The 253,263-nt window shown below is 46.5% G+C and overlaps 1 protein-coding gene across 3 annotated transcripts; it reads left to right on the plus strand.

Moving 5' to 3' along the window:
* Positions 1–267: 267 nt before the first annotated feature.
* Positions 268–181,118, plus strand: zcchc14 (zinc finger, CCHC domain containing 14). Of its 3 annotated transcripts, XR_005461792.1 has the most exons (14): positions 269–1,289; positions 46,559–46,670; positions 63,053–63,126; positions 64,535–64,606; positions 84,518–84,630; positions 87,863–87,957; positions 100,612–100,672; positions 117,260–117,488; positions 129,221–129,312; positions 152,047–152,174; positions 155,080–155,223; positions 168,986–170,440; positions 173,590–173,703; positions 174,019–181,118. XR_005461792.1 is itself a non-coding variant. In XM_038806530.1 (13 exons), exons 1-13 carry the CDS (start codon positions 714–716, stop codon positions 173,643–173,645), a joined length of 3,207 nt encoding a protein of 1,068 aa, XP_038662458.1. In that variant the 5' UTR covers positions 269–713; the 3' UTR covers positions 173,646–181,118. The 3 variants fall into 3 exon arrangements, 2 of the variants coding, with proteins under 2 accessions (XP_038662459.1, XP_038662458.1); XM_038806530.1 differs by having other exon boundaries at positions 173,590–181,118; XM_038806531.1 differs by lacking the exon at positions 155,080–155,223 and having other exon boundaries at positions 268–1,289; positions 173,590–181,118.
* Positions 181,119–253,263: the final 72,145 nt, after the last annotated feature.

A 253,263-nucleotide genomic window follows, 5' to 3' on the forward strand; every position in this document is an offset into this window, starting at 1 on the left:
TTGTTTTTGAGAAGGGGGCAATGAATCGGCGTCATAGTCTTGAGGATTGACAGTCAAACCATCCAATCCTGGCCCTTCGAGGGAGGGGCGGGCTATTTGGCTCGCGTGAGCGACGCGGCGAGGGTGCGCGAGACCGTGCGTTTGAAGGAAACGGACAGCCCAGTGAAGAGGCAGCGCGCGCCCGCCCGCCCGCGTGTGCGAGGGGCCGGCGCGCGAACAGCCAGCGCGCGCCCACGCGGTAGTAGCGGTCCGCATGTGCGAGGGGCCGGCGCGCGAACAGCCAGCGCGCGCGGCCGCCAAGGAGTCAAACACAAGAGACAACAAATCGCTGTCAGAAACGGTGCGCATCACATTCGAGGCCGCCAGCGATTCATTTAAGCGAACAGAGCTGGGAGAGAAGGAAGAAAAGGGAGGGAAAGGGGAAAAGCAATGGACTGAGAAGGAAAAAGCCGACAGCGGTCCCGCACGGCGCTAACCCAGCCGTTAAAACAGCTGTTTGTCTCCAACCACCCCGCCCCCAACCGAGGGAAAAGTACATTTTTTCCCCCACTCTCTCCCCTTCAGCAAAATCAAAATGGAAATTCTTCCTTGACAAGCGGGAGAACGCCTAAGAAACCACAATGCGGCGAAGCTGAAAGTTGTGCTGGTATTTTAATCTGATATATTGTTGAGGGGGTTGTCGGCCAGCCCCGGCCAGGATTGTGTGGGTGAGGATGATGCAGAAGCAGCTGCAGAGGGATGAGGTTTACCGTTGGTTCGGTGAGTTGAATTCCTCTCAGAGAGTGGATTTCATCTGCGGGCTGCTCGATCTCTGTATCCCCCTGGAACTTCGCTTCTTGGGCTCCTGCCTGGAGGACTTGGCCAAGAAAGACTACCATTCTCTCAGGGACTCGGAGATCAAAGCGAACAACGTGGCTGACCTGGCCAGCTTGACGAACATGACGGACGAAGTGGTCCGTAGCAAACTCATCGTCTCCTTGGCCTTGCTGTGCTCCGACAACAGGGAGGCGTCTGGGGTCCTGTACCGCACCCTTACCCACATCGATTCCATCATCAATAACTATGGCCTTCAGCTTCACGACAGGACTGGCGACGAATTCCTGCTCTTGTTCACCATGGCTTCCAACCACCCTTCCTTTACCTTCCACCAAAAACAGGTTCTGAGGCAAGAGTTGCTGGAGATCCAGAGGATTATCGATAGTACTTCCAACACGAACACGGTTCCCGTCACGACCCCAACATCAGTTACGACTGCAGCCGACTGGGATACTAGCTCGACTGTATGCAAGGTGGGATGTATACAAATAGATATATAGGTATAGAGAGAGAATGCCATCTGGCTGATAGGTAATCAGAGCACAATTTCATCGCAAGCCGAAAAGTTCAACTGCACTGTAAATGTCCTTGAGCTTTAACGACTAGGGATCAATCCATAATTAATTTCTTCATGGAGTATCCATAGAAATTGCTCCTCAGTTGCTTGCATGGTGACCGATGTCTAAGATTAATTTCTCGGATTCTGATTTTCAGTAATTGATTTCTGATTTTCATTGATTTTTTTTCCTCTAGGGTAAAGGAAATTTTTGTACAATGATTCTATATTTGATAATTTGAAAACAAAATATTTTTCTTTCTCAAGAATAAAATTTGCAACTTCTGTTATCCCCTTAAAATTCTATATAATTTAAAATATGACTACTTTTAAAAACTTTTTGTCATTAATATTTCACATTCAAATGGTGCACCATTACTACTGGACTTCTGGGATTTATCATGGTCTTTACGTATTTTACATCTACGTTCTTCTCGGTGACTTCATCCAAAGATGGAACATGAACAACAACTTGTATTAATGTAATAAAATGCCCCTCGGTACCCCACAGGAGTGTTATGAAACAACATTTGGCACTGAACCACATAGGTGGATATTAGGGCATATAACCTAAACCTTGGTCAAAGAGATAGGTTTCAAGGAGAAACGTGATAAAGAATTTATGGGAGGGAATGCCAGAGCTTTGGGCCTTGGCAGCTGAAGGCATATACATCGATGGTGGAACGATCAATATTGGTGGTGCCTATGAGGCCTTTAGTAGATAGCACAGATATTTTGGAAGGTTATGCAGCTGATGGAGATTGCAGAGATAGGGAGGGCTGTGGCCATGGAGCGATTTAAAAACCAGGATGAGAATTTTACAGTCGAAGCTTTGCTTCATTGGATGTCAGCACTTGGGTAGTGGGTGAATTTTGTATGAAAAGAAAGAAAGACAATTATATACTGCCTTTCATGACCATTGGATGTCCCAGAGTGCTTTGCAGACAATTATATACTTTTGAAGTGTATTTACTGTTGTAATCATTAAATCATAGAAACTTAGCAGCACAGAAGGAGATCATTCAGCTCATTGTGTCCGAGCTGGTCAACACAGCTACCCATTCTAATCCCACTTTAGAACATAGAACAGTACAGCACAGAATGCACCAAGTTTGTAGCCCTGCAGGTGATAGCTCTTCCAGTAGACATCCAAGTACTTTTTAAATGTGATGATAGATTCTGCCTCTATCACCCTTGCACCCTCTGTGTGAAAACAATTTCCTCATCTTCTGGCTAATCCCTCTTGCAGTTACTTTAAAGTCATGCTCACTGTTTTTTGACTCTTCTGCTAAGGCAAATAAATTGTTCCAATTTATCTAACCCATTATAATTTTATACACCTCAATTAAGTGACCCCTCCACTTCCCCTGTTTCAAAGAAAACAAACGCTGCAAATCCAATCTTTCCTTGTAGCTAAATTTTCCAAGGCTTGGCAACATCCTCATAAATTTCCTCTTCACCCTCTTCAGTGCATTCACATCTTTCCTCTGATGTGGTGCTGATCAGGAGCTGGTTTAGCACAGTGGGCTAAATAGTTGGATGTAAAGCAGACTAAGGCCAGCAGCGCGGGTTCAATTCCAGTACCAGCTTCCCCGAACAGGCACTGGGGCTTTTCACAGTAACTTCATTTGAAGCCTACCTGTGACAATAAGCGACTTTCATTTAATCAGGACTGTGTACGGTGCTTAAGCTGTGGTCTAAATAGTATTCAATACTGTTCCAAACATAACCTCATTGCTGTTGTATTTTATGCCTCGGCTAATAAAGGAAAGTATACCATATGCCGCCTTAAGCACCAAGTTGACCTGTTCTACTTTTAAAGATCTGTGGCCATAGACTCTTAAGGTTTCTCTGTTCCTCCACACTACTCAGTATCCTCCCATTTATTGTGTATTCCTTTGCATTGATGTACCTTCAATGCTTACCAGATTGAATTCCATTTCCACTTTTCTGCCCAATTAACTAGACCAACTATATCTTCCTGCAGTTTCAAGCTTTCCTCCTCACGGTCAACTACATGTCCAATTTTGTATCATCTGCAAATGTCTTTCTCCTACTCCCTAACTGTAATGTAGGAAATGCAACAGCTAGTTTGCTTGTAGCAATATCCCAAAAAACAGCAATGTGACAACGATCAGATAATCTGTTTTTGTGATGTTGATTGAGGAATAAATATTGGCCAGTGCACTGGGGATAACTTCCATGCTCTAGGTGCGAGTGAGGACATGGCAGTAGAGTTTTGGATGATAAATTTACAGGGGTAGAACATGGGAGCTGGCCAAGAGTGCTTTGAAATGAAAATCGCTTATTGTCACGAGTAGGCTTCAATGAAGTTACTGTGAAAAGCCCCTAGTCGCCACATTCCGGCGCCTGTCCGGGGAGGCTGGCACGGGAATCGAACCGTGCTGCTGGCCTGCTTGGTCTGCTTTAAAAGCCAGCGATTTAGCCTTGTGAGCTAAACCAGCCCCTAGTCAAGTCTAGAGCTAACATGTGGATGATAGCTCCAGCAGCAAATGATCTGAGGCGGGGGAGATTCAGGTACTGTTACAGAAATGGAAATAGTCTTGGTGACAGTGTGGATATATGGTTGGACAAGGTTTCAAGCAGTCTGGTTCAGCCTCAGACAGTTACTAGGGTCAGTGGTTTTGGACAATAATTTGTGACAAGGACTGAAAACTACCTTTGGTCCTTTTACTTGGTTGGAGGAATTGTCTGCTTATCCAGTGCTGGATGTTGGACAAGCAATCAGACAACTTGGAGACAGTGACAGGTGAAGAGAAGTAGTGGTTAGGTAATGATGAATTTTGTCAGCACACAGGTAGAAACTGATGTTGTATGTTTCAATGATTTAATTGAGGGGCAGCATGTAGATGAGAAATAGGAGGATGCAAAGGTAAATCCTTGGGGAACACCAAAGATAATGGTGCTGAAGTGGGAAACCATTCCAGGTGATTATCTGGATACAACTGAATAGGTAAAAATGGAACCAGGCAATTGTACTCTCACCCAATTATAGAACATAGAACATAGAACAGTACAGCACAGAACAGGCCCTTGATGTTGTGCCGAGCAATGATCACCCCACTTAAACCCACATACCCCTAACCCAACAATCCCCCCATTAACCTTTACACTACGGGCAATTTAGCATGGCCAATCCACCTAACCCGCACATCTTTGGACTGTGGGAGGAAACCGGAGCACCCGGAGGAAACCCACGCACACACGGGGAGGACGTGCAGACTCCACACAGACAGTGACCCAGCCGGGAATCGAACCTGGGACCCTGGAGCTGTGAAGCATTGATGCTAACCACCATGCTACCGTGAGGCCCGATTGGATGACAGTGGAGAGACATTGGAGGAGGCAGGTATTGTCAACCATGTCAAATGCTGCAGCAGGTCAAGCAGGATGAGGCGAGTTGATTTACCTTTGTCACAGTTATGTAGGATGTCCCTTGTGACTGAGATCATTTTGGTACTGTGTCATGGTGCAAACCTGATTGAAGGATTCAAAAATGGAGTTCCGGGAAAAGTGGAAATTTATTTAAGAGGAGACAGCACGTTCATGGACTTTAATGAGTTTGGCGATGGGGCAATAGTTTGGAAAAAAGAGGGTTCAAGGCCTTTTTTTGGGGGGAGGAGCATGTTGATGATTGCAGATTTGAATGAGCCGGAAATAGCACCTGAAGAGAGAGAACTGAACCCTTCCTGGCTCCCATTTTGGCTTAAGTGGTTATCAGTTTAATAGGATCCAGGAAGGTTGAAGTATGTCTTGTGAATAGTATGAACTTGGAGAGAGCAGGAGGGGAGATTGGAGAGAAATTAGGAAAAGATAAGTTTGAGGGCAAGATCATTGGAGAACCTTAAAGAAAGTTTGGCCAGTGGGCTAGGGAAAAGCAGGCATATGGTAAAGGCAGCTGTTCAACGGTTTCAATCTTGGTGAAAAAAGAAATACATGAAGCTCTTGGGCTTGTTCAGGTTCCATATGTAACACCGACTTCTCTCAACTTCTCCACTGTTTCTTGCTTAACTGCTTTCCTGAAATTTCACCCAATTAATCACTGAAAAGGCAAAGCCATTCTCTTTGGCTTTACAATCACAAACTTTGTTCCTTAGCATTAAATTCAATTTCCTACCATGGACACCACCTCAGACTGTTCACAACCCTATTCGACCATCAACTGAGCTTCTGACCCCATATTCCAACTATCACAAAGATTATCTTCTACTACTTCCATAATATCACTCACTTCCACTTTTACCTCAAGCTATTTGCTGCTGAAATGTTCATTTATACCGTTGTTCCCTCTGGGTTCAATTATTTCAATACTTTCCTGCCAACCATCCATCTTCCATCCCTCCATAACTTTGAACTCATCCAAAATGCTGCTGCCTTCAATCTTACTCTAACCAAGTCATGTTCATCTATTATCCCTATGATTTCATATTTAAATTGGTTTTCATCCACCAACGCCTAATTTTTTTAATTCTCATGCGTCCGTGGCATTTTATCTTATCTTTGACCATCAACCCGCCAACTTCCAAGACATCTACCTACCTTCTGGCTCTGGTCTATTGTCCAGCCCTGCTTTCTCCTTCCACTCTTGGCAGCCTCATGCTTTCACTCATCTAAGACCAATACCTTGGGCTCCCCTCTCAAAACATCTCCACTTTTCTCTGCTTTCCCGTTTTGAAGCATTCATTAAAATCAAACTCTTTAACTAATCTTTTTGTTAACTGCCTTTTATCTCCATTTCTACTCGATACAATTTTTTATCTGATAACAACAATCCTTTGAAGTGCTTTGGCCATTTTACTCTATTAAAGGCACTATATAAATGCAAATTGTTATTGCCTTTTAGTATTTAAGTGTTTTTGCATTTGCTGAGAACGCCTTTTGTCATCAGGAATGTGCAATGGAATTTTGATTTTTAAGTTCTGCATGGTGCAAAATAGAAGACTCTTTAAAAATGTCTGTCACATGTTGTAACCCTGAGATGATGCTGAAGATTTTAAACATGTTATTGTTTAAAATTAAATCATCTATAAATAAATTTAAATCCAGAAAATAGTTAACTTGTTAAAATAAATGCTTTTAGTGTTATAGCCAATCTTCTGTTGTAATTTTAAAAAAAAAACATTTTCTTAAGGGCATTCCAGGAAATCCTGATTGCAAGTCTCTGTTTTATCAGTACTAAATCAAGCAAAATTGCGACACTACTAGAGTTTCGGTGGTTCATTTAACTTAATATGACCAAATAGTTAAATAATTTGAGTTTTTAAAGTATAGAGAATAAATGTTCTTTGAAGGTGAAGTATCTTAGGATTTGATCCAGTTTTATTTAATTTACGGTTGCCGGTTGTTGGTGAGACATTGCTGAAACTCAGTAGAAATTCAAGTTAAAAACTTGTCAGGTGCAAATAAGAATTGTTTTATTGAAGTTCATTGGTTACAACTTGAAAATGATTTAAAAGGTAGTTTGTAGACAATTTGATTTTCTTCAAAGAATCACAGGAATTATCTTCTGAGACAATAGCCTGAACACAACTTTAAAAGTCAGAGGCTGAAGTCAAAGTATGAAAATGAAATAGGAATACAGAACTCTTTTCTAATTCTCTCTCTCTCTCTCTCTCTTTCTGTCTTGTTCTCTTTGTCTCTCTGACTTGTCTGTCTTCTTGCCTTTCTGACTTGTCTGTCTTCTTGCCTCTAGTCTTCTGTCTCTAGTCTTAAAATGGTGGCCAAATTATCCATGGATATACTATTTGATATCTGTCTTAAGCGATCTGATCACACCTCACTATAATCCTCATTGGTTCAAACTATATTCAAAACACATTTGATTTGATAACAAGCCGTCCATCATGACAATGTAACGCCACTTCTAATTGTTGCTTATTGGTATGTTTCTCATGGGATATTGTGCTTTATCAAAACCAGCAAAAACTGGTCTAATGCTGACCTACCTATTGCCACCATGGAGACCTCATGTTATCTCATCATGCTAGGCTAGGCATAATTCAGAACATACAACTCAAACTGTCTTTTATAAGATTGTTTCACTGAGAATGTTGGAATCAAATATATACATATATATTATATTTGAGTCGATGTTTTAACTGTCCATTTATTAAAAACAAGGCAATATAGTTCAAGATATTTTTTTTTAGCTTGTATAATTTATGGGATATGATTCAACCTAATCTCGAGCGGCGTGAGAACCGTACAATCCTTCATCCTTATCCCTCGTTGCTATGGATTCCGCCCTTGCCCTTGGAAAAATGTGATGTTTTTATCAGTGGTTCTGTTTTTCCCAAACACATGTCTGAGTTTGGAAGTTGTATATTTCTTTCATTTTAAAACTGGGATTTAATATTTCTGTCTTAAACAGTCTTCTTACCTATATTAAGTGTATTTAAAATACCTGACTTCTACAGAAGGTCCTTAGAGAATCTTTTTGAATTGGTTAAGTTTGTAACTGAATAAACCCAATTGTCATATAAATCTATTTTCCATTCGTTTGAACTTGGTTTTGGAACTGGAGTGCTGGTAGTGGGGTGCGGGGATGGGGGTGGGGGTGGAGGGTGGTGGCAAGTGGTGGAATGATTACCATAATCTGTATGGTATGAAAATGATTCTTTGTGAAATACCACCCACTAGACAAGGTCAGTTAAAATTAAACTTTAGTTTCATGCTAAAAGATTTTGGAGAGTAAAGAAGAGATGAAGATTCAGTACACCTGCGCTGAATGAACTGTTGTATCTTTTAACTTACTCGTGTGTGTGTGCGTGTGTGCGCGTGCGTGCGTGCGTGTACATAATGTGTTTAAAAATCCCGAACCAGCTATTGGTCTTGTGTTTCCACTAGATTGCCTCTTTTTTTTATCCCAATTTGTCCAAAATCAGCTAAACAGTGGAAAAGATCCAAGCGCAAATTGCATCCAATGCCCTCAAAATTGGTTACATCCCAAATCAAATAAATCACCATGGCAGGTAACCTATTTGTATCCATTTGTGGGCCTTCAAGGAGATTCTTTAATTCTTAAAATTAGGCTGGATTTCTGGGCATAAGAACACTAAAAGATGACTTCTGGCGGCGGCCATGGAGTGAGCGGTTGCACATTTGGTGGCTTCCGCTCAAGGCTGTATTTTTCGCTCGTATCCCTGCCCAAAAGGCAAAGTTTTTGATGGCAAGAGATGCAGGAATGCCTGTAGTAGGTGTTACTCCTCTGTGGTTGGTGGATGGATCCACGAACTAGGAGTAGGGCAAGAACAAAAGGGTTGCTGGAGCAGGAGAGTCTTTGCGGTGTGCCACAGAGTAAGATGGCAGAGGTCAAGGGGGTTCTGCCCACCCAGTGGTCAACCGAACAGCTAGTGGAATTTCTGAATGCAAAGTTCAGCCAGCAGAGCAAGGGGCCCTTGAAGACCTGGAAACAATTAAATTGGGGATCAAGAGAGTGGAACAGAGGCTATGGTCCTAGGGCCGGGCGATCCAGAAAGTGGAGGAGGCGGTGGGGCAGCAGGAGGAGCAGCTGGCCTCGTTGGTGGCCGAGGTGGGGGTGATGCGGGAGACTCAAAAGAGGCTGAAGGAGAAGGTGGAGGATCTGTAGAATCGTTCCAGAAGACAAAACTTGAAGATTTTAGGAATGCCTGAAGGCATAGCAGGTGCCGAGGCCGGCACGTACGTGGCCAAAATATTGGAGACGCTGATGGGGGGGGGGGGTCTTTGACTGGCCCCTGGATGTCGACCGAGCGCACAGGGTGTTGATGAGGAGGAAGCAAGCGGGCGAGCCACCAGGGACGATGGTGGTACAGATGCACCGCTTTCTGGTTAAGGAGAAGATCCTCCGATTGGCGAGACAGATGAGGAAGTGCACCTGGGAGGGGAATGAGTTGCAAGTGTACCAGGTCTTGGGAGCAGAGCTGGCGAAGAGGATGATCAGGTTTAACCGGGTCAGGACTGCCGTCTTTAAGAAGGGTATGAAGTTTGGGGTGCTGTACCCGGTCCACCTCTGGCTGACCTTCCAGAAGTGCTATTTTGACATGCCAGAAGAGGCGACGGAGTTCTTGAGGGACAATGGACTGGGAGGAGCGCGAGAACACTGAACTTTGGAGGAGTTTGTGCGTGTTTGTTTGTTTTCTGAAAAATGTTTCCCTTTTGAAGTGTATCCTTTGTTTTGATGGCAGGTTAGGGTTGATTGGATGATGCAGACTTTGAGACGGGCTCTGGGGAGGATTTCTGACTTGGACTCGCACCGATTGGTCGTGGGGGTGGATTTTAATACGGTTATTTCATACTTCTCCCTCATGCACCATGTGCACTCCTTGGAGGGCAGGCTGGGGGAACATCGAGGCTAAGTGCACCTTTTGCTGCTCTTTGGGGGGGATTTGTGGGGGTAGGGAGGTTGGAGACCTTGGCAGGGGCTCCAATGCTAGCTAGGTGGGCAACTTAATGGGAGTGCAGTGGGGGATTCTCAGGAGGTAAGCATCGGGGGCAATGGGGCTGATGTTTTGTTTAAGAGTGGGGGGGGGGAGGGTTGCTGACAAGGGTGTGGTTGACGTGACATGGCTGGTCACATGGAACGTGAGGGGGCTGAATGGGCCGGTCAAAAGGTCATGTGTGCTTTGCGCATCTGAGGAGCCTGAAGGTGGACGTGGCCTCTTTCCAGGAGATACTCTTAAAGTTGGGGGACCAGGCAAGGTTGAGGAAAGGATGGGTGGGGCAGGTGTTAGATTCGGGACTGGATATGAAGATGGAGGGGGGGTGACTGTGATCATAGAATCTTAGAATTTACAGTGCAGATGTTGAATAAGTGGGTGGGATTCGAGTTGGGGAATATTTTAGCTGACTCTGGGGGAAGGGGTGGTTCGTGATGGTGAGTGGGAAGCTGGAGGGGAAGCAGGTGGTCCTGGTAAATATTTATGCCCCAAATTGGGATGATGCAGACTTTGAGACGGGCTCTGGGGAGGATTTCTGACTTGGACTCGCACCGATTGGTCGTGGGGGTGGATTTTAATACGGTTATTTCATACTTCTCCCTCATGCACCATGTGCACTCCTGGATTGAGTTTTTTGTGCTGGATGAGGTGTTGCTCGCGGGGGTGGTGGACGTGGAGCATTTGGCGATCGTGGTCTCTGACCACGCGCCGCACTGGGTGGATTTGCCAGTGGACCGAGGGAGGGGCCCATTGTCTGCAGTGGAAGTGGGATGTGGGGCTGTTGCCAGATGAGGAAGTGTGCGAGCGGGTGAGGACTGCCATCCGGGGGTACGTGGAGCTAAATTAAACAAGGGAGGTCATGGCCGATGTGGGAGGCGCTCAAGGCGGTGGTTAAGGGAGAGTTAATCTCAATTCGGGCACATAGGAAGAAGGCAGAGATGGCAAGGCTGGTAGATGAGATCCTGAGGGTGGACAGAAGATATTCGGAGACCCGGGAGGCAGGGCTGTTGAAGGAGAGGCAGAGGCTCCAGATGGAGTTCAGATTAGTGTCCACTGGGAAGGCGGTGGGGACGCTTCAGAGGGCCAGAGGGGCACCAAATGAATATGAGATTAAGTAGATGCAGTCCCACCAGTTGAAGCCAGAGATGGCTCGGCAGAGTAAAAGACGAGATGGATAGGGTGGTGTTGAACCCGGAGGGGGTGAATGGCGTGTTTGAGGCGTTTTACAGGAGATTATATGAGTCGGTGCCCCCGGCCGGGGCGAGGTGGTGGGGATGATATGGAAATGTGGCAGTTCCTGGGTGGGCTGGAGTTTTCCAGGGTAGAGGGGGAATTGGTCCAGGGATAGGGGGCCCCAATTGGGTTGAGGGAGGTAATGGAGAGCATGGGGGCGAAGCAGACAGGGAAGGCCCCGGGTCCGGACGGGTTTCCAGTGGAGTTTTATAAAAAGATTGGGGGGACCTGGGGCCACTAGTGAGTTGGGGACCAAGGGCAATGTGTCCAAGTTTGCAGATGACACTAAGATAAGTGGTCAAGCGAAAAGTGCAGAGGATACTGGAAGTCTGCGGAGGGATTTGGATAGGTTAAGTGAATGGGCTAGGCTCTGGCAGATGGAATACAATGTTGACAAATGTGACGTTATCCATTTTAGTAGGAATAACAATAAACGGGATTATTATTTAAATGATAAAATATTAAAACATGTTGCTGTGCAGAGAGACCTGGGTGTGCTAGTGCATGAGTCGCAACAAGTTGGTTTACAGGTGCAACAGGTGATTAAGAAGGCAAATGGAATTTTGTCCTTCATTGCTCGAAGGATGGAGTTTAAGACTAGGGAGGTTATGCTGCAATTGTACAAGGTGTTAGTGAGGCCACACCTGGAGTATTGTGTTCAGTTTTGGTCTCCTTACTTGAAAAAGGACGTACTGGCACTGGGGGGTGTGCAGAGGAGATTCACTAGGTTAATCCCAGAGCTGAAAGGGTTGGATTATGAGGAGAGGTTGAGTAGACTGGGACAGTACTCGTTGGAATTTAGACGGATGAGGGGTGATCTTATAGAAACATATAACATTATGAAGGGAATAGATAGGATCGATGCGGGCAGGTTGTTTCCACTGGCGGGTGAAAGCAGAACTAGGAGGCTTAGCCTCAAAATAAGGGGAAGTAGATTTAGGACTGAGTTTAGGAGGAACTTCTTCACCCAAAGGGTTGTGAATCTATGGAATTCCTTGCCCAGTGAAGCAGTAGAGGCTCCTTCATTAAATGCTTTTAAGATAAAGATAGATAGTTTTTTGAAGAATAAAGGGATTGAGGGTTATGGTGTGCAGGCCGGAAAGTGGAGCTGAGTCTATAAAAGATCAGCCATGATCTCATTGAATGGCGAAGCAGGCTCGAGGGGCCAGATGGCCTACTCCTGCTCCTAGTTCTTATGTGTATAATGAGGCTAGGGAGAGGGGGGAACTCCCCCCTACAGTGTCACAAGCTTCCATCTCCCTGATATTGAAAAAGGACAAGGATCCGTAGCAGTGTGATTTGTACTGTCCGATATCAGTATTGAACGTAGACGGCAAGTTATTGGCGAAGGTGTTGGCTTTGCAAATCGAGAACTGCATCCTGGGGGTGATAGGCGGGGATCAAACGGGTTTTGTGAAAGGGAGGCAGTTGCTGGCGAATGTGAGGAGGTTACTCAATGTAATTATGAAGCCTTTGAAGGAGCATGAGGTGGTGATGGCGATGGACGCAGTGAAGGCGTTTGACTGGGTAGAGTGGGCATATCTGTGGGAGATGCTAGGGCGGTTTGGGTTCGGGCAGGGGTTTGTGGATTGAGTCCGGTTGCTATACAAGGCACCGGTTGCAAGTGTGCGGATGAATATTTTGGGTTGTTTCGGGGGACCGGGCAGGGGTGCCTGCTCTCCCTGTTGATCTTTGCTTTGGCAATTATACTTATGGCATTGGGGGATTGGAGTTGAATTGTGCCGGGGTGGGTACCGAGCATTGGGTCTCGCTGTACGTTGACGACCTGCTGTTATACAATTTGGACCCATTGGGCAGTATTGGGGATATTATGGGGATTTTGGAGGAATATGGGATAGAATGATGTGTTCCCGATTGAGACTAGAGAGCAAGAGAGGAGATTAGGGGAGCTGCCGTTCAAGGTAGTGGGGGGAGGGTTTTATATAGGCATCTAGGTGATGCGGGGCTGGGCCCAGCTGCACAAGTTGAACCTGACTCGTTTGGTGGAGAGATGATAGGGGACTTTAAGAGGTGGGATGTGCTGCCATTGTCGCTGGCCGGACGGGTGCAGACCGTAAAATTTTCGGTGCTGCCAAGGTTTCTGTTTGTGTTTCAGAACCTCCCAATCTTCTTCCCGAAGGCATTCTTTAAAAAGGCCAATGTGCTGATCTCTATGTTTGTGCGAGTGGGGAAAACCCCGTGGGTCAGGAGGGCTTTATGGTCAGTAGGAAGCTGGGGGGATGCTGGTGGTACTAGTGAATATTAATGCACCAAACTGGGACGACACGGAGTTTATGAGGCGGGTGTTGGGGAGGATTCCGGACCTGGACTCGCATAGGTTGATCATGGGGCAGGGAGGGTACCAGCGGCGAAGGAAGCAAAAGGGTTAATGGAGCACATGGGAGGTCTAGATCCGTGGAGGTTCGCATGGTCAAGAGCGAAGGTGTTTTCTTTTTACTCCCATGTTCACAAAGTGTACGTCCGGATTGCTTTTCTTTCATTTTGAACAGTGTGTGTGTGCGTGTGTGTGCGCGCGTGCGTGCGTGCGTGCCGCGTGCTGTGCTGGACCATGCCCCACACACGTTGGACGTACGGGTGCGCAGGAAGGGAGGTCAGCGCTAGTACTGCAGATTGGATGTAGGACCGTTAGTGGCTGAGGGGGTGTGCGGGCCTGTGATGGAGGCCATCCAGACTTATCTGGAGATAAATGACACGGGAGTGGTTTTGCCAGCAGTGTAGGAGACGCTGGAGGCAGTGGTTGGGGATGGGGAGCTAATTTCGATACGGGCTCATAGGGAGAAGGAGGCGCTGGAGGCAGTGGTGGTGGGGGGGGGGGGAAGCTCATTTCCATACGGGCTCATAGGGAGAAGGTGGAGCGGGCAGAGATGGATAGGCTGGTTAGGGAGATACTCCAGGTGGACAGAAGGTCTTCTGAAGCCCCGGAAGCAGGGTTGTTGAAAGAGCGGCAAAAGCTGCAGATGGAATTTGGTCTGATATCCACAGGGAAGGTGGTGGGGCAGTTGAGGAGGCGAGATGGGCGGTATATGGATATGGCGAGAAGGCCAGTAGGATGCTAGCACACCAGCTCAGGAAAAGGGAGGTGGCCAGGGAGACGGGAAGAGTGAAGGACAAAGGGGGGGAACATGGGTTTGGACCAAGCGGGAGTGAACGGTGTGTTCAAGGAGTTTTACAGTCAGCTGTATGAGTCGGAGCCCCCAGCTGGGTGGAGGGGATGAGGGCGTTTTGGAAAGGTTGACATTTCTGAAGGTGGGGAGGAAAGGTTGGTGGAGTGGCTGGGAGCCCCGATCGGGATTGTAGGTCATGCAGTTGGGTAAGGCCTCGAGACCGACGTCTTCCCAGTGGAATTTCACAAGATGTTTTCTGGGATGTTGGGCCCGCTGCTGGTGAGGGCATTTAATGAGGCAAGGGAGCGGTGTGTTCTTCCCCCAACAATGTCATAGACTTCACTCTAATTGATCCTGAAGTGAGTGAAGGACCCAGAGCAATGTGGGTCATACAGACCAATCTTCCATGCCAAATTGCTGGCCAAAATTCTGGCCTCGAGGATAGAGGATTGTGTTCCAGGGGTGATAAGGGAAGACCAGACAGGGTTTGACAAAGGCAGGCAGCTAATGGTCAATGTTAGAAGGCTCTTGAATGTAATCATGATGCCCACCGGGGGAAGAAGGCGGAGGTGGTGGTCGCTATGGTTGAGGAGAAGACCTTTGATCGGGTGGAATGGAATTATCTGTGGGAGGTCGTGGGACGGTCTGGGTTGGCGACATGGCTGGGTTTCTCAGGCTTGACACAATTAAGTTCACCCTGAGAGGATCAATGTTAGGGTTCATTCGGAGGTGGCAGCCGTTTATCGACTTCTTTGGGGAAAACTAAACTGTTAGCAGATTCAATAAAGGGGCGGGAGGTTAGGGAGTAAGGGGGAGCAGGGGGAGTTAGGTTATTTTTGTCTAGCTTAGGCGGGAACAGTGGAAGGTGAAGGGGTGTGTTTCGCACTGAATTATGTTTACATTTGTATTTGTATCTTTTGTTGTTATAAATGCCTTAATGAAATGTTTGTTTAAAAAAAAAATCTGAAGATTGAAGTTCAAATTTTCTCTGGAGTGAAATATGAAACGTCCTTGAGGTGATTGTTTGCCATTGCCTGGAATGTAACACATGCGTGTTACATTTTGACAAGTGCCCAGGACCTCCTGGCTACTAATTATATCTGTCTGTAGTTCATTTAAATATTCTGGAAGATGCATCGAAACGTTGAATTCTTTATTACTGAAAAGAAGCTTTGTTCATGTGTGTAACCAAAGCTCTCCCATGGGTAGAATAAAGAATGTTAGTGAAGTAGTGTTACCTTGATATTGCCTGGCTGGAACCCATACTGCTGCTACCAATCGTGTCACCTCGGGGCATGATTTCTTTAACATCCTTAATCTCCTTGATTTTAATTATTCAAAACAAGATTCTTTAGACTTGTTGATTCTTAATTGAAGGTGATTAGTTGAAGGTGATTGACTATTTTGAATCTAGAACTCCAGTCATACTGACAGAGTATCTCCCTGCTCTGATAACCTTGCTTCCAACAGCAAATGTCAAGAACTCGTGGATTTATGTGTCTTCAATATTAAAACCATTTGTGCAGTTTGCTTATATCACCAAAGCCTGCTGTCCAAACCCAGTCTTCCACTTTTCTTTCCATCTCATAGACACTGCAATTTCTATTGTCGTTCCCTGTCAAACATAATCTCTTCTTTGAGTTCAGTCTTCCCTTAATTTCCAGCTCCAGCCAGACCCTGATCACTCAATTAACCTTTCTGTCCCCATACTTACTGGCATTGTATTTTGGATTCATTTTCTCAGGCTACCATATCTTTAAATTACTATCGTTGATACCACCAAGAAATTAATCTGTTCTCCATTTGCCTCACTATCTCTAATTTTATTTCTCATCTAAGATCCATGAATGTCTTGTCAATGTTCAGCACTCCATAAACACTCTCAATTCATTAGATATACCTTGCAGCACCAATCACATTCAGTAACGTCACCAATAAAATCCTCTGTGGCTGCGAACATCGTTTCTCCTTGTCCTTTTTGAATTCTCCATGCTGTTTCAAACTGTTGATCATATTATCCTTGTTTTCCGCCTCTCTGTTACACTGCTCCAGTCAATTGCTCATGGATGGAGTTCCATTCTAAACTTTCCAAGGTAAAGAATTACATAATTTGAAGTTTGCTTTGGATTTCCACAGTGATCTGTTGTTGGCTCCCTCTTCTTCTTTGGTTACATGGTGAAGCTCAATGACATCATTCACAGAGACATGAGTCAGTTTCATACATATCATGATGATATTCAACCCTAACAATCCATATTTTCACAGACCCCACAGACTGCTTGTCTGACAAGTTGTGAATATTTGAAATGTTGATGAGTCAAAATATTCTCCAACTGTATATCGGGAAAACTCTGAATGACTCCACCTCACTTCTTGGCCACCTGTTGAGGCTGAATCAGTATGTGCAAAGTCTAGATGATGTGTTCACACCCAGAACTCCAAACCTTCTCTCTGCTGAAAATGTTTTTGCCCCTCCTTTACCCTGCCACAAATTAAGCCTTTCTCTAGGTTCGTGTCACCTCAAGATCTCATTTCTTTAATATTCTTGCTAGCCTTCCATTCTCCTTCGACTCCAACAAGTCTAAACTTAGTTGATCAACTCCTAGCCTGTATTATGGGCTGTGTACTGGCCTCTCTGTTTACATTATGTTGAATTTGAAGTTTGCATTCTCACCTTCATGCCTTTGTCCCACCCGACCACTGAAAACATAAATCAGCCTTGGATCTTCTGGTTTTCTGTATGTTGCCCCTTCCTACTATTTTATCCCATTGTTTGTAAAGAGGCTTGCAGCTACTTTGACTATCTTTGTGGAGCATTTCTCTGAACCCCTGAACCACCCCCCACTTCTACTAATTTCCTGCCAATCTGCTAAACTTCTTCTTCAAACCCATCTTTTTAGCTTAGTTTTATGATATCTCTCTTCAATCTTCATATAACTCAGCATCACGCTGCCTCAGAAAGACAGCCAGCATAATTAAGGAACCCACGCACCCCGGGCATACTCTCTTCCACCTTCTTCCGTCAGGAAAAAGATACCAAAGTTTGAGGTCACGTACCAACCGACTCAAGAACAGCTTCTTCCCTACTGCCATCAGGCTTTTGAATGGACCTACCTCGTATTAAGTTGATCTTTTCTCTGCACCTCGCTATAACTTTGACGTTATATTCTGCAGTCTCTCCTTCCTTCCCTATGTACGGAATGCATTGTTTGTACAGCATGCAAGAAACAATACTTTTCACTGTATAGTAATGCATGTGACAATAATAAATCAAATCAAAATCATTTGTAGTTGATTGCATCACATTTCTGTAATCTTTGGTGTATTAAAGATAATTGTTATTGCTATAGCTATCTGTTTACTGAATTATTATGTATTTTGTATCTATGGTCTGAATACTATTGTTTTACAATTACAGGACATTCTTAAGTTCTGCAAATCTCTTTGAAATAGAATGCTGATGAGAATGAAACCTCAATGCATAGAATAGCAAATGTTATTGCTGAATTAGTGCAACTGAGTAAGCTGTCATCAGGTTTCTTAATTTATAACTGTTATGGACAGGGGGGGAGTTTAATTTTTAAACACCCCTTATTTCTCCTCTCACTGCCAGTCCATAAACAGAAAGGTTTTTTGATTTTGATTTTCCCCTTTGTAAGTGGTGAAATATTTCCCAACTCCTCAGTTTGGTGTGACCCAATTTCTATTAATAGCCCAGCAGCAAACTAGAGATAGGGTTGATGTGTTGGGTACTCTGGATCTGTGGATACTGCGTTTACCTTAGCAGTAACATAGGCTACCAACACTTGTAGAAGTACAACTCTATTTTATTTAACTAAGAGCTGTTAAACATACTTGCACTGTGGGTCGACACTATGTTAGATTGACTGAAGACCTATGCCTAACCTGACCAGCCTATACTGCTAGCACATGGTAGATGTTTGTGCTACTGACTGCGGGCTCTGTCTGTCTCAGAGGCTGCATCCCGAATGAGCGGGAAAACTAGTGCCCTCTCGCTTTATAGTGACCGTGCCCTAACTGGTGATTGGCTGCTGTGTTGTGTGTGTTGATTGGTCTTCCAGTGTGTCAGTCAGTGTGTGTCTCTGCACCATCATATACTTACGTGTATATTATGACAAGGGTAAACTCAGGGGTCAGTATAATTGCATGCACTCAAAACAGGGCCATTTTGGGAACTTGACTGGTTCATATTTAAATTTGCCATAAAGCTGTGAACTAGACCCATCATAGGCCTCCTTGCTTGGGTTCGTAGCTTTAGAGGCTGTGCTCTCCAAACATGTTCCATGTCCCTGAGAACACTTGTACCCTCAAGTGGATGTCCAGCTACATGCTTTTGTGTTTTTTTTTTAAATTTAGATTATCCAATTATTTTTTTCCCATTAAGGGGCAATTTAGCATGGCCAATCCACCTACTCTGCACATTTTTGGGTTGTGGGGGCGACACCCACGCAGACACGGGGAGAATGTGCAAACTCCACACGGACAGTGACCCAGAGCCGGGATCGAACCTGGGACCTCAGCGCCGTGAGGCGGTTGTGCTAACCACTAGGCCACCGTGCTGCCCTCTTTTGTGTTTTTTTGACTGGATGTTACATCTCACTCGGATGCTTGTCGATTTGGGAACTTCACTTGCCTCAATCTAATGTTGAACAGAAGGGTTCAGCTAACATACTTCAGGCAAGTCCTTAACCTTTTCCTTTCTGTGTGTAACCTATCTTCCTTCAGGCTTTCCAATGATGTGGGGTATCTCCCTCACCACCTCTTTCCCTGCTTTTGGACTTGCCTGGTCCCTATTTAATTCTGGAATACTCTGTGAATCTATTTTAGTTTGGCCTATTTTGGCATTTACTGAACTTTTTCTAACTTTAGTCACCTGGCTCTGACCCTCAAGCATGTCAATGTTTATGGTGCTATTTCACCTTCTTGTGCCTCTTTTCTTTCACTGGTTTACATCTTGCTGCGTCAAATTGTTCCCAAGGAGGAAATCAAATTCTGCTTCTATTGGTTCAGGGACAACTCCTACTGAAACAAGGTCATGTTTTAGGTGGACCTTATGGAGGCGTGTAAACACAGGACCGTCTCCCACTCCACTGATCGGTGCTTTGGCTTTCAGGGAGGACTTGGAGGTGTGGGGATTATCCTGGAGCGGTACAACGGACTTGCTCACATTTTGGACGGGTCGGGAGAAATAGTTCCTGAGGATAAAACTTTGAAAGTGCTCTGGGAGTTTGTCTAGCTCAGACACACATAGTGGCATGCCCTCCAAAATGAGATTTTCTGTTGCGACAGACTCTGCCTGTTCTGCTGCTCTACCCATTGGGACTTTCTTTGGGGGACTACTGCGATGGAGCCCTATTAGACCAACAGGTCTCCTGTGCAATCTCCAGCACTTGGGTTTGAAATGGCCTATTTTATTACAATGAGGATACACCAGTGTCTGGTGGTTCTCCTTTGGACTTTCTTTTTCCCTTGGGGAACATTGCCTATAGCGATTGCCCTGCTTATTTTTGTAATGCTCAAGGGAATGGTTTACAAAGGATCTACCTGAGTTTCCAGGGTTAGATCATAGCTTTTGCTGTGTCTGCTGCATCCCTGGCTTTGAGAATTCTCTTCTCCAGGTGTATTCACAGGTTGGAGGGTAGAACATTTTTGAATACCTGCAACAGTACCAACTCTTCATAGGTGTGTGGGATTCTCAGGGATCTTATCCATTTGTCGAACATGATTTGTTTCAGCCATTCAAACTCAGTTTAGGTTAAAAACAAATTATTGTGGACGCTGGAATCTGAAACAACAATAGAAAATGCTGGAAAATCTCAGGTCTAACAGCACCTGTGGAGAGAGAACAGTGCTAATATTGAGTCTGGATGATGCTTTGTCAGAATGATTTAGGTTTGAGTTGGCTTCTTACAAGCGTTCCAGAATTGGGGCAAAGTGTCTCCGGGACTAACTCATAAGCACATAGAATGGCAGCCTTGATCTATTCATAATTGAGGGTCACATCAAGAGATGGCAGGGAGCACTCTTGGGTTCTCCCTGAAACTGCCTAGATATCTGATGCCCATTTTAGCTGTCCTGCTATTTTCTCAAAAGTGGCAACAACAAAAAATGATTCCAGATCACACTCTTCAAATTTGGGAATGAATCTAGCATTTTCGAGGGGCTCAGAATGGTTTGGGGTTAGGAAGATAGGGTGGAGATAGATTTTCCCGCTGCCATCAGTGGTCTGGTCTGTCTATCTCTTTGAGCGGTTAGCTCCATTCCAATTTTCGGAGGTGGAATTCTCCTCTTGTTCCCTCTCCTCAGCCTATTTCCCTTTCTTCCACTCTTAAACTCGAGCTGTATTCTGAGCTTTTCCAGTTCAAATTGGGTGAGGGGAGGGGATTTGGAGTCATGGTTGAACTGTACATCTAACTGCTTTACTGGTAATGTCAGATTCAAACTGTTCCACCAACAACTGGATAAATTCACTTCACATTACTGGTCATTTTTTAACTGTACAACTACAACCCTTGGTTGTTCTGGGCTGTTGGTGTTTTACCATTCAAATTCCCCTGCTGAACAAACATCTGGGCATCAAATGTTGCCATTTTCTTCGTATTACGGAAAATAAATGTACTGTGGTAAGTTAGTGTTTAAAATTTAATCCAACCACCGAATTTTCCTCTTTTGGCTTCCAATTGACTCTTTGATATCAGATTTGATTCGTCTCTTAGCTTGGACTCTGGTCAGATTCAAATGAGTGTTCGCAGACTTGAAATCCCAATTTCTGTTATGTACAGGAAGGGGTTTAAATTTTCTGCCCTCATCACCTATCCGTAAACAGAAAGGTGTTTTGATTTTCCTCTTTAAAAACAGTAGCATATTTCCCAACCCCTCAGTTTGGTGTGATCCAATTTCTGTAAATAACCCTACAGCAAACTAGAGTTAGGGCAAACTCAGGGTTAGTTTATTCGCACACATTCAAAAAAACACGGGGGCGGGGGATGGGGGGTGCCGGGATGTAGCCCGGATACATTCATACAATACAATGGGGATAGAGAAAGGAAAATTCACTGGGCAAAGACCAAAGAATTATTGTTTCACAAGTTTAGAATCCAGCATCAAAGTCCAATGGTGTATTCTTTCACAGAGGGCAGCAGGTTGAAGACTGATGCTGGATAATTCACTTTTCTAGTAGCGATAATTCCCATGATGGAATTGGCACATAGAGATGAACTAGTCTTGTAGATGCTGGCACAGATGTTCCAGTAGGAATACTACAGATTGGGAGCCAGTTTTTAAACCTGGACGGAGCTCTTTTGTGGGCCAATGCTTGTTAGATGGAATATAGCATTCTTGATAGTACTGCAAGACAGAATAATTAGCCTTCCAGCTTGGGGATTATGTGACATGATTTCCACCTGTTCACTTTGGCTTTGACAAAAGATGTATGTTCGTTCATCTGAATTTTTGAGTGTCCATGTTCAACAAACAAGATTTGAAAGAAAAGTTTCAGAGTCCTTCGTCCTAGTAGACGAGTAGTCTTTGCTGGCCAGGCTTGGCTTAGGAATAGTCGATAGCCTTTAGATAATTTTTTTTGCAGTTGGTTTCTGCAGCACCCAGTTTCGTTAATGTATCTTCAAAGATAACGAGGCTCAAATGTCTTCGTTCAACTGGTTTCTGTTCAGGGTTTCAGGCAGACGTAGCTTCAACCTTTTTAAAGCCTTTGTCCAGATTTTAAAATTTTTGGAAATAGCCATGTTGATGTATACATTTGATAAAAATATATTAGCTTTGTTACAATAAACTAAATAACATAAGTTTTTTGTTTTTCTCCTTGTTACAAATAATGTTCTAATTTTAATGTGGTCTGTGACAGATAGAGTGCAGCCTTCAGATAGAAACTGAGGTTTGCAAAACCAGAAAGTGAACAAAAATCTACACATTTACTTTTATCTTGGTTCACCTGTTTCTATCTTTGTTCACCCGTTTCATAATCTGCAGTGTTGGCAAGGCCATAATTAATAACGAGTTTCTGCTGCCAGCAATCTGCCAAACAAATATGCATATTTCAAAATACTTTCTTCTGCCAGGGTTAAGTCCTAAGCTTCTATACTCTCACTCAGCTGCAGTTGAATACCATTTCTTGGGCCGGGATTAGACGTAGTAGCTTTGAAGCTTGTTTTGTACTTAACAAAAGATATTATAATAATTAATAATCTTTATTGTCACAGTAGGCTTACATTAAGACTGCAATGAAGTGACTGTGAAAATCTCCTAGTCGCCACATTCCGGTGCCCGTTTGGGTACACGGAGAATTCAAAATGTCCAATTCACCTAACAGCATGTCTTTCTGGACTTGTGGGAGAAAACCGGTGAACCCAGAGGAAACCCACGCAGACACGGGAAGAACGTGACAATGACCCAAGCCGGGAACGAATCTGGGACCCTGGAGCTGTGAAGCAACAGTGCTAACCAATGTGCTTGCATGCCGCCCTATACTGGTGACATGGAGGATTTGTTAAAAGAGGAAAAAAGTACTGAAACAAAAACAGAGAAAATACTGGGCAATCTCAGCAGTTCTGACCGCATCTGTGGAGAGAGAAAGGGAGCTAACGTTTCGAGTTTGGTGACTCTTTGTCAAAAAAAATACAGAGTTGGAATTCCAGTGGTGGTCTTGGAGTGAGTGGTCGCACATTTAGTGGCTCCTGCTCAAAGTGGTTTTTTTTTTGGTCCTTTGTGGTGATATGCATATCTGTATATAACTGTATATAATTTCACCAATGTATATAACTGTATATAAAACTACCAATGTGTGAAGTTGATCATCAATACACGTAGTGAAAGTTATGACCTCCTGCCAGTAGGTGGAACCAGACACACATGGGGCCAGAAATATATCATGTGACTGACGAAACGCAGGCAGTTCAAAGCAGGACCGACAACACGACAGCCTCCTCTCACCATAGCTCTACAGTAACATAGACATAATTGTCTGTACATAGGTTTGTTGGTTACCTGTCCACATGTTTAATAATAAATACTTGTTATAACTAAACACACATGTTCTATGCGTGTCTTCATGATCAGGGGAGCTGTAGAACACAACAATTCCCCACCCAATTAGTGTGGTGTTTGATGGTGAAGAGTGCATGAGTGCCCAGGGAATGTAATACTCCTCCCGTGGGACTGTTGTATGGTTCAACGGAGGGGGAGTGCTTACGAGGAAGAGACAGCAACTCGAGCAAGAAAGTTTCTGTGGTTTGACACAGGAGAAGGTGGCAGAGATCAAGGGGACAGCGCTGCTCGCCCAGTGGTCTATGGAACAGCTGGTGGAATTCCTCAATGGCAAAGTTCAGCAGCAGAGGAAGGAGGCCTCAGAGGATTCCACGGTGGTGGAGCCGCTTAGGACGGCGATCGAGCTGGTATAGCAGAGGCTGAAGGACTGGCAATCCAAAAGGTGGAGGAGTCGGTGGGGGAGCATGAGGATCGGTTGACTTTGCTGCAGGTGAAGATGGGGATGCTGTTGAGCAGCCAGAAAAGGTTGAGGGAGAATCTGGAGAACCTTGAGAATCACTCTAGGAGGCAAAACTTGCGGACTGTGGGGATGCTCGAAGGAATCGACGGTGCGGAGCCCACCGAGTATATGGTGAGCATGTTGGAAGAGCTGATGGGGAGGGGACCTTCAGCTGGGTCCTACAGGTGGATCGAGCGCACCGGGCGCTGAGAACGAGGCCACATGTGGGGCAGCCGCCGAGGGTGATGGTGGTGAGGCTGCATCGGTTCTTGGACAAGTAGAAGATCCTGAGGTGGTGAGACAGACTGTGAAGTGTACCTGGGGGCAGAGTTGGCATAACTGGATTAAGGCTGCACTCTAGAAGGGGTGAAGTTTGGGGTTTTGTACCCTGCCTGCTTGTGAGTGATGCACCAAAACCAAGAGGTTAATTTGATTCGCCAGAGGAGGCGATGGGCTTTATGAGGGGCCATGGATTTGGAGGAGTGTGAGGACATTAAACTTTGGAGTGGAGTTCTGCGTAAATTGTGGGGCACATTGGGTGGGGGGATTGGGGCAAGTTACGACGGGGGAGTGGTGATGATCAGTGTGCCTTTTGTTTACCTTTGTTTGCTGGTGGTTTGGAGGGATGGAGGGAGAGGTGAATTGGGGAGATGAGGGGCAGTTAGAGGCCTCGGGCGAGGACCAACATGCTAGCTGGGTGGGCTAGTTAACGAGAGTGAAGTGGATGGATTGTCAGGAGGAACATACGGGGGAAATGGGCTGGTTTTTGGGTGTGGGGGAACGGGAGGGCTGCTGAAATGGGTATGGTTGGTGTGGCGCAATTGGGAAGGAGAGGGCAGTGGACATCTTGGGCCTGGAAGAGTGCATGACAAGGATCTGGGGAGCTAGCTAAAGAAGGGTTATGGCTGATTGGGTGGGGAGCCCCCTGCGACAGGCTGGTTACTTGGGACATGCTAGGGTTGAATGGGCCGGTTAAGCAGTTGCGTGTTTTCATGGACGAGGCGTTTTAAGGTGGATGTTATGTTTTTGCAGGGTACTCATCTAAAGTTAGGGGATTAGATGAGGCAGAGGAAGAGAAGGGTGGGGCAGGTGTTCCAATCTGGGTTGGACATGAAGACGAGGGGGATGGCAGTGCCCATCAATAAGAAAGTGGCTTTTGAGGTGGGTAACATTGTAGCTGACCCAGGGGGTAGATATATGATGGTCAGTGGGAAGCTGGAGGAGATACCGGTTGTCCTGGTGCATAGTTATGACCCAAATTGGGATGACGTGGATTTGAGTTGGGTGTTAGGGTAGATCCCGGATCTGGACACGCACCGGCTGATAATGGGGGGCAATTTTAACAATATTCAGGAACTGAGGGTGGACCCGTCGTGTCCCAGATCGTTGAAGGTGTTGGCGGTGGCGAGGTAGCTGAGGGGGTTCATGGATGATGTCTTTTTTTAAATTTTCACAAGTAGGCTTACATTAACACTGCAATGAAGTTACTGTGAAAAGCCCCTAGTCGCCACATTCCGCCACCTGTTCGGGTACATGGAGGTAGAATTCAGAATTCTCAGCTGTTACAGGAATTGAACCCATGCTGCAGGCCTTGTTCTGTATCACAAAGCAGTTGTCTAGCCCACTGAGCTAAACCAGCTAAACCCCCCCCCCCCCCCCCCCCTATGGGGAGGACAGGGGATGGGAGGAAGGGAGGGGGACGAACCCGTGGAGGTTTGGGAGGCCGAGGGCAAAGGAGTTCTCCTACTTCTCACATGTGCACTGGGTGTACCCCTGGATCAATTTCTTTGTGGACGGCACGGTGGCACAGTGGTTAGCACTGCTGCCGATGGCACTGAGGACTCGGGTTTAATACCAGCCCTGGGTCACTGTCTGTGTGGAGTTTACACATTCTCCCCGTGTCTGCGTGGGTTTCACCACCACACCCCAAAGATGTACATGTTAGGTGGATTGGCCACACTAAATTGCCCCTTTTAAAAAAAAAACATTCTTTGTGATGGACAAGGCGCTGCTGGCAGGGTGGTCGACCCGGAGTATTCATCTTCTAACCATGCGCTGCATTGGGTGGATTCGCATGTGGCACAGGGGGAGGCCCAACGGCCGCAGTGGAGGTCGGATGCGAGGTTGTTGGTGGTTGAGGGGGTGTGCGAAAGGGTATGCCATTCGAGGGTATGTGGAGTAGAATGACGTGGGGGAGGTCTTCGCCTCCACGCTGTGAGAGCCACTTAAGGCGGTAGTTATTTATTTTGATCTGGACACAAAGGGAAAGGGTGGAACAGGAGGAGATTTTGAGGGTGGAGCGAACGTACTGGGTTGCACCAGAGGAGGGGTCGTTAAAGGAGAGGCAGAGGCTCCAGATGAGGTTTGGGTTGGTGTTTACGACCAGCGGTAGGGCAATTGCGGAGGGCCAGAGGTGCAGTGTACAAGTATGGGGAAAAGGGTCTGTAGGATGCTGGCCCACCAGTTGAGAAGGCAGTCAGCGGCGAGGGAGATTGGTAGGGTGAAGGCTGAGAGGGGCAAGATGGTGTTGGACCTAAAGAGGGTAAATGGGGTATTTAAGATCTTCTGCAGAAGGCTGTATGAGTCGGAGCCTCCGCCGGGGGAGGAGGGTATGAGGCGGTTCCTGGACGGGTTGGAGTTCCCTCGGGTGGAGGGTTTGGAGGGTGCAGAGATTGGGGCCCCGATGGGGCTGAGAGAGGTGATGGGTTGGTTTGATCCAGGCAGGATAGACCCCGGATTCCCAGTGGAGTTTTACAGGAGGTCTGGTAGGGAGGTGGGACCCCTGTAAGTGAGGATGTAGAATGAAGTGAGGGGGAGGGGGTAGCTCCCCCACACATTGTCGCAAGTGTCCATTTCGCTGATTTCCAAGAAAGATAAGGACCTGGAGCAGTGTGGGTTATATCGCCCGATATCGTTTGCATAATATGGATGCAAAATTGTTGAAGAAGGTGATATCACCACAGATAGAGGATTGTATGCCAGGCGTGATAGGGGAGGACCAGACTGGATTCGTGAAGGGGAGGCAGTTGTCTGTGAATGTGCTTAGTCATCTTAATGTAATTATGATGCCTCGGAGGGTCAGGAGGTAGAATTAGTAGTGGCAATGATGAAGAGAAGATTTTAGATCGGGTGCAGTGGGCTTTTCCATTGGAGGTGCTGGGTCGGTTTGGCCAGGGTTCCATGGAGTGGGTTCGGCTGCTGTACAGGGTGCCGATGGCTGGTTCCCCAACAAACAGGATGAGCTTGGGGTATTTTGGGCTGTATCGGGGGACGAGGCAGGGGTGCCCGCTCTCCCTGTTGCTCTTCTCTTTGGTGATAGAGCCTCTGGCAGTAGCACTTAGGACGTTGAGGGGTTAGTAAGGGATTGAGAAGTGGGGGAGCTGAACATAAGAGTCTCGCTGTATGCAGGCAATCTTTTGTTATATATTTCGGCGTGGTGGGCAACTTCGAAAGGATCATAGAGATCTTGGGGGATTTGGCCGGTTTTTGGCGAATAAATTGAACATTGGGAAGAACGAGGTGTTCCCGATTAATGCTATGAGGGCAGGAGAGGAGGCTAGGCGAGTTGCTGTTCCGGATGGTAGAGGCGAGTTTCCAGTATTTAGGAAACCAGGTGGTGCGGAGTTGGGCGCAGCTATATAAATTGAACTTGGCTCGACTGATGAAGGCGGATTTCAAGAGGTGGGATGTGTTGTCACTGGCTGGGTGGGTGCAGATGGATAAAATGACGTTGCTGCCCAGGTTCTTGTTCGTGTCCTGAACCTCCCCATTTTTATCCCTTTTTTAAGAAGGTTAACGGGATAATCTCGGTTTGTTTTTAAGGAGATGATCTCTCGCGGGTGAGGAGGGCATTTATGGGGAGGGGGCAGTGGACTGGCGTTGCTGAGTTTGATAAATTATTATTGGGTGGCAAACATTGCAATGGTGAAAAAATGGGCAGTGGAGGAGGGATCGATGTGGGGGCGGATGGATGCAGCATCGTGTAGGGGGAAGAGTTGAGGGCACTGTTATTGGCACCACTTCTGTTCTCGACGGTCCAGTATTCTGTGAGCCCAGTGGTGGTTTCCACTTTGCGGGTGTGGAGCCAGTGCAGGCAACATTTCGGGTTGGAGGGCATGTCATTGTGGGCGCTGTTATCTGACAATCACAGGTTTGCGCTGGAGGGGCTGGATGCAAGGTTGCAGGGGTGGTGGCAAGTGGGTACTTCAGGAACTTGCATATAGGGGGCATGTTTGCAGGTCTGGAGGCATATAGGGGGCAAGTTTGCAGGTCTGGAGGCATTGGAGGAAATGTATGAGATGCCCAGAGAGAATGGTTTCAGATATCTGCAGGTGAGAGATATGTGGGGAGAGAGGTGCCGTCCAGTGTTGCAAGAGAAGCTGTTGTCAGAGGATGATATTAGGGATGGAAGTGTTGGACATCTCCAGAGAGTTAATGGAGAGGGAGAGCGCTCCGGTGGATGGGATCAAGCGAAAATTGGGGGTGGGGGGAGGGGAGGAGACGACGATGTGGAAAGAGGCCCTGCGGAGGGTGAACGCATCCTCGTTGTGTGCGAGGTTAATCCTCATCTAATTTAAGGTGGTGCATAAGGCCCACTTGATGGTGGTGATCATGAGTCAGTTCCATGCAGGGATGGAGGATAGGTGTGAGCAGGGGGCCCGCGAATCATGTTCACATGTTCTGGGCGTGTCCAAGGTTTAGGGGGTTCTGATGGCATCTCGGGTGTGATGTCCGAGATTCTGGGTGTGGGGTGGCCCCGAGTCCAGAGGTGGCGATATTCAGCATGTCGGAAGATCCAGGAGTCCAGGTGGGGAGAGAGGCCGATGTTTTGGCCTTTGAACATAGAACATAGAACAGTACAGCACAGAACAGGCCCTTCGGCCCTCGATGTTGTGCCGAGCAATTATCACCCTACTCAAACCCACGTATCCACCCTATACCCGTAACCCAACAACCCCCCCCCCACCTTAACCTTACTTTTTAGGACACTACGGGAAATTTAGTATGGCCAATCCACCTAACCCGCACATCTTTGGACTGTGGGAGGAAACCGGAGCACCCGGAGGAAACCCACGCACACACGTTGCCTCCCTGATAGCCCAGAGACGGAACTTGTTGGGCTGGCAGGACACTGAGCCGCCAAAGATGGGTGTATGGTTGAGTGACCTGACAGAATTCCTCCATTTGAAGAAGGTCAGATTCATCGGAGGTGGAAACCGTTCATTGTTTTCTTCGAGGTGAACTGAGGTGTCAGCAGGGGTGATGGAAATTTGGAAGTTGGAGTGTGGGTATCGGGGAAGATTGGGGGCCTGTGTTTCTGTTCCTGCTGATGTTTGGTCTTCTGAGACTTATGTGAAATGCCTTTAATAAAAATATTTTTTTAAAATCGAGTTTATTTTAAAAAGATAGTTACTTAGTTCCTTGACAGTATTGCAATATATATTGATTGTATTTCATGAACAATTTTGTGATTTTGATTTAGGCTGAAAAGCTTGGTTTAATAAATGGAACCATGAAATTTGATAGCTGTTAAAATACAGGTTCAGCTACAAAATAGGAGAGAGGTTATAGTAGTAATGAACAAGTGCAAAATCAGTTTGTTATCTCAAAATCCATTGTTTTCCTAATTTGTAAAATTGATAAATATTATATGTGAAGAATGAGGGGAGAAAGAAAGGTGATTTTTAATATTGGCTTTCTTCTACTGATAAATATATGTCAATTTTATTTCTGAATGAACTCCCTGAGAGCAAATCATTTAGTTACAGTTCAGCATTTGATCTAATGTCTTCTGTGTGTTTAGTGTGTATGGTAGTCGAGGAGGAGTCTGGAAAGGAGAGTCCAAAAAAGGTTTATTTCCAACCCTTGGTTTAGGAAAAGCATATACAAGCAACAGTCCCAAGTCTCAGCTGGGACTATTCTGGAACTCCGGTTCCTACCTGGGCATATTTTATCCTGTGGAATTAAAAAGCCTGCTGATGGGCCTCTGCCCCTCAGCGGGGAAGTTCGTCCTCTACGACGCTCATAGGGAAACTAATCGTCCCCGTGGGTTTCGTGGGGGTTATAACAGTGAGCGAATGCCATAATTTCACATCCTTCCAAGTGTTTGAATTCCAAGCTTTTGCAGGTCAAATAAATTCACAGCTGAAATATTTGCAGTAGTTCTGAATACTGGAAAAGTTGGTTGTTTAGGAAGAGCGTTTTTAAAAACTTGTTCCTGAGGCATGGTTGACATGGACAAGGCTGCGTTTGTGGCCCATTCCTAGTTTCTGTGAAAAGGTGGTAATAGCTTTGTATCGCTGCTGTCCTTGTGATGATGATGCTCCCATATTGGGATTGGTAGAGAATTCAGGATTTTGACCCACAACCAACAAAGGAATGGTAATGGTATGTCCAGATGAGGAATTAGGTGACTTGAAAGAAAAATTGGAAAGCATGATATTCCCATAACATTGTTGCTTAGGTTAGTCCTAATTATAGAGTTCACAGAGCTGCAAGGTGCTGTCGAATTAGGCTTGGTAAAAGTTGACCCATGGGCTATTACAGTGCCCATTGAGTCTGCACTGACACATGAAAACACCTGACCCCCCCCCCCCCCCCCTAACTAATCACATTTGCCAGCACTTGGCCCATAGACTTGAATGTTATGACATGCCAGGTGATCATCCAAGTACTTTTTGAAGAATGTGAGCAACCCGCCTCTACCACCCTCCCAGGCAGTGCTTTCCAGACTGTCACCACCCTCTGGATCAAAAAGGGTTTCCTCACAACCCCCTAAACCTCCTGCCGTCACCTTAAACTTGTGTCCCCTTGTGGCTGACCCTTCAATTAAGGGGAACAACTGCTCCCTATCCACCCTGTCCATGCCCCTCATAATTTTCTACACCTCGATCAGGCTGTCCCTCAGTCTTCTCTGCTTTAACAAAAACAGCCCAAGCCTATCCAACCTCTCTTCATAACTTAAATGTTTCATCCCAGACAACAACCTGAGGAATATCCTCTGTATCCCCTCCAGTGTAATCACATCCTTCCTATAATGTGGCGACCAGAATTGCACACAATAGTCCAGGTGTGGCCTCCAATTTTCCAAAAAGGTTAGGTGGGGTTACTGGGTTACGGGGGACGTGTGGGCTTAAGGACCGGTGCAGATTCGATGGGCCAGATGGCCTCCTGCACTACAGATTCTATGAAGTGTCCTGTAAGCCTTTTCCACCACCCTATTAACCTTCCACCTTCAGAGATATATGGACAAACTTGCCACGGTCCCTTTTTCCTCAGAACTTCCCAATGTCATGCCATTCATTGAATATCTCCTTGTCAAATTACTCCTTCCAAAGTGTATCACCTCACACTTTCCATCTGCCACATTCCTGCCCATCCCACCTATATCTTTCTGTAACCCAAGACATTCAACCACACTGTTAACCACCTGGCCTATCTTTGTGTCATCTGCAAACTTACTGATCCTACCCCCTACATAGTCATCTATGTTGTTTATATAAATGAGGAATAATAGGGGACCCACCATAGATCCGTGTGGTGTGCCACTGGACACTGGCTTCTAGTCACAAAAGCAACCTTCTGACATCACTCTTTGTCTCCTACAACTAAGCCAATTTTGAATCCACCTTATAAAATTGCCCTGTATCACATGTGCATTTGCCTTCTTTATGAGTCTCCAATGTGGGACCTTGTCAAAGGCTTTGCTGAATCCATATAAACTACATCAACTGCACTACCCTCATCTACACACCTGGTCACCTTCTCAAAAAATGAAATCACATTTGTTATGCATGACGTTCCTCTGACAAAGCCATGCTGACCATCCATGATCTTGCCTCTCCAAGTGGAGATAGATTACCTCCTTCAGAATTTTTTCCAATAGTTTCCCTACCACTGACGTGAAATGCCCGAGGTCCGACCCCTCACGCCTCTCTCCCCTCCCCCACCGCAGCCCGAGGTCCGACCCCTTCCTCCCTCTCCTCCCACGTATCCCCCTCCCTCCGATACCCACCTCTTCTGACCACCCCCCCATATCCCCCGAGGTCAGACAGAACCCTCCCATCACCCCCAGGTGTGACCCAGATCTCCACCACCCTCTCGACCTCCCAACCTCCCACCTTTATGGCAGATAGTCCCTTATAAAGGGGCATGCGTCCTCCTTCAATTCAACAGAGCTGGGTCTCGGAGGCGAGTTACCTGGATCTCACCCGGCCTGAGTCGTTGATTGCTACTCCAATGAAGTTACAATTTTTTGACAGTGACTAAATGGTGAAAACAACTTCTCACTCTTTAGGGGATAGATTTGCAGCGTAGTTTGTATTGTTGCTCGTTCTGGGTGAGTGTGCTTAACACTCAATTTGGCTCTGTTTCGTTCCTTAGCTCTAGAGTCGCCAGGTATCGTTAAGATACCACCACAAGTTTCAAGTTCAAGTTCAAAGCAATAAATCCATACACCAGTTAGTAAGTTCAAACAAGACACGTTTATTATAACACAGTTATCTACTAATCATGCATATAAAACTATAAGACTAGGCTAATCCTACCACTAATAGGCCAAATACGTATCTGGTTAAGGGGACTGCCGGATCAGGGAACAACGACCTCAAGCTTTGTCCTGGGTCCGCAGGCTTCCAGTAGTTATGGACTAAATGGGGCCAGGAGTGTCTACTCTCGTAGCGTGTGTTGTATGACACTTGCGTGATGGCTGCTGCTGTCCAGGCCTCTCCTTCTCAAGGTTCTTCTGCTGCAGTGGTGTTCTGCTGGGAGGGTTGGCTGGTCAAGGAGAGGCTGGCAGAGAGAGAGAGCTGGGGTCGGGGTCTCTGTCTTATACCTCTCTCAGGGTCTCGCGCCCACCTGGGCGGACCCCCTATACACTTGCAATCGATTGGGTCTCTTCGCAATCGATTGATTTGAATTCCCCAATAACGGGGCAATCCCTCGATCACTGGGCAGTTCTTGGGTCTTATTGTTTTGGACTTCCCTTGGCGCCGAGAAGTCTAGCCTTCCATTCAATGTATCGATCTGCGTTAACTTGTTTCCATTGTACCTGGGAATCACCCGGTATCGCCTCATTAGTATGCTAACTTGTTTCTTTCACAGTGCTGTCTAGTTTCTGCAGCAGTCAGAACTGGTTTCTGCAGCAGTCAGAATACACAAGCGCTTTTGCAAGTTGCTTGTTTTTGCAACATGTCCGTTTTCCCTGCATTCCTTGTAATCTTCCATTTTGTGTTGGACAGTGGCCACCCCAGGTGGCTACACTCCCTCCTTGTGATCCTCATGAGAAATCATGAAGGATCACCCAAGTTCGATGTCTTTGTGTTCCCTGATCTCAGCGAGTCCCATGGCCTCTACACTTTCCTCAATTATGGCACAAAATTTTTATCTAACAGTCTCTGGTTGGCGCTATGTCAAAGGGGACATGCATTACTAGGGAACCTCTAACTATCCTTTGTAAACTATACTTCCTTACACATTTAAACATTCTAACTTCCTATCCTTAAAACATTATCATTACATTCCATTTCTGGCTCGGCAGTCGAGCTCAGAATATTACAATACATCAGAAAAGGTCTTTATTTACAACAGCAACTCGAAATTAAATCATCCATTACACATCAAGGGGTTGGGGAGACTGGTGGAAGCCGAAAATAGGGGATTGTACTCTGTATATGGTCTAGGCGCAAGAGCGGGAGGCTCTCCTTCTCCATTTCCTTAACCTAAGTGTCTGTACTACGATGCAGAGAACTGCTATCGCCAAAAGTGATTCAATAACATATGATAGGGAGTACTAATTCATAAATTTTGTGCACCAGGTCTGGTCATCGCTGTTCAGTACTGGGCTTTGAGTAGTTGGTGTTTGGGAAACATTAACGGCGGGGGTCATAGGGGAAAAAGGGTTTGCGTCTGCGCGCAAAAATACAAAAACAATAACTAAAAACATATAGTTCTTCATCGCGGTCTTCTTTCTTCTCTTCCTTTTGTATTGCTGATCTTGCTCTGATCCCTCCTTCGAACGTCCGAAAGCTATGGGATCAAGCATAGTATCTGTCAGTGATTCGTTTAATACCTTTAATGTTAGTGTATCTGTCCTCTTATTCCAATTGTCCCTTAAATGAATGGCCAAGTCACACCCTGTGACTCCCCTCTTTTTTTTTCAAAAGCGAATTTAGGACCAGACATACACTTAACCACTGTGCTAGTGTGAGCCATCTCGCAGGTTTTGCGATTTACTACCCAATGTTCCTGGATGTAAATAGCATAAGGAATGGCAGCCGAAGGGCTACCTCAAACAAAACAAATGAAACCAAACTTTAGAAATAAGATATCCGAATGAGTTGCGTATGGGCCGCGACGGGTAAGATTTGGATGGAATCCCCGGGTAGGGCGTGCTGTGCTGTACCCGAGCTTAGCTGACCAGAGGGGGGGTCCTCAGACAGGGCAGGTCCTCAATGCCGTTTCTCCGCTGCCTGAGCGACCTGGAATGAACGGGCATGAATGTGTTTATCGTGGATTTGCAGCCTCTATTCCCAGAATAGAGGGGTACCTAAAAAGGGGGAGGCGAGATGCTCCTAGTGGAGTAAGGGTGAAGCTGTAAGTTGGGCTCCAGACATTGCAGCTGAGACAAGTTCTCAGAGATATCTGCGGACAAACTTAACGTGCATGTGAAGTGGTCACAAGCTTTTCAGCTGAAACCGAGTGGCCAATCTCCAAAAACAAACGTTTAACAAACATACAAACAAACATCACCAACATTCATGCAGGTTCCATCAGTGGTGGCGTGGGCTGTGAAAAGCTGTTTAAATTTAAACACTGAACATTTAAAAAAACACATACAAACAAACGTGCAACGAATATCATACAGGTTCCATCAGAAAGAAGGATACCGTAAATTACATTTGGCTTGGGGTGTAACTAGCATATGGAGTCAGTGCAGTGTGACCGAAGAAGAGAGGAAGGAGAGAAACAAAAATGAATTGGCATTGCTGAGGTATCCCTGCCATGAGGAGTGGTGGGTAAGCGTTCATAGTTTGCATGGGGCAGCTGGGACCTTGTAGCTGCTGTGGGTGGTGTTCTCTTTCATATCTGGGGGCGGGTCTAGCTGGTGGTGGGGGTCTCTTGCAATCTCGGGCGAAGTGTCCTGGCTGCCTACAGTTGTAACATGACCCCTGAGGCACATAAGGCGGAGCAGGCACTCTGGTGCATTGTTCCCTTGGGTATTGTTCCCTGAGTGGGGGGTCGGGGCTGTTCGTTTCGTTGCTGCTACGGCGGGCATTGGTGGGCTCATTCTGTTGCTGTTTCGGGGGGGGCTTGACATTCTCGAGCGTAATGTCCTAACTGTCCGCAGTTAAAACATTCCTGTGACTTGGTCTGCTGTGGGCTGTTCCTTCCCTTATTTACACATGCGGGGTTTTGATGTGTTTTAACTGGATGCATGTCTGCATCTGCCTGTCCTTCCTCAGGTTTTATAAATTCGGTTTTGCCTTGTACTGATTGCTCCCAAGCGCGGGACAATCTTTTCAAAACCAATTTCTCATTATGAGTTTCCTCTGATGGGTCGTAGTTAGCACAGGCGCTCTGTCCTGCCTCTGTGGCATGGGAGATGATAGTGCAGGTCCATTTAACCATTATCCTGGGTCAAATATGCGCGGTCTAATTCACCGAAAACTGCAGTGAAGTGAATCCACAGCCTTCCTGCGAATGCTGTGGGGTGCTCGGTCCTTTTCTGCCTACACTTGTTTAGGCCTTCGACTGGGTCTCCTCTGTTGTACCCTATCGCGTCTAAAATAGCTGTATGCATCTCTTCGAGGGTGCCTCCTCCAACGTGCTGTGGGGCGGGGAGGGCTGCTACAACTGATGAGTCTAAATTCAAAACTGTGAGCTTAACCTGCTCTCGCTTATCCAGACAGTACGTGGTCGCATGCTGCTTCACTCTTGCAAAGAATTGGTGGGGGTCTGCAGTGGGGAGGAACGGGGTGATTTTCTCACACGCGTCCCTTAGTTGTGTCACGGTTAAGGGGGTGGTGTACGTGATCTCAGGTGCGCCTTCTGCGGTTGCTTTTCGTTGGGTGGTGACTGGGTTCATTGGTGCAGGTGCTATCTGATATGTGGGGGGTTGGGGCACTTTCCTTTTCTGCTGCGCTGCTAGCGTACATGTTCCCTGAACATATCGCTGCGCTGTCTCACTCAACTCCTGCCAATCTGGGGCATTCTCTTCTAATTGTGTTCCAAAGGTTTCTTGGAAGCCATTCTGCACAGAAAGCAGAGATTGCAGCTCCGCAATCTGCTTCCTACACTTTGCATGATCCACTGTGCTTTGCCGTTGCTCAGTGGTGGCAGCATAGAGTACCCTTAAAGCTGCCTTTAGGTGGCTACACTGCTTTTTCAGTGTCTCTACCTGTTTTTCTAATTCTTCTCTCATCAAGACTGCACGCTGCACATCTTGATAGGCTTTTTCGTACTGAATTTGAGAGCTGCTCAGATGGGCTAGACAAGACTGATGTGCCCTCTTGGCATCATCCACCTCTCTATCCTTATCTGCCAGTCGTTGTCTTAATCCTAAATTCTCCTTTTCGATGTCCCTGACATCCACTTTGCTCATTCTGTTTTTCTCCTCTAACTCTGCTCTGAGCGTCCTGATGACCTCCTCTGTGCCTCGCAATTGTGCCAAGCAGGACACAATTGCCATTGGCTTACGTGCTTTACTCAAACTTTTCTTGTGAATTTCAGACAGGTTCTCCCACCAAGTATGTCCTATACTCCTGGGACCTGTCTCCTCATTCACACAAAACTCACTCCAAAGGGGCCATCCTTTCCCTTTGAGGTACTTCCTGAGTTCCAGCTCTCAAACGGGACACTGACCTACTCTGCTGCTGTTGGTCGCTGCGACCACGAACTGCTCTGGGTTCATGAGGCGTTCCATTGCCTGCATGGCCATTTCTTTTTCTCCTATGCTCTCTTAAATTTGGAACGAGGGATAATAAGGCAATGCTATAAAACACGGGTACGGCTTGCGCTATGTTCCGAATTATAAACTCCCGACAGTTTGTCTCAACAAAAATCTCTTGGTTTTACCTTACAACCCTGTTAGTTACGCATGCAAAAACACACTTCCGAATTATGAGGATTGGTTTGAACTACTTGAAAATTTGTGGTTTTTCCTTTTCCCTATTGGATTTCAGATTCAAATTTCTGGGTTCTCTCGGAGTGGGGGGCCACTTCTAATCGAGTCCCGTCGGATGTCGCCACTAAATGTTTCTCGTTCTGGGTGAGTGTGCTTAACACTCAATTTGGCTCTGTTTCGTTCCTTAGCTCTAGAGTCGCCAGGTATCGTTAAAATACCACCACAAGTTTCAAATTCAAGTTCAAAGCAATAAATCCATACACGAGTTAGTAAGTTCAAACAAGACACGTTTATTATAACACAGTTATCTACTAATCATGCATATAAAACTATAAGACTAGGCTAATGCTACCACTAATAGGCCAAATGCGTATCTGGTTAAGGGGACTGCCAGATCAGGGAACAACGACCTCTAGCTTTGTCCTGGGTCCGCAGGCTTCCAGTAGTTACGGACTAAAGGGGGCCAGGAGTGTCTACTCTCGTAGCGTGCGTCGTATGACACTTGCATGATGGCTGCTGCTGTCCAGGCCTCTCCTTCTCAAGGTTCTTCTGCTGCAACGGTGTTCTGCTGGGAGGGCTGGCTGGTCAAGGAGAGGCTGGCAGAGAGAGAGAGCTGGGGTCGGGGTCTCTGTCTTATACCTCTCTCAGGGTCTCGTGCCCACCTGGGCGGACCCTCTATACATTCGCAATCGATTGGGTCTCTTCGCAATCGATTGATTTGAATTCCCCAATAACGGGGCAATCCCTCGATCACTGGGCGGTTCTTGGGACTTATTGTTTTGGACTTCCCTTGGCGCCGAGAAGTCTGGCCTTCCATTCAATGTATTGATCTGCGTTAACTTGTTTCCATTGTACCCGGGAATCACCCGGTATCGCCTCATTAGTATGCTAACTTGTTTCTTTCACAGTGCTGTTTAGTTTCTGCAGCAGTCAGAACTGGTTTCTGGGGCAGCACGGTGGCCTAGTGGTTAGCACAACCGCCTCACGGCGCTGAGGTCCCAGGTTCGATCCCGGCTCTGGGTCACTGTCCGTGTGGAGTTTGCACATTCTCCCCGTGTCTGCGTGGGTTTCGCCCCCACAACCCAAAAATGTGCAGAGTAGGTGAATTGGCCACGCTAAATTGCCCCTTAATTGGAAAAAATAATTGGGTAATCTAAATTTATAAAAAAAAAAGAAAAAAAAAAAAAAAAAGAACTGGTTTCTGCAGCAGTCAGAATACACCAGCGCTTTTGCAAGCTGCTTGCTTTTTCAACATGTCCATTTTCCCTGCATTCCTTGTAATCTTCCATTTTGTGTTGGGCAGTGGCCACCCCAGGTGGCTACAGTATCATGGCAAACAGGGAGTCACTTAGCTGAGTTGGCTGGATGGCTGGTTAATGATGTGGAATGATGCCAACAGCAAGTGTTCAGTTCCTCTACCAGCTGAGGTAATTCATGAGCCTTCTCAAAGCCTTCTCAGCCTTTGCCTCGCTTGAGGTGTGGTGACCTTGTGGTTTAATCACCATGAGTCTGCCTATGGACTGTGGCAACATTACATTTACATATCATGGCAAAGGAGCTCATCCATTGTTTTCAATGAGCTGAAAATCAGGCAGGTTCTATTACAGACAAGTGATTTCCTCCATCAGAATTTTGTCCAGGGTATGAAGTCAGACATTTACTTCCACTGTGTTGAAAAGCTCTTTGAGCTCTGTGTGGAAAAAGGTGGTGGTCAAGAGGGAGATTGTAAGAGCAGTCAATTTACAATGGAGAGAGGAGAAAGCTTTATGGAATCTTAGGAAAGCAGGAGAGTTATTCTGTCTAAGTTAAGTAAGGAAGTGTAGCATTTAATTATTTTAACAAGCAGAGGCAAGTTGTATTGGTTTGAAGTTGGTGAATTCAGTAATAATGGTTGTTCGTGTGCTCACCTACAGTAAAATAAAACAACTGTTCGCAGTAAGCCCATCTCACCAAGTTAATCTTCAAGTGATTTGAGAAATATATGTATCTCAAATATAAATATTTGAGAAAGACTGTCTATCTGGTCAAAGGGCACTATTTTTACATTTTGGATTACTATTGTACAAGTAGGTTATAGATCATTGCGAATCAATCCTAATTAAAGTAAGATACTCTGACAGCTAATGATAGTGACTCCGGTCAGTAAATCCAAAAACGTACCTATGACTGACCTTAATTTGAAATGATTTGATTGAAGTTTAGTGTACTTATGCACCTATGCATCCTATGTATCCAGGAGCCAATTGGTGAAAAACTATCCATTTTCAACATTCTCTGGACACACTTTGAATAAGAAAAATCTCAGAAGGGTATTTTTAAAGGAATTGTATAAACATTAATGGGGTGATTTTTTTGAACTAGTTCATGTAATATAGCTGGTATGCTGAGTAAAGATGGACACTAATCACTTGCACCCTACTCTGTTTCAGATTAGCACGGTAGCTGAATTTCTTGTGTGGCTTTTCGTATGGTTGCTTCTCCAGGATAAGCTGAGCATCCGTTGCTCAAGTGGGAAGGCCTGTGGTTCTGGGCAGCAGCTGGAGAGGAAAGGAGAGCCTGAGAGAAAGGGAAGGGAAGATAATGATGGAAGGACCATCATCACCATTGGGGATGGAGTGGAGAAGATTGTGGAGGATCTATGAAATATATCATAGTGGGTTGAGGCAGTTGTGGATTGTGAATCATGGAGAACCTAGCAAGGGCATCGGGTCACACTGAAGGTGATTGTGGGGTGGGAAGTCTCAGTTGCTGGGGAGGATAAACTGGTTTGTTTATTGTTTTTACCTCCTGGATGATCTGTCCTTAATGGAGGAAAGGTCAGTTTGCCTTTCAGTGGGTTGGATATGGTAAAATCTGCTTTGTCTTTAGTGGAGAAGATTGTGGAGAATCCATGAAAGATATCGTAGTGGGTTGAGGCAGTTGTGGATTGTGAATCATGGTGAGGGGCCACGTTTTCCCTCACAGTATTGAGGATGGGAATATGGCACTCCTTCTGTCCTCAGAATGGGAAGATAAAGCACAGTTCACCTTCAATGGGAGTGGTGATTTTGTTGTGTTTCCGATCAGTTAAAGAGGAGTTATCCTGATCTATGCTGGGTGGAGTGGAGGGAGATTGAGGGGTCTTGGTGATGCTGGTGATCTTTGTTTGGTCGGAGAAGGAACAATCACTGTTTCATAGTGTCATAGGGTTCTGCAGCTCAGAAACGTGCCTTTGGCTCATTGTGTCTGCACTGGTTTTGTAGGGGGATTGTGGTTGCTCAGACTATATCTCAATGATTGCATGACACCACTTCTGATCACTGCAGAAGGGGAACAATGTCTAGGGGCTATTTAAGGTGATTGGTGTTGTAGAAAATGCCCATCCATTATTGGTTTGGGTTTGTAACCAATATCTGCTTTGTAGAAGGGAAGTAAGGCATAGGTTTTACTTGCCAATGGTCAGTAGTTTCCATATTATTTGATTGTTTTCAGCATCAATCACTGGATGCAACGTGGGATGTATTTCTCTTCATTCTTGTCTCTATTGCTTAACTACAATTTTTCAACACGTTTTTTAAAAAAAAATTGAAAGACAATTACAACAAGATTAATGGTGAAATAAACAGCAGATACAGTTGGTTATACATTAATAAGTATCTAACCCCTACTGTATCCCCCCCCCTCCACCCTTTATACACAAACACACACAAGACAGACAAACACAAAGGGGGTAACATTATGAAAAAATGTAAACAAAAGGGAAAAGAGTCTTTCCTTCAAATGATAGGTCCTTGCAGGCTTTCCCCGCAGTAAGCGTGGGAAATCACAGTCCTTGGTTTGCAGCCTGTACTCTCAGTTTTCCTGGCGAGACAATGTTTCATTAGGTAGTTTATGACCTACCTTTGGGCCCTGTTTTCAGGAATCCAACACCTACAGGCTTATTGGAGAGAGACAGGTTAGCTGGATCCTTTTTTAAAGAGGCTTAGCAGCAGTTTTCTCGAGAGTATTTAGATGGATCTTTCACCTCCGCTGCCAAAACCAAAAGTGAAACTAAAATGGAACCTCATGGCTCTGAAACACTTTTTGTTTATGGATCTTCGTTTTGTGCTTCCCAGCATCTTTGAACATTGCATTTTGATAGTTTATGTGCAAGTTTGATCTGTTTACTGCTTTCGTAGCACTGTTGTATCTTTAATGAGCAGTTAGTTCTTGGAGCCATGGCTTCCTTTTTAGAGACTAAAGTTCAACAGCATTAACAACTTGTACAGTGTTTGTATACACCTATAACATCATAAAACATCCCAAGACATTTGAAGACTGTCACTAAATAACATTTGATATCAAGCTACTTAAGGTAGATGGCCAAAGAGGTAAGTTTTAATAAGTATATTAAAGGAGAAGGAAGAGGAAGAGAAATGAAGGGGTTTAAGGGAGGGACGTCCGGAGCTCAGAGCCTTGATAGCTGGAAGCATGGTCACCAATGGTGGAGGGATTAAAGTCTGGGATAATCAGGCGGACATAATTGGAGGATTACAGATATCTAGGAGGGTTGTAGGGCTGGAGAGATTACCAAGGTAGGAAGGGAAAAAGTCATTTAGGGATTTTAAAGCAAGGATGAAAATTTTAAAATCGAAGCACTTCATAATTGGGAGGCAATGTAGGAACATAGGGGTGATGAACGAATGGAACTTGGTACAAGTTAGGACACAGGCTTGGATGATGCCAAGTTTATGGAGGGTAGAAGGTGGCAGGCTGGCCAGGAGTGCATTGGGATAGTCAAATTTAAAAGTAATAAAGACATGGATGAGGCTTTCTGCGGCAGATGCATTAAGACCGGGCCAGAGTTGAGAGATGCTACAGAGGTGAAAATAGGTGGTTTTGGTGCAGACATGTGGTCAGAAATCCTTGTCTGAGTTAAATATGGGACCAGGATTGTGATTCATTTGAAAGCAGTAAAAAAGACTTGCAATTTCAATTTATATTGGTGCCTTTTCTTTAACAGGACTTCCAATTTTATGATTGACTAATTGAAGTTAGCATTGTTTGGATGATTTCACTTTCCATATTTTGCACAGGCTGATATTTTCACATTACTTTTATACATGACAGTTATGATCTACTCAATTGTGACTGGGTATGTAAATTTTATTTTCCTTCAGAAAATACCTTGCAGTTTCTGAGAGTTATATGAGAGACTGTCACATGATGTTAGGTGCTGCCCCATTGTAATCAATTAATACCGAGCTGGATTTTGTGTGCCTAAACAACAGTGACACTAATAGCTTTGTTCTTCCAACTGGTATTCATATAAATGCAGAAATCCAAATGTTGCTGTCGTAGATACTCTGATCCTCCATGCAGTGCATTATTACAGTCCTCACCCATAACCCTGGTTCTGAAATGAATTCAGTGATATGATTGCGAGGTACTTAGCCATTAGTTTCCCACTAAAGACAGCAGAAAAAGTTAGGCCTGGTATATTCTGGAATAAGTGAATTTTCAACAGAGTGATAATTATTATCAAAAAACCCATCTGGCCCTGAAAATTTAATTTTACAACGTGGAGTCTCATTCCCTCACCAAACAATTAATGTTAAAGATTTGGAAAAAATCTGAAAATTATTTATTTTGGTCTCTTTTATCTGTCTCCTTTATCTCATCTGTCTTCCCCAATTTTATTTTGCTTGTGTATGTGATTCAAGGTTCATTTGTGCTTCATGATTTGGACTCTACGTCTCAGTGCAGAGCCAAACTGTTTTTGCCCTGCCCACAGATTCCCGATAGAGCTACTGCCCTAGATCAGATGCCAGCTTAGAGTATATTTCCACTCTTAAAAATTCACGGGTAGTGATCACTCAATGAACAGGGATAGGCATTCCTTCATCACTGACTACAAAATCCAGACCATACATAGTGTGCTACATTCGCAATGCATTCAACAGGTGCAGTGCCTATGGAATTTTGATGCCACAAATTGTTGTTAACAAATAATAGATTATGGGAAGATTGTGTCAATTTATTTAACCAAAAAAGCTAAATGCAGTGGTTGATAAAACATTGCCAACAACTCTATAATAAGAGATGGTTGGAAAGGCTGAAAGTAGATCCCTGGAAAAGAATTGTAAGTGGTGTTCCATGTTAAATTCCATAAAGGATTACAGTTCATGATGTCATAGCAATAAAGATAACTCAATAACTAAATAATGTATTTCATTCATTTTTGTTTGAGTCTGATTTGATTAGGGAAGAAATGCCACCTGGGTAGAGTGATATTTCATGTAGGTTCTTAAATTCTAAAGTCATGATGATAAGCTTAATGTTGAGGTATATATTGTGAGAACCAGAAGATGTGATTGGAAACTACAGAAACCAGAAATTAAACTTAAATTTTTTTTTAAAATTCCAAACTTGTACAAAAGGATACACAATATAAACAATTCGGGGAGCAAGCTCCCCAACACACAACCTTTTTCCTTTTCACCCAGGCCCCCCCCCCCCCCCCCCCCCCCCCCCCCCCGCGACGAACAGCTCCTCAAACACTGCCCAAACAATCCCCACCTTACCTTGAAGCCCTCCGCTAAAACTCTTAATTCATACTTGACCTTATCCAGCTGAATAAAGTCATATAAGTACCCCAACCAGGCCGCCACCCCCGGCGGAGTAGCTGGCCGCCACTCCAACAAGCTTTGGCCCAAACCTGAACCTTCCCAGGACCTCAAACAGGTAACTGCCACCCAGTCAAATACCTTTTCAGCGTCCAGCAACACCACCACCTCCGGTACCTGAGCTCTCGAAAGGATCATGACCACATTTAACAGCCATGATGTGGAGATGCCGGCGTTGGATTGGGGTGAGCACAGTAAGATTATGCCAGGTAACCATTGGGCCCCGGGGCCTTCCCTGACTTCATACTCTTTATACTGTCCAATACCTCTCTCAGCCCCAAGGGCTCCTCCAGCGCCCGTCTCTTGTCTTCCTCCAACTGTGGAAACTCCAGTTCATCTAAAAACCGTACCATATCCCCGTGTACTCTGCCCCCTCAACCCAACCAAAACCTCCTGGCTTCCACAAAAAAGTCAATTCTTGAATACACCCTATAAACATGTGAGAAAAAGGAGAACTCCCTTTCCCCTGGGTCCATGAAGCGCCACGGGTCTACCATACCCATCTTTTCTATAAACCCGCCCAGCTCCTTTGCCATTCGTATCCTACCCATTGATCTGGTGGTCGATCTATCTACCCTCGGCACTAACACACAATTAAAATCTCCTCCCATAATCGACTGGTACTTGGCCAAGTCAAGGATCGCTGCCAGCAACCCCCTTATAAAACCTACATTGTCCCAATTTGGTGCATATACATCCACCGGTGCCTCTCTACTACCCCACTCACCATCACATAGCTCCCACCTGGATCCCTCACTTCCTTCATGCTCACAAACCCCATTTTCGTGCTCATCAAAATGGCCACCTCCTGTGACTTTGAATCAAACCCCGAATGGAAAACTTGACCCACCCATCCCTTTCTTAGCCTAACCTGGTCCTTCACGCGGAGGTAAGTCTCCTGCAGAAAGACCACCTCCGCTTTTAAATTCCTGAGGTGCGCTAAGACCTGAGATCTTTTTATCGGTCCAGTGAACCCTCGTAAATTCCATCCTATCAGTCGTACCGGGGGCTTATGCCTCCATTCCCCTCTACCATTCTCCCCATTTAGTTCTACCCCTGTTAATTTCACCCTGCACCTGGCCCATCCAAGATGGCCCCTTTCTCCGCCCCTGCCCATGCTTCTTCTCCAGCCTCGCTGTGTCGCATCTCTCTTTCCCCAACAAAACATGGTCACCTCTCTCGGCCTTGTCTCCCACCTCACTTCCGTTCACCTGCCAGCGTGGTAAATCCTGCCCAAAGGCTCCTGCTATTGACCCCCACTCTCACCACTTTGTTCTGTGAAGAAGGCTCCCCGCTGACCTTCCTCACCCCCACCCAAACAAAGACTCCTCTCAAACCACTTCCCCAAAAGAAAAAAACACAGGCAGCCAGTTTTGGGGGGGGGGGGGGGGGGGGGGGCAGTTGTACCCTTACAAACAAACTTTTCCAGAAATTAAACTGAATTACTTGCTCACTTAACATTTGAATTGCAGAATGAATTACCACTTTTTGCAGGAGGTACAGAAAAGGAAGCTTTCCAAGGTGAGCGAGATTAGACTAATATCAGAATGTAAACAAGGATATAGCTCACTGCTTCAAAAAGATGAAGAATATTGTTATGATCACTGGACATTGTAGGATGGTTTTAAACTGTCTCTTTTAATTCAAGGTAAAAATCGAGCATTTAACCTCCTGCTAGTTCTTTTTGGTGATAAGTCAATGTCATCTGATTTTCATGGGACTGGGGACCAAGTTCAAATCCCATTGAAACCCAAGTGCCTACTTTCACACTGGGGCACAATGACAGGAACAACTGGCTTTGCTATGGGTCGACTTACAGACTCTCCAATTTACAAACTCAAAGACCCTGGACATCTTTTATGGGTGTGTGTGCGCATGTCAGTGTGTCAGTGTCACATTGCTGGAGTAGGGCCTTGCTGCTGGACATAATGCAAGGATTCCTGGAAGGCTTGAGGAAACTGACGTTCAACATATACTGAACATTAGGACTGGGCGAAGTGAGACTGTTGGAAGCTCAGTGTACCTTTGGATTGTGTCCTGGAAAGATTGCAATATGCAATTAGGATCAGGGTGAAGAAGGGGTGGCACAGTGGTTAGCACTGCTACCCCACGACGCTGAGGACCCAGGTTCGATCCCGGCTCCGGGTCACTGTCCGTGTGGAGTTTGCACATTCTCCCTGTATCTACGTGGGTCTTATCTCCACAACCCAAAATGTGCAGGGTAGGTGAACTGGCCATGCTAAATTACCACTTGATTGGGTACTCTAAATTTATTTTATTAAAAAAGGATCAGGGTGCAGAGCAAAGAGTTGAAAGACCGTTCCTTCTCGTTATATTCTTGAGTTGTTTACCTGCCAAGGACTGGAATATCTTTCTATTGTATTAATTATCCTGATGTCAGAAAGCAATAATGTAATTTTGTTGAGAATATGTGAAATCAAATTAAATTAAGTGCAGCATCATCTCCCCTCCTTAACACAGTGATAGCTCTTGCTGGAGTACATCTGAGATTATTGTGATGATTCTTTCTGATTATTGACAGTAAGCGTTGGTATATATTTGACCATGAAGGGCAGCAAGCCTAGCTAAGCCATATTCTCAGCCAATGTTTACGCACAGTGGATAACAATTCGGAAAGAGAACTTTGACTTCAGTTTTTACCCAAGCAAGGGGTGCTGAATGGAGGGAAAGAGGGAACAGGTTGCTGAGTTGAATGATCAGCCATGATCATAATTAATGCGGAGCAGGCTCGAAGGTCTGAATGCTCCTATTTTCTATGTTTCTATGAATCAATAAATTCAGCACACATCTGTGAATTGAACCTCTAAAAATCACATCTGTATAGTTTATAATTAAATTTGACATTGATTTTTCTGCAATATACTCTTGATGGAAGTCCTAATTCCTCAAGTCTTGATGCAATGGATATGTCTGAGAATTTTTTTTATCACCACTTGATAATCTTGTGCCAAAGGCTTAAGAAAACTTGAAATTAGAGTGAGTTTGGGTAATTCATATTTATCAAAGCCTTGTGCAATTAGTTGGGAGATTCTAAAATATTTTTTCAACCTTTAAGGAAACAATGTTTTCTTTATTTTTAAAGGTAACGCACAAAGCTGAAAGTGGTGTACACTGTTTGGAGAATGCATTACAGACATCAGCACATTCCTGTGATGAATCCTCCCAAAAACGGCCTTCAGGCAAGCATTCAAGAAGTAAGTTGTAACATGCTAAAATCTTACCTGGTATATGGACCTGTCACTTACAGTACTGAGGTTTTATAATGACTGTAGTTTACAAATTATTGGGTGCAGAACAAAAGTTTATTATATTTACACAACAATACTTATGAATGTTGTTTCCAATTCCCAGTTTTTAAAACAATTTAGAGAACACAATTCATTTTTTACAATTAAGGGACAATTTAGCGTGGCCAATCCACCTAGCCTGCACATATTTGGGTTATGGGGTGAAACCCATGTAAACACAGGGCGGATGTGCAAACTCCACATTTACAGTGACCCAGAGCTGGGATCGACCCTAGGACCTCGGTGCCATTAGGCTGCAGTGCTAACCACTGCACCACCATGCTCCCCTTAATTCCCAGTTTAATTGATAAATTTTATTTAAATATGTTGAGATTGCACATGTTAAATATCTCAAAACAAATAACAGAATTCAGGAATAAAAAGTTCAGTCTTAAAATATATTGTTAATGTAATAAATAGAATTTTGGGCATGAGCTTTATTTAAAATCCATAAGAATAAAGGGAATAGATAGGATAGATGCGGGCAGGTTGTTTCCACTGGCGGGTGAAAGCAGAACTAGGGGACATAGTCCTAAATCTACTTCCCCTTATTTTGAGGCTGAGTTTAGGAGGAACTTCTTCACCCAAAGGGTTGTGAATCTATGGAATTCCTTGCCCAGTGAAGCAGTTGAGGCTCCTTCATTATATGTTTTTAAGGTAAAGATAGATAGTTTTTTGAAGAATAAAGGGATGAAGGGTTATGGTGTTCAGGCCGGAAAGTGGAGCTGAGTCCACAAAAGATCAGCCATGATCTCACTGAATGGCGGAGCAGGCTCGAGGGGCCAGATGGCCTACTCCTGCTCCTAGTTCTTATGTTCCTATTATGTTCTAAAGAGGAATTCTTTGTCATTCATTCATCGTCCACGTGCAAAGAAAAGGCTGTCATCCATGCTACTGGGAAATAGCATCTGAGGAAATGGAAGCATCGGTCCCTTAAGTAGTTTGATATCATAAAAGATATGATGACAGTCTTCTTACTCCTTTGTATACAAACCCCATTCTTGGAGCATATTTCAGTTCTTTTTGTCCTGTCAATGTCAGCAGCTTCACTGTTAAGGTATTCCTATGGTGCAGAAGAAGGCCATTTGGCCCATCGAGTCTAAACCAGCGCTCTGAAAGTGCACCCTACCCAGGTCCCCACCCTATCCCCTGCAACCCCACCTAACCTGCACATCTTTGGACTATCACTACTGTGATGCAGTAGTGCTTCTGGCCTTGGATTATTGTCTGTGTGGAGTTTGCAGGTTCTCCTCGTGTCTGTGTGGGTTTCCTCCCATAGTCCAAAGATGTGCAGGTTAGGTGGGGTTGCAGGGGATAGGGTGGGGGCCTGGGTAGGGTGCACTTTCAGAGCGCTGGTTTAGACTCGATGGGCCAAATGGCCTTCTTCTGCACAATAGGAATTCTATGGAATTCTAAGCCACATACCGAGTTTGGACCAATAAACCATGGACAAAACTATTCATTATAAGATGCATGGGGCTGGTTTAGCACAGGGCTAAAGAGCTGGCTTTTAAAGCAGACCAAGGCAGGCCAGCAGCACGGTTCGATTCCCGTACCAGCCTCCCCGAACAGACGCCGGAATGTGGGGCTTTTCACAGTAACTTCATTTGAAGCCTACTTGTGACAATAAGCCATTTCTTTTCAAGGCAAGCTGACGTGGAGGTGAGGGTGAGTCAGATAATGACAGCAAATAAATTAATTGTAGCAGGGGAGATAGGTTTTAATTGCTGAGGATAATGGGTTTTCAACCAGAGAAATTTATGAAAGATAATATAAATGTGCATGAACTGTGTAAACATGTCATTTAAAATTTTCCTGGTATGCTGTCAACAGTTTCCACCGTGCTTAGAAATGCTTAGGTTAGAAACACTTTCAAGTCAAACGTTGAAATGACTTGTGTAACTTTATGCTGTAAGTTTGACTTTCAATTCTAAAGTTGTGTGCAAGATACTTGAATAAAATGAGTTGGGCAGAACTTCACACCATGAGTATAACAATCATGTAATTCTGAGAAAAACTGTAACTGATAGGGATCAGACAGCTACTCCCTTCCAAACCACATTGATCTTTTGTTTACTTGAGAAAGTGCTACAAAGGTAGCCATTCAGGGAAACTTGGGTTGACTCTTATTTTCTTTTTTTTCTGTTTCATTAATTAGTTCATAGCTGCTGCAGTGCTGGAATCGACCCGCTTGCTGCTGCTGTTTGCCGCTTTACTTGACCTTGTTTATATAAAGCTCTTTAATTAATTTAACCTGCCATGTGTGTGTTTAGAATGACTGATATTAATTGTCTTTTGAAGTGGACTGGGCTGCATACTGTAGACCTTACTTGTAAAGTTGGAGGCATCAAGCAGATTCATTTAAAGACCGATTGCTTTGCATATGATCTCTCGCAGCTGTTCATTAAGATACGGCTCACCTGTTGGAACTTGCTTTTGTGTTGAATATGAGAAGAGGTATCTGGATAAACCAGAATCAGATCAGAGGCCATATCTCAATCCCACGTCACAACTTGCTTTCCAAGCTCTTTTTCGCTGACATACTGATCATATAATTTATTTTATCTCCTATTTATTCACCTGTTGTGCTTAACATTGCTACTATCATCTCCACCGCACTGGTACAAGTCACTTCCGTTGTGCCATTTCTATGCAGGCTGTAAGCTTGAGTGCATGTGGCAAACAACTAGCCTGGCTATTGATCAACAATAATGGCTCAACCAATGTAAACTCAACCATTTGCACCTTTTCCATGATAGCGTTTCTTCACTATTAAGTTTGATTGTTTCCCACTGCACATTCTAACCTCAGCTTTGAGAGAACATCGGTTTCTTCAAATCATAAATTGAAGACATCTACTCTACTAACCCCATTAGACCTCACTCCTCCACCCCCACAGCTTTTCCTACATTTCTTTCTGTCAGCTTACCATAACTTACCATAACATATCTTACCATAAATAGGAGGTTTTAATTTTTCATAGACCGGGAGAAGCAGAGCCGCTTAAATTGTAAAGACAGTCAATTTCCTGAATGTATTCTTTTTCTTGGTATGTGTGAAGCTTTTGATAGAATTGTCCATGTGATCCACCTCTAGCAACACTCCTCTATTGTCCAGCTGGTTGGGATTTCCCTCGCCTGGCTTAATTCCTATTTGATCCAGTCAGAGTGAGAGGATCACCTGCAAAGGCTTAACTTCTCTTTTTCATGTGATTACTCCTGAAGTTTCCCAAGGCCCTGACCTTGATCCCCTTTTTTCTATCATCAGCATGCTGCCTCTGTTTTTGGATGATCCCTTGCATAATAAGATAAAGTTCCACATGTGCATTGATGACATACAGCTCTGCCTCATCAAACTTCTTTCAATCCGTCCACATCACCTTATTTGTCGTGCTGCTTGTCTGACGTTCAGTATTGGAAGACCTGAAATATCATTACCTTAAATGTTAGGAAGATTAGAGATACTGGCCCAAACCATTCTGGTATTGGGTTGTGCTTTGCTGCTCCTGTCTCACCCACCCTGAGTGAGGAAGGTTGAGCGAGAGAGGGGCTTTGGCCCCGTGCACATCCATGATTTTGATCACCCCGCCATTGGTAATCATTATCAATTGGCTTTAGTTGTCTAAAGCCTAAGCTCTACAATTTCCTGTCTAAACTTCTCTATCTCTCTACTCTTTCTCTTCTTTTAAGATTTTCACCTACCTTTTTGATAATGCTCTTAGTCACAAGAAATAGGATCAGGAGTAGACTGTGAGACATTTCTACCCTGCTCCACAATAAGTCATGGCTTATCTTCTGCCACACTTCCACTTTCTAGCCCGGGTATTCCTTGATTCTCAGAGATCAAAAATCAAGCTATCCCAGCTTCAATATACTGAACGATGGAATGTTCATAGCCCTCTGGTGTAAAAAATTCAAAAGATTCACAACCCTCTAAATGTGTTGCAAAAGAGAGTTGTAACAGGAAATGTGCATCAATTAAGAAAGGATTATGGTAATACCATCATGGGAAGTAAGAAAAAGGAAAACTTGTTAAATGAGTACTTTGTATATTTTACAGTTGAGGGAGAGGACAAAAGTCTAGTGATAATAATAATGATCTTTATTGGTACAAGTAGGCTTACATTACCACTGCAGAAAATAAGGGAAGGAACTTGGTGGATTTGATACAAGTTTATAAAAATTGGACATATTGGAGAAATTGAGAATTAAGGTAGATGGATCTCCATACCTGATGGTTTTCATCCCAAGATATTGAAATTAATGAAAAAATTGCAGTTGAATTATACATAATTTTCCACCAATTTCTAAATTTAGGAATTGTGACCTTGAAATCTGAAAAATGCAAATGTCACTCCATTCATGCCCAGCTTGTAGCCAGGCCTCAACAATAGCTTTTATGTTATACTGAGATTCTTCAGTGGTTTTGGGACACATACAAGAATAGAAAAATGTACATACAAGAGTTGGACCTAAATGAGGTCTAATGGTCAAATCTGAAACATAGTTGACAAGTTTTGCCTTCATAGCAGTGAATGTAGCTAAGATGTTCAGTAGAACTGGGTTGTCTGTTATTAATGTTGATGGTTAGATGTGAAGCTAATTTGCCAGATCATTTTCTCTGGGCATGACAGACAAATTTTAATCTGTTGTGCCATCCTATCTGGTCACTAGTGATGCCCTCTTCCCAGGAAATTCCTAAAAGATATCATTTTTTTCCCTTGTCAATATCTTCCCTGGCTATAATAAACTAGCTGTTATCCTGAGAGGTGAAGAGATGGAAGGTCTGTTGGGTGTATTTTAAAATAGACAGGAATAGATTGTTAAATTCTTAAACCACAATGAAGGATTTTTCCCTTCAGTCCTTTCCCAGACAATCATTTCTTGAAAGGTTTCCATGTACTGTGGCCCATATCTGTTAAACACTTTGTGATACTAGCTCAAGTATGATCAGTAAATCATAATGTAATTTGTAAATCCACCAGAGGCCTTCTCAAAATTGAGATTTGAATCGGACTGCAGGGGACAAGTATCTCCTGAACTGTGCTATGATGGCATCTACTAATATGAATTCTTGTTAACTTGCTTTATAAAAAAAAACAATCTTTTTATTCGCCGCATTTTCATCATACAAACAACGAAAGAAAAAGAAACAACAGCAAAAGCGATCCCATCAATATACAGCCTGAAACCTTGACTCGCAAGTACCAAAAATAAGTTTTAAAAAAAACAGACCAGACCCCTCCCCAATATTGTTCAATGGCAATATGTTCCAAAAAAGTGCATGATAAACAACCCCTTTGAATTGTAGAACCCCCTCCTTCGCTTCACCCCCCTCCCCCAAGCTCAAATTTAACCTTCTCCAGGGTCAAGAATTCCAGCAGGTCTCCCGCTACACTGAGGCACAGGGCAGAGACCTCCACCCCAGCAGGACCAACATATGAGAAATCAGCGAGGCGAAAGATAAAACATCTGCTCCCGCACCCGCCTGAAGCACGGGCTGGCCCGATACCTCTAAAATGGGGAACTGCTCCAAGTCCACATGTAACACCCCTGAGATGATGTTGTAAACCTCCCTCCAATACCTTTCCAGCTTCGGGCAGGAACAAAATATGAACATGATTTGCGCGGGGGCCCTCCCACAACGCTCACAGATATCCCCCATCCTCTCAAAGAGCCAGCTCATCCTTGCTTTTATGAGGCGTGCCCTATATCGACCTTCAATTGTACCAGGCCCAACCTCGCAGCACCTCATGTCACAAACCTTCTTCAATTACCTCCCCCAACTCATTTTCCCATTTGGCCTTTATCCCCTCTATGAACAATCTATCCTCCTCCAAAATCTTGCCTTAAATCGCCGAAACCACCCCCTTCACAAACTCCCCTGCCGACAGTACCTCCTCCAACAACGAGGGGTTCGGCACTATCGGGAAGCTCGAGAACCCCTTCCTCGCAAAGTCTCAGACTTGCAGGTACCTAAACACTTCCTCTTGTGCCAATCTATACTTCTCCCCCAGCTCCTCGTGCCTCGCAAAAACGTAGCCCCCCAGGAACAAATCTTTCAATACCTTAATCCCCCTCTCCTCCCATCTCCGAAACCTCCCTGGCTCAAACTTATGATTCCCCGGCATCCCCCCTGACCCAGCCCCAGCTTAAAGTGCTGTCTCAGCTTCCTCCAGATCTTCAATGTTGCCATCACCACCACCGGACTCCCCGAATACTTGCTCAGGGCCATTGGGAGCGGTGCTGTTGCCAGCACCCTCAACCCCGACCCCCTGCACGAGCCTTCCTCCCTCTTGGTCCACTGGGACTCTCTGTCTCTCCCCCCTCACCCCAAACGTCCCAACCCCGCACCTTCTCCACGTTCACTGCCCAGTATTTATATAATAAAACAGCCCCTGCCTGTTGCTCTCTTCCTAAAGACCACCTTCCTAACCCTGGCTACCTCCCCCCACCTTCCCAAACTAAACAAGGAGACCACCTCGTCCACATCCTTAAGAAAAGATGGGTAGAAAGACCAGCAGACACTGAAACAAAAACAAAAATCCCAGCAGCTCATTCATTTTAACTGCCTGTACCCGGCCCACCAATGACAGAAGGAGGTTGTCCCACCTTGCCAAGTTGGTCTTCATCCTCTTCACCAAACTAGAAAAATTATATCTACAGAGCCCCCCCGACCCGTCACGCAGCACCTGCACTCCCAAATACTTGAAGTGGGTTGCTGCCCTACAAAATTGCAGCCCCTCCCCACTCCTGCCTCCACTCCTTGCTGGGATACCATAAAATACTCACTCTTCTCTAAGTTTAGTTTATACCCCGAGAAGGACCCGAATCTTCGGAGCAGCCCCATTATATTCCCCACCGACATACTCTGCTCTGAAATATACAGCAGTAAATCATCCACGTACAAGGATACCCTATGTTCCATCCCCCCTCTCGCTATCCTGTTCCGTAACCCCAAACTCCTTAAAGAGATTGCCAATGGCTCTATCGCTAATGCAAATAGCAAGGGGGACATAGGACACCTCTGCCTAGTACCCCGGTGCAGAGCAAATTACCCCGAACACATGTTGTTCGTGCGGACACTTGTCATCTGTTCCCTATAGAACAGCCGTACCCACTCCTTAAAACTCGGCCCAATCCCAAATCTCTCGAGGATCGCCATCAGATACCCCTACTCTACCCGGCCGAACGCCTTCTCTGCATCTATTGCCACCGTCACCCCCATCCCCATGTCCTTTCCCTCAGTCGTGTCGTGATCACATTTAGCCGCCTTCTAACATTCAAGATCAGCTGCCTTCCCTTCACAAACCCTGTCTGATTTTCTCATATCACCTTCAGGAGCACCCCTCCAACCTTGCCGCCAGCATCTCCGCCAATATCTTGGCATTCAATAAGGATATGGGCCTATACGACCCACACTCCATCGGGTCCTTGTTTTTTTTAACAGCAGGGAAATCGAAGCCTGTCCCAGTGTTTGTGATAATACCCCCCTACCTATCACCTCATCAAACACCCCCACCATCAGTGGCACCAACTTATCTTTAAACTTTTTGTAGTACTCCACTGGGAACCCATCCGGCCCTACTGCCTTCCCCGATTGCATCCTCCTGATTGCCTCCTTTTCCTCCTCCCCCACCGGCCCCTCCAGCCCAGCCCTATCATCCTCCCCCAACCTTGGATACTCCAACCCATCCAGAAACTCCCTTGTCTCTCACTCCTCTCCTGGTGGCTCTGACCTGTACAACTTCTCATAGAACTCCTCAAAGACTTTATAAATCTGCTCCGGAGTCACCACCAATTTCCCCGTCCTATCCTGCACCTGAACTATCTCCTTTGCTGCCACCCCCCTCTGGAGCTGGCCAGCCATATTCTCCCCATATTCAAAAACTGCTCCCCTCGCCCGCCTCAGTTGGCGCACCGCCTTCCCCATAGACAATCAGTCAAACTTTGCATTAAACTCCTTCTTGTCCAGAAGGATCAGATCTACATCTCCCTTGTACCTCCTGTCCACCTCCAACATCTCCTCTATCATCTCTACCAGGTGATGATGATGCCTTTTTAAGCACAAGAGATTTTTCCTATCTCATAATTATCCCTTGGCATGCAAAACATGGGCAAAATTCCTTTCCCAGATGATATGGAGTTTATTACATCGAGAATTGTGAAAATATGGAAAACACTATTGGAGGTGGAGATTGAGTAGATGCCATGTCAACATTTAATAAATGATGGTTGAAGGAGCGTGGAAAAAATGGTTGTGGGAATAAGATGGGGTTATGGGAGTAAACACTAAAATGCAATAAGCAGTAGCATTACCATAGAACCATAGAATTCCGAAAATGAAGGAACCATTCAGCCCATCGAGTCTGCACCAAATCGCCAAAAGAACACCTACCCAGGCTCACTCCCCCGCAACCACACCTAACCTGCACATCTTTGGGCACTAGGGACAATTTAGCATGGTCAATCCGCCTAACCTGCACGTCTTTGGACACCAAGGGGTAATTTAGCATGGTCAATCCGCCTAGCCTGCACGACTGTGGGAGGAAACCGAAGCACCTGGAGGAAACCCATGCAGACTCTGGAAGAAAGTACAAACTCCACACAGTCGCCAAAGGCCGGAATTGAACCCGTGTCCCTGGCGCCGTGAAGCAGCAATGTGCCACCCCTAACCACTATACAAGTGTGCTGCCCTATTGTCTGGTAGGGGTGGACAACTTGTTTCCAACTTTTTCCTACATGCTGACATCTAATTCTCTCAGGTACATGGGGCACATAACAGGATCAGCTCTTTTGTAGGGGGAAGCACAGCTTCTAGGTGTAGTAGGGGTGGAGTACTCCACAATCGTAATCTCTGACCATGCCCCACACTACATGGATGTGAGGCTGGAGACCGGCCGGGCACAATGCCCCCCACACCACCACCACTACCATGGAGGCTGGACACTGATTCTGCGAACGATTCACAGGCCACAGACGGGTACGTTACCAACAATCAGAATGCGGAGGTCTCTCGCTCCATGTTCTGGGAGGCACTGAAGGCAGTGATGAGGGAGGAAGTTACTGCGTACAAGGCACGTAAAGATAGGAAGGAGAGGGAAGCCAGTCAGCAGCTGGTCAACATCATATTAGAGGCGGGTTGGTGGTATACTCTTCGACCCCGACCATGGAACTAATGTCTTAGAGAAAAAAGCTACAGATGGACTTTGACCTGATCTCCACTGGGAAAGCAGTGCAACAGCTCCGCCAGACACGGGGGACCTTTTATGAACATGGAGACAAAGCCAGCCGCCTGCTGGCTCACAAGCTGTGAAAGCAGGCAGCCACGTGGGAAATAGCTCAGGTTAAGGGGAGAAGCAGAAGGCTAGTCACTACGCCAGAAAGGATCAACAGAGCCTTCGCAACCCAGAGGGGGACTCCAAGATGAAGCAGTCCCTTGATGGATATGTTGGTGGTAGGGGAAGACAAGAAGTGGGTCCTGGAAGCATGATTAAAATTGGGGGAAATTATGGAGAGTATCAACTCCATGCAGGCAAAGAAGGCAAGGGGCCAGATGGATTTTTGGTGGACTTCTACAAAACGTTCGCTCCAGCATTGGCCGCGCTGCCGAGGGAGATGTTTGTAGACTCACTAGTGAGGGGCACCCTGCCATCAACACTGGCACAACTCAATATTGCTGATACTCAAAAAGGACAAATACCCGACTGAGTGCAGGTCCTACAGGCTGATCTCGCTACTCAACGTAGACACAAAGATCCTGGCGAAGGCCCTGGTGAGGCAGCTGGAGAGTTGTTTGCTAAGGGTAGTCGCAAAGAACCAGACGTTCTTTGTCAAGTGAGGCAGCTAACATCACACACCAAGCGCCTGCAAAACATGATGATTGACCACATCCAGGGGTAGAGAACACCAGAAATCATCTGAAATCAAAAGAGAAATTGCTGGAAAATCTCAGCAGGTCTGATAGCATCTGTAGGGAGAGAAAAGAGTTAATGTTTCGAGTCAAAGCTGGGTCAAGATGGAGGAGAGTTCCTCCTAAGGTCAGCCTTCTGATCCTAGTCACAGCCGCTGTCCCATCCATCCCAGCCAAATACTCTAGGAGCCCAGTGTAGTAGCCACGCTCCAGACGTGGTACCAAATGAGACAACACTTCAGCCTCACGGAAATGGCCCTCATCTGCAACAACCACAGGTTCACTCTCGCAATAATGGACACCATCTTCAAATGGTGGAGACAGGACAAGGGGACTCTGACGGATAGGGGCCCTCACGCAGATAAAAGTGGTGCAATGAATGGGTTCTTTCCGGAGGTGGAGGACAAATGTGAACGGTGTCAGGGAGGCCCAGCCAACCACATCCACAAGGGGGGTGTGCGGGATTCACAAACTAGCCAGGGGACAAAGAGGGAAAGGGAATTGGGGGGGGGGGGGGGGGGGGGGGGGGGGAGTGAAGGCACATTAAAGAGAATGAGAAGGACAAGGGACAAAGTGCAGGTGACAGGTCCAAGGGCAAGCTGAAGCCCAAACCAAACTGTAAACAGACACTTGTAAATACATGCTCTGGTCATATTGGGGACAGTGACATATGCACACAGACGAAAGGGGTGTTAGGGCCACAATGGGAGGGAAGACAATTGCCAGTAAATATGTGTGTTGATTTCTGTTTTTCTTTTTCGTTTTTTGGTAATGTGTAACTTATGAATTGTTAAATACAAGATGTGAAGATCCAATAAAAACATTTTTTTAAACTAAAGAGTATTAACAATTCAATTTTTTTTAAAAATTCATTTTACGGGATGTGGGCATCACTAGCTAGGCTAGTATTTATTGCCCATACTTAGTTGCCTTTGAGAAAGTGGTGGTGAGCTGTCTTCTGCTTCAATCCTTGAAGTGTAGGTACACTCATAGGGCTATTAGGGAGGGAATTGCAAGATATTGACCCAATATAAAAAGTATTTCCTAATTAAATATACATGATGTTCATTTTCACTCTTTTCCTCCTTTATCTCTCTGTCCTTTTTTATCTCTTCACTCCATCCCTCCCGGTGCAATATCCATTTTCTACTACCCAGGGGTAGCTATAATAAACTGTAAAATGTACAATCATTAATCATGTTAAGCAATGCAGAAGATCATATAGTTTTGAATACTGCTCTAAACTAAAATGTACAGAGATATCTTACATGGAGGTGGTTTTGTTCTTCAGTTGAATGTTAGGGTATGTCTTTCCCCACTGAACCAGATTGGCTGAGACTATTCCAAAAAGTGACTGGAACCAGGCAAAATTAAATCATTGTTTTTAAACTCCAAAGGAGCAAGCAACCAAATATAGATTTAACCAAACTCATACGCTTGACTCCTTTCTCAGACACCAGGTTAAGACAAGTTTCGGATTGCAACTATTAAATGGAAAAAAGTAATTGTTTTCTTTGGAATGAATGAAGCTGGTTATTAACCTTTTATGGACTTGACAGAATTAAAGAAACCAGCACTATCATATTTCAATATGTGAAGCAGGAAAGAGAATTATGCAGGAAGGGGTTTACGCAAAATTGTGCCTAGCCAAGGAAGTACCCTGCAACTCAATGCAGAATAGCTGCCTATTTGAACTCCTGCACCTTATGGAGAAAAAAATGCTGTTGCAGGCCATTTCAGAGGACAATATTTAAGTGTGTCTCCACTATCTGGAGGTAGAAGGCTGTTAGTTGGGTGAAACCACACACTACCAACAAATTATACTTACCAAAGGTGATCCTCAGGATCCAGGAAAAGATTCTGTACTTCTCCTTAGCCAAAAAGAAATCCAACACCTGGCAATGAAAATGGGAAGGGGAAAAATGCTTGTCATAGCCTGACAAATGTTATTCGTTCATTAACCAGCAATTTTCTCTTAATGAAGGGGGCGCGTAATAACACTATCGATGAATAGAACATAGAACAGTACAGCACAGAACAGGCCCTTCGGCCCTCGATGTTGTGCCAAGCCATGATCACCCTACTCAAACCCACGTATCCACCCTATACCCGTAACCCAACAACCCCCCCCCCCCCCCAACCTTACTTTTTAGAACACTACGGGCAATTTAGCATGGCCAATCCACCTAACCCGCACATCTTTGGACTGTGGGAGGGAACCGGAGCACCCGGAGGAAACCCACGCACACACGGGGAGGACGTACAGACTCCGCACAGACAGTGACCCAGCCTGGAATCGAACCTGGGACCCTGGAGCTGTGAAGCATTTATGCTAACCACCATGCTACCGTGCTGCCCTTGCAGAATTGCCTTGCAGAAATGAACTTGCAGAGCTGTCAATCTTGGGATGATCTAGAAGTGATCAGAAAGTCAGAGGGAGCCTTTTCTCTAGCTCAAAGATGAACTCAATCTTTTGGATGGTGAAAACTCAGGTTTTGACCTGCCTAAACTTGGTTAGGAAATGGAAAATTAGCCAAGATCATTACACTTGCTGTAAAATGGATCTGATTGTAAAGCAACATTAAAAAGTCCAGGCTTTTGTGAGAGATTAAGCCTTAAAAGAAAGTCTGTAATTAAGTTATTTTTTAAAAAGACAATTAAATAAGTAAATTTAAGCATTTTATTGTAAAATGTGTAATGTTTTAAACTTTATACATTTAGCATTAGGGATTTCAGTTACTGGTACAATAACAATGTCTTTTCGAAAAGCAGTTTGAGTAACCTGATTGGTTTCAACTAACTGATGATGTAAGTTGACACATGAAAATTAAATGGAAAATGTGGACATAGTAATTTATATAGACATAGAACAGCACAGTACAGTACAGGCCCTTCGGCCCACAATGTTGTGCCGACCACTTATCCTAATCTAAGATCAACCTATCCTATACTCCTTCAATTTACTGCTGTCTATGTGCCTGTCCAAGAGTCGCTTAAATGTCTCTAATGACTCTGACTCCATCACCTCCCCTGGCAGTGCATTCCACCATTCTCTGTGTAAAGAACCAACCTCTGACAGCTCCCCTATACCTTCCTCCAAGCACCTTAAAATTATGTCCCCTTGTGACAGCCATTTCTGCCCTGGGGTAAAATCTCGGGATATCCACTTTATCCATGCCTCTCATCACCTTGTACACCTCTATCAAGTCACCTCTTCCTTCTTTGCTCCAGTGAGAAAAGCCCTAGCTCCCTCAACCTTTCTTCATAAGATATGCCCTCCAGTCCAGGCAGCATCCTGGTAAATCTCCTCTGCACCCTCTCCAAAGCATCCACATCCTTCCTATAATGAGGCGACTAGATCTGGACACAATATTCCAAGTGTGGTCTAACCAGGGTTTTATAAAGCTGCAGCAAAACCTCTTGGCTCTTAAACTCAATCCCCCTGTTAATGAAAGCCTACACCATACGCTTCCTTAACAACCCAATCACTCTGGGGGAAATGCTGGCTAACATTGCAACAAAGTGACAACGGGCAGTTTTACCTAAGAAGATGACCTTGGCAGATATAATCTGACTTTTATCAGATAGAAATTCCACAGCACAACTGATATTGATATTATATTCAACTGTCATGATTATTTATAGCAGTTGGTGGTCTTCCAACTCTTTCTAACAAATGATTGAATTGGCCATCTCTTACTGTAAATCCAAACCACCTACTTAAAGAACTCTATATACCCAAAGAATTCTATATACCCAAATCTGTTAGTTAGTGCCAGAACTACTGAACGCTGAAATATTCCGCTGTTCTATATGTTTAGTATATTTGATATTAAATTTTTTTGAAGATTGTAAAAAGCTTAATGTGACATCACAGAAAATTATGCTTGCTATTACTTAAGTTAACATGGAATTGCGGGAATGGTGACCATGAATTTAGTGGGAGTGATAACATATTCAAGGACCTCGAGAAGAAAAGAAGTATCCTGGGAATTGCAAACTGAATTACACACACCTCTGTTAATTTGAAGTTGTTTACATTAAATTTCTGGATAAGTTGAAAATATTTAAGCAGTTGAGTTTTCTACCCATGTTATTTTGGTTGCTTAATTTGAATTTATCGTTGTGCAAAACAACTTTGAATTAACTAAAGTAGACAGTAGTTGATAATTCTGTGTTAGCTAAAGGGAGTTATAGCTCTGAGAAAAAATTACGATTGCAAATTTGCAAACAACAAATCAGAGTAAAGGTGTAAAATTTGTCCATGTAATTACAGTCTTTATAACACCAAAAAAATACAACATTTAGAAAGCCGTGCAATTACATTGCATATACAGCAGAGTGAATCAGCCTAACTAGTCTGTGCTTGTTGTTGAGAATCTAGCTGGAACTAAATGTGTGAATAAAATGTTGTCCCTGTAGATTCATGGGGATTATTCTTTACTTCTGGGAAAATCTAGGCAATCCGGGAGAATTGACAAGTCTTTATGATGAGCTAGTAAACTAAATGAGTCCAATTTGGTTGGCTTTAGTTGGGCCAGGCTTTAATTAATCCAGTGCAATTTTGTCTGGTTAGATACATAGTCCCGGGTCTTTTGAGGAGTGGCAATCACAGTTAAATTGCTGCTCTGCTCCTATCGTTCAGCAACACAACAGAGCTTTGCATTTCTGGCTAGCTCTTCCAATTGTGGCTTCTTTAGAAATATGGAGTGATCTCCCATTGAACTGCTTCCTCATAGGATTGGATTATCAGGTGGAGCTTCTGGGGATTGTTCTCTGTGGGTGTGGGGGAGCCACACTCCCATTTTACAGCACTGGCTGCCAAATTCTGGTAAATTCAGTAATGCACAGAATAGCTATGGGACATTTAAATAGCTTTTCAGTGTGTTAGTAAATGAGTACACAGTGGATGGGTGGGAAAATCTGTTGATGTGCAAGTGGGTAGGATGGGTGAGGTAAGTAAGTAGAGTGGCAGGTGGTTTGGGACTTAGAGTTAGCAGACGTTGTCAGTTTGGATAGAAGGGTTGTGGGGGTTATCAGGCCGGGTAGGGGGAGCTAAGGGGAGTGGCATCAGGTGATGGGGTCTAATTGGGTCTGTGGGAGAGTCAGGTGGGGAGGGCTGGCCAAATTGGGGAGATTTGGAGTCAGGGTGCCAATTATATAGTTACACAGGAGTTAGACTAGGATTTTTCTGGCCAACATTTCCAAGTAAGTTGGAACTGTCGAAAGTTGAGCAGAAGTCTTTTAATAGGGTCCCGAGGAGAAGGCAAATTGATTGCCTATTTGCAGTTCAGACTTCGTAGGCAATTTCAACAGTCATTGGGTTGGGACTTGGGTCGCAAAGCGTATCGTGTGGGGTACGTTCATTCTCTGATGATTGGAAAAAGGGCAGCACGGTGTCACAGTGGTTAATACTGCTGCCTCACAGCTCCTGGGACCCGGGTTCAATTCCTGCCTTGGGACTGTCTGTATGGAGTTTGCACTTCCTTCTCGTGTCTGTGAGGGTTTTCTCCTGGTGCTCCAGTTTCTTCCCACAGTCCAAAGATGTGCAGGTTAGGTGGATTGGCCATGCTAAATTGCCTTAAAGGTTTGGTGTAAAAGGTTTGGTAGGGTTGCGGGGATAGGGTGGAGGTGTGGGCTTAAGCAGGGTGCACTTTCCAAGGGCCAGTGCAGTGCAGACTCGATGGGCCAAATGCACTTCTGCATTGTACGGATTCTATGATTGGCTCATTATTTCAAACAGCAATTTTCCAGGAACGTTGTGTTCACTCCAGCTAGAGAATGCAGTAAACCCCCGTTGCATGTGCATTCTGACCAGTAAAACCATGGAATGGATTTCAAATGCACAATTATTGTAGCCCCATATTGACCAATTGCTACGAGCATCCGTGTACAGTATAAGGTGAACGAATGCAACTTGATCTCGGTGCTCCTCCAAATCTGGCCATTTGTGCCCAATTTTCTTTATTCCCTCATTGCTCTTGCCTTCGGCTGCCTAGTCCCTGAACTTTGGAATTTCCCCTCTAACCTCTGGCCCTCTCTCCTTTTAAGATTCTTTATAAAACTTACATAAGTGGCACAAAGTTTGGTCATCAATCTTGTGGGGCACCTTTGAATGGCTTGATACACAAAAAGTACTTATCACTATGCAACCCAATTTCTAGGCCACAATACCCTATTGAATAAATGGAAACATAGTATATATATATCCAGCTTAAAAAGTGATTTTAACTATAATACTACTTTTCATTTGTGGCATGCAATGACGTTACTTGGGCAATTCTCCAGTAACATGTACAAGCTGTTCAATACTTTTTAAACCTTTTAAAAGTTTCATTAACATAATAGTGATATCTCAATTTTGTTTATCTTTGCAGTAAATATCGAGAAGATAGATGTAAGAGGGTTACAGCACAAGAAGAATGAAAAAACTGTTGAATATTCCTTTGAGGTAGAGATTTCCGTGATTTAGATTTGTAACGTACAAAGCATAAAACCTTTTTTGTTCACATTATGCATCATATATATTTATAATTCATTGTCATAATATAGCAATAACATAACATAATATAACCTAGTGGATAATAGGAATTGCTTTCCTACTTTCCAAATACCCACCTCTGTAATCCCTGTCAACAAGATTGGATGACACTACAACAGCTTCTACTTTACTGCCAACTCATGTCTCCCTCCATAGCTGCCCGTATGTCTAGCCTTAGTCTTGTGTCATGAGATCTGACAAAACCAACCAAATCCACAACCACGAGGCTAAACATTGCACTGCAACTCAACCGTTACCCAATACCATTTTTCTGAGTCAGATGTAAATTCCCATGCAAAGTGGGATCCCCACCATTAAGGGGGAGCTCACTCCTGCGAGCAGGGAATTTGGCTGTTGCTGCAGCACCAAAATAGGCAACAAGGCAATTTGAAGGACTAAAATAACCCTGAAAGTACAGAAACTTAGTTAAGTGTATGGAGGCCCGTTTGGAGGGAGAGAATAGATTTTTTAAAAGGATTGCAAGTGATGGACACAGCAAGGGCTAGGAGATGGAAATAAAGCTCAGGCAGTAAGCATTCCTGTCTGACATTTGCCCTGTTTTGTCACAGATCTGAACAGAATTAATGAAGAAGATCTATCCCTCAGTCTTTTGAGCCTTATAACTCTTCACCTGGCTCTGATTTGTGTTTTCGGATTTTGATCAGTTGATATCTATTAACTTACATACTGTTGATAATGCCAAGGCTGCCAGGGTAGCTAGAAATTACATTTTACTGCATAACGCTCTACAAAAGCTGCTAAAATCTGAGCATCTTCATAACCGAGAGATGCTCTTTCACAACTGAAATGTTATATATAGTAAAACAAATTATTGTGCACTACTCCTGATGTGGCTTAACTATTGTTCATCTTCACTGGTTATTGCACCAGGTTGTTCGGGTGAACCTATAGATTTGTATTCCATGTTGCATGATACTTAAAAGATTCCATGTTGAGCTTCAGTTTGATCTTCCGGTCAAAAGTATTAGATCTTGAAAATGTTTATGATCTGAAGTTTATACCAGGGTTGTTCTCCTGTCAGACTACAAGCTTTTGGTAGTCGCCTTATTTTGATAATAGAAGGGAAAATGTTGAAGATTAATGCTGGCAAAATTTAAGTCTGAGTATTTGCTTTGCTTTCTGTGATATTAATGTGCTCGAATAGGATAATTACGAATATTTTAGACACTACAATTTAGAGTTCCCTTTCACTCCTCTTAACTATGGTTTCAGCATTCTCTTGCACAGATCCATTCGATGCCTTAAAGTTTCAGTATTTTTTGTATTCAAAATGTACATTTTTTACTTTGATACTCAGGTCCTGTGGTCAGATTCTTCAAAGACTTTCATAACCAAGTCTTATCGTGAACTGAGAGAATTTTTGGCAAAGGTAAATGTGAAGAGAGATTACAGTGCAGAACACACAATCTTTTGATGGTTCCAAAGTAGAAACTTATGTGCTTTATTTTTGTTCTAAATTGTTACTGCTAATTGTTGTTGTCAACATTAATATTTTTTGACCTGTTAACCAAGCTAATAATTCCCACATAATGGAGGGTGGAAAGGGAGGAGAAAAAGGTGCAGTCTGAGACAACTTCACATGGATAAGGTAAAACTAGTCAAGTTTTGATTAGACACAAATGTTTCGGGACAAAGTGCACCTTAATTATTTCATGAGATTACTTTGCAGCAAATACCTTCTGTGAGGGAGAGAAAACCATTTATGTTTCAGCATGCTATAGATTTAAGACCACTGCCCTTTTGCAACCAGAAAATTAAAATATAATACCTTTCCATGGTTTGCCTTCCTAAATGAATCAAGTTTTAAAGTATTTTTAAAAATAAATTTAGAGTACCCAATTCTTTTTTTTCCCAATTAAGGGGCAATTTAGTGCGGCCAATTCACCTGCCCTGCACATCTTTTTGGATTGTGGGGGAGACCCACGCAGACACTGGGAGAATGTGCAAACTCCACACGGACTGTGAACCGGGCCAAGATCGAACCCGGGTCCTTGGCGCGTGAAGCAGCAGTGTTAACCACTGCGCCACCGTGCTGCCCTTCCAGTTTTTAAGTAATGCGATATTTTAATTTAACATTCTGACTATACATATTGAGTACTTCATCTTGAGATTTCAAGATATTCAACATCAAAACCAAGCATATTGTATGACGGATATATAGTGTACAAAAAGCTATCATAATGGGCCATGGCCTCAATTCACAAATTTTACATCGAGAAATCAGTTAAAAAAACGTTATTTTTTGGTGGGATAGGTTTTGTGAATATACATAAGTAAATTTAGATAGTCTCTATCTGGAATACCAATTTCAGTCTTTTATTGAAAATATAAATAACTCCTCTTCTTGGTTTAAATTATACAAAGAGTTTCATCTTCTGGACTGCTTTAGCCAGTGTACTTTATTTTGCAACATACTATCAACACATATTCAGCTGAAGCATAGAAATTAAAATTGGATTTGGTTCCCTGGAAAGCTGACGGTTTTGTCAGAAGATATGAAATAAAATTCTAGAGTTTCACATTGAGATGGCGCTATTGGTTATGGAATCATGCTTTCACCTCTGTATTTTGGTTTGAATCTCATTTGGCTTGGTTGGGTGAAAAATGATTAAGGGCAGTTTCTGACCAGCCCAGGGTAGCTTTAAGTCCATACTGTCGTGATTAGAGTGAAGAGTTCTACTTGAGGAAAAAAATTAAGTCATAATTTGCAATGTAAGACACTCTTGAGGTGGGGTAAAGCTATGAGGGGGTGGGAGGCAGGGGGAGATTTTCTTTGCACTAGGTGAAATAAAATTGTAGATCTATTCTTTCTAAATCATTTTATGATCTTATTAAACACAATATATATTGAAATCTTACCCTACTGTTAAGACTTGCCCAGCACCTATATTGTTGTACATGTTGCAAAAATAGAAATTTTGGAATGCACAGCAATTTAGTCAGAATTTATAAATGGATGAGACAAGTTAATATTTCAGGGGTGACCTTTCATCAGAAAAATATTAGTATGTTTCTGACTGGTTTTCAGAACATAGAAGTGAAACAATAACTTATTTCATCAGGCTGAATATACCAGAATCCAAAAATATTACTGCAATTCTAACTGGTGTTTAACCATCTTTAGTTTAGAACATTGTTGAAGACTAGTTAAAGGGGATAGTTCACTTAGGTTTACACTGCATTCAGTTCTCATGTTGCTAAACAGAAGCGTTGAATTGAGAAGAATGGATGGATAAAGCTATCCTATTGTGTGAATTTTGGCTCCCTCTGGAGGCTTGGCCAAACATAGTCTAAATTAAATCTTATGCTCCAATGACTTCAGTGTTTTCAGTTGCCATTTTCTTTATTCATTCAGCTCAAAATATGCAACTAAAAATAACATGGATAACATATGCAAATTATATTTCTTAAATCACTGTACCATCACTGATGTTAGAATATCTGACTTCCTACTCTGACGGAGTGCACAAATCAAAATATAATTTTGGGTGCAGAGCAATAGGGGATGCTAAAGCTGCTGAGGGCAAATTGTTTTGTGTGAAAGTGATGTAGGACCACAAGTGGAATAAAGCATACAAACCTTATCGGGTGAAAACAGCACATTTCATTTTTTAAGTGAAAAACAACTTGAATTTATATCAATAATTTCTGAAGTATTCTCTTCAAACTAAAAAATATTTTTAAAATGGACATTGAGTCAGGAAAGGTAGGCTGAAAATGTGGATTTTTGAAGATGGAGAAAAAGGTAGACGAGTTCCAGAGAAAATAGCTAATGCAAATAAAGACTCCCCAATCAGTGCGAGGACACAGAGTGACGAGCTACAAAGGGGTCTCCTCCTTGACATGGTGGAAAGGTTTGTGTGCTTTGATGATTCCTTGAGCGATGCTGTTGGAACCTCCTTGCTCCAGGTAGGGCTACCTGTGGCAGCAAGGTCTAGCGAAAGTGCAAGACAAAATGTAGCCCAAAATCCCTCCATGGCAGAACAGGCAAAAAAATGCTGTGAAGGTGAAAGAGGTTTCAGTGACAAGTTGGTTCTGCTCATCATGGTTTGACACGTCATCAATATCTACCACCGTCCCATCAAGATCACATTGATAATGATAGTGTCCCAAGGGTCCCCACATTAAACAAAATCACATGCAACCTCCTGCCAGTGTCCATTTGCCAAGCCCTGTAGCAATGGAGATTATGCACACGTGCAACAGTTGCAAGAAGGTCAGGCACCTGTATTGGAAGAGTTGTCTTTCGGCAGCAGCATTTGTGACTAAGCAAATAATATCCCTTCAGGATATTCTGTAATCACCATAAATGGGGAGGAGCTAGAAAAGGAGCCATTAAAATAGGTTGTCCCCATTCCTTCTGGCTGGGGAATGCACATTGTGGGATGACGATGTCTGCGGTAAAAGAAAAAAAAAACGTTGCAGAGCAGTTGTCACCACATCCTTGTACTACAATGAAATCTAGAATGTGTATCACTGATGCAATAGTGTGCTAGAGAAATTCCATCAGCAGTGCCTCGACTGCAACCTCCGGATTCAATGGGAGGACTGTGGAACAAATACTAGTATCTTTGAAGGCAGCTCCACAAATATTCCGGTAGAAGCCCCTCAAAAATGAACTTCAATGGTTTGGGCATCTCCCCCCTCCAGGTCTTGCTTTTTTCCCACTAGTTTGTGCGACATCCTGCCCCATGTGCACAAAGTTCTAAGATTCAACAATTGTTGTTCAGTCACATGATGATCCATAAGTAGACGTCATCCTCATTGAGGGACAGCTGATGACCAAGGGTAAGGAAAGCCCAAAAGGCAAGAGTTGAAGGACTGAAGAGTTTTGGAGGAGGGCTAATCTTGGAGGCAATTGCAAAGTCATTGTATGCATGATTGAGGGGTAACCTGATTCGGGTACTAATGGTCATAGGATATGATTAGATAGATACAGAGAGACCTTTGTGTGTACATATGCGTGTGTGTATCAACTGGATGATAATATTTCGGCCTGAGTGAGTGGCTGGAAAGGAATGTTCCAATGGTCCAGAGCCCACTTTCCCCAGTTATGGTGCCATTGTCCCATGATCAGAACCCACTTGGATTGGATTTGTTTATGTCACGTATACCAAGGTACAGTGAAAAGTATTTTTCTGCGAGCAGCTCAACAGATCATTATGAAAATAAAATAAAATAAAATACAAAATAAGGCAACACAAGGTACACCGTGTAACTACATAGGCACCGGCATCGGGTGAAGCATACAGGGGTGTAGTGTTAATCAGGTCAGTCCATAAGAGGGTCATTTAGGAGTCTGGTAACCGTGGGGAAGAAGCTGTTTTTGAGTCTGTTCGTACGTGTTCTCAGACTGTTGTATCTTCTGCTCGATGGAAGAAGTTGGAAGAGTGAGTAAGCCGGGTTGGAGGGGTCTTTGATTATGCTGCCCACTTTCCCCAGGCAGCGGGAGGTGTAGATGGAGTCAATGGATAGGAGGCAGGTTCGTGTGATGGACTGGGCGGTGTTCACGACTCTCTGAAGTTTCTTGCGGTCCTAGGCCGAGCAGTTGCCATACCAGGCTGTGATGCAGCCAGATAGGATGCTTTCTATGGTGCATCTGTAAAAGTTGGTAAGAGTTAATGTTGGCATGCCGAATTTCCTTAGTTTCCTGAGGAAGTATAGGCGGTGTTTTCTTGGTGGTAGCGTCAACGTGGGTGGACCAGGACAGATATTTGGAGATATGTACCCCTAGGAATTTGAAACTGCTAACCATCTCCACCTGGGCCCCGTTGATGCTGACAGTGTACAGTACTTTGCTTCCTGAAGTCAATGACCAGCTCTTTAGTTTTGCTGGCATTGAGGGATAGATTGTTGTCGCTGCACCACTCCACTAGGTTCTCTATCTCCCTCCTGTAGTCTGACTTGTCGTTATTCGAGATCCGACCCACTATGGCCATATCGTCAGTAAACTTGTTGGTGGAGTTGGAACCAAATTTTGTAAAGCAGTCGTGTATGTACAAGGAATATAGTAGGGGGCTAAGAATGCAGCCTTGTGGGGCCCCGGTATTGAGGACTATTGTGGAGGAGATGTTGTTTATTCTTACTGATTGTGGTCTGTGGGTCAGAAAGTTGAGAATACAGTTGCAGAGTGAGGAGCCAAATCCTAGGTTTTGGAGCTTTGATATGAGCTTGGCTGGGATTATGGGACTACAGCGGAGCTGTAGTCAATAAATAGGAGTCTGATGTAGGAGTCCTTGTTGTCGGGGTGCTCGAGGGATGAGTGTCGGGCCAGGGAGATGGCGTCTGCTGTGGATCGGTTGCGAATTGCAATGGTTCAAGGCGTTCTCAGAGTATGGAGATGATGCGCTTCATGACCAACCTCTCGAAGCTCTTCATTACGACTGATGTCAGGGCCTTACGCCTGATGTCAGGGCCACCAGATGGTAATCATTGAGGCACGTTGCTTGGTTCTTCTTGAAGCAGTAAAGCAGGTGGGGACCTCAGAGCGGAGTAGGGACAGGTTAAAGATGTCTGCGAACACATCTGCCAGCTGGTCCACGCAGGTTCTGAGTGCACGACCAGGGATCCTGTCCGGATCCGTTGCCTTCCAAGGGTTCACTTTCAGGAAGGCCGATCTGACTTTGGAAGCTGTGATGGCGGGTATGGGCTGCTGGAGTACTCAACAGCAGATCGTTGGTTTCCTGCTCAAACTGAGCATAGAATGGATTGAGTTCATCGGGACAGGGTGCGCTGCTGCTGGAGATACTGCTCGGCTTCATTTTGTAGCCCGTTATGTTGTTTAGGCCTTCCCACAGCTGCCGAGAGTCTGTAACGCTCGTCTTTGACTCTAGCTTGGTCTGATATTCTCCCTTGGCATCTCAAATGACTTTCTGGAGGTTGTACCTGAATTTCTTGTATAGGTCAGGATCGCCTGACTTGAACGCCTCAGACCTGCCTTCAGTAGGGAGTCAATCTCGTGATTGAGCCATTCTTTCCGGTTGGGGAAACATACGTACTGCTTTCTTTGGCACGCAGTCGTCCACACATTTGCTGATGAAGTCAGTGATGGTAGTGGCATACTCATTTAAATTGGTCGCTAAGTTCTTAAATATGGACCAGTCCACCGTCCCTAAGCAGTCACGTAGCTCTTCTTTTTCCTCGGTCCAGCACTGCACGACTTTTTCCCACACCAGTCTTTGAGCCATGCATTCATGCCTCTAATCTGATTTGTCCTGTTCGAATTTGCACATGACTCAGATAATAATCCAGAGATTATGACCTTTGAGGTTCTGTTTCTTAATTTGGTGCCTAGTTGCTCATATTGACTGTGCAGATTCGCCATCTTTGTCCTGCCTATGTATTAGGACCATGACAACAGGTTCCTCCCCTCCCAATTCAAGTTTCCCTCCAGCCCAAGCAGATATCCCAAACCCTGGCAACACAGCCATCTGGAGTGATGCAGAGAATGGTGTCAATCCCTCTGACCATACTATCCCCATCTACCATGACATTCCTTTTTTCTCCTCCCACTTGAATGCTGGATTCTGAAACAAAAACAAAAAATGTTGGACAATCTCAGCAGTTCTGACATGTGTGGAGAGAGAATGGAGCTCATATTTTGAGTCTGGATGACTCTGTCAAAGCTAGAGAGAACTGGAAATAGGATAAGAATTATATTGAGTGGGGCTGATGGCAAGGAGCAGTGGGGCTGGATAGAGGTCCAACGATAGGTGGAGATTGACTAAGAAGTTGTGGACAAAAAGACAAAGGGAATGTAAATCATGATAATGACTAAGAAGGGTGCTGACAATGGCACATTAAGAGATCAGAATGTATTAAATGCAGAACAGGGTTAAGCAGCGTGTGAAAAGATAACTTGGAACAGGGACAAATGGTCCTAGTGGGGTGGGGGGAGGGGAGACGAGGTAAGGGACAAATCAATGGCAGAAATGAAAATTAATTGATAGAAATAAAAATGGGGTGAAGGTGGAGGAGAGAGTTCACAGACTGAAATTGTTGAACTCGATGTTAAGTCTGAAAGGCTGTAACGTGCTTAATTGGAAGATGAGGTGCTGTTCCTCCAATTTGCGCTGAGCTTCACTGGAACATTGCAGCAAGCCAAGGATGGACATGTGGACATGACAGCAGGATGGCGAGTTGAAATGGCAAGCTTCAGAAATATCTGGGTCCTGCTTGCAGAAGGACCAAAGGTGTTTTGCAAAGCAGTCACCCAGCCAGCGTTTAGTCTCTTCGATGTAGAGTAATTGCGTTGGGGGCAGCAAATGCAATAGACCAGATTGAAGGAGGTGCATGTGAAGCGCTGCCTCGCTTGAAAAGGGTGTTTAAGCCCCTGGATGTTGAGCAGGGAGGAGATAAAGGGGCAGGTGTTGCACCTTCTGCGATTGCACAACTCATCGGTACATCGACGACTGTTTTGGATGCTGCTTTTGGTTCTCGTCTGGACCTGGACAAATTGATCAATTTTGTTTCCAATTTCTACTCCTCTATCACCTTCACCTGGTCCATCTCTGACACCCCCCCTTCCCTTCCTTGACCTTTCTATCGCCATTTCTGGGGATCGACTGTCCACTAGTATCCATTACAAGCTCACCAACTCCCACAGCTACCTCGACTACAGCTCTTCACACCCCACAGCCTGTAAGGACTCCATCCTCTCCTCCATCACATCTGTTCTGATGATGCCACTTTCCAAAACTGCTTGACATGTCTTCTTGCTTTCTTTTTTTAATAAACATTTTTTAAAATTTATCAAATATAAACAGTAATATATTTATGACAAAAATATACATACAATATAAATTTAATAAACAATAAAATAAAAAAGAAACAACCAAATCAAAAGTAGAAAGGCAGGTAATGAGTGCAATGGAACAAGGAACCACGATTACGGAACTACCCCCTCACTAACCTATTGCCCCCCAACCCTCTTACGTGTCCAGATCTTTAAAGAAAGAAATGAATGGCCGCCATCTCTGGTAGAACCTCCCCACTGACCCTCTTACCTATTTGACCTTTTCCAGATGCAAGACCGATATATCTTCCACCCATGCGGATGAAAATCTCCAGTTGGGTAATATTCCCCTCCTGGCTATTAAGGAAGCGAAGGCAAGAACATCCACGCTGTAGAAAGGCAGGGAGTCAGAAACCCCAAATATTACAACCAGCAGACAAGGTTGTAGGGTTTTCTGCAAAATCTTGGATATTATGTTGAAAAACGAGGCCCAATATCTAGCAAGCTTAGGACAACAAGACCAAAATGCAAGCATGTGGTTAGCCGGTGTAAGTGACCAGCGGTCATACTTGTTCTCCATGTCTTGAAAGAATCCACATTGCCTTTGTCCAATGCATTCTACATAGCACTTGGAACTGAACCAAACTCAGTCTGGCACAGGATGAAGTGGAGTTCACCCTGTAGAGGGCTTCTCTCCAAACTTCCTCAGTGAGCACAGAACCTAGTTCCTCCACCCATTTCTCTTATACTCTATCCAAAGGGGAAGGATGCGAAGATAGAATTAGGTTGTACAGATTAGAAATTGACCCTTTCCCTTCCTGTGCCAAGGGAAAAAGGAGGGGCTAGGGGAAGGAGGAAAAGAACTTGCATAAGAAATCCAGAATTTGAAAACAACAAAAAAGGTTGGGACCAGTCAGATTGTATCTGGCTGTGCATTTTCAAGGCTGGCAAAGCCTCCACCTAGAAATAAAGCCCCAAAGTGTACCAGACCGCCCATCCTCCAGGGCCTAAACAATGCTCAAAGGCACGACGAGGTGGTTGTCACATATCGGGGCAAGTGAGGACAATGAGAGAAGATTGAACTGCTGCCGAAACTGCTTCCAAATCCCGAGGTAGGAAATCACTGCAGGGTTCGAGGAAAGATCTACCGGGAAAAAGGGCAGCGGTGTGCTGCGGTAGAGAGGAGGCGCCTCACACGAATTGGCAAATTAGGTTAAGGAATAGGTCATTAAAGATGCAGCGGCAAAGTTTAAGCTGATACTTCAGAACACATCGAATAGATGCAGCCCAATGTGTATCAAAACGTCCAAGGGACAAATTTGGCTTCAATGGTTGACCAAGAAAGGTTAAAGATAGTGGAGTGGATTCTCCATTGTCTGCCACCAGTAGCAGGCTTCCAGATCCAGCAGAGAATGGAACATCGGCTGAAAAATTGGATAGGCACCAGGCACTAATCCTGTTCCTATGCTCCAGTCCACCGCCGGTGGCGACAACAAACTATAAGCCCTACGCCGGTGGCACCATGCAAAATAGATCGTTTGCATCCAATCACCCCGCACCAGACCCCTCCACTTCCCTGACTCCCTCAACGCCATGGCCAGCGGTTCAATCGCCAGTGCAAAGAGCAGGGGGGACAGGGGACACCCCTGCCTGGTCCCACGATAAAGCCTAAAATACTCCGATCTCCTTCCATTTGTGACTACCCTTCACTAACATTTGCTTTCTCAGACAAAAGTGTTTAATGCAGCAGCTGTTGGAAGTATCAGAGGCTTCCTCCAAACTCAAGGACACTTCAAAGAACTGCAAATCCCTTTTGACAGCCGTTGAAATGCAAATCGTCCCTGCAATTTCACAAAGTAATACATTGCATTAGCCAGTGATTGACAGTTTTAATACTCCCAAGACAGCTGCTTGGTGGATTGTTGACCTACCTACCTTTCTCTTCCCGCTTGAAGGCATCTTTGCTAACCACAAAGCTTATAAATATTCTTGCTATGATAGTTCCTCACCATATCAAAAACAGCTAAGGGCTTAGAAAAAGAAAAGGGGTGTTTGATTGGGGGGTGCTGTTGGGGGGGGGGTCTGATGGGGCAGGCTGGGGATCATGGAGGGTCAGGTCATCTTTATGTGTGTGTGCTGTGCCCGTTATTCCCTTGACGGGAGGTAGGAAGAATGCCCTACTTGTCAGTGGAGCGTGAGCAGGATTTGTATTGTGATGGGGAGGGGTGGCCCGTTGTCGGACCTTGGTATCAGGCCGCATGCTCAAAATGGCGGCCCGATACCGATGGAATCCCGTGAATTCTCCTCCATGCATAAATTTGCATGGAAAATGAGAGTGATCACACCTGGGCCCTGCTCCCAGCGCTAGCGGAGGCCAATCGCAATTCTCCACTGGCGGGAGCACTTAGTCTCCAGAAGAGACAATCAACCCAGTATCAAACTTAAAGAAAAAGCATATAATTATGCAAAGACAAGTGGCAGGTCAGTAGATTGACAAAACATGGGGAACAGCCAAGGGTGACTAAAAGATTAATAATTTAAGAATATGAGAGAAAGCTAGCCAGAAATATAAAAACAGATAGTACGAGTTTTAGTAAATATTTAAAAAAGAAGAGTTAACAAAAGGCCACATTGGTCCAATAGTGAGTGCGTCTGGAGAATTGATAATGGAAAACAAGGAGATGACATAAGTTAAACACCTATTTTGCATCAGTCTTCACTACAAAGGATAAAAGTAGCATCCTAGAAGCAACTAAAAACCAGGAAATAGAAGCGAAACTCAGGAAAATTACAGTAGCTTAGAAGTGGTGCTGAGTAAATTGTTGGAACTGCGGCTGACAAGAGCCTGGGTACTGATGGACCTCACCCTAGGGTCGTAAAAGAAGTGTCTATGGGATACATTGGTTTTAATTGTCCAAGACTTTCCAGATTCGAGGATGGTCCCATTGGATTGGAAGATAGAAAATGTAACTTCCAGGCTGTTAGCGCAGCAACTCAGGAGGAGGGAGGCGGCCAGGGAAATAGGTAGAGTGAGGGACGAGGGGGGGCGCAAAGTGGAGGATCCGGCAGAATTGAATAGGGTATTCCGGGACTTCTATCGTAAGCTGTATACTTCGGAGCCGCCGGAAGAACCGGAGGGGATGAAAAGGTTTCTGGACGGGTTAACATTCCCAACAGTTGGGGGGGGGCAAGTGGAAGAGCTGGGCGCCCCGATTAGAGTAGAGGAGGTATTGGGGGGCCTAAAGGCCATGCAATCGGGGAAGTCCCCGGGGCCGGATGGATACCCAGTAGAGTTTTATAGGAAGTTCTCTGAGCTGGTGGGCCCGGTCTTGGCGAGGGTTTTCAATGAGGCAAGGGACAGAGGGACCCTGCCGCCGACAATGTCACAAGCCACCATATCTCTGATATTGAAGCGGGGTAAAGACCCGGAGGTGTGCGGGTCCTACAGGCCAATCTCCCTGATTAATGTAGACGCCAAGCTCCTGGCAAAGGTACTGGCGGGGAGAATGGAGGACTGTGTACCGGAGGTGATTGGGGAGGATCAAACTGGGTTCGTTAAAGGTCGGCAGCTGGCGGCCAATCTGAGGAGATTGCTCAACGTGATAATGATGCCCCCGGCGGGTAGAGATGTGGAGGTAGTGGTGGCAATGGACGCCGAGAAGGCCTTTGACCGGGTAGAGTGGGACTATCTATGGGAGGTGCTCGGACGGTTTGGGTTCGGGGAGGGATTGGTGGATTGGATCAAATTATTATATCAGGCCCCGAGGGCCAGCGTCAGGACTAACAGAGAAGTGTCGGAGTACTTTAGGTTGTACCGAGGGACCAGGCAGGGCTGCCCGCTCTCCCCGCTGCTGTTTGCGCTGGCCATAGAGCCGCTGGCGATGGCGCTGAGAGCCGCAGAGGGTTGGAAGGGGATGGTGAGGGGCGGGGTTGAACACAGGGTTTCTCTTTATGCAGACGACCTGCTCCTGTACGTGTCGGACCCAGTGGCCGGGATGGGAACTATACTGGGAATGCTGAGGGAGTTCGGCCAGTTCTCAGGTTACAAATTAAATACGGTCAAGAGTGAAATGTTTGTGGTCCAGGCAAGGGGCCAGGAGAATAGATTGAGAGGGCTACCGTTTAGGCTGGTTGAGGAAAATTTCCGGTATTTGGGAATCCAGGTGGCACGAGACTGGGGCAGGCTGCATAAGTTAAATTTGGCCAGGGTGGTGGAGCAAATGAAGGGAGAGTTTCGGAGATGGGATGCACTCCCGCTGTCGCTGGCAGGGAGGGTGCAGACTGTAAAGATGACAATCCTCCCTCGATTTTTGTTTATTTTTCAGTGCCTCCCGATCTTTATCCCACAGTCCTTCTTCAAAAGAGTTAACGGGCTGATCATGAGCTTTGTCTGGGCGGGAAAGTCTCCGCGGGTAAAGAAGGCGATGTTGGAGAGGAACCGCAGCGAGGGAGGGCTGGCTTTGCCGAGTCTGGTCAATTATTACTGGGCGGCCAACATCGCTATGATAAGGAAGTGGATGGTGGGTACGGGGTCTATTTGGGAGCGGGTGGAGGCGGCTTCGTGCAGGGGCTCCAGTTTGGAAGCCCTGGTCACGGCTCCTCTACCGCTGCCGCCGGCCAAGTACACCACCAGCCCGGTAGTGGTGGCGACCCTGCGGATATGGGGCCAGTGGAGGAGGCATGTGGGGGAGATGGGGGCGTCTGTCTGGGCGCCAATCTGCGACAACCATCGGTTTGCCCCCGGCAGTATGGATGGGGGGTTCCGAGTATGGCGGCGAGCAGGGGCGGGAAGGGTGGGTGATATGTTCCTGGAAGGGAGCTTCGCGAGTTTGAGGAGCTTGGAGGAGAAATTTGGGGTGGTAAGGGGAAATGATTTTAGATACCTACAGTTGCGGGACTTTGTTCGTAGACAGGTCCCATCTTTCCCGCGCCTCCCGCCAATGGGGATCCTAGACAGAATAGTCTCTGGGAGGGATGAAGGGGAGGGTAGAGTCTCGGGTATTTATAAGGTGCTCATGAGGGAGGAAGGGTCCCAGACAGAGGAACTGAAACTTAAATGGGAGGAGGAGCTAGGCGGGGAAATGGAGGATGGGCTGTGGGCAGAGGCCCTGAGTAGGGTAAACTCGACCGCGACATGTGCTAGGCTCGGGCTGATCCAATTTAAGGTCGTTCACCGGGCCCATATGACGGTGGCTCGGATGAGCAAATTTTTCGGGATAGAGGACAAATGCGCTAGGTGTGCGGGAGGACCAGCGAACCATGTTCACATGTTTTGGGCATGCCCTGAGCTGAGGGGGTACTGGGAGGGATTTGCGGGGGTCATGTCCCAGGTGCTAAAAACAAGGGTGGTGATGAGCCCAGGGGTGGCAATTTTTGGGGTTTCGGAAGACCCGGGCGTCCAGGGGGAGAAAGAGGCCGATGTGCTGGCCTTTGCTTCCCTGATAGCCCGGCGACGAATACTATTGGCGTGGAGGGACTCAAAGCCCCCGAAGACGGAGTGGTGGCTAGCGGACATGTCGAGTTTCCTGGGGATGGAAAAAATCAAGTTCGCCTTGAGGGGTTCTGTGCAGGGGTTCACCCGGAGGTGGCAACTATTTATTGACTTCTTTGCGGGAGAGTGAGCGTCAGCAGGGGGGGGGTTAGAGTAGAGTAGGAGGGAAAATATGGCGGGTAGTACCGATGGGAGGGGAGCGGGCTTGTGCAATATGTTACGGTGGAAGTATTGAAAGAACGTGGATGTTTGCACATTTTTGCCTTTTTTGCTTCCTTTCTGATGATGTCTGTAACTGTTTATAAAGCCAAAAACTACCTCAATAAAATTGTTTATTAAAAAAAAAAAGAAAATGTAACTTCATTATTCCAAAAGGCAGGAATCTACAGGCCAGATGGCTTAACAGATGTCATAGGACAAATACTAGACAAATACTAGAAGTAATTATTAAGAATGTTAGAGAGGGCATTTGGATACTGTTATGTGCGTGTCCCTTTAAGGAAGGTTTTTGTCTCATCACATGGCTTCAGAGATGTCATTGTGTGGGTGGAGCTGGGCTGTGGCACTGGGACTTTTTTTGGTTTTGCTTTCACATTTGGCTGCTGTGGACTCAGACAGAGAACAGATGTTTTTTTGGGCTGCCTCTCTATCTTCATTTTAAACGCTGTTTCCAGACTGCTTAGTAACTTAAAAGAGATAATTGCTTTCTGGAAGGAATTCAAACCTGCTGTTTGAAAAGGGGAACAGAGTATCAATAACAAGTCTTAAAGACAAGGAGAATGCAGTGTGCTGGGCCACGTCTTTGAAAAGGGGTTTCCGGCTTTACTTGGATTTTGTTATTGAATTTGAACAGTTAAGGGGGATTTCATTAAGGGTTATACATAGATTACTGTAGCTGTGTGGGGTCTTTGTGTTTATGGTTGAAAAAAAATTCTTGCTGTTTGTGTATATACAAATGTTAACTAAATTCGTAGAATAAAGCTTGTTCTTGTTTATTAAAAGCGCCTAAGAAATCCGTTGAATAACACCTGAAAAGCAGGCTCTTGTGCTCATCCCTGAGAAATTCAATAAACCGTTATAGGTCACGTGAACTCCATAATATACTTTGGAGTTTTTTAAACCCCTGGCCCGTAACAGTACGTTCAATGTAAACAGGGATTGTCAACATGATTTTGTGAAAGGGGAATCATGTTTAACCAACTTTTTGGAGTTATTTGAGGAAATAACGTGCTATGAATGAAGGTAGATGTATTGTACTTCAATTTCCAGAAGCCGTTTGATAAAGTGCCACGTCAAATGTTATTGCCAGGTTGCAGAAGAACAGGCTTTGTGAATGGCAGGCTGCTTGCGAGTAATACAAGATGGCTGTGATGATGAATCCGTTGGGGCTCTAGTACCGGAGGTGGTGATGTCCATGGACGCGGAGAAGGCATTTGATCGGTTGGAGTGGCAGGACCTGTTCGAGGTTTTGGGAAGCTTGGGTTTGGGCCTGGATTTGTGGCTTGGGTGTGATTGCTGTATGTGCGCCAAGAGCGAGGGTGAGGACAAATCATATGAGCTCACAAAGCTTTGACTTACACTGGGGTATGAGGCTATTTGCACTGGCCATAGAACCGTTGGCTATGGCTCTCAGTGTGTCGGCGGAGTGGTGGGTGTTTATGAGGCACAGGGGGAGCATCGGATGTCGCTCTATGCCAAGGGCTTGTTGCTGTATGTTTTGGCTCCATTGGAGAGTATGGGAAGGATTATGGGCATGCTGGGAAGGTTTGAAGGGTTCTTGGAGTACAAACCGAATGTAGGGAAAAGCAAGGTCTTCCCGGTGAATGAGCTGAGATAGCGGGCTAATTTAGGGGGGGGGGGGGGTGCCATTTACGGTAGCGAGGGATAGGTTTAGGTATTTGGGGATTCAGGTAGCGAGGGAATGGATGGTGCTCTAAGTGGAACTTAATGAAGCTGGTGGATGAGGCCAGGGAGGATCTTAAGAGGTGGGATAAACTGTAATTGACGTTGGTGGGGAGGGTCCAAGTGGTGGAAATGAATATTCTGCCGAGGTTCTTGTTTATCTTTCCGGTGCTCCCGATCTTTACACCAAAGGCCTTTTTTCGGAAAGTGGATACTATAATTTTGGACTTTGTGTGAGCGGGGAAGGTGCCGAGGGTGGGGAGGACCCTGCTCCAGAAGCAGCAGGAGGGATTGTTGGGGGGGGGGGGGGGGGGGGGGGGGGGGGAATTGGCGTTGCCGAACTGGCTTCATTAATATCGGGCAAGGTGCGGTGGTGGTGGGACAGAGAAGGGGTAGGTTTAACATATTGGCACGGATAGAGGATTAGCTGGCTAACAGGAAGCAGAGTAGGCATAAATGGGTCTTTTTCAGGTTGGCAAAATGTGACAAGTAGTTTGCGACAGGGATCAATGCTAGGACCTCCAATGTTTACAGTTTCTATAATGACTTGTATGAAGGGATGATTGCCAAATTTGCTGATGGCTCAGATATTACACATGTAGGAAAGGAAGTTGTGAAGATGACATAAGAAGCCTACTAAAAGATATAGAGAGGTTAGGTGAGTGGTGCAAGGGCCCTTCCTGTTGATTCCCTTATTTTCCTTTATTTTTGCTGTTATCATTTTGATCCATTAATGCTTTAATGGACATGTATCTTTAAGTCGTGCAGGGGAACTGAGGAATTCCGAAGTTACAAAAGAGAATACTCTGCTTGCTTTTGGCAACAGAACACGGGCCTTTTGCACCTGAAAGGTCGGTGGGACTTAGTTCAATTGGTTGGCTGGTGATCAATGAATTGGCCAAAAGGCTGTATTCTCCCTGGTAACAGGCTGTTATTGGGTCCTTTGAGTGGAATGATTTTCAGAGAGCTGGGGAAAAGAGAGTTGGATTCCTGGATGCCCAGAAGAAAGAGGCTGCTCTCTCCCTCCCTTATCTTTTCTCCAGAAAAGTTGTATGGCTGCACAGAGAATCTGGATGATTCTACAGTGAGAACCTCGAATTGAGAGCCTATATTGAAGGAAGGTTTGCTATAGCCACCCATCTGAAACAAAGACTTTGATCCCTTTTGCTTATTATTTCCCCTCCCTCTGTGGTTGTCTGTCTTGTGTGTGTGTGTGTGTTTGTGTATATAGAAGTGGGACAAGTTTTAGGGGAGGGGTTAGGAATTGGATTATACTTAACCTGTTGTATTTGCTGCATATTTAATTATATTTATTGTTATTAATAAACTTAATTGTGTTTAAATTTACAAACCTAGTGACTGTAGTTATTGGGCAGCTAAGGGCCAAAGAATTTGGGTGTTTTACTAAGAAATATTTATTAATTTTAATTGTGTTGCAGCTCCGGGTCAAGTGGGGCTGGAATTGAGCGCAAACTAGCCCAGGGTGTCGTAACAGTGGGCAAAAATCTGGCAATTGGAGTGTAATGTGAGAAAATGTGAAATTGTCCATTTTGGCGGAAAGAAAATGGAAGAGGAATATTATCTAAATCTTAGCTCTGAGGTATAGAGGAATCTGGGTGTGTGTGTGCATGAATCTCAAAAGACTAGTATGCAGGTACAGCAAATAATTAGGAAAGCTAATAGAATGTTAGCATTCATTGTGAAGTAAATTGAATATAAAGGTAGTTTATGCTTGTTGTACAGGTGCATTGGTAAATATCACAAATCTACAGTGCTCAGTAAGGACGATTAAAGAAAAATCTTTTGCACACTTGTGCATTGAGGAAACTTTTTTTTTTAGGGTGAACAAGTTAGCCTACTTGTACCTTGTGCCAATACTGCAAATATAGGCAGAAGCTAAGAAAACATAATCTGATTGGTCAGAATAAGACATTTGAAAAGTGAAGAGCAAATAAAGTCCATTGTAACTTAAGCAAGTGGTAGGTAAATAGCATTACAGGTCTACCCTAGGCATGTGTTCTCATTAATAAGGCATGTAATATTTTAAACTGCGTCAATTGTAATATATTATTTCAGTAAATTTGCTGTATTATAAAGATGGATGAACACTGTTATTCTTAGGCAGAAGCAGACATGCAATAAGCATCACAAACTGCACTCCAGCTCCTGATTATGAACAATAGAATGCAATATTAGTTGCATTCTAAAATGTGCAGTGTATATCAATACCAGGCAGAAAAATCGGAAAACCAATTCAAGATCTTTACGCAATTAAAATTTAGTGCTTTCATTTGTAGAAAAATGGCTAAAAATGCTCTCTAATTTTTGCAATAAATTAAGTAGATTCATAGACTTTACAGTGCAGAAGGAGGCCACCCGGCCCATCGAGTCTGCCCGGCCCTTGGAAACAGCACCCCATCCAAGCCCACACCTCCACCCCATCCTCGCAACCCCACCCAACCTTTTGGACACTAAGGGGCAATTTGTTTTAGCATGACCAATCCATCTAACCTGCGCATCTTTGGTCTGTGGGAGGAAACCGGACCACCCGGAGGAAACCCACACAGACATGGGGAGAATGTACAAACTCCACACAGACATCCGTGGGAATTAAATCCGGGGCCCTGGAGCTGTGAAGCAGCAGTGCTAACCACTGTGCCACCGTGTCCCCAGATTGGAATCAACAAAACAAATCAACATTCCTGGGTTATCCACCCAGCTTCTGAACAAGCAAAATACACCTAAAGTATATAAAACCAAAGAGAAAATGCTGGAAAATCTCAGCCGATCTGGCAGCATCTATAGGGAGAGAAAAGACCTAACGTTTTGAGTCCAGATGACCCTTTATCAATGCTAAAAGACAGAGAAAGTAAGAAATATTTATACTGTGGAGTGAGAATGAAAGATGAGTCATAGGCGCAGAAACCCATGGAAATGGGGTGCTATTAGCCACAGAAACCAAGGGGAAAAGAGTGTTAATGGCAGTCCCCAGAGAGAACAAAAGGTGTGAAAGGCCAAACGGTAGGAAAACTAACAAAAGGCCAAACAGCAGAAAAACTAACATCAGATGGTAAACTGTGACAGATTAAGATGTGGGGGGAGGGGAAGGGGAAAGCAAAGGGGAGATGGGGTAAGGCAAGGTGGATAAGATGAGGGGGGGGGGGGTAAATATATATAAAGAAAGACATAAATTGTAAAAGACAGTTAAAATGAAATGAGATGAAAACAAATGGGTCGAGGTGGGCTGGAGCTAATCAGCTGAAGTTGTTGAATTCGATGTTGAGTCCGGAAGGCTGCAGCATGTCTAACTGGAAGATTAGATGTTGTTCCTCCAGTTGAGCTTCACTGGAACATTGCAGCAGGCCAAGGACAGACATGAAATGAAATGAAAATCGCTTATTGTCACGAGTAGGCTTCAATGAAGTTACTGTGAAAAGCCCCTAGTCACCACATTCCGGCGCCTGTTCGGGGAGGCTGTTACGGGAATCGAACCGTGCTGCTGGCTTGGCCTGGTCTGCTTTCAAAGCCAGCGATTTAGCCCAGTGTGCTAAACAGCCCCTTGTGGACATGTGGGCATGGGAGCAGGGTCTTGTGTTAAAATGGCAAGCAGCGGGAATGTCAGGGTCCCCTGAATGCGCACAGACCGAAGGTGCTCAGCAAAGCGATCACCCAGTCTGCGTTTGGTCTCTCCGATACAAAGGAGACCACATTGGGAGCAGCAAATGCAATAGACCAGATTGAAAGTTTTGCAAGTGAATCGCTGCTTAACCTGGAATACGCGTTTTGGGCCTGGGATATTAAATATGGAAGAGGTAAAGGGACAAGTGTTACACCTTCTGCAGTTGCATGGGAAGGTGCCGTGGGTGATGGGAGAGGTGTTGGGTATGGTGAAGGAGTGAACTAGATTATCTCAGAGGGAATGGTCTCTGTGGAATGCTGACAGAGGGAACGAAGTGTAGATGTGTTTGGTGGTGGCATCATGCTGGAGGCTTATGCTTTGCATATTTGCTTTTATCCTGAAGTAATATGCATCTGTCCTGGGCGGTACGGTGGCACAGTGGTTACCACTACTGCCTATGGCGCTGAGGACCCGGGTTCGATCCCAGCCCCGGGTCACTGTCTGTGTGGAGTGTTATGGGCCAGGGTTTAGAGAACCCAAAAGTGTATCATGGAGTTCATCTGACCCACAACTTTTAATAGATTGTGGTATGGGGAGCACACGGCCCACTCTACAGGTGTGGTACAGCAGAAATGGAAAAGTAATTTTTAAAGCAAAACAATGTTTATTCTATGAACTCAAGTTAACCTTTTTAAAACATACAGTGGACATCTTAGTGACCATCAATTCAAATCCAACCTCCCAAAGACTACAACACTAAATAATCCTTTAAGCTTTCCTTTTAACATCCATACGACTTAAAACACCCTTTACCAGAAGCACATCAGGTTAAAGTCACTATTGTTATTAGTTTTAAATTACCAGGATTGATTTACAGTCTTTAGATTACAGAGAGAGATTCATACACCTTCTGGCTGTGACTGCAGCTATCCAGCTCTGAAAACAAAACTAAAGCACACCGTGCAGCAAACAGCCTAAAACAAAAGTAAAAAGCTGACAGACAGCCCAGCTCTACCCACACTGATATCACTGATAAACACCCATTTCGTAAAGGTACTCTCACATGACAGGGGTTTGCACATTCTCCCCGTGTACCGTGGATTTCACCCCCACAACCCAAAGATGTGCAGGTTAGGTGGATTGGTTATGCTAAAAATTGCCCCTTAGTTGAAGAAAAAAATTGAGTACTCTAATTTATTTTTAAAAATATGCATCTGTCTGTCAAGTGATGAGACATAGATGAATCTGGTTACACCCTGACTGGTGAAGCTTACAGAATAACTCGGGTGTGTGGGAACCTCACCCATTTCATTTATATGGAAATGCTGTTTGTGCCTTTTGCACCTTTGGGAATCTCTGAAATCATGTAGCTATGTAAAGAAAGTGGACGCTCAGCATCATGCATCTGTACCCCTATTTCCTGTCACTATTGTCCAAGGATTAGTATTTTCCTGGTTACTAAATACAAGATAATCAGCCCCTTTCTCTTTGGATGCTCCAGTTTATTAAATTTAAAATTATCTCAATTTTACAGCTTCCTCAAATGTTCCCAGATGAGAATTTGGAAAATTCCATTCCAGAAACCACCAACCATGACTGTTGTTACACAGAGGAACGAAAACATGCAGATCTGGAACCATATCTCAGGTGAAAGTCTTAATTATGCGATCAGTTCAGTATTTAGATCAATGAAAAAGGCACTATAGTATTGAAAATATAAAGTAGTCACGCAGAATCAATGTGGAATATTAACCCAATTTTCAGCAGTTTAAAATTAAATGTTTAGAAGGTAGACAAAGGTTTACTGCAGCAAGCTAGTGTTAACTTTAGTGATGCGGGGAGGGTTTAAATTTCTCTGGGGCAACCATATCAGCCAAGGATGGGTTCAATGAGATTATGATTTGCCTTCACGTTTCTGGCATTCCAAACTGGTATCTGCAATAACTCATGTTGTGGACTTGATCAAAATATTATGTAGTCGAATCCCACAGTGTCTGACTATAGCTTTTCCGGCCTTCTCCATCTTAAAACTATACAGAAATGTCTGACATGAAAATAATGCTATCCAAACTGAAATAGCATTAAGGACACAATCAAAACATAAGTTGGGTATGTACGAAATGCTGTGAATCAAATATAATCGTCAAAGCCTGTAATTCTGTCCAAGTTTGTACACTTAATTTAAGCTATGAATTTTATGCCTCTGCCAAAAGTAGGCTGTGTTGGCAGACCGTGGGGTGCATAAAATTTGGGCATTTTGCCTGTCACCTACCCATCTCCACTGGAATTTTGCTAGTGGTGGGGAATGTGAAATGTGGCCCACCTGCCCTTTGCTTTTGGGCTAATCAAGGCCCCTAAATGGGGGCCCGCGGCGGCCTCTATCTGTTGCATGCTCCTGCCGCAAGCTCTCTCGCTAGTGTGGTGACCCTCCTCCCGGGAATTACTGTCCTGCTGTCCTCCCACCCACTCTCTATGGTTTCTGTCTGTGCTTTCCCCATCTTGCCCTACACTTGTTCCTCTGCCTTCCCTCTACTGTTGCCCTCGTCTGCGCGTATAGGACCACCCTTTTCCGCCTGTGGCGATCACTCGGGTGGCGGCTCATAGTTCGCCAGTCGTGTTGTGTTGGGGGGAGGTGGAGGAAGGGTGAGGTTCTTGTCTCTCTCTCTCTCTCTCTCTCTCTCTCTCTCCCCCCCCCCCCTTTACTGGTTTGCTACCATGCTGCAGTTTGTTGCCTGGGTCCTTTCCTGCCTCTCGTGTTGTCGCTGCCTCAGCCCTCACTCCGTGACAAACTGCTTCAGCTGGGGCCGTAAAAAAATGTTCTTTGCCCTGGTATGTGACCCAGAGCTTGGCTGGGTCCAACATTCTGAAGTGTACGCTGCTTTTGTACAGCTCTGCTTTCGCCCTGTTAAATTCAGCCCTGCGCTTGGCCAGGTCAGCCCCAATATACTGATAAATTTGGAGTTTGTGTCCTTCCCAAATGCAGTTCCTGGACTGCCTGGCCCAGTGCAGGATTATTTCCCGGTCCTGGTATTGGTGTACTTTGGCTATGATGGCCCTTGGTTGTTCCCTGGCCTTGGGTTATGGTCGCAGCGACCGGTGAGCCCTGTCTATTTCTGTGGGTTAGGGAAGGTCACCCTTACCACCAGGCAGCACGGTAGCATGGTGGTTAGCATAAATGCTTCACAGCTCCAGGATCCCAGGTTGGATCACTGTCTGTGTGGAGTCTGCATATCCTCCCCGTGTGTGCGTGGGTTTCCTCCGGGTGCTCCGGTTTCCTCCCACAGTCCACAGATGTGCGGGTTAGGTGGATTGGCCATGCTAAATTGCCCGTAGTGTCCTAAAAAGTAAGGTTAAGGAGTGGGGGGTTGTTGGGTTACGGGTATAGGCTGGATACGTGGGTTTGAGTAGGGTGATCATGGCTCGGCACAACATAGAGGGCCGAAGGGCCTGTTCTGTCCTGTACTGTTCTATGTTCTATGTAGGTTAGCATTTGGGTCACCAAGTTTGTGGGGTCTCTGCCTTCGGTTCTTACTGGTAGGCCCACCATCCGCAGGTTCTGCCTCCTTGATCGATTTTCCTGGTTCTTGACCTTCCCACTCAGGTTTACCCTGCGTTATGACCTGTCTCTCCACCTCCTTTTCCAGTGCCACCATCCGGTCACTTTGGTCGGTTGCGGCTCTTTAAGGGTCTTTGATGGTGGCTTCCTGGGCCTCCAATTTTTTTTCCACTCTGCTCAGAGCAAATCTGTATTTGTACCAGAGTTTCAACAAACACATCTTTCATTGCGGCGTGTATGTCCGTTTTGATTTCTTGACTTCTTGACGGTGCTCTTTCATTGCCTCTTGAGTGGGATGCTGCCATTCAGTTCCTCCCGGTGAGGGAGGGTTTGTACTTGGATGTTCTGCCCTTTTCGCTCCGGGCAAGACTTGTGTTTTATTGCGGTATGTTGGTCCACTCATCCGATTGCCTCCGCACCAGACTTATTTCACTTCTGGTCCCCGTGTGGCTTCTGGCCTGGCCTTTCCACATCATTTTATTTCTCCTTCTTTCGTCTCCCATATTCTTCACGTTCGGGGAACAGATTGATGGGAATTTTGGCGAGTTTTTAAAAGAAAAAGAAATGGGTGATCGTTTCACGGAGGAGAGCGAGAGAAAAACGGAAAAAAAGAGCCCCCTCCCGAAACAAAATCGAAAAGAGAACCGAGAAAATAAAATCCCCCCCTGGGATTTAAAAAAGATTTTAAAAAACCCCGCGAGGAGAACCCAAACCGGAGTTCCGCTTCTCCGATCAGGCTGGTAAGCCCCAAGTGCCGGCACCTGCTTGGGAGGCCACCCACAATGCGGTCAGCAATCCCCCAGCCCTGGAGAGGAAGGCGAAAAAACGGAGACAGAGACCCACCAGGCAAACAGAGACAGAGGAAAAAAAGGGACCAATTGGAGAGCGACCCCAGGAGAGGGAAATAAAGACCCACAGGAGGAGATGAGAGGCGGGAGAAAAACACCTCCAAAAAGAGATGGTTTTCCTTTGATCAGCCTGAACTGCCGGCATCAGTACGGGGACCACTCACGATGCTGGTACTGTGTCTTTTACAATTCTTTAGTCACTCACCCAATAGTCCTTTTTTCTTCTTCCCCAGTGCTCTGGTAAGTGCCTTCTTATGCCATGTTCTGAATTTTTCAAAATATTTCAATTGTTGCACTTAAAGTTATTTTTGATTGTAGTAGAGAGCCTCCACGTGCAAGCTATCCCCCTCTGAGCTCAGGCCCCGCCCCAGACGTCTTGGGGTCGTATTTTGCATTTAATACTTCAAATTGAAATTTTTGTAGTAGTCACTTAAAAATGTATCATATTATTGAAGTTAGTTTTTATTTTTCACAGATACCTGCTATCTTTGCCATCTCATATGTTAAAAAATGATCACATACAGAAATTCTTCTGTACTGCCACAACCAATAATCCTACTCAACGCCTGAGTAAGTAAATTGACTTGATGCTTGACCATTTGGGTTGGACTTATTTTGAGAATGTGCACCCTCTTGTGAAGATACTCGGCAGATAAGCTACTGAGGGCTGGTCTTGGGCAGGTGTGCAAAGCAACAGCTACAGATGTCCTTTTTTCCCTCATCTCTGCACAACATAGGTAACATCTGTAACACAATGATGTGGGTTCAATTTCCTGTTGTCTGAAATGAATTCAACTATCTTGAGCATAATTTGGAATCGAGGACCTTTAGTCAGTCTTGATTGCAACAGGTTGATTGTTTATGTTGAAGTTGGGCATTTCTTCTAGTGTTGCATGTCAGAACTACACCGATGCATTTACTTTGTGTATTGTAAAATCGAGCTGCTGTTAGAATTTCCAAACTAGTCACTGAAATGACGCTAACTTTGGAGGATAAAGCATAAGAGAAACCAATTCAACAATTGATATAGAATAATTCGGTTTGCTTAAAATACATGAACTTAGTTGAGAGACGTAGCATTTGTTGCCCCAGAAAACTGATGTCCACATGCTGTTGTCTGGGGTTTACGGTGGTCATTTGCCATAGATTTATCATAGAATTTACAGTGCAGAAGGAGGCCATTCGGCCCATCGAGTCTGTACCGGCTCTTGGAAAGAGCACCCCATCCAAGGTCCACACCTCCACCCTATGCCCATAACCCAGTAACCCCACCGAACACTAAGGGCAATTTTGAACACTAAGGGCAATTTATCATGGCCAATCCACCTAACCTGCACATCTTTGGACTGTGGGAGGAAACCGGAGCACCCGGAGGAAACCCACGCACACACGGGGAGGATGTGCAGACTCCGCACAGTGACCCAAGCCGGAATCGAACCTGGGACCCTGGAGCTGTGAAGCAATTGTGCTATCCACAATGCTACCATGCTGCCCTAATCTAGAACTGAAATATCAAGCTAACTGGACCACCTTCCTTGAGGCCAGTACAAGTCCACTTTTGAACTCTATAGTGCACTTTTGTAGAGTAAAGGATCAGCTAATTTTAATAAAAGAGACTGATTCTGAACTACTAGAAAAGTTACCTAATCCAAAAACAAGCTTGGAGAAAGGCAGATGGGTCATTTTTTACCTTTATGGCCCGTTCCCTTTTTCCATAGTTGTTTTTGTGTTGTACCTACTTGAGTTCATCTTGGAATGATAATACGCCTTATTACTACATAAATATACACAACCACACCACCTATAGCATCCTGTAAGTGCTTTTTACAAATCAGTGCTGTGCTTAATAAACCCATGTCTAGGGCGGCACGGTGGTGCAGTGGTTAGCACTGCTGCCTCATGCTGCCGAGGACCCGCGATTGATCCTGCCCCAGGTCACTGTCCATGTGGAGTTTGTACATTATCCCTGGGACTGTGTAAGCCTCACCCCCACAACCCAAAAAGATGTGCAGAGTAGGTGGATTGACCATGCAGAATTGCTCCTTAATTGGGAAAAAAACTAATTGGGCACTTTAAATTTTTAAAAAACTAACCCATGTCTGCCTTGATAGTAATTTTATCAAGTATTTTGCCATTTAGAAGTTTGTAGATCAATGTTAGGCTAATTGGTTTATAATTGCTTGGTTTATCTTTTTAATAACTTCTGGAGTGGTGCTGCTACATTTGACAATCCTCCAGACCTTTAGATAACTTCCATATCTATGGATATTAGGAAGATTGCCTTTAGAGCTTCTGCTACTTCATTTCTGCCACCCTTCCGCATGCCAACAAATCTTTACCACTTGTGTTCCATTAACTTTTCATCTCCTGACTTCCAGTGGCGGCCATGAGCTGTGCCATCACATGGAAAGGTGGCTCTCTTGGGAACTTCTTACCAGGCCATTTTAACTCGTCAAACGGACAAAAATACAGCAAAATTCCCAGCCTCACCCCCCAATTAATACCCAAATGACCAAAATGTCATTGAACCAGCTGTAGATCCGCAAAAACAGCGAGAGTCGGGAAAGGGAAACCCCAACCTCAGAACAAGGGGACACATGGGGCGAAACAGATCATTGTTTGGCAGACCCAGCAGGGTCACCAACACAAACGTTGGCCCACTCGTTGATGGAAACTGATGGAGCTTCTCTCGATAGAGCTTCAGAAACGGAGACTCAATAAAAGAGTACCTCGTGCCGGCCATGAGGTTGGCAATGGAAGCCACACTGGACCCCATAAAGCAGTGTTTGTTAAACTTTTTTTTCCCGGGACCCACTTTTGTCAACTGCTGATCTTCGGGACCCACTTGATGCCAGCACAGACCTGATGTGTTCTGTGTTGTAAAATTAATTCCCTGCTCTTATTCAATGTAGTACCATGGGATATTTTACATCCGCATGAGAGGCAGAGCCTCCATGTGACATGGTAACAGGAAAATGGCATTTCTTGCAGACAGCATCCCTGCAGTACTACATTTAGCCTTGATGTGAACTCACAACTGCCTGATGTAGAGACAAGAGACCCACTGAGTCACGACTAACACAGGAAAGACTGCCGAAATTTAAGTTTAATAGCCCTTAATCTTAAAGATAATCTTGCAGGAGAAGAGACGGTATGCTAATACATGGTTGGGGAAGTTGAATCCAGAACTTTGCTGGAAATTAAACTGAGAGTAAGGTAAGGTTTAAACTTGGAAAAGCTGCATTTTGGATTGATATCAATATTTTTTTCATTTACGATGCATGATGATTTTTTTTTTTTGAAGGGTGCAGACAAAGGCAGTGAGTTCCATAAAATTCTGAGGATTTTCCTTCGTAGCAGTTGAATCCGAGTGTGATTGTGACAGGTTTAATCTGGTCCCTATTGTACAGTTTAAATCTTTCAATACATAATTAACATTTCAGTGAGTTTTGCTGCGGGTGAGGATCGACACCCAGACCCAGAAACAAAGAGGAGTTTTCTCCAAACCCTATTGTCCCTCACACATTTTGAATGGATGCCTAAAGCCTGGTGTTTGGCTTCCCAAAAGCTCCTTCCAACGAAAGGACCGAGAGAGTGTGTAAGCAGAAGGTTTGCAGGGTGGGAGTCTGTGCCAGCTTCTTTTGGTGGGTGAACCTGAAAAGCTATTCAATTTAAGTTCAGTTGATTGAAAGATTTCAGTTCAGTGAAGAGTCGGATTGATTGGTGACAACCTGATGGCCCGTTATTCGGTCTTGTTCGTGTCTGGCTTGCTGTTGGGAAGTCTGTCAGCCGGGCAGTCCACTCTGCATCTTACTCCTGAGTCATGCATTCTCCCGTATCTCCCCTCACAGAATCCATTCTCGTGAAATGTTTTCTGTTTGCCATCCTGATCTTACCCTGGGATACCTTTGTTAATTTCAGGGTATGCCGCAACCCTTTTTACACCTGCCCATGACCCACATTTTGAAAAAGCCAGCCACAAAGGAAGCAATAGACATAGCAGATTTGAGACCCAGGAAGCGACGCTGCGGGACCTGGAGAAATCGGCAACCGACCAGGATGAGCTGATCACCTTCCTCAAAGCTGAGGAAGCAAGGTTTTTAAAATAAATTTAGAGCACCCAATTATTTTTTTCCCAATTAAGGCGTGACATACAGCAACCGCATCCATTCTCCAAACCTTCCCAAAACCTCGAACAAGTACCGCCACTCCACCCGATCAAATGCCTTCTCCGCGTCCATAGACACCACCACCTCCGGTACCAGAACCGCTGACGGATTCATCACTACATTCAACAGCCATCTTATATTACTTGTGAGCTGCCTGCCCTTTATGAAGCCTGTTTAACCTTCTGCAACCACCCCCGAGGCACAATCCTCCATCCAATCCGCCAACAACCTAGCCAATACTTTTACATCTGTGTTCAATAGTGATCTGGGCCCATACAATCCACATTCCACCAGGTCCTTCCCCTTTTTCTGATTAGTGTGATTACTGCCTGCGTCATCGACTCCTTAGCTCCCCCTTCTCTAGATCAGTCACAAATTCCTTATAAAAGGCCCTGGGACTTCATACCCCTGATACTATCCAGCACCTCCCTCAGACCCAACACCAGATCCCCAGTCCGTATCTGCAATATTTCCCTGGAAGTAGCTTGCCTCCGCAGCTGGCGTGCCAGCATGGAGCTCGCCTTCTCCCCATACTCGTATTGTACCCCTCTTGCCCAATGCAGTTACCCTACCCCTCTCCTAGTTGTCAACCTGTCAAACTGCCCCAGCAACTTTTTCCTCCTCTCCAATTCCTCCATGGTGGACACCCTCGAATACTCTCTGTCCACCTCCGCCATCTCACACTAGACGGTCATGTTCCTCCTCCTTTCCCTGTCCACATAAGCCTTAAACAAAATAATTTCCCCCTGGTCCACTCCCTTCAGTGCTTCCCAAAAAATTGCGGCCGACACCTCACCATTCTGATTCAACTCCACATACTACTTAATCGCTGCCCGCACCTTATCACAAAAGCCTCCATCCGTCAACCACCCCAAATTAAATCTCCAACCTGGCCTCTGCTCTCATTCTGATATAACCGAATCTCCAGCCAGTGGGGCGCATGGTCCGAGATAACTATCCCCGTATACTGTGCCCCTCCACCCCAACCAAAATCCCCTGACTCACTACACAGTAATCAATCCTCAAATACATCTTATTGACCTGTGGGGGAAAAAAAGGAATAGGCCCTTCCCCCTGGGTTCTGAAAATCCCATGGATCCAGCATACCCATTCTCTCCATAAACACCCCCCCCCCCCCCCGAGTTCCTTTGCCATTTGTACCCTACCCTCGACCTGGGGCTCAACCTAGCCACCCTTGGCTCTAGGCACAATTAAAATCTCCTCCCATGATAAACTGGTTTAGCTCAGTGAGCCATACAGCTGGTTTGTGATGCAGAACAAAGCCAGCATCACGGGTTCAATTCCTGTACCAGCTTACCCGAACAGGTGCCGGAATGTGGCGACTAGGGGCTTTTCACAGTAACTTCATACTTGTGACGATAAAAGGTTATTATTATTATTGCTGGTGCCTGACCAAATCCAGGGTCACTGCCAGCAATCCCCTATAAAACCCGCATCATCCCAATTTGGGGCATACACATTTACCAACACCACTGACTCTCCTTCCAATACCCCACTCACAATCACACATCTCCCACCCGGATCCCTCACCTCCTTAACACTCTCAAATTCCATTGTTTTGCTCATTAATATTGCATCTCTCCATGATTTTGAATCAAACCCTGAGTGGAAAAATCTGCCCGACCCACCCTTTCCTTAATCTAATGTGGTCCTTCAAATGGAGGTGCGTCTTCTGCAGAACGACCACCCGCGTTTTCAAGCTCCTGAGGTGCACGAATGCCTGCAAACTTTTAACCTGCCCATTCAGCCCCTGGACGTTCCACGTTACCAGCCTTACCAGAGGCTTACGCCCCTCTACCATCTGTCATCTTCCTCACTTAACTCCCACACCCTTAATTCCACCCTCTACCTAGCCCATGATGTGGAGATGCCGGCGTTGGACTGGGGTGAGCACAGTAAGAAGTCTTACAACACCAGGTTAAAGTCCAACAGGTTTGTTTCAAACATGAGCTTTCGGAGCGCAGCTCCTTCCTCAGGTGAATGGAGAGGTATGATCCAGAAACATTTATATAGAAAAAGTCAGAGATGCCGGACAATGCTTGGAATGCGAGCTTTTGCAGGTAATCAAATCATTACAGATCCAGAGAGAGGGATAATCACAGGTTAAAGAGGGGTGAATTGTCTCAAGCCAGAACAGTTGGTGGAATTTTGCAAGTCCAGGCCAGATGGTGGGGGGTGGATGTAATGCGACATGAATCCAAGATCCCGGTTGAGGCTGCACTCATGCGTGCGGAACTTAGCTATAAGTTTTTGCTCGGCAATTCTGCGTTGTCGCGTGTCCTGAAGGCTGCCTTGAAGAACGCCTACCCGGAGATCAGAGGCTGAATGCCCTTGACTGCTGAAGTGTTCCCCGACTGGAAGGGGTCCTTTTATGAGCACGGAAACAAGGCCAGCCGCCAACTGTCACACCAGCTGAGAAAGCAGGCTGCCACGGGGGAAATAGCGCAGGTGAGAGAGTTCCCTTCCAGCAGTTGGGGGGGGGGGGGGGGACAAAGGGGACAGAAAGAACCCCTAGGACTGCGGCAGGTCATGGAGAGCAACACCATCCAGTCGGGGAAGGCACCAAGTCTGGACGGATTTACAGTGGACTTCTATACGAGGTTCGCAGCAGCACTGGCCCCGCACCTGCTTAGCATGATTATGACCCCCACCCGGGAGAAGACACTAGAAGTGATCATCTCCCTGGACACAGAAAAGGCCTTTGAGAAGAGTTGAATGGAGGTGTTGGAAGGTTTGCGTTTGGGCCAAGGTTAATCTAATTGGTGAAACTACTGTACAGTGCTCCCATGGCGAGTGTACGGACAAATACCACCAGCTCTGAATACTTCTGGCCGCGCAGAGGCACGAAGCAGGGATGCCCATTGTCCCCGCTGCTATTTCCCTGGCAATCGAGCTGCTGGCTGTCGCCTTCAGCTCGATGAAGGGGCGGAAAGGCATCCAAAGGGGAACTAGAGAACACAAAGTCTCACTCTGTGTGGATGACCTGCTCCTATATGTCTCAAACCCCGTAGCCAGCATGGGAGGAATAATGTAACTTCAAAGGGAGATCAGAGCCTTCTTAGGTTATAAACTTAGCCTGAGCCAGAGCAAAATCTTCCTCGTGAATCCCGAGGAGGGAGAAGCAGAGCTGGGACGTTGCTATTGAAACTGGCCCAAACCAAGTTCTGGTAGCTGGGAATCCAGATAGCCCCACGACTATACGCTGATCCATAAGTGGAACCTGTGGAAGAGGTAAAGAGAGACCTGTAGAGGTGGGACTTGCTCCCTCTCCCCCTGGTGGGAAGAGTGCACACAATAAAAATGAACATGCAGCCAAGATTCCTCTTCCTATTCAAATCCCTCCCGATCTTCATCCCCAAGCCCTTCTTCACCAGGGTAGATAAATTAATTATGTGTGGGCTGAGAAAAAAAACAGAAACCATAAAAGCGTTATACAATGAAGGAGGAATATAGAGGGGGCTTGGCGCTGCTGAACCTCCTGTTCTCCACTGGGCAGCAAACTCTGAAAGGGTACAAGGGTGGGTGAGAGATCCAGAGGCGGAATGGGTGCAAATAGAGGAGACTTCCTGTTTGGGGACATCCCTCCGAGCACTGACCACGACCTCACTTCCATTTCCCCCAGCCAAATACTCAAGAAACCCGGTGGTGCTTGCCACGCTAAGGACCTGGAACCAGCTCGGGCACCATTTCAAACTTGGTGGCATCTGCTGTGGTCCTCATCTATAAAAAACATAAATTTATCCTGGCAAAAGTAGACATCTCCTTTAAAACGTTGAGACAGGACAAAGGAGTACTGACAGGAGGAGATCTGTACTTAGACGGCAGATGACCATGGGGATATTAATAGCGAAGCTCTAACTCCTGAAAGGGAACTAGCTCTGATACCTACAACTGAGGGACTTTCTTCGCAAAGAGACCGCAATGTTCCACCAGCTACCTGGACACAACCTACTGGACAGAATGCTGGCAGTGACAAATTAGGGGACGGGAGCTGCACCGACATGTACGGACGGATGTTAGAGAAGGTACGAGCCCCGCTGGACGAGAGATGGGGAAAACGGGAGGAGGAGCTGAACATATTATGGGGAGGAGTCTGGATCAATGCTCTGCATAGGGCGAACTCCACCTCCTCAAGCGCAGGGCCGAACTTAACGCAGCTAAAGGTAGTGCACAGGACGCACTTGACCAGGACGCGCATGAGCGGGTTCTTCCCGGAGGTGGAGGAAAATGTGAATGGTGTCAGGGAGGCCCGGCCAACCACAACCATGCTCCAAACTTGTCGGTTACTGGACCACCTTTTTTGTTGCAGAGTTTCCATGATCTTGTGTTTCCATGGGTTTCCTCTGGATGCTCCGGTTTCCTCCCACAGTCCATAGATGTGCAGGTTAGGTGGATTGGCCATGCTAAAAAATTGCCCTTTAGTGTTCAAAAATGTGCTGGTTAGGTGGGGTTACTGAGATAGAGTGGGGGAGTGAGCCTTGGTAAGGTGTTCTTTCAGAGGGTCGGTGCAGACTCGATGGGTCGAATGGCTATCTTCTACACTAGGGATTCTATCCTTCCTCAGATAAGGAAACCAAAACTGCACACCAGATTCCGGTATTGTTCCTGTTCATTCTTTATACAAAGATTTCCAACTTTTACTTTGTATACATTGACAAAGTTGTTTATTATTTGTCTCTTGTGATCCTCCAGTTTGCCTTCTTACTCAAAGTTTTTGTTTTCTTTTTCTGAATCCTAAATTAAAATAAATAATTACATTTCAGCCCTCATGGAATCCAAAAACGTGACTCCATTATTTTACTCGTTCAATTTTTTTCAGTTAGCTGACTACTGCCCTCTCCTTAATGATCAATTTCAAAACAACTATTCTTTTATCATTTTTTTCTATTTTTTGCAAGGAAGAATGCTTAAAGCTAAAAGCTCAGTAGTGTGTAAATTGAATGATGTGGCTAATGACTGTTGAAATGTGTCACTAAATATATTTATTTGAGTTCAATTGAAAGGTTATGATCCTTAAGGTTTCTCTCTATGGATGATGTTTCACCTTGTGTTTGGACAGAAGTTTCATTCAATGCAGTTACCTGTTCTAGATTTGTAAAGGCAAAATTCTGTTAATATATGAAATGCAATGAAAATTGCTTATTGTCACAAGTAGGCTTCAAATGAAGTTACTGTGAAAAGCCCCTATTCGCCACATTCTGGTGCCTGTTCGGGAAGGCTGGTACGGGAATTGAACCCGTGCTGCTGGCCTGCTTTGGTCTGCTTTAAAAGCCAGCTATTTAGCCCTGTGCTAAATCAACCCCTTTTATGTCATGTAATACATTTGTTGAAATGCACATTTAATACATTTCAAGTCTTTTGAGTTTGATGATTGTTCACCTTTTCAAAAATGTCATTATATTTAAGTTCATAATAAGTGCCTTAGGCATTACCATGTTATAGGTGCTATATAAATGTTGTTGTAATTGTTGTAGTTGAAGAGTCTCATGCCCAAAGAATGAAATTTCTTGTTATGCAGTTTAATTTTGTAGATTTGACATGATGATGGGCTACTAGGTACACTAAGGTAGAATTCTGTAACCATGGATGGGAATTCTAAATTGGCCTCTGTATATGCCAGGAGAAGTTTTTTGATGTAATGAGTTGTACATTTGCAGTAACACACTTTGTTTTGGCCACAATGTGCTTGTTTGTGTGTTTTAGTCACTTGATTCACCAGTGCTATTGTCTACCTTTCTGCTATAATTATCTTTGTGAATGATTGGAGTAATGTGTCAGAGGAAGAAAGCAAAACAAGATTAACATCTTGGCTGGTTAGTGCATTTTCATCCGAACTTAATTCTTCAAAATACATTTTCCTTATTATTATAGGAAGAACATTAAAGCCAGGGGACATTTATCATAGATTAACCAGGATAATACCAGGAATAATAAATTATCGTTCAGAGTAGTGATCTGAATTAGTGAATCTGTTTTTATTGCTGCTGAGAAAGCTTAATTAAGGTTTTTAAACTTAATTAAGGTTTTTCAAATTTTGAAGTGTTTTTTATTGAATAAATAGAAGGCACTTCTCAATAGTTGTGGAGTCAATGATGAAGCATCATCCATTTAAAATTGGCACTAAGAGAATGAAGAGAGAAGATGGGAGAAATGTTTTTACACAGAAAATTGGACCATTTGAGGGGAAAACCAGAATACTGAACTGTAGGGGAAGGGATTTGTTTTTGATTGCTCTATCAAAGAGTCTGCAGGATCCTAGACAGAATAGTCTCTGGGAGGGACGAAGGGGAGGGTAGAGTCTCGGGTATTTATAAGGTGCTCATGAGGGAGGAAGGGTCCCAGACAGAGGAACTGAAACTTAAATGGGAGAAGGAGATAGGCGGGGAAATGGAGGATGGGCTGTGGGCAGAGGCCCTGAGTAGGGTAAACTCGACCGCGACATGTGCTAGGCTCGGGCTGATCCAATTTAAGGTCGTTCACCGGGCCCATGTGATGGTGGCTCGGATGAGCAAATTTTTCGGGATAGAGGACAAATGCGCTAGGTGCGCGGGAGGACCAGCGAACCATGTTCACATGTTCTGGGCATGCCCTGAGCTGAGGGGGTACTGGGAGGGATTTGCGGGGGTCATGTCCCAGGTGCTAAAAACAAGGGTGGTGATGAGTCCAGGGGTGGCAATTTTTGGGGTTTCGGAAGACCCGGGCGTCCAGGGGGAGAAAGAGGCCGATGTGTTGGCCTTTGCTTCCCTGATAGCCCGGCGACGAATATTATTGGCGTGGAGGGACTCGAAGCCCCCGAAGACTGAGTGGAGGCCTGCGGACATGTCGAGTTTCCTGGGGATGGAAAAAATTAAGTTCGCCTTGAGGGGATCTGTGCAGGGGTTCACCCGGAGGTGGCAACCATTTATTGACTTCTTTGCGGGAGAGTGAGCGTCAGCAGGGGGGTGGGGGGAGGGGGGGGGGGGGGGGGAGGGGGGTAGAGTAGAGTAGGAGGGAAAATATGGCGGGTAGTACCGGTGGGAGGGGAGCGGGCTTGTGCAATATGTTATGGTGGAAGTATTGAAAGTATGTGGATGTTTGCACATTTTTGGATTTTTTGCTTCCTTTCTGATGATGTCTGTAACTGTTTATAAAGCCAAAAACTACCTCAATAAAATTGTTTATTAAAAAAAAAAGAGTCTGCAGGATATGATGAAGCAAATGGCTTGATTCTGTGCTGTTGGTTTCCATCATGCTGTGTTCTGAATAATCTCCTGATTTTTGGCTTTTTTCACATGGATTCACGGCCTCATTATAATAGTTGAAGTGGCATTGGAGATTACCAGAAATTAATTGTGCAATGTATATTGTAGGGCTAGGCTTGGGATTCTGGATGGTTGGGTTATGAAACTGAGTTGGCAGATTTGGGATCAAGACAATCTCTCGGGTTAGTTGCCTGAGTGTAGCCGATGATGGGGATTGCCGCAGAGCACCAGTTTTGGCGAGGGGATCTCAGACAGGTATTTGGTCTGCTATTTGCAAATGCAAAGTGCCAAACACTTCAGATGTAAGGAACACATTTTTTTGATTTCCTAATATGGTAGCCATTGCATTTCAAGCTGAAATTGGTGTCCATGTGGCCAAATTGATAGACCAATGTCTATACAGTTTTTTTCCTCAAAGTTGGAAAATGTGCCTGGAAAAATTACTTGCAGAAGTAACCAAATGTGGGAAGACACTGTGTCTTCCAGTTGACAGAACCATGCTATCTCACCATGCAACTTCCCCAAAATCAAATATTTGAAAGAAAGAATAATTGTGAGGTGCTGTGGCCAATGTACCAGGCAGGAAGATCTCTGATAGCCTGGGCTACTCGGATATGATTGTCTATGCACAGGACAGGGGTGTGGACACCTGCCTCAACAGCCTGGACCAGGGGAAGGACTTTGACAGAATATCGCTCACCTACATGATGATGTGCTCTCCAAGGTCGGGTTTGGGGAGGGAATCTGCAATTGGATCTAGCTGCTCCATGTAAACATCAGTTTCGCAGTTTCAGTTAATGGGTGGGAATCAGAAAGCTTTTAAATTAAATTTGAGTGGCCGCAGCACGGTGGCGCAGTGATTAGCACTGCTGCCTCACGGCTCTGAGGTCCCAGGTTCGATTCCATCTCTGGGTCACTGTCTGTGTGGTTCGATTCCATCTCTGGGTCACTATCTATGTGGATTTGTACATTCTCCCTGTGTTTGCATGGGTTTCGCTCCCACAACCCAAAGATGTGCAAGGTAGGTGGATTGGCCAGCTAAATTGCCCCTTAATTGGAAAAAATTAATTGAGTACTCTTTAAAAAAAAAAAAATGTTTTCAAATCTGGAGTGAGTCAGGCTGCCTTTTCTCTCCTGTCCTGTTTGTGTGTTGCATAAACCCCTTTGTGGAGTCCATCTGGAAGGATTCAGTCATGGGAGGTGATGATCCCAGACAGTGGAGGCACTGATGTCAAAGCCTCCCTGTCCATGTCTGATGTCACTGTCCTGCTGGGATCCGCTGTTGGTGTGCAGACTGATGAACATTTGCGACCAGTTCGAACTGGCCTCGGGAGCCAAAACAAATCGCAGCAATAGTGAGGTCCTGTTCTTTGGTAATTGGGCTCACTGATCCTTTGTCCCCATACAAACCTCTAGATAAAGGGGGGGAAAAACGTGCCCAACATCTCCCTCATTCTGATCACAGTCGTTATTGTGCAGAAGGAGGTTACTCAGCCCATCAAATCTGCACTGACTATCTGAAAGATTGTTCTGCCGAATCCTACTTTCAAAATCTCTTTCAAAATTAGAACCTTGAGTTGCTGCTGGCCTGGCTTACGTATGAAATGTTAAAGTACAAATTCTTTTTAATGTGTCTTTTTTTAAATTCTAAATATCTTGCAGGAAATGTCAATTGTAAAGATTTATTTGTGATTATTATGGTTATGAAGCTTTGAATTCAATCTGTAGTCTTAGGTGCATGAACTATGCAGAAAATTATTCGTAATGCTGTGCTCTTTATTTTTCCCATTCAGATACCAACTCCATACCAGTGGTGTTACATAAAGCTAACACAAGCACTGGTGCAGCTGTCAGGTAAGCAGAGTTTTGTGCATAATAACAGCTGTACCCACAATTTGTGGATTGTTGACCGGGTACAATACAGTAATGATTAAATCTGTTATGAATTTATTAAGGTTGCCATGTCTATAATATAGATCATTAAAATTTCTTTTTGCCATTATGTAGATCAAATTGCCTTCTAAGTCTTGAAAAATAATAATTTGTTTTGAAATTCAGTGCTGTTACATTGATGATAAATTAAGGTTGGATTTTATGAGGTAATGCATAGTGCTTGCCCCCACCCCATTACAAAAAATGACCGTTTAAAAAGAAAAGTTGTCCCGCAGTCATAACCCGCTGCTGGTGGTCTAAGCTAGTGGATAGTGGTTCCAGGAGGAAGTCCCACCATCGAGAGCTGCCGCTTCAACCGCCAACTCTAGCAGTCCCAGCAGTGCCAGAACTCAGTAGTGGGCACAGTTGGGACTGCATGAAGTTCCATGAAAAAGACAGCAGTCAATCCCAGAGGGTCCGGACTCTGGTCAGTCTGAGATTTTTGGGTGGGGAGGGATCAGGCACCCAGGGAGAGGAGTGAGAGGGAGCGTGTTTTGGAAGTTGGGGGTCACCTCAGATGGTGAAAAATTGGAATCTCCACTTCTGCTGCATTATGGTGTGGGCAGCGTAATCATCATGTCAATTGGCTTGCTGAAAAGCTCAAATAACTAATAATTTTTTTTAAAGTGTTGGGCGGACTGCTGATTTCAGGGTGAACTTGCCCATGAAATGAAAATGAAAATCGCTTATTTGTCACAAGTAGGCTTCAAATGAAGTTACTGTGAAAAGCCCTTAGTCGCCACATTCCGGCGCCTGTTCGGGGAGGCTGGTACAGGAATCCACTGTATTTTGGGAAGCTGGTGTCTTGACATCACATTTGCGATCTGACACCATCACATTGGATTTTGTGCATGAGTGGAAGGACAGTAGTCCTGATTTGCAAACATAAAATCCCAGCCTTAAACTTGAAATTTAACTCTGAATTGAAGATCAAAATTCGAAATACATCTATTACAAATGTGTCTGTAATGTATAATCCAAATGGAGTTTGAGTGTCAATTGAGCAGAGGAATTATACACCTATATCTGATATCTTTGGACATAAACCTTTTCTGTCATTACTATTTTCAGAAATGTAACCATTAAATTAGAGTTTGCATATTTTTGAGCAATAATTCTTGTGTTGCAATCAATTTGATTTTTTTTTGCCCGACATTAAACTTAAATTATGCTAAATATCATTTGGATCCTTAGTGCAGAAATATAGAAAACAATTGATACAAAAAACTTGAATAAACACTAAAAGTGCAACTTTCTGTTCGTATGTTACAACACAATTTCATTCTCATTGTTTATAGTTGTGATTTTATTTTGGGTTTCCAATGATGTCCAAATAATCACGTGCCTAGTTTTCCCCCAAAATACTGAATCTGGTTAAGGACTTTTCAAAGTACAAACTGCTTACATTTATTGGCAGAACTTTGAGTCTGCAGGGTAACATCACACATGTTCCTTAAGTAAATCCTATTCACTCGCATTAATGAGTGATGAACTGTAAATTAATAAGAGGTGACCTGTATCTATGAGTGCATTTAAATTAATTATTTTAATTGGAAGTATTATATAGAAGTTTAGGTCAGTAATTGGAATAATTTTTCTTTATATAAAATAAACAATTTTGCAACGAAAGCAACCTAGTTAGATTCTGTTTGCAAATCTTTTTAGAAACCTATATAATTGTGCACTATTTTAAATTTGAGAATAGGCCTACTACTAAAAGTCGCATGACATCAAACATTTTTTAGAAAATAAAAAAATATTGTGGTGCATATTATATCTGGCAAAATTGTAATAGCTGCAGAGTACTTGACTGTACTGTTGATATTTCCTTTTGAAATGGCCAATTTGTCATTGTCCATTTATGACATTTCAGAAACACAACATTGTCCATTTATGACATTTCATTCAGAAGCACAATGGAAGCAACTAACCAAGTTGGGTTTTATGAAATACTGCTGTCTGAACGAAATATGACTTACAAAATGCAAAACAGAGCACAGATCCAGACAAATTGCACAGATATAAAGACCAGCAAAGGGTCACAAAGCAGCTTATAAGAGCTACTAAAAGGGATTATGAAAGGAAACTCGCAAGGGACTTCAAAATCAATAAAAAGAAATGTTATAGTTATATAAAGGGAAAGCGGGTGGTCAAGAGCATTGTAGGCCCACTAAAAGCTGAAAATTGAGATATTGTCAGTGATAATGGGAAAATGGCAGACATGTTGAACAATTACTTTGCCTCCGTACTTACAGATGAAAAGGAGGATAACTTGCAGAAAAAATTAATAGTCTGTAGAGGACAGGAACGTAATGCAATTAACATAATTACAGCATCAGTAACTAGGAAGTTAATGGAACTAAAGAGTGACAAATCCCCAGGACCTGGTGGTTTCCATATGAGGGTGTTAAAGGAAGTAGGGGAGAACATTGTAGAAGCTCTAACGATAATCTTTCAGAGAGAGCATAGTAAGTCATGTTTTCAAGTTTACTGATGATACAAAGTTAGATGGCATTGGAGACAACCTGGATGATAGCATAACATTTCAGGGAAGTATTCACAGACTCGATGATTGTGGCAGACTGAGTACCGTGTAAGCAAGTGTGAAGTTATCCATTTTGGACCAAAAAGGCATGGAGCAGAGTACTTTCTAAATGGAAAGAGGTTAGGTACAGTAGATGCCCAAATAAACTTGGGGGTTCAAGTGCATAGATCCTTAAAATGCCATGAACAAGTGCAGAAAATAATCAAAAAGGCTAATGGAATGCTAGCCTTTATATCTAGAGGACTATAATATAAAGATACAAGTTATGCTGCAGTTGTACAAAACCTTGGTTAGACCCTACTTGGAGTACTGTGAGCAATTCTGGCACCATACCTTAGGAAGGATGTTTTGGCCTTGGAGGGATTACAACCTAGGAGGGCATCATACAAAAATGATACCTGGACTACAGGGGTTAAGTTACGAGGAAAGATTACACAACCAGGGCCTGTTTTCACTAGCATTTAGAAGATTAACGGGTGATTTGATTGAAGTATTCATGATATTAACAGGGAAAGGTAAACTATTTCCACTGATTGGAAATTCTAAAACTAGGGGGCATAGACTAAAAATTAGGGCTTGACCGTTCACGAGAGATGTTAGGGAGCACCTCTTCACTTAGAGTGGTAGAGGTTTGGAACTCTCTCCCATAAGCAGCAGTTGAAGCTAGAACAGTTGTTAATTTTAAATGTGAGATAGACTTTTGTTAATCAAAGATATTAAGGGATGTGGGCCAAAGGCAGATATATGGAGTTATGCCGCAGATCAGCCATGACCTCGGTAAATGGAGGGATAGGCTCAAGAGGCTGAATGGCCTGCTCCTGTTCCTATGTTCCTCTGACATGGGATTGATTTTATATATAAAAGCGAATTACTGATGATGCTGGAATCCGAAACAAAAACAGAAAATACTGGACAATCTCAGCAGGTCTGACAGGATCTGTGAAGAGAAAAGGGAGCTAAGGTTTTGGGTCTGGATTTCTTGGATCCCGGTCAGATGTAGCTGCTGCAATTGTTATGAGATCTTGGTTTACTGGTAGATTTCTGGTAGAGTTGGGTGACGCATTTATTATAAAAGAGTGAGAGAGCAACCTTCAGCCTGCTTCCTCTGCTGAAGACTTTCTTGACACCTCCTGTGTATTTTGCAGTCTCTATCTCTAGTAGGGGCTGAGAAGCCTTGCCTTGAGATACTTCACCCATTGCGTATTTCCAAGAGGTGTTCTGTGTCTGTCAGTAGCAATCATTGTTTCAATATCTAGTATTTTTACATTTTTAATTACTCTTCCTTAGATAGTTACGAGGTTCAGTGGTCGTCCAGATTATAGGAAATGTCTCTTTCTTCACACTCTCCTGAGGATGACATGTTTGTTTCTCACCTTCACCGTAGAATGTGGCCTTGCATTTTTAAGCAGTTTGCTCTGTCTCAGTTCAAATTGAAAAATTTCCAATCAGTCGAGCTGAAAAATTGTGTTTCAAAAATAAAAGGGCATAGCCTCATGACAATGCTCAGTGACAGACAGGTGTAAAAACTCCTGTTTCCCTACAACTCCCTTCATGCAATGTTCGTCTTTTTGTAACAAATTTACTTTGAAACACACATCCAGTTCATGGAGTTTGTTCTTAAATATTTGTTCTCTATCATTTAAATTCCATTTTCCCAACCATAAAATGGTGTTTAAATATGGCATCATTCCTCTCCAGACAACACAAAAATCAGCTCCTTAAAGCAGAAGAATATCAGGTGTTTGGATGCTACTTTTGAACCAGTGCTCAGTGTTCTGGACCGCTGGAAGTGCCTACACCTTGTTAGACCAGACCATGGCAATCGTAGGCGAACTGTACAGTGGGGTGGGGGGCTAGCAAAGATTAGAAATGCAGTTGTTATTGGAGATTCCATAGTTAGGAGTAGAGCAAGTGTTTCTGTAATCCTCATCGTGAATCCTGCCAGCGTATTCCCTCCAGGTGGCCAGGATAATAGACATCACAGAGATGGTGAAGAATATTCTGCGGCGGGAAGGGAGTGAACCAGAAGTTGTGATGCACATTATTACCAATGACACAGAGCAGGTATTGAGGTCCTACTGTCAGATTAGCAGGAGCTAGGGAGGAGTAGGACCTTCAAGGTAGTAATCTCTGGATTACTCCCATTGGCATGCTCAAGTGGAGTAGAAAGAGGAAGTTGGGGAGGATCAATACAAGACTTGTGGCATGGTACAGGAGGGAGGGCTTCAGATTCTTAGGACATTAGGACCTGTTCTGGAGCAGGTGGATTAAAAAAGGAACAGGTTGCAACTCAAAAGGTTGGGATCAGTATTCTGGAGGCGTTCAGCAGAGTGGGTGGGCAGCAGCATAGGGAAATAGAAGAGGAATAAAGGAATTCAATAGCACTAGAGGAGGAAGTACTAAGTAAACTAGGAAGGATGATGAGCAATACAAAGAAAATTTAAAATGCATGTGTGTAAATACACAAAGTGTGCTGAAGAAAGGTGATAAAATACAGGCACAGATAATGCTGTAGGAATATAATGTAGTGGCAATAAGAGAAACGTGGCTTAGAAATGGTAAGGATTGGGCACTTAATATTCACAGGTATAAAGTGTTCAGAAAAAAATAGAAGAGAAAAGAGGGGGGGGGGGGAACACAGAAAATGATAGAAATACACAGCGGGTCAGGCAGCATCTGTGGAGAGCAAGCGATAGATAGAAATTTGAACATCGACCTGCAATGTTAAATCTATGTTTCTCTCAATAACTTTAAAGGAAAAGCAAAGAGGAAAATTAAACTGGTAAAAAGGAAATTTGAGAGTAGGATGACAGTTAATATAAATGGGAGCCCAAATATCTTCGTCAGCGTGTAAATAGTAACTGGATAATAAGTGGGATGGGGGCCACTTGGGAACAAAACAAAACATTCTTCGAGGTACAGGGCAAGGCTAGAATTCTATTAGCATTGGATGTTTAAAATATGAGTAGAATGTAGATGGTAGAGGTAATGGATAGGGTGAAATTTACTAGCAAAGTTTTACTGGAAAAGCTGGATATAGAATTATATAGAATTTACAGTGCAGAAGGAGGCCATTTGGCCCATTGAGTCTGTACCGGCCCCTGGAAAGAGCACCCTACTTAAGCCCGCACTCCACTCTATCCCTGTAACCCCAGCCATTCCCTTTGAACATTTAAGGGCAATTTATCATGGCCAATCCACCGAACCTGCACATCCTTGAACTGTGGGAGGAAACCAGAACACCCAGGTGAAACCCACGCAGGCACGGGGAGAGCGTGCAGACTCTGTACAGACTCCGTGCAGACATTGACCCAAGCCAGGAATCGAACCCAGCTCCCTGACGCTGTGAAGCAACAGTGCTAGTGACCCCCAAGCCCCTTTGTGTTGCAGCTCCATTTAAATAATAGTGTTCTTGTGTTCTACCTTCCAAAATGAAAAACGTCACATTTTGCCACATTATACTCCATTTGCCGAATTTTTGCCCACTTAATCAACCTATCTATATCTCTTTGCACACTGCTGGTGTCCCTCACAACTTGCCTTTCCACTTATTTTTGTGTCATCTGCAAATTTGCCTACAGTACATTTGTCTCCTTCCTCTAAGTCACGCATATAAATTGTAAACAGTTGCGTTCTTGAAGTGATAGGTCACATGGTTTGGATGGCTTGTATCACAAGGGCTATAGGAAATGAGAGTGGAGATAGTGAAAAGGCTTTACATATTCATGCAACCTTCCCTACATATAGGGGTTGTGGCAGAGGTTTGGTGAGTGACAAATGTGACACTCTTAATCTATAAAGGGTATAAAGATATTTCTAGAAACTACAGGCTGGACAATTTAACATCTGTGGTGGGTAAGGTTTTGGAAACAATAATCGGGGAAGAAAATCATCAGGCATTTGGAAACGTTTGACTTGATTAAGGAGAGCCAGCTCGGATTTATTAAAGGCAGATCATGTTTGATTAATCTAATTGAATTTTTGATGAAGTAACATTAGATTGATGAAAGAGAGAGAGAGGGCAATGGACATGGTCTTCATGGATTTTAAGAAGTGTTTGACAAAGTACCTCTTAAAAGCTTGGTTAATAAAACTGAGGTTCGTGGAATATGAGGGTCGGTGTTAATTTGGATAGAAAATTGGCTTTGGGGCAGAAAACAGTGGTTACGTAGTTGTTTTTCAGGCTGGAGAATGGTAAACTGCAGTGTTCCTGAAAGTTCGGTGCTGGGGCCATTACATTTTACGGAATATATATAAAAATGACTTGGATATTGGAAGACAAAGTAAAATTTCAAAATTTGGCGATGATACCAAACTTTGGTATCATCTTCACTCTGCAGCACAGTCCATTGCAAAAGGTCATGAATCGGCTAGCAGAATGGACATGAAGTGAAATGAAAATCGCTTATTGTCACAAGTCGGCTTCAATTAAGTTACTGTGAAAAGCCCCTAGTCGCCACATTCTGGCGCCTGTCCGGGGAGGCTGGTACAGGAATCGAACCGTGCTGCTGGCCTGCTTGGTCTGCTTTAAAAGCCAGCAATTTAGCCCAGTGAGCTAAACCAGCCCCTTTTGGGGCATATGGGATTTAATGGTGAGAAATATGAGGTGGTGCAAGTTGTCACTATTTTGAACGATTGATAGTGAGCTTCTCTCAGTCATTAATTTCAGAGTATCTTATGAAGCTTTGTCTTTTTGTTCCCCTGGAAAGCAGGCCGTTTGAGAGTTGAGAAAACAGGAGCGTGCAGGGAAGATGCTTTTAGGCCATCCACACATTTAATTTTGCAGGAATTTTGTCTGAATATTTCTTTTTTTTTTCTAAATTTAGAGTACCCAATTAATTTTTTCCAATTAAGGGGCAATTTAGCGTGTTCAATCCACCTACCTTGCACATCTTTGGGTTGTGGGGGCGAAACCCACGCAAACACGGGGAGAATGTGCAAACACCACACGGACAGTGACCCAGAGCCGGGATCGAACCTGGGACCTCAGCGCCGTGAGACTGCAGTGCTAACCCACTGAGCCACCGTGCTGCCCTTGTCTGAATATTTATGGAGCTGGCTTCCAGAAGGACTCCCAACATTTGTTCAAAGGTCTTCCATTTGAATCTGGAGGATGCGAAAAAGGACTGATGGAATTCTGATGAAATTTCTCTCGTGCACTTCTGCATCACTGCTGCACAGTCCAGGTCTCACTTCAGTTTAGGAATGAAAATGAAATGAAAATCGCTTATTGTCAAAAGTAGGCTTCAAATGAAGTTACTGTGAAAATTCCCCAGTCGCCACATTCCGGCGCCTGTTCGGGGAGGCTGATACGGGAATTGAACCGTGCTGCTGGCCTGCCTTGGTCTGCTTTCAAAGCCAGCGATTTAGCCCTGTGAATGGGGTGACAATAACTGTTTTGATCATTTGTTTAAATCCAAATGTCTTAATGATGAGGCAGAACGGCAGCAGAGAAAGAATCCTGCACTCTGGATCCCACTACCTGTGGGACACCCTGTCTCATGTGTCCAAAGAACTGTGGGTCAGGAATCAACCTTTTCAGTCACCGGGAGACCCGTAGCAGAAACTCGTAACCCTAAGTAGACATCATGGGCTGGATTCTATGTCCCCACGCCATTGTGAAAACTGTGGTCTTACGCAGGAAAACTAGCATCAAAAGGCCACAGATTCACTGTCTTGCAGGGGACTAGCAGGCAGCTGTCGTGGAGCTCGCAGCTCCAGCTGCCGATGGCCCCCCCCCCCCCCCCCGTATTCCGGTCAGAGGCCATGCATGCGCACAGCGGCGGCATCCAGCTGACACGCCGTGCTCCATGGCGGACTCAGACCTGGACCGCCGAAATAGTGCCCCGCATCGGCCACTCGCCTGACCCGGACCGCTCATACACATGGCCCCCAGTCCCGAATGAGGCGCCTCGCAAGTTTCCCGAATGGCAGGAACAGATTAGAACCATGCTATCGGGAATTCGGCCAGACGGGGACGAGAATAGCGGGGCGGGCCTCAGGCAATGGCCTGAGGTAGTGGATACTGGAGTACGCTGCTTTTCGGGGGGTCGGAGAATAGCGGAACCGGCGCCGGTCCCAATTTCACGATGGGAAAACGGATTCTCTGCTCTCGCCGAACGCGATTCCGGTGTCGGGGTGCGGAGAATCCAGCCCCCTGTTCAAAACCAGAGACAGCCCATGATGATGAGATGGTGCACTTTGGCAGAAGGGATGGGATGAGGAAGGCTATATTGATTTAATGGCAAAGTTCTAATGACTGTACAGGGACTGAGGGACCAGGGTTTCATGCACAAAGATCTTTGAATGTGGTAGGATATATTGAGAGTAGATAGCAAAATATATAGGATCTTGAGCTTCTTAAGAAGATGTATTATGTACAAAAGCGGGAACATTCTGGTGAGCTCTGGTTGAGCCACAATTGGTGTATTGCATCAAGTTTTGGTCACCGCAATTTAGGAACCATGTGAGGATGCAGAGGCGATTTACCAGAATGATTCCAGGGATGAGAGATTCTAGTACAAGGCTAGGTTGGAGAAATTTCCTGTTCTCCTTGGAGCAAAGCAGATTCGGGAGAGATTTGATGGAGGTGTACATGTTATGACCGGTTTACGTAAGATGGAAAACAAAAACCTGCTCCCATTGTGAGGAAAGCAAAGGTAGTTTTAAAGGGATTTGTATTAGTAAACATTCAAAATAAAATCTAGTTTTAAGAGCCTTAAATTTAATGTTTCTATGCGTGACAGGGTACAATCTATAGCTAGATCCATGCTGGACAAAGATGCTTGTATATGTCATAGTCGGTTATGTTCTAACTGTGTCTCTAATGTGCTTAGAGAGGGTTATGGTATGAAGAATAAATAGAAGTAAGTCGTTGCTTAGAAACAGGGGCCATTTTCCAGAGGAAAAGGTATTTCCTTTGTTCTTAGTTTTTAAGCTGAACTTGTTGGCAGTTGGAGACAGGACACTGGGGAATAAATATCTCTCAACTCTGTCAGGAGAAGCTGAACAGGATAAGGGAGCTCCAAGGAGGCAGGCTCCAAAGAATCAGTTACAGTCTAGATAACAAGGATTTTGGGTGGCACAGTGGTTAGCACTGCTGCCTCACATCGCCAGGGACCCGGGTTCAATTCCGACTTGCGTCACTGTCTGTGTGGAGTTTATATATTCTCCCAGTATCTGCATGGGATTCCTCCAGGTGCTCCGGTTTCCTCCCACAGTCCAAAGAGGGATGGGCTAGGTGGATTGACCATGCCAAATTGCTCCTTAGTGTCTAGGAATGTGCAGGTTAGGTTATGGGGTTCCGGGGGAAGGGAGGGGTGGTTGGGTGAGTGGATATGGGTAAAGTGTTTGTTTGAAGGGTCGGTACAGACTTGATGGGCCGAATGGCCTCCTTCTGCACCGTAGGGATTCTATGATATTAGGTCAGAAATACTGTCTAAAATGACTAGAGTTAAGAAAACAGAGACCAAGTAATTGTTCAGAAGAACTCTAGGAAGAATAAACAGTGTTCTGTGTTAAAGAGACAATTGCAGTTACCAGATTTAAAGTGAGACAGGTAAATGTGTGATGCCATTTTACCAGAGTCTTGGGAATCGAGAATTGATGCAATTGTGACCAGTTTGTACAGCAGTCAAGACTAAAGGGGATGCGGGGGGTTAAAAATTATGAGAGAAGATTTTAAAATGTGTTTTTGGGAGTGGAGTTTTAGAACTCTCATGTGACAATGGTCTGTGTGGATTCTGAGAAGAAATCCGCAGACGTTGACTTTGGTTCAGAGTGGAGCGTATATTTAACCACAGTCATCTTGTGTGTTTAAAAGGGACATTGTGTATTAATAAGACCATTGTAGTTTAAGATGTACTTTGTAATTCGTTAATTTTAGAACATGCATTTAACTGTCAAGCTAAAGGGGGAGTAAAGGAGTATTGTATAATAATCCAACTTGTCATAGAACATAGAACAGTACAGCACAGAACAGGCCCTTCGGCCCTCGATGTTGTGCCGAGCAATGATCACCCTACTTAAACCCACGTAACCCGTATACCCGTAACCCAACAATCCCCCCATTAACCTTACACTACGGGCAATTTAGCATGGCCAATCCACCTAACCCGCACATCTTTGGACTGTGGGAGGAAACCGGAGCACCCGGAGGAAACCCACGCACACACACATTAATAAATGTTTCTTCCTTGTTGTTAAAACTAATTCCTGGTCCTGTGATTCTGTGCCACCGTGTTTTATTTTTTAAAAAGTAAAAGTTATGGGCCGGGATTTTCCTTACTGGGGACGAAGTCCCCACACCCGCCAGAAAACAGGCGAGAATCACTCCAGATTTTTTTCCTCAAAGGTCCAGATGATTCTCCATTTTCCAGGGGGCTAGCAGAGCCCCAGCGTGCGTCCCGCAGCTCTGGCTGCCGGCGGGGCACTAACAGCCAGACCGCGTAGCCGCGCATGCACACGGCGACCTACCTCGGCGCGGGCGCCGCAGACATGGCAGAGCCACACAGCGGGCCCGCGAGGAGTAAGGTAAGTCCCACCCAGCTCCTGCCGGGTGGTACCACAAGTAAACCACGCCAGCGGGAGTTCGGCCGGTTGACTGCGCAGAATCGTCGTGGGGGCCTGTTCCGGAAGGCTCCCGACTGGCGCCAAATTGATCACGCACGGGACTGGCGGGTCCGCTGAGAATCGCGGAAGCGCCGTCACTCCGGATTTCCGACGTGACCGGCTGTTCTCCTCCCCCGCGCTGGGCGCAGTTCCAGCGCGGAGTGTCGGAGAATCCCCGCCCATGGTCTTTTGAGCCAGGGCTCCATCCTCTGATCGGACACCAACAGGGATTGTAACACCGTTGGCTTTATAGGACAAAGTACTAAGGGACACAGATTTTAGATTTTCAACAAGAGATGCAGGGGAATTGTGAAGTAGAATTCTCTTCTATGCAGCGAATGGCAGTGACCTGAAACCTGCTGCCAACAAGGATGGATGGTATCAGATGATGAATGAAAGGGCAGCACGGTAGCATTGTGGATAGCACAATGGCTTCACAGCTCCAGGGTCCCAGGTTCGATTCCGGCTTGGGTCACTGTCTGTGCGGAGTCTGCACATCCTCCCCGTGTCTGCGTGGGTTTCCTCCGGGTGCTCCGGTTTCCTCCCACAGTCCAAAGATGCGCAGGTTAGGTGGATTGGCCATGATAAATTGCCCTTAGTGTCCAAAATTGCCCTTAGTGTTGGGTGGGGTTGCTGGGTTATTGGGATAGGGTGGAGGTGTTGACCTTGGGTAGGGTGCTCTTTCCAAGAGCCGGTGCAGACTCGATGGGCTGAATGGCCTCCTTCTGCACTGTAAATTCTATGATCTATGAAACCAAAACCAAAATGAAATTGGACGAGGTCTTGGGAGGCTATGGGGATAGAACAGGGTACTATGACTGATTGGATTTGTCCACGGAGAGTCAGCGGGTCTGAATGGCCTTGTTCTGTGCTCAGCATCTCAATAGAGACTCCCAGATCCCAGCAGATTCACTGCATCATATTGAGCAGTTGCCTAAGAAACAAAACATATTTCTTTCACTGAAGAAGTGAAAAAGGCAACCAAATCAACCAATCAAGGTAACGTCCTTGGCCTAGACGGCATTACAACGGAGTTTGGGAAGTGTAACTTACAGGTGTCTTCAAGAGTTTCTTTGATCAGGAAATATTCCACAGGATCTCAAGGACGTCAACATAATCAGCATCTAGAATTGAAAAGGATCCAAAAATGTATCTGAAAACTATCAGGGAATAAGTCTTCTCTCATTTGCAGGATTGATTTTCACAAGGGTCTTATTAAACCATTTATTCATCAGTCTCGTAGACGATGTCCTCCTGGAATGTGTGTTAAGGCTATCGTGGGACAGCCAATAGGGTGTTTGTAGCAAGACATCTACAAAAAGGTACGGAGAGCAACATTAGGACCTAGATATGCTATTCATAGTGTTACAGACGGGGTGAGATGAATGGGGTGATTCCATTTTCGTTGCCACTTCTCGACTGACTGAAAATAACATGTTTTTAAAAGAATTGTTTTTGTCCAAGAAGACAAATTACAAGTTTTCTGGTTTTAAAAGAAAGATAAATGTTTACACCCGATTATACACAACTACACCATGCTCATACAGATGTACACACAGTCAATAAAAGATGTGATTATAAAAGTAGGATAGACTTTATGATTTCAAGAGTTCACTTATACAGTTTTTTCCCTGCGGTGAAAACTTGATGCAGGCCTGTAATCTATTTTGCCTTGTAGCTTTAGCGGGACAGACTGGCTATTGATTTAAGTCCACAGTAGCAGATTCTCAAATGATGTCAAATTTTTTGGTCACCAAATCATTGTCTTTAAGACTAAAGCTTTATGTTTCCACCAACACCAGACACACAGTACTATCACCAGTTGATGGCACCAGATGGCTGTAGAAAAATTCTTATACCTTGACAGGTGGAGATGTAGCTATTGATAGAGATATCCATGCACACATCCAGGAAGCAGGTTTCTGCCTACAGCTAACCCCATGATTGTATCTGGAAGCAGAATGACACTGAGCTGAAGATTAAAGTCAAACACCACCAGGCCATTGTCCTTCCAACCTCCTGTATGGTGCAGACTCCTGGGTCTGCCATAGGCAGCATATAGAAGTCCTGGAACCCTTCCACTAAAGACACCCAAGTAGAGAAAATCACAAGCAACCAAGGCCCTTGATTGTGCTGGGCTCAACAACATGGAGAACACCCTTCAGAAAATTATTTTTTAAAATAAATTTAATGTACCCAATTCTTTTTTTCAATTAAGAATCAATTTGGTGTGGCCAATGCAACTACCCTGCACATGATTTTGGGTTGTGGGGGTGAGACCCACGCAGACACTGGGAGAATGTGAAACTCCTCACGGGCAGTGATCCAGGTCCTCAGCACCGTGACGCAGCATGCTAACCACTGCGCCACCATGCTGCCCCCCCCCTTTCAGGAAATTCAACTGAGATAGCCAGGCCATGTCCCCACATGGATGATTAGAGAATACGTAAGCAGATTTTCTATGATGAGCCTTATCAGAGCAAATGACACCAAGGTTGTTGGTGCAAACTACATAAGTGCAGCCAAAGAAAGAGCCTGACTAGCTTCTCCATTGCATACCCCTTTTGGGAAAACACTGCAGCCAACCATCTCACATGGAGACGGGCACTGATGTTCAATATGTTTCATGATGCACCTACCCCAAACATCTGATATGACCAGAGAAAGGCCAAAGCTGGTGCAGCTGCAAAGGTACCTCGAGCACCAACAATGATAATATGAGCTGCCAGTTCTACGGCAATACTTACTGATCTTGGATCAGAATCCTATTGTCCCTGAGGGCAACCACAAAAGGTGAGAAAATAACTTATAACTCAGTCTTACTCAAACAACGAGAGTTCTACCGCAAAAGGAACAGATTTCTGCATTTTTGGTTTCACTAGTGGTCATACTCATGCCATCAACTAATATTCTATTTTGAAGGTTTAAAATCCAAACAAACATTATTTATTTTATTTTTAAGTCTAATTAGTTTATAACCAAAATTGGTAACATTCTGTGTTCTTGCTCCTTTTGAAAACGTTTTTTTAATTAAAAGCACTCGACACCCTCTTTTTGAAGTTCATGTAATGTCCATGGAAGCTTGTGTTGTTCTAGATTGAAAAGCAAACAGGGTATGAAAGATTTTGAATGATTTCCATAGATAAGCCTTTGGATTGATCCTCAATTCCATAGTGAGATTTTAATGTTTTTCATAGAAATTTGTGCAGTCCGTTTAAAACTGTGCCCTTGTCTTTTTGCAATTTTGAATTTCTTAAGCATAAGATAGTTTCAGACGTGCCCCTGTTCCACCAATACAGCAAGTTAAACTTTGGTAGACTGGAGACCTACATTTCTGCACCTCCTAACTCGAGTAATGCAATAAAGGCTAATGGATATGGTCCTTCATGTCCTTCTTCATTTACCAGTTTTCCAGTCACTGGGAAACCTGCTATGCAGGTGGTAAAATTTGAAATTGTTAAATTGGAGGCCTCAAAATATCTTAATGCCCCTCCCCCTTAACTATTTCTTCGATCAAACGTTTGGTTACCTGCCCTCGGGGCGTTTCACAGTAACTTCACTGCAATGTAAATGTAAGCCTACTTGTGACAATAAAGATTTTTATTATTATAATGTCTTATATGAATTTTGTTCTGTAATGCCCCTATGAAATGCTTCAGGATATTTTATTCCAATAGAAGTGCTATATAAACACACAAATTGATGATGTAATTAAAATAGCAATTGGGCAGATTGGATTGGCCTTTGAAAATGTTTTAATCACCTGCTCTAGGGTGTGATATAAATTTCCCCCATGTCATTTTGTTTGGCTTTAAGTTAAGGCATTATTCATAACTCTCATCTGAAGCTCTACCTAAAAATTTCATGTTAAAGAATTATGGTTCCAAAATTATTTTACCCTCTTATTCCTCGGAGAGCAAATAGATATTTTTCTGCGAGATGTTTTTTGTTTCCTAAGTAGTTATGTTTTATTAATTTGATTAATTATTTATTAATTAGTTGCATAAGGACCTGGGTGAAAATGTGCACATGTCATTGAAGGTGCAGGACAGGTTGTGAGCATGGCTAAAATAGCATTCAGTATCCTAGGCTTTATTAATTGGGGAATAGAGTACAAGAACAAAGAGATTATGTTAAATTTATAGAAGTCATGAGGTAATTTTCAGTTAGAATATTGTGTTCAATCCTGGACGCCACACTTTAGGAAGGATGTGAAGGCATGAGAGAATGCAGTAAAGATCCTCCAGAATGGGATGGCACGATGACACAGTGGTTAGCACTGCTGCCTATGGCGCTGAGGAACCAGGTTCGATCCCGGCCCTCTGGGTCACTGTCTGTGTGGATTTTGCACATTCTCCTCGTGTCTGCGTAGGTCTCACCCCCACAACCCAAAGATATGCCGGGTAGGTGGATTGGCCACACTAAATTGTCTCTTAATTGAAATAAAATTTGGTACTCTAAATGTATTACGCAAAAGTTTTTTTTTTAAATTAAAAAAAATCCTCCCGAATGGTTCCAGGGATAAGGAAATTCAGTTATAAAGACAGATTGGAGAAATTGAGCCTTTTTTTATTTGAAGAAAAGAAGGTTTAGAGGAGCTTTGATAGAGATATTCAAAATCTGGAAATTACTGTCCAAGTTACCCTGCTCCTCAACAGACTGCATTGTCGCAGTACCTTGCCAATAAATTCCACATCGAAACCCTTGTAAGGGCATGGGTTTGCAGTACTGACCTACAAGGTACCCACTAAATATAGCAGTCAAAGGTTGAGCTACCCCATTCGGGTATAAGTGAATTTATAATGGTGGAATACGTGATAATTAGTCAAATTATCTCTCTTGTACTGAAAATTGAATTTTACAAATTTGAGGCATTACATGTAATTAGTGTTGGATATTTTTAGAACTTCCTTTTTTTTCTATCTCTCGTCTATCTTACACTCTCAATCCAATTTGTCTTTCCGTCTTATTATTTTGGTTTCTGGACATGATTTAAATATAATTTATGCCTCCTGGTTTACGTTGGTTTTTAATTTGGCTGTTGCTCACCCACTCACATATTCCACAGATTCTCTGTTGAAGGCTGGATCAGATGTCCAATAACAAAGTTGTCACTCAAAAGGCGGCACAATTTCAATCAAAATGTACTGTTCAATGGATTATGGAATGAATGTTTATGTTCTGAATTGACACATTGATATTTAGGATAAGGTAGAGATAGAACAGTCTGCCTTGTTTCCAAACACTAGTTGTCTGGTCAATTGCAAGAGGAATGCCACCGTGAAATTCTCTGATAGCTTGTCTGTTTTGTGTTTTATGTGCTAAATCCAATTGAATTTTTGATTTTTTTGCAGGCCAATATGTGGCGTAGCCAGCATCCAGTGTTCTTACAACACACTGCAGCCATCAGTCTCCGCTTCTTCATACTCGCATTCAGTCAGTGGGAGCTCTGCTTCAGTCATTTGGCCACAGGCTGAAAGCTTAAGTCCCCAGAATCCAGAACAAATTGGTATTCTCGACTGGCTTAAAAAGTTGCGTCTGCATAAGTACTATCCTGTTTTTAAGCAACTTACAATGGATAAGGTATGTTTGCACTTGGTTGAATTTAAATGGTTGGCCCTTTTGGAAAAGGAAAATGTTGAATGGCTTAAAGCCTTGTGTTTGTACATGGAGAAAAAATTATTACTTGCATCGTACTGTACATTGTTATCGGGGCCCAAAATATAATGAGAGAGAATTTGTGCACTTTTTGTGTATAGTCCCAGAATCTAAAACAGCTTAAACAAATGTGTGCTAAAAGAATCAGTATTCTTCAGGGCTCTCTTTTTTTTAAAAATCCCAATTAAGGGACAGTTTAGTGTGGCCAATCCACCTACTCTGCACATTTTTGGATTATGGGGATGAGACCCACGCAGACATGGGGAGAATGCAAACTCCACACGGACAGTGACCCTAGGCCGGGATCGAACCCGAGTCCTTGGCACCTTGAGGCAGCAGTGCTAACACTGCGCCGCCGCGCCACCCTATCTTCAGGACCTTTTACCTCTCCCATTGAAAGTGGGCAGAGATGATGTTTTTGTCCTTGTTTGTAGTCCGTTTGTTTGTCAACAATAGATCTCAAAAACTAATGGACAGATTTCAACAAATCTTGGTATACACTGTATTGTTCAAGAAAGAATTGAATAGTTTTTGGCAAAGTTGTGGAACCGATCCGGGAGTTTTTAAAGGATCCGTTAACACTGGGAGATGAGAGAATTGATTTTCTTTGAGAATATTGTGATTTGATTGTTTTAGAATGTTGCGAATTGTCTCAGCTGCTGTGATGGAATTTGTCACAGCTGTCGAGATGTGAGCAAAGTTTTCTGAGCCAGTTGTTGGATGTGGATTGGACTGAAGCTTCCTCAGTGAGATGGAAGCTCAAATATAGAGGGTTTTTAAAAAACTTTTTAGTTGCAGGGAATCAACCAGACAGGAAAAAGCCTCAAGGAAAAGCTGCATAATTGTAATAATATTGAATTAAGACAGTGTGGTACTCTACTGATTGCCCTCTTCACTTGTATAATATTTTCTTTTCCTGGTTGGCGTACTTCATGATATAATTTGCTTGTCTGTTTCAACCATGGTTTGGAGTACTCCAGAATCTTGTGTGGAGTTTCTGAAAATATTCTCAGCCTTGTTTCAAATAACTCCATGGTCTGACTCCTCCCTATCTCTGTTCCCACCCCCAGCACATAAGCCTTTGAGATCTCTGTGCTTTTCCATTGGCTGCCTGGCATTTTAATTAGCTGGGGACAACCTTAACGAGGTAATTATGGGACTTCCACCCCTTGTAAAGGAAGTTCCGTTCTCGAGAGCTAGCAGCCAATCTGATTGGCCAGCAGTTGAGCTATCCCAGCAGCCAGAACTCTGTAGTGGCAGCTGCGGGCCTACAAGGATGTCCTAAATTGAAGAAAACATGAAAGACTGGACTAAGTGTGAGTACTGTGATTTTAGTCAGGAAAAGATTGGGGAACTTAGCGTAAGGGGGTGGGGATCAGATTTTGGTGACCATGTCAGTAATAATCAACTTTAAATATCCTAAAGTTATTGATAATGAGCTCCATTAGAAGTTGGTTTTGTGTTTAGCTGTCTTGCATGTTCAGTATTTGGCTCCTACTGCAAATGTTAGGATTTCAGTTCATTTCTGTATGTGGAGAAAGTGAAGGCTGAGAAGATCAATGCCATAGCCATATTATTCTCAGGCTAGACAAATCAGATGGTCTGAGAGAAAATAAGTATATCTTCAAATGAAAGTGACTTGCAGTGGAAAGGACAATTCTTTGTTGTTTTGATGAAAATTGAGCCTCCAGCAGTTTTGATTTTATGCCCAAGAACCTAAACCTGGACAGCACTATGCTGAAGTATATTTAAGATCAAACGTGACTTTTCAGTTAAATTAAGTACCTTAGCCTGTTACATCATAATTTAAAAAATACCTGAATTAATAAAGTTGATATTGCTGTTTCATCTTTGTTTAAGCTATGCAAAAGAGGGAATTTGTTTTGGCTTCTGTATATTATAAAGTTAAGTAAAAAATGGTTGTTCTGCTCATGGCCATTTTGGTACTGCCATCTCTCGTTTACACTTGGTTCTCAACCTTTTGTTTCCGCGATCATGTCCTGCATTATATATTTAAAAAATCTGGGACCCCTGTAACAGAGTATTCTTTCTGTATAAAAAAATAGCTGTACAATTAAGCACTGGAATTACAACCATAACCATTAGATATAGGAACAAAATTAGGCCACTCGGCCCATAGAGTCTGCTCCGCCATTCAATTATGGCTAATATTTTTCTCATCCCCATTCTCTTGCCTTCTCCCGATAACCCCTAATCCTCTTATTAATCAAGAACCTATCTATCTGTGTCATAAAGACACTCAATGATTTGGCATCCACAGCCTTCTGTGTCAAGGAATTCCACAGATTCACCACCCTCTGGCTGAAGAAATTGCTTCTCATCTCTGTTTTAAAGAATCATCCCTTCAGTCTGAGGCTGTGGCCTCGGGTTTCAGTTTTTCCTATCAGTGGAAAAATCCTCTCCACATCCACTCTATCCAGGCCTCGCAGTATCTTGTAAGTTTCAATAAGATCCCCCCCCTCATCCTTCTAAACTCCAATGAGTAGAGACCCAGAGTCCTCAACCACCCCTCATATGAAACGCTCTTCATTCCAGGGATCATTCCTGTGAACCTCCTCTGGACCCTTTCCAAGGCCATTACATCCTTCCTTCAATACGGGGCCCAGAACTGCTCACCATACTCCAAATGGGGTCTGACCAGAGCCTTATGTAGCCTCAGAGGTACAGCCCTGCTCTTGTATTCTAGTCTTCTTGACATGAATGCTAACATTGCATTTGCCTTCCTAACTGCCGACTGAACCTGCAAGTTAACCTTTTTTAAAAATAAATTTAGAGTACCCAATTCTTTTTTTTTTCAATTAAGGGGCAATTTAGCATGGCCAATTCACCTACCCTGCACATCTTTGGGTTGTGGGGGTGAGATCCACACAATCAGGGGAGAATGTGCAAACTCCACATGGACAGTGATTCGGTGCCGGGATCGAACCTGGGTCCTCAGTGTTGTGAGGCAGCAGTGCTAACCACTGCACCACCGTGCCACCCCCTGCCTCCCGAATAACCCCAAAATCACCTGCCATTGCTGTTCCACTGTCTTTCCTGCTGGGCTCCCCTTTCAATCTGGCCAGCTCCTCCCTCGTGTCTTTGTAGTTAGTAATACCATTACATCTGATTCTAGCTTCTTCCTCTCAAACTGCAGGGTAAATTCTATCATATTGTGGTCACTACCCCCTAAGGGTTCCTTCACCTGAAGTTCTCTAATCAAGTCTACCTCACTACACATCACCAAATCCAGAATTGTGTGTTCCTCATAGGCTCTGTCACAAGTTTCTCCAAAATACATCTCTTCAACATTACAAAAAATTGTTTTCTTGAGATCCACTAGCAACCTGATTTTCCCAGTCCACCTGAATATTGAAGTCCCCCAAGGTTATTGTAATATTGCCTTTCTTGTATGCCTTTTCTATCTCCTGGTTTATTTCCTGACTACTGCTCGAGGGCCTGTACATAACTCCTAGCAGGGTCTTTTTATCTTTGCAATTCCTCAACTCTACCAACTCAGATTCTATGCCTTCTTAACTTCATTCTTTACTAACAATGCAACATCGCCTCCTTTGCCCATCTGCCTGTCCTTTCGATGGGACACATATCCTTGGATATTTAGATTCCAGCCCTGATCCCCTTGCAACCACGTCTCTTGTGATGCCCACAACATTGTACTGGCCAATTTCAATGTGCATACCAAGCTCATTTACCTTGTTCCGTATACTGCATGCATTTAGGTACAACGCTTTCAGTCCTGCATTGATCACCTCCCTTCTCATATTTATCACCTTTATTGCTGTGCCTGAAGTTAGATTCCTGCCACCTTCTGTACTCTCTGTTCTGTTATGTGGTCTGGAAATGTTACTGACCTCTCCTGAGCCCTTGGCTCCTTTGACTAGTTTAAAGTCCTCCTCGTTAGCCTGCACTTCTACCTTCTCCTTTAACTTTGATTTTCCTGGAGCCCTAGTTATGCGATTCACCAGGACTCTGGTCCCAGCATGATTCAGATGAAGACCGTCCCATAGGAATAGGTCCCATCTTCTCCAGTGCTGGTGCCAATGTCCGAAGAATTCAAATACATTCCCCCCCGCACTAATCTTTGAGCCGCTCATTTATCTCCTTAATCTTATTGACCATATGACAATTCGCTCGAGCCTCCAATAGTAATGCAGAGATTATTATCTTTTTGGTTCTGCTTTTCAATTTAACTCCTAGCTGTTCATACTTCCTTAGCAGAACTTCTATCCGTGTTCTACCTGTGTTGTTGGTACCTACGTGGATCATGACAACTGGATCTATACCCTGCCACTCCAATTCTTACCATCACTGCTGCAACCCCCATTGGCGCAAGCCCCAATGCAATTTGTCAAGCTCATTAAATCATCCAACACTTCAATCAACACACTGCAAAATTGTTCCTTCTCCCGTTGATTGGATCCATCTTTTACAATGTTATTTGTTTTCAGTTTGTTGGCCTTCTGCTATCTGAATATTTCCCATAATATTTCAGTGGCACATGGCATTAACAACTCTTCAGCAATCGTGTATGGGTTTTTTGCTTTAGCAATTTTCTGTGCAACTATGTAGAATGAAACTCCAATGTTATCAGCAAGAGTTATGAATTTCATTACTGTCTTCATACTGACCAGTCTCATACTGGCCAGTTCCTTAGCTTTTTGCTTAAAACAAAGATTGCATGTCCGTATATATTTCATGCTTTGTAGTTAAAAATCTCTGTAATTTGGAGGGTGCCAAAGATTCATTGGACATTAGTTGTACACAAATTACACACTACATTTTGAGGTATATTTTCATTTCCAGTACAAATTAAACCAAAAGTCCAGTCGCTGTTTCTGTATTTCTGTAAAGCTATGCTTCTTATTCACACCTTCACCATCAAACAATTCTTCAATCCTCAGAAGAAGGAAGTTTCAAACTGATAGTTGCATTAAAAATTATCCAGATCTTATATTTAATATTTGTGCATTCCTGCTTAAATAGCACCTTGTGCAAAGAAGAAATTATGAAGTCCTAAATTTACATGGGATCCAGTAGTGAAACAGAGAATACACAATGACGCAGCAGCAGCAAAGAGCGTCATGTAAAGAAACGCAAAAAAAAAAAGCTGGTGACGTAGGTATGGCCAACAAGGATACATGCCTTCAAAAAACATTATCAATAGAATACGGAGCAAAAAAAGCTGATAAGAGCTCGGACAGCGGGGCTGTCCCGTGAGATCATTGTGCCTCGAAGGGACACACACCTAACAGGCATATCATGTCTATGGACGCATTAGTTAAATCTGTTTATACATAAACCACACGTGTAAAGTAAAGATATTAATCATGTTTGGATATAAAGATCAATATCTCCAAAGGAAGGGGGATGTGGTGATATGCCTGTGAATAATATTGCATATTCTCGGCAATGTGACCCTCCACCAGCAGGTGGTGTCAGACATTGATAATGTGTCATCCGGCTATCGTCATAAGGTTATAAGTGTAGTCCAGGACAGTCGCACATAAGGGTTAGTTCCAAGAGAATCTATGTAACTCAATCAGTAACTTAGTCGGTATAGAATTCTGATTGTTACCTTACCATGTGTATATCAATAAATCATTCTAGGTTAAGTCACCAGCAGTTCTGTATGAATCATTGCAAAGACAAGGCTACAGAACACAACAATGTAAACAGCACTCTCAGATATCATCACATAGCTTAATAAGGTACATGATGCATATGATCATTGACTTGGAAATCAGATGGACTCATACTTATTTGGACATTTTTTCAAACACCTCAAGATTCCACCCATTTCTTCACTTTTAAGATCTTCAATCTTTGTTGCCTTCCCCAAGTCATGTCATCCTCCCTCTACATCTGCACTGAGAAACCCCTCATCCTCAGTGATTTAAATCTAGTCTCAATTCACTTTGTCCTTGCCTTTTGATTTCACGGCTCTGCTCTGCTCCCTCAATCTCTTCCACATAAACACTCATATATCAATATTCACAGTAATTTCTGTTGCCATCCTGAAACCTTCGGTTCTCCCATGGCGTCAATTGCAGCTATTACCATTTATCATCGCTTTTTGTTTCCTTCATCACCTGCTTCACTCTACCCACTTTTAATTCCATATTTTTCTGCTCCAGGCACTTTCAATGTAATATTCCTTGTCTGTGACCTTCCATTCACCACAATATTTATGCCAACCTTGATCTTTGATCTATTCAACTGTTGCTCATCTTTATCATTAATGCCCTTGCCTTCAATCTTACACATCTTATTTTCCCTTGGCATGGGCCATATTCCTCCCCAGCCACAAGTTCAAGTGGCATAGACTTGAGCATATCTGGACACAAATCATTTAGTCATCCATCACCAAATCTGGCTGGACCACAACAAGCATTTTGGGATAGATGGGGTCCCAGCACCGATCCCTGCGGTACCCCACTAGTCACTGCCTGCCAATTTGAAAAAGACCAGTTAATTCCTACTCTTTGTTTCCTGTCTACCAACCAGTTTTTTACTATCTCAATATACTACGTCTAATCCTGTGCGCTTTAATTTTACACGCTAATCTCTTATGTGGGACTTTCTGCGGGCAGCACGGTAGCATAGTGAGTAGCACTATTGCTTCACAGCTCCAGGGTCCCAGGTACGATTCCTGGCTTGGGTCACTGTCTGTGTGGAGTCTGCACGTTCTCTCTGTGTCTGCGTGGGTTTTCCTCCGGGTGCTCTGGTTTCCTCCCATAGGTCCTGAAAGACATGCTGTTAGGTAATTTGGACATTCTGAATTTTCCCTCTGTGGACTGAACAGGTGCCGGAATGTGGTGACTAGGGGCTTTTTACAGTAACTTCATTGCAGTGTTAATGTAAGCCTACTTGTGACAACAAAGATTATTATTATTATTAGTTACCCACGGTCTGCTTCACCCCATCTGTTATTGGCTTAACAGTAAATGAATCAGAAGTAACAAGTGCAGTGCTTATTTCAGACTTGTTCTGTACACATTTTGTTGGACTGGATGAAAATTGCGGATCTATTTCAGAAACATACAAATGTTACAGTGCACAATGAGGCCATTCAGCCTGTCGTATCTGCACAAGGTCTCTGAGCAGTTCACTTAGTGACATTCTTTGCCGTCTCCCCATAGCCGTACACATTTCCCTCTTCAAATAACAGTCCAAATCCATTTTGAATACCTCTAATGAACCTGCCTCCACCACACTCCATGTATTCCAGACCTTAACCACTCACTACGTGAAAAGTTTTCCTCATGTCATGTTTGCTTCTTTTACCGATTACTTAAATCTGTGCTCACTTGTTCTTGATTCTTTCACAAGTTGGAACAGTTTATTCCTATCTATTTTGTCAGACTGCTTATGATTTTGAATGCCTTGATCAAATTCTCCAGTGCCTTCACATCCTCCTTAGAATACGGCGCCCAGAACTGGAAGCAGTACTTCAACTGAGGCTGAACCAGTATCTTCTGCAAGTACAACGTTACCTCCTCACTCCTGTACTCTGTGCCCGTAATAATAAAGGATACTGTATGCTTTGTTAACCATACTCCCAACATGTCCTGTTACCTTCAGTAACTTATGCACATATACACCCAGGTCCCTCTGCACCTGCACTCCCTTTAGAATTTTGTCCTTTATTTTATATTATTTTAAGGGCAGCAGGGTAGCATGGTGGTTAGCATAAATGTTTCACAGCTCCAGTGTCCCAGGTTCGGTTCCCGGCTGGGTCACTGTCTGTGTGGAGTCTGCACGTCCTCCCCCTGCGTGCGTGGGTTTCCTCCGGGTGCTCCGGTTTCCTCCCACAGTCCAAAGATGTGCGGGTTAGGTGGATTGGCCATGCTAAATTGCCCGTAGTGTCCTAATTAAAGTAAGGTTAAGGGGGGGGGGGGGGGGGGGGTTGTTGGGTTACGGGCATAGGGTGGATACGTGGGTTTGAGTAGGGTGATCATGGCTCGGCACAACATTGAGGGCCGAAGGGCCTGTTCTGTGCTGTACTGTTCTATGTTCTATATTGTCTGTCCATGTTCTTTGTACCAAAATTAATCATTTCATATGTCTCTGCAGTGAACAGGTGAACATCAGCAGATCCTGTCTGCCCATTCCACCAACATTTCTAAGTTGTTTTGATTTCTATAATACCTTCCTTACCATTCACGATGCTTTAAAGTTTCTTATCATCTGCAGACTTTGAAATTGTGTCCCGCACACCAAAGTCTGAGTTATTAATGTATGTCAGGAAAAGCACAGGTCCCGTGTCCTGTGGTGATGGCCACGCTGAAAATATGGAGGCAATTTCGGCAGCACTTTAGGTTAGGGGCAGGCTCAAGGTTGAGGCCGAACCCAGGGAACCATGGGTTTGAACCTGAGAAGATGGATGGGAGATTTCGGAGATGGGAGGAAAGAGGGGCGATGAAGATGAAGGACTTTATTTTGGAAGGACAGTTCACAAGTTTGGGGGAGTTGGGGGATTAAGTTTGGGTTCCCATTTGAGGGGGTTTTAGGTACATGTAGGTGTGGGACTTTGCAAAAAAGGTCTTTCCAACTTTCCCAGTAGAAACTTTATCCTCGTTGCTGGAGGAGGTGTTGTCGGTGATGGGGTTGGAGGGTGGGGTCATTTCGGCGAGCGCCGAAATCTCAACCGGCGCGTGGGCGGAGAATCCATTTTCCCGCAAGGAATCAGGACCGGCGCCAGTTCCCCAATTCTACGGACCCCAAAAAGCGGCATACTCGGGGAGTACGCCGCGCCGCCTGGGACCTACCTGGGCCTTTGCCAGAGGCCCGCTTCTCCATTCTCCGCCCCCAACTGGTCGAAGACCCGATGGCGTGCTCCAGCGGTAGGGATACACGCATGGCGGCTACGGACTCAGTCTGCGGCCGCCGTGGTTGGCAGCGGGCCGATAGGAGGGCGGGGAGCCTTCTAGGCGGCCGGTAAATGCTTGTGCGGGCGTTGAGGGTCGGGCGCACGGCTGATCGGGGGTTTCTTTTCTGGGTCCAGCACCGCGGTCCGAGTCCACCATGGAGCATGGGCCGCCGTGCACATGCCCAGCCTCCGACCCGGACGTGTGGGGGCCTGTATCTGCAGCAAAAGCTGCAAGATCTACTCCGGGGACCTTGCTAGCCCCCTGCAGGGCTAGGAATTAGTGCTCCTTTCACACCAGTTTTTCTGGCGTGAAACTCCACCATTTTGACGCCAGCGTGGGGGACATAGTCCCAATAATGGAGAATCCAGCCCCTGGTGTCTCTGAAGGTCAAGTGGGAGCAGGAGCTGGGGATGGTGTTAGAAGAGGGATTGTGGTGTGAGGTGCTGCGGAGGGTGAATGCCGCGAGGCGGAGTTTGATGCAGCTAATGGTGGTACACCGGGCGCATCTTGTGAAGTGAGGATGAGCAGGCAGTTTGAGGGGGTAGAACCCGAAAAACATTCATTAATCACTACTCTGTTTCCTGTCACTCAGCCAATTCCATATCCATGTTACAACAGTCCATTTTATTCCATGAGCTATAACATTGCTCACAAGGATGTTGTCTGGTACAGTATCAAATGTTTTTTGGAAATGCACGTACACCATGTCAACTGCATTGTCCTCAACAACCGTCCCTGTTACATCTGCAAATAAATCTCCAGCAAGTTGATTAAACATGATTTTTCCCTTCAGAAATCCATGCTGACTTTCTTTAATAAACCCACATTTGTCCATGCGACTATTCAATTTGTCTCAAATTATTGTTTCTTGAAGTTTTCCCACCACTAAAGTTAAACTAACTGGTCTGTAGTTGCTGGGCTTTTCTTTACACCCTTTTTGAACAAGTATGCATGTTTGCAATTCCCTGGCACCGCCCCCTGAGTCTAAGGAAGACTCGGAAAACAAAACTCCCCTCTGATATCAATACCAAATCAATAACGGTGGTGAAAAACAGCTACTCAAATTAACCAGACAGGTAATGGCAGACTGTATATGTAAGACAAGAGAACTAAATAGGATCTCGAGCAACTTTACCCACCTGACCTTATTGCATAAATCCTTTATCGATAAAGGCTGTCCCACCTCTTCTCCCCTGCGTGCCCCCCACCCCCACCCTTCACTCATATCCAATGGTATCAAATCTCCAATCTCAAGCCCCCAGTCCAGGCCTAACCATCCATCAGAAAAGCACATGACCATGAATATAAAGCTTAGAATCTGAGGTACAAAGAAAACCGCAGTAGTGCCTTCTGCTATTATAATAATATATTATGAATCTGAGGTTATTAACTCGTGCTAATAATCCCAATTATTATAGCCCTGCTTCAGATACCAGCAAGGCTTTTTCTTTCCACCCTCCAACACCCTTTGCCTCCCAACAAACCCACCCAACTTGCCTTCAGGACAATGAGGTGCATTGTGATTTACCCCAAAATTTCTAAGTTAATTTGTGGCGCATTTTTCAGAGTTTCAGCTAGTACCCCACTGCTATTCAATGACACTTGCTCACTTTTTTTGGGGTGGGGGCCGGGGGCTATGGCTCCCGACTCCGACATCTCCTGGGACTTTGGAGAATCCTGGGAAGCGCGGAGGCTCGCTGGAGGCCTTTCCTGGCATTCTCCGGCCGCTTTGCGCTCAAGAAAAAGCACAATGCGGCTTGAGACTCGCACACATCGTCTCGGTTGGTAGATGTACCTACCAATGTGATTTTGAACCATACACAAGAGTGGTGTTTGTTTTTGATCCATGGCTTATGTCGAGTTGCCAGATCTGAGCTTGGTTGACAATTATGTTATTGGTTTCAAAGCCTCTTTATTTATTTTTTTTACTCTCTTGTCACAATATCAAACCCCAATACAGTTCTAGCCTTTCTCCCAGAGGCTGGAAGATTTTTTTTTTCTGCCCTTCACGGTACGCCCCATCTATGGTGCCCCGCCATCCCATCTGAATCACCAGTTTAATGAGGGAATAAATGGTTCCTTTCAGCTGCATGACCAGCTTCTGACTGACGTAGGACGGGGCTCTCCATGAGGGGAAAGAAGAGACTCATTACCTCTGTTCAGCTGTCTGGACTAACTCACTGGTCTGGATTTTTGCTACTGAGGTGGGGGGCTCAAAGCAGGAAATTTTCCAATTAGGCAGATCCATTTAAAGGACCCCGTTAGCCCCAGTTTGCACTGTGGAGTGGTAGGACTGAATCGGGCCGACCCGGAAGCAGATTTTAGGCGGCCACAGGGATGGACTCGTATTGCTACTGCATAGAAGCGGGAAACTGCTAGCTTCACCTGGTCCTGTGGCTGTCTAATTTCTTAAAAAGACAGTTTCTAGAAGTCCTTTCTCCTCTGAGTTGACAACAGTATATTATTTGTATGTGAGAATTGAACCTTTTCTTGAAGAACAGGGTAGATAATCAAGGCATAACTAATGCGTCTAAGGACCACTTCTAAAGACAGTGAAAATTGTGGGCCTCAGTGTTACCTAAGAAAATGCCAGTCTCGGAGGTTGATTTTTTTGTAAATCTATTTGGTAAGTAACCTTGTTATAGCAACATGATGATGTATTTATTTGCTGCCACAGTTATGGCCTGTTAAGTGATATTTAAAAAAATTAATTCTGGTTTTATCTTGTATTTCAAATTAGATTAATAGCAGATTTTTTTTTTGTAGTTCCTCAGTCTAACTGAAGAAGACCTGAACAAGTTCGAAACACTCACATTAGGAGCGAAGAAAAAATTGAAGATGCAATTAGAACTTGAAAAGTAGGGTTTTAAAATGCTTGATTTTAAAAGAACATATTTTGAATTTATTGTAGGAATATTGTGTATAATCTACTCAAAGATTGACAACTCTGCTAATTATGCTGACAATTTGGCAACATACAAATCACTCCTCGTTTATTTGAGATATGGTGATTTTTAACTGCTATCTTTGTATTTGTGTAAGATATTATTTATTTTTTGTTGCTGCTCTTGAGGACATAATTGCTATTTTTATTTGAATGAACTTTTATTTTATTGTTGCCTCCCCTCCCCCATTCTCACCCTCACCCCTATTCTCACCCTCGCCTCCAAACTCCCCTCCTCAACCCATCCTCCCTCCGTCACCCCCATTCTTCCCTCCTCACCCTCACTATTAATTCCCCAGTATCATCCTCTATGGGAGCAACATTTACTTTAGCTATTTTCTTCCTTTTTATATACTTTTTTTTTTTAAATACTTTTTATTGAAGAAATTTGTCAGAGTACAAACATTTTAACCCCCCCTACATTTGAATTATATCAAAACAAAGTCAAACCCCCCTACTTAACAAGAATCCCCCCCAACCCCTACCCGCGCGCCCCCCCCGCCTCCCCCCCCCCCGCCTACGAACCGGCCGCCAGACCACCTTGTCGTTTCTGGCAGTGTCCTCGGGCAGGCCTTGCCCGTGACACCACCGATACCGTGTTTCCTTCGTTGTTATCCCCCCTCCCCCCCCCCCTCCCCTCCCCCACACCCTCCCCCCCCCCCCCCCTCCCTCCCGCCCTCCCCTCCCCTCCCGGGTTGCTGCTGTCACGACCTCAGTTTCTATCTCTGATCTAAGAGGTCCAGGAAGGGTTGCCATCGCCTGAAAAACCCCTGCACCGACCCTCTCAGGGCGAATTTGATTCTTTCCAATTGGATGAAGTTTGCCATGTCGTTTAACCAGGTGTTAACACTTGGAGGCCTTGCGTCCCTCCACTGAATCAAGATCCTCCTCCGAGCCACCAAGGACGCAAAGGCTAATATTCCAGCCTCCCTCGCCTCCTGTACCCCCGGCTCCACCCCAACCCCGAAGATCGCAAGTCCCCATCCTGGCTTGACCCTGGACCCCACCACTCTCGACACCGTCCCTGCCACCCCCTTCCAGAACTCCTCCAGTGCCGGACATGCCCAAAACATGTGTGCATGATTCGCAGGGCTTCCCGAACATCTGACACACCTGTCTTCACCCCCGAAAAACCGACTCATCCTTGTCCCCGTCATGTGGGCTCTATGCAGTACCTTAAATTGAATGAGACTCAGTCTCGCACATGACGACGACGAGTTGACCCTCTCTAGGGCGTCTGCCCATGTCCCATCCTCTATCTGTTCCCCCAGCTCTACCTCCCACTTGTCTTTCAACTCCACTACTGGTACCTCCTCCACCTCCTGCATAATCTTATAAATGTCCGAGATCTTCCCCTCCCCGACCCAGACCCCTGATAGCACCCTATCACTCGCCCCCCTGTCGGGAAGCACGGGAAACCCCTCTACCTGTCGTCTGGCAAATGCCTTCACTTGGAGGTACCTGAACGTGTTCCCCGGGGGGAGCCCGAATTTCTCCTCCAGCTCTCCCAAGCTCGCAAACCTCCCCTCTATAAACAAGTCCTTCAGTTGCCTAATGCCCACCCTCTGCCAGCTCAGAAATCCCCCTCCTGTATTTCCCGGTGCAAATCTGTGGTTCCCTCTTAGTGGTGCCCTTATCAAACCCCCCACTTCCCCCCTGTGTCGCCTCCACTGCCCCCAGATCTTGAGGGTGGCCGCCACCACCGGGCTCGTGGTATACCTCGTGGGAGGGAGCGGCCATGGTGCCGTTACCATTGCCCTTAAGCTTATGTTGCCACAGGACGCCCTCTCCATACGCTTCCAAGCTGCCCCCTCCCCTTCCATCATCCACTTTCGTACCATCGATGCATTTGCCGCCCAGTAATATCCTGAAAGATTGGGTAACGCCAGCCCTCCACTATCCCTACTCCGCTCCAAAAAGACCCTTCTAACTCTAGGGGTGCCATGTGTTAAGTTGGCGTCCCTTCATGAACCCCGTCTGGTCTTCATGGATTACCCCTGGCACACAATCCTCTATCCTGGTTGCCAGGACCTTTGCTAACAGCTTGGCATCTACATTTAAGAGGGAGATAGGCCTGTAGGACCCGCACTGGACCGGGTCCTTGTCCCGCTTCAAAATCAAGAAGATCAGGGCCTGCGACATTGTTGGGGGCAGAACCCCCCCCTCGCGCGCCTCATTAAAGGCTCTCACCAGCACTGGGCCCACCAAGTCCACAAATTTCCTGTAAAACTCCACCGGGAACCCATCCGGCCCCGGCGCCTTCCCCGCCTGCATCTGGCCTATCCCTTTAATTAGCTCCTGCAGCTCTATCGGCGCCCCCAACCCTTCTACCAGCTCCTCCTGTACCTTTGGGAACCTCAATTTGTCGAGAAAGTTCTCCATTCCGCCTCTCCTCTTCGGCGGTTCAGACCTATACAATTCCCTGTAGAAGTCCCTGAAGACCCTATTCACCTCTTGCCCCTTCTGCACTACGTCCCCACCCCTCTCTCTCACTCCCCCAATCTCTCTGGCTGCATCTCGCTTACGAAGCTGGTGTGCCAGCATCCTGCTCGCCTTTTCCCCGTACTCATACGCCGCACCCTGCGCCCTTCTCCACTGCGTCTCCGCCTTCCTAGTGGTCAGTAGGTCGAACCTGGCCTGTAAACTGCGCCGCTCCCTCAATAGCCCCTCCTCTGGTGCCGCCGCATATTTCCTATCTACTTCTAGGAGCTCCCCCACCAGCCTCTCCCTTTCCTGCCTCTCCTTCCTCTCTCTGTGTGCCCTTATGGAGATCAGCTCTCCTCTAATCACTGCTTTCAAGGCCTCCCAGACCGTCCCCACCTGCACCTCACCCGTGTCGTTCGTACCCAGATAGTTCTCAATGCCCGTTCTAACCCTTCTGCACACCTCTTCGTCCGCCAACAGCCCCACATCCAGGCGCCACAACGGGCGCTGATCCCGCGCCTCCCCCAATTCCACGTCCACCCAATGTGGTGCATGGTCCGATATCGCAATGGCCGAGTACTCCGTGTCCTGCACTCTCGGTATCAGCCCCCTGTTCAATACGAAAAAGTCTATCCTGGAGTACACTCTGTGGACGTGGGAGAAAAAAGAATACTCCCTCGCCCTAGGCCTACAAAATCTCCATGGGTCTACCCCTCCCATCTGCTCCATAAACCCCCTTAACACCTCTGCCGCTGCCGGCCTCCTATTCGTCCTGGAACTCGATCTATCCAGCCCAGGGTCCAACACCGTATTAAAGTCCCCTCCCATGATCAGGCCCCCTGCCTCCAGTCCCGGGATGAGGCCCAGCAGGCGCCTCATAAAGCCCGCGTCGTCCCAATTCGGGGCATACACATTCACCAGCACCACATTCTCTCCCTGCAACCTACCCCTCACCATCACATACCTGCCCTCCTTGTCTGCCACCACTTCTGCCGCCACGAACGACACCCTCTTTCCCACCAGAATCGCCACCCCCCCGGTTCTTGACATCCAAGCCTGAGTGGAACACCTGTCCCACCCACCCCCTTCTCAGGCGGACCTGATCTGCTACCCTCAAGTGAGTCTCCTGCAACATCGCTACATCAGCCTTCAGTCCCTTCAGGTGCGAGAAGACCCTTGATCTTTTAACCGGCCCATTCATCCCCCTTACATTCCACGTAATCAATCGGATCGCTGGGCGACCCGTCCCTGCTCCCTGTCGATTAGCCATGTTCTGTCCCTTGCTCGCCCCGGGTCATCCCCCCCTTTCTGACCCGTTTCCCATAGCGATGCCCCCCCCCCCCCCCCCTCCCCCCCCCCCCCAGCTCTCCCCTTCCCGTCCCTGGTCTTTCCAGCAGCAACGCGGTATCTCCCCCTAACCCCCCCCCCCCCCCCCCCCCCCCCCCCCCCCCCCCCCCCCGGCTAGGACCCCTCCTAGCCGCGATGTGCCCAACATCGTACTCCCGAGAGTCAGCTGATCTCCGCTGACCCGGCTGCTCCTGCCACACTCCGACTCTTCCCGGTTCGAGGGGGGGGAGGGGCCTTCCCCCCCGTCATTCCACTCTGACCCCGCTCCAGCGCGGGAAAGGCCGCCATTACTGGCCACGCCCCACTCTTCTCCCCTCCCCCCTCCTCTCCCCTCCATCCCGCGCGCGGGAAAAACAGAGGAAAGCCCGCGCTTTCGCCCGGCCACACCCCGCCCCACCATCTTCCACTCCCCCCCATCCCCATCCACGCCCGTGAAGGATCCCCTTAAAACCCCAGAGATAAACCCGCATGATCAACCCACTCCCCCCCGTCCCGTCTTCCCAACTTAACAATATAAATACCCAATGGCAAATAAATACATAAATACTTAACTACATACTTATATAACAAAATAATTAAATAGCTATCAACTAACAATGTGCTTAACCATCACCCTCCATCAAACAGTATAAATAACCACAGATAACCATAACCAGAGAAGGAAGAAAAAACAAAAAAAAGACCCAACACCCGAAGAAAAAGGGGTAAAAAGGGTAAATGACTAAGGGAAGTTGGAAACGGGAAGAAACACACCATAAGAAGAAAACGACCCGCAATAGAAATTTCAACAGTTCAAATATACAGAAACACCAAACAACTCGAAACCTTCAAGATATTCAAAAAGTCAAACGTTCAAGAAAAGCCAAACAATCCAAGAAACTGTTACCCAGCTCCGACCTGGCCTGAAAAGATAAGGGCCACTTGCTCAATCAAGAGTACCCAGGCGGCTACGACCGCCGGTGCTCCCAGGTTTTAGTTCATGTCCAGCTTTTCTTCTTGTACAAAGGTCCAGGCCTCCTCTGGGGACTCAAAATAATGATGCTGGTCCTTGTAGGTGACCCACAAGCGCGCCGGCTGCAGCATTCCAAATTTGATCCTCTTCGCGTGTAGCACCGCCTTCGTCCGGTTGAACCGGGCCCGCCGCTTTGCCACCTCCGCACTCCAGTCCTGGTACACCCTTACCGTCGATTCTGCCACTTACTGCTTTTCTCCCTTTTTGCCCACCTCAGGACTTTCTCCCGATCACATAGCCGCTGGAACCGCACCAGCACCGCCCTCGGGGGCTCGTTTGCCCTAGGCCTCCTGGCCATGACCCGGTATGCCTCTTCCAGCTCCAGGGGCGCAGGACCGGCCCCTTCCCCCATCAGGGAGCTCAGCATCTCCGCAACATATCTCGGGAGATCCGACCCCTCCAGGCCTTCTTCTAGGCCCAGGATCCTCAAATTTTTCCTCCTCATCCGAGTGTCCAGCTCCTCGAAACGGCTCTGCCACTTCAGGTGGAGTGCCTCGTGCACCTCCACCTTTGCCCCGAGGACCGTGGCCTCCTCCTCCCTCTCGGTCATCTCCTGCTGCAGCTCTCTGATCGACGCCTCTTGGGTCGCCTGGGCTCCCACCAACCTGGTGGTCGTCGCGTTCATGGACTCTAAGAGCTCCACTTTCAGCTCCGTGAAAAAACGGAGGAGAGCGGCCTGCTGCTCCTCCGCCCATTTCCTCCATTCCTCCGGTGCGCCGCCGGCCGCCATTTTGATTTTCTTCCCCCGCTTTTTTTGGGGAGCTGCTGCCACTTTTCTTGCCGCTCCACTCCGAGTACCGACCATAAAATCGGTCTAGTTCTCCTCAAGGGACCTTCCCCCACCGGGATTCGTCTTTTCAGCACCGTTGGGGCCCTCCAATTGGCCCGAAAACACCTTTGTCGCAGGAGCTTCCAAATGTGCGGCTTAGCTAGTCATAGCCGCAACCGGAACTCCTTTTTATATACTTGTAGAAGCTCTTGCTGTCTTTTTTTTCTATTTCCTGCTAGCTTACACACATTCTGATTTCTTCCTTTCCTTTATTTAGTCATCCTTTGCTGGTTTCTAAAACTTCACCAATCTTGTGGCCTACCACTAAACTTTGTAGCATTGTACACCTCTTATAATTTGATGCCAAACTTAACTTCCTTAGTTAATGATGGATGGTTCATCCTTCTCATAGAGTTGTTCTGTTATAATAGAACATGGGAGGGCAGCACGGTGGCGCAGTGGGTTAGCCCTGTTGCCTCACGGCGCCGAGGTCCCAGGTTCGATTCCGGGACTGTCCGTGTGGAGTTTGCACATTCTCCCCGTGTTTGCGTGGGTTTCGCCCCCACAACCCATAAGGTGTGCAGGCTTGGTGGATTGGCCACGCTAAATTGCCCCTTAATTGGAAAAAATGATTGGATCCACTAAATTTATATTTAAAAAAAATAATAGAACATGGGCTGGATTCTCCGGTTGCCAATGCCGAAATCCAAATTCCTGACGAAATCGACTTTCACGATACTCCGGCCCCTCCAAAGCAACGTACTCTTAGGAGTATGCTGCGCTACATATCAACGGTCTCCGGCCATTACCTGAGGCCCACCCCCCCGATGCTCCGCCCCCGTGGGACACGAGTCGGGAACTCGGCGTGGCGGCTGTGGACTCAGTCCAGCGCCGCCGCAGTGAGGTGAGGGCTAATCTGCGGGTGGGGGGGGGGGGCTTAAATAGAGGCTGGGGGCACTGCGGGGTGGTGGTGGGGGGGATCCGGGACGTGCAAGCCAGCCGTAGTGGGGAGTCTATTTTGCAGGCCAGGCCCGCGAGCGGCCTCCACCATGAAGCAGGCCGCTGCTGTGCGCATGCGTGGCCATGGACCCAGCAATTCTCCGGGGCTTATCGGTAGCTAGAGCTGGGTTCTCTACGCTGCCGTCCTGCTAGCCCCCCAGCAAAATGGGGATTTGGTGGCCGTTTTGTGCCACTGTTCCCACCCCAGAATTGGAGATTCCAGCCCCATATTTTTGTTGAGTTGAGAAATATCTCCTTAAATGTCTGCTTCTCTATCATACATTTTCACCTATTTTCCCAATCCACTAACCAACACATATCTTTGTCATTGCCTTTATTGAAATTTAAGACAATCTTAAACCAAAATTTCTCACCCTTAAACTGAAGGTGAAATTCCATTGTGTTATGATCATACTTACTTCAAGGATCCTTAACTATGAGATTATCAATTAATCCTGTCCTATTACAAATGACTGGGTCAAAAATTGTTTGGTTCCTGGACATATATTGTCCTAAATGCACTATTTGAATACATTCTTGAGGTTACTTTTGCCAATTTACTCTGCCCAATCCATATGAAGATTAAAATAGCCCATATTTTATTGCAGTACCTTTCTTCTGAGCCCCAATTATTGCTTGATTTATACTCCAAATGCAATAAGACCTGGACAATATCTAGGCTTGGGCTGACAAGTGGACAGTTACATTTTTGCCATGCAAGTGCCAGGCAATAACCATCTCCAACAAGAGCGAATCGAACCATCACTCCTTGACGAATCCTCTGTTATCAACATGCCGGGGTTTACTATTGACTAGAAACTGAACTGGACTAGCTATATAATTACTATGGCTACAAGAGCAGGTCAGGGATAGAATCCTGTGGTGAGTAACTAATCTCCTATCTCCAAAGTCTGTCCACAATTTACAAGGCACAAGTCAGGAGACTTTCCCCTTGCCTGGATGAGTGCACCTCTCAAGAAGCTTGATATCCAGGACAAAGCAGCCTGCTTGATTGCCATCCCTTAAACAAGCATTCACTCCCTCCACTACTGAAACACTGTAGAAGCAGTGTGTACCATTGACAAGATGCATTACTGGAACTCGACACGACTCTTTAGACATCACCTTCAAACCCATGGCCGCTACCATCTAGAAGGACAAGGGAAGCAGATACATGAAAACACCTGGAAACTCCCTTCCAAGTCACACGCCATTCTGACTTGGAAATATATCACCGTTCCTTCACTGTTGGCTCAAAAGCTTGAGCCTCCCTCCAAGAAAGCTCTAAGTGTACGTACACCATATAGACTGCAGCAATTTAGGACTGCAGCTCACCACCACCTTATCAGGGCAATTAAGGACAGCCAATGAATGCTGGCGAAGTGCACATCCTTTGAAAGAATAAAAAAGAAACTGCCCTACAGTGTAGCTATTGTTAGGTGCCAGCAAACTATTCCCATCAGTGACTGCTTGCCCTTGTGCTAAGTCTCAAGCAAGCGACCACTCTGAAACAATGACTGTAGAAGTTTACATTTATTCTCCTTACTGTTGACACCTCCTCCTCCCCAAAGGGTCTCCCACGCCTGGCCCACATCTGGACCAGGGTATTTATGTTCCAAGAGTCCTAGGAAAAGGGGTAGCCCTGCACACACACACATACACACACACACACACCCCCTCCCTCATCTGGGTAAATCATACTCCAGTGAAACCACAGGGACTCTGAGGGTGCAGATCCCTGGACCTCCTGTAGGCTTATAACACCTTGCTATCTCTTGTGTCCACCCAAAATGATTCTGCATCTTGGGCTGGATTCTCCATTCCTGAGTCTAAGTACTGACACCAACAAAGGATCAGTGAAATTCCACGTCAGAACAATCGGTGCCAAACCCGCACCAATTCCGCTACCGGTGAGGGGCGAGCACCGGCGCTGCATGGAACTAGCAGAACACACACAAATGGTGCGGGAATCGCTGGGTCCGTAATGGACACTCGCAGGGCTGACAAGCTGCAGCTGCGCTTGAACTATACACCCCCCACACACACACTGATCGCGGCCGAAAATATGCGACAGGTTATGCTGGAGCGCCCATACAACTGATGGATCGGCTGGAGCCAGAGGGCACCGGGTTTATAGCGGGCTGTCAGCGGCATGCGCAGCCGCATGGCTGCCCTGCCAGCTGCGGTCCACCTCGATCCCACAGCCCATCTCCTGGCCACTCCCCACTACTCCCCTCAGCTAGTGGCACGACTGTCGGCGAAGTATTGCGGTGTTGGACACTGCCCTTGCGCCGTCTTACTCTCTCAGCAGCCACCACGTCAGGCTACATTTTTTGAGAGGCCATGTGGACCGCGCTGTCAGGAACTCGGCCCATCAGAGGCGGATGAGAACAGGGTTTCCAGTATGTGCGGCGCGTGGCGCAATGATGCCGTTTTAGAGGAGGAGGAGCATCGCGATTTGGCGTTGAACTGGCACCTGCTGCAATTTCAGTGTCGGGAGTTATCTTCCGCTCGATCGCATGCCCCAATTTCACCGTCGGCCAACGGAGAATCTCTCCCCTTGATCTTCCAAATCAAGATCATTTCTGACTAGTGTTAAGCACCAGGGTTTAGAGAACCCCAAAGTGTATCATGGAGTTCACCTGACCCTTAACTTTGAATTTATTGTGGTTATGGGGAACACACGGGCCTGCCTTTCAGGTGTTATTCAACAGAGAGTTACAGTACGTTTAAATTAAAACAATGTTTATTTATGAAACCAGTTAACACTTTATAAACCCACAGTAAACATCTTAACAACTATCAACACCAATAAATCCCCAAAACATACACTACTCTAAAGATAATCCTTAATAAATTCCCAAACAATATCCAGAAGACAAAAGATCTTCTTTAGACTGAGATCAGGGGCGCGATTCTCCGATGTTGCGCCGCATCAAGGTAGCCGTCGTGAAGTCTGTCGAGTTCAACGACGGCGCGAAACGGCCCCGATCGCGACCTATTCTGGCCCCGGGAATGGGCTATCAACTGGGAACGCGGGGGGCGTTCAGCGATGTCGTCGCATGCGATGCATGAATCTTGCAGCCACCAACGCGTTGCGTGCCCGCTGTCCTCACCGGTGCCGTCGTGCAGCCTCCTGGACATTACCAGCATCCGGGTCGTGTCTGTGTGCTGCGCCCGACACACCACCTCCTCCTCCTCAGCGTTGGTACCACTGCCAGTGGCTTCTCCCTCCGACTCCTCCACCAGGACATCTCCCCTCTGCATTGCGATGTTGTGCAGCGCACAGCAGACCACAATAATGTGAGCAACTCTCTGTCGGGCTGGTACTGCAGGGCCCCTCCGGAGCGGTCCAGGCACCTGAATCTCATTTTCAGCAGGCCAAAACAGCGCGCAACCACACCCCTGGTTGCTGCATGGGCCTCATTGTATAGGGTCTCCGCGTTGGTCTGAGGCCTCCGTATTGGCATCATCAGCCAAGACCTCAGTGGATAACCCCTGTCGCCCAGCAACCAGCCCCTCAGCTGGGGGAGGCTGTCCCTCAAACATAGCAGGGATGAACGACTGCGCAAGAATGTATGCATCATGCACACTCCCTGGGAACCTTGCGCACACGGGCATGATCCTCATGTGGGGGTCGTATACCACCTGGATGTTCATGGAGTATGTCCCCTTCCTGTTAGTGAACACTTCCCTGTTGCCTGCAGGCGGGTGCGTGGGGACGTGAACACCATCGATTACTCCCTGGATCATCGGTATCCCGGCCACCTTGGCAAATCCACGGGCTCGTGCTTCTTGATTTCCTCAGTCCTTGGGAAAGGTTATGCAGTGGTCCGCGATGGCGAACAGGGCGTCGGTCACGTCCCGGATGCACCTGTGGACCGAAGCCTGCGATATCCTGGATAGGTCCCCACTCGGAGACTGAAAGGAACCGGTAGCATAAAAGTTAAGTGCCACCGTCACCTTGACGGCAACCGGTATCGCGTGTCCTCCTCCCGTTCCATGTGGGGCGAGGTGCGCCACGAGCTGGCAGATATGTGCGACCGTCTCCCTGCTGAACCGGAGTCTCCTGCAGGTGATATCTGGCAGTGCTTTGAAAGAGATCCGGTCACGGTACACCCTAGGCCTCGATTGTCCCCTCTGGCGCCCTGGCTCCACCATCAGCATCTCACCCCCCCCCCCCTCCCCCCCCCCCCATGCTGCTCGACATCAGTGCCCGCATCCTGTGCCTTCCTCAGCGTTTGGGGGTCAATGTTCCCCTCGGCATCCCCCTGGACATACTGGCCATGAGTGCCTGCGGCCTGTACGGCGACGACGGGCCACTCTGTGGCCATTCCCTCTGCTGCTGCAGCTGCCCCTGCAACCACTGTGGGATGTCACTGTGGACACTGCTGGATGGCCAACTGCAGTGCAGCGGCCCCAACCACTGCGGTGAACATCGCCGTTCGGTTCGAATACATGGTCACCTACAGAAGGGTGCTGGGGGGCAGAGAAACGACATATTAGACGGAGGTTATTCGACACTTCGGCAGCCTACTGGCACAGGATACCTGTGTGTCCCGGTGGCTTCTGACACGCGGCCAGCCTAACCCCTGGTCACTTTCTGCGTCCAACGGTCAGTTAAGAACGTCCTCCTCACCGGTGCGTCAGTGGGCTGTGCCCATCAGCCAGAGGGCAACCAGCGGCCATGTTCTCGTCACCGTCCTGCCATGGCAGGGCGGCTGAGATGTTGCATCCGGGGGTGAACGACCCACTCCACTCACTCCCTCTCCCCCCTCCCCCCCCCCCCCCCACTACTCACTCCCTCTCTTTCTCTCTCTCCCCCCCCCCCCCCCCCCCCCCCCACCCCCAGCCCGGCCGCTGCGTTCTCGGGGATGCCTTCCCCAGTCTGCGGAGACTCTGGGACGGTCCACTCACCACCTCACTGCTCAGCGTCAGCCAGCACGACTGACTGACGACTTTAAAAAGCAGGTGTGGACAGTGACGGCATGAACTGGGGTCACGCCGTCGGGACTTCGGCCCATCCGGGCTGGAGAATAGCGGGTGCCGGAGAATCGCCATTTTGGGTGCCTCGGGCGATTCTCCGGGTTTTGCCGCGCGGAACACGACGGAACCGATTTTGCTGTTTGGGAGAATCACGGGAGCGCGTCGGACCGGCGTCGCGTGAAAAACCGGCGCAGCCTCGGAGAATCGCGCCCCAGGTTTAAATTCTCAACTGAAAGCAGTTATCACGCTGAAATTTGCTTGTAGAGGAATCCATGCATATCTGCTGGCTTTCACTGCAGCTCTTCTCTCTGAAAACAAAACTAAATACTCACTCTGTAGCAGCCTGCTCAAAAACGAAAGTAAAGCAGACAGACAGCAAAGCTCTACCCACACTCTGACATCACTGATAAACACCCATTTCTTAAAGACCCATTTCTTAAAGGTACTCTCACATGACACCTCCCCTCAAGAAAAAAATAAACCATCAACTTCAAGATGGTTTCATTTTTCACCTTTTCACTTTCCTTTAAGAAATATGGACAGTGAATATACATTAACATGCAAGCATCTAATAATAACAGTCCATTTTTATTCTTTTTCCTCCAATTGGAATCCTTCTCGATTAAGTCTCTTTGAACAAGAAGGTCTTTGCACGATCCGTCCGTTTCTCTATGCCTCGGCATTTCTCTTCAAAGTCAGATACTTTAGTTCAATCCGATCACAGAGTCCCTTGTAATTCTCCAACACGAGCATTGGTTATCGTCATGATATGCAAACATGCAACCAATGAACACTCAGAATAGGACATAACCAATGGGCAGTCAGGACACTCGAGTGGCATCACCACAAGGGGGCATGACATAAACACTATAAAAGGGATGAGGCATTCACACCCCACGGGCGGAATTCTCCGCTCCCGGGAAAAATCGGGAGGGCCATCGTGAACTCGGCCGAGTTTCACGACGGCCTCGGAGGCCGCTCCTCGACCCCTATTCTCCCCTCCCGGCGGGGCTAGGAGGCGTGCTCCATAAATCTTGGCCGCGGGGGCGTTGCGCCGAGAATGACGTGACCGGCGCGCCTAATGATGTCAGCCGCGCATGCGCAGATTGGCCGTCTCCAATCCGCGCACGCGCGGCTGACGTCACGACGCTGACAGCTCGAACCCGGGCATGCGCGGTGGCAGTCTTTCCCCTCAGCCGCCCTGCAAGATGTGGCGGCTTGATCTTGCGGGGCGGCGGAGGGGAAATAGTGCATCCGATTGAGACGCCGCCCCAACGATCAGTGGGCACCGATCGCAGGCCTGTCCCCTCCCGAGCACAGTCGTGGTGCTCCTTCCCCTGTACTCCCCCCACAAGCCCCAAACGGGCATATCTCACCCGTTTCACGACGGCAGTGACCTGGTGTGGTTGCCGCCGTCGTGAAATGGTCGCGAATGGCAGGCCGTGATTCAAACGGCGAGCGGCGATTCTTCTGAGCCGGGGGGGGTGGGGGGAGAATCGCGGGATTCTGTCGTGAATTATGTCGGGGGGTTCTCCCACGATGCGTGGGGAGCGGAGAATCGCGTCCTGCCTCTTTCCACAGACAGACATCTAGAGAGTTAGACAGGGTTGATCAGCAGCATCACACCCCAGCATGTGGCTTAGAGCAAGCTGGTACAGTTAGACTGAGTTGCTACAGTTAGATTAGCAGAGAGTCAAACTCATTTGAGAACTGTGTTAATAGTTCAATAAACACGTTGAACTCATTTCAGAGTCTGGAGCATCCTTTAGTTAAGACTGCATTAAGTAGCAGCCTGTGTTATCCGAAGCAGCATAACACATAATACCAGGAGTGACTGTTCAATCTATTTAGTTCAACTCAGCAAGATCCGTGACAACCAGCTACTGCATACAGGCACAATGGACAAGATTCAGGTTCCTCATCAGCTCAGGACCATCGGCAATCTTAGAGCCAACTGCCGATCATTCAAGCAGAAAATTCAACTATACGTGGAAGGATCCGACCTCAATGGCACAACGATGCGCGGACGATAGCTCTTCTACTCACTACTGCGGGTGACCATCGATAGAGATCTTCAATTCCTTTCACTTTTCCGAAGGGCAGGACAGAACGAAGTACCAAATCATCCTGGACAAATTGGACAGCCACTGCGAGGTGGACACCAACAAAATCTTTGAGCGCTACATCTTCAAGTGGAGGATGCAAGGTAAAGACGAATCCTTCACCTCCTATCTATCTAACCTTAGACTGCTAGCGCGAACCTGCAACTTCGGTGATATCACTGACTACATGATCAGAGACCAAATTGTTTTGGAGTCCACTCTGACCCTCTGCGAGAGCAATTGTTGAAAATCAAGCACATGACCCTGCCAGTCGTGATTGAAACGTGTACTGTGCATGAGCACTCTAAAAATCGTTATTCACAGTACAAAACGGCAGAAAGTGAAAAACAAGCCTCCCACGAGGTGGAGAGTGTTCAGGCCATCTCCCAGATGCAGCGCCTCCACATTGACGAAAGTGGCCATTTTGCGCGCTCTTCCTGGGGCCCGACGCATGCGCAATGCGATCGGGAACACTAAACGGCCGAAAACTGCACTGCGCAAGTGCAGATGTCTGAGAACCGCACCGCGCATGCGCAGCAACACACTGAGCGTCAACGTCATGACATGTGCGAACTGCGGCACCGCTCATTTTAGAAAAAATGCCCTGCAAGAGGCAAACGCTGTTTAAACTGGGAAACCAAACCACTGCGCAGATCTGCACCACCAGTCAGGAGCCAGCACTCCCAATTCCGACAGCGGCACATCAGAAGCGTGTAACACCGAATGCATGACTCTGATCCAGGCAGTGCGATGGATCTAGATGATGAATACCTGGACAACACTTACCGAGTGGGCATTATTATGAAGTGCACACCGGACACATCGCAAGTCCAATCAATCCTGGCCGTGGATTCTGAGGACGAATGGCATGCAGTGATGAAGTGGCAAAATGATGCCAAAACCCTCTAAGCTTCGGGCATGCTCAAAACATGTGGACATGATTTGCTGGGCTTCCCGCGCACCGCGCACACCTATCCTCAACCCCAAAGAACTTGCTCTCCTTGCTGCTGTCTTGTGTGCCCGGTGGACTACCTTAAATTGTATCAGGCTAAGCCTGGTGAGGAGGTATTAACCCTGCTTAGGGCATCCGCCCATAGCCCCGCTTCTATCTCTCCTCCTAGCTCATCCTCCCACTTGGCCTTAAGCTCCTCCACTGGAGTTTGCTCCACCTCCGAAAGCTCCTGGTAAATATCCGATACCTTCCCCTCTCCCACCCAGGTACTGAGACTACTCTGTCCTGTATCCCCCCTGGCGACAGCAGCGGGAAGACCGGAACCTGCCTTCTCAAGAAATCCCGCACCTGCAGATACCTAAACCCATTCCCTGCTGGCAATTCAAATTTATCCTCCAAGGCTTTCAAGCTGGGGAAGCTCCCATCTATAAATAGATCCCCCATCCTCCTAATTGCTGCCCTTTGCCATCTCCGGAACCCACCATCCAGCCTACCCGGTACAAACTGATGATTATTATAAATCAGGGTCCAAACCAATGCTCCCTCCACTCTCTTATATCTCCTCCACTGCCCCCAGATTCTCAGAGCCGCCACCACCACCGGACTTGTAGAGTATCGGGCCGGCGAGAACGGAAGAGTTGCCGATATCAGTGCTCCCAAAATCAGGCCCTTGGGATCAAGATGGGAAGGCACTGAAAGACAAACAGAAATCAGGGGAGGACCGTCATTGTCACAGTCTGTACCCTCCCCGCCAGTGATAGCGGGAGCATGTCCCCATTTCTTAAAGCCCTCTTTCATTTGTTGTACGAGTCAGGATAGGTTTGACTTGTGCAGTGTCTCCCATTCCCAAGCCACCTGGATTCCCAGATACCGAAAGCTTCTTCCTACCATTCTAAAGAGCAGCTCTCCCAGTCTCTTGTCTTGCCCTCTTGCCTTGCCTGGATCGCGAACATCTCGCTTTTCCCCATGTTCAATTTATACCCCGAAAAGTTACCAACTTCCCCGAGGATCCACATCCTCCATCCCCTCCAACCGGTCTGTAATATATAAGAGCAGGTCATCTGCGTAAAGCGAGACCCAGTGCTTCTACCCCCCCCCCCCCCCGAACCAGCCCTTGCCAGTTCCTAGAGGCCCTTAACACCATGGCCAATGGCTCTATGGCCAGAGCAAACAGTAGTGGAGAGAGGGGGCACCCTCGCCTCATCCCTTGGTGTAATTTAAAATACCCCGACCTCAGCCGGTCCGTACACATACTCGCTACTGGTGCCTGATAGAGCAACCGCACCCAGTCAATGAAGCCCTCACCAAACCCAAACCTTCCCAGTGCCTCCCACAGGTAATCCCACTCCACCCGATCAACGGCCTTCTCCGCATCCATCGCTCCCACCACCTCCATCTCCCCTCCTTCTGAGGGCATCATAATAACATTTAAAAGCCTTCAAACATTGGCCTTGAGTTGCCTGCCCTTTACAAATACCGTCTGGTCTTCCCCTATCACCCCCAGTTCAGGGACTTGTTTATCGGGGACAATATTTGGTGTGTCAGAAGACGAGGGGGGTGGGGGGGGGGGGGGGGGGGGGGCGAGGCCAGTGTTTTAACCTTTGCCTCCCTGATAGCCTGGAGACAGATTTTGTTGGGTCGACGGGACCCCGAGTCGTGGGGGTGTGGGTGAACAACCTGGCAAAATTCCTGAGGTTGGAGACGGTTAGGTTTGCTCTGCGGGAGTCGGTACAGGGGTTCGCCCGGAGGTGGAAACTCTTCAGCGATTTCTTCTAGGAGAATGGAGGGGTCAGCAAGAGTGGGGGGGAGGTTAAGATTTGGTCGGAGGGATGTGGCGGGGTGCTACTGTCAGGGGGGATGGAGGTCTGTAGTTATTTATTGGGTTGATGTGTTCTTCTGGTACTACGTGAGTATTTATTAAATGCCTTGAATAAAAGTTTTTTTTTTAAAAAAGGTACATTAAGTCAGAAAATGTGACTTATTGCTAAAGCCACAAGGATACCATCTTACAATACAATAATATGTTGCCATCCTGAAGTTACACAAGGTTTAAAAACAGGCACTATTTTTAAAAAATGTTTATGTCTAAGTAGTTCTGTTTAGAAATTAAGCAAGAAGCAAGTCTGAATTGGGGAGTTTAAATCATATTCAAACTTGTACACTTGGATATGTTGTTCGGTATTGTATAATTAAGAGCAGCAGTCTATTGTTGAGGTTTCAAATCTCTCGTTGTGTAATAAGATGAAATTGTTGTCTTTGAAGCTGTGTTACAGCCATCCTCTAGGTAGGGCACATTCCATGATTTTGTGGTGTTCCCAAAATAGTGGTTGAAATTGTGAAATTATTGTAAAAGCAATTACCTGGTGGTTCTAAAGCTTCATGCACTATTCTATTGCATTGTGGATTTGTAGACCAGGGATTCGGGCATGCATTTTCTGCAGTCTCTGAGCTCAACTGAGTTCAGAGACTCCCCAGCAAATGTTAAATTCCTCCCCTGAGTGAATGAATGATTCCAGTCTAGACTTTGTTATAGGTAGCTACAATATATATCTGATGATTTTAATGTTAACAGTATTAACTCCAGGCATCATTGATGTGGAACCTGCAGCAATCTTGTTATTTCCAGGGTAGATTTCATATACAAATTAGTGGCAGTAGTGGGTGATTCGGCTCCTCAAGCCTGTTCTGTATTTAATCTGATTGTGATCTCTACTTTCTTGTCTAGCCCCTAGCCCATTTAACTCCTTAGAATCTAGCTAACTCAGCCTTAAAAATATTCAATGACCCAGACCCTACTGCTGTTTGGGAGTGAATTCCACAGACTAATGAACCTCCGAGAGAAAAAAATCTCCATCTCAAATGGAAGTTTCATTATTTTTAAACTGTGTCTCCCAGTTCTAGTCTCATCCATCCTGTCAAATATACTCAGGATCTTTATTTGTTTAAATAAGATCACCTTTCATTCTTCTAAACTCTAATGTACACAGGTCATGGAATAGAATTTGCAGTGCAGAAGGAGACCATTCAGCCCATCGAGTCTGCACCGGCCCTTGGAAAGAGCACCCTCCTTAAGGCCATGCCTCCACCGTATCCCCGTAACCCTGTAATTCCACCTAACCTTTTGGGACACGAAGAGTCAATATAGCATAGTCAATACATCTAACCTGCATACCTTTGAACTGTGGGAAGAAACCGGAGGAAACCCACGCAAGCACGGGGAGAAAGTGCAAACTCCCACACAGTCACCCGAGACCGGAATTGAATCAGGGTCCCTGGAGTTGTGAGGCAGCAGTGCTGACCACCGTGGCATAATGCCGCCCCAGTCCAACCTGTTTAATCTTTCTCCATAATATAACTCTTTCATACCAGGGACCGGTCGATCACAGATGCCGAGATGACAGGAAAACTGTACATTTAAGTACATGACGAGTCATCAGTTGTACGAGAGACGAGTTGCTTTACAAAAGTTAGGCTTTAATAAGCTAGAACTTAGCCCTGCGGTTGTCTACAATAAAATGGACGACCGCCGGGCGCTTCGACTATTTATACTTCGGTAAGGAGGCGTGGTTAACTCAGCCTCTCAACCAATCGGAGAGCAGTCACATGACTGGTCTCAACCAATCGGTCGGGAGGCACATGACCGACCAGGGCCAATGGTAAGCCGGTGTTCTGCACCAATGGCAGACAGCTATGCAAATCATATCACCACATTCACCCCTTGCGGAGAAAGAAGCCGGGGGGGGGGGGGGAAGAGAGAACTGGTGATATGAGTAGCAGCCGGGAGGACAAACATTTTCTTTCCTTTTATTAAATTTGGGGGCTTTCCACTGGCCCAGACAATAAGCAATATTACACAAAGTCCATGGAGCTGTTGAAATTTAGATTGATTCGATCAGTCTTTTCGTGGCCCGTGACGTTCTGGCAGACCGCCGCAATGGAGTAGGTGACGTCGGTTCAGCCGATGGTGGTGGTTCCGCTGACGTCCTGGAGTCCGGGAGCGATGGTCCTTGAATAGTCTCTGTCACCCGAGCTGGCTGTGGAGACGCCATGGATGGGGAAGGGGTGACCTGAGTGGGGCGCTGGGGGGAAAAAAAGAGGGGGGGGTCTGTGGTGAAGGGGGGGAAGGCCGCACGCCGGCGGGTGCCAGGTCCCGGAGGGAGACCGTGTCCTGCCGACCGTCGGGGTACTCCCCGTACGCATACTGCGGGTTAGCGTGGAGTAACTGGACTTGCTCCACCAACGGGTCGGACTTGTGCACCCGCACATGCTTCCGGAGCAAGCTCTTGGTTCAGGGTGGCCGCCAGAGCAACTTCTGATGCGTCGCTCTCGACCTGGAAGGGGAGGGCCTCGTCGATGGCACGCATCGTGGCCTTTGCGATGTCCGCTTTGATGCGGCTAAAGGCCTGGCAGGCCTCTGTCGACGGCGGGAAGGTCATGGTTTGAATGAGGGGACGGGCCTTGTCAGCGTAGTTGGGAACCCATTGGGCATAGTATGCGAAGAAACCCAGGCAGCATTTGAGGGTATTTGGGAGAGGGAGTTCCATTAGGGGGTGCATGCGTTCGAGGTCGGGGCCTATCACTCCTTTACGCACTACATAACCGAGGATGGCTAGATGGTCGGTGCTAAAAACGCACTTATCCTTATTGTATGTGAGGTTAAGGAGTTTTGCGGTTTGGAGAAATTTCTCGAGGTTGGCATCATGGTCCTGCTGATCGTTGCCGCTGATGGTAACATTATCAAGATACGGGAAGGTAGCCCGTAATCCGTACTTGTCGACCATTCGGTCCATCTCCCGTTGGAAGACCAAGACCCCATTTGTGACACCAAATGAAACCCTAAGGAAGTGGTAGAGGCGTCCATCTGCCTCAAACGCGGTGTATTTGTGGTCACTCGCGCGGAGGGGGAGCTGGTGGGAAGCGGACTTAAGGTCCACAGTGGAGAAGACCTTGTATTTCGCGATATCGTTTACCGTGGCGGAAATACGGGGGAGAGGATACGCGTCCAGTTGCGTAAACCGGTTGATGGTCTGACTATAGTCGATGACCATCCGGTTTTTCTCCCCAGTCCGGACCACCAGCACTTGGGCTCGCCAGGGACTGTTGCTGGCCTCGATGACCCCTTCCGTCAGCAGCCTCTGGACCTCGGACCTGATGAAGGACCGGTCCTGGGCGCTGTAACGTCTGCTCCGTGTCGCGACGGGTTTGCAATCGGGGGTGAGATTAACAAACAAGGAGGGGGGGTCCACTTTGAGGGACGCGAGGCTGCAGACAGTGAGAGGGGGTATAGGGCCGCCGAATTGGAAGGTCAAGCTCTGCAGGTTGCATTGGAAGTCCAGTCCTAGGAGTGCCGGTGCGCAAAGGTCAGGGAGGACAAGGAGTTTATAATTTTTTAAAACCTTCCCTTGGACCGTGAGGTGATGTGGACGGAGTGCGAACCTGAGGCTAATCCGATTTTGTGTTTTACAGCATGGACAGGGAGCGCGCAGCGTCTTACCGTGGCAGGGTGAACGAAGCTTTCCGTGCTCCCGGAGTCCAGCAGGCAGCCCGTCTCGTGGCCGTTGAGGTAGATGAGCGTCGTCTTTTTGGCGAGCGTGCGTGGACGTGACTGGTCGAGCTGAATGGCCGCGAGCCGTGGAGAAAATCCGTATTCGTCGTCGTCGTCCGAGTAGATGCTGGAAGAAACTTGCGTGCCAGTCCCGGAAGGTGGTGCCCAGGATCCGCACGTGGAGTCGGGATCCCAAGATGACGGCGCCCAGGACCCGCACGTGGGGCCGGCGCCCCAAGATGGTGGCGCCTAGGGCCCGCACGTGGAGTCGGCGCCCTAAGATGGCAGCGTCCGTGGGGCCCTCGTGGTTGCTGGGGGCAGGGTTAGCGGTGCCGGCTGGTCGATTGGAGCGGCTGGGAGCGGGGGCAGCGAGGCGCGCAGGCCAGGCCAGGGGGCGGCGCGCTGAGAGGAGCGCGGTGCGCTGGAGGGGCCCCGGAGGAGAGAGAGAGGCCCGGGGGCGGGGGGGGTAGAGAGTTGTGCGGCGTCTAGGAGGGGACCGGGAGGGTCCAGAGGGGAGAGAGAGGTGCGCAGGTCGGGCGCAGGGGCCGGGGGGAGGGAGAGAGTTGCACGGCGTCTAGGAGGGGACCGGAAGGCCCCGGAGGAGAGAGAGAGGCGCGCAGGCCCGGGGGCGGGGGGGGGGGAAAGAGTTGTGCGGCACTCGGGAGGGGACCGAGAGGGCCTGGAGGAGAGAGAGAGGCTCCGGGGGCGGGGGGGAGAGTGTTGCGTGGCGTCCGGAGGAACCACAGCGACCGTTCTGGCCTGGCAGAGAGTGGAGAAGTGGCCCTTCTTCCCGCAGCTCTTACAGAGGGCGGAGCGGGCTGGGCAGCGCGGGCGAGGGTGTTTTGCGAACCCGCAAAAGTAGCAGCGGGGCCCCGTGGACTTGTCGGGGCGTCCCGCGACGCAGGCCTGAGGGAGGTTGGGAGTGGCGGATGGCGGTGGGGGAGCGTGCCAGGAGGCCCAGGATGGTGCCGCGCGGCTGGGGAAATAGGCGCGGGCATTTAAATTGGCGACCTCCAGGGACGTGGAGAGAGTCCGTGCCTCAGTTAAGCTGAGGTCGTCTCTCTCCAGCATCCGCTGGCGAATAGCGGAGGACTGCATCCCAGCCACGTAAGCGTCTCTGATCAGTAGTTCCATGTGCTCCATAGCTGAAACTGCGAGGCAGGAGCAATTCCTCCCCAGGATAGCGAGGGCCTGGTAAAATTGGTTTAGTGACTCACCGGGGAGCTGTTGTCTGGTGGCCAGCAGATGTCGGGCGAATACCCTGTTGACTGGTTTAAGGAATTGTCCATTCAGCTTTAGTATGGCTGCATCGTAATCTTTCTCCTTGATTATCGCGTAGGCTGCTATTCCCACGCTGGAGTGGAGGATGTGCAGCTTCTGTGCCATGGTGGGGGGGCTGGTTGCAGATTCCAGGTATCCTTCGAGACATGCCAGCCAATGTTGAAAAATTTCTGCAGAGTTCGGAGTTTGCGGGCTGATGCGGAGGCATTCGGGCTTGATCCGGAACTCCATCGTCAAAAATCTAGCTTATTAAATTGATGAACCATCAATTGCACGAGAGACGAGTTGCTTTACAAAAGTTAGGCTTTAATAAGCTAGAACTTAGCCCTGCGGTTGTCTACAATAAAATGGACGACCGCCGGGCGCTTCGACTATTTATACTTCGGTAAGGAGGCGTGGTTAACTCAGCCTCTCAACCAATCGGAGAGCAGTCACATGACTGGTCTCAACCAATCGGTCGGGAGGCACATGACCGACCAGGACCAATGGTAAGCCGGTGTTCTGCACCATTGGCAGACAGCTATGCAAATCATATCACCACAGTACACAAGCAGCTATTTTTAAATCATTTGGCCCTGCTGTTAGATCGGTGGCAGAGAGAGCTGGGGTGCTGTTTTGAGGTCTGGGAGCCTGGAAGGTCAAGGTTCTCTCACATCTTACCGCAAGAAACATGTTGAAAGTGCATATTACCTTTGCCAGCCCTTCAGCATAGTGAAAGCGCATGGCAAAAAGACAGCATAAAAAGACATACAAATTTCTCTTAAATGCATCATAGATTATAGAATTTACAGTGCAGAAGGAGGCCATTCGGCCCATCGAGTCAGCACCGGCTCTTGGAAAGAGCACCCTACCCAAGGTCAACACCTCCAACCTATCCCCATAACCCAGTAACCCCACCCAACACTAAGGGCAATTTTGGACACTAAGGGCAATTTATCACGGCCAATCCAGCTAATCTGCACATCTTTGAACTGTGGGAGGAACCGGAGCACCCGGAGGAAACCCACGCGCACACGGGGAGGATGTGCAGACTCCGCACAGACAGTGACCCAAGCCGGAATTGAACCTGGGACCCAGGAGCTGTGAAGCAATTGTGCTATCCACAATGTTACCGTGCTACCGTGCTGCAGCAGATAAGCTGCCGTCTAATTTTAAACTAAATCAAAATTTTTAACTTTCTGGTCATTAATGTTTTCTCATTTTGAAAGTTTAACTTTTCTGTGATTCACAGAGAGAAGTCTGAGAAAAGAAGTATCAACTGTATGGGTCAGTCTCCTGTTTCCAATGCTGGAATTGCACGGGTTACACCAACAAGTCATTTTGGTCCCATTCACTCGATCCGCTGCATTCCTACTGCAGGTAATTATCAAAACGTCTGAACCAAATATTTACATTTCAAGATCTGTATTCTACAAAAGGAAATCCTTGACAATATATTTTGGTGGAGTGTCTCCTATCGTGATTTCACTGTGCTGCATTTCTTCAGCTTCTACATTGTTCGCCAATCCTGTTTCAAAAAGAAATAAACTGATTGGATAACACTCTGAGGGGTAGACATTGGTATCTATTGGGTATAGTAATGGGTTAACCCACACTCGATTCGGTGCAGGCATCCACCCATTTCAAAATTTGTGGGGAATGGGAGGGGTACAGGTGGATCAGGTCTCATTATTGTGTAAATTAGAAACCTAATAGCTGATGAAAAATGAGCAGGAGAGGCATCAGGACTTCAGCCTTGATAGGGTTATGGTGTTTCTTAAAATAAGTGTATGCTTTTCATCAATACAGTGATGAATACCACAGTAATGTTGCATCTGCCATGTGTCTGCTTTTATACCAACTTGTCTGTGACATTCTGAAGTCATTTAAAATCCTCTTTTCTATATGATATATCTTCTACATCCATGTATCCAGAAAATTTTGAGTTAACGTTCCCTATTCACAAATCTAAATCATCTGTAAATACACTGGGAATAAAGATAGATCCATCCCTGACCCCAAAGGCCTATCACTTCCAATTCTGAGCAAGACCCTAATTCTTTGTTCAAGAGTAAACTGCAGATGCTGGAAATCTGAAATAAAAATAGAAAATGCTGAAATTACTCAACAAGTCAGGCAGCATCTGTATCGAGAGAAATGGACAACATTTCAGGTCAGAGCTGGAAAAAGTTAGAAATGTAATGAGTTTTAAGCAAGTGAAATGGGAAGAGTGGAAAATGAACAAAATGAAAGGTCTTTGGAGTGGAAGACAGGAGAGATTAAATGACAGGGGTTGGTGATGCAGGGCTGAAAGTAATGGGACAATTGAAGAAACAAAAGATATGCATAGAGGAAGTGTGAATGGCAGACTGATGAACAGCTGCCAGCCAAAAGAGAAAACAAGGGGAGGGAAAACTAAAATTGAAACCTGCAAAGGAAAAGAAAACAAAATGGGGGCAGGGACTATGGTCCATAAGACTACAGATTGCCTTGAGCTTACATTGAGCTTCATCGGAACACTGCAGAAGGTCTAGGACAAGAGGCCAGTGTGATAGCACGATGGAGAATTTAAATGGCAAACGACCGGACCTTGAGTCATGCATGTAGATTGAATGGAGGTCTTCCACAAAATGCATTCGGCCTCTCCAATGTAGAGCAGACCATACTGTGAGCAACAAATACTGTATATTAAATTGAAAGAAGGACTTTTTGATTCCTGTATTGTACCTAACTTTTTATCCATGCTTTTATGTTTCCTCATACCATGTGCCTGATTTTTTTTTTGTAATAAGTCTCTTATGAGACATCTTAAAATTGCTTTTTGAAAATCCACTTACAGGAACAAAGCTCGGCTATTCAGCTCCTCAAACCTGCTCTGTCCCCCATCTGGAGCATAAACTGGGAAGAGCAAACCCAAATCTCCTCTTGACGTAGGGAGGCATTGGCATAGTGGTATTATCGCTGGACTGGTAATCCAGAGACCCAGAGTCATGCTCTGGAGACCCAGGTTCAAATCCCACCATGGCAGAAGGTGAAATTTGAATTCAATAAAAATCTGGATATAAAAGTCGAAAAAGGTGACCATGAAACCATTGTCGATTGTTCTAAAAACCTATCTGGTTCACTAATGTCCTTTAGGGAAGGAAATCTGTCGTCCTTACCTGGTCTGGCCTACGTGTGACTCCGGATCCACAGCAATGTGGTTAACTCTTAAATGCCCTTGGGGATGGGCAATAAATGCTGGTCCAGAAAGCAACACCCACATCACATAAACGAATATAAAAAAAAGTTCCACCCTTTTACCACTGGCATTTGTCCTCTTCCTCTGCTATAAAACCAAATACAAATAACTAATGTAATAAATATGCCATTTCTGTATTATTTTAACATCGCCTGCAACTGTCCTTAATGGATAAACATTCTGTTTTCCCACTCTCTTTTAATATTTATTATAAAAAATTGTTCTTCTATTATCTTGAATAATGAATTCTGAGTTTGCCCATTACTGACTTTAGACTAACTTGTCTATTTATCCTTCTCTCTTTTGTGTTCAAAGCTGCTCCACAAGCTATTTCCTAGTCTAATGACACAATTTGCATATTTAAGGATAATTTTGCCCATAATCTCTATTATCTCCCCTCTGATTTGTTTCCACTGCTTAGGATTCCTGCCTGATGATATCCATTTGTGTTTTACTCTGTTTTTTTTTTAGAATTAATTAATTTTCACAATCATTCCAAATCTTCCAAGCATACCTAAATTCTTATAATCACTGTAATTTGTAAAAATAAAATGCACACCTAAAATGCACAAGAAACTACTGTGTACACTTATGAGTTAAGATTGACTTCTTCAAAAGCAATTATTTTGCTATGAAATCTGAGGATGTGGAAGTTGATGTATAAATACCAGTTCATTGTTTCTTTACTTATGGGGGGTTGGGAGAGGGGAGGAAACTATCCAAAATGTTGTTGCCTGCACTTTAGCAGTTTGTTTACTGTGTGAAGATAAAATTAAATAACTTTGTTCCTTGTACAGTTTACTTTCATTTTGACAGTTGCTGAATTTGGGTAAAATGTAGACTTTTCTTTATCTATCCCTCTCTAATTAAAATGTATGTCACCATGTGCTCGTGTTTTTTTCTGCACCAGCACAAATGACCAATACCGTTGAATAATTCAGTACAACAGTTTTGAATGGTCAATTATTTTATCTCTCTTTAGTATGCCTTTAACTTTAAACTCTGGAATATATTCATGACTCGTTGTTTTCTGTTTGCTAACAGAACTCCGAGTGGAGGTAGAACAGCACAGTCGCATGGGAACTAAAGATAGCGGATCTTCCTCTGAATATTCCAGTTCACCATCAAGTCCAATAGGAATCCAGGGAAGGGAGGAGAGTTCAGATAGTGCAGATGAAAATGACAGACGTAAGTTTCTAGAACTTGATGTGGGTAAAGAATATCAGCAGATTGAAATGACAGCCATGGGTTTCAAGAACTTCATGAGGGTAAAGAATTTCAGTAGAGATGATTAGTTAGTTTTAATACGGATATCTTACAGATATTATTTTGTTCTGCACTTAATTTTGTTGTTCAGCAATGTCAGATTGCATATATTGTAAGGATGGTTAGTGTTGCTGGTATTTCATAGTTAACAATTCCATTGACCTGTATGTAGATCTTGAATTTCCCTCTTGGGTTGATTGATTAAAAAGTCAACTTCTTGGAAATTTTCAATTTGTTGTATAAAATGCATCATTGTATTTTTTAAGTTTTAAAATTTTTTCACACATTGAGGGACTATTTAGCATGGCTGATCCACCTACTCTTCCCATCTTTGAGTTGTGGGGGTGAGACCCACACAGATATGTGGAGAATGTGCAAACTCCACATAGACATTGACCCGCAGCCGGGATTGAACCCGGGTCCTTGGTGCCGTGAGGCAGCAATGCTAGCCACTGCACCACCGTGCCACCCATACAACATTGTATTTTAACAAGGACAGACTGCTTCTTTTCGATTGCTGTCATCTTTGTTCTTAGATGGATATCGCCCTGTTCAGCATAACTCTTTGCCTTTATGGTGTCCATGAAATTTTTTTTTAAACAGGAATGGAATAAAATGTTGAAAACAGCCATAAAATATTGACTCATGAACAGGAAATTTGCATTGTAGTCGTGGTTTTCTGTAAACTCTGGTAACTGATCTTGCCAGGCAAGCACAAAAGGTGTTGTTAAATTGGCTGAAATCTTCCGTCCTCGTTCGTGGCTGGGATTTTCCAGTGCTGCTGAATGTGAATGGAGTTTTGGCTAGAAGCCAAATTCTCTGTTCTTGCTGTAATGGATCCCGCCATGGCCAAGACCAGAGAATCCTGTGATCAGAGCTTTGGAGTAGGGAGGAGAAAATCTGCTAAAGTTCCTCCTGATAATTGCTACACATGTGGGCACTAACTGATACGAAATGGAGCTTCACTGTTACATGGCTTCCCAAATATACACTCTAGACTTTTATACGAAATGGGTAAACTGGAATCACATTCCAGCAGGAATCAGTAACTTGAGAAAAGGTGGAGAAAGTTGGAAACAAATTTTAAAATCTAAAAAAGACATTTCCACTAATTTTCAACGTATGATTCTGATCTAAAGTTCCAACTTAGAAGTTAGCAGTTAGCATAGAGTACCATAATGTGTCAATATAGAATATAAAATGATGACTTTCATTTTTTAAGCTTCATTGACTACTGAAACCAAATCGCTAGAAAAGAATTAGTTTGCAAAGGAACTGTATTTTTTTTCCTCCTTAAGTAGTCCTAATGGTCATGTGAAAACTCAAAGATGGTTTATAGGTGATTCAAATCTTGATGTCAAAAGAGCAGTTTATGGATAATGTTATAAAACTTGCAAAGTATAAGTAATGAAAATGACAGACCCTGCTCAGAAATCAATTGTTACCATAATCTGTCAACCTGATCTTCCATTGTTCAGTATATTAAAAATAAATGTCTATATTTCTAGCTCCATTATGATTCTATGGGAAAATGCATAACTTGATTATGGTGTTGCATCATATGGAACACAAGTTATTTTCTACGAAGGTGAGAGTGGGACTCTACTTTGTGTCTCAATGTCCCCCAGCTAGACAGAAAAGATAAACCACACGTTTAACTACTAGCCAAATGTGACCCATCATCTTGTTATGGACAGGAAGGGGTTTATTTTAAACAGCCTGATTTCTCTACTCACCACCTGTCTGTAAACAGAAAGGTGTTTCTATTTCCTCCTTGAAATGCAGTGGTGTATTTCCCAACCCCTCCGTTTTGGTGTGATCCAATTTCCAATAACCCCACAGCAAACTCGACATAAGACAAAGTAAAAGGGGTTTGTTTATTTTACACACAATCAAAATGCAGGAGGGGCTGTTGCTGTATAATTTAATAATTAAAGAGAGAAAATGTATATAATTAAAGAGGGAAAAGGGAAAGGAAGTGGTACAGGGCAAAGACCACAGAGAAGATACGAATCATTGTTTTATGTGAGTCCCGAGTTCAGAATCAAAGTCCAATAGTATTATTTCGCAGAGCCTGCGGGTTGAAGACAGATGCTGGTAGAGGTGACTTTCCTGATGAGACAGCGATGATTTAATCTTGTAGGTACTGGTACAGAAGTTGTCATGGAAACAGTGTAGATGAGGACCACACAATTTAAACCTGGTCAGAGCTCTGATTCTGCTACTGTTTGGTCGATGGAAAATGGCAGACTGCTTTCGCAGCACCACAAGGCAGGATAACTGGTTAACTGCTTCTCCCAGCTAGGGTGAGCTGGGTTTGGTTATATGAAATTGCTTACACATCTCCACCTTGGTTTGGACAAAGGGTTGTTTATTCCTTTGTCTAGATTCTTGAGGTGGTTGATGTTTCAACTATTAATAATTTAAATGGAGATTTCACGGTCCTTTGTGCTATTAGACAGGTGGTCTCGGTTGGCTGGTTCTGGCTTCAGAGGTGTGTAAATGGCTGTTGTACAATCCCTTGGAATTTGATGTGTCAAACACAGGGTTGTTAGCACCTCTTCAGGGGTAAGAAGTTTGTCGCTGTTTTGAATGCCAGGAAGTTTGTCATATTTGAGTCATGGGCCAGAATTTTACGTATAAGGTTTGGGTGCATGCCTGATCCGGAAGTGCATAAAATTGCTTGAGAAGATGTGACATCTTGGCATTATCACACCTTTTGTGCAATATTTTGCGCATCCACAATTGAGAGGCCAATTTAAGTTAATTAAACGGCAATTGACTGGAATGTTACATTGCTCATCTGTCTTTATGGTTGGTAGACGGGCCGATTGGCATGGTAGTCTTTACATTTAAGCTGCAAACTCGATCCAGGGCAGGATGAAATTCAAGGCTCAAATAAAATTAACAAATGTTATCCAGAGAATGAGGTCTGTATGATTGTGCTGCTTAGACTCGTGGCATAGATTTTCTGGTAATATTTATTTTCAATAGGTCTGCGCTCTCTCCAGAGCAATTGCACCCTTTGTGTAATGTGGTGACCAGGACTGCACATAATATTCTAGTTGTGGCCTCACCAGTGTCATGTACAGTTCCATCATTATATCCCTACTTTTGTATTTTATACTTCTGCCAATGAAGGAGAGCATTCCACATGCCTTCTTTACAAACTTATCTACCTGCACTGCTATCTTTCGGGACTTGTGTACTTGCACACCAAGATCTCTCATTTCATCTACCTCTTTCAGTACATTCCCATTTATGGTGTATTGCCTTTTACTGTTTGACCTCCCTCAATGCATTACCTGACACTTATCAGAGTTGAACTCCATCTGCCACTTTCCTGCCCACTCCACCAACCATCTATATCATTTGGAGCTTACAGCTATCCTCTACACTATCCACCAAGCGATCAATATTTGTCGGATGTAAATTTCCCAATCCTGTTCACCACGTTCAAGTCCAAATTGTTAACATGTAAAACAAACAGCAGGGGTGAAAACATCTAGCCCTGCGGAACACACTTGAAATTGCTTTGTATTTGGATTTAATTGGATTTGTTTATTGTCACGTGTACCGAGGTACAGTGAAAAGTATTTTTCTGCGAGCAGCTCAACAGATCATTAAGTACATGGGAAGAAAAGGGAATAAAAGAAAATACATAATAGGCAACGCAAGGTACACAAGTAACTACATAAGCACCGGAATCGGATGAAGCATACAGGGTGTAGTGTTAATGAGGTCAGTCCATAAGAGGGTCATTTAGGTGTCTGGTAATTGTGGGGAAGAAGCTGTTTTTGAGTCTGTTCGTGCGTGTTCTCAGACTTCTGTATCTCCTGCCTGATGGAAGAAGTTGAAAGAGTGAGTAAGCTGGGTGGGAGGGGGTCTTTGATTATGCTGCCCGCTTTCCCCAGGCACTGGGAGGTGTAGATGGAGTCAATGGATGGGAGGCAGGTTTGTGTGATGGACTGGGCTGTGTTCATGAAGTTTCTTGGGCCAAGCAGTTGCCATACCAGGCTGTGATACAGCCAGATAAGATGCTTTCTATGGTGCATCTGTAAAAGTTAGTCAGGGTTAATGTGGACATATCGAATTTCCTTAGTTTCCTGAGGAAGTATAGGCGATGTTGTGCTTTCATGGTGGTAGTGTCGACGTGGGTAGACCAGGACAGATTTTTGAAGATGTGCACCCCTCAGAATTTGAAACTGCTAACCATCTCCACCTCGACCCCGTTGATGCTGGCGGGGGTGGGGGGGTGTACAGTACTTTGCTTCCTGAAGTCAATGACCAGCTCTTTAGTTTTGCTGGCATTAAGGCAAAGATTGTTGTCGCTGCACGACTCCACTAGGTTATCTCCCTCTTGTATTCTGACTCGTCGTTACTCGAGATCCTGCCCACTGGTCATATCGTCAGCAAACTTGTAGATGGAGTTGAAACCAAATTTTGCCACGCAGTCATAAGAACATAAGAACTAGGAGCAGAAGTAGACCGTCTGGCCCTTCTTCATCTCTGAAACGTCCCACTTTTACCTTCACTATCCTTTTGCTCTTTATGTACTGGTAAAAATCTTTTTGAGTTTTTGACTTGAAGTCACCCAAAAAGGATGACATCCGGGCATTAGTAAGGGATGACATCGGTGCTATGGAGGATAAGGTTGAATCCATTTGGGTGGAAATCAGGAATAGTAAGGCGAAAAAGTCACTGATAGGAGTAGTCTATCGGCCACCAAATAGTAACGTTATGGTGGGGCAGGCAATAAACAAAGAAATAACTGATGCATGTAGAAATGGTACAGCAGTTATCATGGGGGATTTTAATCTACATGTCGATTGGTTTAACCAGGTCGGTCAAGGCAACCTTGAGGAGGAGTTTATAGAATGTATCTGCGATAGTTTCCTAGAACAGCATGTAATGGAACCTATGAGGGAACAAGCGGTCCTAGATCTTGTCCTGTGTAATGAGACAGGATTGATTCACGATCTCATAGTTAGGGATCCTCTCCGAAGGAGTGATCACAATATGGTGGAATTTAAAATACAGATGGAGGGTTAGAAGGTAAAATCAAATACTAGTGTTTTGTGTTTAAACAAAGGAGATTACAATGGGATGAGAGAGGAACTAGCTAAGGTAGACTGGGAGCAAAGACTTTATGGTGGAACAGTGGAGAACCTTCCAAGCAATTTTTCACAGTGCTCAGCAAAGGTTTATACCAACAAAAAGGAAGGACGGTAGAAATCGGCCGTGGATATCTAAGGAAATAAGGGAGAGTATCAAATTGAAAGAAAAAGCATACAAAGTGGCAAAGATTGGTGGGAGACTAGAGGACTGGGAAATCTTTAGGGGGCAACAAAAAGCTATAAAGAAGAATAAGATAAAGTATGAGAGTAAACCTGCTCAGAATATAAAAACAGACAGTAAAAGTTTTTACAAATATATTTTTTTTTAAAAGAGTGGCTAAGGTAAATATTGGTCCTTTAGAGGATGAGAAGGGAGTTTTAATAATGGGAGATGAGGAAATGGCTGAGGAACTGAACAGGTTTTTTGGGTCGGTCTTCACAGTGCAAGACACAAATAACATGCTAGCGACTGATAGAAATGAGGCTATGACAGGTGAGGACCTTGAGAGGATTGTTATCACTAAGGAGGTAGTGATGGGCAAGCTAATGGGGCTAAAGGTAGACAAGTCTCCTGGCCCTGATGGAATGCATCCCAGAGTGCTAAAAGAGATGGCAAGGGAAATTGCAGATGCACGAGTGATGATTTACCAAAATTCACTAGACTCTGGGGTGGTCCCGGTGGATTGGAAATTAGCAAACGTGACACCACTGTTTAAAAAAGGAGGTAGGCAAAGAGCAGGAAATTATAGGCCAGTGAGCTTAACTTCGGTAGTAGGGAAGATGCTGGAATCTATCATCAAGGAAGAAATAGCGAGGCATCTGGATAGAAATTGTTCCATTGGGCAGACGCAGCATGGGTTCATAAAGGGCAGGTCGTGCCTAACTAATTTAGTGGAAATTTTTGAGGACATTACCAGTGTAGCAGATAACGGAGCCAATGGATGTGGTATATCTGGATTTCCAGAAAGCCTTTGACAAGGTGCCACACAAAAGGTTGCTGCATAAGATAAAGATGCATGGCATTAAGGGTAAAGTAGTAGCATGGATAGAGGATTGGTTAATTAATAGAAAGCAAAGAGTGGGGATTAATGGGTGTTTCTCTGGTTGGCAATCAGTAGCTAGTGGTGTCCCTCAGGGATCCGTGTTGGGCCCACAATTGTTCACAATTTACATAGATGATTTGGAGTTGGGGACCAAGGGCAATGTGTCCAAGTTTGCAGATGACACTATGAGTGGGAAAGCGAAAAGTGCAGAGGATACTGGAAGTCTGCAGAGGGATTTGGATAGGTTAAGTCAGGGGTGGGCAAACTTTTCCATGCAAGGGCCACATTCAGAAATTCACAATTTTAAAGGGCCGCATAGTATATTAAGTAAAATAATTACTTCACCCGGTTATGATTCTGGGCGCCTCATATAGAACATAGAACAGTACAGCACAGAACAGGCCCTTTGGCCCTCGATGTTGTGCCGAGCAATGATCACCCTACTCAAGTCAACGTATCCACCCTATACCAGTAAGTAACCATTTTTTTTTTTTTAATGACTTGGTGGGCCGCATAAAGACCTTTGGCGGGCCGCATGCGGCCCGCGGGCTGTAGTTTGCCCACCCCTGGGTTAAGTGAATGGTCTAGGGTCTGGAAGATGGAATACAACGTTGACAAATGTGAGGTTATCCATTTTGGTAGGAATAACAGCAAACGGGATTATTATTTAAACGATAAAATATTAAAGCATGCTGCTGTGCAGAGAGACCTGGGTGTGCTAGTGCATGAGTCACAGAAAGCTGGTTTACAGGTGCAACAGGTGATTAAGAAGGCAAATGGAATTTTGTCCTTCATTGCTCGAGGGATGGTGTTTAAGACTAGGGAGGTTATGCTGCAATTGTACAAGGTGTTAGTGAGGCCACACCTGGAGTATTGTGTTCAGTTTTGGTCTCCTTACTTGAAAAAGGACATACTGGCACTGGAGGGTGTGCAGAGGAGATTCACTAGGTTAATCCCAGAGCTGAAGGGGTTGGATTACGAGGAGAGGTTGAGTAGACTGGGACTGTACTCGTTGGAATTTAGAAGGATGAGGGGGGAGCTAATAGAAACATTAAAAATTATGAAGGGAATAGATAGGATAGATGCGGGCAGGTTGTTTCCACTGGTGGGTGAAAGCAGAACTAGGGGACATAGCCTCAAAATAAGGGGAAGTAGATTTAGGACTGAGTTTAGGAGGAACTTCTTCACCCAAAGGGTTGTGAAATCTATGGAATTCCTTGCCCAGTGAAGCAGTTGAGGCTCCTTCATTAAATGTTTTTAAGGTAAAGATAGATAGTTTTTTGAAGAATAAAGGGATTAAGGGTTGTGGTGTTTGGGCCGGAAAGTGAAGCTGAGTCCACAAAAGATCAGCCATGATCTCATTGAATGGCGGAGCAGGCTCAAGGGGCCAGATGGCCTACCCCTGCTCCTAGTTCTTATGTTCTAAAGCCAAAGTTATAGTTAAAGTTTAAGTTAGTGGGTGCTGGGGGGCTGTTCGGGTTCTTTTTGCTATTTTTCTGGGAGGGGGGGGGGGGGGGTGGGTGGTAGCGCCCACCTCATTACACAATTTGAATTGCACTATTGTGGGGGCCCGCTTTGTTCTTTGTTTGTTTTCTCTCTCTTTCGGTCCCAGAATGATTGCTCGAACAGGGCTATTCTGGGGAGGTGGTGTTGATGGGAGGGGGGGAGGGGAGTGGGCGGACAGTAGGTGAGAGACATGGTGGCGCTGGTGTTGAGAGCCAGGGCCGGTCAAGCGGGCACGTGGGTTCGCGCACTTACGGGCTCTGAAAGCGGATGTAATGTTGCTGCAGGAGACACATTTGAAAGTGGCGGAGCAGATTAGATTACGGAAGGGCTGGGTTAGCCAGGTCCTCCATTCGGAGCTTGACGCTAAAACCAGTGGGGTCGCGATCATGATTAACAAACGGGTTAAATTTGAGGCGGACAGCACAGTTGCAGATGGGGTTGGTAGATTTCACATGGTCCGGGACAAGCTTGAGGGGGCGAGGGTGGTACTAGTGAATGTTTACGCTCCAAACAAAAGGCTGCTGGGGAAAATCCCCGACTTGGATTCGCACAAGCTGATTGTGGGTGGGACTTTAATACAGTCCTCGATTCCGACCTGGACCGGTCATGCTCCAGAACGGGCAGGGTACCGGCAATGGAAAGTGAACTGAGAGGGTTCACGGAACAAACTAGGGAGGGTAGACCCCTGGAGAATCAGCCGGCCGATGGGAAAGGAGTTCTCGTTCTATTCCCATGTTCACAAGGTTCATTCTCGTATTGACTTCTTTATTATGAGTAAGGACTTTTTGGAGGGGGTGAGGGATACAGAATACTCGGCGATCACTATTTCGGACCATGCTCCACATTGGGTCGACCTACAGGTCTGCAAAGAAAGTTACCAGCGCCCACAATGGAGGTTAGAGGTGGGATTGTTGGCAGAGGAGAGGATGTGTGAGAGAGTTGGGAAATGCATGCAGGACTACCTGCAGGTCAACGATACTGGGGAAGTCTCAGCAGTGGTGCTCTGGGAGGCGCTGACGGTGGTGGTGAGAGGGGAACTGATCTTAATCCGAGCCCATAGGGACAGACCGGATAGGGCGGAGATGGACAGACTGGTGCAGGAGATGACACGGACGGATAGGGAATATGCAGAGTCCCCAAGGGTAGAGCTATTTGGGGAACGACGGAGACTGCAGGCGGAGCTGGGGCGCTATCCACTGGGAAGGCCGTAGAGCAGCTCAGAAAGGCCAGAGGCGCGGTGTATGAGTATGGGGAGAAAGCCAGCAGAATGCTTGCACAGCAACTTAGGAAGAGGGAGGCGGCCAGGGAAATAGGGACGGGGCAGGGAACCGGGTTGGAGACCCGGCAGGATTGAACAGGGTATTCAGGGCTTTTACAGCAAGCTGTATACTTCGGAATCCCCCCACAGGGCCGGAGGGGATGAGGCGCTTCTTAGATGGGCTGACCTTCCCAAAGGTGGGCAGGGGGATGGTAGAGGGACTGGGGACCCCGATTAGGGCTGACGAAGTAATGGGGGGCCTGAAGGCCATGCAGTCGGGTAAAGCCCCGGGGCCGGACGGGTATCCAGTGGAGTTCTACAGAAAGTTCTCTGGTATAGTGGGGCCGGTGCTGGTTAGGGTATTTAACGAGGCGAGGGACAATGGGGTGCTACCCCCGACAATGTAGCAAGCCACCATCGCGCTGATATTAAAACGGGATAAAGATCCGGAAGCTTGTGGGTCCTATAGGCCAATCTCCCTGATTAATATGGACGCTAAACTACTGGCCATGATCCTGGCGTCCAGAATCGAAGACTGCGTACCGGACGTGATTGTGGAGGACCAAACGGGGTTTGTTAAGGGCAGGCAGCTGGTAGCCTATCTAAGAAGGCTACTCAATGTGATTATGATGCCCCTGGAGGGTGGAGAGGTGGAGGCAATGGATGCCGAAAAGGCTTTTGACCGGGTGGAGTGGGACTATTTATGGGAGATGATGGGACGGTTTGGAGAAGGCTTTGTGGACAGGGTTAAACTGCTATATCAGGCCCCGGAGGCTAGTGTAAAGACGAACAGAACGACATCTGAGTATTTTAGACTACACCGCGGGACAAGACAGGGATGCCCCCTCTCTCCACTGCTGTTTGCGTTGGCCATAGAACCGCTGGCAATTGCTCGGAGAGCGGCAAGGGGATGGAAGGGAATGGTATGGGGGGGGGGGAATAGAACACAAGGTCTCTACGCGAATGACCTGCTTTTGTACGTGTCGGATCCAGCGGCAGGGATGGACGGGATTATGGAAATCCTAGGGGAATTTGGCCGGTTTTCGGGCTACAAGTTGAACATGGCAAAAAGTGAGATGTTTGTGCTGCAGGCGATGGGTCAGGAGAATAGGCTGAGGGAGCTACCTTTTAGGCTGGTTGGGGAAAGTTTTAGGTATTTAGGGATACAAGTGGCGCGTGACTGGGGCAAGATGCATAAATTGAACTTGTCTAGGGTGGTGGAGCAAATGAGGAGCGGGTTTCGGAGGTGGGATGCACTCCCGCTGTCACTAGCGGGGCGAGTACAGACGGTGAAGATGACGATCCTCCCAAGATTCCTGTTTATTTTTCAGTGTCTCCTTATTTTCATTCCGCGGTCCTTTAAAAGAATCAATAAAATCATCCTGGGATTAGTTTGGGTGGGGAAGTCCCCGCGGGTAAAGAGGGGGATGCTGGAACGGAACCGTAGCGAGGGGGGACTGGCGTTGCCAAACCTCAGCAACTACTACTGGGCGGCTAACATAGCCATGATAAGGAAATGGATGGTGGGTACGGGGTCGGTTTGGGAGTGGGTGGAGGCTGCTTCGTGCAGGGGCACCAGCTTGGCAGCCCTGGTCACGGCTCCCCTGCCGTTCCCGCTGGCCAGGTACTCCACCAATTCTATAGTGGTTGCGGATTTGGGGCCAATGGAGGAAGCATGCGGGGGAAGTGGGAGCGCCGGTCTGGTCCCCAATATGTGACAACCACCGATTTGTCCCGGGGAAGATGGATGGCGGGTTTAGAGCGTGCCGGACGGCGGGGGTGGGAAGGATGGGCGACTTGTTCCTGGAAGGGAGCTTCGCGAACATGAGGGCGCTGGAGGAGAAGTTCGGGCTGGCAAGGGGGAATGACTTTCGGTACTTTCAGGTGCAGGATTTCGTACGTAGATAGGTCGCATCCTTTCCACGCCTTCCACCAAGAGGCTTCCAGGACAGGGTAGTTTCCAGGGGTGAGGTAGGAGAGGGGAGAGTCTCGGATATTTATAAGGAGCTTATGGGAGCGGAGGACACGGGGACCGAGGAACTGAAACTCAAGTGGGAAGAGGAGCTTGGTGGGGAGTTGGAGGGAGGCGTATGGGCAGATGCTCTGAGGGGGGTGGGGGGGGGTAGAATAGTGTAGAGTAGGGCGGAAGAATAGGCAGGTCTATTTGCGAGAGAGGTACTGTTGTTTGCACTATGTTTTTTGTTATTGGTATCTGCACACTAATGTATATTGTTACTGTTTACAATGCCAAAAAAACCTCAATAAAATTGTTTGTTAAATTTTCCCCATTAAATAATTTTTTTAAATAGTGACCAGTGGGTGGTTATTGGTGAGTAGGTGTTACAATGCCTCTTCCATCATTTTGTTCATGATGGAACAGGTGGATCAGGGTAAAGCTGTTGATGTGGTGTATATGGATTTCAGTAAGGCGTTTGATAAGGTTCCCCACGGTAGGCTATTGCAGAAAATAAGGAAGTATGGAATTGAAGGTGGTTTAGCGGTTTGGATCAGTAATTGGCTAGCTGAAAGAAGACAGAGGGTGGTGGTTGATGGCAAATGTTCATCCTGGAGTTCAGTTACTAGTGGTGTACCGCAAGGATCTGTTTTGGGGCCACTGCTGTTTGTCATTTTTATAAATGACCTGGAAGAGGGTGTAGAAGGATGGGTTAGTAAATTTGCAGATGACACGAAGGTCGGTGGAGTTGTGGATAGTGCTGAAGGATGTTATAGGATACAGAGGGACATAGATAAGCTGCAGAGCTGGGCTGAGAGGTGGCAGATGGAGTTTAATGCGGAAAAGTGTGAGGTGGTTCACTTTGGAAGGAGTAACAGGATTGCAGAGTACTGGGCTAATGGCAAGATTCTTGGTAGTGTAGATGAACAGAGAGATCTCGGCATCCAGGTACATAAATCCCTGAAAGTTGCCACCCAGGTTAATAGGGCTGTTAAGAAGGCATATGGTGTGCTAGCCTTTATAAGCAGGGGGATTGAGTTTCGGAACCACAAGGTCATGCTGCAGCTGTACATAACTCTGGTGCGGCCGCACCTGGAGTACTGCGTGCAGTTCTGGTCACCACATTATAGGAAGGATGTGGAAGCTTTGGAAAGGGTTCAGAAGAGATTTACTAGGATGTTGCCTGGTATGGAGGGAAGGTCTTACGAGGAAAGGCTCAGGGACTTGAGGTTGTTTTCGTTAGAGAGGAGAAGGCTAAGAGGTGACTTAATAGAGACATATAAGATAGTCAGAGGGTTAGATAGGGTGGACAGTGAGAGTCTTTTTCCTCGGATGGTGATGACCAACACGAGGGGACATAGCTTTAAATAGAGCGGTGATAGATATAGGACAGATATCAGAGGCAGTTTCTTTACTCAGAGAGTAGTAGGGGTGTGGAACGCCCTGCCTGCAACAGTAGTAGACTCGCCAACTTTAAGGGCATTTAAGTGGTCACTGGATAGACATATGGATGAAAATGGAATAGCGTAGGTCAGATAGGCTTCAGATGGTTTCACAGGTCGGCGCAACATCGAGGGCCGAAGGGCCCGTACTGCGCTGTAGTGTTCTATGTTCTATGGGAAGGCTGATAGAGTGGTAATTGGTTGGGTTAAATGTATCGTGCTTTTTATCGATAAGATGTCTCCAGGCAATTTTTAACAGTATCAGCTGGATGTCCATGTCATATCTGCAGTGGAATAGCTTGGTAATGACAGTGGCTAGTTCTGGTTTGCAGGTAGTTAACACTATATTCTGGATGCTGTCAGGGCTGATGCCCTTCACTGTGCCTGGTGCATTTATTTCCTCTGCAATGTCAGATGAAGTGAAGTTAATTTGCTGGCCACTGGCATTTGTAATGCTGAGAATATTGAGAGGAGGCCAAGTGAGATTCTCTGCTTGATATTTTGGCTGAAGATGCTTGCAAACATTTCACACTCATCTCTTTTGCACTTCTGCTGGGCTCTGCTGTTGTTGAGGATGTAATGTTCATGGAACTACCTCCTTCAGTTAGTTGCCCGATGTCCGCCACCATTCTCAATTGGATGTGGTAAGGCTAGAGAGCTTTGCTGTGACCATTTTTTGTGAGACTGTTTATCTTTCGATATAGCATGTTATATTTAATATTTATCATCCAGCTATCTATGTTTTTTAGCTTCACTAAGTTAATGCCACATGCTAAGGAGTCCTGTTGCTGCTCCTGGCATCCCTTTTGCGTTCCCTGTACCAAAGTTGACAGTGTAAAATAGCGGACGATGTTGAAAAAGCCTGTAAGATCTTTGTAGATGTTCAAAATGTCCAATCAATGGAAAGAAGCAGTGTTGAACTCTATAGCATGACCTTTAGAGGAACTCGTGATCAAACTTGTAATGCACTGGTTGGACCACTCATTTAAGCATTGTATCCAATTGCTGCCACTGAAAAGCAACAAACAGAAAATAATGGGCACATGCTCACAATTTCCAATTTGTATTCATCACAGGCCAGATAGCTTAACACGATTGTTGCACCCATAATCTATCCTTTCATCTACAGTATTTGACTATTAATCATCGATCTTGACTATAAAATAATTCAAGAACCCACCACTTCAAACACTATTTCATGTACATCGTAACAGAGGGGTTGGGTATTTTAATAGTTTTATGCTGAACATCATAATTCTGAAATGCTACATCTGCAGACTCTCACAGTTTAATTCACAATAGTTTAGACAGAATTCATTACTGTACCTTTTGTAATGTGTTAATTTTCATGTAACCAATTGCAGATCCAGAGACCACATTGGACATTCAAATAAAGGAGAAACCAACAATGTTATCAACTCACTTGAGCAACCTGAACACTGGGGCATGGAGACCTACAGCACAAGTTTCACCAGTGCAAAATGAAACTGGATTGGCCCATCCCAGCCATGTATCTTCAACTGTTTCCACTGTACAGTTCATGCCAGTGATCTCTTCAAACATCGCTCCCAGTCGAATGCTCAATTCAGTCAGGAAATCAGAAAGGGGCAGTTTTGATATGAAGCCTATTACTGGCATTTCTTCTCCAATCCATGCAAATTCATCTGTTGACCTTGGAAGCAAACATCATGAAGGACCTGGCAGTAGCATCAAAGTAGAAAAGAAGTTTGGCGCTCTTGGAGCCATGGTTGTGGATGCAATGCCAACGTCTCCACTTCAAGCTTCCCAAATATCTACTAGTGTTTCAGAAAACAGTGGGATTCCATCTAAAGTTGTAAACTTTGGGATTAGAACTAAAGTTGGACCTCCTCCTTCCATAGATACTACACCCAAACCAACTCCATTGTCAATACCGAGAACGGACACTAGTTCTTCCACTACTGCAACATCCAGCTGTACATACACCCCTTCTCATCCTCCAGTGAAACTTCTTGTCTCCTCCTCCATTCCTACAGAACCTATGCTGGTGGGACAGACTGCCTATAACAGTGTTGTACAAGTAAAAAGTGTCTCACCTGCTGTAATAAGCTCAAGGACAGTTCCTTATTCAGCCAACACCAAAGTTGCCTTTTCAACAATTCAGTGTTCACCTATAACTTCCATCTCTGGCACTTTCTGTACGAATAACAACAATGCACCCACCAATAGCCACCCTTCTGTGTCCTTCACGAACATTGTGAGTGTGCCAAATTGTCCTATCCCTAGCTCCAGCCCGACCCTCTCCTCTGTGGCTGAAAGCAGTTATATTAACAGCAATAATGGTAGTGGTGGCTCAGGAATGAATATCCCTATGCATCAGCAGCAAACTGGGTGTAATGTGTGCAGTTCATGTGGCTGCAGTGGAAACTGTGGTTCAAATCCTGTGACAATTAACTATGCCAATTACTTCCAAAGCCCATTTTCAGGGCATTCAGTGTTAACTTTTCCAATTTTCCCATTCAGTCCTTTATGTAACAGTGGTTACATCAGCACCCAGTACAATAATGGTACTGCCTTTCCCTATCCAGTCGTTCCACCCCCTGCTTACAATACTGGTTTAACTCCTGATTCCATCTTAAGTGGGCAGTCGAACTTTGTCATACCTCCCATGCAGAATTTCCTGGGTGGTACAACTGCAGTATATCAAACACAAAACATGCTAGGAAGCATAAATGGAGCAGGACATAAAAAGAATGGGCATATGTCATGCTACAACTGTGGGGCTAATGGGCATCGGGCTCAGGACTGCAAGCAACCAGCTATGGATTCCAATCAGCAAGGTAACTTATACCTGGATATGCACAAAAACTTTAAATTGCTAATCTTTGAGTTGTCAGAATTAATTCATTTAGAATTCGTGCCATTTAAAATTAATTTAAAGGTGAGTAATTTCTTCAAACAACATCAACTTTATATTTATATTGTGCATTTTAAGGTAATAAAACATCCTAAGGTGCTTCACAAGAGAATTGTAAAACAAAATATGACACTGAGCTGTAGAAGGAAATATTAGGTAAGATGACCAAATCTTGGTCAAAGAGGCAGTGTTAAGGAGTGTTTTAAAGAAGGAAAGTGAGATACTGAGGTGGAAAGATATTTGGAGGGTATTCCAGAGTTTGGGCCCTGAGTAACAGAGCGCATAGCCCCAATGATGGAGCAACTGAAATCAGGAATGAACAAGAGGCCATAACTAAAGGATCGCAGATATTTGAAAGTTGTGGGGTGGGAGGAGATTATAAAGTTTTTTTTATTTACTATATTTTGTTCCAAATACCTGCAAAAAAATGTTTTTTAAATCCACACAGCAGCAACAAAACATGGTGCATACAGTTTGTTCAATTCCCCCCCGGGCAACAAACTGATAAATCCCCAAATACGGACACAAAGAGCCTCCACCATACTACAAACTTTTTCAGTAGTGGAGAAGTTGAGAGCGGCGATGGTGAGGTACAGCTGGGTGTTGTCAGTGTACATGTGAAAATTAACATTGATTTTGAACGATGTCACTAAGCATGTAGATGAGAAAAAGGGGGACCAAGGATAGATTTTTTTTAACTGGAAAGAAGGGAGAAGAGATTGAGTTAGGTAACTTATTAATTTTAAGGATGAGACCTTTGAAGTTCAGAAGTGTCAAAAGATGAAACATGAAAGTTCAGTGCCATCATTGAATTATTGTCAGTATAGCTTTTTCTGCTTTTTAATATTTTCTACTTTACACCTTTCATTGCAGATCAGGAGCAAACATGCTGTCAGCTTAATAGTACTTGTTCAAATTCAGCATGTGCTGAAATGAAAAAAGTGGAAGCTTGAAGCTGTTATTTTTTGCTAAAATGTTAAGCCTCCAAGTACTTTGCAACGAGGAAGCAAATTGATTGTTGCAGCTGCCTGGGCAGTATTTCATATGGAGCATACCTGAGGTTCATAGAATTCCTACAGTGCAGAAGGACACCATTCGGCCCATAGAGTCTGCACCGACCCCCTGAAAGAGCATCTTACCTTGGTCCACTCCCCCTCAACCCCACCGAACCGTTGGAAACTAGGGCAATTTAGCTTGACCATTCGACCCAACCTGCACATTTTTGGACTGTGGGAGAAAACCGGAGCACCCACAGGAAACCCACGGAGAACGTGCAAACTCCACACAGTCACCCAAGGCCGGAATTGAACCCAGGTCCCTGGCGCTGTGTAGCAACAGTGCTTACCACTGCCACCGTGCTGCCAGGGCCAATATGTCCAGTTAATTCTTCCCCTCCGTCACAATATCTATACTCCAGACTCTAGCTCAACTTGCTGAGCCTAAGTTTCTTGAGTTGCAGACATTTGCTGCAGATGTAGTTACTGCAGATCATGCTGTTCTCCACAACTCCCACTTACTCCTGATGCAGCACATCTGAACTGCCATTTATTTAGCCATATTTTATACATTTCATTAAAGTTGTATGTAATTACTTGATTTCTATTTTAGTTTTTTAAAGTAATGTAACTTTTAAATTATTAATTTAATCATGCATCAGTTACAATTTTTGGACTCGAAACGTTAGCTATTTTATCTCCCTACAGATGCTGCCAGACCTCCTGAGATTTTCCTGCATTTTCTCTTTGGTATCAGTTACAATTTCTTTGTTTCTAGTTTACACCATTCTCCTTGCTAGAGAGTAAAAGAAGTACACTTGTTTTGCTTATTTTAATCAGCAATCTTCTGACTTGGGACATCACTGGGTATGCAAAATGTGTTAAGTGCTGAAATACTGAACAAGATTTTAAATACAACTGCCTCAAGCTTACATAAAGTACGATAAGTATCAGAGGTTAAAAAAACACCTTCTTCCCCACTGTATCAAATTTCCTTGCGCACCAAATTTTCCACTTCTCATTTGATTATGTTGCACCTTGTTCACATGATGACCCATGGTTTAGCTCTGTCTCTTATCCACAGTTCATTGCTTCTCACCATGAAGAAAATCTTCCTTGGATCAAAATTCTCACTTGTCAGGGCTGCACGGTGCGCAGTGGTTAGCACTGCTGCCTCACGGCACCGATGACCCGGGTTTGATCCCAGCCCCAGGTCACTGTCTTGTGGAGTTTGTACATTCTCCCCGTGTCTGCGTGGGTCTCACCCCAACAACCCAAAAAGATGTGCAGGGTAAGTGGATTGGCCACGCTAAATTGCTCCTTAATTGGAAAAAAGAATTGGGTTCTCTAAATGTATTTTTTTTAAATTCTCACTTGTCCCCACATTGAACTCTGCTACAATTTTCCCCATTCACTAATATAACATTGTCTCTTTGCAACTTTCCACAGTCTCTTATGTGGAACCTTGTTGATTACTTTCTAGAAATTCAAATAAATAACATCCATGCTCACTCCCTTATCTACCATGTTTGTTCCTTCTTTAAAAAATGCAGCTCAGTTACAAATGAATGTTTTTTTTAATAAATAGCTCTGATCAGATAATAGTTCCAACTTCTCAATCACTCTTCCCTAACAAGAGGGAATACTTTTTGCACCCATGTGGGGGTGAGAATGGAGGCAGGCGGCATGAAATGTCACGCCGTCGGTTGGGGTCCTGGCAACATCTTGCTCGGATGGCAATTCGGGGGGACCAGGTCAGGAGGAAGGGCTACCCAACTGCAAGTGAAAGGCAGCCTAATAAGGCCTTTAGACCAGTTGGCCAGTGGGCCCCAAAGCATTGGGAACTGTGCTAGCTGCCATAAGGTAGCAGACCACGGACGGGTGAGGGTGTGGAGCTCGGACAGGGCAACATTCAAGGCTGACTTTAGAGGCCCACCTCACCTGCCTGATTATCTCTTGACCTTCAGCTGTGAGATTCCACTTGTGCGCTTAATTGAAATGCAACAACTTAAAAGATTATTTTATGATGTTCTGAGGAAGATAAATGACGTGTTTTTTGTTTTAAATTACCTTTCAGGTACTTTTAGACTGAAATACGCGCCTCCATCTGAAGGTATGGATTCAGCAGACTAGCATTTGGAAATGCACGTTAGCATGAATCACAATGTGCCATTGAGTAAACTAATAGCAGGTACGAAGAAAGATGCAAAGATGTTTGATGGATATCTTTCCCTGCAAAGTTAATTTCCTGCTGTTTTTATCCAAAGGTGCTTTTTTAAACAAAAAATAAATCTTATACGGGGATAGAAACTACACTACGCATGCACTAGCTGTAAATATAACTCTCGAGTTTCAAGAAGTAATGGCTAAAACCAGAATCATTGTGTTTAGCAAAAATTGTGCAAGGACGTTGCGCAAATATAATGGAATTTATCCAGAACTATTATATACTATGGATGTTCCTCCAACCTAAAACACAACAGCAGAACTATTTTCCTTTTGATAGCCTATAACTGTACAGCTTTACAAGAATGGAGAAAAGGGGAAAACTCCAGAGAGGAACAAAGAACTCTTTCAAAGAATTTGCTGTTACAATGCAATATTGGTGGAGCACAGCAAAGTTGACCAAAGTACTCTCGTCTGACCATCAAGATGGGGAAGACATTTGGGAAGACCAATGCTGAAAGAACAAAAAGACTCTTCAGTCTCTGAGAGGATGCTTTAAGCATAAATATGGCTGGGTGGGAAAGCTTGTTTCTGTTTTGTAAGGTTCTTCAACTTGTATATTTTTAAGAGAGAGACCTTTACATGTAAAAAGATGCAAACAAATATTTTTTGTAAATTTAGTGTGTTTTTTGTAGAAATATGCTGTCAAGTTCTCCTGAATCAATTTGTCATGTTTACAAGTGTTTGTGTGTGTGTGTGTGTGTGTGTGGCCAAAGGCTAATGCAGAAGAACCTTTACACGTCTGTATTTAAGGAGAACACTGAATATGTCTGTATTTAAAGAGAACATTGAATTAGTCCTGTAACCTGGATGAACTCGCATATCACACTAGGCAAAGTGTGAAAAGAAAACCTGTTGTTTTCTGTCAACATTTAGAACACAAAAATTGATGTTTACTTTTCATCCATAAGAAGGAAATCTTGGCTTACCTAAGTAAAAGTTGGAAACATTTTGCTTCATTCACATAGAAATCCATTTATTTTGTGCTTTTTCAGCCCCAGATTTGTAAATATAAATCTATGTGTTGGATAAGGAGGCTGTCACTTACATCTTGTCTCTATGCAAAGTGAAAGCTGAATGTTCTCCACAGAATTGAACATAGATGCAGTATTATTTCCATGTGATTGTATTTTGAGCATACAGTATGTTGAAATGCTTGCTGCAACAAGTAGTATTTTTACTTCACTCTTGAGAACTTGAAGAATTGACATTTGGAACTAAATTTATTGTTACTCAGTTTTCTTGACCAGTATGAGAGGAATCTGTATCAATGTAGGGATGAAGTGGGAGGAACTGATATGCACCATTACAATTTGCCTTAATTAACTTGAAATCAAAAGCCAGTTTTCCAAATAAATGTTATTACATTATTATAGGATTGTATCCTAAGATATAACGGTTATGACAGAAATTTTCTGGGTAGTTTTTTGGTATAGTCCAAACTTTTACTGGAGATGAAAAGAATATTGTTTGAAAGTTAATGCAGAGGAATTGGCTTTGAAATAAATATGTGGTGTGGTCATCCATAGCAATGCAAGTGTTGGGTAAATAAAAAGTTGTTTTTATTTTGGTAATTCCTGCACTTCCAATGCTTTGTAAACCCAGTTTAGATTTCTACAAAAGCACTGTGCAATTTCTGCACTGTGACTCGTCTTGTGAGGTGATCACTGAAAAAACTGAGCTCAAATGGCAACTCTTACCAATTGTATACGATTTACAACTACCAATGTATAGTACTTAAAACTGAACATTGTTCCTTTAGATTTTATATCTGATGCCTGAACATAAATTCACAAGATAATTTTAGTTTCAACATTAGTTTCAAAAATGTTTTGATTTGGGGTTCAGAAATTTCTGTCATTTTCTTACTGTCCATAATCCAATCCTCCCAGTTATTTTGGGGACCAAAGTTATGCATCTTTCAAGGGCTTTAATGTATTCCACATTTAAGATGTAGACTGGGCTGAATTATTTGTTGTTTGAAATCTGATATTTTAAGAATTCTTGATCAAAGATTCTTAATATCACCCAATATTATATTGAAATCAAACTTTCTCCATTGTGATATCATAGCATTCTGCTGCAGTGATGCTGGGTTCTGCTTCTTTCATTTACAATGTTGCAGTGGAATTTTTCAGATACAAGTCCATACTCAGCTGCACGTTTCTAGTGCATGGCTAAGACACTAGAACACTATTTTTGAAATGTGTAGGACCATTTTTTAAAAGTGCTAAATATTATTGGGCTTCAAGACTGAAATAAGAGTTTGGTTAAAGGAAATGTTGGGCAACTGGCCTTTAAAGCAGAAGGCAAGTTAAATTAATGTTTCACAACTACCTGCCACACAACCAATAGGATGTATGATCATATCCAGTGATCTGTGTATGTATCATGAAAATATTTTGTCAAATCATGTGACTTTAGGAAAATTGTTTAAAATTGAGAAATGTGATGCTCCTGCTACCGCTCTCTCGAACCAACACTTCCAACCCATTGAATTTTCCTTTGCATGTGGGAATGTCCAATCTGAGAACAAAGCGTGTTCAGCAAACTTTTCCTCTAGTGATCCGTCAACACAAATTAATATTTTAATTGGTTATCTGCATTATTCATTTTACAAGAAGGAAACAGTTGCATATCTAAATACCTCTAGAAAGAGATTTGTATTATGTAAGATGTATTTACACATAATAAATGACAAGTGAACAAAAAATCTACCAGTGTAGTTCAGGCATACTAAAACCTCTGCAAACTAGACAGAGAAGGCATAGGACACCTGTGGATATATTTAAAAACTTAAATTTGATATGGCTACATTATGACCAGGTAGTTAGGTTGATTTATCAGAGTTTAAAATGTCTAGAGAAGCTCACATGTTCTTGAGTTGCAAAAAAAATCCTATTTCCAGTTATGTCTACATTTTACAATGTAGTACAGAATAGAATGTAGAGAAGTGAACTGCGGGATAGTTTATTTGTGTGATTGAAGGGGATTGTGATATTTTCTTTCAGTTGCAGCTTCCCCTCTCCCTGCTTTTATCTCACTTCTGTGTGTCCCTCTCTTTTCTGTCCCCCTCCACTGCCCTGCCCAACTAAGTAAAAGACAAAGTGTTATCTCCCAATGGTCGTGTTTACTTTCTGCTGAGTAAGCTTTTCACTTGTAGAATTCTGTCTGTCTCTAGGCTAGTGAAAATTTTACAGGTAGAGAAGAGTGAAACTCGGCAATAGTTTCCAATGAGTCCTACTGGAAGGTGTTTGGATACCCAATGATAGTCATGCTTGAGACTGGTGCTTTTGATGATTGAATAGCCTGCAATTTAGTCTTGCATATGAAGAAATTGGAGAATGACCGTTTGCATGAACTGTCAGAGAGTAATGGGATGGAAGTTTATGTAACCCTACCCTAGCAAGAGTGCTGCCTGCAGGAGGGGTGGGCAGAGAGGCAACCGGAGTGAATTGGGCAAGATCGTATTAATTTACATACAAATTTAAAATTCCCAAGTATGTTATGAAAGCCTTCAAAATTTTACTTAATTATCTATTTTGCTAAAGCTGGCAAATATGTTGGTGCTCAACATGCAAATGACTATGTTGTACTATTTCTATTCTATGAGCAATCTACAGTAACTCTGTCACATCTGGTGTGCTGTTGCAGAGTTTCCTTGCCCTGCCGTTTAGCTCCCCATCCTTGCTCAAGTTGTGTTTTATTTCTTTACTTCTGGTTAAATTCTAAAGCATTTTTGAAGTATTAATCTTTTATTTAATTAAGTTTGTAAAATTATGAATATCAGAGTGACTTGAAAGAAAATTATGGCTACCTGGCAATAGTTTGAAAGCACTACTTTCAGTGAAGGTTTCATGATGTTTTGTTCGTAACAATCATCTGAACTTTGAAATGCAGTCAGTACATTCAAATAATTCTGACGTATCTATAACTTTTTTACGATATGTACTGTGGAGTTTGGCAGTTTTACCCTTTGTTTTTGCCAACTGGTAATTCAGTATGGTATGCATTTTGTGTGAGATTATATGAGCATTAAAAGTATGTGATGTAATCAATCCAGTTTATCATGTAATCTACATTTGATTACCAAATCATTGTTTAATTCAGATAATCTCACTAATTGTTCTGGCAGTGCCATCTTCTGTTTAAGAATTCCAAATTTGAAGTGAAGTATTCTCATTTTCTGTTTCCCTTGTGCCATTTTGGAAATTTTATGTTGGTACAAAATCCTGTGATCTCACCTTTTAAGGCAAAATTAATGGCTTCTTTTACAGCATCTTTGGTGATATGCATGTCCCTGCTTTTCATTTACTGTATTTTCAATGATTTATACAATCTTTGATTTGTCATCTTTGTGGAGAAAGATTAACGTTGATGTTCCTATCAAATAGAAACCACAAACTTGCTCTATAAGGTAGCCCACAGTTACAACATATGCAACTGGTAGATTTTCAGCTTTTAATTCAAGCACAATACTGGCAACAATGTTGGCCTCAATGTATGAATGTAGGATGAATATGTATTCCCATTTCACATTACTTCGTGACTTTAAGCAGTACACTGGGTGGATTTGTGTAATACTACATTGTTTCCGTAAGTCATAATTACACAATGAAAAATTGGTTGCAAATTGGAAACGTCTACATTTAAAAGTTATCTTACATTTCATGACCACTGAACTGCAGAAATACCCTTGTTTCAGTATTTCATGCATTTTGTGCAATTGATTTTAATTGTTTTTTTAAAATTGCATTTATAAAAATATAAAATTCTACCAGAATTTAACTAGTTTTCTGTGCTTGTTGCATTGTAAACAAATTGCTAATTTATGTGATTTAAGAGCAACTGTACAGAGAAACTATCAAAGACCACTTTTTTAAATGGGAATTTTAGTTTTATTCAGGTGTGGAATAACAATGTTAAGAACAAGGCCATTTTAAACTTTTGACACAATATATCCCTATTTTGAATTTGTTGATTATGCATAACATCAACCAGACGAATATTAAAGCCTATATACTACTCCCCAATAATGTGCCTTAATCCTATCCTCAAAAATACACATCCTGCTGCAAGTCTGAATTTTTCATCTCAAGCAGACATCCTAAGTCTCCAGAGTGAAGTGCCAATTTTCCTCATATCTACAAAGAATGGTCAAAACAAAACCATGCATAGCACGTTTGTCATTTCTCTAAGACAGTTTACCCTTGAAGAAATGAAAGGATAATGTTCTAATTCATTGCACCATCCACTTCTCAACAGCTTTGCATTGTTGTTAGGAACAGATTGATAGGCCAGGGTTATGGTACCGTTCACCTGCATTTACCAATCTGAAATTAGTGGGATATTTACAGCTACAGACTCAGCACTATACAAATTAAGAGGCCTGGAGATTGAAGGAAATTAGTCCCCGAACCTAATTAATCTCTGCAGCACGGGAAGCTTGCCTGACAGTAGCTCTTGGGTATGTCACGGCTTGAAGAGAGGCCTGGGGATGTGGAAGGTTGTAGCTCCACAGGAACTATTGTATGTTTCTTTTTAAATTCTCCTACTTGTCATTGGCAATTGAGGGAGCCATTGAAGAATATTGTAGAGGGCAGGCTCAATGCCTAATTAACAAGAGCCACAAATTTAGGGATAGGACCAACAGCTCTACAAATTATACGTAGGCCATCTCATTGCTAAACGTGCACCTATTTTATGCTTGCAACACACACCAATTTTCTACCACAATGACCTTTACAGTGTTGCATACTTGTAATATCCAAGCTAAACTCATTTTGCACCGCTCTGGTTAGAAACAACAGGCTAACAAAGAGCCAATGAATTAAAATAACTAAATGGTTAAGTAATTTCCAGGGAGCCCAAAGGACCATCTTGAACTGTTAAACTTTGCTTTACATGGAAACAGAAGTGATTTTAGACTACCTACCTACTTGAGTGGATCTTGCACATATATCTGATTTTAGTTTGGGTAGCCTTAGACTTGAATTGTATTACATAGTTTGTATTGATGTAGAGCTAAAATCATTTGACATTAATGCGAACGTTTGTAACAAATTAGCTTATTGTAGGAAAAAGTGAACGTGAATGCACTGAACACTGAACAAACATTTTTTGTTGGTTGCTTTGTTAGTCGCTTCTGTGTGGCTGGAAGATTGTGTTTTTATACCCTGTTCATTATCGTGCATTTTGTTCCAACCAAAATTGTTGCACAGGTTGGGCTGTGAAGCTCTTGTTGACTGTCACAGAACAGGCAAGGTCATTTGATCTGCACGGTTAGATTCGTGAGCTGATTAATTTTTATTCTCCCATTCCCATCCTCCCCAGAGATTTTTATTCCCTTTTCCCCACTCCCACCCTCCCCAAAGGTGACACACTCATCTAATGGGCAACACAAAATAAAACTGAGGGAATGTATCCTGAGACAAATTGGTATAGTTTGTTAAATTGCAAGTGAGCTTTTTAACTGCGTCACTCAATCGGAAGAATGTAGTCACACCAAAATTATTTGGAAGTTGATATTTTGTCAGTCTATCACTAATCTTGTGTCTTCTAAAGCCAACAAGTTCCAACAGTTGTGCGTGTTCATATTATCTCAAATTATTGTCCATTAAGTAATCACAAGAGGCACAACATTGGGTGAGTTTTCTTATGATTAATTTGTAAGTTTAACCTTTTGTATTGTAGAGGAGGATGATGGACCTAAATCATAATATTGGACATTTGCTTATTGGCGCATGTATTAGGTTAAAGTTCTTTACTTACTTTAGCAGTATACCTTTCCATGTCTGCCAGCTTTGGATAACTTTAAGAATCTAATTGGGAATCTATGTGTATTATTGGTCCATAGAAAACCTTGTTATTTTGACTAGGATTAAGTTGCACTACCTCTCGTTAAATTGTTATAAAATATCTTTACTTGAATTTCATAAAACAATTTCACGTGTTGTATCCCAAGTATGCATCTCAGATTTTTGAGATAAGTTTCTACTGTCTATGCCACAAAATGTATTTCGTATCAATCCTCACAATAATTCTAAATTTCAAATTCTAATTTGTCTACAATTTTAATTCTTATATTTGCAATTTGTCTTGGATAAAGCACTTTTATTAATGATTTTGCGTTATGTTTGTCTAAGTGTTTACTTGTAAAAATGGCAAGGTCTGTTTGAGTTGAGAGATTCCGGTCACTAAATTAAATTTATGTTAAATGTAACAGTTTTCTCCATATTATGACCACAATGAAAACTAGGATTTCCTTGGCCCATCACATCCCATGACTTATCCAATTAGGGCCTCTTCACAGGAGACAGTGGTGTATTGCTTTACAATTCCTGTTTTCCTAGTGAAATAAATACACCCATAAAATTTGAATCTGTTTTTGCTTTAACTGAGTTGAGTACATTATTTGCCATCCTCACACCTGCCCATGCAAAATGTGCTTTTAAAATCTTGTAGGACCTGTTGACTTAGAAACTAAATTTTGGGACTGCCAAATGAGAGGAGATCAGAAGTTTAAAAGTCTGACATTGACCAGCAAATCAAATTTGTCGTCCTTCATTGGATTATTTCTGTATTTTCAACTGATAGCTGAAGAGTTAAATTGTTGTATACAGATAGTACCTAAATGAACACAGCATGGTATTTGTTGCATGTCTTATTTATGTTTTACTTACTTATAAACTGGTTTGATTTCATAATACAGGCCGAAGCACTTGTAATGCTATCTGATACAAAAGATCAAAAGCATAGATTTGTAGTCAAATGAAATTAAATGAAAATCGCTTATTGTCACAAGTCGGCTTCAAATGAAGTTACTGTGAAAAGCCCCTAGTCGCCACATTCCGGCGCCTGTTCGGGGAGGCTGGTATGGGAATTGAACCATGCTGATGGCCTGCCTTGGACTGCTTTAAAAGCCAGGGGCGCGATTCTCCGCTGCCCACGACGGGTCGGAGAATAGCGGGAGGGCCTTCCCGACAATTTTCACGGCCTCCTGCCATTTCCCCCCCCCCCCCCCCCCACCCCCCTCCGGCCGCCCCCCGACACGAATCGCTGCTCGCCGTTTTTTACGGCGAACAGCGATTCTCCGCAGGCCGATGGGCCGAATACCGCGGAGTTTACAGCCGTTTTCACGGCCGCGATCACACCTGCTCTCAGCGTTCGTGAAAAAGGCCGCGAAGTGCCCGTCCCGGACAATCATGGCACCGATTGGCACGGCCGTGCCAAGGGTGGCATGGGCCTGCGATCCGTGGGCACCGATCGCGGGCAGCGGGTCCGATACCGCGCACTATTTGTTCTTCCGCCGCCCCACAGGATCAGTCCGCGGGGCGACTGAGGGGCATGACGGCCCGCGCATGCGCGGGTTTGATGCGTCTGCGTGATGACGTCATCCGCGCATGCGCGGCTGACGTCATCGTGCACGTCAGCCGCCGTGATTCTTGGCGGGCGGAGTTAGCGACGTTCACTAACTCCGTGTCGCCGTGATTCCCCCGGCCCCGATACTAGCCCCGCCCGGGGGGGAGAATCGGGTACCGGGACGGAGCTCCGAGGCTGGCATGAAACACGGCCAGTTTCACGCCAGCCTTCACGGCACGCCGGATTTGCGGAGAATCGCGCCCCAGATCTTTAGTCCTGTGCTAAACCAGCCCCTGCTTTGTTTCTAAATGTGTCAACACTTGTTAAACTATCCCTGGTAAGGAAGTTTAATTTTAAGCAGAATTGTTTGCATTTTGTTTGTTCCAATGTTATAGCATTCCACTGTACCTAAAATTTGCAATAGAAGAAGTAACACTAAACAAAAGAATATTGAAATGTGCAGATAGGATAAAACAGGTCTTCAAAGTATGTTTCCTTATTTTAATTTTCTGAAACAACTGACGTGGCCATTCAATGTTTCTTAAAGTAATAATTCCCGAATTTGATTTTTCTCAATTTGATTTTTCATTTGAAATTCCATTTTACTTGAAGTAATGGAATACTGTTACATTCATTCCACTTTTTCTTTGCCATTGGTGTGCTTATTAGTTTTAAAAGTTTGTGGCTTTTTTAAAGGTTTTTTAAATTTCTTATCCTTACACTTTCTCACTGCTCACCTCCTACAGTAAAGTGGTAGGAAAACTACTATAAACTACCTCCAGAGCTATTGAGCAGTTCCAAAGAGGTATACGAGGAACCATCAAATGTTTCTACTTCTCTTTGGAGGAAGTGCCGGGTATTCCTACAGTAATTCCCACAGTACCATGCAAAAAGATTGAGCACATTTTGTCCCAATGCAGTGGCACAGTTCATATATACAATGTCAGTGGATTGATTCTTATTTGATTCTAGGGTGTCATGTAGAATCTTAACGTCCAATTTTTTGCATAGCTAACCTAAGTAAATTACCACAAGCTGTTCACACTTGCAATACCTGACATTTATTGATAAAAGATTGTGAACTGCAGATCATGCAAATTTAGACGGTGAATAAACAAATTCTCACTGCTATTACGAAGAAATTGAGATGTTGGGTTTCTCCATTTTTCTCATTCTCTAATTTGTGTAGGCAGTTTTATGAATATTGGGCTAAAATAGAATTGCTTTTGCTATTGCTCTGTTTATTCAACACACATAATTGCTTGAAAAATCAGCAAACTCATGCATGCTATCCAATGAAGAAAGTCACATAAGGCTTTATTAACTTAATGTCAAAACTGTAGTCCTTGGAGTTTGTGTTGAATTGCTAAAAGATGCTTTAAAAATTCAGTTTTCTGGGGAATGTTGACACTTTTGCCTCATTACAATAGTTTGTATAATAACCCCTTTCATTCTTTGTGTATATGATAACATTGTATCTGTCACTGCTGAAACCCCAGGTACTGTTTTGTGTTATAGTAGTCATTGCTTATCAAGGGTTGACTGGACTTGTGTACTATAACTGCTCTAAGTGCCATAATTTACAAGTGCCATTTAAAATGTTTGTCCCATTTTGAGATGCAGTGTTGTAGTTGCATGATGGCATGTTTGAAAATGGCAAGATTGATGATGTTTTCTTTGTATTCTACCAAAGAACTTGGACAGGTTAGTTTTACACAGCCAGTAGTTTGCTGGTAGTCATTTGCTTTTTTTCCATTTGTGCAGTGGCATCTAATATCAAAAGTTTAAGGTTAGAAACATAGTGAAGCTCATTTCGAGCAGTTGTGCATTTCAGTATATTTAATTTTTTGACCATTGTGCATGTAACATTTAATACTGAAAATATGTTGCATTTTTATAAATATTTAAAGCTATTATGCAACTGATTGAACTCAACATGGCTCTTTCACACTTTAATTTGTTTTTATATTTTATGACTTTGTTAATGAAAGGAACACAATGTACATTTGTAGAAGAATACATTTTTATCTTTTAAGCCTTGTATTGTAAATGCCAGTACAGAAGAGCAATAAAAATATAAACAGCCTATTGTTATTTTTCCCCAAATACACTAAATATACACTTGATGGCATGAAAAAATAGAAAAGACTTGTCAATTTGCCTTGTCCGCTGTTTATCTCATAATTAGCCTCCAGAGCCATGAAGGATTCTATGTACAGTCACCTACATTAAACTATAATATTACACAAGATAGAAGTTATTTAATAGAAACAGATGGACCAGATAGGAAGAGTGGACAAAGACCGTATAAGTATATACATGAGGATTGCCAATTTTGGCCTACTTCTGCTCCATTCATATGTATGAATTTTAGAAATATTCAAAATTAAATGGCAGCACTCATAACATTGTTGGCAACCAATAACTATGTCATTGGAATTATAAAAAAATATCAGTGACTAAGTTAGCTTTCAGGAAAAATGGGGACAAGAAAGATAGTGTGTGTTTCTTAAAGGACTCCTGCAAAGTTACTCAAGCCAGTTAGCAGGAAATGTTATATGAAATTTTGTGTCTAGGTATGCTTAATGACAAGTCTAGACCACATTTGAAGTTGACTATAGACTAGGTCAAAATAGAGAGGACAACTTATGATTTTGGTACTAGAAATCTATGTTTTAAAAAATGGGCAAGCTAGTCCACCAACAGAGGTTAAACCACGAGCCAATGGTAACTGCAACATAATTTTCATCAGGTGAGATGGCGGTGTAGTTGTAATTAGTAATCTAAAGGCTCAGTATAATGCTCTGGGGACATGGGTTCAATACCACCATGGAAGCTGGTGGAATTCAATTAATAAAAATATGGAATATAGAACTACTCTCAGTAATGCTGATCATGACAATTATCGTCAATCGTAAAAACCCAATGACCCTTCGGAAAGAAAATCCTTACCTAGTCTGGCCACAGCAACGTAGTTGACTCTGAGCTGTCCTCTTAAATGTTCAAGGGCAATTAGGGATGGACGGCCACATTCCAGGAAAGAATGAGAAATTCTAATGTTCGGAACATTGCAGAAATGCAATTAAATCAAATATTCCTGAAGATTACCCATCTTAGGTTGTGCATGAGGGCCAACGTTGCTAACTGGGAGGGGAGACACTTCTTGATAATTAAGCCTCAAGGATAAGTGGTATCTTCAAAACAGTATATGGGACAAATAATATCTGAGGGATGCAAAGGCATCACTAATGAAATAGGTTGAAGTGGATTGGCGTTAAGAGTTTAGGGAAAATATGTTTGTAAAATTTGGAGAAAAGACTTTCCAGGTGTACTCCATGGCTAAGTCCAAAATTATACAAAAGTAAATCAGTTGGTTGATGCCCATTGTTGTAAGTTATGCAGATTGATGCAAGCAGTTACAAAAGGGACATACCTTAAGTAAGTGGGGGGAAAACTGGCAGATGGAGTTCAATGTGGGAAAATGAGGTCACCCATTCATCTATCTCCAGTTAGCTTTGCTACCAACATCTAACCCTTGTACTGCTCTTCTATTATAGACCCAAAAGCTGAACAGGGCCCTGAGTAAGCAGATTTAAAAGATTGAACAGAGGAGAAAAAAATATTCGTCAGAATTCTCTGTTCCTGAGACTAAGTGTTGACGGGGGCAGGATTCACGGAGTTCTACGACAGTTGCACCTGGACCAATTCAATGACCATCACGGGGCTAGCACCGGTGCCACGTGGAATACAATCGATTCCAATGAGAAGCGGTGCGGGATTTGCGATTGACATTCGTGAGGCTGACTAGCTGCAGCTGCATATAGACACTAAACTCCCCACACACACCATCCCAGCCAACAAGATGGTAGCGACGAAAGCGGCACCCTGTTTTACAGAAGGCAAGCTTGAGACCCTGCTGGACACCGTGAAGAAGAGGCGGGCGACCCTGTAATCCGGCCCAGGAAGGAGGCTGCAAGCCGCTGCCATTCGTCGTGCCTTGGCGCAGATGGCAGAGGCCATAAGTGCCATGGGCAACACCCTCAGGATCAGACAGCAGTGCCGTACGAAATTGCACAATCGCCTCAGGGTGAGTAGGCAGCACTGTGTCCCTGGCACTAAATCCTGTCCCACACACCCATAACCCACCCCCACCCTGCACTAGGTGCCCTGGCCACTGAAGCCACCAGCTATCCACCCCCTGGGCTGCATGCGTCTGACTGTCTAACGCTGCACTTTTTGTTCCCCCACCCACCAAGGAGAAAGCCGCCCATAACGAGCAGGAGTGGAAAAAGACTGGAGGGGGACCACCGGACCTGTGGCCCCTCACCGTGGCAGAGCAGCCGACCCTGGACTTGGTCGGCGTGCTCGAGAAAAGGGCAGTCGCCAGGGTGGAGATCGGCGTCGGGTGAGGAAGTGAGACCCCGCTAAGTAGCGTGACATCACACCCTCACCCCCCCCCCCCCTCCCCCAACAGCACAGCCTCGCCCCTACACCCCTGCTCCTCCATCTCCACTCCCCCGGCCCACGATCTAATCATGCATCTTGTCTTGTGTCTTGCATGACCTGCTGGTGACCCACAGCCAGAGCCCAAGTGTCCACCAGCGATAAGGACACTGACATGGACGTGAGCCATACAACCAAGACCCAGGACACTCCCGAGTCCGATGATGACACTGATTTCCTGTCACAGCTGTCTGCACCATCTCAGAGACACTCATCTTGGTTTGGAACTTCAATGAAGAGGTTTATGGGGTATTATCTGGTACGCACCACACACACATGCTCCAGAACAGCAGGTGGAGGTAGGAACTCCTGAGGCGCCGTACGGTCGGAAGACAGGCTATCCCGAGCGAGTAGCTGCCATCCAGGCGGATTTCTGGCTTATGGAACGGACAGTCCCATTGTTCGTGGAGATGCAGTCGCAGAGCCAAGGACTGCATGAGGGGATGTCGGTGAGCATCCAGTACCTGCAGGTGGAGGTGTCCAACCGGGTGCAAAAGCCAGGAGGTGGTTCCGGCTAAGCATGTCACCCAGGCCAACACCACCCGTGCGGAGGCCTTGGGGGCAACAGTTTTGGCTATCAATCAGTGTGTCTAAGGCTTGGGGCAATCTGTGCTGGCACTAGCCAAGGCCTAGGACAGGGCTGCCCCCTCACAGGCAGCCATGTGCCAGAACCACTTGGACATTGCAGCGGTACTCCTGAGCATGGCCCAGTCTCAGTGAGCCATGGCTGAGAGCAACGGTGGCATTGCACAGGCACTGGCCAACACGGCGCAGACTCAGGGAGGTGGCATAGTCACAGCGTGATGTGGCACAGTCGCAGACGAAGGTGGTCCGCTCCAAGGCCGTGAGCATGCAGACCCTGGTGGAGATGGCAGTGGGTCTCCAGGACTGGCAGTGGTGGGGGAGCCTCAGGGGTCACACGCCGTCCCATGCCGAAGCACCGCTCAATCATGTCCCTGGTAGCTGCATGGGCATCATTGTACTGGGTCTCCATGTCTGTTGCCTCCGAATAGGCGGATGACCCATCGCCCTCGAGGCCGAGAATCATGGCCTGTGCCAGGATGAAGGCGTCATGCACACTGCCCGGGTATCGGACGCAGGTTTGCATGATGCGCATCTGATCACACACCAGCTGCACATTCATCAAGTGGAACCCTTTAGGTTTGTGAATATCGACCTGTCATCTGCAGGTATTTGTAGGGCGTCATGCATCTTGTCAATCACCCCCTGGACCCTGGGCATCACAGTGATGGTGGTGAATCCGCTGCCCAGGCATCCTGGTGGGCTTGGTCCACATTGAAATGGATGTATTGTACCAACTGGGTAAATAGGACCTCTCTGACGGCGCAGATACACCTGTGCACCGAGCTCTGAGCGATCCCCGACAGGTCCCAACTCGGCACCTGGAAGCACCCCGTGGGCTAGAGGTTCAGGGTGACTGTTGCCTTGACGGCCACCAGGAAAGGGTGACTTCTCCCATTCCCCCATGGTGCCAGGTGCGCTATGATCTGGCAGATATGTCGCACTGTTCCACTGCTCAGCCGGAGTCTTCAGCATGCCCGGTCTAGCAGGTCCTTGAATGACGGGCACTGCCGGTACACACGAGGCCTTGTGCGGCGCCTCCTTTGCACTTCCTCCTCCTTGGTCTTTTGGGCGGCTGGCTCTCCATCCTCAGCGGCTGCTTCCTGTTCTTCTGGAGCAGGGTCTGCTGCTGAAGCTTCCTTCTCCTCAGCAACTCCAGCTCGTACAACTGCAGTGCATCCCCCAGGGCTGCGGCGACTAGGAGGATGGCCATTATTGCTGGTTGAATTCCAATATCCATTGTCTGCAGGGGTGAAAGGCTGACACATTAGCATGGTGCATATCCTTCTACCCAACCAGGTCCACTAGGCTCCACGTTGGCCCCGGTTGGCACGTTCGGACTCTGCCCCCACATGTTCCTTCCCACCCCATCCCTCCTCCACACCCCTGACCACATCGGTATCCGGCACCGTGGGGGCCTCTGGCCCCCGTCCCTGCTGCCAGGGGTACTGTCGGCTGACTATGCCCATGCCAGCTGTACTCTCTGGTACCCTCATGTCAGGTGCCCTTCATAAGGGCTACTGTGGGCGTTGCTGTTGGGTGGGCCGCTTGAGGGGGTCGTATGGCCGACGTTGGGGGCTGGTGTGATGGGGTCACACTGCAGAACCAGGGGCCAAGGTAGGTGGTTAGTGGGGTGTGCAGCACGATGGCTGCCTTGCAGGTCACAGTAATGGCGGTCCGTATCTGGACGCCGCCCCAGGTTCCATGGGGGCCACCCCATGCCCACCCCCCCAACCAACCAGCTCGGCCAACTGTCCAGCCCGGCAGCCCACGGTCATGCCTCTCTGTACCCTAGTTCCTAGTGTCTCTTTCTCCCTCATCAGCCACGGTGCCTGTTTCTCGATTTTTAAAGCAAAAGTTATTCTCTCCGTCGGGAACTGCCCCTGGTAGAGGCGGAGAATTGCGGAGGCCCCGGAGAATACTGGGTCAGGCAAATGGCGTTTACTGTACAAGCGGAGTGGAAAGTATTAACGTCACTGTCGAGGCACCAGCGAATTGCGATGAAACCAATGCCTGCTGCGATTCCGGCCTCTGAACCAATTCTCCTCTCAACCAAGCCAACAGAGAATCCTGCCCATTATCTTACCCTTGCAGGCATTAACCCAGAATGGCCTCCCATATGGTTCAATGGGTTGGCTAAAGGAATCTGTACTGGGAGATTAACTCAACACATGGGCAGGAACAAGGGAATGATCAGGAAAGCAGCTCACCAGATGGACAGCTCCCAGTCTAGCCATGCTATAGAGGTCAGGGATGTGACTTCACAAGCCTAATCTCCAATCCATTGAAGAAACTGACGGAAACCTCTAATTGCACAGAATGACCTGCTGCCAATTTGCGCGCGTGGTCAGAGAGCAGGGAGAGTCTAGCTCATTTGGAATCATTCTATTTGGCTGTGAAAAGGGTAAACCTTCCCTCCTTGTCCTGGACCTGTCTGCAGCCTTTGACACAGTTACAATACCATCCTAGTCCAAAGCCGTCCAGCTGAATGGGACTGCTCTTACATAGTTCCATTCTTGTCTATCTAATCGCAGCCAATCTCTTGCTCCCAATCCATTACTTCTATTGTCCACCAAGGATATATTGTTGGTGACCAGGCACAGTTTAAGACACAACGCTCTACCATCACCAGCTCTCCTGACTCCTTCACTGTTGCTAAATTATCAGACTATTTATCCAATATCCAATACTGGATGAGCAGAAGCATCATCAATTTAAATATTAGGATGACTGAAGCCATTGTTTTTGGTCCCCGTCCCAAACTCCACTCCCTGGCATCAATCTGAGATGCATCTTGGTGTCACATTTGATCCGACAATGAGCTTCCAATCTCTTATTCATGTAATCATTAAGACTGCTAATTGCCTTTGTCGTACATCGGCCAACTACTCCCACCCCTGTCTTATTTCACCTGCTGCTGAAACCCTTATGCCTTTGTTACCTTTAGATTCGACTATTTCAGCACACTGTTGGCTGGTCTCCCACAATCTATCCTCCTGATATTCAAAACTCTTCTGCCGTGTCTTAACTCTCAGTAAGTCCTGTTCCTATTATTACCCCGAGCTTGCTGGCAGAAAGTCAGCCTATGTCTTCAGTGCAGGAGGCGGCCATTTGGCCCATTAAGTCTGCACTGGCCCTTGGAAAGAACACCCTACCCAAGCCCACACCTCCATACTATCCCAGTAACCCCACCCAACCTTTTTGGACACTAAGGGGCAATTTATCAAAGCCAATCCACTTAACGTGCACATCTTTGCACTGTGGGAGGAAACCGGAGCATCCGTAAGAAACCCACACATGGAGAACGTCGTGCATACTCCGCACAGACAGTGACCCAAGCTGGGAATTGAACCTGGGACCCTGGAGTTGTGAAGCAACTATGCTAACCACTGTACTACCGTGCTGCCCTTGTCTTGACTTGAAAATTCTCATGCTTGTTTTCAAATCCATCTATGGGCTTGACCCTCTCAATTTCTCTAATCTTCTCAAGCCTCATAACCATCTGAGATATCTGTGCTTTTCTAAATCTGATCTCTGTGCATTCTCAGCTATAATTGATCCACCATCAACTGACATCTGACTATGTCGCTTGACCGCGCATTTTGTTGCCATGCATTGTCCGGTTAAGTGCCTTGGGTCTTTAATGCAATGAAAGATACTATATAAATGCAATTTGGGGTGGAGAAGAGAGGCAATTCTTGGAGGGTTTGGAGTTTCCAAAGGTGGAGGAAGGGTTGGTGGAGAGGCTGGGAGCCCCGATCGGGATTGTGGAAATAGTAGAGAGATTGGAGACCATGCAGTCAGGCAAGGCCCCGGGACCGGATGGATAACCAGTGGAATTTTGAGATGTTTTCTGGGATGTTGGGCCCACTGCTGGTGAGGGCATTTAATGAGGCGAGGCAGCGCGGTGTTCTTCCCCCAACAATGTCGTAGGCTCCGATTTCATTGATCCTGAAGCGGGAGAAGGACCCAGAACAATGCGGGTCATGCAGACCAATCTCCCTACTAAATGTTGATGCCAAGATTCTGGCCTCAAAAATAGTGTGTGTTCCGGGGGTGATAGGGGAGGACCAGACGGGATTTATCAAAGGTAGGCAGTTATCGGCCAACGTTAGAAAGGTCTTGAATGTCATCATGATGGTCTCCGAGGGGAGGGGAGAGAGGTGGAGGTGGTGATTGCTGTGGACGCGGAGAAGTATTTTTGGGAGGTCCTGAGGCGGTTTGGGTTTGGGCAGGGTTTTGTAGACTGGGTCCGGTTGCTGTGCCAGGTGGCAAGTGAGCAGACGAACCGGGTGAGCTCAGAATATTTTGGGGGACGAGGCAGGGATGTCCACTCTCCCCACTGTTGCTTGCCTTGGCTATAGATCCATTGGCGATGGCGCTGAGTGTGTCAAAGGACTGGAAGAGGCTGGTTGGGGGGGGGGGGGGGGGGGGGGGGAGGATGGAGCACGGGGTCTCGTTATATGCGGACGACCTACTGTATATTTCTGACCCGTTAGGGGGGATGGGAGAGATTATGCGGATCTTAGGGGTATTTGGCCAGTTCTCGGGGTATAAATTGAATATGGGTAAAAGTGAGGTTTTTGTGATCCAGGCGAGGGGGCAGGAGAGGAGGCTGGTGGTGTTGCCATTTAAAGTGGTAGAAAGGCGTTTTCAACACTTGGCAATTCAGGTGGCACGGGGATGGGAACAGTTGTATAAATTAAATTTGGCCCAGTTAGTTGAGCAAATGAAGGAGGACTTTTGGAGGTGGGACATGGTCCCGTTGTCACTGGCGGGGAAGGTACAGACCGTAACGATGGACGGTTCTCCCGAGATTTTTGTTTGATTTCCAGTGTCTCCCTGTTTTTATACCAAAGGCCTTTTTTAAGCGGGTGAATACGGTGATTTCTGGGTTTGTATGGGCGGGTAAAACCCCACAAGTAAATAAAATGCTGTTGGAGTGGAGCTAGACAGGAGAGGGATGGCCCTGCTGAACTTTAGGAATTACTACTGGGTGGCAAATATAGCCATGTTCAGGAAGTGGGTAGTGGGGGAGGGGTCGGTATAGGAGAGGATAGAGGGGGCATCATGTAGGGGCACAAGTCTAGGAGCGCTGGCAACAGCACCTCTGCCGTTCTCATCGGCTCAGCACTCTACAAGCCCGGTGGTGGTGGCGGCTCTGAGAGTTTAGGGATAGTGGCGGGAGTGGAGGGAGCGTCGGTGTGGGCTCCAATTTGTAGCAATCACTGGTTTGTCCCGGGGAGGCTGGATGGAGGGTTTCGGAGGTGGCAGAGAGCGGAGATTGAGAGGCTGGGAGATTTGTTTATTATTGGGAGCTTTTCGTGTTTGGAAGATTTGGAGGAGGAGTTCTAATTGCCTTTGTGCGAAGGCAGGTTTCGACCTTTCCTCTACTACTGCCACAGGGGATACATGATTAAGGTAGTTTCTAAAACGGGGTGGGGGGGAAGTCTCATAATTTATAAAGAACTTGTGGAGCGGAAGGGAACCCAGATCGGGGAGGTAAAACGCAAGTGGGAAGATGAGCAGGGTCAGGAACTAGAGGCAGGTCTGTGGGAGGATGCTCTGAGCAGAGTCAACACGTCCACATCATGAGCACCGATGCTGGGGTTACAGGCGATGGGGAGGATGCTGGGGTTGCAGGTGGTGGGGTGGATGATGGGGTTGCGGGCGGTGAGGAGGATGCTGGGGTGGCCGGCGGTGGGGAGGATGCTCGGGTGATGGGGAGGATGCTCGGGTGGTGGGATGGATGCTGGGGTTGCGGGCGGTGGAGAAGATGCTGGGGTGGCCGGCGGTGGGGAGGATGCTGGGGTTGCAGGCGATGGGGAGGATGCTGGGGTTGCAGGCGGTGGGGTGGATGATGGGGTTGCGGGCGGTGGGGAGGATGCTGGGGTGGCCGGCGGTGGGGAGGATGCTCGGGTGATGGGGAGGATGCTCGGGTGGTGGGGTGGATGCTGGGGTTGCAGGCGGTGGAGAAGATGCTGGGGTGGCCGGCGGTGGGGAGGATGCTGGGGTGGCGAGCGGTGGGGAGGATGCTGAGGTGGCGAGCGGTGGGGAGGATGCTCGGGTGGTGGGGAGGATGCTGGGGTGGCGAGCGGTGGGGAGGATGCTGGGGTGGTGGGGAGGATGCTGGGGTGGCGAGCGGTGGGGAGGATGCTGGGGTGGCGGGTGGTGGGGAGGATGCTGGGATGGCGGGCGGTGGTGCGGATGCTGGGGTGGCGGGCGGTGGTGCGGATGCTGGGGTGGCGGGCGGTGGTGCGGATGCTGGGGTGGCGGGCGGTGGGGAGGATGCTGGGGTGGTGGGCGGTGGTAGGATGCTGGGGTGGCGGGCGGTGGGGAGGATGCTGGGGTGGCGAGCGGTGGGGAGGATGCTGGGGTGGCCAGCGGTGGGGAGGATGCTGGGGTGGCGGGCGGTGGGGTGGATGCTGGGGTGGCGGGCGGTGGGAGGATGCTGGGGTGGCGGGCGGTGGGGAGGATGCTGGGGTGGCGAGCGGTGGGGAGGATGCTGGGGTGGCGAGCGGTGGGGAGGATGCTGGGGTGGCGAGCGTTGGGGAGGATGCTGGGGTGGCGAGCGGTGAGGAGGATGCTGGGGTGGCGGGCGGTGGGGTGGATGCTGGGGTGGCCGGCGGTGGGGAGGATGCTGGGGTGGCGGGCGGTGGGGTGGATGCTGGGGTGGCCGGCGGTGGGGAGGATGCTGGGGTGGCCGGCGGTGGGGAAGATGTTGGGGTGGCGAGCGGTGGGGAGGATGCTGGGGTGGCCGGCGGTGGGGAAGATGTTGGGGTGGCGAGCGGTGGGGAGGATGCTCTGGTGATGGGGAGGATGCTTGGGTGGTGGGGTGGATGCTGGGGTTGCGGGCGGTGGGGAGGATGCTGGGGTGGCCGGCGGTGGGGAGGATGCTGGGGTGGCGGGCGGTGGGGAGGATGCTGGGGTAGCGGGCGGTGGGGAGGATGCTGGTGGGGAGGATGCTGGGGTGGCGGGCGGTGGGGAGGATGCTGGGGTGGCCGGCGGGGGGGAGGATGCTGGGGTGGCGAGCGGTGGGGAGGATGCTGGGGTGGCCGGCGGGGGGAGGATGCTGGGGTGGCGAGCGGTGGGGAGGATGCTGGGGTGGCGGGCGGTGGGGAGGATGCTCGGGTGGTGGGGAGGATGCTCGGGCGGTGGGGAGGATGCTGGGGTGGCGGGCGGTGGGGAGGATGCTGGGGTGGCCGGCGGGAGGGAGGATGCTGGGGTGGCGAGCGGTGGGGAGGATGCTGGGGTGGCGGGCGGTGGGGAGGATGCTCGGGTGGTGGGGAGGATGCTCGGGCGGTGGGGAGGATGCTGGGGTGGCGGGCGGTGGGGAGGATGCTGGGGTGGCGAGCGGTGGGGAGGATGCTGGGGTAGCGGGCGGTGGGGAGGATGCTGGTGGGGAGGATGCTGGGGTGGCGGGCGGTGGGGAGGATGCTGGGGTGGCGGGTGGCGGGCGGTGGGGAGGATGCTGGGGTGGCGAGCGGTGGGGAGGATGCTGGGGTAGCGGGCGGTGGGGAGGATGCTGGTGGGGAGGATGCTGGGGTGGCGGGCGGTGGGGAGGATGCTGGGGTGGCCGGCGGGAGGGAGGATGCTGGCGTGGCGAGCGGTGGGGAGGATGCTGGGGTGGCGGGCGGTGGGGAGGATGCTCGGGTGGTGGGGAGGATGCTCGGGCGGTGGGGAGGATGCTGGGGTGGCCGGCGGTGGGGAGGATGCTGGGGTGGCGGGCGGTGGGGAGGATGCTGGGGTGCCGAGCGGTGGGGAGGATGCTCGGGTGATGGGGAGGATGCTCGGGTGGTGGGGAGGATGCTCGGGTGGTGGGGAGGATGCTGGGGTTGCGAGCGGTGGGGTTGCGGGTGGGGTGGACGCTTGTGTTGGGGTGAGGCGTACCGATGCTGGGGTTGCGGGTGGTGGGAAGAACACTTGAGTTGCGGCGGGGGGGGGGGGGGGGGGGGGGGGAGGATGCTTGTATGGTGGGAGTTTATGCTTATCGCAAATTGGGGCAGTCTTTAATGATTACGGCCCGCTATCTGTGGAACTGGCGTTGCCAGCCCTATCTGCCCCGCACCCCCAAAGTGATGCCGAAAAGCACATCCCCAGTTTTGTTTTGCACCGAGTGCACTAAAATCTGGAGAGCAAACTCGGCTGTGCAGCTGGAGAACTGCATGCTAGTATTCCCATCTCAGCCTGCACTATGGGGAAGATTCTGCCTGATGGATTTGCTGTTCTTGAGCATCACAGGAAACAAAGTTGAAATGAACGGTGTTCAACTAGTTTAATGCTGCGCTTCCTTTGCATTGATGTTTTCTGTTCAAGATTAGAGCATTAATCTTCTATTAAAGTAGTTTGAAGGTATGAGCAAATGTGGATATCTTAGGGTGAAAAATGCTTCAGTAGAATTTACTGACTGCTATTGCAGAGCATGTGCTAGCTTGCAACATAGCTGGCCTTTATCTTGTCACATTTTCATGAGTTTCAAATGTAGCCTCTGCAGGGAGTTGTGGAGACTGTTGCTCTGTTTACTTGCTATAAATATGGCGGTTAATAAGGTCGCCTTTCTTAATCCTAATTATGTTTACTTAGAGTCGCCAGGTATCTCTCGATACCGCCACAAGGTTCAACCCGAATACCGATCAAAGAGCCAATAAACCAGTTAGTTAGTTCAAAGTCAATACTACTTTATTTACACACAGTATGATCTACTTATACACAATAACACTACAGGCTAAACTATATCTATCACTAACACCTATACTTAACTTCGGGTGCCCACTTAGGTCAGAAGAATAATGTCCGTTGTTCGGATCTGAGGCTGTTGGGTTCGAAGAGGTAACAGGAGTACAGCTAAGGTAATCCGTCAGGTAGCGAGCGTTGAACTTGAACTTACTTGCTTCTGTGGTGGTGCTGGTGTAAGGGTCTCTCTGCTTGAGAGCCAAATCCAAGAGAGCAAACCTTTCGCTCCTTATACTTGGAGGGGCTTCTTATACCTTCCTTCTTATACTTGGAGGGGCTTCTTGCGCTTTTAGGCAGGCCTTAAACTTGGTCCCAATTAATTGGGCCGCTTCTTAATCATTGTCATCGATCTAAGCCAAAAAGGGGCGGGTGCCTTGATGGCTGGGCATGTCCTAGGTGGCCATTGACTTTGCTTTGTTTGTGTCTTCTGGTTCAGGTAGTGGTGCCGGACTGTCTGGGACAGTATTGGCTACCTGAGCCCTCGTTCTTGGTTTCCCGGAGATGGGCCATCAATATGTAAATCAACGCAGAGTTTCGATTCCGTCTACAGTCTGCCTTCCAAATATACATTCAGGCTATGTGCCTGCTTCTTCTGGCTTGGAATTGTCCATTTTTCCCTATAGGCTCTGTGAGTGTCCATTTTATAGAGAGAAAGTGGTCATCCCAGATGACTACAAGACACAGCAGAGTAAACAGAGCTGTGGATGCAGGGAGAATAAATAGGAGGATGTGGCCATGGGGAAATACTTTTCTTCTCAGCAGAGATTATAGGCCAAGAACAGAACTGCATTTCTTTTAAGAACAATGGGCGGGATTCTCCAATCCCGCGGCAGTGTCCACGCTGTTGTAAACGCCATCGCGTTTTATGACGGCATGAACGGGCCGCTGCCAGGACTAATCCTGGCCCCGAGAGGGGGCCAGCACGGCGCTGGAGCGGTTCACACCGCTCCAGCTACCGATCCCAGCGTGAACTGTGCGCCGCAGGATCCGCGCATGTGCAGTGGCCTTTACGCACTGGCCCCAACGCAACATGGCTCAGATGAATTTAGGGCTTGGATTAGTACCTGGGAGTATGATGTTATTGCGATTACTGAGACTTGGTTGAGGGAAGAGCATGATTGGCAACTAAATATCCCAGGATATCGATGCTTCAGGCGGGATAGAGAGGGAGGTAAAAGGGATGGAGGAGTTGCATTACTGGTCAGAGAATATCACAGCTGTGCTGAAGGAGGGCACTATGGAGGACTCGAGCAGTGAGGCGATATGGGCAGAGCTCAGAAATAGGAAGGGTGCGGTAACAATGTTGGGGCTATACTACAGACCTCCCAACAACGAGCGTGAGATAGAGGTACAAATATGTAAACAGATTTTGGAAAGATGTAGGAGCAACAGAGTGGTGGTGATAGGAGATTTTAATTTTCCCAACATTGACGGGATACACTAGTGTCAGAGGTCTAGATGGAGCAGAATTTGTAAGGAGCATCCAGGAGGGTTTTCTAGAGCAGTATGTAAATAGTCCAACTCTGCAAGGGGCCAGACTGGACCTCATGTTGGGAAATTAGCCCGTCCAGGTGGTTGAAGTTTCAGTCAGGGATTACTTTGGGAATAGTGATCACAATTCTGTAAGTTTTAGAATACTCATGGACAAAGACGAGTGTTCCTAAAGGAAGAGTACTAAATTGGGTGAAGGCCAACTATACCAAAATTCGGCAGCAGCTGGGGAATGTGGATTGGGAGCAGCTGTTTGAAGCTAAATCTACATTTGATATGTGGGAGGCTTTTAAAGAGAGGTTGATTAGAGTGCAGGACAGACATGTCCCTGTGAAAATGAGGGATAGAAATGGCAAGATTAGGGAACCATGGATGACAGGTGAAATTGTGAGACTAGCTAAGAGGAAAAAGGAAGCATACAAAAGGTCTAGGCGACTGAAGACAGACGAAGCATTGGAAGAATATCGGGAATGTAGGACCAATCTGAAACAAGGAATCAAGAGGGCTAAAAGGGGTCATGAAATATCTTTAGCAAACACGGTTAAGGAAAATCCCAAAGCCGTTTATTCATATATAAGGAACAAGAGGGTAACTAGAGAAAGAGTTGGCCCACTCAAGGACAAAGGAAGAAAGTTATGCGTGGAGTCAGAGAAAATGGGTGAGATTCCTAACGAGTACTTTGCATCGGTATTCACCGAGGGGAGGAACATGACGGATGTTGAGGTTAGGGATAGATGTTTGATTACTCTAGGTCAAGTCGGCATAAGGAGGGAGGATGTGCTGGGTATTCTAAAAGGCATTGAGGTGGACAGGTCCCCAGGTCCGGATGGGAGCTACCCCAGGTTACTGAGGGAAGTGAGAGAGGAAATAGCTGGGGCCTTAACAGATATCTTTGCAGCATTCTTGAACACTGGTGAGGTGTACCGGAGGACTGGAGAATTGCTAATGTTGTCCCCTTGTTTAAGAAGGGTAGCAGGGATAATTCAGATAATTATAGACCGGTGAGCCTGACATCAGTGGTAGGGAAGCTGCTGGAGAAGATACTGAGGAATAGGATCTATTCCCATTTGGAAGAAAATGGGCTGATCAGTGATAGGCAACATGGTTTTGTGCAGGGAAGGTCATGTCTTACCAAATTAATAGAATTCTTTGAGGAAGTGACAAAGTTGATTAATGAGGGAAGGATTGTAGATGTCATATACATGGACTTCAGTACGGCATTTGTTAAGGTTCCCCATGGTAGGCTGATGGAGAAAGTGAAGTCTCATGGGGCCCAGGGTGTACTAGCTAGATGGATAAAGAACTGGCTTGGCAACAGGAGACAGAGAGTAGTGGTGGAAGGGAGTTTCTCAAAATGGAGAACTGTGACCAGTAGTGTTCCACAGGAATTCCTGCTGGGACCACTGTTGTTTGTGATATACATAAATGATCTGGAGGAAGGTATAGGTGGTCTGATTAGCAAGTTTGCAGATGACACTAAGATTGGTGGAGTAGCAGATAGTGAAGGGGACTGTCAGAGAATACAGCAGAATATAGTGGAGAGTTGGGCGGCGAAATTGCAGATGGAGTTCAATCCGGGCAAATGCGAGGTGATGCATTTTGGAAGATCCAATTCAAGAGCAAACTATACGGTAAACGGAAAAGCCCTGGGGAAAATTGATGTACAGAGATATCTGGGTGTTCAGGTCCATTGTACCCTGAAGGTGGCTGCGCAGGTCAATAGAGTGGTCAAGAAGGCATATGGCATGCTTTCCTTCATCGGAAGGGGTATTGAGTACAAGAGTTGGCAGGTCATGTTACAGTTGTATAAGACTTTGGTTCGGCCACATTTGGAATACTGCGTACAGTTCTGGTTGCCACATTACCAAAAGGATGTGGATGCTTTGGAGGAGGTGCAGATGAGGTTCACCAGGATGTTGCCTGGTATGGAGTGCACTAGCTATGAAGAGAGGTTGAGTACATTAGGATTATTTTCATTAGACGGAGGTTGAGGGGGGACCTCATTGAGGTCTACAAAATCATAAGAGATATAGACAGGGTGGATAGCAAGAAGCTTTTTCCCAGAGTGGGGGACTCAATTACTAGGCGTCACGAGTTCAAGGTGAGAGGGGAAAAATTTAAGGGAGATGTGCGTGGAAAGTTCTTTACGCAGAGGGTGGTGGGTGCCTGGAATGCATTGCCGGCGAAGGTGGTAGAGATGGGCACGATAGCGTCATTTAAGGTGTATCTAGACAGATACATGAATAGGAAGGGAGCAGAGGGATACAGATCCTTAGAAAATAGGCGATAGTTTTAGATAGAGGATCTGGATCGGCGCAGGCTTGGAGGGTCGAAGGGCCTGTTCCTGTGCTGTAATTTTTCTTTGTTCTTAAAAGTCTACTCATGAACATTGCTAAAGACTGATTCAATAATGTCCTTGAAGGAAATCTGCTGTCCTTACCTGGCCTACATGTCACTTCAGGCCTATAGCAACGCCTTCTGACATGGCAAGCCACTCCCCAGTATCATACCACTAAAAACTATCAATCAGGATTGCAACCAAATAGACCACCCGGCATTGACCTAGGCACCGGAAACGACAATGGCAAAACTTGCCCTGTCGATTCCAGACCCTGTTCCATTTTCCTTGGGTTTTTTGTGCATTAGAAATGCCAAGTGTGCAAAATGCAACCACTTTTGCTGATGTCAGGTTCCGCATTTCAAATGGGGGACAAAGTTCAGATTTCCTCCAATGTCCCACTTTTGTTTGGTTCATGAAGAGAATGGAAAGCCAGCGGAGGAGACTGAAACATTCTGAGGGAAGGACAAAGTCTTTTCACACCTTCAAATGTCACTATTAGATGCTGTATTACAATGAAATTATGGGGCTGGATTTTCTGTTTCACTACGCCGGATGTGAGAATTGCAGTCAGGTAGAGCACAAAATGCGAAACATCCGTATTGCACCCAGCGCCGACTGCAACACCATGCTCCAGGGTCCCTCGCTGGCGGTGATAGAGGTTTGCGCCCCACACTGATGGATGCATGCAAAACAGTCATTTGCTTGAATTTTAATATCATTAACAACTTGGACACTTCATGCTCTAACCACCCCCGATCCTCGCGGATGCAATTTAGAATCATAGAATCCCTACAGTGCAGAAGGAGGCCATTTGGACATTTGAATGACCAGTCTACACTCCCATCCATCCCACCCTATCCTTGTAACCCCATAACTTAAACTGCACATCCCTGGACACTTTTCTTTTTCTTTTTTTAAAAAATTTTAGATTACCCAATTATTTTTTCCAATTAAGGGGCAATTTAGCGTGGCCAATCCACCTACTCTGCACATTTTTTTGGGTTGTGGGGGCGAAACCCACGCAGACACGGGAGAATGTGCAAACTCCACACAGACAGTGACCCAGAGCCGGGATCAAACCTGGGACCTCAGCGCCGTGAGGCGGTTGTGCTAACCACTAGGCCGCCGTGCTGCCCTCATCGCTGGACACTTAAGGAGAAAATTAGCATGGCCAATCTACCAAACCCGCACATCTGTGGACTGTGGGAGGAAATCAGATTACCAGCAGGAAATCCACCCAGACATGGGGAGAACTAACAAACTCCACACACTGATCCAAGGCCGGAATTGAATTTGGGTCTCTGGCACTGTGAGGCAGCAATGCTAACCACTGTGCCACCATGCCATCCAAGTATTTGCAAGCAGGGCCTGGGTGCCATGGCTGTGGGTGGGGAGGGGGGAGAGAGAACCAGGAGGCTAAAAAAGAACTCTCTAAAAGCTTCCCAAAGTTGTGGGGCTGCTGGGGGTAGCTGCCCAGGTGGGGGCAGTAGAGGGGAACAACTTGGTGCCAAGTTCGTGGAGTCAGGGTGTCCGCCTAAGGATTGTGGCTCAGACTACTGTAATGATATGTATAGTACAAGTGCAATAAAGTTTTAAGAGGAGACACTACATGTAACTCAGCATTAGATGGCGTTACTAAGTAATCATATATAAGAATGCGTCTCTAGGAATTCTGGGAGAAGCTGATGAGAAGCAGAGAGAGCGCTGAGGGAGATTTCATAGTAGAAGTATAGCATGAGGTTGAGTTATAATGTAGTTTATCAGAGAGAATATTGATTCCTGTATTACAGATTCAATATTATTATTTTATTATCTGTTACTCAGTCAAGTGTGCGAACCTAATCAAGTTTAGTAGTTTAAAATAAATTAGTTTTGATTTATACTTAGTTTTATGTTCTTTGTCAACATTACATACCTGGCTATCTTGGAGAACAAGACATGGAATATAATATGGTACCAGGATCCTGCTGAAATAATCCAGATAGAATAATTAGACTCTAAGCAAAAGAAAACTAGTACGCGACTCAGACATCAAAGATAAGACTGGTTCCATACCTGCTACTTCAATACATCGATAAGTCCCAAACTATTGGAGAAAGTTCAATCTCTACGACAGCTCAGGATTTCTGGTAAACCTGATGTAAACTGGAAAGTATTTAGGCAGCAATTTCAGCTACACCTTTCTGCATCTGATTTAGACAATGCCAGTGATAACAGAAAACTCGCATTAGTCTTAACTGGCTGGACCACAAGCTATTGAACTCAGTAACTCCTTTCAATTCTCCACGGAAGAAAATAAAACTAAATATAATGTCATTTAAAATTTGATCTGCATTGTAGAACACAAATAAATGAAACATATGAAAGATTTATCTTTAAGAAGAGAATGCAAAAAAACGGAGAATCTATAGATTGCTTCATAGCAGATTTATAACAAACCTGTAACTTCTCAATATTGCCAGACTCTATGATCAGAGATCAAATCGTTTTTGGCATCTTGGATGAGAAACTCCGAGAAAGTTTATTAAGGCAAAAAGATTTAAAATTAGAAGATGCAGTTAAAATGTGTCGAGTGAATGAATTGTCTAAGAATCAGTACTCTGAAATTGTGAAAAAAGAAAAGGGTGCGAAAACTGCGTGATTACAACGGCAACACGATGACTTCCTTTTTAAAAATATTTTTTATTCTCCTTTTTCACATTTTCTCCCAAATTTACACCCAACAATAATCAGTAACGAATGTAATGTCAATCCCCATATCAATAACAACGATCCTATCCTCCCACCAAACCCCAAACATTAGCTCGCATGTTCACATAAACAAATGACAAAGAGGAATCGGGAATCACCCATAGTCACCATTAACACCATAGAGTCCCCCCCCCCCCCCCCCCGCTAATGTTCGATGTGATCCAATTCTCGAAAGTGCATAATGAATAACGCCCATGGATTGTAGAATCCCTCCATCCTTCCCCCTCAGTTCAAATTTGACCTTTTCAAGCATCAAGAATTCCAGCAAGTCTCCCCACTACGCCAGGGTGGAGAGGTTGATCTCCACCCTAACAGGATCCGCCTTCGGGTGATCAATGAGGCGAAGGCTACAACATCTGCCTCCCTGCCCATTTCCAACCCCGGCTGGTCTGACATCCCGAATGTGGCCTCCTGAGGGCCCGGGTCCAGTTTCACGTCCACCACTTTAGAGATTATCCTAAACACCTCCTTCCAGTAATCCTCCAGCTTTAGACAGGACCAAAACGTATGAACGTGGTTTGCGGGACCCCCCACAACGTTCACAGACATCTTCTACCCCCCAAAGAGCCGGCTCATCCTTGCCCTTGTGAGGCTCTATATACCACCTTCAGCTGTATCAGCCCCAACCTCGCACACGAGATGGAGGTGTTCACCCTCCGGAGCACCTCACACCAGAACCCCTCCACTACATCCTCTCCCAACTCTTCCTCCCACTTTGCCTTGATCCCTTCTACCAATGCCTTCTCCACCTCCAAAATAGCCCCGTAACCTGCCGATACGACCCTCTTCTCCAGTTCCCCTGTCGTCAGCACCTTCTCCAGCAATGTCCAGCCAGATCTACTGAGAAGCTCTGTATCTCCTTTCTGGCAAAGTCTCGAACCTGCATGGATCTAAATATTTTCCCCTGCTCCAGCCCATACTTTGCTACACGATCACTTCCTTAGTGACAAATCACAACACTGTGATATCCTTACTGTTCAAAATTGTTGAAGCTACTAGATCTTTACGACCAGATGCACAAGCCTGTCAGGATCTTCACCTTGTGAAAAGAATCTACAGCACCAGCAAATCTCTTCCGCCTTTACAGGAAGATACAGAAAGAATCCTCACTCAATTTCCTTACGTATTTGAAGGTATGGCTACTCTTCCTTTTCAATACAAGATCCAATTGAAAGCGAATGTTAAACCAGTGGTACACCCTCCAAGAAGAGTTCCTGCTCCATTGCGTGATTGTCCGCAGCAAGAATTGGAACGCATGCAACACCTTGGAATCATCTCCAAGATAACAGAACCAACAGATTGGGTCAGCTCAATGGTGTGCATCAAGAAACCAAATGGAGAATTAAGAAAATGTGTTGATCCAAAAGATTTGAACATGAACATCAAACGTGAACATTATCCAATACCGAAACATGAAGCGATTACGAGCGAGATGGCAAATGCAAAGATTTTCTCCAAACTGCATTTGGCAAATGCAGCTGGATGACACAAGCAAGAAATTGTGTATGTTCAACAACCATTTGGTTGTTACTGTTTCAGCAGAGTGCCATTTGGCATAATCTAAACATCTGAGATCTTTCATCGTATCATGGAACAAATGATAGAAGACATTGATGGAGTCCGAGTGTATGTTGATATCATATGGTCATGTACACGTGAAGAGCATAATGCAAGGCTATTGCAAGTCTTCCAGAGAATACACAAATTTGTCTTGAAGCTAAATCGATCCAAATGCAACTTTGGTATCTCTATATTAAAATTTCTGGGTGATCAAATCTCAGAGCATGGTGTGCAACCAGACGATGATAAGGTTGATGCCATTCAGAAGATGACAGTCCCAGAAGACATGAAAGCAATGTTGAGATTCCTAGGCGTTGTAAATTTCCTTGCAAAGTTCGTACCAAATCTATCTTCAAAAACTAAAGCTTTACGTAACCTTATCAAGAAAACCACAAGGTTTTGGTGGACTGAAGAGCACAACACAGAGTGGTTAGACCTCAAGTCAGCATTGACTACCGCATCTATCGTTTCCTTCTTTGACCCTGGACGAGAAGCAAAGATTTCCACAGATTTAAGTCAGAGTGGAATTAGAGCATTCCTACCTCAAAGAAATGATGATTCTTTGTGGACATCTATTGCTTATGCATCGCGATCAATGACTTCCATTGAGCAAAGGTATGCTCAGATAGAAAAAGAGTGTTTAGGCTTACTTACTGGAATTCTAAAATGTCATGATTACGTCTATGGACTACCAATGTTCACGGTCGAAACTGATCACCGACCATTAGTGCACATCATTCACAAAAATTTGAATGCATGACTCCTAGATTACAACGTATCCTCAGGAAGTTAAGACGGTATGATTTTCAACTTGTCTACACTCCAGGCAAAGATCTTATAATTGCTAATGCATTATCTGCTAACACAGAAGAACAACCACCAGAGATTGTTCAACAAGTTGAGGCTCAAGTGCAGCTTTGAGCTGAAACTCTTCCAGTTTTGGATAAAAAACTCAAGCTCATCAGAGATGAGATCAACAAAGATGAAATGTTGCAACGTGTCATCGACCATTTAAAAAATGGTTGACTGGGCAGCACAGTGGCCTAGTGGTTAGCACAACCGCCTCACGGCGCTGAGGTCCCAGGTTCGATCCCGGCTCTGGGTCACTGTCCGTGTGGAGTTTGCACATTCTCCCCGTGTCTGCGTGGGTTTCGCCCCCACAACCCAAAAATGTGCAGAGTAGGTGGATTGGCCACGCTAAATTGCCCCTTAATTGGAAAAAATAATTGGGTAATCTAAATTTATAAAAAAAAAAAATTTAAAAGAAAATGGTTGGCTGAAAGGACACTTCAAAATTCAGAAACATTCAATCTGAACTCACTGTTGTAGATGGTTTTCTACTCCGTCTCAATCGTCTTGTTATTCCTATGACACTAAGACACATGATACGACAGAAAATACACGATAGGCATAGGGAAATGCAAACGTAGAGCGAGACTGACAGTATATTGGCCAGGAATAAATAAAGACATAACAAATCTAATTATAGACTGAGACCTGCCAGCGCAATCAATCAACTCAGAGTAAAGAAACACTTGTATCCCATGATCTTGAGAAGACTCCATGGTCGAAGGTTGGCATAGATCTTTTTCACTTTCATGGTTGTGATTATATTCTCATCACGATTTTTTCTCAAACTATCCCGAAGTGAACAAATTGTCTGATTCCACTTCAAGGTCCGTGATCAAGGCAACAAAAGAGATTTTTGCTAGTCATGGGATTCCTTGCAAAGTCATGACAGACAATGGACCTTGTTTTGATAGATGAGTGGACAGAATTTGCTAATGCTTACAACTTTACTCATTTAACTTCAACTCCTCTCTATCTGCAATCCAATGGCAAGGTTGAAAAGGGTGTTCATATTGTGAAACAACTTTGCAAAAATGCTCTTGACTCTGATGCAGATATGTTCTTAGCTTTATTGAATTACAGAGCTACTCCTCTTGTAACTGGTTTATCTCCTGCTCAATTGTTGATGAGCAGAACATTGCGTACAACTCTTCCATGTATACGATTACCTGATCCAGATCTTCAGCCAGTCATCAAGAAAATACAACATCAAAAGAATCTTCAGGAGAAATACTGCAATCAACATGTGAAATCACTGGAACCACTTAATCCAGGTGATCAAGTGAGAATTCAGATTCCCACTGGAGGGTGGTCTGATCTAGCTAAGGTCATACTTCAGGCAGCACCTCGTTAATACATCATTCAGACGATTGGTGGTTCAATTGTTAGAAAAAATCATCGAGCACTTCTGAAAGTTCAATCTTCCAGTACGTTATTTCCTAGTCTTCAATTCAATAAGAGTTTATTTTGTACGACAACAACATCTACCAAGATACCAGATGACTTCCAGAATTCATTCAAGAAATCTACCACTCCACTGATTGGATTGAGGAGATCGTCCAGAATAAGAAAGAAACCAGACAGACTTAATTTGTGAAGAAACACAAATGAACTGTTTGAATAATTTTTTACTCCCTTGTTAACTTAGTATGCATATCAATGTATTATGTACCAATGTTATTCATTTTTTTCCTTTTTGTCATGTAAAAAAAAGTCTTTTTTAAAAAAGGGGGATGTAATGGATGTAATTATATGTATAGTACAAGTGTAGTAAAGGGTTAAGAGGAGACACTACATGTAACTCAACACTAGATGGCATTAGGAACTTCCGGTGGTGGCGATGCGGAGCTAAGCCACAAGTTCGGCAGCTCTCACTTTTTTTGGACTTTCGGGCTCTTTTAAGAGCCCGCAACGGCGCTTTTTTGACTTTTCACAGTCAGTGTGCCCAGCGACTGGTGGATGGACTGGACTCTCAGTGGAGCGGTCCAAAAGTCGGCTCTACAGCAGAGGAAGGCGAGAGGCAGAAAAGGCAAGATGGCGGCGGGCGGGGAAGCAGCAGCAGCATGGCAGCAGTGGGCGCGGGAGCAGCAGGAGCTGCTTCAGCGCTCCTTCAAGGAACTTAAAGCTGAGATCTTGGAGCCGCTGGACAAGCAGGTGGCGACTCAGACGGCCCAGGCCGTGGAGATTAGGAAGCTGCAGCAAAAGGCTTCGGACAACGAGGATGAGCTTTTGGGCCTGGCAGTGAAAGTGGAGTCGCACGAGGTGCTGCACAAGAAATGGCTGGCGAGTATGGAGGAGATGGAGAACCGCTCCCACCGGAAGAATCTGCGGATTTTGGGCCTCGGAGGGGCTGGAAGGCTCGGATTTGGGGGCCTATGTGGTCCTAATGTTGAACTCGCTGATGGGTGCGGGGTCGTTTCGTGGTCCCCTGGAGCTGGAGGGCGCCCATCGAGTGCTGCAGTGGAAGCCGAGGCCAAACGAGCCGCCCAGGGCGGTACTGGTCCGTTTTCACCGCTTGGTCGACCGGGAGTGCGTGTTGAGATGGGCGAAGAAGGAGAGGGGCAGCAGGTGGGAGAACACGGACATTAGGATTTATCAGGACTGGAGCGCGGAGGTGGCGAAGAGAAGGGCTGGCTTCAATCGAACGAAGGGAGTGCTTCATAGGAAGGGGGTGAAGTTTGGCCTTCTACAGCCGGCTCGCCTCTGGGTCACTTACAAGGACCGCCAGCTCTATTTTGACTCTCTGGAGGAGGCCTGGGCTTTTGTCCAGGCAGAGAACTTGGACTCGAACTGAGGGCTGGGTGGCTGGGGAAAAATGTACTTTGTTTGGAGGCTTTGCCCTCCTGGGTATCCTGTTGTTTATATTGGCTGTGTTTGCTGATTGACGTTGCCTGTTCGTTTTCGCTATTTTGTTTTTTTCGGGGTTGTTTTCTGGGCTGTTGTTTATTTACTGTGGTGTTTTTTTTTGTCCACTGGTAGGTTGGGGAGTAGTTTGGGGTCCCGATGGGTCATGAGTCCGTCTTTTTCCCGCGTGTTGGGTTGAGGGGCGGAGCTCGGGTTGGAAGCGCGGGCTTTCTTCCCGCGCTGGAGGAAATGGGGACGGGGCGGCGCTGGTAGGGAGGGATTGGTGGCTGTTGCGTCGGGGGGGGGTCGTGGTTATGGCGGGAGTAGCCGGGGTCAGCAGAAGTCAGCTGACTCACGGAAGCACAATGTTAGGGGTAACGCAGCTAGGGGGGGCCCTAGCTTGGGGGGGGGGGGGGGGTTTCAGGGGGAGGAAGAAGGGGTGGTACCGGGTTGTTGCTGCAGGGACTGTGAGGGAATGGATGGTGAAGGGGTGGGTTGGGAGGGGGGTCTGACGCCATGGGGAGTGGGCTTGGGGGGGTTCCCTGGGCGCGTGGCGGGTTGAGGAAGAGCTATGGCTGATCGGCGGAGGGGGATGGCCCCCTGGGTTTGGCTGGTCATATGGAACGTGAGGGGGCTGAATGGTCCGGTGAAGCGATCCCGGGTCTTGGCTCACTTGAGGGGGTTGGGAGCGGATGTGGCTATGCTCCAGGAGACACCTCAGGGTTACGGATCAGGTGAGGCTAAGAAAAAGTTGGGTGGGACAGGTGCTTCATTCGGGGCTTGATGCGAAGAACCGTGGGGTGGCAATTTTGGTCGGTAAGAGCCTGTCGTTCGTTGCGTCCAAAGTGGTGGCGGATAGTGCAGGTAGATATGTGATGGTGAGTGGGAGACTTCAGGGGGAGCAGGTGGTCTTGGTTAATGTTTATGCTCCCAACTGGGATGATGCGGGCTTCATGCGGCGAATGCTGGGCCTGATCCCGGACCTGGAGACAGGGGGATTGATCCTGGGTGGGGACTTTAACACGGTGCTGGATCCGGCTCTGGATCGCTCGAAGTCTAGGACGGGCAGTAGGCCGGCAGCGGCCTCGGTGCTGAGGGGGTTCATGGATCAGATGGGGGGGGGTGGACCCTTGGAGGTTTTTGGAGCCAGGGGATAGGGAGTTCTCCTTTTCCTCCCATGTTCATAAGGCGTACTCCCGGATTGATTTTTTTTGTGCTTAGCAGGGCGCTAATCCAGAGAGTAGTGGGGGTGGAGTATTCGGCGATAGCCATTTCTGATCATGCCCCACATTTAGTGGAGCTGGAGCTGGGGGAGGGGAAGGATCAGCACCCACTGTGGAGGCTGGATGTGGGGCTTTTGGCAGAGGAGGAAGAGTGCGGGTGGATCCGTAGGGGCATAGAGGGGTATCTAGAAACCAATGATAACGGGGAGGTGCAAGTTGGGGTGGTTTGGGAAGCGCTAACGGCAGTAGTCAGAGGGGAGCTGATATCTATTCGGGCGCACGGAGAGGGCCGAGAGGGAGAGGCTGGTGGAGGAAATGGTAATGGTGGATAGGAGATATGCAGACACCCCGGAGGAGGGGCTTTTGAGGAAGCGGCGTAATCTCCAAGCGGAGTTCAATATACTGACCACCCGAAAGGCGGAGGCGCAGTGGAGGAGGGCGCAGGGGGCGGTATATGAGTACGGGGAGAAGGCAAGTCGGATGTTGGCTCACCAGCTCCGGAAGCGGGAGGCAACTAAAGAAATTGGGGGAACCACGGATGCAGGAGGGAACTTGGTGCGGGGTGGAAAAGACATCAATGGGGTGTTCAGATCCTTTTACGAGGGACTGTACTGGGCGGTGCCCCCCAGGGAAGCAGGTGGGATGGACCGCTTTTTGGATAGGCTGGAGTTCCCAAGAGTAGGGGACGAGCAGGTCAGGGCATTTGTTAAGAGGCAGGTGGCAGACTTTCCGCGGCTGCCGCCAATGGGGGTGCAGGACAGGGTGCTTTCGGAGACGTGGGTCAGTGAAGGAAAGGTCTAGGCTATTTACCAGCTGATGCAGGAGGAGGAGGCCTCAGAAGAAGAGCTCAAAGCAAAGTGGGAGGAAGAGCTAGGGGAAGAGATTGAAGATGGAACATGGTCAGACGCCCTGGAGAGGGTGAATTCCTCCTCCTCTTGCGCACGGCTCGGCCTAATTCAGCTGAAGGTGCTGCATAGGGCTCAAATGACGGGCAAGGATGAGCCGGTTCTTCGGAGGGGAAGACAGGTGCAGGAGGTGTTCAGGAGGCCCGGCGAACCACACCCACATGTTCTGGGCTTGTCCGGCCTTGGAGAGGTTTTGGAAGGGGGTGGCGGGGACTTTGTCGGAAGTGGTCGGGTCTAGGGTCAAGCCGGGCTGGGGGCTCGCGATCTTTGGGGTAGCTTCGGAGCCGTGAGTGCAGGAGGCGAGAGAGGCCGGCATTCTGGCCTTTGCGTCTCTAGTAGCCCGGCGCAGGATTCTGTTACAGAGTTCGGGGGCCTGGATTAACGACATGGCTGGGTTCATCAAGTTGGAGAGGATGAAGTTTGTCCTGAGGGGGTCAGTACAGGGGTTCTTTCGGCGGTGGCAGCCCTTTCTCGCCTTCCTGGCGAAGGGGTAGAGAGTGGTCGGTCTCAGCAGCAACTTTGGGGGGGGGGGGGGGGGCGGGTGTCGGTTTGGGGATAGTTAAGGGGTTTGTTTTTGCGGCGGTGGGTTTGCTATGTTATTTTCCTCTTGTATTGCTTTTTTTTTGGAAATGTTTTTTATTGAGTTTTCTTATTTTATATCCAACAAATTACAAATTAGTAGAAAAAAAACACGCAAAAATTAACATGTATATTTACAGGCAAGCATCTTCATAATAACAACTGTGGCCACCCCCTTTAACCGGCATACATATTTTACATTCCCCAATATGGCCGAGGCACATGTTTATAGGCATTTATTTACAATTTGGTTTTGGGCCTTAGCTTGCCATCAGACTGTCGCTTGCGGCTTTGTCCTTCATTTTTTTTTTGAATTTTTATTCAAGCTTTCAACAACAAATGTTATCACAACAGAGAAAAACAGTAACCCCTCCCCTCCAATACAAAAACAATAAATTAACAAGAAAAATAAATAAGCATGAAACCATGAGAACAAACCCCCATAACGAACCCGTAGCCCCCCCCCCCCCCCCCCCCCCGGCTACCTTCCCCTGATTCCCGTCCATTTTCCCCTGATTCTTGGCCACCCGACTATTCTTCCTCTTGATCGTTGGCCACAAACAGGTCCCGGAACAATTGCATGAATGGCTCCCACGTTCTGTGGAAGCCGTCGTCTGACCCTCGGATGGCGAATTTGATTTTCTCCATTTGGAGAGATTCCGAGAGGTCGGACAGCCAGTCCGCAGCTCTGGGCGGTGCTGCTGACCGCCAGCCAAACAGGATTCTACGGCGGGCGATCAGGGAGGCAAAGGCAAGGGCGTCCGCCCTCCTCCCCAGGAATAGATCTGGCTGGTCTGAAACCCCCGAAGACCGCCACTTCGGGCATGGTTCCACCCTCACCCCCACCACTTTGGACATAGCCTCGAGGAAGGCTGTCCAGTAATCCACAAGTCTGGGGCAAGACTAGAACATGTGGGCGTGGTTGGCCTGGCCTCTTTGGCACCGTTCACATCTGTCCTCCACCTCCGGGAAGAACCTACTCATACGGTTTCTTGTTAAGTGGGCTCTCTGTATCACTTTTAGTTGCGTCAGGCTGAGCCTTGCGCACGTGGCGGTGGAGTTGACCCTATGCAGTGCTTCGCTCCAGAGTCCCCACCCTATCTCAATCGCCAGGTCCTCCTCCCATTTCTTTCTTGTTGCGTCCAGTACGGTGTCGGCCCTTTCTACCAGTCGGTCATACATGTCGCTACAGTTCCCTTTATCTAGGATACTTGCGTCCAGTAGGTCTTCCAGTAGTGTCTGTTGTGGGTACGTCCTTGTCTCCTTTCGTAAGAAGTTTTTGAGCTGCAGATACCATAGCTCGTTCCCCCTGGCTAGCCGAAATTTCTCTGTCAGTTCGTCCAGTGTTGCGATCCTGCCGTCCGTGTATAGGTCCCTGACTGTCAGTGTCCCTCCGTCCTGTCCCCACCTTTTGAAGGTGGCATCAGTCAGTGCTCGTGTGAACCTATGGTTGTTGCAGATTCCTCTTGTATTGCTGTTGGTTTTTTGTTATTATTAATTTTGGGGGATGAGTTATTTTCTTGTGTTGGTGTGGAAACACGCCTTGTTTGTTTTAAATTGTGGGGAGAAAATTTGTTATTGAAAAACCTAAATAAAAAATTTTTTTTTTTTTAAACCACTAGATGGCATTACTAAGTGATCATTTATAAGGCTACGTCTCTAAGAATTCTGGGAGAAGCTGATGAGAGGTAGAGAGCGCTGAGGGAGAATTCATAGTAGCAGGGTATCATGACGTTGAGTTATAATGTAGTTTATTAGTTAGAGAAAATATTGATTAGTGTATTACAAATTCAGTATTATTATTATTTTGTTATCTGTTACTCAGTAAAGCGTACGAACCTAATCGGGTTTAGCAGTGTAAAATAAATTAGTTTTGATTTAAACTTTAGTTTTATATTCTTTGTCAACACTACATATCTGGCTATCCTGGAGAACAAGACAAGGAATGTAACAACTATCATTGCTGCAGTATGTGTTATAAACGCACCCCTTTGCTGCCCCCTCCCCTTGAAGACTAAAACACAAAAACTTCTTCACGGACGGTGACTAACTCATTGAAAAAGGAAATGAATAGTCGCCATCTTAGATAGAACCCTTCTACTGACCCCTTAACGGGGTACTTGACCTTCGCCAAACATAAGTAAATCTCGCAGGAGAAAACAGAAGCGAGGCAGTCACCAAAGCACCCAAACTAGAGCCCCTACAAGAATTTGCCTCAATTTGTCCCAAAATGGAACCCGGATCACGAAGCCACCCCAACACTTTCTCAATGTTAGCAGTCCAATAATAAAATAACAAATTGGACAGAGCCAACCCACCTGACTCTCAGTATCCCTCTGGAGAAACGCATTATGGATTCTTGGGATCTTGCCTGCCCAAATAAAAGAAGACACTAATCTGTTATCTCTAGCAAGGAGGACTCTGTCCTCCCCGGACAGGCGCCGGAATGTGGCGACTAGGGGCTTTTCACAGTAACTTCATTGAAGCCTACTCGTGACAATAAGCGATTTTCATTTTCTTTTAATTTCAAAAAAGGATTTAGGGTGAAAAACGGGGAGACACTGAAAAAGAGACAAAAACCTCGGGTCAGCATTCATTTCAATAGTCTGGGCCCTGGCTGCCAAGGACAGGGGAAGTTTGTCCCACTTCTGTTGTGAATGCGTCTCTAATTCACTTGTCTCTCAGTCCGGAAGAAACGGTCTCGAACACGTCCGTACTTCAGAACATTCTTCATTACGATCGGGGCTGCTCTCTAGGTATTCCGGAGAACCACCTCGGAGAGTGCCAAAGTATTGCTCAAAACATCCTTTTTTAATATGTATTATTAGGGGGCTGTCCCTTACAGTCACTTGAGCTCGCCCCCATTACAAAGCATAAATTTGTTATTGCAATAGTTCCAGTACATAATTATACAGACTTTGAGGTTATCTATTGGCACATGGGTATGTAGCAGTCTTAGGTTAATTAGCAGGTGTTAGCTATAGTTGCAAGCGGCTCCCACATTTCATATCCTGTCATCCGGCCATGCTCCTTGTTTCTCAAGGCTATTCGGCTTATAGTCATGAGTCGGCTCACGACTTCAAATATTAACTTCCTTATCTCAGCAAGTTCATTCTCCTTCAATGGCTTCAATAATAAACTCCTCTACTTGTGATTTTCCACTAATGTATCCCATTCATTCTGGCTCCTTCTAGCTATTAACCCTTGCTTCACATCCTCACTGTAAGTCAAATTTGATCCCATTCAACAGACTAGTAAAATTTAATTTATGGAGCAAAGTCCAATCATGGGCCACTGGGATTCCCAGATAATGAAAGCTAAACTGGGCAAGGCGAAAAGGCAACATTCCCAGATCGTGTCTCCTCCCCGAGAAGTTAACCGGAAAGTATTCACTCTTGTCCAGATTCAACCTTTACACAGAGAAGGAGCCGAAATGGCTTCATTATCTTATCGATAGTGGAGACTGGGTCCATATTATAAAGAGGCAAATCATCTGACAATGACACCCTATGCTTGCTCCCTCCCTCCCTAACTTCTCCCCCTCCACTTACTAGAGGATCCTAACGCTATGGCCAGTGGTTCAATTACCAAAGCAAACAGAATGGGAGATATGGGACACCCCTGCCTCATACCCCTACACAACAGTAAATACCCTGACCTTAACGCTCGTGCTGACACGAGCAGCGGGGACCCTATCCAGCAAACAAATCCTGGAAATTAACTTTGGCCTAAAACCAAACCGCACAAGAATCTCAAAATGATGACCCCACTCCACCCTAACAAATCCATTTTTGGCATCCATGGACACAATTCGCCTCTGGTTCAGACACGAGAGGGGGAAAGAACAACATTAAACACCCGCCATATATTGGCCGGTGACTGCTGGCCCTTAACGAAGCCTGTCTGGTCTCCTTCGATCACCTTTCAAAGGCAGGGCTTCAAGTGCAGCGCCAGCACCTTTGGAAGCAGTTTAATGTCCGCATTCAAGAGTGAAATGGGATGATACGACCCACAGTTCATAGGGCCCTTATTCTTCTTAAAGATCAGGGAAATAGAGGCCTGTGCCAATGTAACGGGCAATGAGCCCAGGAGTCATTAAACATGTCCAACATTAATGGAATAAACTGAGTTGCAAACTTCTTGTAAAACTCAATGGGAAATCCAACTGGGCTGGGAGCCTTGCATATCTGCATTAACCCAATACATTTCATAATTTCTCAGGACCTAACAGAGTTTCCAACTCTTCCCATCTCTCTCTCCACCCTGGGAAAGACAGCCCATCCAAAAACACCATCATGGCTGAACCCTCCTCCTGATGCATAGAGATGCTGATAAAATGTCTAGAAAGCCGCATTGACTTTAGACAGGGCGGAGACTAAACTAACACCCTTTATTTGCACAATCTCTTGGGAAGCAGCCTTACGCCTCAGGTGATAAGCTAAAGGCCAACAGGCCTTCTCCCCCTCTCAAGCGCCACAACTGTCTCACTGGCATATCTGTTGTAAGCAAATCAAACTGCCTCTCTGGCTTTTTCCTGCTTGCAAGTAACTCTGGGTATGGGCAAGCAGGTACCAATGGTCCACCTCCAGGATTTGGTCCACCAGCCTCTGCCACTCCACCTTCACTGTCCTTTCCACGTGCGTCTTTCCTTCTACAAAATTATCTCCCACTAATGCCATTTTGAGGCCTGCCAAGTCTACACGGCGAGATAAACTCACCGTTATTGAATTTGATATGCTCCACAATAGCAGAAGATATATGCTTGCAAAAACCTTTGTCTGCCAACAGCGTGTATCCAACCTCCATGGCGGGGCATAGGAAGGAACCTGACATTAGGGCCACATCCACAAAATGTGGAGCATGGTCTGAAATTACAATTGCCGAATACCCCACCGCCTTCATGCAGGGAAGGAGAGACCTTCCGATCACACAAAAGCCAATCCGTGAGTTGACCTGGTAGACATGGGGAAAAGAAGAAAAGTTTTTATCCCCGGGTGTAAAAAATGCCACGGATCTGTGCCCGCACCCCCCCCCCCCCCCCCCCCCCCCCCCCACACCATCTGTTCCATAAAAGGCAATAATACCTTTGCCATCCTAGAAGCAGCCAGCAATTTGGGCCTGGATCAATCCATCCTCGTGTCCAGAACACAGTTTAAGCACCCACTCACTCCCTCCCCAGGATTAGATGATGCGAGTCCAAGTCGGGAATGGAGGACAAAACCTGTATCATTCAAATTTGGCGTGTAAATGTTAACCAGGACCACTAAGGTGCCCATCAGGGACCCACTAGCAATCAGATATCTGCCATTAGGATCTGCCACAATTTCAGCAGCCGAAAACTGAATCCTTTTCTCGATCAAAATTTCCACCCCCCAGGCCCTTGTAGAAGTCAACTGTTTCCTGACACACCTAATAGAGGATGGTGAACTGGGGCTTAATATTTATCCTAAATAACTATCCTCTACCTATTCTACAGCCCTACCATTTAAACCAGAGTGAAATACTTGACTCGCCCACCATTCCGCCTCGCCTTGTCCCTTTTCAGCAAATGGGTCTCCTGCAGAATCATCACATTAACACTCAAACTTTTCAGGTGCGCAGGTATCATTGATATTTTCACAGGGCCATTCAACTCCCTTATGTTCCAGGCAACCAACTGAATTGAGGGCCTCCCACACTCTCCTCGATCTGGAGTCAGCCATTTCCACCAATTTCTCAGAGAGTACACCTAAGATGGCCGCCAAACCTACGAACAAGACAAAAGAAAGAAGAATCAGTAGTCACTGTCAGCAAACTGTCCCATCCCCACCTGCCTGCCCCCAAACAGAACCACACCCAAAAGTACATAAACATAGCAAAGAGGCAAATCTTATTTAACTAACCCTAACCCCAAACCTAACAAAAACACATCTCATTATCCAATTTAGAGAATCATAGAAAAGTTACATAGAAACATAGAAAATAGAAGCAGGAGGAGGCCATTCGACCCTTCGACTCTGTCCGCCATTCATTATAATCATGACTGATCATCAAGTTCAATACCCTGATCCTGCCTTGCCCCCATAACCCTTAATCCCTTTAGCCCCTTGGCGACCGACTTGGTCTGGCAGACCACCGCATAGTGGCCCTTCTTCCCGCAGCTCTTACACAGAGCGGAACGGGCCGGGCAGTGCGGGCGGGGGTGTTTAGATAGGCCACAAAAATAGCAGCAGGGCCCCGATGGCTTATCGGAGCGTCCCGCAGCGCAGGCCTGGGGGGGGGGGGGGGGTTGGGGTCAGCGGAGGACGGGGGTGGCGCGTGCCACGAGGTCCAGGGGGTTGCTGCGTGGCCGGGGGCGTATGTGCGGGTGTTCAGATCAGCGACCTCCAGGGAGGTTGCGAGGGTCCGTGCCTCAGCTAGGCTGAGGGCGTTCTTCTCCAGCAATCGTTGGCGGATAGAGGAGGATTGCATGCCGGCAACATAATCGTCTCTAATTAAAACTTCCATGTGCTCAGTTGCTGAAACTTGGGGACAGGCGCACATTCTCCCTAGAGCTGTGAGGGCCTGGTAGAATTCGTCGAGTGACTCACCAGGGAACTGCTGTCTAGGCGTCAGGAGATGCCGTGTATATACTTCGTTGACCGGCCGGAGAAAGTGTCCTTTCAGGATATTCATGGCCGCATCATAATCACTTTCGTCCTCAATCATTGAGTATACCATATGCACGAGTGGAGGATGTGGAGTTTCTGCTCCTTGATGGGTTTGCTGGCTGCAGTTGTCAGGTAACTGTTGAAACACGCCTGCCAGTGTTTAAAGATTGCAGGCGCATTTGAGGCATGCAGGCTGGTGCGGAGGCAGTCAGGCTTGATGCATAGCTCCATTCCAAAATTCTAGCTGATTAAATTGATGTACCATCAATTGGACGCGAGACACGATGAAGATCCAAACTGTGGCTTTAATCAGCTAGTTGTTAGCCCGGTGGTCGACTACAGAGAAAGGCCGACCGCCGGGAAACCTGGGTACTTATACCCTGCCTCGGAGGCAGCACATGACCACCCAGAGCCAATGCGAAACCAATGCTCTGCACCAATGGCAGTGCTCCCACTCATATCACCACATTCACCCCTTGTGGAGAAAGAAGGCGGGGGGGGTTGTGTGAGGGGCAGAGAGAGATGGGGGGGTCCGAGGACTGGTGGTATGAGTAGAGATAATCGAAGATATGGGCTGCCCGCTGGCTCGTGGCAAAAATAAACAATACTACATACTACATTAGGATGCAAAGAAAATTACAATGGAGTCCAATAAGGTCCCATGGTTGCATCAGATGGTCACGATCAGCCTGTCGGGTGCCCGTGGTGTTCTGGTGGACCGTCGCAGTCGAGCCGGTGACGTCGGGCCGATGGTCGTCCTTGCCTCCGGGAGCGTCGGTCGTGGATGTGTCTCCGTACCCCGGGCCGGTGGTGGAGATGCTGTAATCGGGGAAGGGGGGGTATATGCGCTGGGTCGTGGGGGCGCGGGGGGGGGAATTGGGGTTGGGGGGTGTTGATGGAAGAGGAGAAGGCCGCACGCCGGCGGTGCCAGGTACCAAAGCGAGACCGTATCCTGCCGACCGTCGGGTTACTCCACTTACGCATACTGTGGGTTGGCGGAGAGTACCTGGACTCGCTCAACCAATGGGTCGGACTTGTGCACCCGCACATGCTTCCGGAGCAAGATGGGCCCGGGAGTGGCCAGCCAGGTCGGGAGCGGGGATCCTGAGGACGACTTCCTGGGGAAAACAAGAAGACGTTCATGAGGCGTTTGATTAGTGGTAGTACAGAGGAGAGACCGGATTGAGTGAAGGGCGTCGGGGATGACCTCTTGCCAACGGGGGATAGGGAGATCTCTGGACCGTAGGGCCAGCAGGATGGTCTTCCAAATGGTGCCATTCTCCCGCTCGACCTGACCGTTACCTCGGGGGTTACAACTGGTCGTCCTGCTAGAGGCTATGCCCCTGCTGAGCAGGAATTGACGCAGTTCGTCACTCATAAAGGAGGACCCCCGGTCGCTGTAGATGTACGTGGGGTAACCGAACAGGGAGAAGATGGATAGGAGGGCCTTTATGTACGGTTGTTGTGGTCATGTCAGGACAGAGTAAGATAGAGTAAACTTGCTCAGAATATAAAAACAGACAGTAAAAGTTTTTACAAATCTATAAAACAAAAAAGAGTGGCTAAGGTAAATATTGGCCCTTTAGAGGATGGGAAGGGAGTTTTAATAATGGGAAATGAGGAAATGGCTGAGGAACTGAACAGGTTTTTTGGGTCGGTCTTCACAGTGGAAGACACAAATAACATGCCAGCGACTGATAGAAATGAGGCTATGACAGGTGAGGACCTTGAGAGGATTGTTATCACTAAGGAGGTAGTGATGGGCAAGCTAATGGGGCTAAAGGTAGACAAGTCTCCTGGCCCTGATGGAATGCATCCCAGAGTGCTAAAAGAGATGGCTAGGGAAATTGCAGATGCACTAATGATAATTTACCGAAATTCACTAGACTCTGGGGTGGTCCCGGTGGATTGGAAATTAGCAAACGTGACACCACTGTTTAAAAAAGGAGGTAGGCAAAGAGCAGGAAATTATAGGCCAGTGAGCTTAACTTCGGTAGTAGGGAAGATGCTGGAATCTATCATCAAGGAAGAAATAGCGAGGCATCTGGATAGAAATTGTCCCATTGGCCAGACGCAGCATGGGTTCATAAAGGGCAGGTCATGCCTAACTAATTTAGTGGAATTTTTTGAGGACATTACCAGTGCAGTAGATAACGGGGAGCCAATGGATGTGGTATATCTGGATTTCCAGAAAGCCTTTGACAAGGTGCCACACAAAAGGTTGCTGCATAAGATAAAGATGCATGGCATTAAGGGTAAAGTAGTAGCATGGATAGAGGATTGGTTAATTAATAGAAAGCAAAGAGTGGGGATTAATGGGTGTTTCTCTGGTTGGCAATCAGTAGCTAGTGGTGTCCCTCAGGAATCCGTGTTGGGCCCACAATTGTTCACAATTTACATAGATGATTTGGAGTTGGGGACCAAGGGCAATGTGTCCAAGTTTGCAGATGACACTAAGATGAGTGGTAAAGCGAAAAGTACAGAGGATACTGGAAATCTGCAGAGGGATTTGGATAGGTTAAGTGAATGGGCTAGGGTCTGGCAGATGGAATACAATGTTGACAAATGTGAGGTTATCCATTTTGGTAGGAATAACAGCAAACGGGATTATTATTTAAACAATAAAATATTAAAGCATGCCGCTGTGCAGAGAGACTTGGGTGTGCTAGTGCATGAGTCACAGAAGGTTGGTTTACAGGTGCAACAGGTGATTAAGAAGGCGAATGGAATTTTGTCCTTCATTGCTAGAGGGATGGAGTTTAAGAAATGGGAGATTATGTTGCAATTGTATAAGGTGTTAGTGAGGCCACACCTGGAGTATTGTGTTCAGTTTTGGGCTCCTTACTTGAGAAAGGACGTACTGGCACTGGAGGGTGTGCAGAGGAGATTCACTAGGTTAATCCCAGAGCTGAAGGGGTTGGATTATGAGGAGAGGTTGAGTAGATTGGGACTGTACTCATTGGAATTTAGAAGGATGAGGGGGGATCTTATAGAAACATTTAAAATTATGAAGGGAATAGATAGGATAGATGGGGGCAGGTTGTTTCCACTGGCGGGTGAAAGCAGAACTAGGAGGCATAGCCTCAAAATAAGGGGAAGTAGATTTAGGACTGAGTTTAGGAGGAACTTCTTCACCCAAAGGGTTGTGAATCTATGGAATTTCTTGCCCAGTGAAGCAGTTGAGGCTCCTTCACTACATGTTTTTAAGGTAAAGATAGATAGTTTTTTGAAGAATACAGGGATTAAGGGTTATGGTGTTTGGGCCGGAAAGTGGAGCTGAGTCCACAAAAGATCAGCCATGATCTCATTGAATGGCGGAGCAGGCTCGAGGGGCCAGATGGCCTACTCCTGCTCCTAGTTCTTATGCTCTTATGGCAGGGAATGGCAAAAGGGAAGCGGGAGTACTCGTCGATAACACTCAAGAAATATGTGTTACGGTTGTTGGAGGGGAGGGGACCCTTGAAGTCTATGCTAAGACGTTCAAAGGGACGGGATGCCTTGATCAGATGCGCTCGTTCGGCGCGGTAGAAGTGCGGTTTGCACTCGGAGCAGACGTGGCAGTCCCTGGTGACGGCCCTGACTTCCTCAACGGAGTAGGGCAGGTTACGGGTCTTAATAAAATGGTAAAAACGGGTGGCCCCTGGATGGCAAAGGTCCGTGTGGAGGGAGCGCTGGTACCGTGGGATAGGGCATCGGGAGGCTCGTTGAGCTTCCCAGGACGATACAAGATATTGTAGTTATACGTGGACAACTCGATCCACCATCGCAAGATCTTGTCGTTCTTGATCTTGCACCTCTGTGCATTATCGAACATGAAAGCTACTGACCGTTGGTCTGTGAGGAGGGTAAGCCTCCTGCCGGCCAGATAGTGCCTCCAATATCGCACAGCTTCGACCATGGCCTGTGCCTCCTTTTCCACCGAGGAATGGCGGATTTCGGAAGCGTGGAGGGTTCGTGAGAAGAAGGCCACAGGTCTGCCCGCTTGGTTCAGGGTGGCCACCAGAGCTACGTCAGACGCGTCGCTCTCGACCTGGAATGGGAGGGACTCGTCGATAGCACGCATCGTGGCCTTTGCGATATCCGCTTTGATGCGGCTAAAGGCCTGGCGGGCCTCCATCGACAGGGGAAAGGAGATGGACTGGATGAGGGGGCGGGCTTTGTCGGCGTAATTGGGGACCCACTGGGCGTAATAGGAGAAGAATCCCAGGCAGCGTTTGAGGGCTTTGAGGGAGTTGGGGAGAGGGAGTTCCATCAGGGGGCGCATGCGTTCGGGGTCGGGGCCTATCACTCCGTTACGCACTACGTAGCCGAGGATGGCTAGCCGGTCGGTGCTAAACACGCACTTATCCTTATTGTAGGTTAAATTAAGGAGTTTCGCGGTTCGGAGGAATTTTTAAAGGTTGATATCATGGTCCTGCTGGTCGTGGCCACAGATGGTGACGTTATCGAGATACGGGAAGGTAGCCCGTAACCCGTGCTTGTCGACCATTCGGTCCATCTCCCGTTGGAAGACCGAGACCCCATTTGTGACACCGAATGGAACCCTGAGGAAGTGGTAGAGGCGCCCATCTGCCTCAAACACGGTGTACTTGCGGTCACTCGCGCGGATGGGGAGCTGGTGGTAGGCGGACTTAAGGTCCACCGTGGAAAAGACTTTGTATTTCGCGATCCTGTTAACCAGGTCGGAAATACGGGGGAGAGGATATGCGTCCAGCTGCGTAAACCTGTTGATGGTCTCACTGTAATCAATGACCATCCAGTTTTTCTCCCCAGTCCGAATTACCAGCACAGGCTCGCCAGGGACTGTTGCTGGCCTCGATAACTCCTTCCTTAAGGAGCCTCTGGACCTCGGACCCGATGAAGGTCCGGTCCTGGGCACTGTATCGTCTGCTCCGAGTGGCGACAGGTTTACAATCTGGGGTGAGATTAGCAAACAAGGAAGGGGGGTCCACTTTGAGGGACGCGAGGCTGCAGACAGTGAGGGGGGAAATAGGACCGCCGAATTGGAAGGTTGAGCTCTGCAGGTTGCACTGGAAATCCAGGCCCAAGAGTGCTGGAGCGCATAGACGGGGGAGAATGAGGAGTTTGAAGTTTTTGAAAACCCTCCCCTGGACCGTGAGGTCCGCTATGCAGCACCCGGTGATTTGGACGGAGTGCAAACCCGAAGCCAATTCGATTTTATGCTTAACTGGGTGGATGGGGAGCGCGCAGCGTCTTACCGTGTCGGGGTGGACGAAACTTTCCGTGCTCCCGGAGTCCAGTGGGCATTTCGTCTTGTGTCCGTTGAGCTGGATCGTTGTCGTAGTCTTGGCGAGCGAGCGTGGTCGCGACTGGTCGAGAGTGATGGAAGCAAGTCGTGGCGAGAGTTCCAGGTCATCCTCAGTGGCAGAGTAATCGCTGGCAGGGTCTTCCGTGTTGGCCCAAGATGGCGGTGCCCAGGACCCGCACGTGGAATCGGGGTCCCAAGATGGCGGCGCCCAGGACCGGCACGTGGAGCCGGGGCCCCAAGATGGCGGTGCCCATGACCCGCATGTGGCGTCCGGGACCCAAGATGGCGGCGCCCGTGGGGACCTCGTGGCAGCTGGGGGCAGTGTCAGTGGCGTCTGCGGGCCGGTCGGGGAAGCCGGGAGCGGGGGTCGGGAGGACCGTGGGCCTGTTGCGGGGGACGGGGGAGGCGGACCGGAGAGGTCGGCGCGGGGCCCTGGGGAGGCCCGGGGGGGATCCGCAGGAGGAGGCCATTCAACCCTTCAACTCTGTCCGCCATTCATTATGATCATGACTGATCATCAAGTTCAATACCCTGATCCTGCCTTGCCCCCATAACCCTTAATCCCTTTAGCCCCTTGGCGACCGACTTGGTCTGGCAGACCACCGCATAGTGGCCCTTCTTCCCGCAGCTCTTACACAGAGCGGAGCAGGCTGGGCAGCACGGGCGGGGGTGTTTAGATAGGCCACAAAAATAGCAGCGGGGCCCCAATAGCTTGTCGGAGCGTACCGCAGCGCAGGCCTGGGGGGGGGTTTGGGTCAGCGGAGGACCGGGGTGGCGCGTGCCATGAGGTCCAGGGGGTTGCTGCGTGGCCGGGGGCGTATGCGCGGGTGTTCAGGTCAGCGACCTCCAGGGAGGTTGCGAGGGTCCGTGCCTCAGCTAGGCTGAGGGCGTTCTTCTCCAGCAATCGTTGGCGGATAGAGGAGGATTGCATGCCGGCAACATAAGCGTCTATAATTAAAAGTTCTATGTGCTCAGTCGCCGAAACTTGGGGACAAGCGCACATTCTCCCTAGAGCTGTGAGGGCCTGGTAGAATTCGTCGAGTGACTCACCAGGGAACTGCTGTCTAGTCGTCAGGAGATGCCGTGCGTATACTTCATTGACCGGCCGGAGAAAGTGTCCTCTCAGGATATCCATGGCCGCATCATAATCACTTTCGTCCTCAATCATTGAGTATACCACTGTGCCCACACCGAGTGGAGGATGTGGAGTTTCTGCTCCTTGGCGGGTTTGCTGGCTGCAGTTGTCAGGTAATTGTTGAAACACGCCTGCCAATGTTTAAAGATTGCAGGCGCATTTGAGGCATGCAGGCTGGTGCGGAGGCAGTCAGGCTTGATGTGTAGCTCCATTCCAAAATTCTAGCTGATTAAATTGATGTACCATCAATTGGACGCGAGACACGATGAAGATCCAAACTGTGGCTTTAATCAGCTAGTTGTTAGCCCGGTGGTCGACTACAGAGAAAGGCCGACCGCCGGGAAACCTGGGTACTTATACCCTGCCTCGGAGGTGGTACATGACCATCCAGAGCCAATGGGAAACCAATGCTCTGCACCAATGGCAGTGCTCCCACTCATATCACCACATTCACCCCTTGTGGAGAAAGAAGGCGGGGGGGTGTGTGTGAGGGGAAGAGAGGGGGGGGGGTCCGAGGACTGGTGGTATGAGTAGAGATAATCGAAGATATGGGCTGCCCACTGGCTCGTGGCAAAAATAAACAATACTACATACTACATTAGGATGCAAACAAATTACAATAGAGTCCAATCAGGTCCCATGGTTACATCAGATGGTCACGATCAGCCTGTCGGGTGCCCATGATGTTCTGGTGGACCGTCTCAGTGGAGCCGGTGACGTCGGGCCGATGGTCGTCGAGCGTCGGTCGTAGATGTGTCTCCGTACCCCGAGCCGGTGGTGGAGACGCTGTAATCGGGGGAGAGGGGGCATGTGCGCTGGGTCGTGGGGACGCGGGGGGAATTGCAGTTGGGGTGGAGGTGTTGATGTAGGGTGAGAAGGCCGCACGCTGGTGGGTGCCGGGTCCCGAAGCGAGACCGTATCCTGCCGACCGATACTCCACGTACGCATCCTGAGGGTTGGCGTGGAGTAACTGGACTCGCTCAACCAACGGGTCAGACTTGTGCACCCGCACATGCTTCCGGAGCAAGATGGGCCCGGGAATGGCCAGCCAGGTCAGGAGAGGGGATCCCGAGCACGACTTCCTGGGGAAAACAAGAAGACGTTCATGGGGTCTACTTGCCTCTCAACCAATTGGTGAGCAGTCACATGACTAGTCCCAGCCAATCAGATGAGAGGCACATGACCAGCCAGAACCAATGGGAAACCAATGCTCTGCACCAATGGTAGTGCTCCCACTCATATCACCACAGCCCCAAGAGCTATATCAAATTCCTTCTTGAAATTACACAGCGTTTTGGCCTCAATTACTTTCTGTGGTAGCGAATTCCACAGATTCACACTCTCTGGGTGAAGAAATTTCTCTTCGCCTCAGTCCTAAAAGGTTTACCCTTTATCCTCTGGACTCCCCCACCATTGGGAACATTCTTTCTGAATCTACCCTGTCTAATCCTGTTACAATTTTAAAAGTTTCTATGAAATCCCCTCTCACTCTTCTGAACTCCAATGAATATAATCCCAACTGACGTAGCCTCTCCTCATATGACAGTCCTGCCATCCCAGAAATCAGCCTGGTAAATCTTCCATTCACTCCCTCCATAGCAAGAACATCCTTCCTCAGATAAGGACAACAAAACTGTACACAATACTCCAGATGTGGCCTCACCAATGCCCTATTCAATTGCAGCAAAACATCTCTGGGCGTAATTGTCTGGATAAATTTCTAAGTGTGGTAGTGAGTGGGAATTGCCGTGAGCTTCCCGACGCTCGGCCCAGCGAGGCCGACAACGCAATTCAAGGTTAATTTGGTCCACTTAATGAAGCCTCTCGGGCTTCTCGTCGCAAATGAAGGCTCAACAGCTGACGCTGGAACCGTGCTCACCAGCCCCCAGCTAACAAGGTCGAGCAGCACTTAAGCTGCACTTGCTCAGTTAACCCCAGCCAGCTCACAATAATGCCGCCCAGGAGACCTACCCTAAGATTCGGAGATGCTGACTTTGGAAGGCTGCTAGACAGTGTGGAGGCCAGGAGGGATGTCTTGTGCTGTGTTCTTACCATATACCTCTTCCTCTGGAATTGTTAACATTTATATCCAAATGTAACTATGTCTTACAAAATATGATCTGCATCATAATGTTACAAATAAGTCATATGTACAAATGCAACTATACACAGCATGATGTACCTGATAATGTAAAATGTGTCCCTTGTGCACAGCTTATTGGACTGTTATACTGTCAATTCACTGTGAGACCGTGAGAACGAGTGAACATTAGGCTTTAATATCCATGAACTTGCCTGCCAGAGTCGGCTGTACAAATGAGTGCCACCCACAGGTGGCCGGACTATATATGGCCCCGGTGAGGGCGGAGCCAAAGGCGGAGCCCACCGGGGTTCCAGTACAGTACCTGCAAGTAGCCCGTATCATCACTTCCAGGTCATGGGTCACATCATTATACAGACAGTACAGACAGCTCATGAATTAGGTTAAATACATTCACCACATGGACATTCACCGCGACCTCGTCTCGTTGGTCTTCTGAACTTTGATCGGCTACTCGATGTCGCTTTAACTCATAACTCAAAACTCATTTCAGTTTTCTGGCTGGTCTTTTTTGTATGACCAACTTGTTTAGCCTTTTGACGCAATGCGTCCTGAAGACTGGTTTTCTTGTGGATTGTTTCTGCGTCACCAACGTTTTCATTTTTCTAACGCAATGCTTCCTTTTCTTTCTTTGTGCTTTCTTGCCTGTCAGCAACATTGCCGATGCCTTCTTCTTCGGTTAGAAGTCTTACAACACCAGGTTAAAGAGGTGTGAATTGTCTCAAGCCAGGACTACTATTTCAGTGCCACCAGGTCGACCCACTGCATTGTCAACTTTCCTTTTCTTCCCCTTCCTTCTCATGGGAATGACCCGCTGACTGCACCTTTTCTTTTTGACTTTAATGGCATCTTTCTTGCTGCTGGACTAGTTGCATGTGGTGGTTTTGTCATGGTAGTTGCTTTTGGATCACCTGCTGTGCAGGCTGACTCTGGCTCTTCTGCCACAATAGCTGGTTTTGGAGCCTGAGCTGGATCAAAGAGTTTTGATTGAACCATGGTTGTGTCCCCACACTGAACTGCATGCCCATCACCTGGTGAAACATCCAATGTTGGCATCCATTTGGATGATTGCGCAGTAACAGTCAAGTCTGCAACTTCAAGGTCACTCTGCAAAACTTCGCACTCCAGCGTCTTGGCTGGATCAATGTCCCCAACTTTAGGTGTTGCTTCTTCATTTTGTGTTTGAGTCCCAATTGGTGGCTCATCCTCAGTTGCTATGATGATATATGGCTCTCCTTTTGCTGGAGAGCCAATTAGCGGCTCATGCTCATCTGATACGACGATATATGCTTTGTCCTTCAGTATTTGATTTGATTTATTGTCACATGTACCGAAGTACAGTGAAAAGTATTTTTCTGCGGCCGAGGAACGTAGACAGTACGTACATGGTAGACACAAGAATAATCAACAGGGAACATTGACAAATGGTACATCGACAAAACAGTGATTGGTTACAGTGCGGAACAAGGGGCCAAACAAAGCAAATACATGAGCAAGAGCAGCATAGGGCGTCGTGAATAGTGTTCTTACAGGGAACAGATCAGTCCCAGGGGGAGTCATTGAGGAGTCTTGTAGCTGTGGGGAAGAAGCTGTTCCTGTGTCTGGATGTACCTTCAGACTTCTGTACCTTCTGCCTGATGGAAGGGTCTGGAAGAAGGCAATGCCTGGGTGAGAGGGCTCTCTGATAATGCTGTCTGCCTTCCTGAGGCAGTGAGAGGTGTGTACAGAATCAACGTGGGGCTGGCAAGTTTGTGTGATGCGTTGGGCTGAGTTCACCACAGTCATCAGTTTCTTGCGATCTTGTACCGAACAGTCGCCATACCAAGCTGTGATGCAGCCGGATAGGATGCTCTCTATCGCACATCTGTAGACGTTTGTGAGAGTCGATGCAGACATGCCAAATTTCTTTAGCTTCTGTAGGCAGTAGAGAGGTTGTTGGGCTTTCTTGACTGTTGCATCAACGTGAGTGGACCAGGACAGACTGTTGGTGACCCCCAGGAACTTAAAGCTATCAACCATCTCCACTTGGAGCCATTGATGCAGACGGGAGTGTGCGTTGTGCTACGCTTCCTGAAGTCGATGATCAGTTCCTTGGTCTTTCCAACATTTAGAGACAGATTGTTTTTGGCACACCATTCAACCAAGTGATTTACCTCCCTCCTATTGTAGAACTTCAGATGCATGCATCTGCTCTTCCAACACATCTTTTGGTGGAGTGGCCTCGAGTGTTGGGGAGTCCGCTGCAGGAACCATTTCGCAGGCATGAGATGTCGTACGCCTCTGGAACCAGATTATCCAGGATGGAGATTATTTCTTTTTTTTTTTAAATAATTTTTATTGAGATTTTCAAAAACATATCCAAATCAGAAAAAACACAAAAACAATATTAACAACAACAAAAAGAAAACCACACTAACCCCCAAAACCAACCCCCCCCCCCAGTAACTACAAAAAGGAGAGATAGATAAACACCCACCATATCCAATAAACACATATACGCATTTCTCCCTTCCCCCGCAACAACCTCCCCCCCTCTTCCCCCCTTCCCCCCCTTCCCTTCCCTTCCCTTCCCCCCTCCTTTCTTCCCCCTCTTTCCCCCTCTCCTTTCTTCCCCCTCTTTCTTTCCCCCTCTTTCTTTTCCCCTCCCCCCTTTCTTTTCCCCTCCCCCCTTTCTTTTCTCCCCCCCCCCCCCCCCCCCCCCGGGTTGCTGCTGCTGCCTATTTTCCTACCGTTCTGCCAGGAAAGGCTGCCACCGCCTAAAGAACCCCTGCACTGATCCCCTCAGGGCAAATTTCACCTTCTCCAATTTGATGAACCCTGCCATATCATTGATCCAGGCCTCCACGCTTGGGGGCCTCGCATCCTTCCATTGAAGCAAGATCCTCCGCCGGGCTACTAGGGACGCAAAGGCCAGAACCCCGGCCTCTTTCGCCTCCTGCACTCCCGGCTCCACTGCAACCCCAAAAATTGCGAGTCCCCAGCCTGGCTTGACCCTGGATCCTACCACCCTCGACACCGTCCTTACCCCCTTCCAAAACTCCCCCAGCGCTGGGCATGCCGAGAACATATGAACGTGGTTCGCTGGGCTCCCCGAGCACCTAGCACACCTGTCTTCGCCCCCGAAAAACCTACTAATCCTTGTCCCAGTCATGTGGGCCTTATGCAGCACCTTGAACTGTATGAGGCTAAGCCTCGCACAGAAAGAGGAGGAATTCACTCTTTCCAGGGCATCCGCCCACGTCCCTCCTCAATCTCCTCACCCGGCTCCTCCTCCCATTTACCCTTCAGCTCCTCCTCCGAGGCCTCATCCACCTCCTGCATGACGTGGTACACGTCCGAAATCCTCTCTCCTCCAACCCACACCCCCGAGAGCACCCTGTCCCGTACCCCACGTGGGGGCAGCAGAGGGAACCCCTCCACCTGCCGCCTGGAAAACGCCCCAACCTGCATGTACTTAAACATGTTCCCCGGTACCTCCAGCTCAAAAACTTCCTACGAAAGGAGACAAGGATGTACCCACAACCGCCACGACAGACACTACTGGAAGACCTACTGGACGCAAGTATCCTAGAGAAAGGGAACTGTAGCGACCTGTATGACCGACTGGTAGAAAGGGACGACACCGTACTGGACGCAACAAGGAGGAAATGGGAGGAAGACCTGGGGATTGAGATAGGGTGGGGACTCTGGAGCGAAGCACTATATGGGGTCAACTCCACCTCCACGTGCGCAAGGCTCAGCCTGACGCAACTAAAAGTGGTACATAGAGCCCACTTAACAAGAAACCGTATGAGCAGGTTCTTCACAGAGGTGGAGGACAGATGCGAATGGTGCCAAAGAGGCCCGGCCATCCACGCCCACATGTTCTGGTCTTGCCCCAGACTTGTGGAGTACTGGACAGGCTTCTTCGAGACTATGACCAAAGTGGTGGGGGTGAGGGTGGAGCCATGCCCGATAGTGGCGGTCTTCGGGGTTTCAGACCAGCCAGATCTATTCCTGGGGAGGAGTGAGGACGCCCTTGCCTTTGCCTCCCTGATCGCCCGCCGTAGAATCCTGTTTGGCTGGCGGTCAGCAGCACCGCCCAGAGCTGCAGACTGGCTGTCCGACCTCCCGGAATCTCTCCAAATGGAGAAAATCAAATTCGCCATCCGAGGGTCAGACGGCGGCTTCCACAGAACGTGGGAGCCATTCACCCAATTGTTCTGGGACCCGTTTGTGGCCAACGAACAAAAGGAAGAATAGTCGAGTGGCCAAGAATCGGGGGAAAATGGATGGGAATCGGGGGAAGGTTGCGGGGGGGGAGGGGAGGGGAGGGGGGGGGGGAGGGCTACGGGTTCGTTATGTGGGTTTGAAGGCGAGCTAAGGCCCAAAACCAAACTGTAAATAAATGCCAATAAACATGTGCCTCGGCCATATTGAGGAATGTAAAATATGTATGCCGGCTAAATGGGGGAGGCCACAGTTATTATTACGAAGATGCTTACCTGTAAATATATATGTTAATTTTTGCGTGTTCTTTTTTCTGTCTCTCTAACAATTTGTAATTTGTTCAATATAAAACATGAAAACTGAATAAAAAACATTTATTAAAAAAACAAAAAAAAAACATGTTCCCCGGGGGGAGCCCAAACTTCCCCTCTAACTCCCCCAGGCTCGCGAACCTCCCATCCACAAACAGGTCCCTCAACCTCCTAATACCTACCCTGTGCCAGCCCAGAAACCCGCCATCGATGCTCCCTGGAACAAACCGGTGGTTCCCCCGTATCGGGGACTCCATCGAGCCCTCCACCTCCTCCCTATACCATCTCCATTGCCCCCAAATTTTGAGGGTAGCCGCCACCACCGGGCTCGTGGTATACCTCGTTGGAGGGAGCGGCAACGGCGCCATTACCAACGCCTCCAGGCTCGTGTCCACGCAGGACGCCATCTCCATCCTCTTCCATGCTGCCCCCGCCCCATCCATTACCCACCTCCGCACCATCGCTGCGTTAGCAGCCCAGTTGTACCCAGAGGTTGGGCAACGCCAACGCCAATGCCAGGCTATCCCTGCCCCGCTCCAAAAACACCCTTCTCACCCTCGAAGTCCCATGCGCCCATACAAATCCCGTAATACTCCTATTGACCCTCCTAAAAAAGGCCTTCGGGGTAAGGATGGGGAGGCACTGGAACAGGAACAAAAACCTTGGGAGCACCGTCATCTTGACGGACTGCACCCTGCCTGCCAGCGACAGCGGCAACATGTCCCATCTTTTGAACTCCTCCTCCATTTGCTCCACCAGCCTAGTGAGGTTAAGCTTATGAAGGGCCCCCCAGCTCCTAGCCACCTGGACTCTCAGGTACCAAAAGCTCCTCCCCGCTCTTTTCAGCGGGAGCCTACCAATCCCCTCCTCTTGATCCCCTGGGTGCACGACGAACAGCTCACTCTTACCCAGGTTGAGCCTGTACCCAGAAAAGCCCCCAAATTCCCTAAGGATCTGCATCACCTCCGGCATTCCCCCCACTGGGTCCGCCACATAAAGCAACAAGTCATCTGCGTATAATGACACTCAGTGCTCCTCACCACCCCGCACCAGACCCTCCAATTCCTCGACTCCCTCAACGCCATGGCCAGGGGCTCAATTGCCAACGCAAAGAGCAAAGGGGACAGGGGACACCCCTGCCTCGTCTCCCGGTACAACCGAATGTACTCCGATCTCCTCCTATTCGTGGCCACACTCGCCATCGGGGCCTCATATAGCAGCCTCACCCAACTGACAAACCCCTCCCCGAACCCAAACCTTTCCAGCACCTCCTACAAGTACCCCCACTCAACCCTATCAAAGGCCTTCTCCGCGTCCAATGCTACCACTATCTCCGCCTCCCCTTCTACCGCCGGCATCATTATAACATTCAGAAGCCTACGTATATTGGTGTTCAGCTGCCTTCCCTTCACAAACTCTGTCTGGTCCTCATGAATGACCCCCGGTAGTGGTTAGCACAGCTGCCTCATGGCGCTGAGGTCCCAGGTTCGATCCCGGCTCTGGGCCACTGTCCGTGTGGAGTTTGCACATTCTCCCCGTGTCTGCGTGGGTTTCGCCCCCACAACCCACAAATGTGCAGAGTAGGTGGATTGGCCACACTAAATTGCCCCTTAATTGAAAAAAAAAATTGGATAATCTAAATTTATATTTTTAAAAAATGAATGACCCCCGGCTCACAGTCCTCTATCCTTGTAGCCAAGATCTTCGCCAACATCTTGGCATCCACATTTAACAACGTGATCGGCCTATATGATCCACACTGTAGGGGGTCCTTGTCCCGTTTAAGGATCAAGGAAATCAGTGCCCGTGACATGGTCGGAGGCAAAGCCCCCCCTCCCTTGCCTCATTAAAGGTCCTAACCAACAGGGGGCCCAACAGGTCTGCATACATTTTGTAAAATTCGACCGGAAACCCATCCAGCCCCGGCGCCTTCCCCGACTGCATGCTGCCTATCCCTTTTACCAGCTCCTCCAGCTCAATCGGCGCTCCCAGCCCCTCCACCTGCCCCTCTTCCACCTTCGGAAATCTCAGCCTATCCAAGAAGCGCCCCATCTCCCCCCCCCCCCCCTTCCTCCACCCCCCTCCACTGGGGGCTCGGACCAGTACAGTTCCCCATAAAAGTCCCTGAAGACCCCATTGTGGTGAATGTAACATAGTAATTCACGCTGTATTTACCAATACCATTGTAAGCGCAGTAGCGTTATCCGACCACTAGGGGGAGTAGCTCTGGGAATGCTCAGGAGTTTGTACAGGGCTCCACCCTTGGCTCCGCCCACAACTCCTCCCCCTTGACTGCTGTATAAATAACCGTGTCCAGAGTCAGCCTGCAGTTCATCGAGAGTTCAACGGGTAACAGGCTGGCTCTGTAGTAAGTAGATTAAAACCACTGTTCATATCTTAAAGCACGTGTCTCGTGAATTGATGGTTCCATCAATTTAATCTACTTAAGAACAGTCAGGATCGATCATGGAATCAGCCCTCAAGCCTGGAACTCGACCCACAGGATGCAGAGGCAAAAGAACTCTTCTCCCACTGGCTGCGGTGCTTTAAGGCCTACCTGGCAGAAGCAAGCGCAGCCGAAACAACAGAGGAACAGAAGTTAAGTCTACTGCACGCGAGGGTGAGCCACAGAGTCTCTACGCAACTAAACTCGGCCGGTTCATATACTGCAGCGCTAGTGATACTCGATAAGATGTATGTAAGGCCTATTAACGAAGTTTACGCACGCCATGTGTTCACGACTCACCGCCAGCGGCCTACAGAATCGCTCGTCGAATTTTTAAGAGAGCTCAATAATCTATCTAATGACTGTAATTATCAAGCGGTTACCGCGGCTGAACAGAGAGAACTTGCTGTACGCGATGTTTTTGTAGCGGGCCTCGGGTCTAATTATGTGCGCCAACGACTGCTGGAAAATGGGGCCCAAGACTTAGAAACAACTGCGGAAATTGCTACCACGATGGAGGTCTCCTTCCGCAGCCTCACCTCGATCCCCGCGGACCCCACGACCCAATCATGGGCCCCCGACCAGTGACTTCCCCAGGCCTGTGCCACGTGGCCGCCCAGCCACCATGCTGCCCCAGCCAGCCACTATGCTGCTCCAGCCAGCCGTTTCTGCGGCCAGAATCAGCACCCGCGGCAGCACTGCGACCTGCAGCAGCTGCGGGCGGAAAGGCCACTACGCGAGAGTGTGCCTCGCAAAAAGGGCCCCAGCTTCCAACTCCCCAGCGGCACGAAGTAATCGCTCCCCACACCCGCAGGCCCGCGAGGCCCGCAACGCTGCGGCCTATGCCCCAACCCCGCCCCCTCCCACCACGTGCGATCCATGGGGGCCGTCATCTTGGCAAACCTCCACCATGCAGCCGGCCACGTGCGACTCATGGGGGCCGCCATCTTGGACGCTATCTTCCTCGCCGCCCACCACGTGCGATCCACGGGCCCGACCTGCAACTCCACGCTCGGACAACTCATTGGAAGAGTACGACCTCCCCGGGCACTCGTCACGCGGCCCGCAACTCGGCGCAGTCACCCTGGATCAATCACGCCCGAAGCATCTGCGAAATTCGATGGCAGAGGTCCAAATCAACGGGTACAACACGCCATGCCTTTTTGACTCCGGGAGCACATGTGAGCTTCATACATCCAGACCTGGTAAGACGCTGTTCGCTCCCCGTTCGGCAAACTATCTCGCTCGCTTCAGGCTCCCATTCTGTACAGATCCAGGGACGCACCGCCGCGACACTCACAATCCGAGGTGCTAGCTACTCAAAATTTCAACTCTACGTTTTGCCCGACCTCTGCGCGCCACTCTTATTAGGCCTAGATTTTCAGTGTAACCTTAAGAGCCTCACCCTCGGCGGTACCCTGCCCCCACTCACTATCTGCAGCCTCGCTACGCTGCGAATCCCCCCCCCCCTCCTCTCTTCGCCAATCTCACAAAAGGACTGTAAACCCGTAGCCACTCGTAGCAGGCGATACAGCCTGCAGGATAGGGTATTTATCAGATCAGAGGTCCGAAGGCTTCTCAGTGAGGGGATTATAGAGGCCAGCAATAGTCCCTGGAGAGCTCAGGTGGTGGTCGTTAAGACCAGGGGAAAATTCTGCATGGTTGTCGACTATAGTCAGACCATAAATAGATTTACGCGCCTTGACGCGTATCCCCTCCCGAGGATTGCAGACATGGTAAATCAGATCGCCCAGTATCGGCTCTTTTCCACGGTGGATCTGGAGTCTGCATACCACCAGCTCCCAATCCACCCGGAGGACCGCCACTACACGGCATTCGAGGCCGATGGCCGCCTCTTCCATTTCCTCCGGGTCCCCTTCGGCGTCACTAATGGGGTCTCGGTGTTCCAACGAGCAATGGACCGAATGGTGGACCAGTACGGGCTGCGGGCCACGTTTCCGTACTTGGATTAAACCACCTCTCTTACCGGCGGGATTGGCGGCACGGGCGCGCGCCAGGGTCCTGGGGGGGGGGGGGGGGGGGGCGCAGGGCAATATGACCCCGGGGGTGCCCCCACGGTGGCCTGGCCCGCAATCGGGGCCCACCGATCGGCGGGCGGGCCTGTGCCATGGGGGCACTCTTTTTTTTCCGCCTTTGCCATGGTCTTCACCATGGCAGAGGCGGAAGAGACTCCCTCCCCTGCGCATGCGCCGGTATGACATCAGCAGCGGCTGACGCTCCGGCGCATGCGCAGACTTACGCCGGCCGGCGAAGTCCTTTCGGCCCCAGCTGGCGTGGCGCCAAAGGCCGTTCACGCCAGCCGGCGGAGCGGTAACCACTCCGGCGTGGGCCTAGCCCCTCAATGTGAGGGCTTGGCCCCTAAAGGTGCAGAGACCTACGCACCTTTGGGGCGGCCCGACGCTGGAGTGGTTCGAGCCACTCCAACACGCCGGGACCCACCGCCCCGCCGGGTAGGGGAGAATTCCGGCCCATGTCTCCCAGCCTACAAATGCCTCTGTCTCTTAAAGTGTCAAATCCATGATCGATTAGACCGAGTGGAAAGTCTGGACTATCCTGGGTATGGGATAGAGCTGAAGTCAGTTTAGGTCTCCTTCTAGTTGACGGACCAACCTCAACGCTCTTAGGATTATCACCCTTAGCAGAACCTGCTTTAAAGTCAACATAAAACAACAAAACTGGCAGAAAATAAACTGACTAGTCTGTTTCAATATTGAGCCAAATATATTAAGGGTGCTTCCTAGCCCAATCCCTTATAAACCTTAAATGAGAGGCCAGCTGATATAGCTGAATATTCGGGACACCCAAACCTCCCTTAGCTCCTGGAAGTTGGAGGTTAACAAACTTAAGGTGAGGCTTCTTCATGTTCCAGATAAATGAACTAATCATTCTGTTGATTTCCTTAACAACTCTAATCAACAGTAGCGCAAGTAGAATCAGCAGGGAATACAACAATCTAGGCAACACATTCATTTTTATCAGGGTGTCCTTCCCAACCAAGAAACGGGCAAGGCTGACCATTATGCTAAGTCCCAATTAATAGATGCAATCAACCGATGGAAATTATCCCCAAATAACTGCCTGAAGGAAGGGGTAATTGAAATTGCCAGATACTTAAATCCCAAGGGGGACCTTCTAAAGGGGAAATTAGCAAGAGAAGGAGCTTTGCCTTCCAACTTGCCATCAGCATAGTCTCAGACGTAGTAAGGTTGATCTCATAACTGGAGATGGTGCTAAATCATAGAATTTACAGTGCAGGAGGCCATTCAGCCCACTGGATCTGCACTGGCTCTTGGAAAGAGCACCCTACTTAAGCCTATTTATCCAACACCTCAATATTGGTAGGAACCAAGATACCCGGTTTGACACAAACAGCAGCACGTCATCCACATGCAGCGTGATCTTGTGCTGCCTTCCCCCACACTCTAGCCCTGTTATTAGGGGTTCTTTTTTAATGACCTCCATCAGTGGCCCAATAGCCAGTGCAAACAATAAATGGGACACCCCTGTCTCGTCCCGCCCTGGAGCCCAATATTCCTCAACCTTAAACCGTACGTGAGCACAGCCGCCACAGACCTACCCCCAACCCGAATCTCCGTAACATATACATCAAATAATTCGATTCAACCTGATCGAAAGCCTTTTCCGCATCCAGGGAGATCACCAGCCCATCCAGTGCCTGTTTCTAAAAAGCCTGAATCCCATTCAGCAGCCTTCTAATATTATTACTTGTCATGCCTTTGAGTTTGCCGCAAAGAGAAAAGGTATGGATTCTTACAAACACGATAAGAGGTTTTATTAGGGATGTTGCTCATTGTGGAGGCTCGAGACATACGCTGGAGGCTTTGAATAGTTAACAAGGTATTTACTGATGAAAGCAAAGGCAGTTAAATAACAGGCACAGAACACTATGCAACAGGTCTTAACACCGTCTCCCTGGTCCACCCTGCCCAGGGTCCTGCTCCCAGGGCCCCGCGCAAACTCCCTATTGGCCAGGGTTTGCGTGCTCAGGCACGATTGGCCCCGAGCCAGTCACATGGTTCATGGAGTGTGCCACCTTAAAGGGGCTGTGCTACTGAGGAATTGAACAAACAAATGTGATATAAAATAGTTAGTTCAAATATCAGTTACAATAATGTGAATGTGAGCCAGTCTGGTAGTAGTGAATTCACAAACAAAGGACAAAGGGATTCAGAAAGCATGGCAAGGAAGGGGGGAGGGGTGCCTCGTGGAGGATGGGGAAAAGGATGCTGGGTAACATGAGGCCCAGGGTTGAGGAATGCGAAGTCAATCAGGATATATGGCCAGGTCAGGAGGTGTATAGGATGACCTATGGGAATCTTGTATGTGAAACTTGATGCCATTTGAATGATATTTGCAGAGATTTCTTTGTCTCCGAGCTCACTCGGTTCTGGAGCTTCAGAAGACTGCCTGTGTTCTGAATCTCTATAGAGCGGGTCAGCCTTGCAAGTTGGTTAAAAATAAATAATACTATACCTACAAATCCCTCTCGAGTTTTATTGAGGCCGGACTGACGGGTAAAGAACTCAATATTGTTACTACCACACCCCTCTCCCCATCAAGTCCCTTCTTAAAACTATCCCAAAAATTATATACAGAAGTTACAAATGTTAGAAGAGAGAACAAGGGATAGAGAGTCCATTAAAAAGTCTATTGGTCTGAAGACATCCGGGTCCTCTCGGAACTCCGTAGCCCTGCCATAGGCTTGGTATTCTTTTGGACAATTGAGTGGTCAATAATTGGTGTCACTTCAGGAAGCACCATTCTCCCAGTGTCTGCATGGGTCTCACCCCCACAATCTAAAGATGTGCAGGATAGGTAAATTGGCCACGCAAAATTTCCACTTAAATTGGAAAAAAAAGAATTGGGTACTTTCAGTTTATTAAACCACCGTCACAGACTTCATCAGTAAGTGTGTCGAGGACTGTGTACCAAAGAAGACAATATGTGAATTTCCCAATCGGAAATCCTGGCTCAACCAAAGGGTTCACTCCCTGCGGAAGTTCTGGACGGAGGTGTTCAAGTCTGACGACCCTGACCTATATAAGAAATCCAGGTACGATGTACGGAAAGCCATCAGGGAAGCAAAAAAACAATACCGCATCAAACTAGAGTCCCAGGCCAACAACACTAACCCACAATGACTATGGCAGGGCCAACACAAGATCACAGGCTATAAAGCAAGGCCAGGCAGAATACCTGGGGCTGGGGCATCCCTACCCGATGATCTGAACAAGTTCTATGCCCGCTTTGAGCAGTCAGCCAATGCATCAGTGCCACCCGCCCCAACAGCCCTGGACACCCATACCCACTGTACAGCCTCAGAGGTAAGAGCTGCCTTCTTGAAAACGATTCCGGGGAAAGCGTCGGGCCCCGACGGAGTCCCTGAGCGAGCACTCAGAGCCCGCGCAGACCAGGTGGTGAGTGTATTCGCAGATATCTTCAACACCTCACTCCTCCGCTCTGAGGTCCCCACGTCCTTCAAGAAGACCACCATCATACCAGTACCAAAGATGAACAAGGTAGCCTGCCTCAACAACTACCGACTGATGGCCCTGATGTCTGTTATCATGGGGGGGGGGGGCTGCATCACCCGGGGGGCCTCCAAAGGGGTCTGGCCTGCGATCGGGGTCCACCGATTGGCGGGCCGGCCTCTCTCCACCGGGCCTACTTTATGCTGCAGCTGGCCCCTGAACACCAACCCCATGATGGGTTGGGGCCGGCGCGCGTAAGCAGTTCCCCATGCATGCGCAGGATGGCACGGCCCAACTGCACATGCGCGGGTTGGCGCGGCACCCATTTGGCGCCGCGTAAGGAGGCTGGAACAGCGTGAACCACTCCAGCGCCATGCTGGCCCCCTGTGCCCGGGCCCTGGTCGCGCCGTCGTGTAACGCGATGACATTCACGACGGCGCGAACACTTGGTCGCCATATCGGAGAATCGCCCCCTACAGCTCCGCCTTCAACACCGTTATCCCAACAAGACTAATAACCAAACTCTGCAACCTTGGACTTGACCCCTCCCTGTACAGCTGGATCCTTGACTTCCTCACCAGCAGACCCCAGTCTGTCAAGATAGGCAATAGCACCTCCTCCACAATAGTCAACACTGGGGCCCCGTAAGGATGTGCGCTCAGCCCCCTACTGTACTCCCTGTACACACATGACTGTGTGGCAAGATTTAACTCCAACACAATCTATAAGTTTGCGGATGATAGGACAGTGGTGGGTCGTATCTCATACAATGATGAATCAGACTACAGAAGGGAGATAGATCACTTGGTTGCATGGTGTACCGAAAACAACGTCTCTCTAAATGTCGGAAAGACCAAGGAACTGATCATCGACTTCAGGAAGCATAGCACGACACGCACTCCCATCAATGGCTCTGAAGTGGAGATGGTCGATGGCTTAAAGTTCCTGAGGGTCACCAACAGTCTGTCCTGGTCCACTCACGTTGATGCAACAGTCAAGAAAGCCCAACAATGTCTCTACTTCCTACAGAAGCTAAAGAAATTTGGCACGTCTGCATAGACTCGCACAAATTTCTACAGATGTGCCATAGAAGCATCCTATCCGGCTGCATCACAGCCTGGTATGGCAACTGCTCAGTCCAAGATCGCCAGAAATTGCAGAACATGGGGAACTCAGCCCAACACATCACACAAGCTTGCCACCCCGCACATTGATTCTGTCTACACCTCCCACTGCCTCAGGAAGGTAGACAGCATTATCAGAGACCCATCCCACCAAGGCATTGCCTTCTTCCAGACCCTTCCATCAGGCAGAAGATACAGAAGTCTGAAGACCCGCGCATCCAGACATCGGAACAGCTTCTTCCCCACAGCTACTAGGCTCCTCAATGACTCTCCCTCAGACTGATCTGTTCGCCGTAAGGACACTATTCACGACACCCTATGCTGCTCTTGCTCATGTATTTGCTTTGTTTGGCCCCTTGTTCCACACTGTAACCAATCACTGTTTGTTGATGTACCATTTGTCAATGTTCTCTGTTGGTTATTCTTTTTGTCTACTATGTACGTACTGTCTACGTTCCCTCGGCTGCAGAAAAATACTTTTCACTGTACTTCGGTACATGTGACAATAAATCAAATCAAAATATCAAAGCAGTGTTAATGTAAGCCTACTTGTGACAATAAAGATTATTATTATAAACATTAGCTTCCTTTTCTCTCCACAGATGCTGTTAGACCTGCTGAGATTGTCCAGTATTTTCTGTTTTTGTCTCTTCTCCACTGTGCTAAGTGGTGCTGTGGACAACTGCTGATGTTGTTTTTTTTTTTTGCATTGGCACGCTTTGCCTCATGCGGCAACGTGCTTGAATGTGCCCCCTTTGGGCAGTCCACCTCAGACTTGGGTTGACACCCTGCCTTTTCCGGATTCTTAGGTTCCGGTCCAACACAGAGGATGATGTCTGGTTCTCTGCTGTGCCTGTTGATTCCGCCGTGGAACATGTGGTCATATCACCCAGTACTTGGTTAACCTCCCCTTCAGCCAAGCTTTTGACTCACTGGCACCTTTTCCGGTGCACTACATTGCCAGAGCTATCTCAATTGCTTGTTAAAACTTAATTGTGGTCTTTACCAGAAGCTTCTCCTGGATGTTAAGTTTATGGATCCCACAAACCAGCCGATCGCATAACATGCTTCTTAAGTGTGGTTCAGAATTCAGTACTCAGCAAGCTGCCGAAGGCTGGCTATGAAGGCTGAGACAGATTCTTTGTGGTCCCTCACTGCAGGCTTAAACTTATAATGGTGGAGGATAATAGAGGGCCTTGGGTTGAAATGGTCTTTAGCCAATTTCACTATTGGAGTCGGGTACCTCCGGGGACATGAGATTCCTAATCAAATTTTACATTTCGGTCCACAAACTGTCAGAAGTATAACCTTCTGCTTGTCCTCACCTCTGATTTTGTTCGTAGTAAAAGAATAGCGGAGCCATTTGATGTACTGACTCCAAAACTCCCCCTCTTGGTCAAATGGGCCCAATGATGGACATTTCCACTCATGGTTTAAATGATTCCAACTTGCTGGAGCTTCTCTACTTTCTCAACTGTTCCTTCCTTCCCCCTTAAATTCACGACGACTGTCAGCTGTTATCAAAAAGTTTTACCTCGTCGCCAATGTGGTGGCATGAGACATGCACAGGAGGCTTTTAGTAGTAAACAAAAGGAGTTTATTGATGAAAGGCAAAGGCAGTCAAGTAACAGGAACTGAACACTATACAACGGATCTCCCTGGTCCACACTGCCTGGTTGGACAGTACCCAGCTCCCAGTATCCCGCTGCAAACTCCCTATTCACCAGGGTTTGTGTGCTCCTGCGTGATTGGCACCTAGCTGGACACATGGCCATTGGAGTCTGCCTCCTAAAAGGGGCTGTGCCTCCACACTCATACAATCTAAGATGAAGCCCGAGCAAACACTCATTGCTGGCATCACTACACATTACGTCACACTTCACCAGAAGGTGTGTATACTCTGGTACATAACACCCCTCCCTCTTTGCTACTTTAGTGCAAAAACACCTGCTTAACATTCTTACCAAAGACCCACTTATACGTTATCTCTATACACGTATATACAACTCAAAAGACTCTCAGGTGGACATCTATTCCTTTCGGGTTGTATTTGATGTTCTGGAACCTTCCTTTTGGGTTGTATTTGACGTTCTGGAACCTGGCTATTCAAGACCTTGGAAGAGTCCTCTTTTCCTTCAGTAGGTGGTACTTCCTCGGAAGTTATTCCAGTGTCCATCTCGATAGGTATTGGGAAGTCCTCAAAAACAAAACTTGAATTTGGCTTTGCGTCTGGCCTCTGTCCCAAAGTATGTCAACATCGTCCAAGGGAAATACATCTTGAGAAGTTTCCACGATTTCATTTTGTGAAGTTAATAGCTGGTCAGCATGACATCGCCAAATACCTTCATCGTCCATCTGTATGGTGTATGATATTGGACCTGCCTTTGCAGGTCCCATATCTCGTTGGTCTGTAGTTTCTGGCTCACACTCACTCTCCTTGATTGAATACTCGTTTTTTACAGTTTCGTTCTCATCTAATAATCTGTGCTTGTTGTCGTTTGACAATCTCTGAAGAATCAGGTGGTAACAACATAGCAAACTGTGTTTGCAGCACTGTACAGCATCACTGCTGGTGAACTCTGTGTGTAGTGTTCCAGTATTATGATCCTTGTCCAGACCCCAACAGTGGCGAGGATACTGGACAGAAACCCCAATATTTTATTTTAAATTTGTAAGACTGTGAGGAAAGGAAATCGTGTTCCAGGAATTAGTTAATGCAAAATAGGGATAGGAATATTAAAACAAAGTTTATTACTAACACAGTATGAAAATATCTTTAACTTCACACAGGAAAATAGCTTACAATTATCCCTTACACAATGCTAATAATTCCTATCTTTATTTATATCGTTAATTCCACTCAAACAACAAACCCATCTCCGATTCCCAATCCATTTTTAAATAGTTAGCCCCTAATTGGGCTCCGTGCCGGGCCGATCATGAGACACACGGCTCACAGTTAAGGTTTTCAGCTGCAGCCTAGAGATCAACTTTGCATTAAACAAGCCACGAATTCTTAGAGCCAAGGCAGTGCAGAAAACTTTCATAATGGCAGTTTTAAAATATCTCCATTGGACCAGGAAAGGATGTTTTACAGACTTGAGTATCATCCTTGTATTGTCCGTTAACAATAAGTTATTACGTTTAGATGTTGTTTGGGGAAACAGGAAAGTCGTACGGAGTTCAGATATGTACTTTCGATATAAATAGTGTGCATGCTTAGTAATTCATACATCTTAATTGCATGAGAGTCAAATAATCTTGTTTGTGTGTATTTGACTTTTCTTTATTTTAATAAAGCCTTTAATAATTGTTGCATGACTGGGTTGTTTATTCTCACTGGGGTTTCAATTATCTCCTCACACTAAAACAAAATAAAGCTATACATCCCCACAAACTGGTGTTCCAAGTTGAGGTACCCTCGCAGATAACATCAGTGTGCTTCGTGACATATTAGACAGTCAGCACAAACTGACAAAGTACCGTGTCATAGATCTGTAAGGAAGATTATTGTTTGTGGGATTAAAGAGACAGTGGCAAAATGGATGCAAAATTAGCTAAGGGGCAGAATGGAGAGCGTAGTAGTGAATGATTGTTTATCATACTGGAGGCAAGTGAACTGTATTGTTCACCAGGGGTCAGTATTAGTACCCCTGCTCTTGGACCAACATATAGGAATATAATTTCAAAGTTTGCAAACGACGCAAAACTTCAAAACAATTGTTATACATAATGAGGAGGACAGCAACAGACATCAGGAGAACATAGATATAAAATGGACAGATGCATGACAGACAAGATGACAAATCATGGAGAAGCATGATACAATTTGGTTGGAAGAATGAAGAGAGGCAAAATAAACTTAGTGGATAATTTTAAAGGGGTGTAGGAAAGAGAGATTCATGGTGTATATTCATAAATCTTTGAAGGCAGCAGAAGAAGTTGAGAAAGCTGTCAAGAAAGGTCATGGGATCCTTGGTTTTATGAACAGAAGTGTAGAGTATAAGAAAAGAGATTCTACTAAATCTTTATACTAATTCATCAATTGAGGAAAGGCAGTAGATTTCCTTTCCCATGTTTGACTTGATGCCATGAGAATTTATAGCGTACAGAGTCAATGTTGAATACTCCAGGCTATTGCCTCCCAAATGACATCCAGGGTTGGTTATGGAGGAGTTTGGAATATTGGCTTTAAAGTATGATTCTGTGATTATAACCATGTCAGACTGTTGCTTGACTAATCTGTAGGAAAGTTCTACCAGTTTTGGCACACCCCCGCATGTTAGTGAAGAGGACTTTGCAGGGTCAACTGGTAGAGATGTGCTTTTGTCATTTCAGATGCCTAGGCCATTACTGGGTGGTTCAGTTGTTTTTATTCTTGTGACTGTAGTAATCCACGGGAGGCAGGAGTTCCATCACCACACCAATATTTATTTACAATAACGGTATTACAGGAGCAGCTACAAATAGTGCTGCTAGCAGTCCAGTCAACTTAAGACTGGCTCACAAAGCCTACACAGGTGATTATATGGGCCCCCTCAATGAGCTATCATTGAGGGAGCTCATACTCTATTGGCCAACCAATAAAGCCAATTGGAGTTCATTACACCCCTCCCCCCCAAGGTCCGAGGAATTCCTGCCAGCTGGCATTCCTCTGAGCTTCTTCCTGCTCCTCATGTCTGGGTCTGTCACCTCTGTGTCGTTTGCCGGGTCGTTCTCCGAAAAGGAGACTCAGCCTCGTTCGCAGCCGCCTTCCCGTTAAGAGTTCAGCTGGCGGTATGCCCGTTGTGGAATGCGGTGTGGTCCTGTAATCAAACAGTCAGCGGGAGAGCTTTGTGTCCATTGACGCTGCCGGCTGCTTCTTGAGTCCCACTTTATGTGTCTGGACCGCTCTCTCTGCCAGGCCGTTGGTCGCTGGATGGTAAGGGGCCGTTTTGATGTGACGGACTCCGTTTTCCTTCAGGAATTTTCCAAATTCCCCACTTGTGAATGCCGTTCCGTTGTCCGAAACCAATACCTCCGGAAGTCCATGTGTTGCAAACGAGGCCCTGAGCTTTTCAATTGTCGATGCTGTGCTTGCCGTGTTTACCCAGTGGACGTCCAACCATTTGGAGTGGGCGTCCACTATCACCAAAAACATTGAACCCATGAAAGGGCCGGCGTGGTCAATATGCAGGCGGGTCCACGGTCTGCCTGGCCATTCCCACGGGTGCAATGGCGCCGCTGGTGGCACTCTTTGCCCCTGTTGGCACTCCTGGCACCGACGTACCAAGGTTGCTATGTCTGTGTCCAAACCTGGCCACCAAATGTAACTTCGAGCTAGCATCTTCATTTTAGACACCCCTGGGTGTCCGTGATGTAACTCGGTTAAGATTGCCTGACGACCCTGAGCTGGGACGATTACCCGGGCTCCCCATAATAGGATATCGTCTTCTACGGTTATTTGGTCCCTTCTGCTCCAGTATGGGTGCATCTGGGGCTCCAATGATCTTTCCAGTTCCCCTGTTAGCAGTAAATGCTTCATCTTGGCTAAAACTGGGTCTTTTTGCGTCCACAACCGAATATGTTGTGCGTCTACTGGTAGGGTGTCCAAAAAATTTAGAGTCATTACGGTCTCCTCTACTTTTGGTATTTGCGGCGGAGTGTCCGGGAGGGGAAGTCTGCTCAAAGCATCTGCATTTGCCACTCGCATTCCCGGTCTGTGCTCCAGAACGTATCTATACGCCGCCAGTAGCAATGCCCAGCGTTGGATTCTAGCTGATGCAATCGGGGGTATTGACTTGTCTTCTTTTAATAACCCTAATAACGGCTTATGGTCCGTCACTATGGTGAATTTCCGCCCGTACAGATACGGGTGAATTTTTTTTATTGCGAATATCACCGCCAGTCCTTCCTTCTCGATTTGGGCGTACTTCCTCTCAGCCATCGCCAAGGTCCTCGAAGCATAGGCTATTGGCCGATCTTCCCCATTCCTTCCTCTATGGGCTAAGACGGCTCCTACCCCGTAGGGGGATGCATCACAAGTGACCACCAACTCCTTCCTTGGGTCATAATGCTCTAGGACATTTTCGGATGACAGCTGTTCCTTAATGTCCCTAAATGCTCGGTTTTGGCAGGTGGTCCATTTCCATTCTTGCCCCTTTTTTAGTAGCTGGTGGAGAGGTTCTAGGATGGACGCCCTATTTTCAATAAATTTTCCATAATAGGTTACCAACCCTAGAAATGATCGTAACTCCTGGACCGTGGTGGGAGCTGGGGCTTCTTTTATTGCCCTTACTCTGTCTTCTAATGGGTGTAAACCTGACTCGTCTACTTTATATCCCAGGTACGTCACTTGTGGGGCCAGAAAACACATTTTTCCCTTTTTAGCCGTACGCCTGCCTTTGCAAAACGCCTGAGCACTTCCTCCAGGTTCCTTAAGTGTTCCCTGTTTGTCCTACCCGTGATTAAGACATCGTCCAAATAAATCGCCACCTGCGGTAGTCCCTGCAGAATATTTTCCATCGTACGCTGGAATATAGCGCAGGCTGATGACACTCCGAAAGGTAGCCTAGTGTAACGAAAAAGGCCCTTCAGGGTGTTGATCGTAGCGAACTTCTGGGAGCCCTTTTCCAGTTTTAACTGCAGGTGGACAAAAGCCCACCTGCCAATTTGGCATATAGGTCGTCTATTTTCAGGATTGGGTATTTGTCCAGCAGTGCGTATTTGTTTACTGTCTGTTTGAAATCTCCACAGAGACGTATCGAGCCGTCTGGCTTCAAAATTGGTACCACCGGCGCTGCCCATTCCGAGAACTGTACTGGTCTGATAATGCCGTCGCGCCGTAACCTTTCTATTTCGTCATCTACTTTCTTCCTTAATGCAAAAGGTACCTGTAGTGATCCTCGCCTGAGTGTGTACAGAAGGGGCTGATGGGAAATGGAAGTACCACCAGGGGGCAGCGCGGGGACATATAAGAAGGACGCCGAAGGCCCGCCCTGGCACTTGGACTGGAGAGTCAAGGAGGCAGGACGCGGAAGTTGAGCTCAAGGCTGCAAGTCTTTTGGGCCTAGTTGCAGAGCATAGAAAAGCAGTATATTCACAAGTGCAATTCTATTAGTAAAAGCCAACAAAGTAATTTATTGTGGAGCACAATAAACCATCCTTCAACTTCTAAACGACTTTGAGCATTCTTTCAAGAAACATAACAGTACCGGCCTGGCCGTACAAAATTTCGGAAGGGCTTCTGGGTCCACGTGCAAAGTTGCTTTGGCACCTATGATTTCTCCCAAACCTTCCTGGAAGACCTCCGGGTATTTTTGGAGTACTCCTCTCAACTGCCCGCTTCCACTCTGGAAAATTTTCATACAATCTAATTTTAGGTCTTTCAGCGAGTTCCGTCCAATTAAGCTCGGTCCGGAGCCCTCTACTATAGTCAACGGTAATCTGAGCAATTGTTTCTCATATTCCACGGGTACATGAGTCGTGCCTAGAACTTCCAGGGGTTCCCCCGTGTAGGTTTTAAGTTTCGTCAATGTTTTTGTTAGGGTTAGTGGCTGGAGTCCATCTTTGATTTTTCTAAATGCTGCCACTCCCATTACCGATACGGCCGCACCCGTGTATATTTCCATTATTGTCGGCCGCCCGTTCACCCGTGGGGTAATCCTAATGGGTTCTGCTTTCTTCGTTGCAATATTATATAATTGTTCCCCTTCGGAGGAGGATGGGGCGTCTAGGTTGTGTACTTCCCTGCATCCCCACCTGCTATTCCTCTTTTGCCACCTCCTTCTAGGGTTTCTGTCGTTGTTACCCCACTCTGTCTGGTGCCAGAAACGGTCCTTCTCTGTTGGGGGAGCCTCAGCCGGTACTTCCCTCTGTCTCCAGTTAGTCCTGGCAGACTTGGGGGCAATTCTGGCGTTTTCCTTTTTCCCTCTATTCCTCAGGTTTTTCCTGAGAGCGGCTATCTGGTAGCAGGACCCGTTGTGGTAGTCCCTCTCACAGGTATCTACCTCCATTGGCGTGCCCTGTAGTTCCTGCGCCCCACTTGCTGCCTTTTCTAGGGACAGTGCGAGCTGTAACGCCTGCCTGCAGCCTAGCTCCGTTTCCGTCAACAGGTGTTTCTACCACACACTAACCGGTCCTGAAGCATTTCATTTAGCGTCGGGCCGAACTCACATTTTTCCGCCAGCCTTCTCAGGCGGGTCAAGAAATTCGTGACTGACTCCCTGTCTTCCCACTTCGCTGTGTAGAATCTGTACCTACTACAAACAGTGCTGCTAGCAGTCCAGTCAACTTAAGACTGGCTCACAAAGCCTACACAGGTGATTATATGGGCCCCCTCAATGAGCTATCATTGAAGGAGCTCATACTCCAATTGGCCAACCAATAAAGACAATTGGAGTTCATTACAGTGACCTTTCTGTAGTGGTTTGATACAACTAAATGGATCGCTAGAGTATTTCAGAAAGCAGTTAAGAGTTAAACACATTACTAAGAGTCTGGAGTCACCCCCCGGTACTCCAGACCCAGTAACATCAGCAGATTTATTTTCCTAAAGCACATTAGTGAACCATATGGGTTATGATGACAATTAAGTAATTTTATGGTCACCATTGCTGAGACTAGTATTTTCTTTCAGCCGTCCACCCCAATTATTTAATTAGTTGTACTTATATTCCCCCGCTGCTGTAGTGGGGCTTGAACTCACATCGCTTGACCATTAGTCCAGTCTTCTGGATTATTTGCTCAGTAACAATATCATTCTGCTATTATTCCCCATAAGCATTGCATAAATGCGGAGGTTAAACAAGCATTTAGCCAAGATTGGTTTAGTGGGGAAATTCTAAGTTTCATATAGGATGTGATTTAACAGAAAAGTTTCTAAGCGTAATTTCAGGCGGTTTTGGCTGGAAGTTCATCCCCGGTTCGGTCGGCATGTTCCCCACCGCTATCTAACCACACTTTGTCATTATTTTTGGCCCTGGGGTGTTTCTCTCTGGGCTAGCCCACACTTAGAATTTTTTTCATCACGGAAAGGTACCCCAATCGCTAATGAGCTTGAGGTTCCTCCATAACGCCCACTCATGGGCAGTGTCACCCGCAGCACACATGAGCATTACCCTATACCCCCTCAAGTGATGACACCCTGCCATGGGGTGGCTGAGGACCCCCTTTTCAGGCCTTCCCGTGCCCCCTTTCAGGCTCCCCAGCAAGGTGAATGATGGGGAACCTGTGGATGTGATATACCTAGACTTCAAGAAGGTGTTTGACAATGTGCCGCATGAAAGTTTGATCTAGAAGGTGAGATCGCAGGGGATTGGGTGTAGAGTACTAGACTGGATTAAGGATTGGCTGACTGACAGAAAGCAGAGGGTCGGGATAAATGGGTCTGTCTCTGGCTGGCAAACTTTTTTTTTATCAAACAATTTTATTGAGGTACTTTTCGGCATTGTAAACAGTTACAGATAACAACACAAAAAAAATGCAAAGAAGGCAAAGATGTGCAAACATCAACGTAAAATCAATACTTCAATCAACTATACTGCACAAGCTCTCCCATCGACACTACTCGCCTATTTATCCCTCCGCCTCTACACTACTCCCCCCCCCCCCCCGGCTGACGTTCACTCTCCCGCAAAGAAGTCGATGAATGGTTGCCACCTTCGGGCGAATCCCAGTACTGATCCCCTCAAGGCGAACTTAATTTTTTCCATACCCAGGCGAACTTGACTGGCTGAGGCTCCGAAAGCCATAGTTCGGTCTTCGGGGGTTTTGAGTCCCTCCATGCCAGCAGTATTCGTCGCCGGGCTATCAGAGAAGCAAAGGCCAGAACATTGGCCTCTTTCTCCCCCTGGACTCGCGGGTCTTCCGAAACCCCGAAAATTTCCACCCCTGGACTCATCACCACCCTTGTTTTTAGCACCTGGGACATGATCCCTGCAAATCCCTCCCAGTACCCCCTAAGCTTAGGACATGCCCAAAACATGTGAACGTGGTTTGCTGGTCCTCCCCCGCATCTAGCGCACTTATCCTCTACCCCAAAGAATTTGCTCATCCGAGCTACCGTCATGTGGGCCCGGTGAACGACCTTAAATTGAATCAGGCCGAGCCTGGCACATGTTGCGGTTGAGTTTACCGTACTCAGGGTGTCTGCCCACACCCCGTCCTCCATCTCCCCACCAAGCTCCTCCTCTCATTTGAGTTTCAGTTCCTCCGTCTGGGACTCTTCCCCCTTCATTTTTTTTAATATAATTTTTATTGGAATTTTTTACAGAAAATATAAAACATAACGACAAACAATGAAATGCAACAAAATAACCCATAATAACTGTGACACCCCCAGACCGTATCGGCGCATGTATCACATCCCCCCACCCCCCCAACCCTAATGAACAACAAAAGAACATAAAAAATATTAAAATTAAATAAACAAACATAGTCATTGTCGGCCCCCCCCCTTTTCCCTCCCCTTTTCCCTCCCCGGGTTGCTGCTGCTGCTGTCCCCGTACCCTATCGTTGAGCCAGAAAGTCGAGAAAAGGCTGCCACCGCCTAAAGAACCCTTGTACCGACCCTCTCAGGGCGAATTTGACCTTCTCTAGCTTAATGAAACCCGCCATGTCATTGATCCAGGTCTCCACGCTTGGGGGCCTCGCATCCTTCCATTGTAGCAAGATCCTTCGCCGGGCTACTAGGGACGCAAAGGCCAGCACACCGGCCTCTTTCGCCTCCTGCACTCCCGGCTCCACCCCAACCCCAAAAATCGCGAGTCCCCATCCTGGCTTGACCCTGGATCCCACCACCCTCGACACCGTCCTCGCCACCCCCTTCCAGAACTCCTCCAGTGCCGGGCATGCCCAGACTCTTCCCCCTTCATGACCACCTTATAAATGTCTTAGACTCTACCCTTTCCTCCTACACCTCTGGAGACTATTCTGTCTTGGATCCCTATTGGCGGGAGGCGTGGGAAGGATGGGACCTGTCTGCGGACAAAGTCCCGCATCTGTAAGTACCTGAAATCATTTCCCCTTACCAGCCCAAATTTCTCCTCCAAGCCCCTCAAACTCACAAAGCTCCCCTCCAGGAACATATCGCCCACCCTCCTCACCCCCGCCCACCGCCATGTTCGAAACCCCCCATCCATGCTCCCAGGGGCAAATCAATGGTGCTCAGACAGACGCACCCACCTCCCCTAAATGCCTCCTCCACTGGCCCCATATCCGCAGGGCTGCCCCCACTACCGGGCTGGTGGAGTACCTGGCCGGTGACAGCGGTAGGGGAGCCGTGACCAGGGCTGCCAAACTGGTGCCCCTGCACAAAGCCGCCTCCACCCGCTCCCAAATAGACCTGGCTGGCGAACTTTAATGAGCGGTGTGCCGCAGGGGCCAGTCCTGGGACCTCAACTGTTGACAATCTATATAAATGATCTGCAAGCAGGGATGGAGTATATCATAGCAAAACTTGCGGATGATACTAAAATAGGTGGGATAGCAGGCAGAAAGAGGAGATAAAGATTTTACAGATGAATATAGATACGCTAGGAGATTGGGCAAAAACTTGGTAGATGGAGCGTGATGCAGATAAATGTGAGCTTACGCATTTTGGCTGAATAAATAGAAACACAAATTATTATCCCAGTGGAGAGCAGATTCAAATGCCTCTCTGCAGAAGGGTCTGGGTGTCTTTATTCATGAATCGAAGAAAGTCGGTATGCAGGCACATGTAATTAAAAAGGAAAATGGAATGTTAGCATTTATTGGAAAGGGCCTGGAGTATAAAAGTAGAGAAGTGTTGTTGCAATTGCATAGGGTGTTGGTGAGACCACGGGGGAAATTCTCCGAACCCCGCAGGGTCGGGGAATCGCTCGGGGCCGGCGAAAATCCCGCCCCCGCCGTGGCAGAAACTCTCTGCCACCCGGGAATTGGCGTGGGCAGGAATCACGCCCTGCCGATCGGCGTGCCCTCCGCGATGATCGGCGATCCCCCTGCGGCGATTCTCCGGCCGCGATGGGCCAAAGTCCCGCCGCTGAGGGGCCCCTCCCGCCGGCGTGGTTTTAACCACCTTTGGTGGCGGTGGGATTGGCGGCACGAGTGGGCCCCCGGGGTCCTGGGGGGAGGGGGGCGCGGGGTGATCGGACCCCGGGGGTGCCCCCACAGTGGCCAGGCCCTCGATCGGGGCCCACTGATCGGCGGGCGGGCCAGTGCCGTGGGGGCACTCTTTTTCTTCCGCCGCTGCCACAGCCTCCACCATGGCGGAGGCGGAAGAGAATCCCCAGCCCACATGCGCCAGTGGTGACGTCAGCGGCAGCTGACGCACCGGCGCATGCGCGAACCGGCGAAGGCCTTTCGGCCAGCCCCGGCGCTGGGCGTCAAAGGCCGTTGGGGCCGGTTATGGCGCCAGTTGGCGTGGCGGCAACCACTCCGGCGCGGGCCTAGCCCCCAAAGGTGCGGAGAATTCCGCACCTTTGGGGAGGCCTGACGCCGGAGTGGTTGGCGCCACTCCGCTACGCCAGGACCCCCCGCCCCGCCGGGTAGGGGAGAATCCCGGCCCACATCTGGAGTATTTATGTCCAGTTTTGGTCTACTTATTTGAGGAAGGATGTGGTGGCATTGGAGACAGTTCAGAGGAGGTTCATCAGATTGATTCAGGGGATGAAAGGATTGACACATGAGGAGAGATTGAACAATTTGAGTTTATATTCGCTGGAGTTTTAAAGGATGATTTGGAGTCGATTTGTTTATTGCCACATGTACCGAGGTACAGTGAAAAATATTTTTCTGCGTGCAGCTCAGATCGTTTACTACATGAAAATAAAATACGTAATAGGGCAACACAAGGTACACAATGTAAATTCATAGACAACGGCATTGGGTGAAGCATTAAGAAGTGTAGTATTAATCAGATCAGTCCATAAGAGGGTCGTTTAGAAGTCTGGTAACAGCAGAGAAAAAGCTGTTTTTGAATCTGTGCGTGTTCTCAGACTTTTGTATCTTTTGCCTGATGGAAGAAGTTGGAAGCGTGAGAGGGGTCTTTGATTATGCTGCCTGCTTTCCCAAGGCAGCGGGAGGTGTAGATAAGAGTCAATGGATTGGAGGCGGGTTTGTGTGATGGACTGGGCTGTGTTCACCACTCACTGATGTTTCTTGCGGTCCTGGGCTGAGCAGTTGCCATACCAGGCTGTGATGCAGCCAGATAGGATGCTTTCTATGGTGCACCTGTAGAAGTTGGTGGGAGTCAATGTGGACTTGCTGAATTTCCTTAGTTTCCCGAGGAAGTACAGGTGCTGTTATCCTTTCTCGGTCTTTCGATGCTTTTCTTTCTTGGATGAAAGGTGAAATGATTTAAGGTACATAGAACAGTACAGCACAGAACAGGCCCTTCGGCCCTCGATATTGTGCCGAGCAATGATCACCCTACTCAAACCCACGTATCCACCCTATACCCATAACCCAACAACCCCCCCCCCCTTAACCTTACATTTTAGGACACTACGGGCAATTTAGCATGGCCAATCCACCTAACCCGCACATCTTTGGACTGTGGGAGGAAACCGGAGCACCCGGAGGAAACCCACGCACACACGGGGAGGACGTGCAGACTCCGTAGACAGTGACCCAGCCAGGAATCGAACCTGGGACCCTGGAGCTGTGAAGCATTTATGCTAACCACCATGCTACCGTGCTGCCCACATCTAATACTAAAAGGGATTGATAAAAGTAAACATAGACCAATGCTCCCCCTTGTAGGGCAATCTAGAACATGAGGTCACAGATATACGTTGAGAGGCGATAGATTTAGAACTGAGATGAGGAGGAACTACTTCTCAGAGGGTGGTGAATTTGTGGAACTCAATGCTCCACAGTGCAATGAAATCCAAGTTATTAAATGCTTTCAAGGAGATATTTTTGATTTTGAAAAAGGGTTAAAGGGATATGGGGAACAGGGAAGTAGATTTGAGACCAGGAAGTGATCAGCCGTGATTTGATTGAATGGCGTAACAGGCTTGAAGGGCTGAATTACCTACTTCTGGTCCTAATTCCTATGTTCCTGTATCCACAGACCAATTGTTGAGGCTTGATACTCTTGTGAC

The sequence above is a fragment of the Scyliorhinus canicula genome, chromosome 9 (genome assembly GCF_902713615.1).
Source record: "Scyliorhinus canicula chromosome 9, sScyCan1.1, whole genome shotgun sequence".
In the NCBI taxonomy this organism is placed as follows: domain Eukaryota; kingdom Metazoa; phylum Chordata; class Chondrichthyes; order Carcharhiniformes; family Scyliorhinidae; genus Scyliorhinus; species Scyliorhinus canicula.

Coding starts and splice junctions, on each gene's coding strand:
- zcchc14 (XM_038806530.1), top strand. CDS start 714: ATGATGCAGAAGCAGCTGCAGAGGGATGAGGTTTACCGTTGGTTCGGT. Junction 64,607..84,517: donor TGAGAGAATTTTTGGCAAAG/GTAAATGTGAAG, acceptor TCAATTTTACAG/CTTCCTCAAATGTTCCCAGA. Junction 170,441..173,589: donor TATGGATTCCAATCAGCAAG/GTAACTTATACC, acceptor ATTACCTTTCAG/GTACTTTTAGACTGAAATAC.